Source organism: Lepisosteus oculatus, chromosome 2 (assembly GCF_040954835.1).
Source record: "Lepisosteus oculatus isolate fLepOcu1 chromosome 2, fLepOcu1.hap2, whole genome shotgun sequence".
Taxonomy (NCBI): Eukaryota; Metazoa; Chordata; class Actinopteri; order Semionotiformes; family Lepisosteidae; genus Lepisosteus; species Lepisosteus oculatus.
Genome location: NC_090697.1, coordinates 66,316,010 through 66,555,904, shown reverse-complemented (window position 1 = coordinate 66,555,904; position 239,895 = coordinate 66,316,010). Strand labels below are relative to the sequence as shown.

The following is a 239,895-nucleotide window of genomic DNA, read 5'->3' as shown; positions in this document are numbered from 1 at the left end:
GAGGTATGATGTCTCTTTGCCATTAGTGCTGCAGTGGCCAAACTGTACAGATGCATTACGATAACAGTCTCAAAGATCATTCGTACCAGACAGTGGTCAGAGGACTGAAGAACAGGAACTCATTTTTATTTCCAGGCATCATTGACAAAATGGACTGCTGTGCTTAGTGGCCCTGACTTCCTCCTGCTTAGTTTCATTATAGAGCTTGTTATGAGTGATGCATTACACTGAATCAGTTACTTGTCAAACCTAATGCGAGTGGCCCATTCTCTCTGTGTTTTCTCAGAGTTCTAATTAAGTGTAATACTGTACTATAGCTTCATGAATGATGTGGAAAACGTAGTTGTTGGTAAGGAATGCTAACTTTTCATCTAGCTCAAAGTAGCATACAATTAATAGAAAGCCGAACATTGAAAAAGCTTTTGGTCTTGATAATAGGTTTGTATTGTTAGAAAAAATGTAAGTCATAAAGAATATAGTAAGTCTAAAAAACATTAAAAAGACATGAAAACATGAGATTATGAAAGCTACGTGGTAAAATAGATTGTTTTTAATATCGGTACAAAAAGTGTTTTAAAATTTCCTTAAATGTAATCTTTTGTTTCTTGTTTTATATATTGGCAGAACTGAGGAACTTGGCCTGTGACTGCAGAGAATATGTTTATTGTAACCAAGTCAAACAGCTGCTTGGCGATTGATTTAATATGAATGTTAATTATATTGCAAGGAAATTAAATACCTTAATTTGAGGTGGGGTCAATGTAAAAATAGTGCTTTTAATGTATAGAGCCCAGTTAGTCTCGATGTGCATTTCAGCAGTTCTCTGTCCAGTAGATGAGTGACGTCCATGAGACTGAGAAAATCTGAACTGTTCTGAAGCCTGTACAATGCAGTAAACAACCCCTCTCTTCTGAAGATCCACAGGATCTTCAATTACCACCTTGGTTGAATGTCTCACATACTGTAGCTCCAGTGTAATTTGCCTGGATATCTAAATTGGTCACCCGGTCAAGTGGCTCTGAGCCAAAGACCTTATTTATGGATCCGACAGCATGTATACCACCTGATAGACCACTGACATGCAGTGGGATGTTTTCTGATTCACAAGGCGAAGAATTCTGTAGATGTCTCTCTTGCATGAAACAGTCCAGATATTCCACCCAGCAGTTTGCAATCAATTACACAAAATAGTTCTTGGATCTAAAATAACTGCAAAAGTGATTCATTGTGCAGCTGAAGCTTATGATTTGTTTTCCCCAAAAAAACATTTTTAAAACACCTAGAAAGACCTTTTTTTCTTAACTTTTCACTGATGTCCAGTGTATTCACAAAACCAGAGACAGATAGAGCAGGATTTTTGCAGACTGCAGCATTCCAAGTACTGATTCAAGAACTACAAAAAATAGCACACTGTCTACCAGCTGTGAGCGTAGCTGGGGACATCTCAAATGCATTGAAAAATTAGTGGCTCCCTATTTAAAACAGTTTATTCTATTGAATGCTGAGCAAAAGTGAACACTGTTTCAGTAGTATCCTACTGAACACCACAAATTCACAGCTCAGGGGATAATACATTCGAAGTAACATTGCGTGACGATCTTGGCAGCAAGAAAAAAAAATTGTTCTTGGCTAATAGTCTTGTTATTCTGGCATGCTGATCTCAGGCGCACTTTCTGTTTTCCAAAGATGTTTATAAGTGCAGTGCTTTCTTTAATTCCTTGCGTCTCTTTCATCTGCGTTCTGAAGTAGGCCCAGATTGTTTTGACAGACTAATTAAGACGAGATGGAGTGTTTTGTTTTATCAAGGATTAAAACACAAGAAGGAAAAAGCTTCAGGCACTCTCTTCATTTCTTTGTCTCATGGTTTATTAGACTACGGAACTTGAGAGTCTCATTCTGTCCCAGTTTGCAGTGACCAGCTAGAATATTATCTCACCAATTATACTCACATCTGATAAGTTAATTTAGTGAAGTCTTTATGGGGAGAGCACATCACAGCTGCATACAAGGAGGGAGCTCTATGGAACCATCAGAACCATTCTCTTACCATGATGGCCTTTGTTGGAACACAGGTACTGTATGACCAAGCTTTGCTGGGTCATAGCAATGGTATAATGCGTTATAGATCTCATATTAAAATACTGTAAATGGTGTGTTCCATGTGTCCCTGAAAATTACATTTTGAAATAAAAAATTTTGAAAAAATTAAAAAGCAAATTATCTTGAATACCTTTAACAAATGCTGCAAGTACAGGGGTTGTGTGCCCCATCTTAACTGAAAGACTGCATTGTAGTTATATGTGTTTCCTATTTGTCTTTACTAAAGTTACAGTGTTCCATTTCCTATGTTTTTTTGTCCTCCACTTCCTTTTTGAATTTCTGGTGCTCAGATCTGCATGTGACCCTGTTGGTATTTATCACGGGACAGTTAATTAGCATATGACATCGTCAACAGCAGCAGCATGGCATTGGGATGCTGGGATAGAAATTCAATAGCTTGTAAAACTGCCCTGGTAGCATTGCATCAGAAAGGATAACCCAAAAGAGGCTGGTGAAGTGCACAAGTCTGCAGAGTGCCATGACAATTCTGGGTTTCTTAGGATAGCAGCTCACTTCTGATTGATTATTAGTTTGAATGTTTTCCAAAAAATAAACACAACAACAAAACAACATCCCCTCCCCAATCAATTATAAAGTAAAGGACTCCTAAAATGAGGAGTTTTACTCCTAAATATTGAAATGAATAGCTGTAATAAAGATTTGACTGCATCAGCATAATGTCAAGATATTTTGGGACACAGAGGTGCCACAGGAGGGAATGTAGAGGCTCCCTCTGCAATGCCACCATCTTAATAGCTGCAGAGAGACCAGCCAACCGGATCCTTTTCTGCTTTGGGGGGTTAAGACAGGTGTTTATCATTGAGCAAGAGTACTAGGGGAAGAGTGGACAAAGAAAAGGATGCCCGTTTCCCCATAATTTAACCATATCTGGAGACCTCTTAAACCGTGTAAAAAGATGACAAGCAGACACGAGAGTTTATATATGCAAGGGCTCAAATACAATCTTCAAAGGTAATTTAAGAGAATGATTTGATGATAGGGCTTCATGGATGGTGGTTAAATATTGTCCCAAATATTGGAAAAAAGCAACTTCATTCCTAACATTCAGATCAGTCATCCAAGTAGTAACATCTGCTTTGTATGAAGCCTTTTGGAGAAAAACCTGAGGCCCTTTGTTTTGTCACTGAATGTACTGTACATGTATTGGTTATGTAGATAACCCCACCCCCCAGTAGAGGTCAGTAGCAAGCCCAAGCTGCATGTGTTAAGATACTGTCCCGAAATGAGCAAAACGCAGACTCTTCAAACATATCTTCTCGATTGTAAGTTCCTTTATTTCCCCAGTGTGGAGAAGAGGAAAAGGAGTAAACTTTAAAGCTTTTATGGGAAATAGGAAGATGGAAATGCCATATTTTTCAGGATTTCCAGAATCTGATGAACACCAAGTTGCAATTAAGTAAATATTGAAGTCAATATGAATTTATTACCTGGATGAAACATTAAGGTCATTATATTTAGCAGACATGGCAGGATTTGGAAACCTTAACTATCTCTAATAATATATTGTCTTGTTTTTGGTCTATGAACATACGGGCTAGTTACAGTGCCTTTAGTTAGTCTACACTCTCCTTTGACTTTTTCACATTTTATTGTGTTACAGCATGGAACCATGATGTATTTAACTGAGAATTTTTGCCACTCAACAACACAAACTACTCTATAATGTCAAAGTAAAAAAAACATCCAGATATTTTAATAAATTAATTAAAAATAAAAAAACAGAAAATAATTGAATGCATAAGTATATACTTGTTAAGAATTAATACGTGGTAAGACCACCTTTGGCTGCAATTACAGCTGTGTGTCTCTTTGGGTACAGTAAGTCTCTATCAGCGTTGCACATCTTGACACTGAAATTTTTTCCCATTCTTCTTGGCAAAATTGCTCAGGCTCCATCAAGTTGGTTGGGGACTGTTTGTGAACAGCAATTTTTAAGTCATTCCACAGATGCTCAATTGGTTTGAGGGCTGAGCTTTGACTGGGCCACTCCAGGACATGAACCTTTTTGGCTTTAATCCACTCAAGTGGGATTTTTGCTGTATGTTTCGGGTCATTGTCCTGTTGGAAGATGAATCGTCTTCCAAGTCCCAGAGCTCTTGCGGATTGCAGCACGTTTTCCTCCAGGAGTTTTCTGGACTTCGCTCCATCCATTTTTCATTCTGTCTTTATGAGTTTTCCAGTCCCTGCTGCAGAGAAGCATCCTCAAAGCATGATGCTCCACCACCATGCTTCACTGTAGGGATTGTGTTCTCAGTGTGATGGGCTGTGTTAGGTTTGCTCCATACATTATGTTCAATTTTGGTCTCATCAGACCGTAGAATCTTCCTGCACATTGTTGAATCTCTCACATGCCTTTGGGCAAACTCCAGCCGAGGTGTGATATGAGTTTTTTTTCAGCAAAGGCTTTCTTCTTGCCACTCTCCCCTATAAGCCAGATTTATGAAGTGTGCGTGCTATTGTTGTCTCATCTCTGTCATGGAGCACTGTACCTCCTTTATAGGAGTTAGATTTGTGTTTTGCTTGTCCTGTTTTTTTAAAGCATTAGTTTAGATGGCAGGCTTTTCTGTGGAGGATTAGATATTTTATAAATGCAGACTTACTTTTGTATAATGATTTTTGACAATTTACAAACCAGTGTGGTGGGGTAGACAGGGATCTAGTGGGAAAGGTCTGAAGGTCCAAGACTTCACTCCAGTGGTCAATATTGGCATTATTTTTTTTCTGGTATGTAGTATATATATATACTTGTCTTAAGCTATGTCCTATTTATTTTGCCTCCACCAAATTGTTTACAGGAAATTAAAGAAGGCTTGTGACTTTGCCCAGTATTCCCATACCCACGGTGTGCCTCATCATTTAATTTTCAGAAATTGCCTGTACTCACTCTGCTGCCACCAAGCCCTTTCATACAGTACATAACAATGTCATCGGCACAAAGTGGTGATGAGTTACAGAAACGGGGTAGAAATCGTAGATTGATGGACAGTTTGAGAAAGTGGGTCCAAGAACAAGACAATCAACACAGGTGACAGGAAAGAGCTCCTGGAAGTGGCACACTGGAGAGGAACACCTGCATCCCATTAACATCATTGCCTGAGATGAGACGAGAGCTTGCACAACATGTGGGATTTTTGTCTTTTTCAATAATGGGGATATCCTAGCACTATAAACCTCCCTCCAAGACGAGCCCTTCTCAATGGCAGTATGCATATCACTTCAGGCAGATGGGCACATAATTGCAGCCGCAAAGTCAGCTAACATTCAAGAGGAATTCCATCAATTTGAGGTTGTCTGCCTCATGTCCAGCACGACGTCCTTTATAACAGACAGCAACATACAGGTAGGTCATACAGCTGCCACAGCTGGAAACAGACAAGTTTAAAGAACACTTTGAGTAAACCTCATACAATCTTCCAAGTCATAATAGATGGCTGAACTGTACAATTGCACAGGATCCCACCCTAACACCTAATGGAGTCTCAGAGCTATGAAATAGCTTGGTTAACAGTAATTCTTCCTAGATCTACATACTGTGTCAGAAATGTGGCACAATGTCAAAGCAGTCATTTTGTTTCTTAACGCGGCTGATTTCTGAAGGTGTGCCGGTAGGAAAAGTTACAGAATTGTTGAGCACATTCTAGAAAACTGTAGCTGATTTCCAATTCAGTCATTAAAGATGGGAGGCAAACGCTGTAGAGTTAACTATGAAAACGGCTATGTTGCGTCCCATGGAATATGGAATAATCTAAAATCAAGAAACACCTCCGGTTTGGCTTGAAACTGAGACTGAAATGTCCCGTTTTATAATAGCATGCTATTCAGAGATCTACCGTTTGTTACCAATCCGAAGAAATTATCCACTGGCAGTATGCCTAGTATCTCAGCCTTGTGTGCCACAGAATGGTTGTGTGGCTATGTTATCATCGACAGTTCAAGAACTAGGCGGGTTGCATAAGTTAATGACCGAGGTGTTCAGCTGCAGAAAAACCAGACAGCATCTTTGATTTCTCAAGCACTTGGTGCCTGCAATATGTTAAAGTGGTTATCAGCTCTTTCCTGCCTGCAGAGTTTAGGGACTGTGAATAATGAATTGCACAAGTGTTATTTTAATGGCTAAGGCTGATTTTCACTTTGTTACAGCACCTTCGTTGATATTCATTGGCGGGGATTAAAATGTCTGTTTTACCATAATTAGGAAAAGCCCTCACACTTTATGTAGGGTTCGCTGAATCCTGAAGGGCTGCAGACTCTTGTTTGCAATTGTGTGTACAGTACAGTATGCATGTGTATTACTTTCAGGACTGGAATTAGTGCAGTGGGTCTTCTCCAGACTCCGATGCATTTTGCTTTTTTCAGTCAATCAATTTTTATTTGATTGAGTGCTTTTTCTCTTTGAGCTCCACCTCAATGCTCTTTCAAAAGCTTGGCTGCAATGAAAGTACATCTGAAATTGATATAGTCAAGTCATTACCAAGGACTGAACAAACAAAATGAACGAAACTAACCAAGCAGAGAAGACTTTATTTCTTTTTAGTCTTAGGGAATAAGTGTTTTGACTAGCCAGTAAGCAAATTTTAGTATATTCATATCTTTTAGGGAATGAAGCAGGACTGAACCAAGCTCATCAGATTACAGGAATTTATCAATGTACCACTTTGACAGAGGAAGGGAATAAAAGCATGAGCCTTGTCATGTGGAAAAATGTGGAGCGCCGTCAGAAACAAATACATTTTCAAATCAAGAGGATTATAATTATAACCAGGGTTTAACTTAGTAAAGCTGCACACTGACAAATACACACTCACTCTGACTTCGGATGCATAATCTCAAGGCAGTACTGTATGTTTTGCCTTAATTTGATCAGGCATACATTCGATGCAGGTATGAATGTGAGCCTAGTCCAGACTCAGTTATGGTCGTATAATTCTTTCTGTCTGGACAATTATATCAATGGTTTCTCACAAACTGACAGCCAGGGCTCTCCCTTCAGTGTATCCTTAGACAAAACAAAAGGACATTTTACATAGTAGTGTAATAATCTCTAATGAACAACACTTAATTTTGTGGTGTGATGGGTGGGGCAGGGTTTTTTGGGTAGTTAATTTTTACAAGCTTTAACAAGAAACAATTGTACAGAGCGCTTAAAAATGGAAAAGGGGAGGGAGGTATAATTTTTTTAATAAATAAGATTGGTCTTTGAGATCGTTACCCGTGGTTTACTGCACAATCCTGTCCGATAGCCTGAAGACAGTTTGGTGCATTTACAGAGTGAATATGGTCCCAATCAGTCTAGTCATCATTGGCTCTGTTCTTGGGTCTTGTCTACCCTCCTTTCTGGCTTCTTACGAAATGGCAGATCTGTTAATATTTTATTGATGGATCTGAGGCTCACTCTACCTGCGCTCACTTCATAATTCATGGCGGCAGAGCATTAGGAGAAAGCCCGCTGTGCCTGCTAATTGCTGGCCTCCTGGCCGAAGTAAACGGTGGAGTTTTATGAATGAACCTAATCCGAGGGGCTTGCCCATATTCCTGTACCGGCAAATTTATTCTTTGTCAAATGGACCACTGATTTCTGATCATCATTCGGCGTTGATGATTTGAAGCCAGATTGTGACTGTGACCGTGGGCTGATAGTGTTGTTTTTCGCTTTTAAATGTTTGTTGAGGAGACAAATGTTGATCAAAAGCTGATGGCGATTAATCACATTGACAACTGAAAAGTGATGAGTCCTTAGCTTTAGTAGTTTCTTAACATTTATACATACCGTTCAGGTTATTTGGAAAACTAGGCAGAAACCGGCTGGAAGAGAAAATACAATTTTTCCTCCTTCTGCTGTGTGATCCTCTGATTCACTAGTGTCTTTATAGCCATGAGTGTTATGTATGCTTATAGTGCATTTCATCTCCCTGTTCCTTACATTCAGGATGGAGATCACTGTTCCTCCCTTTGAAGTACAGTACTCTCTTATTCTTTCTGCACAGCAGGTAAGGCAGAAAACAGATTCATTTGACAGCGAAGCAGGCCAGGTTGTGAAAATCTGAGTACAAATGTAGCCAGGACCACTTCTATGAGTCTGCTCTCGCCTCTCTAATTGGAATTGTGCATTATCACAAGCTGCCAGGATTTCTGTATAAACATGACTTCCAAAGGACAATACCTCCTAACAAACTGAGCTCCTGTCTCCATCCTTTAACATTGGCTCACACATTCTGGTCCAGAGGGAACAGTATCACTTATGGAATCACCAACACTGCCTCCAGCAACAACCTGGTTTTCTTCTGGCGTCTCTGATCTTTCTCTTTGATCAGAGCAATAATAGCCTTACCAGATTTCTCACATCTTTCAACATCTGCAGCCACATTGTGATCCCCCGTTAAAGGACTACTTGGGATTTTATCACTATAAACATTTCATGGGTGGATTTGGATTTAAAATTGAGAATAGGCTGCATTTATGAGGGTTTGGACTTTTACAGAAATAATCTGAGAAGGAAATCCTATCAACTCAATCAAATTTAGCAAATACATAGTTCAATTAGGAAGTGAGGAGTACAGATCATGACCTGGCTGTTTTTACAAATCCAATAAAGTTGCTCAGACACAGTTTTATCACCCCAAGATCATGGATTCACTTGAACGTACGAGACTCTTATTGATCTAATTTGAATTTTCCATTTTCCGGAAGGTATGAGAGGGCATACTGTGCTCTCACGCTGCACATCCATACTGAAAATACAGTTTGCCAGAGAACACATCAAGAAATTACGCTGTTTTTCTATATTGTCAAAATTATTGTTGCCATGTTACCAGCAGGGAAATTATATATATATATCTTACAGTGCTCTGCAAAAGTATTCAGCCCCATCCAAAGATTTAAATTTCAATTAATTCCAAGTAATGGATACAATTGTTCTAACTTAATTTGAATCAAAACAGTAATGTTCAGATGTTATATATGAACATTATTTCATATGAAGGAGGTTGAATGGCAGCAAAACCTGCAAAGAAGAGATGTACTGAGTGCAACTTACAGGTTACATAAGTATTCAGTCCACTAAGTCAGAACAAAACAGAGCTTACTGCTTTCAGGATTTCTGGTTGGGCCTCTACCGGATTTGCACAGCGGGATGATGAAAATTGTGGCGGGTCTGTGCCAGGTGTAAAGATTCGAGTTCAGGCCAAAAGTTCCATTTTGGCCCGACTATAATATCGTCTGCCTCGTTTCAGCAGGAAGTACAGGCCACCGTTACACAGTGACGGGGGGTATTGCCGAAGTATGAACAAGTGCCTGCTATTCCGGACATGTTCATCATAAACTCTGCAAGTCTTTCAAAGTCCAGGGAGGCTTTAAAAGTTATGGATTTGCAGTGTCATCCATAACCAGCTTGCTGCCTGCCAGGCTGCTCAGTGAAGAGCCTGATCTAAACCTAGTGTCCGCATGGCATGATACACATTGCATTTCTTAGTGACTTGACTGCACTATAGTTCCATCGTTTAAGGGATAAGTAACCTTTTCTTGATCCATTCCTCTTTCATACTTCCTCCCCAACTTGTTATGAAAGCTTCTTGGTCATCATGTTTGATTGTTCTTAGAAATTGTGAGTCGCAAGAAATTCAATTCTGAGGGAACCTACAGGGAAGGATGTATTTACTTGCAGGTTACACCACTTGACTGCAGTGGCTCGTCCTGTAGGGCGCTGGTCTGTGCCTGGTGAGGGCCGGGTTAAAATCCATGGTTCTCTGCAGTCCACAAAGCATTTCACCACAGAAAGTGTCCTCACTAGTGGTATCACTGTGTGGTACAGCAACACTACCAGGCATGACAGAGATGCACTACAAAGGGTTGTGACAACAGCACAGAGGATTATAGGATGTGATTTACCATTAACACCACACCATGCGCTGTCACAGTAAATCTATCATTCAGGATCCCAACCATCCCGGCCACAAACTGCTCTCCCCCTTACCCTATGGCAAGAGGTACTGCACTGTTAAAGCAAGGACCAATAGACTCAAGAACAGCTTCTATCCCACTGTAGTACTCATCCTCAACAGCTAACTGCTGTGCCTTAATACACGTCTGCACTACGCACTTCTTACATAGTCTACCAGGTTTTTTTGCTCTCACTTCTACATATTTCTTTATTTTTCCACAACATATTTATTGTTCCTGTTGTCTACATTGTGTAGTGTTGTCTGTTGTACTGTGTATGTCCCAAGAGATCAGCGCAATTAAGAATTCCAATGTACATGTGCATGTGGCAATAAACTCCTCTACTCTACTACTGGTGCAAGAAGAGATATACCCTGGACAGTGTGCCAGCGTGCCAGGGCCAGCTTTCCCAGAAGCCAATTAGTCAACCAGCATGTCTTTGGACTGTGGGTGGCAACCAATGCGAACACGGGGAGAACATGCATACTCCACACAGATGGGAGTCCACTGTTGTGAGGCAGTGGTGTAGTGATTTGTCTTTCTGTGACATCCAGGAATAACCTTTAAGGTGAAAAATGTAACTTCTTAAAATTCAGTTGTCATAAACTGTACAGGAAGTCCAGTGAGGACTTTTTCCGTGTAAACTTCATTATATGCTTGTTTGCTTGATTTTCAAGTGTATGATTTTGTCTGCAAAGCGAAAAGACTTTTCTTCAATAAACGTTCTCCAGGCCAGTTAGAGTCTTACATTGAACAGTGATAATGATATCCATAAAGCCAATGGAAACATCAGGCTTGTGCTTATGTCACTTCATCACAGATTTTCAGTGAAAACAACTATCTCTTGTGATTCAAGCTTGTGCTGTCTCAAGCAACTACAAAGCTCTTTTTCATGGCTGCAGGGCTTGTGGAGACAGATGGGAGAAGTTTCAAATGGCCTTCATCTCATCCCCAGTGGCAAACGAAAGAAAATGTAGCTGAGCTGTCAAAGGGATAAAAAGAAAACTCACTCTAGATAAACGACGTAGAAGAGAAGAAACATGTAGACATTTCACAGTGCCCTGCTATGGGAAGAGGAAAATGCTCGTCTCACCAAAATCATTCTTGATTAACACAAACGGGTTCCTCTTTAAAGGACAGAAAGAGGTGTCGCGTGAGTGCCAGGGGACGTCACACTCTGAGTAGTTTATTCAGACTTCTGTGCCAAGGCGCCAGTCTTGTAACATGGTGCATTTTAGGGTTTGTGTCTCAGATGTCTGGAGGTGAGCATAAAACACAACACAACAGTCTGAATCCAAGGTCTAATCACATTCACTAGACAGAGTAATGGAGAGCTGAACTGGTGTGGGAGATTGGCACGTGGGAGTGTGTCTCTCAGGACACCCAGCATTTACATCCAGATAACGTGGGGAGGCAATTAACCTGAAAAGGGCAAACAACATGTTAGGACATGTAGTTTGAAGAGTGGAATTTTATTTTAAAGGATGTTATGTGAAAATTGTACAATAGACTAGTAAGACCTCATTTAGAATATTGTGTGCTTATACAGTTACAGTTACTGCTTTCTTTAAAAGATATTGCTGATCAGGAATCAATCCAAAGAAGAGAGAAGAGCAACCAGATACATTCCAGGTGTTAAAGAAATGTCTTTCACTGACAGGCTGAGGCAACTGAACCTTTTAGTCTTGAAGAGACACGGACACCTGATCCCAGCGTTCAAAATGCTCAAAGGCACCGACAAAGTCAGCCCAGTGGACATTTTCAGAATAGACAGCGAAACAGAAAGCAGAGTGCACAGGTTGAAAATACGTGGCATTTCTTTTAAAAACGAGAACAGCGTGCTGAAACAGCCAATTTCTTAATTGTGTCGCCCTGACGTCATGTTTTTGTCTTCGGCAGGTGGGATCTGGGGGATATGGACAACAGCCACATAAATCAAGAGTCCAGTTTTGCAAAAGCAGCAACATAAACAGCTGTCAAGCACCCAGTGACCCAGCTGTTGCAGTGAACATACAATGTCAAACAGGTCTCTGGTGTTTACTCCATGCTTTAGGCTCAGACATTTTTGAACCACATTTATATGCATCTAATGTCTAATTTCATCTTCCTTTGGAGGGGGGGGGGCATATTTGCTTTATCCTGGCAGTGCTCTAGTCACACATGGGTGGTTCTCAATAAAGCCTGACTTCACATAAATAATTTACAAGCGCCACGAGCTCTTTCGGTAAGAAAGGAAAAAGAACAGAAAGAGAATGACGTTTGGAAGTGTATTGATGTTTAGCCCGTTACTCTGCGCCTCTAGCTCCTTTTATGGCCTTCATTTATTAAATTAAAGGAACAGGAATAGGAATTCATGAGTCCACTTTGGGCTAAAATTAACGTACAATGAAATTAGGCAGCTAGGAGAAAATGTGTATCCACAGATTCACTTACCAAAGCACCTGGCACAGTGCATCCATTGTGAGGACCTCTGTCCCCAACCTTCTTTTCATTGCTCCCCGATGTTTGTGCTGTGTAAAACATCTGCAGGTACAGTATCTACAAGTCAGGGCATGCTAAGTCACACTGTACTTTCCTTGATGATCCATTCAGCCATTTTCAAACCCCTTCATCCCCTTCCAGACTCTGTCTTGGCAAGCAATGGATGCAAGGCAGGGTAACCCTGGAGCAGGATACCAGCCCATTGCAGGCACGTGCAGGCAAAGTGTTCCAGAATCCAGTTAAGATACCATTATGTCTCTGGACTGTAGGATGAAACCAGAGCTCCCAGTGGAAACGCATGCAAACATAGGGAGAACGTACGAACTCCACACAGACAGCAGCCCAGGTTGGGAACTGATCCCAGGGCCCCAGCACTGCCAGGCTGCAGTGCTAGTCGCTGTGCCACTGTACCTCCCTTTCCTAGACCAGTGCAGTGCAAAGCGACTGACTTTTGCTCACTCAGTTTTCTATCTTGGCTTTTCCTTAATTGCTGCCTTTCTAAGCAGTGGATACTTTGTCTCTGTGGACAGATATAATTACATTTAGAAGGAAGCCATCTTTCAGATCAGGATGGATTTCCAGTTTTTTGAGACCTCCTCATGTTTTCTGTTTTTGTTTCTCTGCCAGAGGCTTTAAGCATCTTAGTTTGAATTCAGTATTCTTCATGTAGATGTTCGGAAGTATTTTAAATCAACCCCGGCATCAAGAGCTTTTAATCTTCTCTCTGTTTCTCAAAATGAAATAGCCGTTTCATTTGACTTACATGATTACTCTTCCAGGCGTGTTATACAGTTAGTTAGTAGACTGTTGCGGGTTCAAGTCCCCTCTGCAGTCACTGCTGTTTTATTGAGAGAGGTACTTTACCCTTATTGCTCCAGTCCACCCAGCCGTGTCAGTGGGGACCGGCACTTCCAACGTTAATCCCTATGATGGCCTAGCCCCTGGTTCAGAAGGCAGTCACATGCTCTCTAGTCATCTTAACAACATGGAAACCAGGATAATCCCTGGCCTGATGAGCCACTGTGGCACTGTTGTGTACTGTACCTTTACCTAATTACTCATCCATTAGTAAAGGGACGTCCAAAAACTTGGGCCTAGCAAATGGAGAGAGGGAATAATGTCTGATCTTCAATTGATCTGATTGATCTCCAATTCATCTCCAAATTGTGCTAATAGTGACCTTAAAAGAATAGTTGAACTGCGATAGCTACAGGAAGAACTCAGGGTGAACACAAAAAGCATTGACACCTCTAAGCATCAGATGTTGGGCACTCATTATCTACAATGACATGACTTGTCATTAAAAGTGTCCAGCAAAGATGTTCAGATATAAGTCAAATAACCTCAAATAACCTGTTGTCAGAAAAGGAGGAAGGGTTCTAGCCAGATAATACACAAGGTAAAGACGGAACATTATGCATAAGGCACGCAAAGCATGATACTTTTATTTCCAATATTCTGGAAAATATTATGTGCTAAAACCTAATTTTCAAGCAGATCCATTAAAAATGGGCGGATCCCACTCCGACTTTGCTTTCAGATGAGAAGAACTTTTCCAAAATAACCCTGACTAATCTCTAATTTACTAACATTGCTTATCTTACATCCCAAGGCTGCTAGAGGCGTGTTTGAAGATGCTTCAACGCAAGCCAAGCGTTCTCTGTGGCAGCTTCAATAATTAATCAGCTTGTTCAGGATTTTACAGGGGGTGCTCGGGCTCAGAATTCCCTTTGCCTTGCACATACTAAATATCTTTCCGGCTCTCAGGGATACACTGCGTCTTTGGCTCTTCAGCCATCCAAATTGGACGTCAGCGCCACGCTTGCATGACATGGCCTTGAAATTTCACGTGTAAGAACATTTGTCACTCCACATTTCATTTGCCTTTCAGTGAAATGTAGCTTTCTGCCTCTGTGCTGTATATACTGTATCGCTCTTTCATTCGCTCTCTCCTTGCCAGTCTTTCTATTGTAATGCTATCTGCACATCCGCACCTAGATGTTAGCTCCTTTTCACAACATCCCTTAACTCAGTTTTCTGTCATCTATCTTAACTTTCAAGGAAAGTAAACATTATGTTGTTTTTAGATAGAAACAAGGCAAGCAATAAACAAACTTTACTTTTAAATAGCATACTCTTAAAGCTGAGCTTGGAAAAGTAATATAGTAACATAAATGTAATAAATCTGGAATCTGGAGTCAGGATCTATACTGCTTGAGCAAAGAGCTCTAAGACAATGGAGGCTACTTTGCTTCACTAACAGACTGAGTAGCTGGGCTGGGAGAATCACGTTCAGAAGCTATCTTTCTAAATGAAAAAGACCTCTTCTTATAGAAGTTTTCATTGGAAGAACAAGGGCATCCATCGTAACCAGCTGCACACAAGAAACTCACAAACACAATTGCACCCAGCTAGGTGCCAGTACCTCACAGTTAACTAATTCTAATCATCATCATATTTCACGCCTTCCCTTATTCAGGTTGTATTTTAGGTGTTGAGAATAATTCTGTGTTTTAATATAATCTTTTGCCAAGAACAATAATTAGAGAATAATGACAGAAATGAATCTTGTTGTGAATCTTATACGACTTTGTTCTGTTGAATATGAACTGCGTCCACCAGCACCAGTTAGCAGGTCTCAGGCACCCTTTTCTAGCTCTGTATGATGTATATTTGCCTTGTTTCCCTGTCCAAGCATAAAGTATTGTAATTTTGCCCTTTTTGCTGCTGTAGCCTGCATTGTACCTTGCACTGTATTTTAACTTTGCTGTGAGACACATTGCATTGGGTTTATTTGGTATGCTCCACTTATTGCAGCACTATGTAACCTACTTACTGTTACTTGAGAGTTTGCAGTGTTCCACCATTATATATAATGCAATTAAAGTTTTTAACTGTAAATTGCATAAGAACACAAGAATGGTTATAAATGACAGGAGGCCATTCATCTATCTAGACCTTTTGGTTGTTACTTTAATCAATTAGGTGCTATGTCATCCAGCTGTTTCTTGAAAGATGCAAAGGTATCAGTTCAACAACATGCATGGGTAACATGTTCAATACTACAACAACCCTTTGTGTAAAGAAGTGCCTCCTGTTCTCTGTGTCACTGTTTATTCTCCAGAAGTACACTGTTGGTGCTTTTTAGGATTTTGAGTATTTGGATCAGGTCCCCTCATAATCTTCACTATTCAGGATTAAAAAGATACAGCTACTTACGCCTGTCAGGACTTTTCAGGAAAAGTCTAGGACTTCTTTAAGCACTTTATCTGCTTGCTCTTGATTCTACAGCAGCAGTGTCTTTTCTATACAGATACAGTACACAATACTCTACATGAAGTCTTATTAGTGCACATCACAATTTGATGTCCAAAAACAGTTGCAGCAAAAACATTTTCAAAACCTCACTCCTCAATTGAAACTCTAGATTTAAATTGCCTTTGATGGAGACATTGTCCAAATGAATGAACAGCAATTCCAGAAAAAAAAAGGTTTATTTTTTAGGGTTGTGTGGGACATTAGCGTCCTACTTCTGGCAATGCTCTATTCAGAATCTCTGTTTCAGCAAACTTTCTGAAAAACAAAAGAATCCTGCAAATCAAAAATCCTGCAAAGCACACATGCAACACAATGTAAAACAACTTCAAAATGAATTAACAGGAAAGGCCATGCAGTATGAAGAATACTACTAAAAGACTGTGATTACAGGGCCTGTTTGTCTGCATTTCTGTACATGATGCACTGTCTAAAAGCCATTACTGTGAGCAATGGCCTTTACTTCATTTCTGAAAAATAGTGGTAAAGTTATCAGTTTCATAGCTCCACAGCCAGGGGTGATCTGAAGTACTTGCATTCCTAGCTGTTGCGACAGAAAATTCCTGCTGCAAATATCGGAATGTCGATGCTGTAGAACAGAGCTTTCCCTTTCTCTGGTCACAATATGCTACTACAAGGCAAGAAAAAGACTGGGCAGTGTACAAGCAGACCTCTGTTCAGTCACACAGCCAACCTTAATTCTCAGTGCAGCCATTCTGTTTATTCAGGGGCTCAAACGGGTCATTTCTTATAACACCTCTCAGAGGGGTTTCCAGAAACTCTTTTATGAAGTGTTCCAAGGTTCATCTACTGAGCCTTCTTTCCTTCCATCCATTTTCTTGCTTCTTCCAAATCAGGGTTGCAGGGGAGCTGGAGCCAAACCTGGCAAGAAATGGGCACAAGGCAGGGTCCACCCTGGGTGGGATGCCAGTTTATCACAGGATGTATCGGACACAAACACACTGACATTCTCATCCAGGCCAGTTTCCCCAGAAGCCAAGTTAACCTGCCACCATATCTTTGGGGGAGGAAACTGGAACACCTGGTGGAAACCCACAAGAACTTGCGGGGAACATGCAAACTCCACACAGACAGCACCTCAGGTCTGCAAATCAACCCAGGGCCCCAGCACTGCGAGGCAGAAAATGCTAACTCCTGTACCACCATGCTGCCCTTAGCCTTCCTCGTTAGGACATAATGTTTTAAGATCTACCCTCATAAATCTTGTGACAGAACCACCAGACCTCTCTGTATGGCTCATCCCATATACCACTGCCATACCAACCAGTCATCTGTAAAAGAATTAGGTCCTGCAGTTTCTCTAGGGGCTGTAATTATTCCAGGAACCCCTATGATACTCCCTTGATTTAAGGCATACTGTATCTACACCCTTGGACACAAACCACTGTTTTTATGTTTCTGGGAACTGTTCTGTTTCAAATGTTACCTACCAATTCATGTAGCGAAGGTCTCTGGTTCTTATTATTCACAGTGGACTAATTGTCTGATTCATGGTAAAGACATGAGATGGGCACTTGGCCCAAGGAGAAAATAAGGGCCAAATTGTCTTTATCATTCAACAGACACAACACTCTAAGGCTTACTCCCTTTCTGAAAATCAGGAGAAGGGTTTTTTGGAACAGCTGCAGCCAAGCACAACAGCTTTTCACCATTTTAACAGGTTGAAGTGGCTTTCTTTACTCTGTGACCACGCCTAGTTGTCATTTGTGTTGGGATAGGTGCAGCCGTTTTTATGTTACAACCAGCTAAATATTGTGCTTTGCTGAAACCATTGTCAAAAAAATAAACATGGTTATTTGATCATATTTCGTTTTCCCCGTTTTGAAGACAGTTTGTTTTCCAGTTTACTTGTTTGTGTTCTTATAAACTTAAAAAAATATGAGGACGACTTTAATCGTTATATCATTTTCATGTTTTTCTTCTGGCGATGATGATGATGATGTTTTTACCAGTCTTATCCCCAGGCGTACATTATACCACTAACGAGGTGAAGAAGAGCAGACGTACTGTAACATTGCGAATACTAGTCGCGGGCGCCTTCTCTGCTGCCAGCGAGACCTTTATTTGAACTTGATGGTCCATTCGATGAAGTACTGCGCCCCGCTTTGGTGCAGCTCCGTCGAGAAAAAATAAAACAGGTTTTCACGCTTATTTAAAAAAAAAACACCCGTTCTGATGGCTCCATTCTCCGTTGCGCTTTAGAAACGTGGGAAGGGTCACAATTAAAATTCCGCTTTGATGTGAGCGGATTCTATCCGACAGTTTGGGAGCAATCTTTTAAATAATTAAAAATGTTATACAAAACAATTATTTATCCACACATCTCCTCGCTCTGTAAAGCATTAACAAACAGCCTGCACTATTATCTGTAAGAGCAAGACGGATAAAATAACCGTTTTTTTTGGTGGGGGGATAAATCAAGACAAATAATTTGAACTGTAAATAATCCAATAGTATCTACAGTATATTTGCACAACACCCCTGGGTTTCAGTCAAAGACGTGTTCTGTGCCGATGAAAGCCAGCATAAACTACATTGCGTGCGAAACCGTCTCTTCTGTACCCTCGCTTTGGAGAACAGGGTATTGCAGGTATTTTTAATGACAGTTGCACTGCTCATACACTGAAAAAAGTGATGAAGCCAAGGTCGGGAATGGACCAAGTACCCGGGCGTCTCTAAAACCCCGCGTCCTTTCCCCCTTCTCTCCTAAATTCATCCCGGCTCGCTCTTCTAAATATATCCGCCCGGCTTGGTCTCCGGTGACGCGCTGCGGAGTCACGGAGGGGTGCAGGGTTCCTGCTGGGGTTTTCGGGGGGAGGTGTCGAGCGCTGTCCCCCCCCGCGCATCCCTCTCGGATGTTGCTTCCTTACAGGAGGACCAAAGCGCAGAGCTGGTCTGGCTACATCCGAACAGCATGTAGATAACCGCATCAGCTGCGGTACTTCTGTTAAGCTATTTATTTTTAAAGGGGAAAAAATACAGTCAGAATACTGCCTCTCTACGTAACCTTAATCAAAAGGCAATTTCAGGCTATATGTACATTTTCTCTTTTTTTGCATTAAATCAAGACGATCGCCATCTTTTCTATTAGCTTGCCTTTATTTTATTTTATTTTTTAATTGGGAATTTCTTCCTTTTTTCCATCCCATTCCCGTCCTTGGATCATGGCCTGGTAAGTTTATATCAATACACAGCTGGTATTTTATGATTTTTTTTCAAATGCTTTCTTGCACATATTTATACGCACAGATATACATGCATACATGTACATACTCATTGCGAAAATCGAGACCTGTACGTTTAAAACAAATAAATCCCTTTTACATTAGATCATTATTACGATTAACGGGAGCAGCACCAGAACGCCTACCTTAAGACCTGCATTGGTGCAGAATTAAACACGAAATTTTACGAACAAAATGACAGCCACTGAAACAAGAATAAATACTCAAATATAACCAATATTAATAATAATAATTAATAACAACTGGAAAATGGCATTCATTTTAATTCATATTCTTACTTGTATGATTTAATTCAATTTTGCGAACATGTTTTTGGGTCGCAGTCCCCATAGTTCCCGTTTTATTAATCTGATACTTTTGATGGATGGAGAGTCAGACTCCATGAAAACCCGGCTCTGTCGTGCTGAATGTGCCATGCGTGTATTTATTCCTTATTTGTGATGTATTCGTTATTTTAAGGCAGGATGTGCAGTGGAAATCGCTTTGCTTTGATCTCTTAAAGGCAGGCGGTTTTAAGTATGGATGTATGCGATGTGATTTGGCTGTGAAGCGGTGCAGACACCGGTAACCTTGTGCAGGAAAAGACTGCGCCGATGACCGGCAAAACACCGACTGGGCTTTGGCGTAACATGGGGTTGAATTATTCATTTCACGGCTTTTGGAACTTAACTAGGCTGTGCGTTTTGTATATGCGGTGAAGCTAGCGCGTCGTTCAGGATATAAACGAATTTTCTTTCGGGCACGTTACATCTCTAAACACGGTATAGAGTCGCGAAATTTAAAAAGCAGAGCATGTGACTCGGCATACTTTCTGGGATGCCTGCAATAACCTAAAATCTGAGCAAAGTCAGTATAGGTGCGGGCTGAGGGGTGCTGGGGTGATTTTTGTTCACTGCCTGCGTGTGTGTAGGTGGTGAAGAAGGGGGGTGTGAGGTGAACAATTCAATGAAGGTTGCCTGTAAGGGCATATTATTCAGATGAGGGAAAGCAGGGGACAAGGTTATACACCTGCCGTATGTACCCCCTCCTCCTCCTCCTCCTCCTCCCTCTGTCTCCACCCCCTCTCTCTACTTCCATCTCTCCTATGCTTTAGCTAATATATTGGTGCATTGCAATGTTTTGTGGTAATCGTGAGATTTTTTTTCCGACTTAACTGCAAGGTAGGGGGAGGGCTTTTTTTTTTTATCTTCTACAACCGAACTTCACAAGAGCGCGTTTCGCTTTTTCGCGCAGCTGATTGGCCGCGTGTGCCTGACAGTTCGGCAAGACCTTTGTTTCTATTGGTTCCTGCCGCCACACTGGGCGGGGCCGGGCTCGGTTGGCGTGTCAAGGATGTTCTCGTCTCTCCAATGACATTAAAAAAAAAATCACAGGGGAAGAGTGGATTGCAGCATCGGAGCTGTGTGTTCAATTCAGGGGCATTATAAGGGCATTCAGTGGTAGCAACGCGCTCCTAAGGAAAACCCTTCATTCGGGAAGGATATTAAAGTGGTCTGATTTCCTTGATCTCTACCACTGTTGGAAGCTTACTGATGATCAGTTCGTATGGAGAGGCAGCGACAAAAATAATTCCCAGCAAAGACGTGTCAGATGCTGTACTTAGGCATTTTTTATTGAGGATACCTATTTATTTTGTATTATATAAAACATCAGCGTACGTCCAACCATATTCTAACACTATTTACATAGACTATCAAGCAGCACGTCTTTACAGCTTTAACGTTTAGAGTAAATTTAATAAGTAAAAAACACCTGTAAATATTATACACGTACAGTAGCAATCTCATACCTGTACATGCCTACCTGTCCCTACAGTATATCTGGGACGCAATGCTTGTCTTTCAAGCTATTGTAAACGATGTACTTGAAACAGCGCTGGAAGAAAGGGTCAAATTAAAATTTAATACCCATTTATGCATGCATGTTTACTATGAAATTTCGCAACTCCGAATATTAAAATGTTTATTTTTTACTTGTGTGGTTGTCAGGCTTCACTGGGCTTATACTGTAACTGTGTGTGCTTCAGCTGTTAGCCTGCTCTGGTTGTTTTTTTAAACACGCAGAGGTGTCCTTGTTCTATATGGACAGGAACGGCCCAGATAATACTTTTTAGACGCACCGTGTACCGCGAGATGACCTAATTAATGTCCGGAAATTATGAATGAGACAGGTACAGCTGATTCAGATCAAGTCTTGCTCATCTGTAGGTACACCACCCTGGCTTTGAAGGAACGCAGCTGTCTCTATCAGCGCTTCTAATGCGTGCGACGAGAGTTTGTAACGCAAAATTATATAAAAAATCCCCACAATGCTCGTTTATTCGGTGGCATTACAGAACAACGACAGCCGCTTTCCCTAAATCGTTTCAGAGGCCGGTCTGGAAGGATATAATGACGCACAAAATGAACAACAAGCCCAACACCGTGAGTTGAAAATAAGCAGCTCAGTTCAGCGATCTTTCGGCAATCAAAAGAATCGGTTGGTATTTAGCGGTCAACCAGACAACGAGTACCATATTGCTGTGAAGTGTAAACCCGATGCCTTTTTTTTTAATCATCGATGGCTTGTGGGGGGATTAAACTGATTCCACTTTTGGTTAAGTCATCTTTTCCTTGAAAGGCATTTAGCTTAATAAGAGCTTGTTGATCCCCACTTAGACTGATACCAGTGAAACATCTTACCCTTAGCTAAATTTCATTAATGCTTACGTTATGAAATACTCATGCTCTCGAAGTGGGGGGGTCTCAGGAGTTTCTGACACCTTTCTGTTGTATCCTAGATCCAGAGAACCCACTCGCTTCCGAGTTCCTTACCCAAGCCTGCTTTTTTGGAGAATGCTGAAAAACACCCAGGTTGTGATCGTGAAATTCTGCATGGCGTTGCAATTAGCTTCTGTTCTACTCCAGATGAGAAATTCCTACCTTTTTAAGTTTCAAAATGCAGATGCTAAAAATGCTACAGCATGCATTTGGAATACTGATTTTTCTGGTAGCGAAAAACCTGTGAACAATGGCTTGGATTTGTAAAGTACATATTCACGGTACACCGACAGTGGAGCAGTGGTTAGCATTGCTTCCTTGCAGCGTTAGAGCCCTGCGCCTCAATTCCGTGTGGAGTTTGCATGTTCTCCCTGTGGGTTTCCTCCAGGTGCTCCAGTTTCCTCCCACAGCCCAAAGACGTGCTGGTAGGTTAATTTACCTTTTCAGTTTTTCGGGGAAGATTGGCCCTGATACGAGTTTACAGTACGTGTTTGCATCTGTGTGTGCCCTGCAATGGGCTGGTGTCCCATCTTGCATGTATCCTGCCTTGCACCCCTTGTCCAGCTCCCCAGTGACCCTGTAAGGGATAAAGTGGTTAGAAAATGGATGGATAGTCACATTAATACACTGAAGTATTGCAATTAGAATTTCAGTAGCAACCAGCAATCCATACCAGTGCGAGTGTGATCTGATGCTATTTGGTGAAGCATTTGAGTTAGCTGGGCATGATGCGTTTATTGTTTGTCTTACCAACTAAGAATATTGCTTGCTTTTGAGCAACAAGCATCAGAAACTGCTTTGTCTGTCGAAATAAAATATGAATCGGACGCTGAGCAGATGATTTTATCCTAAACAGTTAACAGAGACTGGGGTGTAGTCTATGCTTTGACAGTCGCTTGTATAGAGTAACTTACAGTAGGGCGTCTGTCCCTATTGAACCTGCAGATAACAAAATATCTCCTTAATCAGCTGACATCCTAGGCAAATAAAACGAGCTGAGAGTGAGCATAAGGGCAGGAATTCTATATCTTCTAAGGAAGGACTGCTTTACTGTGGAACTGAAGAAAGTCATTTGAAACTACAATTAGATCAGTCTAGTTTCGAGTGGGATGAGAGCTGTAGATCTCTAGGACTTGAGTTATGCACCCTTGTTCTAAGACAATATTGTGTTCCTCATTTGGGTTTTGATTCAGGGCGGAGATCTGGTTGCCTTTCTCTTCTATGGTATAGAACTGAAAGCTCCTGGTTTTCATTCACCTAGTTCTGAGTTACTCAGTTCAATAATGGTATCATTTCACCAGTCTCTCCTAGTCTTTAGCTCCACAGACAATTCAGAGGTACCAAGAGAGCACACAGGATGGTGGCTGTGTACCAGGGTTAACTACCGTAGTCATCTAAAGCATCTGTAAAAAGTTGTTATTCAACTTTTCTCTTATTGCTACTTTGTCATGGGAGGCACACTGGTGTGGTGGAGTGGTTAGGGCTGCTGCATCACAGCTTGTAGGCCCAAAGTTGGATTCCATGGCGTGCACCTTCTGTGTGGAGTCTGCATGTTCTTGCAGGGTTTCTCTGTGGTTTCTCCGGGTGATTGAAGTTCCTCCCAAAGGCAGGTTCTATCTGATTGACCACCTTACTTTGCTCTCCCCTGCCCCTCCACGGCTCTGTCTCCCAGTCCCCATTGGCTGGCACAACACATGATAGGCGCCTTCCCAGTAGTGCGTGACACAAGATAGAAAGAGAACTTGCATTGTCTTAATGTTAGGTGTTATTCTGCTTTTTTTCCCCCCTGTGCATGTGAACTGTCCAAACAGATGAGACATCTAAAAACTGTCTCCAGCATTTCTGCTAGGAAATATCTGGGCTAAAGCAAATCAGTGTGTCACAATGAGCCTTAATTTGTGGTCCACTGGGAAGGCATACTTGTGTACCATTGATATTATATCCATTCTTCCCAGCACTGAAAAAAAAATTCAGAAGCTATTTATGCTTTAGTTAGCAAAGCAAATAGCAGGCTGAGCAGAAGCGACAACAGATGTCAGCACTGAATACATTAAAAGAGCACACTGAACAGCGAAGAAATGAAATAACAGAAAGGATGTTAATGAGAAAAAGTAATCTTGTAAGATGCAAGTAGCTTTTCCTGGAGAGCAATTTGTAGTTGTAAGGGGCCACTTTATACAGTGAGCCTCCAGCCACCCCCGGGCCTGGGTTCTTGCTCAGATTGTGGGAACTTTCCTATTGGGAAGTGACTGCAGTCGGACACTAACGCCAAAAATTCTGCCATTGGGGGGCATCTTGGGAAGCTGTTTAGAGAAGAGAGACGGAATGGTGGCCTGTGAGCTTTACGCACATTCTGAGCTCCACTTCAGTGAGCAAAGAGTGGAGCAGACATGCCACATCCAGTGGAGATGTTAATGATGAAGAGCATTCATGAGAGTGTGCGGTCTGCGGTCAAGAAATACTCCGTTAGAGCATATTCAGAAATTATGTCTGGATTGCTGTATACGCACTGGGGCATCTGGACAAATGGGCAATTCTTTCACTGAAATTTAGCAAGTTAAGAATTGGAATAAACTGCCGATGCATGTACAGTACTTTGAATGATGTTGCGTGATACCTTCAGAAGGGTAGGGATCTGGCTGGTCTTCTGAAGTCGCTAAACACACTGCCAGACCAAATGCTAGACACGATTTAGCTTTTATGCCACAAAGAGTAAGTGGTATATTACTGTGTTATCAGACAGTCCAGTCTAAATTATCCTCCAGTGTGTGTCTAGCCTTCACCCACGAGTCACTTCCTGAAGATATTGGGCATCATCGTTTAGGCCTACATCATTTACCGTTCACAATTCATTAAGGTCTTCCCAGTGTCCACACATTATGAGTGTGAGTCTGTTATTATTTGCATCTTTTTCTACATTAATAAGTGTAATACGGTCTGATCGTGGTTGAATTTTAATGACAAGACAGGGATCCTGGGGCACATTGGGTGGGCAGTGAAGACGATCCTTGCTGACTGTGCTGTAATATACATACTCTGCAGAAAGATTAAGGCTGTTGCAAACTATTTCTTTCAGCCCGTTGTTATTTTGCTCCTCAGAGCCGAATTTTCACATGCTGCAGAATTCTCAGATCAGTGCTGAGTCACTCTCCCAGCAAAGCGACATTTGAAGTGGCTTCTCACAGTGGTCAGGGGGACAGGAATCAGTGTGGCGCAGAATGTTTTTTTTAGTGGACTGATCTGCGTGGTGCATCACGAACTTGCCCCCTCCCTCCAATACTTCCAGCCTCGCAGCTGGGAATTATTTTTCCAGAACTAAAATCCTAGAATTGCAAGGAAAATGTGCCTTTATGCAGAGCAGAAGTAGAACCAATCTATCATTAGGTTTTGTCTGCAACATTACAATCCAAGGAATTGTGTGCACCGTGGATGAAACTATAATCACAGAGCTACTGTAGGTTTAAGACCCTCTAGTGAAATTAACAGTAGAAAGTCCTTATTCTTTCAATATATGAAATTAAAACAATAAACAGTGCAGTTGAAGGTTAAATCTGTTTGATCAAATACGTTAAGTACAATGCCTGTTAAGAGTAGTTTCTGTAGTGTCCCATTGTGTATAAGTACATTTTTCAAAAGATGACTGCTGAAACTGGAAAACTGTAAGGGAAGTTACAGTAGATTTCAGTTGAAGTAAAGAGAAAAAACATACCTTGATGGCATAGATACATTTTCAGACCTGTGAACTTGATATTTAGTGAATGGACCTTTGCTTTGGCAACAATTACAGCCCCAAGTCTTTCTGGCTGAATCTCTGCCAAGTTTGCACCGCAGCTTGGTACAAATGTTTCCCCATTCTTCTGGGTATAACTGTATGAGCTCTCTCAGGCCGTCTGGGGATCGCTGGTGCACAGAGGTTTTCAAATCTTTCCACGGATTCTCAATAGGATTCAAGTCACGACTTTGTCTGGGGCAGTCAAGGACATTCACTTTCTTATTCTTAAGCCTCGACTTTACACAGTCAAGTGTAACGTTCGCCTTGTGCTGTGGGTCAGTGTCTTGCTGAAAGGAAATTCTTTTCCCCCAGTCATTTGGAGATTGAAACAGGTTTTCCTCTAGTATCTGCCTGTGCTTTGCTCTTATCCATTTTTCCTTCAATCATAACAAGCTTTCCAATCCCTGCTGAGAAGAAACATCCCCATAGAATGATACTGCCACTGCCATGCTTGGCTCGAGGGGTGGTGCTGAGTGAGAGATGTTCTGTTTAAGGTCTGCACTAGAAGTAACATTTGGCATTTAGACCAAACAAATTCTGAATATACTGTAGCACCTTTTGCTACACGTTGGTGTCACGGAAGTGTCTTGTTCCATGCAGGATTTGAGATGGTTTTGCCAGATTTGTGGGGTGACAGGGATATTATTGACTCATTTTCTCCCATTTCAGTCTTTGAACTCTGTAGCTATTTTGGAGTTGCAATTGGCCCCACAGTGGGCTCGCTAATTCGTTTCCTCCTTGTCTGGCTGCTGTGTTTGGGGGGTCACCCTGATCTAGGAATCTTTGTGGTACATTACAACTTCCTCTTCATAATGATCAAATTCATCATGCTCAAAGGGATAGTCAGTGTCCTTTTTAAAAAATGTTTTTCTCTCCTCCAATGTTTTTCCTTTTGTGCCTTTGTGACTGTTATTGTACACAAAGGCCATTCATCTAATTGCGTGGCTTATTAAGGTAATTTTGTGCACCTGAATTAATTTAGAGTGTTTGAATACTTACACAATCATGACTTTTCCATCTTTCTTTTATATTACTTATCTATTTACCTGTTTATTTGTTTTGTGCTTTGAGTGTGTGGGGTAGGTTGTGCACAGTATAAAATATACAGTATATGTATTGCTACTTCAAAGTGTCATGACCGCAAACTTTAAAACAACTGAATGTGAAAGAGGTGCAAGGCACTGTATTTAATTTGTGCATTCGCTTGGGTCTGTACAGGTTGTGGGTGAGAGAATGTCAACAATCTTTCTCTTCATAATAAATAAAAATGACTTTGATTCCCACCCTTACCTCACAAGTGCATTACGCTTTTATTATGTGAAACACTCGACTTGGAATATACATTTAAAAGGCTTGATTGGATTAAAATTAATCTTAGATTAAACTGGTATGCATTTCAACTCCAGACCAGTCGCCTGCTCTAGGAGTCTCAATGCCCTACTTGAAAAAGCTCAATGGGATGAAACAAGAATGGCAATAGTAGGAGACTGTCAGCTTTGAAGTACAAATTATGCACAGACAATTTGAACGTGAACACAAAGGCCTTTTCCTTTTTCGAGTTCTGAATAATTTACTAGAATACTGTATTTTGGGGGCTGAATAAGTTAAACTACCAACAGTTCATTTTTTGAGCCTAGCAGTCACACGCGTTTTCTGGACCAGAAGTTCAAACCACGATTATTTTGGAGCCACACACTTAAAGTATGACATACAGTACATACCGTACAAAACCAAAAACCCACAGCTGGGATTTACAGTATACGAGTCATGAATCTAGTGATAAACACACAAATTGTCCTCGTACTACTTTACTGAAATCTGTGTTTTCAATTGTGTTCTCATGGTAAGGATTGATTCAAGAGCGCTAGATTGAAGACCCCAGGAGCTACTGATCGAATCTTTCCTAAAGGAATGTGAATGGTACAGTATTTCACTCTTCTTTGGCTGTTTAATAGTTTATAACTGCTCTGACCTACAGTTAGTCTTTACTCGCAGAAGAGTCACGCTACCCTTATTTTAACAGGAAGCACACTTTCATTTCTTACACAGGTGTTCACTGAATGATGTCCACATGCTCAGCACGAGTCAACTGTATGCGCAATGATGTGTGTGTGTTATGTGCAATTTGTGATCTGCTTAATGGTCACAAAATATATTGACTATATACTGAGAGAAATGTACCGCTTATAACTGCAACAAATTCAGAACGTTTTTTATGAGGGAAATGCCAAAACCTTTTCCGTAGCCAACACACTGCCACAGCGCACACATACACAGCCAATACACTGCCATTTATCGAATGGAAATAATTAATGAAAGTCACGGGCTATTTGGCAGGTGTGGCTGATGCAGAAAGCCACACAAGCTGGATCTCGGTGACAGATGCGTTGCACCCTGTTGCAGAGGCAGTCTCCTGGGATTCTGTCTCCTTCTTCAACTCGAGCCTGGATCAGCACGTGCCTGCTCGCTGGCCTCTGAACCCTACGTAACTCACGTCCTGCCAGCTCATTCCACAGATGGTCAAAGCTCCTCAAGCCTGGCAGTGTTATGTGAGCTGCATGTGGACACAGGGTGCCCTGTGGGAGTGTTGTCATGTAGGAATGAGCCTGCAGGATGAGCAACAAGTGAGGTCCCAGCAATTGAGTAGGACATTAGGTCCATGCAACGGTTACTATAAAATGAGTTCTGGAATAACTAGGCACTCCTGCTCAGACCATCAGTGGTGGCCTTTTCCATTGATCGCTCTCTCTGATACACATCAGGTAGAGTCTCGCGTTATACAGCTGTGCCACACCTGTGGGCGTCCACCAGGATGCCCACAGGGTGGTCATTTCAAAAGAGGACTTGGCTCCACTGCTAGGAAGCCCACCTGAGGTTTTGCCCCCACTTAACGATGGCACAAAGGCTTTGTTGTTTACATGATCTCTCCTTTTTTAGATTTATTTCTATATTTCCACCAGGCCTGACACCCCACGTGTTAAAGCAACTCATCACCTGAGCCCACCCATCTCTTTCATTAATAAAGCGATCTTGACACAAGCAACAAAGTCGCTTCAGTGAATCGCATTCTGTCACGAGTGATCAGTGACTCCCAAAACATATAATCAATATCCAAAATGCTCCATCTGCTTTATTTCTCAAAAATTGGCATGCTGTTATGAGTTTCTTCAGATGCTCAGTCGACGTACTTTCCTGTAAATCTTGCCAGTCTAAAGTCTATGCTAATATGTACTGTACTCTGTATTTCATATTGTATTTCCCTGATTGTGAATAGTATTAATGAGATGGCTGCAAACTGCCAGCTTATTATTAGGGATTTTACCACAGGCTGTTTGGATCTGTTTTTTTTTTTCTTCTTGCTCTTATTGCTAGAGTTAACACTGAGATTATTATATACATATTTTCATAGGACATATGTTAAATTTCTTGCTACTGCTCCCAAAGGAGTATTCTTGCATAATTTCACCTGGCAGTGAATCCTGGATATGGCTTGCTGTTCTGATCCTACTTTGAAACCTGTCCAAAAATATGAAAAAAACAACAGAATGGTGAAATGTACTATTTTAGCTGGTGTTGATTCTGTGTAGATCACAAATATTTTAAAAGCAGGTATGAGCACTAAAATTTCCTTCTATGCATCTGTCTAGTCTCTTGAAGTCTAACAGTTAATCTGTAATAAATACAGGCATTTATCTTTTATACATATACAAAAATCTGTTCATTAGAACTAATATTTCTAATGAGCTATCAACAGTGATGCACCAGAGGTCACAAGTTGGAGCCGGAAGGAAGTGCATTAAAACACAGGGGCATGTCTTTACACAAAGGGTTGTGGGAGTATGGCGCAAACTACCCATCCATGGTGTGAAGCTGTAGTTATGGGATCAAATACATATTGTTGTATAATGGGGTCACAGGTTGTGGGGAAAAAACTAAACAAAATGCGAGTTGGTCCTCTCTTATATTATTATAGCAATAACAGTGACGGGTTTGGGAGTGAAATTCAGCATAACAAGCCTGTACAGCAATGTGCTCCTCGCACACCTCTGGGGTTGTGAAGCTCCGCACGGGCTACCACATAGCCAGTAAAATGTGAACTCCTGTGAAGACACAGCTGGCTCCCTCCTGTAAAGAGATGGGGCTATATTTAGCTCACCCAATTAGAACCCTGTGGATTCGTCTGTGGTGGGTAGTTATTTGTTTCTGCGAATAACGCAGAGGGGTAGTAAGAGAGGGAAGGTGGCAGAGAGAGAAGGTAGCCTGCCGCAGTGCCCTTCACCCCTTTCACTCCAGGGGATTTCTGCCTTTTCTCTGTGTTGCCATCTGATCGCCTCAGCTCCCGGGCTGAGCAAGGTCACAGTCTGTACCGCACGCAGCACGGCTTGGGTTCATCCTCTTTCTCCTGCTGCAATGCCAAACAACAGAAAATCAAAGGCTCTGGAAACTAGCTGACTCTTTGGGTTCCATCTTCATTGTCTGCACAGTATGTGGCACGTCCAAATTCATGTTTTCCTCTTTAATAATAATAATTGCTTACACTTATATAGCGCTTTTCTGGACACTCCACTGGAAGTCCTTTACAGATAATGGGGACTCTCTTCCACCACCTCCAGTGTACAGCCCCATCTGGATGATGCAACGGCAGCCATAGTGCACCAGAACACTCACCACACATCAGCTCTCAGTGGGGAGGAGAGCAGAGTAATGTAGCCAATTCATAGACAGGGATTATTAGGAGGCCATGGTTGGTAAGGGCCATTGGGAAATGTGGCCAGGATGCCAGGGTTACACCCCTACTCTTTTCGAGAAACGCCCTGGGATTTTTAATGACCATAGAGAGTCAGGACCTCTGTTTCACGTCTCATCCGAAGGACGGCACCTGTTTACACCATAGTGTCCTGGTCTTTAACCTAGCGACCACCTCAATCGTTTGTATGCTGATACCTAGTTGATCCCAGAGTTTCATTCAGAGTCTTGAAGGCTGTCAGCTTCAGTAGTGTTGCTAGGTAGTTTGATTCAAAACTACAGTACATTACTGTGCGTAAAGATGTGCCTCCTTATTTCAGTCCTAAAGTCAGCTGATTTCGGACCTTGATCCAAGAAGAAAGGCGTTGCTTTAGATGGAAAGAAACATCTGATCTGATCATGATATCTTTTTGGCTTTGGAATGGATGGAATACTGCCTAAAGGTAAAATAAACCTCAGCCAAGTTTATTTGACTCAATTGTTATCATTTCTTTTGTTTATTGACAATCGTATAGTCTGTGTTAAAATTAAATGGATTCTTGTCAGATTTTGAATGCCGATGTCCTTGGTCAGGCATGTTCAATCACTGATGGCTCTTTCATAGAAGTGCTGTTCTGAATGAAATGGGCTGCATGCATTGTCTTCCTCTTAGGGCCAGTATAGGATTAAGATAGGATACATTTCATCCAATTTGATTTTTTTTTTAGTTTATTTTGAAGCACAAATCATAAAAGTAATAATTGAGCTTCAAATAAAAGTAGTTCAGTGTCTCTGGCTCTAAAGCTTGAGATCATTTAGTGATTTTCAGCCAATTCATAGTCCTGTGCAGAGCTAGAGCTGTGGACACCTACTGTAAATAGAACCTTGAGGGCTGTCCCTTCTGTGGACATTGCTTGTTATATGCTTCTGACCACCCTGCTGTACAAATGAGTACCAGAATTGCTGGGTCAGCTGGAGGAAGGGGGTACCCCTACACTGTACTACAATCCTATCCAGGGAGTATCCTAATGCTCTGAGCCTGCTTTGTGCTACAGAAACCAGGATCTCGACCACAGACTTTGAGTTCTTAGCAAATGTCTTTGGTAATGTTTTGAAAAATGTCCTTTTTTCCTTCAGTTCCTACAATTCTCATGCTAGTTACCCTTTCTACAGTATAGGTCCACACAATTCTTAAGTTTTCATCCTGATCAGAACTGAACACCGTGCAGTATCCCAAATCATGAAACTATATCATAACGTTTTTGGTATAAAAAGATGTGGTCATTGTTCCTTAAATGGCAATGATCAAAATGTCCTCAGATGTGTTGTGACCCAGTATCAGCTGAGGATAAATGTAGATCTTTGGAAACAAGTTTTTGACCACTTCAAATAAAGGACTGATCTTCACCGGTTTTAGATTTTTGCAGATGTCATAAACAGTTTTGAGAGCAAGGTACAGATTTTCTAAAGTATTTACTAACACTCAAGAATGTCATGTCCTGTACGTGATCAAAGTTACAGGAACCCCAATTCATCATTAGCGTAATCGGATCTTTTAAGTTCACTGACAAGGATCTTTTAAAAAAAACACAACGTACAGTAAGTCATGGCAACATGGTGGTGCAGTGGCCAGCATTGTTGCCTCACAGCGATGGGGACCTGGGTTTGATTCCTGGGATGGGGAAAATGTGAAAAATGGCCCAGGTGTCTGTGTTTGTGTGTGTCTTGAGATGGACTGGTGTCTCATTTGGGATGTACCCCACCTTGGGGCCTTGCTTGCTGGGATAGACTCTGGCTCCTCGTGACCCACAATTGGATGCAGTGATTAGAAGATGGATGGATAGATGAATAAGCCATCTGTAAAGTGCTCTAAAGTGAGCAAAAATCTTATTCTGATTTGTAGGATTGCATACAATTAATAAACTCTTGTGTTTAGAAAATCTAAACATTGTGGTTGTCAACTGGAAATTGTTTGTCTCCTTTTCTTGATTTAAAAATTGCATTAAAGTGACGCTCTCTTTTTAAACCTAAACCTGATGTGCTTTAAAATCCCTGGTCTTTTTAAATGCATGAGGACATTCCTTCAGTGACTCAATCAATTTGTATTCGATTGTAATTCTGTTTTACATTGTGTGCCATCTTACAGCGTTACACAAAGAGTGATGTCACTGTCAGGCAGAGAAACAGAAATAGTACAGCCTGTCACCATCCTTTCAAATAGTAAATTGTGTGTTGGAAACTCTACGTAAAGCATCCTGTAGATTGTAAGCAAATAAGCTTTATTAATTTACTTATGAATGTCTAATGAAGAAATGAAGTTGTTGTTCACTCATTACAATGAAAAATAAGTTCTTGTAATGCTGAGGGAAATGCTAAAGCAGTTAATGGAGAGGCTTTCTGGGTGCCAAGTTAATATTGCCAACAAGATGTAATTCGCTCTGTAAGTCTCAAATCAGTGACTGGAGCACTAGCTACAGGGATTAAACTTCTTCTGTTGATGCCATTGTGATTTCTTTTGCATTGTACTGTATTTGTCTTTGGCGAGATTCCTGCTTTATTAGTTTTTGTGTTTTCTCTGTTGCATTTTTTTTTCCATTTCCCCCCCCCAAAAACTCAGACCCGAGGAATCAACACGGAGAAATGTCCCAAGCAAGAGGAAAAGTTGCAAGGCAGCTTGTGGCATCTTGGGTCACAGTCAGCACAGCAGGCAAATCTCTGAGGTTTTTTGTCTGTCTGACCTGTGACGTTGATGACGTGGTGTTTCCACAACACCAGCTTCTGGAGAAACTGTTGGTCTGACAGCTGAGGACATGGACATGGACTTCCACTGGATTTTCATGGAATCTGGCAAATTGGAAGCGGTCATGTTCCATAAAAGGAAAACAAAAAGTCCAACCATTTGTAAAGAAGTGAACAATGCAAAGGCAGATTCCAGATCTTTTGGTTATCGCAGAAGCTATGCGTTTTGAAACCCTGTTACTTGCTTTTTCAGAGGACAAATGGTTTAAAATGGGGAACAGCCCTGAAAGATCTTTACTTCATCTCAGTAATCAAAGACCATCACTAAAAACTAAAGCTATAGATGCAAATGTTTTATACAATATAAGAAACATACAGTATGACAAAACAATTCTGCATACAATAAGACAGAATGGTATTGTATCTTTTGAGGTCTCTTTGCAGAAGAAGTAAGAGTAATTCTAACATTAGGATGTGTCCGTTTTTTCCTTTTTAACAGGCAATTAAAAAGAGCAGTTCTGTATAAAAAGTCCAAGCTTTTAATAGATTTCAAACCGACTGGAATTAATTAAGAGAGAAGTGGCTGTTCTAAATCTTTGAAAATGAAAGCATCTGTCTTTTCTTCTGAGCTGGATTTGGGAAAGCAGAGCAGTTGTGATTTTCATACGCATAGATGTCAGTAGACGTCTCTAAATCTGTCTTCTTTCGTATTGTACTGATGAAAAGGATTCTACCAGTATAAGAAATTGTAATGATATGTTAGAAGGAACCGGGAGAAATAGAGGGCAGGTGGGGGGGAGGTACTGTAGGATAGAGCTGAGAATTTGACAAGCATGGCGGTTTACTTCATTTTTCACAAACCAAAAGCCGAAGAGACGAGTTACTGAGGCATCTTGTTGAAAAACACAGTTCTGTTTGGGGAAAAATATACTTTTTAAAACTGACTTGTACATTGTGTTCCTAGGTACTGTAGATAAAAGCACTAATCAAACTATATCATGAAAAACTAGGGCAGTTTGCAATATGCACCAGAACTTTTAGACCCCTCACACCCCCTCAAATGCGTCTAGAAACCCCTTAAATAGAATTACTTGCATTGCTGGCTTTCAATAAAATAAGCTGAAAATGACTACTTGTGAGTACAGTACTATATTCTCTCCATACAGACAAGTTTAATTGAATTGCCTAAACACTATTTCTTTACAGTAGTTAGTTTTGAATCGATCAACACACACTGGAAAGAAAAGAGCTGCACTGTCTCACATTTTGAAATGTCTCCTGCTGTCATCTCAGTTCTTAGAGGGGAAAAAAAGGGCCGTCCTCAACTGATGTCCATAGAACGCAGTTTTTGGAGCTGTCGAAGACTGTCAAAATAGTCCTTAGCTTGTTTTGAAACTCATTTCAAAGGGCTTTTAGAAATAAGAGCAATCCTAACAGCTCATTCAGATTACTGTTGTGATTGCTGGATCCCACACTGTCCCTAGTGATAATGCATTGACTGGATCACTAGGAGACGTTACAGTAATGAATGGAGTGGGTCAGTCTTCTTTTTGTCTCTTTGTTCTATCCTAACTCATTTGTGTCCATATTATTCTTTAGGTTATATTTGCTGTCTGTCCTTCTAACTACACATTACCCAGAAGAGAGGAAGATGCCTTTTTTCAATAGTGAGCCTGGTGAAATAAGGCTTCCAGAGTGGGTTGGCATAGAGAAAGGGTTTGTATTTGGGTCACACGGGCTGTGGTGCCCCCAAAGTTGCACGACTCTTAATTGCTTCCCTAACCCACTTCCTCTTAATAGATATTGTACAGTATGTTTGAATTGAATCTTCAGCTAGCAATCTGTACTGGAACAGCAGCAGAGAGGCATGTGGTGAACAATGCGTTTTTCAGCAGGCATGAGGTAAAGGATAAATACAGATCAGTTCTGGAAAAGGCAACATGTTTAGGGAAGTAGCACAAGAAAAAAAAAACATCACAGCATGACTGCAATATAATCTGGGCTTTCAAAGTCATTTTAAACCTCACTGTGTTTTACACTGCAGTGATCTAGATTCATTTGCAGTCCCACAATGCCAAACCATGCCGAACAATTCGGTTTCATGATCAAACATACTCTGCTGCGCCATAACCGAACCATTTTATGATGTTAGGATATTTTCTGGTCATTTATTCTCGCTCCATTGGGGTGTTCCTGACATTAAATTTGTAATTTTTCGTAACTGAATTTGGCATTTATTAACTACGAAAGGCTTTGACCCTAATTTGAACAGGTATATTAGCCCCTAAAGGCCACTTTTATTATGATGGTAAATCTTGTAGTTATCATTGTAGACGTAAGGAGGTTTTGATAGATAGGTCTCACATTACAAATGAAATGAAAGCATTTAGTGTCCATTATTAAAACACAGAAGAGGGGTTTAAGTAATCATGGTTGGGCTGTGGCTAGTAAAGACACAATAGTAAAGTCTAACAAATATGATATCTAGGAAATTTGTGTTGGGAGTGCTTTGACAGATCGTTCAGCTGTTTCCTAAGGCCATAATTAAGGAACAATAGTACATCTAAATCATAAAGCGATGTTCTGTAACAAGCCAATCAAAAGACAGTAGATATGCAGTGGTTAATTCTTAGTCTCTATCAGCTGGGATATGCAGAGGAATGGCGCAGTATATTTGTGATGGCAAAGTCCCTTACTACCCACGTTCTGTACCCGAAGAATAAAACTCTCACATCGCATCTATTGACGTACAGTACCAATCTGCAATGCTGGAGTTGGAGTGTCACAGTTGATGATTTCTTTTTTTCCATCTATCTCATTAACTAGCTGGTGCACTTAGTTCAGTAAATTGTTTGAACTATGTGTAATGCGATGCAATTTGACCTGCATCTTTTTCCAAGGTTCCTAAAATAACTGCGTTATACTTAATATAAACCCCCATAAATGGGCAGGTGCTTAGCCAAATGGTAGCCTACACAGTGTAACCCTGGGCAGCTGTACGGTAAGTATTCTGACAAATGACATCATAAAGCAAACAGCCAGTTGTGTCATACAGCTGTACAGTATTTAATATATAGCGATTAGCAGTCTCACTCCAGCCACAAGCGCTCCTGAAGAATTTGTGCTCAAAGCCAGTCCCAGCTAGTTCCAACATGTTTCCTTGTCCGTTTTAGAAATAACACAGCGGGTCATATCTCCGTCCCGAATGCTGAACCAGGACAGATGATTCAAGCAGGGCCATCTGGCGAAAAAAAGAAAGAATGAAAAGCACATTCCTGCTCCCAGTCTTGCGGAAGGAGCGAATCGTTCAAACGAAGGAAAACGAAATCGGCTTTCCTAGCCGAGGAGGATGCAGCCCTTGCTCGGGCAGTTAATAAGACATTTCTTGGTCTGCAGTGCAGCATGATAACCTGCGGCTCCGCAGCCCCGCAGACAAGTGACATAAGAAGACATTTATGTAATGTGAGGTCTTTCAGTGGAGAGGGGGGGCAGGTGGTGGTTTGGCAGATGGGCCTGCTGAATTTCATGGCCCTGTAAACTACCTTGATTCATAGGATGGGAAGAACACTTAATTCGTCTGCATTCTCTGAACATTTCATCTGTCTTTCTGCTTTCTGTGCCACATGGTCTTCCAATGCAGAGTCACAAGTAGCAAGAGCACCTGGTTTAAATAAGGAGGGGCAGGTGCATGAAGTCAACACAAATGTGAAAGAGCCGGAGCGCCCTTAAGAGGAGGGATTACCATCGTGACAACAGTGGTTCTAGTCTAGAGAAAAGAACACTCTCTATTCCTACGGAGCGCATATGGGAGTAGAGATTGTGTAGTTCCCTTCACAGGTATATATTCACATGCATATACAGTACCATAAGCAAAACAATTCAGGTCTGTCTCTTCACAAACTAGTGCCATTCTAAAATCATATCCTTTTTTGGAAATCTGCCTTTACCAAAAGCCATCTTACCTAATCAATCGTAGCGGGTCTGCCTGCTTTTACTTGTCTTTTTCCTGTTCTCACATTTGCCGGTCACGTCTTTAAGCTGTCATTTGTTCCCGTTCTTCTCCTAGTATTCTTCCTTCTTGTGGCAAAACACACCCTTTACCGTTGCTCTTCTCTTTCAGTGGCTATAAAAGGCTACAGAGAAGGTCATTGGTTGAGTAGTAAATGACAGGATCCCAGGGGTGTTAACGAAGTCTGAATAAATCAAAATGTGAATCCGAATTCAGTGTTGGGGGACATGCCGACCTTGCACCCCAAAAGGTCCATGCAATCCAAGGTCCTAGTCCAGCAAACGCAGACTGTTACAGGCCTACCTGCTGTGCCCTGTTGTATGCTGATTGTTCACTGTGTGACAGTGCTCTGTAAGATGAAAGCTCACTTAGTGTATTGATTGTTTGAATGATTGATTGCATCAAGGAGGTCTTCTGGAAAAAACAAAACTCTAATTCTAGTAGTACCGTAGGAGTGTACCGTGCTCGTGCAACACAGGACTTTGTTGATAGCAGCTACAATAAATACAACATCCCAATCTTTCATTTCCAAGAGCTGTATCTTTCCTATTAACCCCATTCTACTCTGACCCTGGGCTTGACCTTAGCCCTTTGACCCTCACTCTAAACCTAACCCCCTAACCCTCACCTGAGCCTCCCTTTGCCTTTAGTGGCACTTCCTGGACAGCATGCATTTGAGCAAGTGAAGAGGCGGTCAGCTCCCCTGCCTTATGTTCGAAGGCCTCCTCTGATGGTGTTTTTGAAGTCCCGAATAACAAACCAAGTCATACAGTAAGCGCACAAAACTTAACATAAAGAGTAGCTAAGCAATTGGGCTCATTTTTTAATTGTTCTACTTAATCCAGTATGCCGTCTCTCCTTTGTGCGTACATTTAATATGTACAACTTTACTATCTAAAATCCTGGTGAACGTGTGTGGTTTCTAGTGCAGCAAGTTCTCAGCCACCTAAAAACTCAGACCCTAAGTGCTGTGAATTGTGAAACATGAGGTATGAGGTTAAAAAAAGGCTCACAAATTGTGTAGCTTGATTTAAAAATGTACACACAGATGTGGTGACAAGCAGGTTGGTGATCATTAACTCTAATAAATCTTTTGGCAGAGATCAAACATATAATCTTTTCTTATAAAGAGACTTCATGAATGTGAATGGTTGCGTATAGCGTTGTTCACGACGTCATTTGAATCTGAGAAGGGAGGAATGGATCACACTAGCAAGAGGTTAGTACAAGCCTGTACAATAGCCTACAATACAAGCAAAAACATCAGTGAAAAGCAAGGTGATATGAAGTATTTTCTTGGAGACCACATTTTCACGTGGTGTTGAAAGAGAAGCATTGTTAATGTTCTATACTGCAGTTTTAAAATTTGCCTTTCATGCCTTTTGTTCCATTCATTTTTAGCACTTGCCCTTGTGAGTGATCCTTTTCATGGGATTAATTAGACTCCCCAGTGCAATGTACAGTCAGGACTTCAGAGTCGAAAAGTGTTTTTATTATCTGAAAGCCCGTTAAATAAATGCTACCTGGGGTCATCTCTGAGTTAGAAATGACACCATTGCTCCTTCATAATTCTACTCCAGGCAGCAGTTCCAGTGAGAAACGTAGCTGAAAATGTGCAATGCACTGTGAAAGCAGCGTAATAAAATATTATTAGGATTTATGATATATATATATAAATATTATGTTTCTGTTGTAATTATTACACTGCTTCTATACCTACTGAAAATGTAGCACTTTATGTTCAGTCTGTAGGCATCAGATAATTAGAACATAATCTCTGAGTCCGCTGGGTTCTGGCACCACAAACACAGAAATTGGGTTTGACTTTTGTTAATTACCCTCCAGCATTCTAAAGACATGCAAATCCCTATTAATTTGTCTCTGATCGAGGCTAAAAGAGATCCAAATGTTTTCACTTGCTCAAAGAAACATGAGGCAAACCATCCTGGGCAAACTGCCCTGAGTCTCTTTCGGTATCTTTCCTAGGTACAGTTTAGAATTGTTTGGTTTTCTGACTGGTAATCCTGGCATTACAAAGTCTGCATTCCTTTTTCGGTAACAAATTCAACCTGCACTAAAGCAATATTCTTTTGCTTTCCTAGCTTTGCCTGCATGTCAGCTCAATCACAGTTCACTGTTACTGCAGTCCTATTCAGCTGTCTACATGTTGTAAATCCTGTTACAGATTACAAGGCTATGCAGTGGGAGTCGTACTTGCTTCTGCGCAGATTTCCAAACTACCATTGCGTGATGCATTAAAAAGAAGGTTCAAAGCCATGATTAGGCTCATGGAGACCGAGAACAAGGCTCGTGATTGTCAAGCAGAGCAGGAGACATGCTCGGTTAACGTCATTCTGTGCTCAGAACAGGCTGCACAGGGCAATGTTAACTATGCTTTTTTTCGCTGCCCCCTTAAGACGATGCAGCACTCCGACAGTTAGAAGCCCTCAGCTGTGAAATGTGCTGAGCAGCCTGTAAGGACAACTGATAGCACTTATTCAGCAGCGCTTCCAGTCCGTGAATATGCATGAGGGACAGTCGCCGATCCATGCATATTTATGCACCGGTGACATCTCATTTCTGAGCCGGGTTGCAGTTCAGAAGAGAGAAGAAAACTTAAAAAAAAAAACACTCTAATAATGTCTTTATCCCTCAAGGAGCTGTGCCAGCTCTGGAAACAGGAGGTTTATGTGGAGGTGTGCAGGACTGGGTAACAACGTCTGGATGTTCCCTGTTCTTACAATACTTTTGGCGTATTATCCCAGAGGTGGTTCCATCTAAATACAGTATGGGCTCACCCCAGTGAGGTTCTGAGATCCAGTCTGATCCGGGCTTGAGGAAGCTTTCCATCTCGGTTCACTTGTTTCTCTGGGGAAGTAGCTTTTAGGTGCTGTGCACTGAAGAGCTCTTCACCACAAAGGAGGCCTAAGGCATGTGGCCTCAGTTGTGGTCTCACTATTTTCACTCCAATGTAACAAACCTGAACTCAGAAAGGAGGTGATTAACAGAACTGAAAGGGTAGATTTGATCAATATAGTGTTGTCCTTCATCTCCGCTTTGGGTATTTCATCTTTTTTTAGTGAGTATATTGTGATTGTTCCACTTTTTGTTAGCTACAATTGCTTTTTGCTATTCTAATTGGGAGGCACTGTTGAAAACACTAGCTTAAAACAACATTTCCTCCCCAGAAAACGCTTTGCCACGTTATCTGTGATCGTCATTCTCTCTTATTTGCTCCTGCTGAGAATCATACCATTTAGCTGGTCCCAGCAGATGTGTTCTCTCAAATTTTAGAAAGCTCGTTATAAGGTGCGTGTGTACTGCATATGTTAATGAAGCTCATCGGTTGAACATTGGTGCTGTTATATGTTGTACTTGCGTTCACCTCATGTGTGTGCCTTGCATGTGTCAAGCGCAGGCAGATTTTGTTGGTTATCATGTGCCACAAGCACTTGATATTTAAAGGTCTTAAACTTGCCCTTTTTGCTAAAATTGTGGGTTACGTGATAATGAAATGAATACGGGCATAGCCTCAAAAGCTGACTCAAACCAGCAGCACAAAACCGAGTTTTATTTATTTTACTTATTTATTTCAAGGTCTTTGCATTGGCCTGCTTTTCAAGAGCAGGACTATCATAGCAATGCACCGTATTTACTGTCTGACGGTATGTTGTTTCTACTTTAATGTGCAACTGAGTGCACATCGATATCATGCATTGTATAAGGCTGCCTGCATTGTTCTGCACTCTGCAAATTACTTACATTCACAAGTTTTCAATATTCCACTAAGCAGTTACATTATTACCTGTAACACTAGGCTGGCTTGGACACATGTCAGATCAATGAATACATAATGATATCTCAATTCCAACAAAAGCAAGTGGCTCCTCCAAATCAGTACAGTTCTGCTGTATGGTTTTTACAGGGTCCCTCCAGAGATGGGTTTTTGATTTGTATCCCAAGAAACTAGACGTCTTCAACCTCTGCCCTGTTGATCCCTAGTCCAGTAGGTTTCTCTCTTATCCTAGTGTTAATCCCGCATCAGCAGGGTCCACTTGTCGGCACACCAGTCTCCATTTGGTGGTTTGAACCAAATCTTTGAGCTGACGTTGCCATTAAATGCAACCGAGAATACTCCAACCAGCGCGTGGGGTGGGTGGAAGAGAGCAGAGTGATGAAGCCAATTCAATTGACCTTCCTCATCAGACACAGAGTGATGAAGCCAATTCATAGATGGGCATTATTAGGAGGCCATGATTGGTTTCCAATGGGAAATTTGGACAGGACGCCAGGGTTACACCCCTACTCTTTTCAAGAAACACCCTGGGATTTTTAATGACCACAAAGAGTCAGGACCTCGGTTTTATGTCACATCCGAAGGACGGCACCTGTTTACAGTATAGAGTCCCCGTCACTATACTGGGGCATTAGGACCCACATGAATCGCAGGGTGAGCACCCCCTGCTGGCCCCACTAACACCTCTTCCAGCAGCAAACTTTGTTTTTCCCAGGAGGTCTCCTATTCAGGTACTGACCAGGCTCATACCTGCTTAGCTTCAGTGGGGCTGCCAGTTGTGATTTGCAGAGTGACATGGCTACTGGCTGACCCCTAGTCCAGTAGGTTTGATAGGTTGCAAACAAAAAAGGTAAAACCACCTTTTTCTAAATGCCTGCAAAAATGTAACGATGATCAATTAAGTAAGTTAGAGATTATTCAGATCCAAAATCAGAATATCCTTCAGTCCTCAAGGACCAGTATTCCCTTCCTTGAAACATAACCTGTTTAATTGATTCATTGCTTAAACAAGGTTTCACGAGTGATTCAGTTTGACCAATAAGAGTAACTGGATTGGGGCTGTAGGGGTTTTGTGAATTTACTGGGACAATTTATTAATTGTAACAGTAAAGCATGAGGTGATTCTTTTATGGCGATTCGTCAGGAACAATCAGCGATGCACACACATGGATTCAATACACGAGATGCATTTATTAATACATACATTGTGCATAAAAATATATATATAACAGTCTGCCTGGATACAGATGGCAGATCTTACTGTGGCGGTTACCAAGATACAAGATATATATGATCACGAAGTGATACAAAACAAGGCATATGCATTCAGTATACCGTTCAGCTAGACTGTTTCGTTAATCAGTCTCATGAATATGAATTCTACATTAGATACTGCGTTAAAAATGCGTTATCAATACGAATTAAATTAATATCAAACTGTATTGAGATACAATTGAATTCTCGATCGGCAATGTAGAATATTGGATTTACTTATCCAAATATGGATTTGTATTTCCCGGGGCGCGGACACAAAAGACCAGCTGGCAGGCTCCGTTGCAGCAACGTCCAATCGGTGCGATGCTGGCTCGGTGCCCAACCCAGTCCTGGTGTAGTTCCGAGTTGCAGAAAGAAGGAAGGAGAAAGAGTCATTGCTCTCCCAGGAACCTACTAGTCCAGCTGACTAGTAAAAAGTCTCTATGCACAGAGGGTGGAAGAACCGTGCTTTGCTTCCGGCGTAGCGCTACTGCTGAAAACTTATTCAGATTGTCGACAAAAAGTCTAAACATATACTTCGGTGATCAAGCGAAGCGACTCACGAGGTCTGCTGCAGGCTAGACCTCTGGCAAGAATTCCGTACTTACGTGCTTTTCCCTGTCTAGCGCTTTGCTGAAGCCAGGTTCCAGCCCCCATACAGAAGACACTGGAGGTCACGTGATTGTCTCTAAGGCTGTGCGAGAATGGCCGGAGAAGCCGAGTTCTGAGCTCTGCAGTCTCTTTTAACAGAAAACAAAGACAGACGATGATTGGTCTAAAGTTCAGCTGGCATTTGAGACCCACGTGCCCCGCAGGTCCCTGATTGGTTGATCAAGGTGAGATGAGATGTTCCAGATGTTCCCAAGAATCTCAGAGAGATGGGCGCCAGGAATGGTCATTGATCATGATAGCCAGGCATGGCTGGGCGCTTCCCCAGTTGGGAGCTGTTTCTTATTGGAAAGAAAACACTTTAAATCAGAAACCACATGAATAGTTTCTCTGTGGGTGCACCACAGAGATGAGGAAAAGAGATGGGGGGGGTCTAATATAGCCAGCAGCCATATCGCTCTGCAACTCACGACTCACAACTGGCAACCCAGTGAAGCTAAGCAGGTATGAGCCTGGCCAGTACCTGGATAGGAGACCTCCTGGGAAAAACTAAGGTTGCTGCTGGAAGAGGTGTTAGTGGGGCCAGCAGGGGGTGCTCACCCTGCAGTCCATGTGGGTCTTAATGCCCCAGTATAGTGACAGGGACACTACTGTAAACAGGCGCCGTCCTTTGGGTGAGATGTAAAACTGAGGTCCTGACTCTCTGTGGTCTTTAAAAATCCCAGGGTGTTACTCGAAATGAGAAGGGGTGTAACCCCAGCGTCCTGGCCAAATTTCCCACCTTACCAATCATGGCCTCCTAATAATCCCCATCTATGAATTGGCTTCATTACTCTGCTCTCTTCCCCACTGAGAGCTGGTGTGTGGTGAGCGTTCTGGCGCACTATGGCTGCCGTCGCATCATCCAGGTGGGGCTGGTGGTGGTGGAGGGGTGTCGCCATTACCTGTAAAGTGCTTTGAGTGGAGTGTCCAGAAAAGTGCTATATAAGTGTAAGCAATTATTATTTAGGAAAGCACAGCAACACTTAATTCTGGCTTATTAATAAGCTTTGCAGCCACAGGGCTCTCCAGGACCAGGGTTGGAGACTCTTGTCTTAGGATATATACAACATCATGTACCACCACAGTCCTAATCCTTAATCTCCTAGTTCAAGAATTACCTCCCACCCAAATCCTAATTGTAACCCAAACTCAGACTTAAACTCCGTGGTCTGTTCAGACTGCAGGAGTCTTGGGGGCTTGAGGCTTCATCTAAGAGCTGAGGTCTTTGATCGCAGGGCAACATGATGATCATGGAGAGAAACTAGAAGAGGGATAATAACCTGTTTTCCTGACCTAAATGGTGACATAGCTAATGTGCAAAGGAACAAGTAATAGGTTTATTCCATGCTGAAAAGAGAAGAGAGAAAACACAACGTTTCGGCTGTGAAGCCTTCTTCAGGTGTGAGAAAGACAGGGTGGACGGCAAAGGTTAAATAGCACAGGAGAACAAAAGCTGGGAGAGAGGAGGAGGCAGAGAGGCCACTCAGGAAGTGCAAAGTGGAGAGGGGTGGAGAAAGGTGTGAAGTCAAAACCTGCTTGAGAATAGAGATTACACTAAAATAGGTTGGTCATTGAGAGAAGGGGGATGGTGTGAACCTACAGTAGTTTCAGGATGAGTTTTGTTTCTGTTTTTCTGCAATAGGAGCTAAGTGGTATATAGCTAATATGTACCACTTAATATATACAGTAGGAACAAACTACAAACACAGAGCAGACATTGGAACTGACGGGTCCAGTGCCAGGGGCAGGAGTGAGAGCAACTGTCCATGTACAGGTGACAGAGCGACAGTGCTAATGGGACAGGAAGAGGCCAGTCAGCCCCTAACTTGTTCCATAGTTAGTTATGAATTGATCTAAGGATTTTATCCAGCTGTCTTTAGAATGAAAAGACGGTACTGGCTTTAGGAACATTGCTGGCTAGGTTGTTCCCTACTCCCATAACTCTCTGTCTAACTTGTGTAAGGAGGACTCTTGCGTGAATCTTAAATGACTTTCTTCTTCGTTTCCACCTGCGTTTTCTGATTCGTGTTTCACTCCTGATCTTGAGAACGTCATTTACTGTAGGTTGACTTTGCCGGTATTGCTAGCCTGCGAATGCTAGATTCCTGTCCCCTGTATTGATTTCCTAGACACAGTGAGATAGTTCAGGCTTTCACATTAACCTCTTAACAAAGATAAGTTGTGCGATTTACACCAGTATAAATATTCCAGAGTAAATGTGGGAAATTGGTGACATTTCAAAATATTCTGCTAGTAAACTCTTGTCAGGAAGGCATCCTTTCTAATACTGATGTTATTCACGCACAAAATTGGAGACAATTTGGTTGCTGTTGTAGAACATTTCTGGAAAATAACCAGAGGTCATGACACACCAGATGTCATTTCAGCACTAATAGAGCAAGTTGAGGTTATGCTTCTTTATGCCCAAGAAGAATTGGGCTCCTATACGATTACACATGTATTTCCAACAGACTTAGTTTTCAGTATTACAAAAGACAAACTATAATAAGTTACAAAGATATAAAAAATGATTTTAACAGTGTCAAATGTAGTGTGTATGCAAAGGCAGAAACAGAGAAGAAATGTTTCAAATTTAGTTGAATAAGCTGCGAACATTTTTAAAAGCCATTTTGTCCTCAGTGCTAAAATGTAAAAAGAATGAGAAAATGAGCATATTTCAATAATTGAAATCCATCAGCATTGACCTGATTAAATTATACTGTTTGTCTTTTCATTTAAATATATCAGCTCTTAAAATTCCTTCCAGCATCCCTTAGCTATTTGAAGATGTCTGTGCAAGTTTTAAGGAGATTAAAGGGAGACAAAAGACTCATTTGAAACCTCAGTGTTTGAATAAGAAAATAAAGTGTTGAGGTATCATAGGCAAAGGACAGAAATGTGAACCAGAAGGCGAACTGTACAGTAAGACATTATGGAAAAAGAAGCAGAGATTGGGAAGTCTATTGGTGGAGCTGGCCTAGTGTCTTCACTCTATGGTCATTGCAGCCTTCTGGACTCGAAGAACCCTGTATTCTTGAATCTCTTGACCAGGGTTTGTGTGCCCTGTGATGGACAAGTGTCCTGTCCAAGGTGTGTGTGTGTGTGCCCTGTGATGGACAGGCATCCTGTCCAGGGTTTGTGTGATTCGTGCTGGACTGGTGTCCTCTTAAAGGTGTGTGTCTCCCTGTGATGGACAGGCATCCTGTCCAGGGTGCGTGTGCCCTGTGGTGGACAGCTGTCCTGTCCAGGGTGTGTGTGTCTGTGTCCTGTAATGAACTCTGGGGTTGCTGCAACCCTTCCAAGGAGTAACTGGCTTTCTGATAATGGATGGATCTGTGGAGGCTGTTTCCCATGTGTCTGTCTTTCCAGATCCATCTTCGTCCTGCAAACTTCCAGGTTTCATCGTGCAGGAGCTCATCTTCTTTTTGACCCTTGGAATCCTTACCAGTAGTTTTTGGCCCAGTGAGAAAAAGCATGAGTATAAACTTACTTACTGTAGCTGACTCCCTGTATAGTACTCAATTAATCCTGTCGGCAACATCTTAGACTTAGATTTGGGATTAAACATGATTGCATATTGCATGATCTACATATTTGCTGTGTTTAATGTTCAACTTTTAATACTGATGATCTTATCAGTTTTATCAGTATCAGAGTTTGGGAGAATTATTCTGAATTATGATTTGATCCATTCTGGTCCTTATGTGATACCATTGCACACCTTGTCCACACATGTCCAGTTTTGTAGGACATATTGATTTATCAGAGGTGTTACAACTGAGACCTATTACTGTTATTTATACTGTTCCCTTCCTCCATCGTGAGCGTCCAGCATGCCTGGTTTTAGTGATGGGTACAGTAAAAAGGCGTATTTCACACAAGACTTCGCACATCTCTCCTGGTGAAAGCAGAGTCTCTGCTCCAGGGTATCGTTATGTCAGTTTGACATACAGTAGATGAAACAAAGGAGAGAGGTGGGGGGGGGATCCTTCAAGTACAGATTCCATGTAAAAAAAAGCCGTGGGATCTTAATTAATGGGACTCGGCAGCATCTGTTTGTAGCCTTGGCAACGCCAAACTAAACATGGAAGCAAATGTGTCTGGAAAAAAAACTCCTGTTAACAGGGAAACAACACAACCTGTATACAGCTGCTGCTGTATCATCCTCTCTTCAGCCCGCTTCCTCCTTCCCCACCTTGCCAGCTTACAGACAGGTACATCAGGGTAATTTGCTGGAGGAACTTTGATTCTTGTCAGATAGCATCTGCCATGCCACCATCATCATCACTTCCTATTCTCATGAATACTGAGGCCTGATGATGTCAAACTATAGGTTTTACATCAATAGCTGATTGCATATAATGTCTTTTGCATTTTAAATTGTAAGCAGTCAGGCTGTTTTTCTCAGGGAAACAGAATACTGCACACAAGTCATGTGATTGCAATACTCATTGTTTAGTATCAGAGTGAAAGTTTCCAAAATATGTTGATTAAAGATCTGTAAAAACTGCCATATAGAAAGACAGGATTTTATTCAAAACAAGAATATGTAATGATGATCGCCTGCTTATTATTGGCATAACTGGAGATGGCCGGACTGTGAGAGAAATGTCCCGGAGGATAGGATGTTCTGCTTCAGCAGACCTGTGAAACTAGAGAGAAAGCCAACCAGAGAAACTGAACAACCAGCTCCATAAGGGTCAGGCCATTTCCTAGAAAGCACAGGTTCCCAGGACCATCGCATCATTCTGACCGGTTTCAGACTAAAGTTCATATGACACAAGAAAGTCCAGGAAAAAATAACCTGCACCTTAGCAGAACGACTGTTGCTCACTGTCTGCATGAAAATGATCTGTGTGCTTGGAGGCCATTCAGGTGTGACACGCTGACAGCTGAGATAAGTAATTGCCGCCTTTTGTGGGCCAGAGAACATCTGAGGTGGCGGCAGAGAGAAGGAGATGGAGTATTTTATTCACCGGTGAATGCTATTTTGCCCTTGACAGACCTAAAGGAAGACAATGTATGAGGAGCTGTGGGGTGAGCGTTATGCTGACTATTCTGTTCAAATTGAATCATATCATGACCTTACTGCATGCCCAAGTCGGCAATGACATCACAATAGGCCTTTAGCAGCACAGCACCATAAAAACGCAGGTAGTTACTGCACACACTGTCATAATACAACATTTTTGCCACACCTGCAATTACTGCGCAGACGGTTACAGTACAGCATTACCGCCACACCAGCCATTACTGCGCAGACGGTTACGGTACAACATATTTTAATTGTAGGTTTATTTTCATTGGATGTTATTGAAAGGAATTACTTAGAGTTGTGAATAGATGTGGATTTCAATTATTTAAAACACATTTGTTAACCATTTTTTAAACAAGGCACATTATCTAAACCATAGCCCATGTAGATATGCAATGTTTTTCATTCCTGTTTCTTTGGGGGGTATTTATTAATCAGGAAGGCCTGTATTTATATAGTCAATATAAATGTGCTGCATGTGCCCAAGCCCTCACCCCATTGCTGGCACTGTGTGCAGCTTCAAAGCACAGCAATAGCTCAGCTGTGGGCCTCCCTGCCTGAATTTATCCTTCCCTTCTCTGTGGATGCTGTCCTGTTTCCTACAGGAATCCCATCTGTGATGCCAAAAGGACTGGGAGGGAATGGACTGACGCACCTGTGTCAGTGGAGAAGTGTTTTTCTATCCATTTGGGTGCTGTTTGTGTGTGTGAGTGTACCATGTTGATGCCCCTGTTTGGGGAATAGAAGCTGGGATGTTACTTGACATTTTGAAATGTACTGTATATAAAGGAGAATGGATAGGAGTCTTGCCATTTGTGGTTCTTCAGCCTTGAAATTGCGTCACAGGCGTTGCACTTGAGTTCGTTGTGACCTTGAACAAATATGCATGTGCTTTGGGTTTCTTATATTATTTATTTGGAAGGGGTCTGCCAAATTTCTGTTCTGTGTTTCATAGATCATGTACTTCAGCAGTATATGGAAACAAAGTAAATAGAAAAGTTATACTTAATAATAATAGCTTACACTTATATAGCGCTTTTCTGGACAATCCACTCAAAGCGCTTTACAGGTAATGGGGACTCCCCTCCACCACCACCAATGTGCAGCATCCACCTGGATGATGAGATGGCAGCCATAGTGCGCCAGAATGCTCACCCCACATCAGCTATCAGTGGGGAGGAGAGCAGAGTTATGAAGCCGGTTCAGAGATGGGGATTATTAGGAGGCCATGATCAATAAGGGCTGTTGGGAAATTTGGCCAGGACGCCGGGGTTACACCCCTACTCTTTTCGAGAAATGCCCTGGGATTTTTTATGACCACAGAGAGTCAGGACCTCAGTTTTACGTCTCATCCAAAAGACTGTGCCTGTTTACAGTATAGTTTCCCCATCGCTATACTGGGGCATTAGGACCCACATGGACCGCAGGGTGAGCACCCCCTGCTGGCCCCATTAACACCTCTTCCAGCAGCAACCTTAGTTTTTCCCAGGAGGTCTCCCATCCAGGTACTTACCAGGCTCACACCTGCTTAGCTTCAGTGGGCTGCTAGTTGGGAGTTGCAGAGTGATATGGCTGCTGCTATTTAAGAGTTAAGGCAACTTTTAGTGTTCTTGAACAGTGTCTAAATCTGTTACGTTTTGGGAGAAAGGGGGCAGAAATAATTAGAAATAGTTTTTAATAGGTTTAATATGTATGTTCTGCTTGTAATTAATAAAGGTATGCCTTTTCAAACTGTTACAATTGAACCATAGAGCTGTGAAACTGGGGCATATACAGTATGCATACCCTGTGTATCTTACATTATTTATTCCATGTAATTCTTTCACTGTGTGGTTTTGATGAACTTTGAAAACGAAGCAGTGTTATCACAGGGCGATTCCAGACAAGAACAGTTTTGTATATAAGCAGTCTGTGTGGTGGATGTGAACAGACAGTGGACGATGGAAGAGTTTTGTTTAAATGCGTTTTGTTGTAAATGTGTGACTGTCTTCACAGGTATTTATTTTAGTGCTTCCTTGTTGCGGTCTTGTAGAACAATAACAGAAACGGAAGAAACAAGACGGAAACATTTTGCTGACATTTTAAACAATGTTTTGTTTAGGCTTCAAACAGTATCGGTGGAATTGACATTTTATTGGTTTTCTATCCCAAGGAGATCAAAAAACATATTTCTTTCCTCATTCTGTAAAGAAATTAAAAGCACAGTCCTAGCTTTCATTTTAAAGACTTCATTCCTGTATCTCTTCCGATTATCTTTGTCCCAGCCTGTTCTAGAACATTCTTGCAGTCTCCCTTAGAAGTGGTTGCCATTCTTCTTATACAGAACAGCCAAGAGGGACAACCGTGCTCTCCCCTTGCTCAGTGGCAAATTGTTACAGATAGGCTGGGGGGAAGAGGGAGGAGGGGGGTTAGAGATGGAGGAGGGGTGTGGGAGCAGTGGGGTACCACAGCTTAGCTACCGGATCTCGTAAACAGGCGCACTAATCAGGGGTAGCTCCGTTTCATTAGCTAATTAGCGTAATTACTGTTTCTCCTAGAGAAGCTCACTTAAAGAGGATCAGCTTTTGACTAATGGGCTCAGACAGAGCTCAGAGACTCACTGGCTTCAATCTATTTGTCCTTGCCATAAAGATAATGGGGAAATTATTTTTCTTTATATAATATTTCACAAGTTCACCTGTAGAATAATTTTTCAATTTCTTGTTTATTTTTAATTTTGTTTCAGAAGGGGTTAATCTGTAACAAAGCTCAAGGTCAAATATATTAATGTAATATTACTTTTTAAGGACTTTAAGTGGTTCTTCTTTTAGTGTGCAGAGTAACACTACACTATAATAACTTAACTTATGCTTTGTTGTCTATTATTTTAATATTGCGAACGAACAGAATCTAAATTATGGAGAACAACCTACAATCATGACACTGCTATTATCTAAGCACTCTTTTGCTCTTCTTTTAAAGGGGTTGGCATTAGCTTGACTCAGTATTTAAGGACATTTGATTCTTTGGCAAAATAATCCCTCTTCGACAGTGAAACAAAGCCCTGGATTAAATGAAATCCTCAATTCCAACGACTAACATTAAATAACAAATCCAGTTCCTGATATCCAGATATCCGGCAAGTAAGAGCCACAGGTGTCAGAGAAAAACAAGTACTGTAATTCCAGGTTTGAGCCGACTAAATAATTTGCCTTTGGCGATAGTTTGTGGCGGGTGGGCCACAGTCTGGGCAAAAGACAAATTACATTCAGTTTTAGTAGATATGTGATTTGAATTGGCGTAGTTCACCTGGCTGTGGAGAACAATAACCTGGCCATAAAGAGAAAGCTGTCAGAACCCCCCGCCTTCAAGAAAGGATGAGCCAGAGCGAGAGTGAAGATGGGGTCGAAGCGAGGCTGATAAAGTGAAATGCGCAAGCGGTTCAAGTTGGAATTTGATATTTATACATGAGTAGGTGGAAGTGGGCGAGATTAGGGTCTGACCTTCTCCTGAACCTTGTTTAAAACTTCATCCACCAAGAATTATAGTTCTCCATAAACAGTAAGAGCCCGTAACAGTTCCAAGAAAGAATTTATTAAGTCCATTACTTCCAAATTAATTGGTGGTAACATGATATAGATGCATATTTAGAATGAGTTCCACCAGAAAATCACAGGACGCATGCCAGGATATCTCACATTGTCTGATTTGATTGATTTAACGACTTATGAAAACATTTTGTTAACGACTGGTTATGATCAGACGTTAACTGTTAACAACCACAAATGAATAATACTGACTGAGTCTCCCATTTAGTATAAGAAACAAATAGTCTTTTTCACTTTTTCCTGCAAAGACACTGTTGAATCACACAATTGTGCAAAAACAACCATCAAGACTCTTCAAATTGTCATGGCAACGCTTGGGAAATCAGCGATTACCTGCGGTGACGATTATGGAGACCAGCACATTAATTAACAAATTTATTCATGATCGGTGTACGTCAAATGGAATAATCTTGCACAGCCACTCTTTAAGGATCATTTTAATCGCAATCGAAATGCTCTGTATTTTCCATCAGTCTATCCAAACGGCTCATGACAGATTCTTCTAAACCGGTCCCTAACACTTCTCCAAAGTAATTGTTTACGGTCTTAAAAGTCAATCAATGAGAAACAATTCTAATTAATATTTCAGTTGCTTTTTTGAACTATACTGTATATATGTATACTGTAGCTGTACCAATGTACATTACATCACTTATACCTTAACCCTAGCACTGACCCAAATGATAGCACTTTGTTGGGTACATACTGTAAGTTAGGACTCCTCACTAAAGACTTACTCATATTGGATGGCCAGAGCATCACTTGATTGAAGCTTCCCAGCCTTTTCAAATCAAATGTACAGTAGTAGCACTTAGAATGATACTGAAAGGTTTCAACCTTTTTTCAATTGCAAAACTATAAGACCCTGTATTATGTGGCATTTATTTTAAAATAAAATGTGCTGTTTAGCACAAGGTTTGCAATTTGCACGTGAGGGTAAATTATTTTTTTCTGGGCTCTGTGAATTACTTGAAGACGAGGAAGGCCCATTTTTGAGCCAATGTCCCCTCTGTGTTCTTGAGCCCCTGTGGAATCTTTTTACAGGAGCACTGTTAAACAAAAAGAAATTGCTATTGAAGCCAACCCAAAAGAGAGTCATGCAAAATGCCCAAGAAATAAAATAAAGTAGGGACTGCAGCTGTCCAGTACACATTTTTTGCCATGGCTAATTAATTAATTTGATTGACTTACTGCTGAGTGATACTGCATATGGTCCTTCTGTGTAGTATCAGAATTTGATGGGATATAGCATTTGTGAAAAATAAGTTTTAAGAGTCAAATACATTTTGTTCTTTTTTAAATACACTTCAGCAACATCAAGAAATGTTTTTTGTTTTTGGTGTTTCTTGATGTGTGCAATGCATCTGTATCTTGCAGAATACTTTCTTTTGTGCCATTTTTTAAGAGTGTACAGTGGAAATCTAAAGAAAGCTGTGCAGGATTTTGTTTGTCATGACTCATAATTCCTTTGTGTTTTCTCTGTTTGCAAGAAACATACGCTCCATTTTAATTTAAGAAAATGAATCGAACCATATTGAAATTGTCGATTTTATTTTTGTTTTGTATTTTTGCCATTTTTGAAAATGTCAGTGTTTCGCAGTGAACTACATTACAGTCTTCATAATGTAATGTTTGCTTAGAATGTTATTTTGTTTAAAGCAGGTTGTCCATGTTTTTATCAGTCACAGCCTTTATTCAGTCTTAAATTAGGGGTTCTTTGAGTGAAATCCCTCAACCTCTCAGCTCACAGGTTGAGATGTATAGTCCCTAGATAAGGGGTCTCCAGTGTTGTCTTGATTTAAATTTTTTTGGTTAACATCAGTTGTTTCTAAAGAGTGGGAACAATTACATTATGTTCAGTTTTGCGGGTGACTTGTTAAATTTAGTAATTTTGAAGTCAGCATCCTGGACCACGCTCTGAGAACCCTTCATCCATGCGGGCCCTGATTCACTTAATTGAACAGATGACTTAATTAATACACCGTTAACTTAAAGGTGCTCCCAATTGTTAAAGAAAGGTAACCAAGATGACTCACTGTACTGCATGGGGCACTCCAGGACCAAGGGTGGAGATACACGCTCCAGATATTGCAGCTTCAAGTCTGGAACTGTATCTGTCATGAGCCAACTGTTCCCGGTATTCTCCAAGTAGTGGTGCTGGCTGAGAGACTTGTTACCTTACGGTTGCATCAAGGTCGAGAGATGCATCGCTCATCCAGTAGGTTTTGACTCGCCTATAAAGCACAGTGGAGCTTGCATTATATGAAGCAGCAAGAGGCTTGACCATGATTGTGCTAGAAGAAAGCATGCACAGGCCTTGTCTCCCCACTCCATGCATTCTTCTGTTCTTATCTGCGCTCCCTTTTTAGTCCTGAACAAAGAAGACTGCAAGGGGACCTGTCACAAGTGTTCAAAACCCTCAAAGGCATTGATTAATGGCAACCCTGTGGATTTATTCCGAGCGAACCAGGGAAAACTAGCGGAAATGACAAGGAAGTGCCTTTGAACCCAAGAACAGGAGGCATGAAGAGTTGTGGGAGTGTGGGAACAAGCTGCCCAGCCGTTTTGTTAAAGTCAACACCTTGCCGATGGCTTATTTCAAGCAGTAAATGGATGAGATCCTTGGATCAGCCAGTGACCAATTACCAAACAGGCAGATCTTACATTCCTCTGCTGATGGATACAGAAAAATGGTTTGCAAGTAAAGATAAAGGAAGACCCCCCCCCCCTCCTCCAACAAATACATTATTTGCTTTCACTGAACTACTTCTCCCGTACAGTCACTTGCTGTATAACACAGCTTTAGTTTTACATCTCAAGATCAGTAACATCAGAGGATCAGTGGACAGGCAAGGAACAAACCAGCAATGCACAGGCTTCACTCTAACAAATCTTTCATTTGTAACCACTGGACCACCTAGTCTTCTCGGCATGGGCTCCAGTGTGTTGTGCAAATGTGTATGTATAATACATATGCAAAGTTCACTTTGCTTTGACTTTGGCCCCTATTGTTATATTATACAACTGATGGGAGGACACTGAGAGAGCACAAAAAAGGTGTCAGTTTGGAGTCAAAATTAATTAATGGATTAAAATTCCAGAAGTGTTGGGAGTTTAGCAGATCTGCCTCTTAACTTCACTGCAGGTTAGCAGAACATCTGTGTTGACAGCTGTTTTCTCCCCTGACAGCACAGGGGGGTTTAGTTATATTTTTTATGATGTATGGCAAACTATGTGAGCTTATCAAGAGAATTTCTTCCAGCATGCGGGTGCTATTGTCTCTCCCTCTGTTCTTCTGAGAGATTTATTCAGCAGAACAAAAGTGGATTAATTAATAGAATTCTCACAGCATTGATAAGCCAATGTGTGGCTCAATCACTCTTACTGGCTGGCACAGTGTAATCTGTTTCTTTGCATGGGCATCAAAGTGGATTAGCACATCAGATCTGAACTTGCCCTAAAGATGTACAGGAACTCTTTTCATCTCCTTGTGCGCAGTTTGTCTGACTAGTTTTGCCCGCCGTGCCACTGTATGCAGATTTGTTTCAATTAAATCCTTCAGCGGGCGTGCAGGGGTTATCCTGTAAACGTGTCAGTGTCTCCAACACTGGGGCGGAGTGGCTCGTATTATAACAACATCAATAAGAACATAAAAAAGGCTTACAGCAAAAAACACACCCTTGGGATCTTAAGAGCTCTTCCACATATACTGTAGCACTCAATGTATTTTTCTTTTACAGAGCCTTATATATATCTAACGAGCAACCTCCCCAACAGTATGATTTTCTCATAGTGCTCCCTCACATGTTGAATAAATATCAGCTTTCTTCATGGCTACGTGAATCAGGCTCTGTATGACCATACTGTATGAGGACCAGTGTGCTTGATCTTCATTCCTTTTGTTCTTGGTGCTGTGTCTCTATTACAGTATATTATCCAAGGCAGGAATATTCACTGTGCCTGAGGGATTCTTTGAGGTTGGGTGTGACAGCACCGAGTTTTAGTAGGTACATTTTTTTCCCTTCTGTCAGCTCTGCATCTATGACCTATTATACAGCTATTACCTTTCCTTATATATCCCCTTGTGCTGCTGGATAATTTGTTTCAAATGACTGTGAGAGGTGACCTTTCAGTTACTCGAAGGCTTCAGTCAAGTCCTTGGCCATCATCTACTAAGCTGAATTAAATCCTTTGCAGCTGTCTTTGTATCTCCTGCTGTTTAGGCCAGAAAAAAGAGTAGTTTGAGTCAAGTCCTGGGTATCGTATACTGCACATTTGGCTTGATATTTCTGGTTTTCTTCCTCATTACTTTCCTGCGTTAAAAGGTCGAGCTTCCAGCACAAAGCAAAGAACATGAGTTCTGGAAGAGGAAACCATTTAGCAAGAAAGAATTGAGGTTTAAATGACAACTGGATATGAAACACTGCTTTGTCAGATGGGTGCTTGTCTATACCACTATACCGCTCCCAGTGCCTAGAAACATCTTTCAATGAGCTCGATCCACGTACAATACTGTACCTTTCTCCCTTGTTTCCGGTGCACCAGAAATAAGTCACAGCCCAGTCCTTTTCTGTTTCACTGAAGGTGTTCAATTTTTACAGGTCACAGAGGAGAAGCTTCCACAGCAAAAGTCCAGTTGGATGATGCTCTCCTTGAAGCAGAGACATTCAGACATTAAAAGAGAACGATTCCCTCCATGGACACTAACATATAGGTCTCTGTAGGATTGTTAGACTACTCTCGGTTTGCTTGACCTCAGGAAGTGGAAGTGGGGTCTATGATACAATAAGCTTTAAGAGATTTGCCTCCCCTAATGAACTGTGAGGGGATTCTTGCCTCTGAGTCCCAATGGAGTAGGCTAGGTGAATGGAGAGGCCTGCCTTTCTTCACCTAGAAGAGTGTGTTCATCTTCTTTTTTAAAATAAGGCAGCAATTACTACTATATACTACTAGCAATAGTAATAAAACTGCCAAGCGTAACTGTAAGCGTGTATTGAGAAAAATGGCTTGCATTATTTACAATGGAGCCAGAGAGACTATCGATGTTTGCTGTGTGTGTGGTGTAACCATTATCAAAAAGTCCTCGTCTCTGCTTTTAATTGAATCACTGAAGGCCAAGGGGAAATGTCTGCCACCATTCTTCTTTTTCCAGTTAGAAAATCTTGAATTGCCATGAAATAGCCAACCCTAATTGTCAGCAATGAATTGACATGTGTAGATTAGAAAATGTCCTGACAATTAATTGCTTGCAATTATGAACAGCAAGCCCTGCTAGTAGTATTTGCCAAGTGTAAAACCACTGTGATATGAAGTCCCACCCTTATACAGACCCACACTGATCTCAGCCTTCACTTCAATACAATTTACTGTATAATCCAGTGCTGCGCTTTCCTTAGGGAGCAACATCAAAGACGATTCTAATACCTTGCATTCCGGCTTTCCCTCCTGTGAGGTACCAGCTTTTTTTTTTTGAAGTCTTTACACATTTTGTGGAAATAGGGATCCTGTGCAGCAGTCTCACAGCTTGAAGGGACGAGGGCAGCTGGTTCACTTTATCTGAGCTGGCACTGAGACAGCTGGTCTCGAACTGGGGACACAGAAGATTCCTCTTCAGAAGGGAAGATGTGGGTGGGGACGAGAGGGAGAGCACAATCTTAAACCCCGGATGTAATCTGCAACCAGGTAGCATGTCTTCCAATTCAGGGCCACTGTGTCCTCTTGAAACACAAATACCGTTACTTACAGTATCCACTCATGAACTCAATCCTCCAGATTGGCAAGAAACAGCAACTCAGGAAGACAGAAACGCTTGATTTGGCTAACACGTTTGGCAAAAGCAATTTACATGTGCACCCTTTATACAGCTGGGTATTTTACTGGAACAGTCCTGGTGCAGTACCTTACTCAAGGTTACAACAGCAGTGTCCACTGGGATTTGAACCCTCCATGTTCCACAGATGTGTGTGCAGGACCCTGATCGCTGCACACAAGCCACATCCGGTCATTCCAGGACCGACCTCTTCACGGAAAGTGTCAAAAGTTCTAAGGCAACCAGGTCTTCCCCATGGCTGGTGTACAGTATCCCCCATCGGAGGACAAAAGCCCACTACCAATGTATTAATTTCCCCATTTGCTTTAATGCCCTTGTTATTTCAGCTAAGACAAAGTCTTCAATGATGAAATGTGAAAACACCTCACTCAGAACCACTTGTACATGTACATACTGCACTGCATATGTATGGAACATACTGTATATCTGACCAGGCTCTCTGATACACTCTGGATGTTACTTTTGGCTGCCAAGCTGAGTTAGTCTGTTTCGCCTGCTGTCCCCCAAGTTGTTTTTTTGGACATTTTTCTTAGGGGTCTGGAATGGGCTTTTATTACAGCAAGCCGAGTGTAAAAGCTGATTGCCTGCCTTTATAGTACTGTATGTGTGTGTGTGCGCGCGCATGTTGTAAGCTGATTTTTTTGAAGAAGGGGGGTGGTGGTGAGAGATTGCTCTAGCCTCTGTGTTGCGGTTCAGCATGGCTCACTTCTAGTGATCTGCAGTGATTCTGCCTGTGAAATATTAATGAGGCTACAGACACCACTGCTCGCTCTATTTCTCCGACTCTCTCTCTCTCTGTCCCTCTCCTCGGCTCTTGGGCCCTAGCTTCCCTCTGCCATCCTCCTTGCTCCGGCTCCCTCGTCCTTTCTGTCCACGTCTGCCTCCCTCTTTTCTCCCTTGCCGTCTGCTCCTGTCCCCCTGGCCTGCGTCTTTGCCTCACTCTTCTCTCTCTCTCTGGCTCTCCCTCGGCTCGGCTGCTTTTGCGACCTCCTCCAGTTCTCTCCCCCCCCCCCGCTGCCTCCGTCCCTCTCTCTCAATCTGTGCCTGTCTGGTTCTGCACGCTCTCTCTCAATCTGTTCCTCTGTGCTCAAGCCTTCTCTCGTTCCCTGTTCTTCTCTTTCTCTTTATTGTATGTCTCTCTTGTCTTTTCTCAAACCCATTTGTCTCTTTCTGAGCCTCTGTCAGCGAACACTGGCTTCTCTTTTCCCTATACTACAATAAACTATAAAGTATATGCATGGTACATGCCATTTTCTGTATTCAGAAAGTATACTTTTATTAATTTATTTGCTTGCCCATCAGACAGCCTCGTTCTTCCTTAATTTTACAAAATGCAGGTGACAGACTAAAACACAAGAAAAAATGCAATCATGTGATGTTAACAGCTTTTTAATAACCTCCTGTTTTCTAAGGTGTAGTGGCTGTACAAGGAATGAGTTTTAAAAACGCTTTTATGTCTGTTTCAGCCTGTGCTTTCACATGCCGTGATGCTATGGCAACATATTGCACTGAAAGTCAAATTTAGAAGCATTTGCAAGTAGGCAAATACATCTGTCTGTTAAACAGGGTTTGAACACCCTCGGTGAGATGGCAGCTGCAGTTTGTTAGATGTCTGGAATAGCACTCCCAAAGACAAAAATCGGAACATGTCCAGCACACTTGTTGCATTAAAACAATAAAAAAAAACCATCCTGCTGCATATCGAGCGCTGTTACCTTACCTTAGAGTGAGTGGTAAATATTTAAACATTTAATAATCTGTGAGACCAACATAAGACTGCCTCTTTGAAAATACACCTAAGAATGAATTAATTGATATACAAAAATCTCAGAACCTTTTTGATTAAAACAAGGACAATGAGAAATTTTATGTTTTATTTTTAAAGCAATTTGCCCAGAGGTTGCCCAGCAAAAAAACAATATTAAATCAGGAAAAGAGGAATAACCCATATGCGAACTGTAGCACATGACTGCATTTTAAGAGTGTAGCTAGCTGCAAATTCTTGTGAAGGCGTCTGTGACTGTCGGCCGGTGTCACTCTGTGGGCTGCAGAAGACCCGCAGTGCCGGAGATGCAGTTCTGCTGCAATCCGAGCTGCAGACTGTTTTTGCAGGGGAGCTCGGTTGGCTTCCTGGAAGGCCGCCTGGCTTTCCTTTCCACCCTAAGCCCTCGCTCTTTTAATTGGTCTAATTACCTTATTAACGGGAAGAATGCCACTTTGATCCAGGCCTGGAGAAGATTTCAAGCCACTGCACCGTGAACACAAACGTGCCTTTCACAGCAGTGACTTTAAAGGACCTTGGCCAATTATTAACTATGGCAGGTCGCGGCAATAATAGGCAAATTCAAGTTAAAAGGAAAAACCTTCTGTTGACATGCACACAAGGAGACCCCTCAGACCCTACTGTATGTAAATTCCCTGTCACTAAAGACATGAGTCTAGTCCAGCTAAGTAAGAATCATTTCCATTAACCCTTTCATGGCTGGCTAATACAAAAATGCTTTCTCTTCAATAGTAGATAGTATACAAGAGGCTATCTTCCTGTCTGGGGATGCTTATGTAAAGTGATGGCCTATCAGGGCTTGGCTTTCCCTGTCACACCAAGCTTCCCTGCCACACTCCAGAAACTACAGGGGCCAAAACACACCACCCACCACACAGCAGCTTACAACATTACCATTCTCAGCTTTATGACTCCAATGTATATTGGTATCTACAGTAGATGTGGCAGGCAGCATGGTGGTGCAGTGATTAGCAGTGCTGGTGCCCTGGGTTCATTTCTGGACCTGGGGTGCTGTCTGGGTGGAGATTGTATGTGTGTTCCTGTGGGTTTCCTATAGGTACTTCAGTTCCTCCCATAGTCCAAAGACATGCTGGTACTGTATGTAATTGGCTTCTGGAAAAATTGGCCCTGGTGTGGGTGTGTGTGTGTGTCCTGTGATGGACTACTGCATCACTCAACTAATTATGTGACTTGTCTAAAGATATTAGTAGACTTACGCACCTCAATTAGTTTACTTTTGCCATGGAAAACGGGTTTAAATGCATTATGCATTTAATTTGTTTTTTTTTTCTTTATATTTTTTTCTGGCATTTACCCAGTACTATTTAATAATGTGTACTGTATATGTCACTCATAAACAGCTAAATAAAATGGGACAGCATAGAAAGGGTGTGAATACAGTACCTGCACATGGCATTCATCATATTGGTTTTCTTGTAGCATTGTTTGTCAGCATGAGCTGTGAGGAAGATAGTTCATAGGTCTACAGGTCCTGTATTAAAAAACATCAGAGGAACAATTTGATTAGGACCTTGATCTGGTGGGTTTACTTCTTGCTAAACTGCTTGCTAACAGTCTTCATTTGGTGATTTACATTATGTGTCAAATGTACAAAAATCTATGAACACTGAAAGGAGATGAAGGCATCTTCGTCTGTTAGGCAGCTTGAACAACATTTTTTCGTCTCTTTGAGAGCTGCAAGTTTAAAAAAATTAAAAATTGTGCTGCAGTACCCTTGTGTTAAACCAATAAATCATGGGTGTTCTGGTAAAGGTTAGGGAACTGAATAAATGGCTGTAATTAAAACAGGTGCAATTACATTGTTATCACTTGAATTATATTATTCTCACATTTTGTTATGCATTACCATTGCTGAAAAGGCTCATCCAAGCTACTTATGTAAAGCAATTGAACTTGGCTGCAATTAATACCTTTCCCTCATGGTGTGGTGAAGAAACTACCTCCCCTGAAGTCCTTTTAAAAGGGAGGCACAGCAACAGCAGAATAAAAACTGAAGTGTTCTTAGTATGACAGCTGTGAGGAAGGTTGCAGGTTCAAATCCCGTGGGGTTTCTGTTGTGTTGTTGATCATGTAACTTTGGCCAACTAAACGCAGCTATATAAATTCTGGCATAATATGTACGGAAGAAAAACAGGTACAGCCATATCCTGGTATACTTTGGAGATGCATTCTAAAAAATTGAACCATATAGCGAATCAAAAAATGACATAGCAATTGTCCCCCATAAGGATTAATGGAAAAGAGGGGGGTTAGGTACTGGGACACAGAAATACAGTCAACACACTGGCATAAAGAATGTTGGTCCATTCATTATTTTCCTTTATTCAGTAGCAGTGTACAAAATGAAAGTTGTTGATGAATGAATGTTTATATTTTTGCTTCACACGATTTGTTTCATGGATAGTTAAAGGCATGACACTATAAATAACAATTTACCCTTCTGATTACATGGCATATTTCTGATTATAGTGTGGTAATTGACATATGTAGTGTGTTCAAGTACTACAGTACCCCATTCCAGTCTGTGCCCACTTACTGACCAAGAGCCCAAACCCGTGAACGCGTGTATCCGTGGCGACCGGTGCTCTGGGCTCTCCAGGCACTGAACTGTTGTTGCTGTTGTCTGCGTTCTCTCCCAGGTTTCCTCGGAGCAGTGGAGACACCAGATGTGCTAGTCCCTGACAATTGACCCCCCAGCACCCCCCTCCCTGACCCCCTCCCTCCCTCCCACCGCAGACTGCCACCGCGCGCCCTCTCCTGACGCCCGCCCCCTGATGGATTGGGACCGCAACGGCCAGCTGGCGGACGGCGACCGACTCACCTGTTGACCCCTGGGGGAGAACACGAGAGACTCCCCACCCTTGAGAAGAAGACAATCCCAAACCGCTGAAGTTTTTTTTTCTTTTAAAAACAACAACAACAACAACTAAAACTCTCACACACACACCCTACCCAAAGGCACCTCTCGTCCCATGGATCAGTGAGAGACGCGGGACCAGGCGAGAAACACGAGCGAAACAACAACACCGCCGCCATCTTGCAGTGGTCAGAGGCAGGGGGTCTGGACCAGCGACTCGTTGAGATCTGCCGCTCGGAAGAACAGGGGGCACAGCTGCCATGGGGGATCTAGCCAACAGCGCAGTGGAGTTTTACCCCAAAAACCAGCGGGGCAGCAGCGCCGGGGCAGGAGGGGGCAGCGATGCCAACCACACGGGGGGGTTTGGCGCAACCCTGGAGGAGCTGAGGACCTTAATGGAACTGCGGGGCGGGGAGGCTTTGCAGAAGATCCAGGACAGTTACGGCGACGTTGGCGGGCTCTGTCGCCGGTTGAAGACCTCCCCCAATGAAGGTAAGCCCCTCCTGACATCAGTCGGTACTTAAGGCTGCAAAAGGCTGATTCAGTCACTTGGATTGGGGTTCCTCGGAGGAGGTAAAACACGTTTTCAGGGATCACGAGCTCAGGCACCGAGTGTGCCTGTGTATGGTTCTAATTGTGATGTCAAAAGGAAAGACATGTCCATTTAGAAAAAAAAAAGCTTTTTCAATTGATCAGTACCCAGTAACGTTTATTGCTTCCATTGGCTGCTACCTAATCAATGCAAAGGTTTGCCTGTGTCATTCTGAGTCCCTCGCAGGAATCAGAATAAGGATGATGAGTAATGTTCTCATATATCCCTAATACATGTGCATCCCTCCTAATTACATTATAGATAGGAGACATAGGTACCGGACAAAGAGCTAAGAAGATCCTACCCTCTGGTGAGAATAATCATGCTGCTGTAATTGCAATCTGCTGTATTCAAGGGTCATTTTGCAAAATGCATTGCGTGGATCAAAATGCCAGATCAAAAAGAGCTTCCCTCCATTTTTCCCCACAACATTTCTGTAAAGGTGTAGCCTTCTGCATGTCAGTTTGTGTCAGGCCATACATTATGCGTGAGGGGGAGCTACCAGTGATTGATTTCTAAGTGATGCTTTGTTTGTTCTCATTACACTGTGCACCCGTGTTATCTCTCCATCATATATACTGTAGTTAACAAGGAGGATCTAAATACACATACACGGGGACAGCCAATTATGTAGAGTGAGACAAAACTTCAGCATTAACCTTCACAAAACACAGGAGGAGGAGAAAGGAGCTGACAAAGGAATAATCTTGATAAACCCCAAAAAACCTGAAATGTTTGAAACAGAACTGATCTTACTTTCACTATACTCCCATAAATGCTCAGTTGGAGCACTGACGTATGGTATTACAATGTACTGAATGAAATAAAAAAATACATTTCATTTTTTGTAATGCTTTTCACCACTACTCAAGAGACTGTGCCTCTTTTGTGACTCCTCAGCCCAACGTCCTGTCTCATGCTTGAATTTCTGAAGCGCAGCAGTCCAGTGAATGATGGAGATGCGCTGTCTCTGCTAGAGCATAGTAGATCAGAAAGAACAGCTTCCTTGATGCATTGAGGCAGGACTGTAAGAAGTCGACTGGAAAGACATATCTACATTTTCCCGATCTGTGAACACTGTTCTTTATTTACCTTTCTTACCACAGCTGAGACAGTATCTTGCTATTCACCAGTCACTGGATGGTCTGTATAATTATGCACCATTCTTGAAAAGTGTTCATCACATCACATCAAATACTTAACTGATTTTCGCATTCTAAAATAACAGAACCGTTGAATATACAGTAGGAGTTGAGTGCTCCAATGTCATTGGTGAAGAACGTCTATTACATGTATATATGGCAGTGCTGCTGAAACTCTAGACCTCCATTCCTCTTAACTAGATAAGCAACTGATGCTGAACACAAGTCAATGGATTCAAAGATACTGTACAAGGTTAAAGTCTTGCTTGGAGCCTGATTTTAGCCATTTCTTCTTTTAATTGATATCCGTTTCCGCAAAGCTAACTACCTGTCTTTTCTTCACTGCATGGTTCTGGGTATGGAGTCATAAGACCCTAATTCTAAAGACCAAAGTGTGCTCCAAGGACTCAAGCTCCTGTTCTGGGTGGTACACACAGGAACCAGTGGGTTCTTTAACCTGTCAGATAGAATGGGTCCCCCATCCCTTTGTGATACAAAAACCTCCAAGTGTCCCCATACATTCTTTTTTTTTGGATGGGGGAGGGGGGGTTCCTTTCCTCAGGATCATACTGAAATTAGCAGTGTTACACTTTCTGGCCCCTTGGCCTTGTTGCTTGCGCTTCTGTATGAAACGGTGCGCTCCAAACTCCAATCCATTGTTTCCTACCTCCAGGTGGATTAAAAAAACAAAATCTCCCGGATTAATGAGAGGATTTTTTCCCACCCTCCCTCTCTCTTGGTGTACGGAGAAAGAGGACGGGCCGTGGATTACTAAAATCCACAGATTTCTCTGCTAAGCTGATTGCGCTGCAGCGAGTGGGCACTCTCCGTCTCTTGCGATCACGCTCTGTCTCAGTGCACGGCTGCGGTGAACTGGTCTGGGGCTGGTCAGGGCTGTCATTTCCTGCACCAGGCTTTGCAGGGCTGCTGGAGAAGCCACGCTCCCCTCGAGATTCCCGGAGGAGGACAAGAGGGGTCGTGCAGTGCGAGAAACAAAGGAGACGGGAATCCGAAGATGGTTTTCCCGTGACTGATGAGCACAGCCGTCTGCTTTTTCTGTTCCCCGTGTTATTTGTAAGGAATTGTTAAGGAATCTGGACTTCTGCCCGCACGCCGAATTATGACTTTTCCAACAGCAGAATGTTCTCTGTAGTTCACCATACATAAGGACGGCAGCGTTTCCTGTTTGTTTTCAAGGTCCTTCCTTGGTTACATAGAAGAGCAACAGGTGTAAGAATGTAAAATTACTTTATTGATTTTTTTTCCCGATATGTTTCCAAATATCTCCGTGCTAATCTGGGCGAGCGAGGATTTATTGTCCGTGAGCAGATCTAGGAAAGCAAACTGTATTGCGAAACCCTGATTGCGCATGATGCTGTGCATGAAAAGGAGATGAAAGAAATCTCTCTAAAATGGTCTGCCATTGGGACTTCAGTGAAACGGATCCCTCGCCTTAAACAATTTAAAAATTCTGATCCGTTTTATTAGCCCGTGGACATAGAGTAATGTACTAATGGTCTGCAGTGACAGCTCACGCTCCGTCAGATAATTAAATGTACTGTAGGGAATAAGCAGTGTGTGTTCTGGGCACTAAAATGTGCACTAGCTATAAATGCGAAAGTTTAATCAACAATATGGCAGATGATAAACAATTTTCAAAAAGCTTTAAAAGTTGTTGAAAGACATTTAAGTTATATAGTTACTTGTACATGTGTGGTGAAGCAAACCGTCAACTTTAACTTTTAACTTTTCCCAGAGAGCACTACAGGAAGCTAAAACCTATCCTGAAAGCACAGGGTGTCAGGCAGGTCTGAAAGCACATGACTGCTTTCATTTGGATGGGACAGCAGTTGTGGTGCCACAGAGAAAGACGAATTAGAATAGCCCATCTCTGAGTAGTAGGAGGAATCCGGAGTGTGTGGAGAAAACCCACACAAACTTGGGGAGAACATGCAAACTCCACACAGACAGACGGACAAGGCTGGATTGGAACCTATGAGCTGTGAGGCAGTCCTGCCGTGCTAACAGCTACTGTATATCACTACGTCACCCTAGAGAAAACATCTCATATTTAAAAAAACAACTGTAAATGTGTAATAGTTCCATTCCAAAATTCTGTGTTTTCTGCAGTGCATATAAATTAGACAGGCTCTAATTAGATCCTGCCACATTTCAATTCTTGTGGGACATCTCAGAGCTGCAGAACATATTGAAAGAGTTGCCTATATTCTTCTGCATTTCTCTCTTATCAGTTTCCCTCTGGAGTTTGGACTGGCCCGTTTTTGTCTCTGTGCTACAGGACATGTCTGATGTACTGTACTTTATTGTGCAGTTGTTTGCGTTTTGCTTCATCGCAAACATGGGCCTAAAAATAGCCACACAATAAAAAGTTACTTTGATGCTTGATTGAAGCCCTGCGTTCTATTTTTAAAAACAGTCTGGCTTAAAATTGTCACTGAAATTCACTCAGAGTGTACCTGCACAGAATAAGAATCTGTCAAAGCCTCCTTCGAGAGATGTGCACTCATTATTTTTCATTAGAAGCACTAACTTAAAAAAATATCTTTCATAACTGAATACCACCCATATTGTCCTTACTGTCCTTCAAAAGCAGACTCTGGAATGGTGCTTTAAGTTTCTCTTGTCATTACATCTATATATTACGGTTCAAATTATAAGTGTTACTTCATCATTTATCTGTGTATACTGTATGCACTGTACTGTTTGTACAAAGATATATAATCATGTCATCTCTTCTAAAATTGTGCATATATCATTCATTTTCCTTTTAAAAAACAAATTATAATTTCACAAATTGGCTAACGTGCTAAGAAGGAACAATTTCTTGGTTCCAAAAACATAGCTCCTTATCGATCTCTTTCTAATTCACAATACTACAAAATGCAGAAAACCCAGTGCTGTTACCAAAGACATACAAGTATATCCATAATTCTTCCTCTATCCCACAATTCTTGTAGTCAACTAAATGAAATGGCAAAGGTCACGGAAACAAACAGAGAGCAGCAGCCTCTGATGTTTCAGGTCTGTAAAACACAGTCTCACACATTCAGTTTTCTTAAAACACAGACTGAAATTTATGTCATAGGTTTTTGTTTGCTTAAAATATTTGGACTTCCCTACAATCTAGAGTATTTCTCTTCACATTTTGGTGAAGAACAATTATTTCTCCATTTTAACCCACCGATACATACAGTAGGCACTGCATTGCGTTACTCAATGATTCTTATTAATCCTTGTACATTGGCTGGCAGAAAATTCTCACTGGAGACTATAAAGTGATAAACTGAAATAAAAGTTCTTCCTAACAGTTTGTTATCCCTGTTTGGAGGATTGGCTACCAATCTCTGTCTCTTTAATTCTTTGACATAGTTCATGTTTTACAGACAGAATTATTCTAAAAATTTGAAAGATAAATTTGGGTTTTGGCTATGATGTAAGTTTGTCATTCCTCACTATAGTGAAGGATGTAAGAATACTGTATAAGAACGGATACAAAGAGGGGTGCCTATTCAGTCCATCCAGTCTGTTTGGTACCTGGTTGCAGTTTGAAATATTAACTTCGCACAAAGTGCCGTCTCTTGGGCCATAAGGGCTCTAATAAAAATTGCTTACAGTTATATAGCGCTTTTCTGGACACTCCACTCAAAGCGCTTTACAGGTAATGGGGACTCCCCTCCACCACCACCACCAATGTGCAGCATCTGCCTGGATGATGCGACGGCAGCCATAGTGTGCCAGAACGCTCACCACACGTCAGCTATCAGTGGGGAGGAGAGCAGAGTAATGAAGCCAATTCATAGAGAGGGATTATTAGGAGGCCATGATTGGTAAGGGCCAATGGGAAATTAGGGATTTTTAATGACCACAGAGAGTCAGGACCTCTGTTTTACATCTCACCCGAAGGACGGCGCCTGTTTACAGTATAGTTTCCCCATTGCTATACTGGGGCATTAGGACCCACATGGACCGCAGGGTGAGCGCCCCTTGCTAGCCTCACTAACACCTCTTCCAGCAGCAACCTTAGTTTTTCCCAGGAGCTCTCCCATCCAGGTACTGACCAGGCTCACACCTGCTTAGCTTCAGATGGCTGCCAGTTGTGAGTTCCAGGGTGATATGGCTGCTAAAGCACATAAGGATGTGCTTTAATTCATTCAGCAACATCATGTGCTAGTGGGTGATGTCACTTCTGGGGCAGCACAGTGGTGAAGTGGTTAGAATTGCTTCCTTACAGCACTGGGGCCCTGGGTTCAATTCTGGACCTGGCGTGTTCTCTGTGTGGTGTTTGCATGTTCTGCCCATGTTTGTGTGGCTCTCCTCCCAGAATCCAAAAACATACAGGCAGGCTAATTGGCTTCTGGGAAAATCCCTCTTGTTGTGTGTGTGTGTATACAGTATTTTATTGTCTGTGTGTCTGTCCTATGATGGACTGGCAGCTTGTCCAGAGTATATCCCATTCTGCTCCCATTGCTCGTCGGGGTAGGTTCTGGCTCCACCACGCCCCCTGAAGCAGCTAGAAATGATTTGGGTGGAAGATGGTGTCCATGTTAACCCAGGCTGGAGCGCAGCATTAAAGGTTGCAGGTTTGATGCAGAGCTTGTTGAGTGATCCATGTGGTGTTGAGTATTATTGCTCAGAAAGATACAAAAATCATACTCGGTTTTGCAGCAACACCAGCCAGGGCACAGGTCTTAAAATGTCAGAACTGAGCTGTGCTGTGAGGTTTCCGTTGACAGCAGTAAACTGGCTCTTAAACCTTGGCTAAAACTTTAAGGTTTCTTCTACATTACACATGATCATTTTCAGGCAAGATACTGAATCAGAATTCACGAGAAAGCAAGATGTTTGCCAAAACCCAAGTCACTTTCATCCATGTAGAAGTGGAAACCGCAGTTATTTGCAGCCTCTCAGCATTGGGTCATGATGTTATCACAGTACGGGCACTTGCTGCGTTGCAGCAGACCTGAATTGTCTGGTCTAATCAGCCTTATGAGTCATCCATGACACCAGATTGTACTAGCAGTCATTGTTCTTGCTGCATGGAAGTAATCCCTTAGGTGGTCCTACTTTGGTTATCGCAGCCAAGCCTGATCACGGGAGCTTGCTGTCACTTGGCCGTGTATCTGGAGTGTAGTTCATGGGGAATGGTGGACACTGAACACTTCAGCGACTTCACTAGCTAGCTGCTAGTTCCTGCCAACAACTTTCCCAGAACTCCTCACAGTTCTCGTTACCTCATGAGTCATGATGTCTTTGTGCTGCAGTTAAAACCCTTTGACCTTTGCACACCTTCAAACCTGTGCTCCATTGAAAGCGTGCATTTCTTACCATGCGTGTAGTAGTCAGACTTTGTCACCCCTGGTTTTTGATAATAATAATAATAATAATAATAATAATAATAATAATGTTGCTGTATTAGCCCTATACAGCTTCTTGCATTAGGAATTAATCTTTTCACATACCCCAGCTTGCGCTCCATGAGACACAGACAGGGAGAGAAGCTTGAGGCCAGAGTACAGGGTCAGCCATTGTACAGCACCCCTAGAGCAGTTGGGGTTAAGGGCCTTGCTCAGGGGCCCAACGGAGTAGGATTCCTCTACCAGCTGCAGGATTTGAACCGGCAACCTTCCAGTCACAGGTACAGGCACAGATCCTTAGCCACAGAGCCAATGCTCCGCCCTGTTGGGGGGGGATTGGGAGGTAGTGGCATATCACCCATGCCTAACTAGGTGGGAATCAATAATTAAGGCAAGCGGAAAGACAAGTTAGAGACTGAACAGGAAAAAAAAGCATCTGAGACTTTCTTTCAGACGACACAAGCAATAGGATGTGAACCAGGTAAGATGTGAAAATGTCAGACATCCTTTGGATAGTAGCTTGAGCTACTTTCGGGGTTAACAAGTTGAAAGCTTTTGTATATAATGATCTAACGAAGCAGAAAAGCAAAATATATTTGTTCTGGCTTAACATGTGTCTCCACAAAATTTGGTTTAAATATCCAGAACCACAAGTGTTGGTTCATACAGTATATCATATATCTTATATCATATAAGATATATATTATATGATATATGATATATATTATATGATATATGATATATATTATATGATATAATATCATATAATATTGAACAATGTATTGTCTGATGCTTTTAGATAAAATAACTTAGATTTGCACCTGCAAGGTATTTTACAAGACAAATTCAGGGGACGTACTTTGCTCAACACCAGCAGTGTCTCCTCGATTTGAAACCCATAGTCTTCTAGCTGCACGTTTAGAGCCCCTAGCCACTACTCCACAGTCGGCAAAAACCTGGAATTGGATCAAACTGCAATGCAGTCAGAGTCCCGGCTGTTCCCTTGCACTCTGCATTGTGCACAAACAGGAAAGACGTCCCCTCCATAAGACAACAAAATCCTCTCCAGATCCTACTGGGTTTTCTGTTGATTTACTTCACTCATGCCAGTCTCTCACTGCCACCTTCCCACTAACAGAAGCTTTCCTCTTGTAGTTGCTAGGCTACAAAAACCTTCAGTGTTTTCTTGTGGGCGTTTGATGGAGATGCCCCCCCCCCCTCCCATTCTCATTAAGTGCATGTTTATAACTGATGGCTGATTTGTTTTTTCTTTTCGGTTTCAAAGACAACTGTGTTTGATGGGTTCTGAAACAGCAAATCCAAATGTGCCCTTAATCAGTGACATTATATGGATGCATCGCCCTTTATAGCTGTATTTAAGACTGGGGGCTTAACTATTTCAGCTCTGCAGCACTCTTTGAAACATGACGAAACTTTCTTTTTGGCATTACTGAATTTTCTCCCTCGTTCCCTCTCGGCTTGGTCCTTTACATCAGTTTTCCTAAAATACAGAAAAGCTATGGAATGGAGAATGGGAGAGGATTGCAGGGCCTGAGACAGGAGCTGAGTCAGGAGGCTGATAGCCATGAAATGGCATGCAGAGGCATGGCCATAAAACTGGACCATTCCACTATACAATCAATCAAGGGATTCTGCTGTGTTACAGCAGGGCTATGCAGAACCATGCTTCTATCACAATTTTATTACTAAAACATGGTGTGCAAAACATGGGCACAACTTAGACAGCCTTGTGTCATTCTCAAACAGCAAATATGTGCAACTTATTTGGCATGACAAACTAAAAACCTAGGAATGCCCTAGGAATGCCAACGAGCACGTTGATCATTAAGGATTCCCACCGCTGTGCTATCATCCTAATACACAGTACCAATTATTAGCCAGAGTGCTGACGATTAGCATTTTACTCAATTAAAGCATTACAGAGCAGTGGCAGGCTAGAGCAAAGGAATTCATCACTTTTTATACCCCATGCTTGTCACATCTAAATTAGCATTTGTGTTCTCCAAAAAAGGAAAATCGCAGCAAAACTGCTGCAGCATGTACAAATTATATCTTTAATGAGCAGGGAGATGTTCTCATCTGTTGGAGGCTGTCTGCACTTAGCAGTGAGGAAAGAAAGACTGTAGGTTATGCTCTTGCAAAGGTTCTTGCAAAGCTTCAGTACAGAACACTGTAGATGTATGCTGCATCTTTAGACAAAACAATTAGTTTGCAGGTGCTTTTTAAAAAACGAATCTGAATGCCAGCTCACAGGGGTGATTCTTGTCACTATCAGAAACACATGAACCTTGATCATGAAAAAGCTGCCGCCCCAGTTTTAGACAAGACCCCTAGATAAATCAAACTGATCTCGTCTTAAAATCACACTGCACAGACAAGATCAAATTAGTCAGATATAAGGAGTTTCCATTTGAAAAAAGTGTAGCCTTTACAGGTAGACCAGGAAGTTAAAGAGGAGGTTTAAAAATTAGTGTATCCTTCAGAAGCTGACCATGGATTTGAAGAAGTGGTGAATATCACCTCCCTTTTTTGTTACATTGCTGCTTTAGGTCAGTCTCCCCCAAAAGATTTTAGCTCAGAAGTTCTTCTACTCTGAAAATTAATAACAACAAATGAACTACAAAGTTTAATGACTGTTTATTGATTTAGCAAGATTGGTTTTTCCACCCTGATTAAATCTGACATGCAGATTTATTTCTTCAAACAACCAAAATAGTTCGCTCCTGGTGGGGACTTCATTGACTAGCTGTGTCAGCCATGATCAATGCTTGTGACTGACTGACTATCCGAATATCACAAACCTCTTTTCTGGTAGACCAATGCTGATTGGTGTTGGGCGTACAGTACCTGTCCTCCGAAGAGATGCAGAATGTGAACTGTTCTACCCGAACTTGGAGTGAGCAAAATCCTAAATGCTTAGGATTCAAGTTTCAGAAAAAAAAAATATTTTAACTACATTTACCAGAACACTTCACTGCTTGTTTGTACTCTGTGTACAGCTGATTTGATTACAGTATGAGAACATCATAAACTTTGTGGATACTTTTACTCTATTATGAGTCTTTACCATGCCATTTTTACTACAAATTATCCACATGTCTATAATAGTGAATCCAGCAAAAAACATGAATCTCTGTTAAACAGCCTGAGATTAAGCTACATACTGTACAGAATTTTATATAAGTCTAGCAAATATTGAGTGATTGGCTGAATGATTGAAGTAGCATCTCAAATTCATCAATGCACCTTGGGTCTGCTGCATTGGACCCATTTTTAAGGTTAAAACCAATGAGTGTATTCAGAGTAGTGTCTTTTAATACACGCTGAAGCCTATTGGTAAAAGCATGGTGTACCCACTGACCTATCACACCACCTCACTGCCACACCTTTCCCCTTGGGTAGCTAAGGAAAACAAGGAGGCAGCTAATTAGAAATTGTCTCTTTAAATTGCTTAAATAGCTTACTAGCGAGAGAGTGCATGGTACCAAGTGAACCATCTGCCTCTTTCTTCAAAACACACCCAAGAGATGCGCCGGCTGAGAAGGTCAATCCAATCAACAGTTTCACTGAATTGTCCTTGGTTTTTTTTGTTCGTTGAAAGGGGGAAGAACGGTAGCGCACAGCTGATCTTGGCTTGGTCAGTGCTCTGACCGCAGCAGTGTGACCATACACGTCTCAGCCATGGATGGGTGAGAGAGAATGACAAGTGTTTAGGAAGTGATAGGAGCATAGCCATCGGTTCTGTACCATTTAGCTCAGGTATAATTTCATTCTTTAGTCAGCGGAATTTCAAAGGTCCCAGTTGAATTTCAAAGCCTGCGTGGCCCATTTTTTGGGATATCTGCAAAAAAAAAAAAAGCGAGACCTGGATTCTTGTTCTTGCGGGTCCTTTTGAAGGCGTTCCAAATAGCGGTGCTGTAACCCAGTTTAAGGGGACAGATCCTCTTTATTTTGGGGACTTCAACAACTTTCGGAAGTGGTTTTAATTCACCTCCAGCCTCACATAATAGCTCTAATTTGTTACTTTTTATCGAGACAAAAGTCACTTTTTTAAATCTCTGAGGATTTAATCCGCTGCCGGTAAAAAATATATATTAGATATGAAGAACTGTGACACCTGCAGGACTGGGCCAATCACACCTGGAGATTCCTGGGTTTGTGGAAGAGAACAAAAATACAGTAAGAGACAAATGCTCTGTTTGATCATAATGTGCATGATTTGTGGTGCAAGCCAGCACGAGGCTCAATACATAATGGGCATCAGTTGGATAATGGATGGATAATGACATTGTTGATAAACAGACAAACTAGACCATGCCAGGTCAGGTTCAGATGAGGAAAGCAAAGTGCACAGGATGACGTTCTTGCCACCCCATCGCCTCCCCATCCCTCTCCTCCTAGAACATTTGTAGTGCCTTTATTTCTGGCAGGTCAGTTAATACCATGTCATGCAGCTGAATGTATCTTTGCATAAGAGCATAAGGAATTTTCCAAACAAGAAGAGGCCTTTCGGTTGTTAATAGTTAACTGATCCAAGGATCTCATCCAGCCATTTCTTGAAAGATGCCAGGATAGTGGCTTTGCAATATGGCAGGGAAGCTTGTTGACTAATACCACCATCCCTTATGTAAAGATGTGCCTCCTGTTCTCAGTTTTAAATCCACCTTCACATAGTTTCTGCTTGTGCCTTCCACTTCATGTTTCACTACTCATTCTGAAAATATAATAGTGAAATAAGAATATATGCATTTTCTAGATTATATTTAATCTAGATGGATATGTTAATCACATTTCGGAGGAAAATATTACATAGGGCAATAGAAGAGACGTCTTGAAGGGTCTTGAGCTAAAGGGGACTTTTTTTTTCCAGAACCTGGTAGTAAGCTACCTCAGATAAGCTCCAAGTCCTCCTTCCCACCTTGTGCTGAAATAGAATGATCAGTGGTTCTGCTTCGTTTGGTAAGGGCTGTGTAACAGGAAAATGAATACTGCGGGCGAGTCTGCAGTGACACAGAGAGGGAGGGAGAGAGAGAGAGAGGGAGATAGCTCACTTAGCCTGCTTGCCGCATTGTCAAGGACACACCAAGGGGAAAATCTGAACAGGAGGCTGAGACTGGAGGAGACAGTGTGAGAGGGTGAGAGTGCTGAAGAAAGAGGATTCTGAAGCAGGGAGCCTTTAGCACTCAGTCACCTCCCCGTGTGCTCACTTTGCACCACTGTCAGCATTTACTGGTCCTATTTAACCCTTAGTTTTTCTATATACATCTCACGCAGGCTCTGTACTGTAAGAGTCAGAGTGCTGTGATTGTTCTATCAGGTGAGTTCTTTAGCCTGTCCTGGAGTGCTTCAGAATTTGAAAAAGGTGGCATCTGTCTCCTGACCTTACTGTATTTCTGTCTTTCCTGTTTGTTCGCTGTGCGCTTCCCTTTCTCTTCCCTTCTTTGACTGCCATTTAGCAACACTGGCTAACAATCACAGCACAAAAAGGATCTTCTGAAAGGCCAAGCGTCTATTCTGTGGAAACAAAATAATCTAACGTGTGAATCTGGAAGTTCGCGCATTGGTTTTTACATCGTGCTTCTCTCTTGCAAATCTTTGTCTTCCAACTCACCAACGCGAACGGGTTTTACTAGAACATTTCTGTCCATTTTGTAAGCTACAGGCAGCTTGCCACTGCTGAGAGCACAAGTGAAACCCTCTCAATTTCCCGACATCATTGCAGCTCTATGCTAGATTGTAATTGTCATGAGGCAGACTGATTTGCTGTTTTCAAATGTGCAAGCTAGTAAACACCTTTTAAGCTAAAAGAAAATACTTTTGAAGCACAAAAGCACAAATGCTTAAAAGTATCCCACATACTCTACATATGTCACTATGGAAATTCATACTTTACATACAGTACATTGTGTCCACATACAGTACATCCGTAGTCCATACATGTACAGGTAGTATAGTATATAGTGCACATATGCAGTACATCCATAGTGCGCACATACAATACATAGTTCAGGTGGGTAGCTGCGTCAGCATGCGTAGGCTGCAAAGGAACAAGTAATAGGTTTATTCCATGCTGAAAAAGGAATTACCTATTACTTGTTCCTTAACAGTACATAGTGCCAACATACAGTACATCCTGCATACATGTACAGGTAGTATAGTACATAGTGCACACATACAGTATATTCATAGTGCACACATGCAGTATATCCATAGCGCACACATACACATACAGTACATAGTCCACACATACAGTACATAGTGCACACATACACTACATCCATAGTGCACACATACAGTACTTCAATAGTGCACACATACAGTATATCCATAGTGCACACATTCAGTACATAATGTACACATACACTACATCCATAGTGCTTATGTACAGTACATCCATAGTGCATGGGTGCATATTTGTTAAATTTCTCAGTCAGTTATTCCTAATCATTTTGTTTTTAGTTTAATATGTACAAAATACAGTACATTTCCTCTACAAAACTAATTGTCAAAGAACAAAATATTTACATGTATTATAAGAAGCAGACCGCAAGGAAACGTTCAGGCAGAAGCTAATTAGTGTCACACAAATGCTTTGAAGTCCTTCGAAGGGAATTAAGGTCTTTAGCCAGTCTGACTGGTGAGGCACTAATATTATTCTTCCACTTTACTTCCTTCTTACCAGATTTGTGTGCTTTTTTTGTGTAGTTTTGACACAGACCCAGTTTGTGCAACATAATCTCGGACAACGCAGACACTAATTTCCATTCTACACTTCCTGCCTCAGTCTGAACACAGTCATCTTTGCGACATGATGGTGTTTATCCCTGGTTAAAGATAGTTAAAGAATCTTTTTTTTTAAAAACTTCGGCGCATTTGTCGGGAATCGGGTTGGCCAGGCCAGAGTGCCATTGTATGTCGTAAAATCATAGCCAGTAACTGGATGCTAATGTTTAAGCCTTTTTCTCTTTTTCTTTTTTTCCAGTTATTTCTAATTTGATTTTAAATTTCTGGCAGTCAGAAATTGTCTTTCAATGGAAATTTATTGGCTGATGAAATCAAATAGCTTGTTCTTAACATGAACAACATGAGAGAAGCAATTCATCACCTCTTACAGGATACTCAACTAACAAATGAAGTAGAAATCAGTGAAATAATAATAAAATAAGATGTTTCGGTTCCAGATTGGTACCGGTGTCTTCAGCTTTGTCCTGTAAGCCTCGTACTTGAATTAGTTTAAATCTCTGAAGCAGCAGTATTTGAGCATACATGTTTATCATTTAATGAAAAACCTACTTTGATGTTAAAGCTAGATAAACTTAAAAGATGTGGAGGGTGGATTCCCTGTTTTTATTGTCACCATTAATCTTTCATTCATGGTCACGTACCTCAGACTTGGAATAAAGCCAGTTTTCTCTGGTTTATGCACTTTACTTTCCTTGACATTTGCAATAAGTCAGTCAATCTACTTTACAGAATACCTGTAGGAAAACTGTAATGATACAGTAATGATGGAGAAGTCAAACCTAAGCCTAAGGAGCTGGAAACATTAATGGTATTATAAGGGTCCTGTTTGGATGTAGGGATTAGGGTCTGAGTTTGGGTTAAGGATGGAATATGTATTAATTTAATGTAGTATGTGCTATAGCCCCTGATCCCTTTAGGATTCATTCACGGTCTCTGAGGGACCCCCCAACACTAGCCACACAACAATTCTTCAGGAAGCAGTCAACTCCACTATGTCAAAAGGCCGGGCCTCCTGTCACAGGACTGTCCTACTCTTCTCATGTTCCAGGGGAGTGACATCATATTCTGAGACGGGGTCAGTGCCATTCAATTACTAATCAGAAGGTGTTCTTTTGTCTGTAAAGGAGGCTAGCCAAAACAAAAGTAACAGCAAATCCAATTAGTGGAACTTGATTTGTAACGTTCCTGGAATTCAATGTGAGCACAAAATTCTCAGAATATCAACTTGCTGACAGTGGAGTTTTTCAATCATAAGTTTGGGCCCATATTCATACATATTTTTACTTTAATTACAGTACACTCAAATGCGTAATGTCCTGCTAAGTGAAACGATACACTTAAGGTTTCACTACCATAGGTATTATGGCAACGATGGTTCTGTAATTTGATTTGTTGTTCAGATACTACTGAAGCTGACTTCAACTCCAAACTCAAAATTAATTTGTCTCAAAGCAGAACCCGAAAAATAAACCCTAATTTGCCAGTAACTGGGCTCCTCCCAAGATTTGTCTCATTCTTGTCCCAGTTGGAAACACACGTGTAAATGAATAAAAGTCTGAGATTCTCTATGCATCTGCTTGCATTTGAAATTTCTGTCAGACTACAACCAGCCAAAGGAGCCTTTGCAAAAATGAACATGAAATCAGATGGTGAAGGCCCAATTTGTGTGAGTTAATTAAAACATCACTTTTTTGATGAGAACATATCAAAACATGTATTGTCAAAAAGTGTTTTTTCAGTGCTGATGTATACTTTTTTTGGTCCGTGGGGGGGCTTTCTGATGGATTAGGTAAAATTCTAAAAATAGGCTACATTTGCAAAGAGAAAAAATGACTATCATAGAAAAAAATATATTCTCCGGGGAATTCTGGGAAAATAAAACTGAAATCACTGCAAGCATGCAAACAGAAATTGATGTTTTGAAACGATTCAGCTGCAAACTTTAAAGATACACTCTTAGAATCCTTAATGTTACAACAAGAATTAGTGAAATCATATTGACATTGAGAGATTAGATGAATAATTATAATTAAATGAAAGAATATGTGATCTCCTTAAGTTGCCAAAAAATACCTCTTTTATCATATTGTCCCATGAATATATTTATGAAAACTAGCTCTTGTCCCTACATTTCCTACATTTTTTCTGCAGTTTTTTTCATTATTTGCTGATACAAAACAATTTAAATATGAGAACTGTTTTTAGGTGCAATTCAAATACATTTATACTGGAGTGAAAACTGAATTAATGTTGCACATCCTTTGGAATTGTAATGGATTTTAATTAATTTAATTAAGTTTTATAATAGAACCCACAAAACTGATTTGCGTCAAGGTTTCTTAACAGTTACCCTTCAAACCTAAACTACTGCAATGGCACCAATTAAAACAAATGATTCTTGATTCATCAGTAAGTAAACAGAATTAGAAGAAATGGGAACCAATAAGCTTTTCTTTTGAATACTTTGTTACTATGACAACTACAAACATTAGCACAAGCCAGAGAGACAAGCACTAGGAAAGATATGAACTGTTTCAAATCCATTTTTATTCCTGTTTTTCCTGTCTGTGTTTCATTTGTCCTAGATTTCCAAGCTGAGTGGTTCTCAGAATTAAAACATTGGTTTCATCTCTGTTGTGATTAGCTTACAAATGCTTGGGATGTTTTAAAATGAGGTAAGGTTACAGCTGTATTACATTTTTTTTGTCCAAGGTGCCATTGTTCCATATTAGATCATCTCCATAGTCATAGACATAGATTTGTTTGAGTTTTCCATTTAAATCTAAATACATTTCACACTTGTTGAAATCTTCTTAATGTAGAGTGTAAATCAGGTAGATGAAAGACTACAGAAGATGTTCAGCTTGGGTTGAATTTATGCAAATATGGTCTGATGGATTCAGCACTTAGCCAGCATGAAATTGTGCCAAATTGACGAGACACGTAGGCCAGAGCTTTCACTTCAGCACATACCACAAAACCAAATAACGGATTCGGACACGTAAATTCTCTTTGGCCCAATGGGAGCAAAATTATGTGATCATCGGTGTCACTTCTTATTAAATTCAGAGCTTTTGAAAAAACAAGTCACACGTTGTTCATTTTCTGTGGCTCCGTCCTTAACGATCATTGCAAAACCGGTGGGGGCCTGAAGTCTTTGCCAGGCCTTTTTTTCCCCCAGAATTCCACTTGAACATTTTTCAAATGGACAGATATCAGTTGAAACAGAAAGGAATGCCTTTAGGATAGGATATAATTCCTCTCTTTTCCTTTATTTTGGACAATTCAATGATAATGTAAAACAGTACATTTGTTACAAGGGTCTTGCTCACAAAAGGTTCTTATGTGATAAAGTGCTGCTTATCCAGTGATACACCTGTGGATAACATGCACCTTATTGCATGAAACTCTTGTGAGAACAAGAGCTGTGTTTTAATAGTATTATATGTCTGTGGGAGTATACGTTTTGCTGCTGGATAATGTTTATTTGCTGAACAGAACTCCTGAGACAATACTGAAGCTGTTTAGTAAGATCAAATCATCTACGTTTTCTGATGAAACCAAGTGTCAGTTCTTTGCTAGCAAGTGGAATACAATTCAATCTTCCACTATACACTCTTACGAATGAGGCTACAGTATGTGTGATTTGCAGTTTCTTGGAAGACTCTTTCTCTGTATCTTTGATTGATATGGAACAACAGCTAATAGACAATGTCTGACAACACTCATAGTATCATCACATACTATTATTAAGGTCTTTTCAAGAGGTTCCTTTCCATTTTAATAAGCAGTTTAAAATTTGTTAAAGGGGAAACTTCAGTGAAGTAAACTGTTTGGGGAAGAAATTTAGAAAAAGTTACACACCCCCATCATGTCCCATGATATTACTCCCCGGAGCAGGGTAATGCCCAGCTGTATAAATGGGTGCTCTCCAGGCTGCCATTGTAAAAAGGAACTTGACCTCAGGTGGCACATCTAGATAAAGAATCAATCTTAGATATTTCATTTAGAAACATTGCATACTGTACATAGTGCAGTGTTCAGAAAAATATGTGAAACTAGAATCTGATTTTTTTTTGTTGAATAGATGTTGACAGGACCTATTGATGTGGGCTACCCAAATATATTCCTCTGAGTTCTGACTCTGTAGGAGTCCCCAATGACATGGATGACTGAATTACTAAGAGATGTCCTCATTCTTCTTTGGAGAACATTAGGATCGCTAGGAAATGAACCTTTCTGTGGAGTGAGATAGATTTCAAAGCAGCATTTATGTTGCTTATCTTTGGAAAGCATTTGACTCTGGGCTCCCTTGACAGGATTAGAGTGGGTTTGAGTTACTGTTTGTGCTGTAGACCAGAGGATTACTCTATCTAAGGCATATTCCTCCCCTACCAAACCTTAATGAGATGTAATGAACCTTTTGGATTAGAAGATCCCTTGGTAAGCATTGAGCCAATCAAAGAGCCTCCTCAAGTGAACATGAGTAGGAACCACTCATACCTGTATGTGGGTCTTGAGCACAGCTGAATGGATTCAATGTTATTGCCTTGCTTCATCAGCAGGGAGCCAGAGCCTGCTCTGGTTGGGTTTTGTGCAGTTAAGCAAGTCAGTGTCTGATCAATACACGAGTATAAGTCCTTGAAAATGAATGCCTGGCTAACCATTAATAAAGATATATTTTACTCAGAGCAGAAAAACTGAGGCTCAAGTATGGCCATGGTACTGTAGGTGGAGTGCTGTTGTCAGACGACAGAAAATGAGATCTTTCATATGGATTGGATTTTTAAAGGTGCAGTAATGTCTTTAATGGTGAACAGGGAACACGATGTGTGATTAGAACTTCACAATTTAGTTTAGTTTCATCCTGCTCTTGTAGAGTACTGTATTGTGGTTGGTGCAATAGTAATCCTGCTCAGTTTGAGAGGAACCACACTTTCAGACATTTGGTGTCTGTGCCTGGTGAAGAAGCCAGTGGTGCAAAACTGCCATCTGTGGGATTATGACTGAACGCCTCCATGTCAGAATCCCACCTAAAAGGTGTATGAAGGCCTGGGTGATGTTAATTACTTCAAATTCCAATTATACGTTATGCATGATTTGTTCTGTCCGCTCAGTTAAATAGGCATGTTAAATACAAATTGCAGTAAATATGCGTTTTAAAGAGCATGATGGATCGTATTCTCTAAATGTGTTTGTAACTATTTTTCTCAGTTACTGTAGGTTTGAAAGTAAGTGTCTTTCGTGGAGATACTATTTGTTTGAGGTAGTCGGCTGTCCAGGATTTCACCCAGCTCCTTCTGTCTGTCAGGACCATGCTTCTGATTACCTGGGGCTGGGCTGTCCCCATCTCTCTGCTAACCCACTTAGCTGGTGTGTGCAGAACATGCCAGGGATGCGCTTTTCCAAGATCACTTCCACACGGATCTCATGTTGTGCTTGCCCTCACGTTCATGCAACAGCGACTGATTCATAGAGCAGGAGCGAATCTGGGTTTTTGGTGCCTTCATATTTAAGATCACAGATCTTCCACGCCACACTTTGTCTGTGTGAATCTGGGTTATGTTATTGGCCAGCTGGTAGCACCGAGTTCCCAGAGGGCAGTCAGTTCAAATGGAATTGGGTGAGTGGGGTTTCTGGAGGTTGCAGTGAAAAAGGGAGCACTGTACTGTAGCAGTACTTCTGCAGAAAGCTGCACCAGGCCCTGATGTTGTTTGATCTTTGCTGTTTACACTGTAGGCATGCAAATTAAAAAGAAGCAGAAACGTGGAAGAAATGCATGTTTCCGAGAACACATGCATGGGGCCTAGAGCCCTGCTTTTTTAATATCAGGTTGATTAGAAGTTAGCTCACAGCAAAACATTCATACAGAAAATAATTGCAGTGATTACAAAATGAAAAACAAAGCTACTGTTTTAGTAAAGAAAGGATGGCCATTGTTTTTTTTATATTTTGAGGAATTGTTTATTTTGCATGTGTTCTTGCAAACCCAATTCTTGTGAGATGTGCTATCTCAAATAGACTCTGAAGTGGGATGAAATAATAAGTGATCAGAATGGTAGAAATAAGGTAGGATTAGGAGAAAAGCACCCCCGGCCAATCATACTTATTGCCCTATCTGTAGGAACAAATAAATTATAAAGCTTTACTAAACTTTGCCTGTCAGGATTCTGTCCATGTATGGAAAAATGGTCGACATGAAAGGATGCTCTTTTGTTAAGAAATGTTTATATTAAAGCAGAGATCAATTGACTTTATTTAGAAACACATATTCTACAGTTTAAAACAGGATTTAGTATTTCTCTACGGGGCCTCTATTTGGCGTGGTGATGATATGTATTTGAAATGGTGTTTTTTTATTTCTCCACAATCAAACACACACGTGATGAGCATCCTTTGTTCTGATCCCCACTGGCAGAGCACTATGTAGCATGACCCATCTGTGACCTGAGGTGCTCTGCAGTGCTTTCATGATCAGCACCAAACAGGTGTGCAGCGCTATACTTGTATTCACATTGCAGCTCAGTGGGTGACGTAGTTACACACTCCACTGTTCTTTTTGTCCGCACGCCACAAGCTGTGGCTAACAATACAAAAGAGCCACATCTGTTGTACTGCTGGTTTAAAGCACTGCTTGGAATTAGGATTGTTTGTCGCACAACCCAGAAGTGAATGTGAAAGCAGTGTCATTTTCACGCTAAACAAAACCACGCGCCTCAGGTCAGGTGGAGACTGACAATGCTTTGCCGTCTGGCCGTGGTCTTGTCAAAGCTCTGGGTTGGTGGAGAATCTTCAGAAGCCGCCAATGACATTCTGGGGTTGAGTTCTAGTGGTAAAGACCCAGCTAAGGGAGCAGCAGGCTAGGCCAACTTACAGCGTATCCCGGAATATCACAGCTGCCGTCTCAGAAGCTGATCCTGTGTGTGTGTGTGTATGTGTGTGTGTGTGTGCGTGCTGTACTTTCAGCCTACTCCCTCATGAATGATAAATGGGAGTGGGGAGCTGAAGTATGGATGTGAAACTGCAGATTTGTGCCTCTTTCCCCTCAGCTTGCTGCAATGCAGCCCTCACCTGCTTCTCTTCCCTTCAGAGCTGTAAGTTACCAGCGAGCCTTCTGAGCGCCCAGAACACTCCGTCCTAGTACCCCCCCCCGGCTCCTCTCTCTCAAGCTGCTGCTGCGGCTGTCCGCGAGCCTGCCTGACAGTCGCCCCCTTGTGACGAGGGACCGGTGTGCCTCCAGCTTCCACCTCCACTTAACACAGCGGCTTGAAACCGAGACCAAAAGAAAGGCTCCAAGCAATCGAAACAGACAAAGATTCAGCCATCCATTTTCTAACAGCCACAGTAAATGTCAATTAAATTGAAATAGGACAAACACTTCACTTTACCTAGTTCATGGTTGCAAAGCATCTGGAGCCTATCCTGGCAAGCAATGGGTACAAGGCAGGGTACACCCTGGACAGGATGCCAGTTCATCCTAGGCACTCATACACAGAACCACCAGGGTCAGTTTTCCCCAGAAGACAACCCAGAGCACCCGGAGGAAACTCCCATGAACACAGGGAGAACATGCAAACTCCACACAGATAGCACCCCAGGAATTGAACCCAGGACCCCAACATTACGAGGCAGCAATGCTAACCACTGCCTCACTGGTGCCACCCACAGATGATGATGGCTTTTTTTTCTTCCCTTTTGGCATAACACGGAAGGAATCAGCAAGCAGGAACATAAATTGCAAAATGTCGATCTGGAAGAAAAGGGGAATCCAGTTTCACACTTCCATCTGCGGGTAGCCATCATACCACTGTGGTGTCTCATGCCCCCCTCAGTGCCTACTACTTCTGCTCACCAAGCGCTGTTTTCATAATCATCTCAATTGTAACTATTTGTGGTTGGCCCAGCACTGTTGTGATGTATTCCTCATATCATTGTTGTAGTCAATTTGCTGAGCTGCTTCTTTTATATAGATTTGTTACCCAGGCGCCCCCAGGTTCTCATTGTATTTGACATTCCCTTGCAGCTGATCTCTGAGTGAGTGACTTAGCGGTGCACATATAATAAAGATATTCCCAGATCGGTACTCACTTCCTCTTTCAATTTTACCTACATTTTTCTGCTTGTATAACCTAACATGGATCTACTGAAGATATATCTATATGTTGTTTTCTTTTTGTGGGGGGGGGGGGGGGTTATACGAGAACGATCTCCTGGGACCAAGTTTCAAAACCCCTTTTTATACCTTCCTGTTGCCTTCTTTGATTCAGTCACTCATCCTTCTGCTATAAGTAACCACTTAGTCCAATACAGGGTCTCTGTCAGCTGGAGCTAGAGATCATTCAGATCACACAGCATTCTCAGTGCAGTTTTGCGCAATCAGGGAGAAACACATTATTTTTGCCAGTATTGCTAAAAAGCTATGACAAGGTTAAAGTGGAGCAGTTAAAAAGGAGAATCTAAAGGCATCTCTGTTCCCTGCACTGTACCCTTGAGCTCTTCAGCATGCATGTGTGAAGAAATCCTTTCCTCCCTTGCCAAGTGAATCACTTTCTTTCATTCCTTCCCACAGAGCTGATTACTTAATGCAGATTCTTGCAGCTGCTCTTCAGCTTTTGAGTGTTTACAACTTCAGTGTCATCCTAAGCCCTCGCCAAAGAGCTCAATAGGAATAACGCAATAATGGTTTGGATGCATCTCGCAGGATGGCTTTTACACAGGCTCGCCCTTTCCCCTCTGCTGGCTTGAGAGCGTTTTACCATGCTTGTGTGCTGTGCTGCCACTTGACCTGGCACTCTGGTCTTTTGGAACATGCGTTAAGTCGGCGGTTCTGTGGCCGAAAAGGGAACAGGAGCCATGTCTCCGCGCGAGCGTTGGTGTGGGTGTGTGCCAAAAGCGTGGTGTGGCGGCTTGTTCGCTGAGCGTGCCGTCTTAATGAGGTCTTCTCAAAGAGCTCTCGGCAAACAGCTGGCGCACTGGGGCCGAAATGCCTCCAAGCTGGTCTGGTGTTTGACTTGTATGGTGAAGGTTGCCGGTTCGAGCCTTGGTGCTGGCACTGGCTCCCGAGCCAATAACCTCCTCTTGCTCCCTCTTTGGAGTGAGACGTGAAAGCAGAATAACTGTGGTAACTGGCACGACAGCAGTTGTCAGAGCACCCTTACCCCTCAGGTCTCTTTATACGGTGTATTTGTACTTGGTCTAATCTTCCTTGTGACAATGAGCTGTCAAAGAAGTGTACCTACAGTACATGACAACTAGCAGAACGAAATCAAGGTACATTATCGCAGGATGGACCTCCCAGCTCCCAGTTTGTCTGGGAAAACACTTGTGTTTGCTGGACTGAAAGAGCTCCATATCATTTTACTTATAGGCTTAAGCTTCCAATTACATCCCTCTAAATGAGATTAGGCCAGACAGCCGAGCATGCATTAGCTCTTAGCTTGCAGACAGTTCATCTGTAAAAATGCACGTTGGGCGAGGAAGGCTCTTTAGAAGCAACCTGTTTTCCAGAATGCACAGGGACCTGTACAGTATCTGGTTTAAAAGGTTATGGGTGCAGGAGGAGTTCTTTCAGTTCCATTCAGAGGATTGTGTGTCACACTTGCTGCAGACTTCAATGAGCACACATTGAGCACTGAGTTCAATTCCAAAGGCCATTTTGCTGTTGAGAGCCTGAAAACGAAGAGCACCTTCTTCTTGAGTGCACTAATTAGTCCACTTGGAGCCTTTGAAAGGTACCAGTCTTAAATGAGATGCAAAGTTGATTCTATATGGAAATCAACCAGTGGCTGGTTTGAGCAAAATCTGAATTGCTGTTTGACAGGAAGAGACTGGTCAGGAAAACATTGATCAAAGCTGTTTGCAGTGCTGAATTGTGTCTTCGATTAAAGAAGTTCTGAAAGTTTACATATATGCTTTTGTATCACCTATTGTACCAGCTTTTATAAAAAAATTCTTCATCGATCCATTCTCGTAAATGTCACAGCTAAAACACAAGGGAAACTGCTGAATTGCTAATGCGCTGTAAAGGCTGGCTCCTGATATAGTTTACAGTGGTTCACATTGAACCACCCGGCAATCAAAATTTTCCCAAAGTTAAATAATTTATTTAAAAAGTGGCCTGATCTAGAGGAGAGTGCATCTGAGGTGTTGGCAAAGGAAAAAGTGTCAGTTCCATAACAAAAGGACAGAGTAACAATGCCTTGCAGAGCTGGTGCCCTGGGTTCAATTTCCAAACCTGGGTTTAATTTCTAGGGTGTTGTCTGTGTGGAGTTTGGATGTTCTCCCCCTGTTGGTGTGGGTTTCCTCCCATAGTCCAGTGCTATACTGGCTTCTGGGAAAATTGGCCCTGGTGTGAATGTGTGTGTGCCCTGTGATTGACTGACATCATGTCCAGGGTGTGTCCTGCTCAGCATCTGTTGCTTATTATAGCTAGGATAGGCTTAAGCTCCCCCATGACCCCATAGTGGATGAAACAGTTACAAAATGGAGGGATGGGTAGATGCTTAGCAGTGCCCAAGCAAGATGTTGGCTGTTGCACGATCATTGAACTGGACTACTGTTGGCTCGAGTCCTGCGAGGATGAGGCGAAATGGTGCTGTGTTATACACTATCCCAGAATGAGGAGGTGGAGCAGGAAGACCTTTCTCAGCCCAGCCTAGGGGATAAAGTTCCCTACCCCCTGATGTCACCTCACCTGCTGCCTTGGATAACGAGCGGAGGAATGGCGAGGAAAAAGGAAGGCGGCGCCAGGAAAGACAGGCCTGCTACCACTGCCAAGCCGGGACCATCTGTGCCCGGCGCCCGATAGCGAAGGTGTGAGATGAAGACTGTGGCGCGAGTGGCAGGGCCATCTGCACTTGCTGTAACAGCGCCTGGCTCAGCCCGTCACACCAACATCTCCGCGGGCACATGTTCTCGTCTCTTCCACCCCTGTATCGACACAGTGCAGTCATCGAATCGGCTGCATCAGACGCCAAAAGTAAAAAAACCACAAGGAGTAAAGAATACCAGGGTCGTTCTGAGGGAAATATCACCCAGCAGGTCCAATAGCATGAGCTGCTAACTTGATGAGAAACTTTTTCGGCTGCATTAAACGTGGAACATCGAGCTAAGTCTTCCTTTATTGACCTGTATTTCTCAGATCCCAAATCTAATTAGTATCCTAGAATAAGAATGCCATCCCAAATCTCCGAGAATGGGTTGAATTATTCCAAAAGAAGATCTTCAGGTGGATCCTTGTATAAAGTGTTTTTTCTTGGTGCGATAATTCTTCTCAGCACTTGATATTGTAAACTTGTCTCTTATCTCTAATTTTCATTCAGACCTTTTATGCTCTTTGCTAATTTCTGTATTTAAATGCAAATGTGCTAACATCTGTTGCTGAGGGCTCAGCACTAGGCACAGACAAATTGTAATGCCTGACTATTTTTTTCTCCTTTTTTTGTCTGTGTCTCTTCTACCGATCCCCACTGCTCTTCCCCTCCTTTTTCCCATTCCAAAACCCCATCTCATTCCCAATGTTTCACCTGGCCTTGCTTTGGCCTTATTCCTACTTTCTCCTTCTCTGATCGCCAATGCTGTTGGCCTTTCTGACCACCTTTGACCACTGAATTCCCCACTAATTCCACATCCATCATTTTCCTCATCGATCCCCTCCATGCTGCCTCCCTTCCTCCTCTCTTCCCACCTCCTTGCCGCTCCCTGCCCGCCTCGGTCCTCTTTCTTGGTCTGCAGGTCTCTTGGACAACCCTGTGGATCTGGAAAAGAGGAGGCAGGTGTATGGTCAGAACTTCATCCCTCCCAAGAAGGCCAAGACGTTCCTGCAGTTAGTGTGGGAGGCCCTGCAGGATGTGACGCTCATCATCCTGGAGATCGCAGCCATCATCTCCCTGGGCCTCTCTTTCTATCAGCCCCCCGGAGAGGAGAGCGATGGTAGGCATCACAGCTTCGCAGAGTCCCCTGAAAAGCTGCACAGCTCCTGACACCACAGGCCATGGTTCTGTTTAACCTACTAAGCGAGCCCCAGGTAGCGCAGAGGGCTTCACCTTGTGTTGCACCTCAGGGGGTGAATGTTGTGCCAAACTCCTGGCACAGTGAAATTGCTGACGGATCTGTGAGTTTCTGTAAAGAGGTGGACTAAACAGAACTAACGGAATGTCACAGATCAGAAGGGCTGGGAAGGTGAAGGAGACTGTGATTAAAGTTGTTCATGAAATTCCCAGCATGATTTTGAAAGCTGAAAGCAACAGCTTTGAGATATTGTTTTGACAAATGCTTTAAGCCCATCCGAGGTTTTCTGTTATAATGAGAATAATGCTGTTTTCCATTATCTTATTTGTGTTTCATGGATATTGATATACCGTACTTCGACACATTATTGGGGCCATTAAGGGCCATTTTCCTGTTTTTTGTTAATCTGATTCCCTTTACAGTAACAGATTTTAGGCTGATGGGGGTTTATTAACTAACTAACAGAAAGCTGATAATCATATTTTGCTTCTTCTCCATTTGAACCTTTAACAGGATAGTCTTTTTTTACCAAATTTGCAATCTTATGTTTTATTAATTGATTCCTATTAGCCTTATCACAGGGAATTTCTTGCATAATTGCAAGGGTTTTCGTAACAGGCACGAGGCAAAGTGAAAAATGTATCTGTTGAAGCTGTGTCGCAAAAACGGTTCAGCTGCTTAGGCTATAAATAGATACTGTTACATGAGATAGGGAGTGCAGATGGTTTAATTATGTCTGATTACAACTTCGAAAGCAGGTAAACTAGCAAACAGTAAGTAGTGAAAACCAAGGACACTATTATAGTCCAGAAGCAGCAGTGAAGGAAGATTATGTATTTTGGACAAAAGGAATAATGAGACTAGCAAGAGGGGCACAAAACTGATCAAGCTCAGGAGCAAACTTCAAGACAGGCAGCATCAAAGGATTTCTGGAGTGCGTTCTGTCTGCAGTGAAAAACAGACTTGATTGACTTTTCTCTGTGATATTTTGGTATTGTTTTTTCTACCTTCATGTTAATAGAGTGACATCCTGTTTTCTTTAAGAGGCACACACAGTTCAGTGCAGATTTCTTTCTCTCAGGATTGAAATGTGTTCCTGCCCCAGCGATTCCAGTTTCAATCTCAATTACTTGCGATCATTGAAATGATTTCGTATTGTATCAAAATGTACTCTGCCTGGGACTCCCCCCTCTGTCATTGAGAGGTTTCCTGGAAGATGTTTGTTTCCACAATATCACTGTCTGTGTGATTTTTCTGTTTCTTCTCCTTGTCTGTTGGGCCAGGTCATACTGTACGATTCCTTTACAAAATGACTGCAGGAGTACTGTGTGGTGTTCATCACAAGCACAGGGCCTGCAGAACCACTGTAGAGGGACTCTGAAATTATCAGTGCTAAAATGATCATTTTTAGTCAAAATGAAGCAGCTCGTTGACTCATTCCAGAACAGTGGAATGAAAATCAGAAAAGCTCCACAGAGGCCATGAGCTGGCTTTAGATTGCTTGATTTTAGAGGCTCTCAATAGCATATGAAAGTCGTTTATGGGTTAGTTAACTATCTACCGCACCTGCAGGATGCAGTTTTAATCAAAGAGGGCACAAGGCCAGTGCCTTCTGGAGTAATGATGCTGAAACTGTATTGTACGAAGTCTAAATTTGACCATTTCTGTTTCTGAATGCGCTTTCATGCAATCAGTTTTTCAGTGGAGTGCTTCACATCCCACAGGCTAAAATGTCTTGATCTGCATCCTGTACAGTACAGCATTCTGGGATGTCTTGGTAGCAGTGGCACTGTGTAGAAGTACATTTGTATTTTTGTATTGCTCCAAAATTTGATGTTGAACAGAAGCCTTTGTAGCTGAACAATTGGAAATGTGTTCAATAAAAAAGCAAGCGTTTCGTCCCTCTCCACCCCACCCCCCCACACACACCTCTCTCTGCAGCTTGTGGCAATGTGTCTACGGGAGAAGACGAGGGGGAGGCAGAAGCAGGCTGGATCGAAGGGGCGGCCATCTTGCTGTCGGTGATCTGCGTCGTCCTGGTGACAGCCTTCAACGACTGGAGCAAAGAGAAGCAGTTCAGGGGCCTCCAGAGCCGCATCGAGCAGGAGCAGAAATTCTGCGTCATCCGGAATAGCATCGTCATCCAGATCCCTGTGGCTGAGATGGTGGTGGGAGACATCGCCCAGGTCAAATACGGTGAGCGCCACGGCCCACATCATGTCATTTCCCTTCCTGATCTTAGCACAGGAACGCTAGCACAAGAAAGCAAGTTAGCAAAGAAGAAAGAGTTGTAGGACTGGATCAATTCCTGAAGGGTCTGGTGTTTTCCCGTGCTTGGTCCAACCAGAGCAGTCAGTTAAACAATTAGTCTAATTATTTTCCTAATTAGACATATAAAGGTTTCTTAAGGTCATTTACTGTTGGGTGCTGCAATCATGCACTTCTGTAAAAGTACAGTGACCTCTAAAGCACCTTAAAGTCTGGTTAGAAGTATTAACAATGATGCTGTTAATTAAATAATTAGACCAGCTGTGTGTCAGAGAGCTGAAGTGAAACACAAACCAGAAGACACAGGGCCCTGCAGGAATTGTGTCTGACACCCCTGGTGTAGGGGAATCTGTGAGGATAAGGAGGATATGAAGTGAACTTGGAAAGAGCTGGCATGTCAAGGCAGATTATAAAAAGTGCCCTTGTAAACATTACAGTACCTAAAAGAATACTTACAAGCAAAAGAAAGATATCAACTGAGAGGAGACCATTCAGCCCATCTAGCCCATTTTTTAGTGAGTAGGTAACTGATCCAGGGCTTTTGGTTGTTTCTTAGAAGATACTGTATCTTCTTCTGGAATGTTTTTTTTTTTTTTAATTCCTGATCCCCATAGATTCAGAGATTCCTGATTCTAACTTAGCTTCCTGAGCCTGAATACTCTTTCTGATACAAAGTTCTACTCCATTTGCTCCACCCCTGTCCTGTCTTTCCTGTGTCTCCGGAACATAGTTTATCCGCTGAAGTTACACCCCTCTCCTTCTTTTTCAGTTAGCTGTGTTTCTGTGATTTCCAGGAACATCACCATTTCCTGCAAATGCGGCAGCTTCTATCTTGTCTAATGTGATTCTGACACTCTTTGCGTATCATTTAGGTATCGGCTCTTGTTATCAGATCATTTGTCTTGTTTTCCTCTTTGGTTCTCCCTTGGTCTTTGTTCCCTTTGTAACTTCCATTTCGGTTATCTTTTTTTTTCTTTTCCAGTTCCATTCTAGTCTAAATGTTTCTGGATTTTGTTGTATGCCAAGAAAGGTCATATATATAAATGATACGCAAGATCAGAGGCTGTATGAGGGTGTCCTGAGGCAGTATAGAAAAGACTAGCAGAGACCACTGCTGTTGTACCTACTCATAACCTATAGCCAAGCTATAATATTCTGTGAATTTGCCCAGCATTAATGCCTTGTCTGTATGTCTTTTCCCATGCTTTTACTGTCACCTTCTTAAGGTGAACTCTTCGAAGCTATTTTGAGCATTTTTAGGAATCTTACCATCTTCTGAGAACCCAGCGGAAAAACTTGAGGCAAACACAAACTTGTTGCGTGGCTGATAAAGGCTAGAAAGGGGACTTGTATGCTTAGGAAATGTTATGCTTAATGGAAGGACAGCTCCAACTGTCAGAATACAGAGAGGTCCGAGATCCTTACTTGTGTGATCTAGAACAATGAAGATCGGAGAGACTGGGGGAAACCCAGAGAACATTTCATCCTGCTGCTGCACTCTGTCTCGTGTTTGGGTTCCACACGTTTTGAGTCTCCATCTTAAAAGAGAGGTGTGCCGCCATCACTATAACATGGCTTCTCTCTTCATCTAGGTGACCTCCTCCCGACTGACGGGATTATGATTCAGGGGAACGACCTGAAGATCGACGAGAGCTCCCTCACTGGAGAGTCAGACCACGTAAAGAAGTCAACAGAAAAAGATCCGATGCTTCTATCCGGTAAGGACGATTCATCAGATTTCTTCCGGCATTGAGCCAAGAGATTCTGCTGCCCATGCTGTACCACTGTAGTTTATACCTGCAGTATATTCAGAGTACAGTACGGTCTCGATTATCCGACCTTCGATTATCCAACCTTCCGTTTTATCCAACATAGCAATCAACATGCTATATACATCCAGTATATGCTATGTACTGTATGCGTGCACATGGATAATGTTATGCCCAATCCCATGCTGCTTTGTCAGTCAGTGTGTCGAATACTGCTATTAATGTAGCTTCGCTTGTTCGTTTGCGCTCGTGTATACAGTATGATTTTATTATTTGAGAGACATGACAAGTGCGAAGAGAAAGAAAGTAGTTCTTTCAATGGAACAAAAGCTTGAAGTGTTGAAAAGACCAGGCAAAGGCGAGTCCATGTAAAGAAATTGCATCTGAATTCGGTGTGGGACGAGTTACAGTTGGTTAGTGGAAGAGGAAAAGAAATGAGCTAGAAAAGCGGTGCTTTGATCGGGCCTCAACTGAAGGACTGAGGGACAGAAAAACGATGAAGAAATGTAAATCTGGAAAGGTCAGTGAAGCCTTGTTCTTGTGGTTCACGCAGCAAAGGGATAAGGGCATGCCTATCAAAGGTCTGATACTTCAAGAGAAATCTCTGATTTACAGTAGATTAATAAACCAGATTTCATACTTATATGGCACTTCCATTAATCTATGATTTGTCTACTCAGTTTCCGCATTATCTGACATTTTCAATTATCTGACATACTATTGGTTCCATTTAAGTCAGATAATTGGGACTCTACTGTGATTAATTAAACTGATACTTTGTTCACATTCTGGGGTGAAATGTTCATTAACATGTACTGCTATGCTCATCCAACAAAGGCCACTCAGAGGGTTTAAATAACGTTCTCAGGAGACCACAAATCAGCCAGGGCATGAGCCAGCAGTCAAGCAGAGACTTTTTCCAGTAGGACAACTTAACTCCCCGATCCAGGGACCTGAACAGCCATTGCTTATAGCTGGTTCATGTTTATTCACAGGTGTCTCTTTTTCTGTACACGCCTAGTTGGATGCGATGCGTTCAGGAAATGGCCGTAGTTTCTCAGGTTGATCTTGCAAGATCAAAGCAGCCACAGCAGTTTGCTTGCTATGACCTAGAGCACACAATAAAGGTGTATTCCCACAAGCTTGATGTTATTCTCAACGCGACATGCTGGACAAGAATTTGACATGTGAGCAGATCCTGAAAATAAATCTACTACTATTTACTCATTTATTTTATGCTTTTACCCAGGGGAACATACATTTGCACCCATGTCTACAGCTGGGTATTTTACTGCAGCAATTTGTGTGACATCTGAGATAGACTGGCGTCCCGTCCAGGGTGTAACCTGCCTTGTGCCCGGGGCTTGCTGGGATAGGCTCCAGCTCCCTGGCAATCCTGAATTGGATGAAGTGGTTAGAAAACCTTGCTCAAGGGTACAACAGCAGTTTTGAACCCGCAACCTCTCAGCTGGCCTCTGAAGGTCAGTGCATGAGGTCAGAGTGAGGGTGTCAGGCAGTAATGAGGTTGACCAAGAATGGAGAGAGATGGCAAGCCCAATGAGCAACACTGGTAATCAGATGACTCACATGGCAGGTATCTTGTGTTTATCACCAGTTGTGTCATGAAGTTAAACAGTGTTGAGGCTCGGCAGATCTTGAGCCTGACAATACTTGGAATGAGCACTGTGAATAAAGAAGCATGTTCTGCTTAAAAATACATAATAACAGTTTAATTCTTAAGATCAGAACACAGTAACAAACAAGTGGCTTCTTCATTTTGGTCACTATTTTTATCTGTTTTCACTTTTGCTTGTTGCCTGTGTTTTAGTAGTGCTTCTTCTGTGTTGTACTGAACTGCAAAGTCCTACAGTATGTGCCCTATGGACTTTGTAGATCACTTTGAAGATCTGGGTTAATATAAGCTATTCGGTAGCTAAAAATGAAACCGTTCTAAGCTAAAAATAAGTTAGTTGTAGATAATATTTTATCTGAACTGCAATCCAAATAGCTTCTCCCAAGACACTTGTCTGACCCTGTTTATTTGAAATATCAGAGGAAGGGGTTAAAGTTGTCTCTGTGTGAGGTTAAAAATAGAAACCACTGAATAATTGAAAAATGATGCTGTCGTTATATGGAGTGGCTGGTAGCATAGGGCCTTCACTAGGGAAAAACCAACAGCTTCCGTATATTAGGAAATTACTGAGCAGGCCCTTGAAGCAGATAAAGGTAATTGGATTTCAGCCTTGTCCTTTTTTCAAACAGAGAATCCAGGCTGCTGCGGAGATTCCCAGCTTGCTTTCACGTCTAGTCAACGCCCAGAAGAAAAGAAGGGATTTCTTTTTTCCTCCACCAGTCAATATTTTCAGAGTTTTGAAACTGGGCTGGGCAGATCACAATAGAATTTGTGAACTAAAATCATAATGCAGACGGTAGCGAAAAAACAAAGAGAGCTAAAATTCCAGGCAGAAAACCTGACCTTTTGCTGGATTTTTTTTGCCAAGATTCATTCCAAAATTTGCTCATTTGTTTTAGGGTCACAATCTTTTCGGATTGCCTTATCCCGCACATATCAAGCTTTACTCCACGAGCTACTTGAAGGGTTGCCTGTATCGCCATTTGGGCTGCAAGGGAATAAGAAAATGTTAATCCTGCACTTCCAGGTTTTCAGCAGGGATTTGACCTCTATCTGTTCCTCCCACTACTTTATATAGCCATTGTGATACAGTCGATCATAGGCAGTATTGGACCATTTACCGTAGTGAGATGTCTAGCTTACTAAACATTCAAAGTATATGTTGTGACATGCTATAGCATTGCTGTAGAGAAATACAGTAAAAGCAGTGAAGCTGAGTTTAGTAAGACTGATTAAGCTGGACAGTCACCAGGCAGAGTACTCTGTCTCTTCATACGAAAAGCACTGACTTGGATAAGAGCATTTTAAGATCATGCTTTAACACAGCACATCAGATAGTGTGCACCATGCTTCCCTGACAAACAGAGTTGGAGGAGACCGTTATAAATGGCTGTTCCTACCATGTGTCTCAGCACTTGCTGTGGTTTCCAGTCAGAACCCATTTTGCTTCACTGCTCGGCAGCAGTCTTCAGCAGCGTGCTGTCTGGTTCAGCTCACTGAAAAGCCAGTATCACTCCCTTGGTGTGTCTCGGCATCCCTCTGTCTGCAAAAGAATGAGCATTTCAAGGTCACGCTTTTTTAAAAAATGTATTTGACATGGAATCATGACAAAAATGTGACCGTCAGCCTCAGTGATATGAATTTCAGAGGCGTGTCTTTCCCTGTGTGACCAGTGACCAGTGTGGTTCTCCCTGCTCCTGCTGAGATTTAATCCTGTCGCGCCAAGTACAGGCCTCTGCAGAGACACAGTTTTACATTGTCTAGATTTAAGAGGAAGGGATGTCACTTCTCTAACTGGCCCAGTGCACTGAGCCCTGTTACACCAGCACAAACCAAACTAATTCCACCAGGGGTTAAATAAGCTGTCCCCTATTCATTTTAATGGGCTGTGTGGCATCAAAAATGAGGTGACATCGGCTGTTACTGTATCTCAGCATTGCAGACCAGTACTGTATAAGTAGTAGAAGTAAAAGCTCAAAGATTAACAGAAGTATATAATATACAGTACATTGTACAGTACTTTGAAGGCTGTGTTTAACAGAATTGTTACTCAAGTAATCCAGTAATCCAGTTATGTCAGACTTGGTGTTTGTGGTTTTTGTTCCAACCTCAGCAGTCAGTGAAACAATTAACCTAATTCTTTACTTGTGCTTGTATACAGTAGGTGTTTTTTTCTTAATGTCTTATACAGTTAGTTTCTCAAAATATCCACTTCAGTAAAGGTACAGAATAAGATTCAGTTATAGATAAACACTTCCCTTCAGTTATAGATAAATCCACTTCCCTGATGGTACAGTTGCCTATTAATCACCCTGTTACAGAACTGCAATTATGCTATTAACTTAATAACTAGAACAACTTCTGTATGTAACCGAGAGCTCAGGTGGACTGAAAAGCAGAAGGTTTGATACCCCTCTTCTGATTGATCCAAGATTTTCAGAGAAAGTTTCAAAGTAGTTTCCTCTAATTCAGAATATGCTGTGCTTTTTCTCTAAGTAGGTCCTAACAAATACTGTACATTTTTGACTGAACAATTTTTGACTGAAAAACACATTACCGTGTTATTTTTGTATTCCATATTGTCTTCCGTATTGTCTCTGCTTTGATTGGCATCTTCAAATGTTTATGATTTCTTGCAACAAATTAGGTGCAAAACGAGATCTCTGACGTAATAATAATGTTAAATATTTATTAAGAAAATGTGTTTTTGGGTGGATAATCTAATCCCATGGTATATAAACGTGTTAAATTGATTGTGGCGATACAATACATTCCAGCGTTTGTGCTTCTTACACTCAGAGACTCAGTTCCACTTCGTGGTGTGGTGTTAACATGGGAGATTGTCATCTACCATGTTAGAACATCAACAAGAAATTACACCCTGTCCCAGCAAGAGGATGTAAAGAGCGACAAATGACTGAAAGACCTGAAAGGTGACAAACAGGTCAAATACAGACACAAAATGGCCTGTGTTTCGGTGCATAATGTAATCCTAACACTTTTCGTTTTATCTGGCTCCAGTTGACTCGAACAACTGGTCGAGATGCCAAAGCAGATGTGTAGAGCCGATCTTCCACAGTTGTGACAGGATTTGTCTCCTCTGATTTGTGAGAACGCAATTATACCGCTGTCCGATGGCATTCCCAGGAAAGGTTTTGCACCTAGTTAATAACGGGCAAGGCCATAGAAGAAAACTGACACCTGGTATAAAGAGATGAGACCTTGATGGGCCTCACATTTCTGTGGCTGATCAATGCGAAAACCATAAGTGGAGACCCTGGTTGTACTGATGTCACAAAAAAGTCATCATCAGAGCTTTTCCAAGTTTTTTAGGGGCCCTGTGTGGTCACGTACTGTAGTCTGTAAGCTGTCACCCAGGCGACATTACCCATACAGTGAGTGGCTTCATTGCTAATCTAAACCATTGGGCTACCATCTTGACTGGGGAATAAAGAGTAAAAAACGTGCAGAGTTCCGTGGGGTTTTTTACAGTTGGTTTGAAGGGCATGGCACGGCCCTCTCTAATTCATTGGCGTGTGTAATTCTTCTGTAAGACAGTCCTGGTGACGAAAGATCCCTGAGACTACCTCTCGGGCACACAATCCAATTACACTCACACATCAGATCTCCTTTTACTTTAATTAAAAATCCCATCCTAATTAAAGTTCTCTTCCAGGCCATTGCTTCTGCTCTCCTGCATCTCACACGTGGTCATCACCAGCTTTGCAGTTTCAGTGAATCTCAGCTCTCATTTAACTTTCCACTTTGTAGGTTTGGCACTTTAAAAGGAACTCTCTAAGTAGGGCACTTCAGTTATTAGACTGTGCAAAGTGAACAGATGGCTGTTGCATACAGATGCTAGTATGCAGTCATGCATGCTTAAAAGAAAAAAGATCCACTATGTGTTTTGTGGAATGCTTTCTGCATTTTCTCCAAAGATTGTTTTCCTCATGCCCACTGTTCCAGAACTGATTAACTAGAGGTGCAGTGGGAAGAGTATTTGTGATGCACACTTCCTAAAAAGTCCACCAATGTTTCTTCCGCTTCTTCTTCAAGTTTACCTTTACTAGTACTTACCCTTTATATTCCTGTAACTGAACAGTTCTTTCAGACCCTATGCGGACGACACAATCCAGGGAAGTGAGGAAACACTGGGGAGAAAAGCCATGCAGGAATCAGGAATGAATATGGGGGGGGCGTGTCCAAAATGCGAAGGTGTCCAGGGGGGTGAGTCCGGGGCAAACAATCCAGTAGAAATCCAAAGGGGGAATCCAAACACGAGAAAAGTCCAAAGCCGGGGAGTCCATCCGGGAACAAACAAGATAAAAACTAGAACCGGGTCGGAACCGGCGGAAGGGGAACGGGAACAGAGAATAAAAACTTTATGGGGTCAGGCACTTCCAGGTCCCGGACTCGCATAATACGGAGATCAGATGCAGAGCCCGGATTAACGTCAGCACCTGGCTTTAAGGAGGACTGGAAACAGGCTGAAACAGGGGACAGGTGCACAAAATCATGTCCGAAGTGAAAGGGCCAGAGCGCCCTTAAGGTTGAGGGACTACAGTCGTGACAATTCCTTGTCCAGGGACAGGCAACTAATATGTTAGCCATGTACAAAAAGCTTCCTTACTTTTTCAATTAAAATTTGTTTGAAACTATTTTGCTGTGTGTACTGTTCCCATATTACATCCCAGGAATTGCTGGCAGTTATTTGGAAGCAACGTTTGTCAAGTGCAAAACCATCCCAAGATAGCAGATGAGTTAAATCAGCACACTATATGCAAAAGACATGACTGTGTTTTACTTTTGAAAGAGTTCTTAGTGACTCCATGTGGTAAAAGATTGTTAAGAACCTTTCTTTTGTTTTTGTCCATTGTATTTTGTGTTTTAATTTTCAATGGCAAAAGACTGTATACATGGACCGGCGTCCTGTCCAGGGTATACCCTGCCCTGTGCCTGTTGCTTGCTGGGATAGGCTCCGGCTCCCTGTATTGGATAAAGCAGTTAGAAAATGGAAGGATGGATGACAGAAAATAGATCTTCGATCCCAGCTGTAGTGACAGAGCTGAGTACGTAGCAGCTACTGGAGTGAATCGACACAAGCCAATTTTTAATCGTCCTCTACACTGGTCTTGATGCACCGCAGCATGATCTCGAGTTCAAACACTGCAGTTTTTGTCAAAGCGTGCACATCGTGCTAAGATGCAGAATAACGGGAACCCGTTTCTTTCATTCATTCGTTCTTTCTTTCTTTTTCTTTGCGTGTTTTCATCGCAGGCACACATGTCATGGAAGGCTCTGGCAGGATGGTAGTCACGGCTGTGGGGGTCAATTCCCAGACTGGCATCATCTTCACCCTGCTGGGAGCTGGAGAGGGGGAGGAGGAGAAGAAAGACAAGAAAGGTAGGCACAGAAAGTTGGGAGGTTATTGGACCAGGCAGGTCTCCCTGTGTTGCACTGGATCCCTCGCCGGTTTGGGGAGCGTGAGACTCTGAGAGAATAGTGTTTGTGTCCAGTGAAAAAAACAGCAGCTATCCTTTCCCCTCAGCCTCCATTAGTTTGATGCTGATGTAATAACACTCAAAAATACTATGATTTACAGTGCTGATATACAGTGCCTTGCGAAAGTATTCGGCCCCCTTGAACTTTTCAACCTTTTGCCACATTTCAGGCTTCAAACATAAAGATATATTTTTTTTATTTTATGTGAAGAATCACCAACAAGTGGGACACAATTGTGAAGTGGAATGAAATCTATTGGATTTTTGAAACTTTTTTAACTAATAAAAAAATGAAAAGTGGGGCGTGCAAAATTATTCGGCCCCTTTACTTTCAGTGCAGCAAACTCACTCCAGAAGTTCAGCGAGGATCTCTGAATGATCCAATGTTGTCCTAAATGACTGATGGTGATAAATAGAATCCACCTGTGTGTAATCAAGTCTCTGTATAAATGCACCTGCTCTGTGATAGTCTCAAGGTTCTGTTGAAAGCGCAGAGAGCATCATGAAGACCAAGGAACACACCAGGCAGGTCTGTAATACTGTTGTGGAGAAGTTTAAAGCCGGATTTGGATACAAAAAGATTTCCCAAGCTTCAAACATCCCAAGGAGCACTGTGCAAGCGATCATCTTGAAATGGAAGGAGTATCAGACCACTGCAAATCTACCAAGACCTGGCCATCCCTCTAAACTTTCAGCTCAGACAAGGAGAAGACTGATCAGAGATGCAGCCAAGAGGCCCATGATCACTCTGGATGAACTGCAGAGAACTACAGCTGAGGTGGGAGAGTCTGTCCATAGGACAACAATCAGTCTTACACTGCACAAATCTGGCCTTTATGGAAGAGTGGCAAGAAGAAAGCCATTTCTCAAAGATATCCATAAAAAGTCTCGTCTAAAGTTTGCCACAAGCCACCTGGGAGACACCCCAAACATGTGGAAGAAGGTGCTCTGGTCAGATGAAACCAAAATCGAACTTTTTGGCCACAATGCAAAACGATATGTTTGGCGTAAAAGCAACACAGCTCATCACCCTCAACACACCATCCCCACTGTCAAACATGGTGGTGGCAGCATCATGGTTTGGGCCTGCTTTTCTTCAGCAGGGACAGGGAAGATGGTTAAAATTGAGGGGAAGATGGATGCAGCCAAATACAGGACCATTCTGGATGAAAACCTGTTGGAGTCTGCAAAAGACCTGAAACTGGGACGGAGATTTATCTTCCAACAAGACAATGATCCCAAACATACAGCAAAATCTACAAAGGAATGGTTCACAAATAAACGTATCCAGGTGTTTGAATGGCCAAGTCAAAGTCCAGACCTGAATCCAATCGAGAATCTGTGGAAAGAGCTGAAAACTGCTGTTCACAAACGCTCTCCATCCAACCTCACTGAGCTCGAGCTGTTTTGCAAGGAAGAATGGGCAAGAATTTCAGTCTCTCGATGTGCAAAACTGATAGAGACATACCCCAAGCGACTTGCAGCTGTAATCGCAGCAAAAGGTGGCTCTACGAAGTATTAACGCAAGGGGGCCGAATAATTTTGCACGCCCCACTTTTCATTTTTTTATTAGTTAAAAAAGTTTCAAAAATCCAATAGATTTCGTTCCACTTCACAATTGTGTCCCACTTGTTGGTGATTCTTCACATAAAATAAAAAATTTATATCTTTATGTTTGAAGCCTGAAATGTGGCAAAAGGTTGAAAAGTTCAAGGGGGCCGAATACTTTCGCAAGGCACTGTACTATACTGTATATTTGGCCCCTTGCATTTACTTTTCTCCTGGACAACTCTTCAACCAATTCATCACAATCCAAGGACACACACTTTTGATCAAAGGTAATTTTGCACATGTTCCATCAAACAAGATGACTGATCTCCAGAACCGCTGGAGTGAAACGGCTGGATCACTGTACAGCTGGACATCCAAAGACCTCTGTCTGCTGGGGACCCTCATGTCTAGCCTGCACAAGGTCATTGCTGAAATGTTTGCATTTCAAAGCAATAGCTTTGAAAGGCTATTTTAGATGTTCAAACAATATTCAGAAAATCAACCTGTGTCTAAAATCTGTTTTTTACTCTACTTCTTCATAGACTTAGTTGCTGTTTAGTCCCTTTCAGTCACAGATATCATAACATGTTTCTGTACAGACTCCTTTGTTTTTTTTTTTTGTGCTCTTGCTCTTTGCTGCTCTCAAAAGAGACATTGTTTGGTGGCAGCGCAAAGTGGGCAAAACTAACCGACAAACTGTGCGGTTTTCCTTGTAGCCCATGGCAACCATTAACAAACCTGAGCTTGTGTGCAACTCTCTAGGTGCACCTGTAAACAGGTCAAAACATGTGGAAACATCTTATAAATGCAGTTAAATTTAAAACTTGTAATTTCTAAAACTTTAAACATGAACAGTTAGCAGTTCTGACAGAGCCTTTCCTAAACACTTTGGCTCTAGGCACATGCCTACTAGCTTGCCCATCACTTAATGTAGCCCTGTGTTAATGACAGTGTTCTGTGTTGGCTTAGCATTGATCAAAAAGCAGAATCGACACACAGGTGCTGCTTAAGTAGGTGCGCTTGACCCTATACAGGTGTGACACTGAAGTACTTCTGTGGAAGGCTTGGAACTTTTCAAAACTACCTTTGTGGGCCTCCTGGGTGACTGCTCAACCTGGAGACTGTGGAGTCTGATCCAGGTTTTTTGTTGCGAGTGATACGCCGATGAGAGAGGAAGGATCTTCTGCGTTGTTCTGAAAGTTTCGGAGAACTGGGGAAAAGGGCAAAAGGGAAAGGAGATCAATAGCTACTTATCCTAGATGTTGGACTGAAGTAGAGGGACAAAGGTCAAGTTTTGAAGGCCAGAAGTAAGAGAATATCTCTGCTTTGAGCAGTGAGGTAGGAGCTCCTAGAAAAGAGGCCAATACCGAGCGCAGGCCTGAGGGTAGTGAGGGCTTAAATATCCCTGGAAGTAGAGGGTGCGGTCATTAGCATGGTGTCATGGTTGGATAATTGATCAGCGTGCTGGCGCTTGCTGGAATTACCAGTAGCTGTGGCCTGATTAGAGAGAGGTCGTTTGCGGGGTAGAATGTGGTTGCTGGTGGATGTGACAGTTTTACAATGCGTCAGATATGACTGGGTATCCCAGCTAGGGGCCATTACTTCCAGAGGTTTGGGATCAGGTGTGGTAGACTCAGCACAAAAGATCGCTGGTTGACCGTGCAAAAAAAAAAACTCTTGATTAACAACCAGGCACTTAAGTCTACAGATGTTTACCGTAGTTTACTTGGTGATGTGTCTGTCCTGTGGAAGACTCTCCATTATTTGTTCTCCGGATTGCGGGGACAGAAGACATCTCAGAGGATGCCTGCAAATCTCATGGTGTGTGCGCATGTGCGAGATTGTCACTTACTCACTGGCAGGTGGAGAGTGGAGATTAAGTCTCAGTTCGTGAATCTAGATTAGGTTCGTGAAGAGAATAAGTTATTATTTGTTCTGCATTTTAAAAATATTATAATCCAGTTACCACCACTTTCAAGTCTTGGCCTATTGTTAGTTTTCCAAACTGTGATTTTGCATGTGCTGTGCTGTGCTTTGAAAAGAGGCTGGAGTGTTGAGGGATGCTGAGACTCAACACCGCATCTAAGTTATGGGCTGCTGAAGAGAAACAAGAGCAAATATGACATTATCATGTGAATCAACACTCTGCGTCATCACAACAGGAGATTAACACGATATTGCATATTAATTTTTTACCAGTGTAAGATTACATTGAAATTTGAAGAACATCAGATTAACAAGATGTATGACCACATTTATTGCATTTCCCAATGATGTCGACTGCTACTTCACCTGGATCTTCAAAATCGTTTTGAAACCAAACTAGAGAGTGTCAGGATGAGAAAGTAGATGTAACACAAATATCTTGACCAGGTGAATGTATTTTTGTATCTACTAAGAGCAGTGAGAACTGTAAGTGAGACCCCTGAAAACTATAAAAGGGATAGATGAAGATAAACCACACTTCTGTGCATTTTCTTGCAACAAGATCCAACACCATGCAGCTGGGGAATGTCCCATCACAATGACTTTTAAAAGACCTTGCTTGGGGTCCTGGGGAAAGCAGTAATCAATCAACAACACCTGACCTGTTCCCTATCACAGCCTTCAAAGCCACCCTTCTTTGAAGTCGCTCAACATGTGTCATCAAGTCTGTATCTCTTTATCTCTACATCTGGTGTCTGAGCTGCTGAATAATGAAATACAGTAGGAACAAGTGAAGCTTACAGCCAGGTGGTCATTTTAGCAAAAGCACACCTACGGGTTATTTTACATAATATACAGAGGAACTTCTGCCATTTGGTGACAGAAACAAAAAACCTCAAAACCCTCTCAACTTTAACTTGGAAGCACCTGTTATTTAGTTCTCAGCAAATGAAAGTCAAAAGGTTAGAAACCAAAGAAATCCTCTTTGCGTTATGTTTGACTCAACTTACAGTGAGTGTTTCTTAAGTGTGGCATAAATTTTTCTGCAAAGCATATTCAATACAGAATAAGTCAATATTCTGCAATGTAGCAGTGCAAAGAGGTGAATGGAAAGCAGCACTCGTGACAGTGAGCATATGGGTATCTGTCTACAACTGCCTATGTATCTGTGAATATGCTTTCAGCTGTGTCAGTTCGGTCACTTTGAATGTGTGGCTTTTTTTTAATTATGGCTAAAAATTGACAAGTTTAATGAAAATTTCATATTTCTGCAAAGATGGATATGCCTGACTAATGAAGACAAAACAGCTGTCTGTAGCTGCTGACTTTCAATATGCAGTATATATCCAAAACAGGATTGAAGGTTTATTTGAATAGTATTGCATTTCAGCATTGTAATTGGTGAGAGATGATTAACATTCATTCCCAAAGGTCACAGTGTGACAGTGCGGAGTGGGAGGAGCTGCAGCGAGCACTGGTAAAAAGTCAACGCCTCGGGTGTGAGGTTAGCAGGGACCAAAAATAACTCAAAAGGAGTGAAAAATTAAACGAAAAGGCCAAAAGAAAGGACTACTGCTGTGCCTTGTGACCTCCAAGCTGGGCGTGCACTATTTGACAGGGACCAGCCTGGGAAAAAAAGAACCGCAAGCACAGTGGTGACCAGACTAGACTTACCCTGTTTAGCGGCACAGTCTGGTGAACAGGGCGCGTAAGGCAAAAACAAAACAAGAACTTGTGTGTGTCTGCCCCGGTGAGAATACGTGATTGGACAGGCAAAAAGAAAATGAAACGCCTTACGTGGGTGCAATCACCTTACGGGACTGTCGGTGTAAACTTCCCCTTCCGGGGGTGGCCCTTCTCGTCCCGTCGGGGGGTGTCCAGTGTGCCTTTATAGGACTGCAGCTGGGACTACAAAGCTGAGGGCTACCAGCGCTCTGCCTCCACGCTGGGCACGCCCCTCACGTCATGCCACAATAGGTTTATCAGGTACATGGATCAGATACAGCATCAGGTTAGTTGAGTTTAATACACAGTCCTGATTACGTTTTCTTTCTCAGTCATCGTTTCCTGGACAACATGCACTGCACCCAGTAGATTGAGTATACTGAAGAGAAGGGGATGATGGCATCCACCTGGGCCTCTGTCCTGACCTGAAGCTGTGGGTGGATAACAGTGAAGGTGACACCCCTCCTCTAAATTGAGTACTCATGCTGCAGGGTTGGGTTTGATCAGATTGTATTGTCATTCCTGACATCCTTGTAGCTGTGATCAGCCAGAAACCCATCTACTCTTTCAAGTGATCCCCCAAAATCTCCATTCCGCTCTAGTCCAGCACATGTTGCAGGAGTTATGTGAAGGTTCCCATATGGGATGCTGGTGAAAATGAATGAAACTCACTTTAACATTGGAAGATCTGTAAACTGTGGGTCACAGGAGTAAACAGATGCAGTGTTAGCGGATGTTGTTGTGTGTGCTGATCACTGAAAAGACTCGGGCAAGCAATTGAGTGAAAAGAGTGGAGGTGAACATTTTTTTTTTCCATCTAAGCTCATAAAGAGTCTGCACAAGTTTTCCAAAGGCAGGTAAATTTCTATGCTATTACAGGCAAAACCAATTTTGATTTGTGGTCTGTCAATTCCCACAATTCGGAGCCCTTACTGCTGGGAAGAAGGTTGTTCAGTTTGTGTGTGTGCATGTGTGCATTATTTAAAGACCCAGACATGAAATATTGAGAGCCCAGGCTAAGTGAGCAACCCAAAATGGATGTCTTTTTTTGCTCATGGATAATTCAGCCCCACTCTTATCTTCACCCGGACTTCAGCAGGGAGGAATGTTGAATAATGAATTATTGAGGGCTGCTTTAAGAGTGGCTTTGACAGGGCAGTCCACACCTACAGTTTTTGTGTGTGTAGGTAATTAAATACCAACTCGGGTAACCTAAACTCTGGAGAAATGTGCCCTTCATTCTGGAAAATCTCTAAATTGTGTTGGGGCAAAGGCAAGGCATTTTTCATTGGTATTGGTACATGGAAAAGAATGTAATAGCTAGATGGGTGAATAGAGAACAGGTGGCCAATATGATACATCTAAGAAATGTTCTGGTTGTGCTATTAATATATTTCCTTCTTCCCTAGAATAAGAAGACTTTTAACTTCTCTGAGGCAGCTATGCATTGTACCTTTTAGATTGGTACATCCAAACCAGAATATACTATTCCAGCTGAGCTCTTTCTCCAGCCTTTTCATTGTGACCTCCACTGTTAGATATGCTCACCATGACATTGTGGTAATAACACAGGACACAGCAACACTTTGGAAGCACAAACAGTTCATACCATACTTGCCATGACGTAGGCTAGTTGGCTTTTAGGTGTTTTCATTCTGGCAGAGCTTCACCTGCATGAATAAATTGAGTCCAAAAGATAGTTTAATGTCCTCGTGAGATGCTGTTCCTTAGTCCACATGGGTCTGCGCTGTGCAGGGCTGCGTATTGCTTGCCACACTGCAGGACTGGCCATCACGCTGCTGGCCACAGGAGAAGGAATCTACCCAAGGAGGTAAAGCAGGAACACGTGTTGCAGAATAATGCATCAATCCGTCACCATTCATAATCTTTTTTTCTTTAATGTTTCTTTCTGACAACCTTTCAAAGCAGCTGTAAGTCACCACCAGTGCTGCCCTTGAATCTAGCTGCTTTTTTCACAGCTTGAAGTAATACAAAACAAGCCCACCATTTTCTGTTTGGGTTTCCTCTTAATTTTTGGTTGCTCATGATTTCCTTTTCTTTTTTTTTTCTTTTCGTTTCTCATCCCCTTTGCCTCAATCGGCCCCTTGCTCTTTTCCTTTCTCTCACCCCTCCCTCTCTCCCGACTCCTGTTTGCCTCCACCTTGCCCCCCCGACCCAACACCCTACCACCCCAGACGCTAACCCCCTAGCTGGCACTGCCAACTTGATGTCCTCTCAAGCTGCTGACACACCTGACTTGCCCAACGACGGTAAACCAAGTGGCATCACCAATGGTACGTCGACTCTCGCCCACCCAACGCAGCCCCTCTCCACTAGGTGGAGCTGATACAGAAAACCAGGACAGGACTCGGACGCCATTTACTCTGTCCTGCGTGGATAGGTTAGAACTGAAGGGACACCCTGGAATTTACAAAACCTGTGGGGGGCGCTGTTCTTAAACAGCAGACTTAGTGTGGTCAACGATTACAGCGGTATAACAGCAGTAAGGACCTCTGGGATAGCCAGGGCAGGTGATGTGAAAAGACAGGCCTGAGCAGGCAAGCCAAGCTCATACAGGATTGTAGCCCTTTTCATTACAGATGGGGGGGCACTAGTCACGGAGCAGGAGAATAGTGGGAAAGGCAGGGAGAGAGAGTCACAGGCATCCGCTGGACACACACGAGGAGAAAGAGAGAGTATGGGCTTCAGCCTGCGTTTATAAGGGAGGAAGAGGAAGGAGTGAGCAGGAAAAAGAGAGAGGTCATGGGACAGTCTAATACTGAAGAGTATGAAATGCTACAATACTCTTTGGCTTCTGTTAATCTCTTTGTCTAAATATGTCCATTCTCGGTGTGAGGTGTGCTGTGTCCTACAGAAATTCCATTTACAGTGCAAAAAGAAGGGAAAAAAACTGACAAGCACCCATGACTTCGAAAGTATTGTACAACTGACTCTGAACGTTTCATTGCCCTTTTCAGCAGTACTGGAAATCAGCTGGTACTTGTGGAGTGACAAGTTTGTTGCTCCAAGTTAAATTAAATGTAAAAGAAGAGGCAGAAGACCATACAAGGAAATACCTTCCAGGTTCATCGATTCTGTGCATTATCTTCCCATGCTCTCTGAGGAATTTTTCTTAAATCCTTAGAAAAATTATAACAGAAATAATAACACTGCACTCACTGCCGGATGACAAGAATGTTAATTGCACTCCACCACCTCTGATTTCATCATTGTTGTCAATAGGGCCCTACTGCTGCTCATGCTCTAGTTTAAATTAGCAAAATTACACTTTATAAATAGATAATATGACAGGCAAATTGATACATTAATATTTCAGAATATGTTTTTTTAAGTATTATAGGTGGAAGAAGCTGCCTTTCAGAAGTAACAGTGGTTTTGGTTGTAGCTGGAAAAGAGTTTCGAAATTTCGGAGAAACAGTGTTCTGTTCGTGTGCACCAAACCCTCCCTATAATGTTGTAATATTCTCTGTTAAACATCACCATGATGGCAGTACGTGCTTTGTAACTTACGCTAGCTGTCTATGGACCAATCTCCAAAGTCCAGGTAAAAAGACCCTGCAGAAGTTTCATTTATGTTCTTTGTTGGCTCCAGCAACAGAATAATAGAATTAAAAAAAACCACGTACTAGTCTCCCTTTATGAGCGGACTGTGCACAGGAGCTTCTTTTTAACTCTCTTTGAGCAGACGTGTTCATCATGAAAAAAATAAACGTAAATGTGTCAATGTGAGCGGAGCTTAGAAACAGTAAAAAATGCATAAATTGATAAATAAGATTCTCCTGTTTTGGTGTTGACTGCTTTCTTGACTACCTGCCTTTAAAGCTGTAATCAACCGTCACTAAGCCATCTGCATTCCCTTATCTGATGAGTAAACCTCTGTTATCAGTGAAAGATTAAATGTTTGTTTTGACTTTCCCTTCTGAGAATTATGTACTGTATTTTTAGATTTTTGTATTTCTATTAAACAGGCTGGTGTGTAATTTAACGGGGAAAGGGATTATAAACATAAATGACAGAGCTGTGCTGGTAGTCTTCACACAGGGAAGCTTTGACTTCTTAGAAATCAGGGTGGCCCATCAGGATGTTCTGCAACGCAACCCAGGTGTTGCCAGCCTCAGCAGTCCCTCGTTATAGGGTACCTGCACCTTGTTTGGTAAAACTTGTTAACCAGTGGGGAATTGTGGAACTGGGCCTAAGGCTGGACCAGCCCTGGTCCATAAACCTTCCCATCCTTCCTTGGTCCTTCCCCTGCTTTGCCTCATGGGTTTCCCCTGGAAAGCTCATTTTGAAGCATAGGAGACCTGCACTGTGCTTCTAACCCAACCCCTCAGGGAAATCTATCCCCTTTCACCGTCTAACAATCAATCAGAATGGAAAGTGAACCCCCTTTCAACTCATAGGAGAGCTAGGCCACTTCTCCATGCAACCCTATGGGACATGTTACCGTTTTATCCTCGTCTAAATGTGAACCTGAAAGCCCGACTCACCCCGACTCCTGTGTTCATTCCCTGTTTTTGAAAGAAATGACTGAGCACAGCCACAGCAGAAATTACCCTCAGTGCCTCACACTGCACGGTTTTCGCCGGCTGGCCACATAAACCACCACAAGCAGCCGAGAGACCCTGCTGATCTGTTACTCTCCTTTAGATCCCACCCCTGACAGGTTCACTGCTTCTCCAAAGTTCCTTAGGGTCTTGGTAACTCTCCAGAACTTTAGTTACCCAGCTGTCTTTAAGCAGCAGTGCATCAAGCGCCAGTATAAGGTATGTCAACAATACTTTATGTACTGTAATGAATTCCTCCCACCCGTCAGGAATTGCAATGACGCGTTGCTGTTCTCTAAAAGAATTTGTTTCGTTTTCTTGCCAGACTTGTTGCTCCTGTCCTCCGCCGCCCCTCTCCCCATTCTTACGTCCCACATCCCTGTTGCTTTGCCTCTCTCTCTGTCTGTCCTGCCACTGTGCGGTCTGTGATGTGTCTCATATGGTCTTTGTCTCTGTCACCTTCTCTCTCACAGGCAAACAGCAGGATGGAGCCGTGGAAAACAGTCAGAACAAAGGTAAAGAAAACACACACACACTCAAATAAGAACAGGCAAACAGAGAGAGGGAAACGATACTGTGATATGAAGGAAGGAAATATGAATATAAACAGTATGTACACTGAGGTCAAAAGTGAGAAGAGGAAAAATGCTAAATGAATGTCGAAAATTCCCAGCTCACTGCTAACAGCCTTGCCTGTGTGCACTAGCCTGACAGTGGTTTCTTCTCACAGCGCTGTGTCTAAATGCGGTCACCTGCATCTGCTGCTTGAGGGACGTGACATGCACCATAAGTACAAAGAATAGACTTGCTCATAGCATGAGGTTCTCCTCACTAATAACATTGATGTCTGCTTGGTCAGCCTGGCTGTTAGATGTGAGAGCTAGTGTCTCTTCTCTATTAAACGTTCCCTCTCTTAAAGTTCTACGTCCTTAGAACTGATAAACCCAGAGTCAGCTTTAGGCATTTCACACTGTTCAAATGTATTTGTTTGTCTTGCTTCCACTCTGCGTCTTCCTGTACAAATGAAGCTACTGTGCTCACAGTTGACCATGTGCTTCCATTCACCCCACTTCTGTGTCGTAATATGTGGTTGACCCCTTTCTTGATGTGTAAACGATGACATTTTAATCAATATGCTTACAAATTCAGGGAATAATTAATTATCCACGTAAGTAACAAACAATTTGTCAAGGAAGTGCCGGTAAGCAACCTAGCCTTTTGGGATGGACGCTGGTGTTGAATCCAGTTTGTGTTATTGACATTACAGGTTTTTTTAAGCATGAATTTAACACCTGTCAAGCCATAAGTTGGGGGAAATTTCTTGTTGCAGGTACTTTCATTGACAGTACTCTAGTAAATAGTCATGGTATATCTGCACGTTTACTCTGGTAATCCTCTATATTTTACAATAATGTTTCTTGCTGTTGCTAATATATTACTGGGATTTTACATTGCTTTAATTGTGCTTTAGTACGCTGAAATATTAGACCATGATTCGCCTTTGACAAATATTTCTTTGGGTTGGCAGTATTTTTTTATTTCTCCGAGATTTTGGAGTAAGTCTTCCCTTTCCAAAAAAGCTTTCTCTCAGTCAAGGACAGGAAATGTCAGAATATGCACTCTAAAGACAGTAAAAGAGGCCTTGTGTGTTCTTAATCTGCTTGCTCATAAAACAGACTTTCAGAAGTCTTTTTGTCTATTATGGAATTATTATGGTGGAATTGGTACAACCAACGACTATCTTTGTAGAACAACAGAAAAAGAGATTGCAAATATAACACACAGGGAACATATACAAATTCTCCATCAGAACTGACAGCTTGCCTCTCCTCCTTTTCATGTGGGACAGATGTGTCTGTTTTTAACATGACTTAAGAAATTGTACTTGTACTTAAAACCCCAAAGCTTTCTCATTTTTGTACTGTCTGAGCTTACAGTTGTGAAGCTGTCAAACAGGAACGGGACAGGTAGTTCAATATTTAAACTGCAATTCTATTACTGAAAAATGCACAACATACTGTATACAGTACTAAAAACTAAATTCCCTATTTGTGTACATATAAATGACAGGGGGTGTGTACCAAGTAAAAACAAATACACATATCTATTCATGAGAGATGCTTCTATATTTGCGCTAAAGGTTGTTTTTAAACTCAGTGTTTATTGATTCATAATTTTATGCAAAATGTGAGGTGTTAACTGTTGTTAGTGGTGGTTGCTGAACAGAGGTGAAAATGCTGGTGCCATGTACCTATAGACTCATGTGGACTGCACAACTGCCTTCAGTCCTTTTGATTCTGAGTGAGCCTTATAAATGTCTCTTACATAACTTTACAAATAGTTTTTTTTCTTATTGAAGTTTTTAGCTGATTGTTGACACTTTTTGTTTTTTATAGTTAACTTCAAAAACTTTACATTTACATTGTATTTGTATGAGAAATTATTTGTTTTGACTGTCTTTTTTAAAGTTTTCATTATAGTGGCTTACATAGGCTTTGGGATTCAACAATTTTATTATAGATCTGATACATGTTCAATGTAATGTGCAGGCTAAGAAGAAAACTGAGACAAAGACTGGCCAACTGTGTGTTTGTTACCCACAAAGCTCCCAGCACAAAACTTGGTATGCACAGATTATTGTCCCCATTCAATTACAGTATCTGCAATCAACAAAGTCTCCTCCAAACTGATAAAGATAAAATTGTTAAAAGTATATCAACAAGAAGGATATACAAGAAAGAAGACTCTCAATGCCATACGTATCTCAAGCATTGGCAATGGCAAGCCTAAATCAGTTCAGCAAAAAATGGTCACAAAATTAGTATAATGGTCTTTGTATGTGATCAATGTACTCAGAATAAAAACCTCTGTAAGCCCCCTCAGAAAGACATAGGAATTTCAAACCATAATTCACATATACAGTACAACGGTCTCTGGCTGTATGTAATCAAAGTTTCATTTCTTGACAGCATAAATGTACTTATCTGTGTGTGTTCTTTTAGAATTGAGTTTCAAGCCACAGCTCACATAATGGTACAGCAAATCCAACCTGAAGATCCAGGAGCTTTCAATACAAATCAGGGATGAGGTAGTAGAGAGATAGAAATCTGGAGGAAGTTGCCTATCCCTTTTACAGTGAATCCCATCACTAAGACATGGAATCGGCCACTCTTCTTAATAACTGAGCAGCCCGGCAAGCACAAAACTTGTTGGGGATGTCACTGTAAAGACAACCATGACTTTGAATGATTTGCAATGTTCTGCGTCTGAGATGGGAGTCACTGCTCATACAGTAATTGGTAATATACCTACCCCTACATGAAGCTAGCCTAGGCAATGGGCAAAAAGCAAGCCATTAGTTTCAAAGACTAATCTTCTGTCTTGTATAAGATATACTGTAGACACCTGGAAAAATCTGTTATGGCCAGACAAAACAAAAGATTAACTTTCTAGTCTAAATGTAAAGTGTTTGTACAAACACAGCACATTTCCCAGTCAGCACTACCCCCGCTGTCATGTATGGTCATGTCAGCATCATGTTCTGGAGATGTTTCTCATAAGTAGAGACCAGGAAGCTTGAGGAGAAAATAGATGGTACAGGCACAAGTACAGGCACATCCTGGAGGATAACCTCCGGGAGTTAGCCAAAAAACTACAAATGGGTAAAAACTTCACATCTCACCAAGATAATGACATGAAACACAAGGCCATATGAACACTGGAAGGGTCTGAGAGGAAGAGAGCGACTGTCCTGGAGCAGCCCAGTTGATTCCAATAGAAAAAGGTTTGATGATTGCCAACAAACGTGTCAGACATGGAATAATTCTGACGGGAAGAATGGGCAACCATCACAGTACATTATCCCACTGTGCAGAGCTGATAGAGCTGTATCCACAAAGAAGGGTAATTACTATCAAGCCTACTGTATGTCCTCCAAGTATTGACGTTGGTGTCTGAATACGTATGCAATCAGTACTTTTCACTTTGAATTTCTTCTTTGTGTGTTTTTTGACATTCAACCTCCTTCACATACAGTACTGTATAACTGTGTTCAGTTATTCCAGTGTTGAATAACTAAGTTGAGTTGAAAAAAATAATACATTTTGCATGTGGTTAACCAAAATTTAAAATTATTGGTAGGTCTGCAAGGCGTCGTGTATAATTTGTGATTTCAAAAAATAAAGAAGTGCAGAAATTGAAATAAAGAGGAGTGATGTTCTTACTGGACTTCCATTGCTTGTTGTAGCAGGTAATGGTCTTATTCTCCATATTTAACTATGACCAAGAGACGCTGTTGGACTGTGGCTCTACAGAGATGAATCATCCCCCCCCCCTTCAGCCAAGACTGACCATGAAAAACCATATGGCTGGTAAATGTGTTAGTGATAAATTGGCCACTGGCCTGCATCACTGTGTAGCTCTCCCTTGAAATACTTGAAAGGCTTTTCCGAAGATTTTAAAAGATCCCTTTTTGCTTGAAGCCTTTGTGAGAGAGAGCAAAGCAAGCAGGAAACATCAGGGAATCCCATGCAGGAGGTTTGATAGCTTTTGGAACAGGAAACAACAGGAAACAAAAAGCCACTGTAAATGGTCCCTATTTATTTTAAACTACAGTGGCTATTCATGTTGTTTCATTTCATGCAGATTTTCAGGGCGTCTCCCATTGTGAACTGGATGAAAGGGGCTGGGAGAAGACTCACTAGCACTAGCACCAGCTGTAGACTTGTTATCTGAATGACATTCGGTCAAGACTCTAGGTTCAAAGAAAATCGCTGCCAAGGAATGTGATTTCCCCTACTTGCAGTGCCTTGAAAGGAGCTCAGATCTGGAAATCTCAGATCAGTCCATCTGATGAGTAAATGTTCCTCCTCAAACGGAGGTGATTTTCACTGATCAGCAGGTGCATGACTCCTAAACGCGAAGAAACCCTGTTTCGCCCCGGCGTGCTTGGAGGTGATCAAGATGAGAAGCCCAGCAGACCTCTTTCTCAAAGGAGCAGCAATTTCGGGAACGTGCTTGCCTCCGGGGACTGTCTGACCCATTTGCGTTATTTTGTGTTGTTTCCTCTCTCCCCTCCATCGGGGTCCAGCCAAGAAACAGGACGGGGCGGTGGCCATGGAGATGCAGCCCCTAAAGAGCGCCGAGGGAGGCGAGGTGGAGGAGCGGGAGAAGAAGAAAGCCAACGTGCCCAAGAAGGAGAAGTCTGTGCTGCAGGGCAAGCTCACCAAGCTGGCCGTGCAGATCGGCAAAGCAGGCAAGTGTCCCGAGAGAGGAGGCTGTGGCCTGGATCCACGAGTGGTACAGTCTGCTTTAAGGGTGGCAGCATACTTGCAGTTGCAGTGCACAGTGGCGAACATAATACCGAACTACCATGTTCAGCGTTATTGCAGTTCCAGTGATCCCCCGATTTGCTTACACTGAATTGTAAAATACGAATTGTTTTACTATAATACTAATTATACTAATACTATAATCATTGCTTGTGCTGATTGCCACAGATAATACAATCAAGTGAGAAATGATCATAAGAATTTGAGTATCATATGTGAACTGCTTTTCTAACTGTCCGTTCTTGTTTCAGAAACTGTGGCTTGCTTCCACAAGATGTGCTACCTGTTGTCCGAGCTACTGTTAGCTATCTTATGTCATTTTATAGCGCATATAAACGTATTCAGACAATTGCCCTAGAAATTATATTTAAAAGAATTCCAACAACTCTGTACAATTAATTTGTAATACGATCTTAAAATCCTGCCACTGTCTCGGCAAAAACTGTCTCGCAGAAAACAACTAAGGAGAAACCAAACCAAAATATGATTTTCCTTTTTTACCCAAAAAATTAGTGCTCCTTGTGAACATTGAAATCTTTTGTAAGCCTTCTGTATGAACAAGTTTGAATCCTGTTATTCAATTATGTTCTGATTCTACATTTAAAGCAGAAAAGGGGGAGATGATAACCTGATTTCTGTGTTACTCCGTCTCCTTCTTCCTATATGTACGCACCAGGTGTCCTGCCTTTATACACGTCAGAAAAGTTGCAACACTTGTCCCCTCCTTCTCTCTTCAGGCCTGGTGATGTCTGCGATCACGGTGATCATCCTGGTGCTGTACTTCGTGATCCAGACCTTTGTGATCGAAGGCCGGACCTGGCTGACAGAGTGCACCCCTGTGTATGTGCAGTACTTTGTGAAGTTCTTCATCATCGGCGTCACTGTGTTGGTGGTGGCCGTTCCTGAGGGTTTGCCACTGGCTGTCACCATCTCTTTGGCCTACTCTGTCAAGGTAACCCTTGGGATGATGATTGTGGTGATTATGATGATGATTATATGATGATGATGATGATCATATGCTTGATTCCAAGAACAATTTTGTGGCTGTAGGTTAGTGAGCAGTTTGCAATATTGACAAATAAGGAACTACTTGACCAGGTAAACTGGGAGAAGTCAGAGACATGCCAGGTTTAAGCTGAATTGAAGCTTGAACTGGAATTTTAGCAAAGGAATTGGTCTTTGTAGATCAACCTTCACAGCACCATGGGGTCTTTACTATCCATTAGCAATCAAATCCTCAATTTATTGATTAGATATTGTCTACCACAATCCTGGACAGTGCTGTGGAATGCTCAGTGTGTGTCACCTTCTTGTCAGCTAAAACCACGTCTGTCACCAGCCACAGCACCATCATAATAACAAACAAGTCTTCTCAGAAACACCTTTTCACAACTGCCAAGGTTTGATGACTTCAGGATGATATGAAGTAGCTGTTGAAAGAAAACTCCCTCAGACTGTGATGATTCAAACATTCAGTTGTGTTTATTTTACTATATCTTAAAACAGAACATGTCTGTAGGGAATTTTACATGTCAAGCCCTGGGGGTGCTGCTGGAGTTCAAAAAAGGACAACCCTGGAGGAATATTACATTTTGAATGACACTCCTAGTGTGTATAACTTTTTGTTTCACATAGTGTTAAGCAGGGTTATACAAGGTCAGACATAACTGGATTGTGTTTTGTAATAAGATTCACTGCAGGCTCGGTCTGATCCTTACTGGAGTCAGCCATCATGATTTTCAGATCTCTAAGGATAACTGGGGCTACAGACAGCAAAAAGAATGAAAATTGTGTTTTTGTTATTGAATTCAGGGGTTAAAGTCTCTTCAATCAAGACTGATCTCACATCATTGTACCTGTTTACATAGAGGTTCTCTGTTATCTGAAAGACAGATAACAATCCCAAAGTCTTGGTACAGCAGTAGCCAATCCTGGTTTTATATATCTACAGTCCAGCAGATGCTGTCCGTTGGCTGTCCCTCCCAGTTTATGACCGATCATCTTCCATGATACAGAAGGTGACCATTCAGGCCAAAACAAGAGCCGCACTCCCTTTAGTAGGTTGAGCAGGAGATATCTGTTTGTGAGCACAATCCAGTCATGTTGCCCAGTCTTTGACACTCTCGCTTTAATCCCTCACTCTGGACATATTAATTCTCCATCTGTTTCAGTCAAGGGCCATAAACCCCCAGAAGCTGTTACTCACATGGCATGTCTGCATGTTTGCTGTTCACAGCCCTTCCTTGCTTTAATGTAATCCTTGAAGTGCTTCTTCTGCCCTCCTGTGTTGTGATTGCCTTGGCTGAGCTGGGAGAAGAGAACCTTCTTTGCAAGTCTGGAATCTGACATCCAGACAACATGATCGGCCCAACAGAACTGATGGTTGATGATGGTAGTCTCAATGCTTGTGGAACCTGCTTGGCATAAGACACTGATGTTGGTGCTTCTGTCCTCCCACTTAATACAGAAAATGTTTAATATTGTTTGAGGTTTGATGTCGTGATCCTTTAAACACCCATGTCCAAAGACAGCACTATGGGCACCACTGTGGGCCTCAAATCTGCAGGCTGCACTTTTTTCATCAATTTTATCCTTCTGTGAAAGACAACTCCCAAAGTGTGAGAAATGCTGTATGAGAAATTCCTCAAATACTCATCATAACCAATGGTGCTGGAATAGTGTTATGGAACTTGATGGTGAAGATGTTTGGTCTTCTGAATGCTTAAGACTAAGTTCCATCTTCTCATGTGCCTCTGTGATATTACAAGTACCTAGAGAGTTTTTTTCTGTCAAGGCACATACTGTAACATCATCAGCATAGTGGTGTCATTGGTGGTTAAATAATTTACTGTCTATTTGGTAAGTCAGCTGCATTTCACAAGTGAGTTCTATTCTGATGTGGATCCGTGCACTCAGAAATATTGAAATGCCTCATAATTCACTAAGCCAATAGTCTTCGTCAAGTCAAAGAATGCTAAGTAAGCAGATGTTGCAAGTTTGTCAACACTTGGAGCATGTGCAAGTTTGATAACTTTAGTTAGTTTAAGTCATGCTTAGAATGTTTGTATTTCTAAGGATTACTGAATTATTTAATTGAACAAACCATGTGTGTCCTGGATCAAAATGAAATTGGTCCAAGGACATTCAAATGAATAACTGAAGTGTGGCCTATAAAACTTGCTGGACTGTGGCTCTCCAGGGACAGGATTGGCCACACCTATACCATTTATGTACATTCATCTGTATTTTTGTTTTTCAACCTGCAGGTCCTCCAGACTTCAAAGTCTCCTGTGAATCAAACTGCTATGCAATAGGATTGTTACTTTCTTATATAGATACCACAGGGGAAAGAGTGATTAGGGGTTTTGCAATGCTCTTTTATTAATAAAACATGCACAGTCATTGCAATACTGCACCAGACAGGACACCAGAATAGAATTAAGAGCCCTGTTTTGTATTTCCTAGAAAATGATGAAGGACAACAATCTGGTGAGACACTTGGATGCCTGCGAAACAATGGGCAATGCCACAGCCATCTGCTCAGACAAGACTGGAACCCTGACCACCAACCGCATGACAGTGGTACAGACTTATATTGGAGACAATTACTTCAAAGAAGTCCCTGAGCCCCACTCCATTAACCCCAAAACAATGGAGCTCCTGATCAGTGCCATCGCAGTCAACAGCGCTTACACCTCGAAGATCATGGTGAGTGAGCTCTTGTCTGCCTTTTCTACGGTTCCAGTTACATTGCAGAGTTAGTTTTCACTCTCACAGCGTGTTCCAGCTTTAAACATTCTCATGCAGCCAACAGAAAGTCAGTCAGATAAGTTAAACTGTTCCATGAAACAGGAAGTGTGGGAGCACTGCTAAAGATGACAATCAAAGATGCACCTTGGGCTCCTACCATCCTTTGCCAGCACTCTCACTTATCCCACTCCTCCCACCAACTTCCCATCCTTCCCCTACTCCAGTTTTTCCATCTCTCTACCACCCTTTGTGTCTGTGCAAGTCCTCTCTCACTGCCGGAGGAGAAGAACTAGGAGCTGAGACTCACTTAGCAACAGTACATCCTCCATGAAAAATGTGATTGGAGCCAAGTTCATTCTTTGCCGTGTTTCGTCATTTACCTTAAATAGCCCTCTCTGAAAACTGACAATCGTTCCTTTTCCACTCCAGCCTCCAGACAAGGAGGGTGGCCTCCCGAAGCAGGTGGGGAACAAGACGGAGTGCTCCCTGCTGGGCTTCGTGCTGGACCTGAAGAGAGACTACCAGGCAGTGCGGGAGCAGATTCCAGAGGACAAGCTCTACAAGGTCTATACCTTCAATTCCGTCCGCAAGTCCATGAGCACTGTGGTCCGTTTGCCGGACAGCAGCTTCCGGCTCTACAGCAAGGGAGCCTCTGAGATCCTCCTGAAGAAGTAAGAGATCTTAAAAAACTTTTGATCTCCTAGGAGAAAAATACATATCAAACTTTATTCTATACAGATATCATGGTTCACATATCAAACTTTACATTTGTAATACCCCATGTTCTCTCCAAACCTTTGCTGCATTTTTGTATCAAGAGCTACTATACAGCAGTGCATCTCAGCACTGATCTGATGACATCATGCACCTTAATCTCCAACTTTGTACAGCCATGTATTGCTTAGCGCTGAGGATACATCCCAAAGAAAATCTTTGTAGGATTCAGTGCTAATTGAGGTAATTTTTAGCATGGGTCCAACTGGGTGCATTTCCGGGAGAAAACCTCTATACATACAGTATATTTCTTACATATGAGGGCTTCATTGGGGTATTGGGAGTGGCATTATATAATTTAAAACCAATTTCCTAGTGTGTGATGCTTCAGGGGGATGTGGACACCTGTGGGACGGAATAGAAGCAGGGCCTTCAAAACATAGACACTCCCATGACTTTCAGACCATTAACACAAAAAAGTTTATTAAATGAAGAATAAAGTTTAATAAACAAAAAGTCAGCTTCTAGAAGTATTGCTATAATTACTAATTCATGTTAATACAGAGGGGTAGTGAAGCTGCCCCTGTGGGAAAAAGAAACATCTCCTTTTAACAGAAAAAAAGACAAAAAGAAAATAAAAAAACTGTCACTGTCTTCATGTTTAAGCTCTTTCAAAAGTAAGAAAACCAACAGTATTTGGTTTTACCTTGTCTTTCTGGTCTTTGCTCTTGATATCCCTTAAAAACTCCATAAAATAAAAGATGTAAGCAATTTACAAACTCAGAGCAATTCCTTTTTTCTACAGCCATGTCTCTCTTCCTATCTCTCTTAGTAGCAGCAAGTGGCTGTGCCTCTCTTCTTTTAATCCGCTAATTTCAATTTATTAAATTAGGCTATTCTTTTTTCTAGTTGTATTTTCTTAAAACAATTTGTGTTTGGCTCAGCCCTAGTGCCATGGTGCACATAGCTCTCCCCGGTTAATTAGAACAGCTTTTTAGTTTGTACTCACAAGCTGCCAGCATCAGTGAAGCAGTTGCAGTCTTTTTTGTTTTTTACAGTAGGATGCAGGTCAGAACAACATCCCTCTCTGGTCTCTACTTATATTGCCTGGGAAAGATAGCAAACTTGTGCTTTACTCAGAGTGCATCGTCTTCTGGGAGTTTTGTGTCATGGATCTCCCGTTTTGTAATCTTGGTGTAGTCGAAAAGGTCCGTGAAGTCTAGGACACACTTCATATAATACTGTCCATCAACCACAGAGCCCCTGGTGGCATCACAAGAGTTTATTTTTGTATTATAGATCCTGGAGAAATATAAAAAAATTTGGCTCTCCACCAGTTTAGCTGTCTGCCTCCACTACTCCAGCTTGGCAGTGATGGAAGAGTGATGCATCTGCCGGAAAAGGCCAAGCTCATTTTGACAAAGTCTTAAACATGCTGGAGATCACTTTGCAATTTATTGCATTTCAGAAGCAAAATAAAATTCCAAAACTTTGAGTAGAAAAAAGCTATCAGTTCATTGAAGACTTTAATTACGTGATTAAGCTCAACTGGAATGAAAACCAGCTGGTTCTCCAGGACCAGGCTTGGGAGCTATAAAATATCTAAAAATCATAGGTAGGCCCCAACTTTATTTGTAAAGGAGAGAGTTAAGAGAAAACATCTTAAAGCCAGAGCTTGCATATTCAATCAGATACTGCTTTCAGGTCATGACTGAGGTCCTTGGATGATGTCCATGCAGATCCAAAATTGGAAAACTGGAATATCACTATGTGCAACCCACGAACCCAGTCAAACACAGGGCTTCAAAGGATTAAGGGATCCCCCCCCCCCCCTTCCTGTTTTCCCTGTCTTCTGCAAAGGTGTTCCAGCATCCTGAACAGCAATGGGGAGGTTCGAAACTTCCGGCCACGCGACCGTGACGAAATGGTGAAGAAAGTGATCGAACCCATGGCTTGCGATGGCCTGCGCACTATCTGCATCGCCTACCGCAACTTCCCTGCTTCCCCTGAGCCCGAGTGGGACAACGAAAATGAGATAGTCACCGATCTGACCTGCATCACAGTGGTGGGCATAGAGGATCCTGTCCGGCCAGAGGTACATGAGCCAAACCTGTCAGCGGTTTTAGTTGTGAATGGTAACCGTTCAATAGAAGCAGTCCAGACAGCCTCAATGGGATTTCTAGATATCTTCTGTTTTAATCCCTTTTTAAACTGTCAGATTAAATCAAGCAAGCGAAAGCGTGCTAATTGCAATGCAAGGTACCCTGGATTTTCTTTTTGTTTGCAATCATAATCACTGAAAGAAAATAATGAGTAAACAGAAGGAGAAGTTAAGAAATCGACTATATGAGTCAATAATCAATATTATGAATCAATGAACTGAAAAATAAAAACTGTGAGGGGCAAAAATAAAGGGAGAAGCTATACGAGGTGGACGGGAGTGGAGCAGGAGATGATGGGTTAAATTATGTGGTACTATGTGGTAAAAAATATGCGAACCGGAATAAAAATGAAGGAGCACTATGAGATCCTGCGAATCAGAAACAAGCGTGTCAAACTTTTGGCAAGAGGAGGTCAGAGCTCAGTTTTAGAGAAGCTGGAAGATACTAAATATGGGTCTCATTCTCTTACATACCATAAGTAATAATGAAGGAATTGAGGTGAACAAGTAATGTAGTTACTGTATATGTATCTTAAAGTGCTTCCATAGCTCCAGCTCATTGTAAATCCTTCAGGTTTTGAAGGTAGTTCGCTGGGTAGTCATCACTCTGAATGGAGTTTGAGAAAGGTGCCTTGACAACAGCTACCATGAATAAAGGTGAAGGGTTTGCTTCCCTTCCCCAGATGGATAATCCCAGATCAAAACCCAGCTCTTGGTCCGTGTTCTTGTTGGCAGGTACCAGAGGCCATTAGGAAGTGCCAGCGCGCGGGCATCACGGTGCGGATGGTGACTGGCGACAACATCAACACTGCTCGCGCCATCGCTGCCAAGTGTGGCATCATCCAGGCTGGCGAGGACTTCCTTTGTCTAGAGGGCAAGGAGTTTAACCGGCGAATCAGAAATGAAAAGGGAGAGGTGAGATCTGGGGATGGGACTTAGTTGCGGGGCTCAGGAGGTGTGCAAGGTTGGAAATTCTCGGCCGTTCTTGGGCTACAGCTTCCTCTTGTCTGTGACACCTTGGATATCCATGACTTTCCATTTGAGAATGTATATTCATGTGGAATTTTAGCCAAAAGCCTTCTGGAGATGTAAATGTATCTTGGTATATAATATAGCTACCACCGTTGCTTGTTCTAGAAATCTATCAGATTGGTTTGACAAATTGTTTCTTTCCCAAATCTGTCTTCTGACATCTCCTGGTATTTTGTTTCCATTGTGATAACCTTCCCATTTACCTATTAGTATTCCATATGTTTAGATCTTATAAAGAACAATTAAGTGTGTATTTGATTAACTCGCCATTGGATTTCAGTCCTCCTGGGGTCTTACATACAGTGAGAAAGAGGAGGAAAACATACAGAGTAAAGAATATTACCATCGCTTTCCTCTTCCTCAAAGCTTGTTCTCAAAAGAACATTGTTCTGACCAGTCTTGGAAGCCAGTTGCTGGATCATCTGAACCTTATTATAGAAAGCCCTCAGTCTTATTTTATGAAATTGTTTATGATTTTCTTTATTGTAGAATCCCTAGACTAAAAATGTTCTCTCCTCATTTGGTGGTACATTTTGGAAAAATAATAATAATATTAATAAATGCTTACACTTATATAGCACTTTTCTGGACACTCTACTCAAACCGCTTTACAGGTAATATAAATGAATTGCACCAGAAATACGCAGCATCCACCTGGATGATGCGACAGCAGCCATAGTGCGCCAGAACCCTCACCACACATCTGCTATTAATTGGGGAGGAAAACGGAGAAATGAAGCCAATTTTATAGATGGGGATTATTAGGAAGCTGTGATTGGTAATGTCCCTATTTATACGAGGGCTATTCTGATTATCTTGTACCCCCCATTCCCACCCCATCAGATTGAACAGGAGCGGATTGATAAGATTTGGCCGAAGCTGCGAGTTTTGGCTCGATCTTCTCCGACAGACAAGCACACACTGGTTAAAGGTAAGGCAAGCAGCACAGCTCATCCATCCCTTAAAGAGGTTTTGAAAACCATTGCAACACAGTGTTGATGTGATTTTAAGAATTTTTCTATTAAGCAGGTAATATGAAGCATTTTCTATTGAGCAGGTAATAAGATGCATCTTTCTATTGAGCAGGTGGGTGTGTCGACTGCTCTTTCAACCCGTTTTGTTGCAATCGCAGTTTAAAAAAGAGTTTTCCCTGGGTAACTATAGGTCACAATTGGTTGCATTTGTTTGCAGAAATTGTTGTGGAAGAAAGAACGGTGAGGTAACACTGTGTCAGTGCAGAGGCTGTGTCAACATGGTTAGGGTATCAGCTTCAATGACATGGCTGGGCAGCTTTTCCATACTCCCTCCACCCTTTGGGTAAAGAAATACATCCCGTTCTCAGTTTTAAATGTTCCTCCACATCTGTCCTCTAATCTGTGTTTCACTGTCCATGCTGAGGAAATTAGCTTCTGAGGATTTTGATATCTGTATCAGGTCCCCTTGTAACCTGTTCTGATAATGTCAGTGTAGGGCATTCCCTTAAACACTGGAATACACATGGTTGCTCTCCTCTGGACAGGTTCCTGTACCGTATTCCAAGCACCCTATCTTTACCTGACTCCTTATCCTAATAATTATTTTTTAAGCAATTAAGATCAGAGGTGGAATGTGAATCAGCTAACAATGGATCCCTAAAGGGCTGTACTTGCCCATTCCTGCTGTAGACTAATGACAACTCTTTCACAGTATGTCTTGTATTTAAAGACTAGCACTCAGCTACTTTAGGGATAATTAAGCGCTCGGTTATCGTTAACGATGTGCCCGCCTCTCAGGCATCATTGACAGTACCGTTGTGGAGCAGCGTCAGGTTGTGGCAGTGACTGGCGATGGGACCAATGACGGGCCAGCTCTGAAGAAGGCAGACGTTGGCTTTGCTATGGTAGGTACCGGCACACTGCTCACCTGTCCACAGGTATGCAGGTATGTACGCCACATACTGTAACAGTGGTACAGCAGGTAAATCTCATTTCACCAGGTCCCCTTAATAGAACTTTTGTTATAAATAGAACAATATATGTGTATGTCTATATATATATAAACAATAATGTTTTATTTTAACCCTCTTATGGTTCATTTTCTATAGATTCGTCTAAACAAGGCCTACAGTTTGCTCCTTAATTATGTCCTTAATGAATAGCAGGATGAGTGTAACAGTCAAGACGCTGGTTCTATGCCAGTACTACAGTGGGCTGTACTGGAAGCTTTGCATGCTGAGCAGCCCTGATTCAGACCTCGAGTGGAGGAGTACATTCAAACGTTGCTTCATGTGTACGGGGGAGTCTAATGCGTTTTTTGCTCCCAAGCACAATTTTCTTCCCATTTCCCTGCGTAGATTTATAAAATTATGAAGAGAAAACACAGATAAGAAGTACGTTACTGAGGGTGTGACAAAAGAAAAAATATCAGAAATATTTAACTCCCTTGCTTTAGGTTTTGCTGTTAGTAGTTTTGGAAAATAACCTACAGTTAGAAAAAAAGGGATTCAACAGTAGTACTGGAACTAGGAGCTTTGGAAGCCATTAAGATGGTTACTGTGCAGGCACTGAATACAACCCTGCAGCGAGAGACAGGACAGGACTCAAGCGCGGGTCTCAGAGGAGATCCTGCAGAGATGAGCAGTAGCGAGCAAGGAAAGGGTGATAGCTAAGAGTAGGCAAGGAAACCGATAGAGGTAAGAAGTTAGGCGTGACTCAGAAAAAATACATGGAGAAAATCCGCCTTGTATAATCAAATGGAAGTCTCAGACTAGCAGAAAGGTTACTGCGAGACGGTAACGCGTCAGCTGAGGCTTACACAATAGAAAATGATGACAATGTTGGCGCGCCGATGAATGGTAGAATCCTGCCTTAAAAATTCTGCTTAATAAGATGATTGCCCAGTGGATTGGCTGCCTGATTGAAAGATGTTTAGGCCTGATTGATAGGCGCCCTGACCTAGGTCGTCTGAGGTTTGTGGCCGGCTGCATTAGTGTGTGAATGTGCTGGTTGACACTAGCAATGGCAGGACACAAGCTGCACCCGGCACGGGTGTGACAGGTAACACATTTGTGTTTCAATATCAGTGTGAGCGGAAGGGACCAAAAACTGAGGCCTTGCTAATCAATTGTCCCTTTTGTTTCCAAGGGCATTGCTGGCACAGATGTGGCCAAGGAGGCCTCTGATATCATCCTGACCGATGACAACTTCTCCAGCATCGTAAAGGCAGTGATGTGGGGCCGTAATGTCTATGACAGCATCTCCAAATTCCTGCAGTTCCAGCTCACAGTCAATGTGGTCGCTGTCATTGTGGCCTTCACTGGAGCCTGCATCACACAGGTGAGTATATCCACAGTACCTGTTTCCCAGGAGGTACACACTGAAATACATTGATGTTATCACACAGATACACCTGAGGCTTTACAGAGTGTGTCACATAGGTACAGGATATGCACAGTACCTGTCTCCCAGGTACGCACTTAAATACACTTTATCATACAGATCAACCCAAGACTACAGAAAGTATATCACAGAGCTACGGTAAATACACATTAACTTTCTTCCAAGTACACACTGAAATTCACAGACTCTATCACACAGATACACCTGAGACTACAGAGAGTGTATCATACAGGTACAGTAAACACACAGTACCTGTCTCCTAGTGACACTCTGAAATACCTGGGAGAGGCTTAGAAAGTCCAGGGGAAATTGAGCTCAGTATTTACAGCACTCATGCTTCTAACATCAACAAACTCCTGTAATCTTCAGGTAAGGCAAAATCCAGTCATGCCAGAAATTGTGTGGGACTGAGCCATTGTACACTCTGGTGGACGGAATGAGCATTACACATTTGCTTTTGAAACAGCAGTGTAATCAATCCCATTTCGTAATTCTGGATGACGACAACGATGATGATTAGTATTATTATTACAGTAAAATCAGAAATACAGAATAAAAGAGAAATTCACAATTACAAAAACAAAGTAAAAATAAAAACTGCATAGGTTTAAAATTCAGGAATACCAGCTGTGCGCTAAAGGAGTCGGTCAGTTGCTTCTGATGGGTGTTGTTTGTGTTTGTAGCAATTTCTTTACAGTGTATTTATGACACATCAAATAATGAGGTTGTATATTTATGATTTAAAAAGATACAGAAACAATTTTTACTGACTGTGTTGATAGCAATTGTTTAAATAATAAGTCAAAAAATCCAAAAGGCATGTTTATAGGTTATATGTTTTTCCCTTAAACTGAAAGAGTGTGCTTTTGGGCTGAAAAACATCATTTATGACAGACATTCATAAATAATTTACACCCCTCCCACCTAATTGGTAGGTTTAGAAAAGTATTTGCAAATCAAGAAGATTGATGTAAGAGGGCTCAGTATAGCAGCTTCACACAAGTCGTCCTGAGACCAGAGCGAGCCCGAACTCAGTCTACGTGAGATTCCTGAAATGGGAGGGAGCTTTCGTCAGGTCTTGCTTGAAGGGACTTTAGAAAGACTCTGGTTCCATCCTCCTGTCTCTGCCAGGACTCTCCGCTGAAAGCTGTCCAGATGCTGTGGGTCAACCTGATCATGGACACCTTTGCCTCTCTGGCCTTGGCCACCGAACCGCCCACAGAAGCCCTTCTCCTGCGCAAGCCCTACGGCCGCAACAAGCCCCTGATCTCCCGCACCATGATGAAGAACATCCTGGGGCACGGGGTCTACCAGCTCACCATTATCTTCACCTTGCTCTTTGTGGGTACGTGGGAGACAGGCTGAGTCTTGGTCCACACTGACACCAGTGCATGGAACCTCAGACACGTCCCAGAAAGGACAGAGTGAGCAGGTTCTCGTAGGGCGGCTTAGTGTGTCTTTCCAATGGGCTGCTTCATCAGTGACAGATTGTGTGCCTTGAGGCAGCTGGGGTTTGATTCACACGATGGTCTGGACATGTTAGATTCTGTGGAATCATTTTCCACCTGCTTTTCCCTGCTGCGTCTCAGACATGGCCGAGTGGCCTGTATGGGCAAGGTTCAGATTTCAGATTTTTACTCTTTAGCACCACTGAAGAGCAACAGTGAAGCAAGCATGTGGCCCCTTTTACTACTAAGCCACAGCTAATGATTCTGTTTATTTTTATCGATGCCTTACCTCACTAACATGAAAATGTATTAACTCCTATCTCATACTATGTACAATTCTTTACAGTAACGTCCTGGACGTTGCTCTATAATAGATCTAAACTAGATTTTAAACATTTCTGTATTTCTGTGTAACCTCGCCGTTTTACATTACTCTACGCCTAGATAAAAGGCACTGTTGCATGTTTCCATTTATTCTTTGCTTGGAATGGATCATTTCTTTCATTTCTGGTACATGTACACTATAAGAACAAACTTTGCCAGGACATTTCTTTAGAGTTTCAAAATTAATTATGTGTTTATCACCTCCCTACTCACTTCATTTTCCTGTCTTATTCAGCACATACAGTACATGTACATACGCAGCTCTTTTAGGCACATACCTTATGGCTATATAGACATGACACTGAGGTGTAACAACCCAAGCAGTGTCACAGTTCATTCCTACCTTGCGAGTGGACATGCAAGCATGGCTTTTACTGTAGACCGTGCCAAATAACCTAACTTACAAATATACTGTACTTTTGTACAGATTAGGACGGGCTGAGTTCAGATACTTAACAAAAACTCTGTTTTTCAGTGTCATTGGTATCTCTTTTGGATTGTGTGTCTACTGTATGTTTTTATTGCAGTTTAAAAAAAAACACTGCCTACCTATTACATAGGAGACGTCTGGCATAGGAAGAAGTGTCACTATGCTGTGCTTTTTTTCTTTTTTTGCCTGCATCTGGTTGATTTTCTTTGACTGTCTTTTCGACTTTTCACTTGTGCTCAGCTATTTCAGGCAAAATCACACTCAATATCAGGTGTTTGTTTCATTTCCACTTTTAAGTACAGTATATTCCTGCTACAGTAAGAGGAGACAAAGATCCAAAGGCCAGAGTGACCAAAGGTATAATGAGGTTGAATGTTCACTTTCACTAGTTGTGGGGAGAGCACTCATGTTGGGTTTCACAGGTGATTTTCAGTAAACAAACACTCCACCGAGCCTACCTGTTGTGTGCTTGTGGTTTATTTCTCATCTCAGGAGAGAAGATCTTTGACATTGACAGCGGCCGCAACGCGCCCCTCCACTCCCCCCCCTCGGAGCACTACACCATCATCTTCAACACGTTTGTGCTGATGCAGCTCTTCAACGAGATCAATGCCCGCAAAATCCATGGCGAGAGGAATGTGTTTGATGGCATCTTTGGCAACCCTATCTTTTGCAGCATAGTTCTGGGCACATTTGGGGTGCAGGTGAGCTCTGCCTGCCTATATTGCTTTGATGGTCCCATGTTTTTGATGGCTCTAGTATAAACTTCCCCAAGACTGTGGACAGCTGTATGTGTGGATGTTCAGAGATGGAACACAGATTTCCATGTCAAGCTCTTTGAACCATTTCCTACAGTATGTAGGCTTTTGTCTGGAAACCAAGAGTTCTTCATGTCTGGACCATTTAACCACGGTCCTAGAGAGGCACAATGTAGAATCTCAGTTCAATCATTCAATCAGTCAAGTTCTAAACCCTTAAAACACTTTGTTTTGATCAAAGCAGGTATCCAAGAAATTAAGAGACCTCTTGAATTGAAAATACCAATCATTGTACAGCATTCAAAGATCATAGCAGGCCATTCCTGACTTCACTGAAACAATCAACTTGCTAAATTATTCAAAACCTGTTCCTAGTCTTGCTGGACTGTGGCTCTACTGGATCAGGGTTGGCCACCCCTAGACTACAGCTTGTGAGACCTGCAGTGACTCAAACCACTGTATCTGTTAATTATGATTGTTACCCATGTACCATAGGTAACAATGGGTGGATTACAGGAAAGAGCCAGTTCTAATATTTATCATTTCTTATATTCTTATATTTTCTCATTATAAATGAGGAATATTACACTCATGATGACAATAATATTCCTTACTGTGTTTAGTTGTCCTGTTACATTGTGTTTGCTCTCAGTGACTCCTTGTGGTTTTTTATGATCTAATTTGTATGTGCACTTCTCAAAACTGATTAGTGTACTGCACAGGGAAGCAAATTAGTGATGCATTGGGCCGTGTTTCCCTTAATCATTATTGCATTATATAGCCTGGAAATTGCTGATTCAAATCCAGACTCACCCAGTAACTCACAGTGGTCAAGAGCAACTCAGGAGCTACAATGCATAATAAGCCATTTACCCCCTGAATTGAAGGCACCTGTAGGCTGGGAGATTCTTCCCTTATTGTACAGTCGAAAGCCCTGTTTGATGGGCAGCTGCTTGTGATGTCATCATTTAAAGCTGTCAGATTTCTGTTAGCCAGATGAGTGCTAGGCTCTCGGTACAAAGTGATTCAGGTGGCGTTATGGTTTGGAGTGTGTGTGCTTTCTTGATTTCACTCTTACGTTGGGAATTTTCTCAAATAGTAATTGACTCTATCAAATTAACAGAGGAATTGAAAACAATTTGTGGGAAAATGTAGTGGTTTCCCATTAGTTTGTATTAATGACATCTTATGCTAAAGGAAATAAAATACGGTCTGCCCCCAAAACCCTGCTATCAAACAAAGCAACTGGCAAGAATGAACAAGTAAGGAAAACACTGATGCTGTTTCGGTGATCCCTCTGTGTGTCCTGTGTGTCTTGTCTTTCCCCAGATTGTGATCATCCAGTTCGGGGGCAAACCATTCAGCTGCGCCCCTCTCAATGTGGAGCAGTGGCTGTGGTGCCTGTTTGTGGGCGTGGGAGAACTGCTCTGGGGACAGGTGGGTACAGAGGGCGCCAGCTCTGGCAAATATCTGTACACCACCATCACCCTCCCACCTTCTCTTTGCTCTGAATTGCATGGATTTCCTTACCAACGTATGTGTATGAACTACCTGTGAACATGTTTCTAATCCTATGCAGTTCTCATTTCTGCTAAAAACTGTTCTGCAAAACACACTAATTTGAAGTTATGAACGGCAAAATGGATTTGACACAAAGCGGGGGAAGAAAGTAAAGCACCCTAAAAGGCTCTTTTTATTCTCATCCTGCTTAATTTATGTTTGTTTTCCAGTGGGGGGGGTTTAAGCTTTTTCTGGCGGGAGGATGTCTTTGGAAAAGCCCGTCTTAATAAGAGATTCATTTAAATATGACATTGCACTTGAATGTATATGTATTGCAAATTCAGACACCACAAGCTTTTATCCGAATGAACTGTGAAAGATTAGGGAAAGGGTTATGCCAAAGCAGCCTGTAGGAGAGTCAGTCACAAATAGTAAACCTCCTGCCCGGATTGAGTGAGGTCTCCAGCAGTCAACCGCTTGTTAGCCCATCGAGTGCTTTCTGAAACCCGCGGAAACGGGGCTCCACACTTCAGTCACGGCTTGTCCATCTGTCTTCCTTCAAGGTCATTGCCACGGTGCCAACCAGCCATCTCAAATGCCTGAAGGAGGCCGGCCACGGGCCGGGCAAGGACGAGATAACAGACGAGGAGCTCGCGGAGGACGAGGAAGAGATCGATCACGCGGAGAGGGAGCTGCGACGCGGGCAGATCCTGTGGTTCCGTGGGCTCAACCGCATTCAGACTCAGGTACGCCCACCTGCTCGGTGCCAGCTCCCTGCCAGTCTCCCCCCCCCCCAGCCCCCCATGTCTCTCTCCGCCTGACCTCAGCCAAGAGCAGCGCCCTACCTGCCTGCAGGACCGCGCAGACGCTCCTGCTAAACAGTAACAAAGAGCTGGATGTTCCACAATGACGGCCACGTGTGGGGTTACTGATTCTGCCACAGCTTCAGTTGTGGAATCCATCTCCAACACTATCTACATAGTTGTCATTTAAGGCTGCTGGGGTTCCAAGTGGGAGTGGGTTAAAGTGCTTTGGCTGCAAAGGAACAAGTAAAGATGAATTACAAGATGAAGTGGAGAAGCCCAACATTATAATAAGAGGACAGAGTGAGAATGTGTGCCCATTCAAATGAACTCTCACCTTTGATCTTGTGTGCTTTAGAGTATATCCCTGCTACTTTCTCCTCTTTCCTTCACACCCCAAGAAGAATCGACAGCCAAAACATTGTGTTTCTTCTTTCTGCTTCTCAGTGTGAAATCAACCTTTACTTGTTCCTTTATGGCTAATGATGATGATTTTCCAGATTAGTTCTTAATGTAGTCTTGACATAAAAAAATCTTCTTATTTGCAGTTTATTCAAATTACTGTAAATCTGAACCGCAGCCCTGCCCACTGCTGTCTTACCTGGGAAAGGATGCCTGTGGAAATGATCAATTAAAAACCTAGATTGGTAAATCACTTCCTCCACTTGGGACGTTTATTTTTACTCAAAGCAAAGTGTTCAAACTTTAGCTTTCAGAGCAGAGGGTAGGCTTTCAATCTGTTAATGTTCCGATATCTGGTCGCTTCCAGTTGTCAGGATAGACAACATGTGATTATCAAGATGGTTTACCGGTTTCCAAAACAAAACAATATAGTTCCATCCCCGAGGAGCCCTTTATAAGTCCCTGTTTAAAGTTCTAGAATGTCAAGGCTGTCAGAACTACAGTCCGTTCTGTCGATCTGTCACCTTCCTTCCTGTGGAGTGAGTTCCAGATGCCTGCTCTCGGTGACTTTTTTCTGCCATCTACTTCCTCAGTGGATGCAGAAGTGGCCTTGTTTTTGCAGAGCTGTTTGCAAGGGAAATCGACCACTGGTTAAACGCTACCTCTGGAGCTCTGAGCCTGCAGTGCTCAGCAGGCCAGGATGAGCAGACGCAGCAGTTCAAGCGAGGGCAGTGCTGCTGCTGTTAGGGCCGTTGGAGGTCGCAGTATTAATGTGTTGATGAAGGCCGGGCGAAGGGCTGGTCCATGAAAATGAGCAGCAGAAACAAGGCGCATGTAGCGCACCAAAGCACACTGCAGCTTGTTTTGATGTGCCTGAGCTCCATATAAGTTTAAGACCACAAACAGCAGCAGCAGAAGTCATATTAGAAAGAACAGGAATAAGTAGTCCCCTGATCTGAAACTAAGCCCCCTGTTACATTCACCTGTTTCCATGGAAACCATAAATCAAAGGCAGGACGATTGTGACACTGCTCAGGTTCAAAGTGCAAGTGTTTTATTATTATTATTATTATTATTATTATTATTATTATTATTATTATTATTACTGTTTCCATCTAACTGAGAGTTTCATTCTATGGAAGTTCCAACAAGAACAGTATTTTTGTTTTTGAGTCAACTGCAACTAGCATGCCTGATGTTTTTTTCCCTTTCTTCTGCCAAATATCGTTCTGTATTTTTCCATATTCGCTTTATCGGTACTCTTACAATGCATTTTATACTGCGTGTTCCAAAACTTGCCCTTGACAGTTTGGGGATTAGAAGACTCACTTCAGAGGGCACATTGACATGATCCCCACATTTCTGAAGCTAGAATTTCTGCTATGGAAACTGTCCTTTTTGAAATGAAGATCTGTGGAATAACAGGGATTTTTTTTGCCTGTAGTTGTAGCCTTCAGAATCAAGAGTCTGAAAAGCAAGAAAGATTAAATCTTGAACCAAAATTCCGTTTCAGCTCATGTGCAAAAAATGTATTTATTTAAAGTATCATTCATCCATCTTCTAACTACTACTTCAATTCAGGGTCGCGGGGGAGTCAGAGCCTCTCTTGGCAAGCAACAAGCGCAAGGCAGGGTACCCCCTGGACGGGACGCCAGTCCATCGCAGGGCAGACACACAAACACACACATGCCTGGGGCCAATTTTCCCAAAAGCTAGTTAACCTACAAGTATGTTTGATGTGATGTTTCTTTATTAGCCCTATACAATTTCTTGCATTAGGAATTTGTCTTTTCACATACCCCAGCTTTTCTCCATGGAGACACAGACACACAGACAGGGAGAGAAGCTTGGGGTCAGAGCGCAGGGTCTGCCATTGTACGGCGCCCCTGGAGCAGTTGGGGTTAAGGGCCTTGCTCAGGGGCCCAACGGAGTAGGATTCCTCTGCCAGCCGCAGGATTTGAACCGGCAACCTTCCAGTCACAGGCACAGATCCTTAACCACAGAGCCATGTTTTTGGACTGTGGGAGGAAACCGGAGCACCCGAAGGAAACCCACTTGAACACGGGGAGAGCACAGAAACTCCACACAGATACTGTAGCACCCCAGGTCTGGAATCAAACCAAGGGCCCCAACTCTGTGAAGCTAATGCCACTGCTCCACCGTGCCACGCGCAAAAGTATCATCATCAAGTAATTTCGAACAGCAGTGGCATTTCGGGAATATTATCCCATTGTAACCAAATAACCAAAGAATGTGATGGTCTAACTGCGTTGGAACCCTACAATTTCTACATTCTCTGATTTCCAACTACTAGTCTAGGAACTGACCTGGAGGCCACCAAAAAACAGTCACTGATCTACCTCGACTGTGCAATCAACATAATTGGCCAGCTATCTCCCCCTGCTGGAGAAACCCCTTCACAGAATTTAAAAAAAAAGCCACAATCACCCAGGCAAGGGTTATGGCCAGTTCAAGGAATATGTAGGCTCTTTATATTATACATTCTTGTTTGAAATTTGGGATTCACTCATTATTTTGCCACACAAAATGGCAAAGACATGAGACTTGGCCTTACAGCTGTGAGCCCTGTACTACATAGGAGGAGAGAGGACTTGTGTGTGGATGTTCTCCTCCAACACACCCAACTGGCAGAGCCATTTGCTTTTGGCATGCAGCAGGCTGCACAGTACCCTACTGGAGACTGAGGGGAGGAGTGATGAATCTCTCACTGACGTCACTGCAGGCTTGTAGGTGCCTGGCATCTCCCATGAGCCACTGTTACAACAAAAGACAAGAGAGCCCTAGCAAGCTAAGACCTACCAAACTTCAGCTCTGAAAGTGTCTCTTCTAGTTTGTGTTTAACGTGTTCTGAGCAAGCACTCTTACTGATTGAGCCATTCTCGAGATTGTTATTACCTCTTGATAAACTGCAAGGTACCTTTGTATTTCCCTTGTCAAGGTAAACTGTTTTCTTTGAACTGACAGGAGCTCCATTACCATGTCAATTAAGGACTTAAGTGCTTTTATTAACAGTTGCTGGTAATTATTGCTTATGAGGACGATCACTGCATGCATTTTGTCAGTTTTAAAATGGAGGCAATGGTTTAATTATTAGTGGCGTTGACAGTCCTGAATCTGAAAAAAAGCACACAAGCCTGTTAAAACTATGCTGTTTAACACAAAGAAACTATCTGAAGTAGAATAAATTCTTTAAATTATTTTGGCTGCACAGCAAGCTTGACATGCCATAACTCCTGGTATTGGCTTATATACAGGAGCCTGCAACTCATCGAACCTGCTCAGAGTGAGAATCTCATTTCCATATCTTAATCAATACAAGGTCTGCAGATCATGACTTGCTAACATGTTCCTTCAAATCAACATTCTTTTTGTTTCTTTTTATCACCTTCAAGTTTGCTTCTGATGCTCACAGATAGAGTTTGGTACAAGATTTGTGGTCCTCTTAGAACAGTATTTGAGCAGACGGGAAATAGAACATGGGAAATAGCTCTCCAGTAAAGAGGGGGAGATGGTTGGGAGGGATTCTTTACTTCTTTAATCCCTTTTTAGCTCACAAAGTGCTCTTCATGCCTCCTCACAAACCCATCTTTACTGTTAACCTTGCTGAGTATGAAAGTCTTGTGCAGCACAGGACATGTGTCCTTGGCATCGAGGGAGCAAGCTTTTGGAACCCGCAGTAGGTGTGTGACTGCAGTTCTGCACTGCACTAAGACATGTGTCTGTAGCTAACTCTCAGGGAACCAGACAGCTCTTGGTTATGGTTTATAACATGACTTTCCACTTCATTCCTCAGTGCAAAGGAAAACAGAAGTACCCAAAGGCTTGTTGCCCAGTACTATGTCTATGGTGATTTGTGGTTGATGTCTGCCTTGTCCTATACAATATACCCCTCTTCCCCTGACCCTTGACCTTTGACCTTAACCTTTGATAACATGTGGCTTTGACCACCTGGGAAAAACTCACAGTGGGCCATCGCAGTTCCTTCCTCAGTTCCAGTAACCCAAACTGTACTGTATGGGTGAGAATTCCTCATGCGTCTTTGACTGAGGAAATATTAAAAAAGGACACTCTGGAAAAGAACATCTCCAACATTCTTGTGATCGTCACAAGTTAAATAATGGGAGGTATTTTCATCAAAGCCTGTAAACCTGACCAAAAAAAGAAAACCTGCAAAAAAGTGATCAAACCAATTGTACCTGTTTAAGTTTCTGTTATCCTTAGTTTGTAGAGAATACTATTAAAGTAGTCTTGCTAAAAACATCACTACAGTTCACATGTAATGCAGACTTTCATACACAAAGTCTAAGTTGCATTGTCACATCAGGTTGTCCTCTGACTGCCTATTTGGTTCATTCTGTCTGTTCACAATACAAACAGGTAAGAAATCTGTGAGGCCTAGAAACTATTTTGGCCCACTTGAGTTGTAATAATCCCTGTGACAAGCTATCTCTTGGGTAGTTAGTGAAATGGGGCTGAATTAACATCACAGCACTAAACAGCAACTGACATCCTCCAGAACCCTAAAACAGCATGAAATTGTTGTGCATGAAAGCTGGTAAAGTACTTGTTCCTCCAGCTCAGAACTACAAAGTACTGTATGTGTAGTATATACTGTATAGTATCTCAGGCCTTTATAAAATCCCTTGGTCTTGACATTTTAAACACCTCTTTGCTTTATAAACACAATATCTTGTGATATTACTAAGCTTTGCTTTGGTTCTCTTGGTGCTTCTTGAATGTCTGAAATGCGTTGCTTTAGAGACTGAAGTCCTTGGTTTATCCCAAGTGCAGTATATGCAGTGTTTTCTACACGATAGTGTCCTCAGCACCATTAACCCTGCCACCTGCATCAAGCTCTTGGCTTTTCACTGATGTTTAGCTATGGCTTCAGCAGAGCAGGATGTTCCACATAGAGGAGGAACACTGATTTTTAGCAAGTGGCAGGCAAGGAGGCATTGTATGGCCAAGGGCTCCCAGACCTCCAGGGAGAGACAAAATACTTCTGACACAGGCAGGGAGCACTTCTGGCAAAACTAAGCTGGTCTGAGATGCAGAAAACCGAAAACTGATGTATTGAGGTTCAGTGCATTAGGCAGACCCTGTTACTCTAGAAGTCTGAGAAAGACACCAAAACAAAGTGGTGTATCATGGAAACCAGGAGCAATGGATTTAGCTACATCCTGGTAGAACTGTATAGGTCTCCTTAAATCTGTAGGTGCCCTAGTCCTCTGCAGGAGGGTTAAATTGGCTCAAGGTAAACCATAATTGCACTAATCTAGCCCTTTCTGTGGTATTGTGCTGTTGATTTAAAAGAGACCAGCCAACCTGCTGGGAAGTTGCTCTTGAGGAATAACCATACAGAAGGGAGTCCCACCCACCAGCCCAGGAAGCCCTGCTGAGCTCACTCACTGTAAGACCATTAGTACCAGCAGCAGGGCTTGAACATCAGGCAGGGGTGATTGGTGCTGGCCGAGTAATGCCAGTGCCTTGATTTGTGGATAAACGCTGAGGGCTTCAGTCTCTAACCTCTTGTGCTTGAGTGCCAAACATCTGATGCCAAGGAAAATTTTCTCAGAGGCAGTAAGTGGGCAAGATGGCGTTGGGGTGGGGGTGGGGGGATGTTATTAATTTAAACAGATCTGCCTCTCCTCTGGCTGCACTGGTTACAGCCTTTGCCAAACGTCTAACCCTTTTCCCATGCTTCTAGAGAACTGGAACTGTTGTAGCAAAAGCAAACAGCTCAGAGTTGGTCAATGGAAGAAATACAGATTCCTGTGCCATTCATACCGTCTCCTTATTTGTAACATGCTTCATTTGCTTGATTTGGTTTCTGACTTTCCTTATAATACGTAAAATGATTTTTGAGTTGCTCTTTTTTTCGAGCCTGCATGGTGAGCTATGAGCAACTAACCAGGAGTCTGAAACAGGAAAGCATTGCATGACCACTGCATACATACACATGTACAGTACTGTATGTATGCCTGTATACATACATGCATTTCATGGAGGGACCTTTTCTAATATCTGTTCCTTTAGATTCCAGCTTTGTGTTTATTTCATTCTCTGGTTCAGGCTCTGACATCCAACACTGGTAGAAAGTCCATGTCTGGCCCATCTTCTTTGGGAATATGCTTTAGTAAACAGTTTACTCCTAAACATCATTTTCATAGCGTAGTCAGACATCTTCATTTGGGTTCAATGTTTTTTTTTAAATAAAATTATTACCTGGTGGTAATAATTAAGAGAGACAAATGCAGAAAGAACTAGACAATATTATCCCAGGAAGGGAGTAAGATTAATGACTCCTGCAACTAATTTCTTTCTTAAAGAGAATTATTACACAATTAATATCAGTGTTGGAGACATTTGATAAATGAAGGAAATAGGTAGGCAATCACATGAAATAATATCCAATTATACAGATATTTATACTGGAGAAGACGGATATCGAATATAGCACCCAACTATATTCTCGGGTCACCAAAGGAAACAACATCCACTATCTAGCTTACAATTGGGCCCAAATGTCATCACTAATTAACCTTAACTCACTAATTGTTTTCTGATGTCATGTTGTTTAGAAATATTCAAAGTCAAATTCTATGAACAGCTTGAAATCACAGTTTCTCATGTGCTGAAAAATAACAAATTCGACAAAGCAAATGGTAGTTCAGTTGGGATCAGTAAAGTAACGGAGAATCCACCAAAATAAACCATAAAGTAATGGACACTGCCCACGCCAATCCTATAAAAGTGGCCATTTTAAAGAAATGTCACTCTTTTTATAAGCTACATATCTGATTAACAGACAAAATAGTGTTATGATTCAGAGCAAATGTCCAGTACCTACTGTCTTAAACCAAGTTATATATTTGTTTGGTGCAGCTTATGATCAGATAAATTAATTATGTAATTAATTGAGATGCTTATGTGAGAACAACAGTCAAAAGAACCTCCAGCTATCCCTACAGGAGGCATGTCTCACAGCCTTGTTTTAAAGGGGGAACTGTGTTTTGTCTCAACCCAGGTCAAAAAGAGCAATCTGAACTAAAAATCCGGAATAAGGTCATGAAATGTAAGAGCTATATTTTAGGCCATCTCAGAAATCTGTGATAATCTGGGCTGTTGGACCCCATGCGGTTATAATTCCTTTTGTTCTTTGGATCCAGACTCCTGGTTAGAGAAGGTACAGTAGATTCCAGCTTTAACAGGCGACTGCGGTATGAAGTTCTTTCGCTACCTTTCGAAAAGTCCTTCCTCTTATATTCTCCTCCCACAATCTCTTCCTTCCTGAAGTCAAACAGAGCTCTGCTTAAATGCAGAGGACAGATGAAGTTCTGGTGTTGCATTCTCCCTCTCCGCACGGCCATATAAGATAACAATGCAATAGCACCTTGTGCAGATGACATCACAAAGTGGCAACTCAATTATTCTGGTGCAGGTGCAAAAAAAGCATTTTGCTGTCAGGATTCGTTACTGAGTGGCCAAGGCAAAAGATGGGCTTTGTAAAACCTGGATCTTTCTGTGTACACAGTGACTGCCTGGCTGTAGAGGACCTGTAGTGTTCAGGCTCATTGTTCATCCATTAATTACATAGCTGGGGGCACCGTCATCGAAGTACCACACGGCTGGAGGATTGGCACCTGTGGCCTAGAAAGACAAAGACTCCTGGAAAATATAAAAAACAACAGAGAAGCTTCACAGCTCATAGGCAGAAGTTGCACTATCCTCACTTACTCCCTGGTCATGGTGATCACAGCCAAAGATCAAAATCAAATTCCACCATCAAGGGTTAGCGATAATGTCTGTACAATGTGCAATGTCTGCATTGCACCACACAGCAGAAACCGGTTCTGATGCTTATACAGTACAGTAAGTGTAGCTGCGGAGAATGGAGTTAGTCCTCCACATAGACCTTTTTCTAACCCTTCTGCGTGCGCCATCAGCACACGACAGTGTGGCGTTGATTCTGCTCTCTAGTTTCTTCTTGAGGTCAAAATGTAGTGAAGTGGCTTGTGCTCTGAGACAAGAGCCCCCCAGAACCTGCCACTCTCGTCTCCATCACCCTCCTCTGCCATCAACTCTGAAGTAGACATCTTCTCACAAGATCCTTAAAGGAGTGTTGACTCTGTGCATCGACTGGAAATACAGTATTTTGTGCAACCTGGTCATTCCAACTTAGTCTGCTGTACTTTAATGCACAAAAGAGATTAGTTTGTTTTGGAATAAACAAGCAATTACATTATGTCCTCAAAAGTATTCTTTGTGCTACGTACATATATTTGAGTAATTGAACCAATGGAGTTCTTTTGTGGGCTATATACTATACACTGAAGGACTTCAACTACCTTTCAAGGTACCCCTAGGTAATCTAATCTCTTTGTTACCTGTTGTTTTACTGGGTTATTGATGCATTCCTGTAATTCTTCACACATAGTCAAAGCACAGACAATGAACAGGTTTCCAAAGACATACAGAAAGAGATAGAAAGAGTTAAACTAATGGACTGGTTCTTTCACCTCTAATGGTGATAGAAAGTGCATTTTATAGAAGCAGGCCAGGGCTTTTAAGATGCTGATGATTCCTGAGTATATTAGTCTGAAGCACTAATGCAGACACATACAGACAAGAAATAAAGCTGGAAGAAAAGGTATATGCTGCATTGCTCAATCGATAATCTGTGTTTCACCTTAAAAGTAGCATTTTTAAAGCTGCTTCTGAATTCTGCGGCAGAGAACAGTGTCAGCTAATAGCTTAGCCTTATTACTGGTCTTAAAAGTACTGCATTATAAAGATAACATCTGATGGCTAAGTGCACAGAGGACAAAGTCCTCGTTTCTGCATGATTCAGGTTCGAAAACACATAACAGAATTTCAGAGTTTGTGACTGCACCTCGCCAAGTGCTGTCAGTGACAACAATTCACAGAAGTACATTACCTTTTCTGCTGAAACATAGAGATGATAAGTCAGATTGAGGTGAAGGGTAAGACTGGGAAACAAACGGGGTTTCATGGATGCAGTACATGGAGCTACTGTGGCTGTCATAAAGTTTGGAGGGAGTGTAGCAAAGATTTTGGGGAAAAGAGAACTGAGAAAGGATTCTTGAAGTGCAGAGGTAGACTAGGCGTCCCGCCATCCAGATGGGTCTAGCTGTGTTGTAGAAATTTAGTTCGTACTCCAAAGAGGGAGCTGAGACTTTCAGGCTTTATATTGGATTTTGTAAAATAGTGTTCACAAGTCGTCACTGTAAATAAATTAGCTTGTCACCCTAGTATAAGCTATTCCTGTGGGTACTCCTTATCTTATGTAAGATGATAAGTGAAAAAAACTCCACAATCCCTACTTTTCACAACATACAGTATGTCAGATTGTTTTGGGGTCATTTGTTTAGAAGTATGCCTTTTACACCACCCAAACAGGATTGTCTATTGGAAAACGTGTTAATATTGAGTGACAGCTTATTTTCTGTTCCAGTTAGCGAGTTCCTTGCAAACATACTGTGTGAACGGCCAACCCTGCTTTGCAAGGTATCCAATTGGTGGCGAAACAACCTGAACTCAGGTTCGCAGAGGGATCTTGTGACAAGATGATCACATCTTTCCAGCGTTGGAATTTGTGTCTTCACAATTCACAAATTCATCAGATCCAACTCCTGTCTGATCCAACCGGCCTAAACCAACCAAACCATGCCCCGGGCACGATGCAACATGAAGGGTTCATCTCAAAGAGCACTGAGGAGGTCAGGGAAGAGAATAAACATGATGGCTTTTAGACTTTTGGTTTCAAATTGCTGCCACCTTCCCCCCAAAATGACCCCCCCCCCCCCCCCCCCGCCTCCTCTCCCATTTCCTCCTTCTCTCCCTTCCTCCAATGTCCCCACCCCCTCTCTTTGGCTGGCTAATCCAAGTGTGCTGTAATGTCTATCTCTCTCTCTCCTGCAGATGGAGGTAGTGAGTACCTTCAAGAGAAGTGGTTCGTTTCAGGGTGCAGTGCGACGCCGCTCCTCCGTTCTCAGCCAGCTCCACGATGTAACCAATATTTCTACCCCCACTCACGTAGTTCTTTCTACTGCCAATGCAACCGGTGCTCCTGGGAGTGAGTTTCATTTCCTTAACTGCACACGCAAAACAAAAAATCAACACAGACAAGACACGTCTCCAGACACGCACACACACCCACACGCCAACACATAACCGAGCCATGACCAGAGAGAGGAGAAGCACTTGGAGTGCGCCTTTCTTTCATTCTCTTTCTTTGCAGTCCTTATGCGTTTCTGATCAGCGTGTTTTGTTTTTTTTTGTCATGTGTTGGTTGGCTGGTTGGTTTCTTCCTTTCCTTCTTCTGAAATCTCTTGCTTGACAGCCTCTCTCATTTCTTTATTTTGGTGCTGTGTGGTCCTGTTTTGGTCCTGTTTCTTGCCTTTTTCTGTGTTGTTGTCGGTTTTTTTTACTGTTCTTTTTCTCTGGCTGGATGGGACAAGCCATATTCTCTCTTTGATTGGAGTTTTTTCATCCCCCCCGTTTGACAACAAGACAAAATTTTGAGAGAGTAAAGCTTTGTGCTTTTTCTCAGGAAAAAAACAAGATGGGATGCTGGTTTATGAACTGGACATTTAAGGGATGGGTAAGGATCAACTGTGGATTTTCACAGGTGTTTTTGAGGACAGTGCGGAGCAGAGAGACTGGTTTGCCCTGACAACTGTTTTTTTCCCCACAAAGATATCAGTGATCACACTTTTAACATTCTGAAAGGGCACAGGGACAGTAACAGTATCGGCACAATAATAGATTAAAAAGGGGATTGCGTAGTTCAGGGAGCAAGCGGTCATTGGGTTTTCTGAACAAGGCAAAGGCCTGAAAGTTGCTGTCATAAAGATGTCCTTTCCAACACCGCAGCACTTAAACCAGCTGCCTACGTAAAGTTAATGGCTTCCATTAAATAGACTAAAGAAATCTGTCACTTTTGAGAAATAAAATATATATAACCTTCCTTAACCTCAAGATTGCAGCAGCTGGGTTGCCTAGATTCAGATGTTGCATGTAATGTTTTGTACTACCACAGAAGTACTCAACAGTGAACAGTCATGTTGTAGTGAGAATTAGATGGTGGTACAATAGTTACTGGAACCTCTGTTCACATTTCTCCCGTGGTGCTGGAAAAAGAATCATGTTATTTTGGATAATGAAGAAAAGAGGTTTTGCTGACAAGAACGCGCATCCAAAAAGTCCTCAGCAGAGTGATGATGCTTGCACTCTTATTTTTGTAGTAATGAGCTTCCAGCACCAATTCAGACTGAACAGAAAGTGTGTGAATATTAAAGCATGTCGCTGATGCTGAGAAACGTATATGAAGCCAGAAACTTAACAGGGAAATTGTTCCTAATGACAACAACGAATCAGACAAGTTCCTAGTCTGTGTCCTTCTGGGTTTATGCTACCCTGAAGATTAAGGGGGTTTAAAAAAACCATCAAAGGCCAAAAATCTCCCAGTTCTCTTATTCACTTGTGGGCCATGCGAAGTTCTCTTTCATTTGAGGGAATATGGTGGGATCTCTTTGGTTTCTTTTTTCGCTGTTTATCTCAATTGCATTTTCCATTTGTTTCTGATTGTACTGTGGCTGAAAACGGGAAAAAAAAGCAAGAACAAAGATGTTAAAAAAAAATGGAAAAGTCAAATCGGATGTTCCCAGTGTATCTGCGGTGTGATTCTCTCGCCCTTGCTGTGTGCACGAGAGATGCGTCTGTAAGCTTTCGAGTATAAGCCCCAACGGTTGTGACAGTACTTGAATTTACATGAATGAAGAGGATGTACTTCATCAACCTTTTCCTTTTCAGTGTGGATGTTGAGCTCTCGGCAATCTCTTGGGATTAGGAACAGGAAGTTTCTTTGTTTTCTTTTTTCATCCCAGCAGATGTCATCCTCTGTCCTAATCTCTGTATCGATCTGCCTTTCTCTCCCTTCCTCCTTTCTCTTTCTCTTTGTAGAGTTTTTCCTCTTCCATGTACGGGGTTGTGCAGCTCGAGCACCTCGCAAGGGAGTTTAAATTTCAGGCAGTCGTTTCAGTTTCAGCTTCAGCTGAGAGATATTACCCCAGTTATGTTGGAGACCTGTTTGGTTTTCACAAGTTCACCAAATGTGGTGCTCTTGACAGGAGGACTTCAGACTTCATTTCAAACCATGGGGCACCTCACAAGTGGTACTAGGAGAGGAAAGCTGGATGTCACAAAACTTTCATAAACTGGAGAGTTTGTTTCAATGTCGCTGCTTGTACTCAGTTTTAGTAAAAGATTTTAGTACTCGCTTGGTAATAATGACAAAGGTGTAGCCTGGAATTGAGTTTTCTTTTAAGAGAAATCCTTTGTCTCTGTATAGGTATTTGAAAGCCCGGCTCTTTGACTGAGGAAATCTTTTTGTGTTTTTATTTCTTATTATCTTTATTCCATGTTCAACACCATTGACCCGCCAGGAAGGACCAACGACACCCTTGATTTAATTTCTTCCTTCCATTCTCACCCTCGTTTTTCTCCTTATTTTCACGACTGTCAGTTCTGTCTGTCGTCTTGACCGGCTTTGGAATTATTTATTTTGCCCTCTTCCTTCCCCCCGTTGTCTTGACGACAGCTGTTTTCATCCCTTCATTGTTAAGGTACACGTTTCTTCCTGCCCTTCACATTTGCCCCATTGGCTGAAGTTTTGAATGGGATAAATTATTACATGTGCAGTGGGGCTGGATCAGGGTTAGGCTGGGAAATGTCTGTCTTAATTTGCACAGTATTGTTTTTATTTACCATCTCTCATGTTTGTTTTTTTCTGCTGCAGTGTACACTGTAGCTCATTGCACTAAAGCTGGACAGAATCCAATTATAGTTTGTCTTAAATAGCTGATTGTCTGTTTCCTCCCAAAGTTTTAATTTTTAAGTACAGCATTCCTGATCCACCAACTTTGATAGCAAGATACAGTAGTTTGTCTGTTTTTAGCTTTCAGTTAGGGACTACAGTGTGCCCTACATGATTATGTTTTATAGTGTTTGGAGAAAGTAAGGTTCAGATAAGAAGAAAAAGAAAGTTAATGTGTTTAATATTAGTTACTGATATAACATTCAAGGGAAAAACAATTAGTGCTATAGAGAAACAAAATATCGGTCCCAGTTGTCCAAAATGGAAAGCAAATAATAACCTACCATCCTAAATTGTAATGAAACTGGAGACATATTAGGTTGTTCATGGATTTTGGTTGACCTGACTGCATTATTGCATGGGAAGCAGCATTCTTGTCTGGTATTATTTGAGTTATATATTCATGGAAGGTATTTCTAAAGTACCGCTCTACAAGAACGCAACTTCCCCACACAGTGAGTACATGGAGATGGAAAGAAATTGGGAAAAACCTTCTTATCCTAGGAACAGGCTGATCTTTTTTTTTCTGATGACTGGTGCTGTAATTTGGATTAGCTCCCTGGATGCTCTTGGTTTTCTTTCTTAGGTGTCATGGGCATACAGTAGATAGGTACTGTATGGAGATACAGCAGGCATCACCTTGAGGCTGGCACTTCTGGCATTGGGCCTTGACATCTCCTGCCACTTTCAAATACCATCAGACAGATAAATTCCATTCGGACATCTGGTCCAAGCTCCGCAAACAGAATTTTAGCCCAAACACTGCACTTGGCATTACCTTTTCAGGCTGGCTTAGTAACGCTGATCCAAACGCAGTGGTATTATTTCATAGCTCGATTCTTGAAGATACATCTAGCGATGGAGAGCAGGAGAGATGGCAGGAAGGCAGTCAAGGACCAGGGTTTGGGTCAAGAGATCCCAAGACTCCCTGTCGGCTTTCTCCCCCTAGCTCTTCTAGTTCCTCCTCACCTCCGTCTCCATGTTCCAGGTTTTTGTTTCCTCCCACTCGGGCAGGTTGTGGGCAGACTTCCGGCTGTCGAAGCTGGAAGAAAGCGTTAGAAAGTGGATTAACTTGGGAATGAGGAGTGGGAGGTCATTAACACTGCTTTTCCATCGCAGCCGTCTCTAACCACTGCCCTGCCTCTTCCTCCTGCTTCTTCCTTCTTCTGTTTTGGTGCTTTTTATGGAGCCAGTTTTGTTCTGTTTTTTTTTTGTTTCCATTTTTGGAGGGGGAGAAGGCTGGCAGGGGGAGAGGAATGGGGCAAGAAGTACGTGTGTGTATGTGTTTTGTTTTGGGGGGGGCGGCGCAGTGTGAAGGGTTAATTTATTTTTTTAATTTAGTTTTTCCATCAAGCTTCTTCCTGAAAAGGCCCGGGACTGAGGAGAGGCCGAGGCGATTTGGCGTTCCCAAAAAAAGGAAACAAACAATGCAAAACAAACACACTAAAAGAGAGAACCCCCCCCACCCCCCAAAAAGTACCTGATTTTCGCATCCAGGTTTTTGCAGATCACATTACAACCACGGGCGTTATACTCGAATGTTTACAGCACCCAAAAAGAAAAGAAAAGAAGAAGAATGCATGAAGCTTTCTTGTTGTGACAAACAGGCTCTTTGGAAAAACAAATGAGCGCACAGCCAAAAGCTTGACCTGTTCCTCCTGTTTGCTTGTGTTCCAATTTGATTTCTTTGGGCTCATTGGCTTCTTTTCCTTTGCGGTTAATGGGGTTCAGGGGTTCAGGGGAGGGGGGTGAGGGAGACTGCTCAAGAGCAAAAGGCAGAAAGCACCATTGCTGCAGAATGTTTTATTTGGAACTTTATGATTTCTGTTTATATATACATGCATTTGTATATATGTGTTGATTTATCTTTACAGCATGAAGCTTGTATGTGCACAAATTAAAAACGAGGCACCAGCAAGGCGTGGGAGGCCCCTCTTTCTTTTTTCCCCTCTTTCTCTTTTGAACCCTCCAAAAACCTCCATCAACTTTTACACATGCTTCTCTCATTTGCAACTGAGCACGGGTGCATGTTTCTTTCCTCATAACTCACTCAGTGCTTGATTTTGGGCCATTTCTTTCTGTCTTTTTTTTGTTTTGTGGGGCAGTTTGGGGCTTTTCTGTTAGTCCCTTTCCTGCTGGGGACAGGAAATTGCAGGTGTTGTTTTGGGGCTCCCTTTATTTCCTTTTTTTTTAGGAAAGTGTAAAAGGAATCAGACGTTTGGAAGGACAGTGCTACTGCCTTTTTTTTTAATTAAAAAGACTCCGAATGTGTTGTGAGGACTTAAAAGACAAAACAAAGGAAAAAACAATACTACATGCAGGGCTAGTGCCTTAAACCCCACTGTATTTCCAGCCCTTTTCGTTTCCTGGTTTTCTTCTCAGTTTGCTCCCTGCTCTCTGAGCACTGCTCACCAGCTGCCATTTTTTGGGGCTGTCCATGTTCTTAGGGTAGACCACAAAGCGCTTTTCGACTCTCCTCTACTGCAAGCTCTGGGGCGACCCACTGTGAAGAGGGCAAGTTTAATTCAGGGGCGTCAGCTGTTTAAGAGTCCGATTCGATCCACGGGCGGCGGCCACTTCCTGTCTTTGCTCTTTCAGCTGGTAAACGTCGCCGCCCACTTCCTGGATGGGCGTTATACTCGAGCTCTATCGAATGTTTCCACTTCCACTCCCGCTCCGTCAGTTATTCACTGCTTCTACGCCGGCTCGTTTTAAAGACGGCGGGGCTTTCACGCTGCCAAATGTAAAGTTACACAGGCTGTCCTTCAGTTAGCCCTGGAAGTGAGTTAACAACAAAGCCATGTAAGGACAGGGCATATCACTCTGAATGCCGAGGCAGATCTGCACTTTTGCCATACGCTTAAAACCTAACGCGTTTGACTGCCTGCTACCACACCAGACACAGGCATTAAAAAAATGAAACTGACTTGAGAAGACAGTAGCATTAAAGTGAAGAGGTGTGGTGTATTTCCCATGTTGTGGCTCACAGTGAGAGCCCAGAGCCTCAATTGCACATGACAATATCCTAACATGGGTTCACTTCAGCTGACATGTAGATGGAACTCCCAGACATACCGTTAACTGGGAAAAGCCCCAAAACCATAGTCACTTGCCACTGTTTTTTCCTGCTGTACTGGATTTTCTTTCATGTTTGGTTTTATTGTTCTCGCTGGTGATAAAGTTGTGAGTTGAAGAAAGCCCATTAGCAGAAGCTCGCTCTGTGGTTTCTTTTCCTTTCCACGCTGACTCAGCAGCACCGCTAACAATCTGCCTTTGAGTTGATCGGTTTTGCTTCTTCTCTTTCTGTTCTCTGCACTCTGACTGCTTGCTGTCGCATGCCAGAATGATTGCACAGTGAAACCAGATGAGAGGCCTGTCCTCTCATTGCTTTGATAGCTTCCTCTTCTGTTCTGCGTCTGCCTCCATCAACCCCACACAAGTGGACAATGGGTGTTTCTGACACTTTGTGCGACTCCTCACGACCATGTCGCACTTTCAGGTCCTAAAGCTGGGGCGGGACAGTCAATACCTCATTCCGTGTGTGTCCTTTTTGCTTCTTTTTTCTAGCATTGTGTCGCAGATTCTAACTCGCACAATTCCTTTTTTTCTTTAATATATGTATGTGTGTATATATATACATATGGAGTGATCATGTATCGGCCGTTCAGTGTTGACATTTGCCCTCCTGAGTTCCCCCCCTCCCCCTGAGCTCCTTGAATGTACACCGTCTCGTCTCTGTCGTTCCTTTGTGGTGAACTGACAAAAGTCGTGCCCTTTCCTTTGGGTTAGTTTTCATGACTGTTCTGTTCGTTTGTTTGTTTGTTTGTTTGTTTGGTTGGTTGGTTGGTTTTGTTTGGGTTCTTTTGGTCGTTTTTTCCATTCGTTCCTGATTGCTTTCCCTCTCCTTCTGTGAGAACTCGGAAGATCAGGTCACGAGGAGGTGTGACTGGGAAGAAAAGGGCCCTTTCGAATCTGGATTCCTCCGACATCATCACAGTACGTCAGCTGACAAAAGGATTCGGAGTTTGAGAAAGGGCAGCTGGGTGTGCCTTTATCTAACCTTAATTTAAATTCAGGTTTATAATTTCAACTCTGTTCAACAGAAAAAAGACGTGATTGGCTCTGATCATCTCTAACTAAGTGAATCATGGTTATGGATCATAGATATAGTATAAACATTAACATTTGGGCTCAAGTTATACAGAGTTCCATAACTCAATGTAGATTTTCCTTTAGAGATTGTCCTCTAGATTCTTAAATGAAACCTCAAGAAAATTAAAATGACAGTCTTCTTTTGTCAGTGGGCCATTACTGTGCCAAACAGTACTTGCAAACATTAAAGAAAAATTGAGCAGAAGGAAAATACCCCATAGTTAGACCTTCCCTAACGATGAGTATCCACATGCATTTCCGTTTGAAGGCTATGAGCTGAAGCTTTGATGAGTGTCCTCCAAACTGCAAATGAACCACAGACTTTGTTCAAATTGTCACTCAACAAAGCCCTCATTGATAGTAAAAGTCTATTTTGAGAGAGTGACTGGGTCAGTTTACGTGAATTCTCAGCGTTTTCACAAAAAATCACAGTCTGGGAGATGATCATACTGCAGTTCTAAAGTGATCTGGAGTATCTGCAGACCTTGGACAGCCCTGAGCTAGAGTGCTATAGTCCAAATGATAAACGCCAAAGCTGAAAAGGTTACGTACAGTGTTACTATGCTACCATACTGTTCTGATAAGGTCTAATTGGGACTTTCTTCCTCAGTACCATTCCAGACAGCGCTTTGTTCCACAATGTTGTCCGGCTGTTGTGACCTGATCTTGGGAGCGTGCACATCCGTGCTTTGCAGGTCATTCACAGAGTCTAAAAATGCCCCAACTAAACCTTTCCCACCTCCCCTATCTCCTCCCTTCCCACTCTTCCCCTATCTTCTCGCCCCATCTCCCTGCAGATCCGAGTGGTGAAGGCCTTCCGTAGCTCCCTGTACGACGGGCTCGAGAAGCCGGAGTCCAGGAACTCCATCCACAACTTTATGGCCCATCCCGAGTTCATCATCAACGACTACATCCACAACATCCCCCTGATCGACGACACCGACATCGACGAGGAGTCGGAACTGGCCTCCAAGCACAACCACATCCAGCTCGTCCTCCGCCCGCCGCAGCCCCCGCCCGCGCCCGCGCCCACGCACCCCCACTCCCGTCACCCTCCGCGCCCCTACCGCCAGTACAGCCTCCCCGCCTCCCCCAACAGGAACAACAACGCCATCGACAGCGGCATCTACCTGACCCCCACAGACGCCAGCAAGTCGACCACCTCCTCCAGTCCCGGGAGCCCCCTGCACAGCGTGGAGACGTCTCTATAACATGGGGACGGTGGGGGGGTTAGGGCCTGCCGCTCGAGCGCCTGGCGAAACTGCAGATGAAGACTTTTCAGAAGGAGCGGGGGTGGCGGTGAGGGGTGGGGGGAGGGCAGTCGGGCCTGTGGGGGGGGGGCAGCGGAACCAAACCAAGACATTGGAAGGTGGAAACAACAGCTCGCTCTCCTCGTCGTCGTCGTCGTCGTGGTCATCGTTGTCGTCGCCATGGCCACCGCCATTGGTTTTTTCTGTCTTGCGCGCTCCCTCCCTCCCCCCTCTCTCTCTCTCTCTCTCAACGGCAGCAGGAGGGACTCCTCGCCATCGACACCCCCACCCCCCACCTGCCTCGACACCTGCACCCCGACCCTCCCCCCACCCCCACTCTCCCCCCCCCAGGATCCTCCCCACTCAGCCTGCCGAGGGACATTTTTTTTCTGTGATGGCAAATGAGACTGGGAAAGCAAAAAAAATGCCGGACTAGGAGGTAAATCCGCGGACTGTGATCTATGGTGTACTTTTGACTTCCTTGTTGTCCCAGGAAATAAGGATAGACTCACAGGGGGGACAAAGGGGGTCGATTCATTCCGCTTTTTATTGATGTTGTTATTATTATTAACATTATTATTATGGTTCTGATTATTATTACTACTATTACTACTACTACAACTATATTGCAATTACTAATGCTTTATCGATTTGCTTTATTTCTGTATTTATTTATTACTGTATTTATTTGATACCTGTGTTCGTCCGTTTGGTCGATTGCTTTACCTCCTTTCATTTTTTTTTATTTGATTCGATTTTTTTTTTTAATTTCCTCAACTCTGTATCTTTCTCTCTCTTTTTCTGTGTGTGTGTGTGCGTGTGTCGTCGTGTATGTCCCGGAATAAGAAAAAAAAAAGAAAAAAAGGAAAAAAAAACACAAAACAACCGAACAAAACGAAATAGGATACACTAAACGCAGACAGACGTGTGCGTCCGCGAAAAATAACATGAGACGTAACTACTCGGAACAACCTCGAACAGCCTGTGGGCTTTTCGCACGGGTGGGAACAGGTTTGCTCATTTAGTTGTCATTTCAATCGTTCTTGTTTTTTAAGTGGAGGGGGTGGCAAGGGGAGGCGGTGCGATGTTGCTAGGTGCTAATTTCAAATGGATGACTTTGCTGTCTGTGTCCACCAATGCCATCATCCAACGGGAGCAAGGCTGGTCAGCGAGCCCAGTAAAACAGTGTGTGTTTCGTCGTGGGAGGTTTAAAATGGATATGAATGTATTTGTGAAGCACAACCTCTAGCAGAGCATTTTACTACCAAAATCCATGCATTTGTCACCAGCCAAAACCCTTTGTTATTGGCTTATCTTGTGCCAAACGCCCACCATTAACACCCCGGACAACTTCAGCCTAGGTGTCTGCAGTGGTGCCCCAGATTTGAACACTAAAAAGAATCTAATACTGATATTTATTTTATTCATTAATCAATAGTGCCAGTAACCAACTGGAGCCCCAAGAAGGACAACCATTCTTCTAATGGTTGTCTTCTTAAGCCATATTTAGGCAGCCTAGATTTTAAAAAGCAATGTTTCCCGATTCCACGTTCTTGCTGCATCCAGGCTGATGATTATTTCATTGATTAGGCCTTTATAAATTGCCGTCAGTTCTGGAAGTGCCAGAGCTATTGTTTTACTTAGACAAAAGCTAAAGTAGCTTGAGAATGTCATTGTTTTAGGAGTAGAACAATGACCAAACCCATATCCTTTAAATTATCCGTTCAATGAGAGGCAAGTGAAAGTCCAGCTGAACTGAATACAAGAGGATGCCACCAGGGTCACTCCTGCCTTAAGGGCTACAGAAATCCCAGCTCGGTGAAAATCCCTTCACTCAACAATCATTCCATTCACTCGGGCTCTCCATTTTGATTTTCAAGTGGCTCACAACACGTTTGCAAGCAGCGAAAGACATGTGCGGAAAATAATATTCTGATTGGCGCTTAAATTGGGAAGAGGGGTGCAATAAGATCCAGATCAGTATTTCAGAAAGAGGATTAGTCAGTTCTGTCCATTGATTTGCAAAGATTGTACATCATGTGTTTCTGAACATACCGTACAAACGTTTTACACAGAGTGATACCTAAAATGTTACAACACAGTGGAGGTACATAGAGGAGTGAATGGAACTGATTACTAGACTGATAAACTCCTGGCGATTTTGCAAAATCAACTTAACATATCAACTTGATATGATAGGTCCCTCACAAATACATTGTTATAACTCATCTGCTATGCCCCAAGACATGTAAGGGTGGTGACAAATTGTGAAAAATATTACCATTGCAAATGAATGCTCTCATTTTTGTGATGTGAAATCATGCTGAATTATCAAAGAGTCATTGTAAAGCAACAGAAGCATAGGTGATTTGACCTTTATATTTAAATCATAATGTCCGCAGTTAATGAGTTTTATATGATACGTAAATATCCTCTTATGCATTTCCTCTGTTACAAAAGAGTAAGCTGTGTGATGGGAAGTCAGATGAATGAAAAATGGCCGTGGGTAAAAGGCCTTTCCGTACTCTCATGTGCTTCTTGAGGTGGTCATGATGAAAAGGGACGCACCTGGGGTTAAATATTCCAGAACTGTTATATTATCAGAAGAACTATGTAGATCAATGTTTATATGTTGGCATGTAATTTCACCAAGAGTTCAAAATTTGCTTCACTTCCTAGTGCTCTCCATGTTGCTTGGAATCAACATTATCCTCCTCGCATTGCCTTGCATGTTTTGGGCTCTGTGGGTTTCAGTAACATTATTCCAAACAAAGAGTTTTGCCAAAAATCGGAATCGGAAGCAGCAGAATGTTGTAATACTGCCAAAGCTGTGGCTTTAACTGTTCATGATATCAAAATAGAGCCTTATTTGCTACAACAAGCATGCAGGAAATGGGTCTAATGGACAAGTGGGTTGTCGTCCATCAGAAAGCTGCCGAACGCACACAGGTGCACGTGCTCCTCACCAGGGGGGGCACATCAGGAACTCAGCGCATTGTACCTCGAGTTCCAGACTGAACCATGTGACCGTGGGAGACGGCAATAGTACAATTCCATTTATTATTGCGAATCAAGAGAATCAGGGGGTGACTTTTATGGAGAAATCGTTTTTTTCGATTTCCTTGGAAGAGCACGGCTTTCTCGTCCACATCCAAGACAATCGTTTTTGAGGTGTTTTTTTTTTTGTGTTCATTTTCAAAGTGAAGAAAAAGAAGGTGGGTTGGAGCAAAGAAAATTACCAAAGGCAAATTTTATGACGAGGGGGCTTGCTCTTCACTGTAGTTGAAGTCAGTGGCATTCTCCTGGTGTTCCAGCAGAATACACTGGAAACTAGACTCAGTTACATGGTGTCGGTGTTCTCTATTACAGAAACTTACATATATGTTCACACAACCCACTGTATTCAAGCTTTGGTTGTAACTCGGGTCTATTGGTTCAAGACGTATCTGAGCAGGTATTGGATATCATATTCGCTGTTTAAAGATAAGACACATTATTATTAACAACTTACAATGCATTTTTTTTTCTTCAAGCACAGAGTTACTTCAAAAAATGAAATCATTTTATTTTCCCTGATTCCACATTTGAGACATCTTGCCTATACTCTGGTCATTCCTGGGGGGAAAACATCAGGGTTTCCGAGCCGTTTGTTTAAAGCACAGGTGTTAAACTCCAGTCTACGACGGCAATCTGAGATCTAGTTGGTTCTTGACGTCTCTTTTAGTGTACTGGCTCAGAGTTTAATAAGCCATTTAATATATAAATATGTGATATGTGTGCGCATTTTCCCTTTTGGGTGTTAAACTGGAGTTCAACACTTCTGTTTAGAATAGACCAAAGCAGTCAACAAAGTCATCCGTTTTGGGCAGATAGCTTTCTGATGTTTAACTCGATTTCAGATTAACCACTTCCCTCCTCTCTACCTCCACCTACAACGTTTACACAGCCAAGTTCAAAACAGACTTGCCTTGCAGAAGAATTCAACAGCAAAACAGTTAGTTGCCGTGTTTCAATTTTAATAAGCTATTCAATACAAAAATGGAAAAAAGGTATAATATTCCATTCTTGGGCTTCTTTTCATTCTATGTTGTAGATAATTTCACAAGAGGAAGAAAGAAAAAATACACAATGTGAAAATATATAATATATTTAAAAATTGCTTCACCATTGCTGTATATTTTGCCAAATGTACACATGTGCAACTTTTCATTTATTTTTTAAAATTGCATATTCTGTTTCAATGTTACTTCCTCTTTCTCCTCCTGTCCTATCTCTCTGGCTCTCTTTTTTTGTAAAGAAAAAATGAACAAAAAAAATCCAACCGCTTGTACATTATGATTATAATTATTTATTTTATTTATTTTTTGTTTGCCGACAGCGCTGTTTACGCTGAAGGGAAAAAAATTGCGCATTTTCCGGAGCATATTCTATTGTATTGAACCGCGCTACGAAAAGAAAAAAAAAAGAAACAAAACTATCTTCAGATTATTAAATATATAAAAATTACCTGCCTGTTACTTAAGAGAAAAATAAAGAATCTATATATGATGAACGAACACACCTGTATACTGTAGACTAAGCTGTATGGGAATCTACGAGAATTTACTGGGAATTAAGTCAACACTTTTTGTCTGTATAAAAAACAAAATATCAAAGTATTCTACAATAATAACTTTGATAAGTGTGTGTTGTTGCGTGTCATTTTTTAAACTCGCTTGTGTCACTGTTCTATCCTCGGGCATTACATGAATTTTATTTATTTATTATTTTTGTTTTTTTTTAAACTAACCATTTTTCACCCTTTTACCTGATCAATACCGAGCGCAATGCATCTACCAAGACAATCTCACTTGTATCACATATGTACGTGATAACTAACACTAACAGTATTTACTGTACATGACAATTGCGTGATAGTACATTGTGTACGATATGAAATCAGAATTTGAGTGTATGAAAGTGCCACATTCAGTAAATTATCACAATGCTTCTTCATCTGTAGTCTTAAGGACACGGGTGAATGTCCGTATGCTTATAATGATTCTGTTCACTAGTTAAAAAGTAAAACAATTTATTATAGGTAAAGCCAATTGAAAGCAAGTCTTTACAAATTCTGCAGCGTTTGACATTCCTATTATATGAACACTAAAGTGAAAGATGCAGTTGAGCCATATATGGTAGCTTCTAAGGGCTGTGATGACATAACGGAATGTAGATGGTCCGGTACAGTGAAATTATAATGATAATTATCGCATCGTTTTGTGAGAATTTACCATCATGTAAATTTGATCTCTCTTGGTGGCAGCAATGCTCTTCTGTGGAGTTCTGCCCATGACAACAACTCATTTGCAATGACTGGAGCATTTATGTATCGTAGGCCTCTGAAGGGATTTCCACTTAAGAAGCGTGGTGAGTTTGACCGTGTTTGGCAACTCATGTACTACCTTTTTTAAGGTCTATTCAATGTGGCATTACCATATTTCCCCAGAGGGAATAATCCCACTCTGCCACCAGTGGAATTATACTTGGCAGAGGCCTAGACACACCCTGTGCATTAATGAGTGAAATCATTGTTAAAAATTCCTCATACACAGATAATCCAGCTAAACTAGCTCAGATAAGTGTTTGTTCTCAGAGCCTCCAAAATAAATATCAAGCTTAAAGAGGCTAGAATTGTGCCTTTCTATAAAAGTACTTGACACTTAGCCCTAAAAACCCTCAAATGCAAAATTTGAAAAACAGTAAAAGTGGTTCATTAGGTAATAGTATAATAGTGACCGCCATGCAGAGTCCTGTAGATATGAAACCTAGTAATTTTAAGGTTCTAGGACTCTTCTCCCTGCTTACAGTATATCCTGCAGAGCCACCAGTGTACCCACAGACAAGCACAAAAAAGGTATATTATATAATTACAGTTTTTATTCCTCTAGCAATCAAAATAATTATCATCATCTGAAATCCTTCAATTGCTTACAGTACCCTCTTAATCCCCAAAATCCCAAACAATATGTTTCATTATACTCATTATTGCCAGCAGCCACATCATCCTGCAATTCAAAACTGACAACCCACTGAAGCTCAGCGGGTATGAGCCTGCCAAGTACCTGGATGGGAGACCTCCTGAGAAAAACTAAGGGTGCTGCTGGAAGAGGTGTTATTGGAGCCAGCAAGGGGCACTCACCCTGCGGTCTGTGTGGGTCCTAATGCCCCAGTATAGTGATGGGGACACTATATTGTAACAAATGCGCCATCCTTTGGATGAGACGTAAACCTGAGGTCCTGACACTGTGGTCATTAAAAATCCCAGGGAATCTCTTGAAAAGAGTACAGGTGTTACCCCTGAATCCTAACCAAATGTCCCCCAGGCCTTTACCATTCATGGCCTCCTAATTATCCCCATCTCTGAACTGGCTTCATCACTCTGTTCTCCTCCCTACTGAAAGCTGATGTGTGAACAGACTGGCACACTTTGACTATGACTATACCGTCGCATCATCACATTGGTGGTGGAGGGGATCCCCATTACCTGTACAGCACTTTGAGTGGAATGTCCAGAAGAGTGCTATATACTGTAAGTGTAAGGAGTTATTTATTTATTTATTTATTTATTTATTTATTATTATTATTATTATTAGTATTATTATTATTATTATTATTATTATTATTGTTGTTGTTGTTGTTGTTATTATTACTCCCACTAAGCTAATGTCTGCAATGAACACAGGGTATTGGAAGAAGACAGCAACCAAGACTCTTTCTCACTTGACAAAGCTTATATGTCCTTCTTCTGAATTTCAGGACATGAATGAGGGGCAGGAATGTACTATGTTTCAGGTCCGATCAGCACCCCCACAAAATATGACATATTTCTTCTGACTGTGTGGTAATTGATGGATGTCTAGGCAAACAGTGGGTCATTCCATCTGAGACTGAATTGTTGCCTGTTGTACAGTGGCTGCTAGGAAGCCTTGGGAGACCTAGAGAGGACAGGGAAGCAGGCAAAAAAGAGGAAAAAACACATCGAACAAGGTAAGCATAGCCCACAAGCCACTGCTTTACATTCACACGTGTCACCCTGTGGCAATCACCCTGTGGGACGTCTTGCTAATGGAAATTTCTACAAACAGGGAAGGATACTGCACAAGGGGAGAGAGCCTGACTATTCTTATGACATCTATGTAATTGCGGTAGAGACATATCCAGAAATAATAAGTGCCCCCACAAGTCCCACTAAGTACTTAGGGGGCTGATAACTCAGGCAATCATTAAATTTGTATATTTCCTTTGCAGGTTTTGCTGACATTCAACCTTCTTCACAAGCAAATGGGGATGAATTGTTAATTTGTCATTGGCAACACAGTGGCGCAGTGGTTAGTGTTGGTTTATTAAGCGGTTAGCACAGCACTGGGACCCTGCCTTTACTTCCAGATCTGGAGTGCTATCTGTGTTGAGTTTGTACGTTCCCCCCACGTTCGCATGGGTTTTCACCCAGTGCTCTGGTTTCCTCCCACAGCCCAAAGACATGCTGGTGGGTTAATTGGCTTCTGGGGAAACTGGCCCTGCTGTGGGAGTGTGTGTTTGTATCTGTGTGTGCCCTGCGATAGACTGGCATGTCTGCTCTCGGGTTTACTTCTGGTGTGGGGTTTGGAGTTTCCACATTAGTTCTCTACTCCCCGACCAATCGTCCGTGGAAGGCTATAGTAGCTGGAAAGGGCTGTTGTGAAAAAATATGTTTGACTGGCCTGGCTATGAAACGTGCAGGAGCAGGGTCCGACTTTTTTGTAAGGATTTCTGGTTTAATGTAAAAAAAATGAAATATCGGATATATTATTTTATTATTTCGCTTTTTATAACGTGCGTATTCTTTTTTACTAAGATTTTTCTTTTTTTAATTGTACGTCTTTAGGATGTTCAGTACCACCGCAACCTATCTGCCTGCGACACGACTCGCCCACCGACGTGCGCTGAATCGCTTGAATGATGTCCTTCTCAGCCAATGGGAGCTAGAGAAATGAAGGAGGCGGGAGGAGTGATGCGTCTTCCGTGCGTGGGAAGTGTGTGACCAACCAACCAATAGAGTTGAGGGAAAGTAGTTTTTTTGTTGTTGTTATTGACGGAAGAATGGCGGTTGGTTTGAAAGAGAAGCAGCTTTCTCAAAGCATTTATAGCTCTTTACAGGTATTTATCCGAACTTTGTTAAGGCAGGCGTTCTATAAGAAGAGTTCACAGCTGTAGGTTTACTTGAATTCTGTAGGTTCATCGTTGTTATCTTAAGTTATATTAGTTGCTCATAACATTCCTTACTGTATTTTTATTTCACCCTGTAAATTAACTGTTTAGGGATATGTTCCCGTGTTTAAACATTTTAATGGCGATCCGAATGGATAAATCGTAAGAAGAAGAAATATAATAACATATAGTAATGTTTTTCGACAAAGGGCCCGCTAGCTAATTTTTGTGATGTGTATTAACACATTTGTATTAACGTACAGGTGTATTAACGTAGCAGGAGATAAGAAGCGAATCGCGATTCTCCTTTTGTAATCTTGAAAACTTGGTCAATAATTTTATGTGGAAGACACAGTAGCTGCTGCCACAGTTATATTGTTTTCAAACGATTATACCGTGAACGTCTGGAGATTTTAACCTGCTTCTGAGGTTGGAGAGGACGTGTAGCACTGGATATTGAGCTGAAGCAAATATACATTCACCCCACCCTAGTCCTACATTGTCTTTAAAGTACGGTTGTTATTATTGAGTAGCGTTTTGATTTCCCTCTTTCTATGAAATGCGATTGTCCTGGCAGAGCTGAGTGGTGTCAGGCTCGGCTGTAAGATGTGTGGTATGTAATGACTTGACATCTGCGAATGCTCCTTCTCCCCTCCAGGAGCTCGATTGCCCGTTAGTAGAAGGACTGTTTCTGAGAGAGGATGAAAGCATGCAAGAGTTGCTTTGCACACCTTCTTTGCATCGCTTGGATATTTTTAAATGGATCTGCATAAGGTAAGCGCAGAATGACTTGGACCATATGTACATACCGCCTCCCTCAAAAAAGCATTGTATATATGATGAATTTATACACGAGACCCACTTCTTATTGGCTGTGGTGCATACAGTGGATTTGTGTGTGAAAGATGTGCTTTCCTCACAGTTGTCTGAGCTGGCTTCACAATCAGCTCAACTGCACTTACCGTCAGTCAGCTGTAATCATGGTGGAAAGAGTGATGCAGATCATTTGTAGAGCAGGCAACTTAATTTGTGCATTGAAATCCTCAAAGTCCTCCACATTAACCCCCCCCCAAAGAAAAAGAAACCATGACATGGAATGGTTTTCGTGAGACTGGGAACCAGTGCAGTTGTCTTAGAACGGGTGTGATGCTGTCTCTAGGCTGAGTTTATTAAAATACCCTTATATTTCAATCATCGTTTGAGAGTGAAACTCGAGGTCAGGAGTCACGATCCTGCAGCAGCAGCAGCAGTAATTAAATGTGAAATTAAGCTAAGAACAGGGTGGTACAGTATGGTTTCATACAATGTAAGTTAGCACAAATGCTTATTCACTGTGGTCATGCAGGATTAGGACTGAACTCCTTGAACCCCTGCTCCAGTTCAAACTGTAAGCAAAGACTTTGTCAGTGAGTGTTAATGGGTCACGTAACAAAATCATGAGACAATGTCGTCGCTGACCGGTGTTGTTGATTTCGTGTCTGTTTTGAATCCCCAGGTTTGAAACATATGGCTGCTTTGCCGTTAGTATATTATAATTAGTGTCTGAGTGAAATAATGCTGTGTACCAAATACAATTGCAAGTTTTTTTTTTCAGAATTAAGCAAAAGCAATTCAGACTCTGGCCAAATCTTGATCAGCAATGTTCTCAAGGTCTCTAATTTGCATTCTGACAGAATTCACATTAACATAAGTCTGAGATTCGAAATTAAGATTATTGTACATTGAAACTAGATGCAATAGTAGAATCTCTTTAATATTTTTTCTGTTTTGTTTTCAAGCATATGTCCATCACTGAATAAAAAGTTGTCCACATTTGGTTCATCCCAGACAAATTCACTGATTGAAGGTAATCAAATTGCCCTTAGGCATTATCGTAAACTTTGTGCACTGATTGTTAAATGCTTAGTGAGCCTTGTATTGACTCAAATGTAATTGCATGTACATTTTTTATTTTTGTGATGTTTAATTTATGAATGTTTTCATGTGCATGACGGTAAAAGTAAATATTTTGTCAAGGACAAGAAAATCAGTGTCAGACGTTAAAGATTACATGTACCGTGCAAAACAGCAACGGTTTATCCGCTAATGAGAGGGAATCATTTATTTTACCACTACATTATGTAGCTATTTCTGGGCTCCACTTTTATACTTAATGACTTTTGGTAATTTGTTGTAGATTCTCGCCTGGTGTATAATTGGGAATGTTGTTTCCAGGTTATATTTTAATTTTTAAAAAAGCATATCAAGAAAATATAATATTATTGCGTGGTTCTGACTTCCTTCCTTGCAGAAATGGCCAGATTTGGTTATGAGATGTTGCTGTGTCAGCTGGATGATACAGATTTGATCAAGGTAAGAGCCACATCCACTCTTGTGTAAGTAAGGTGAGGGAGTTAGGGCTACAGTCAGAGGTTTTTCACTCCATTTAGAGAGATCCGTTTAATATCTGAAAATGTCTTTTTAGTGGCTAGTTATTAAGTAATTGGATAGTACATCGAAGTGATTGAGAGCTCTGGACTGAATCCAGATGCAACAGAATGGATGACTAAAAATTTTAACCCAGTGGGAGTTTATTTTAATCATGGTCTTGTAAAATGAATCATGAAAGTCATTCACCTAGGGGTTGAGTTACGGGGTCTTTAAAATAGGGGTATGTCAGGAAAGCAGACACTAATGCAACCATAAGGTACAAAATGGTTCTCTTTTATTTATTGTGTAGGTAAACAAAACAATCACAAGCCAAAACAAAAAACCTTTTTTGAGTTGCTAATTAGACTTCTTCAACAGATCTCTACATATTATTAATTTGTAATTATTAATGGGCAGAGAAGCTGTTTACCAGCTATTCAAACATCTCTCAGTTACAGAGAGGGATTGGAGTGTCTATCTTCAAAGGTCTTCCCAGGTTTTCTGTACTCCTCCAGACTTTTTTTCTGGGTGAGTGTGCAGTGGCTGGGGTCTGTCCTCTGGTCCCCGATGGCAGATTAATTTTCTGCTCCTTTCCTGTTCAACTCTTACCAGACCAGTTCTTTTCCAGCGAGTGATCCAGGGACCAAGGACAGCAGGTCATTCCTCACAGCTCTCTGCTTTAGAGTCACTTTTCTGTATCTGAGACTTTTTAAATATAAGACATGAGTCATAAAGATGCTCCTGTTCTTTACTTAGGTGCATTAGTGAGCAAGGTTTGAATTTGAATGGTGTTTGACTGTGTGCCTCCAGGGACTGGCTCCTCCTTTGCGTCAGCTAGTGTTCCTGGAACAGCTCCTCAGTTTAGTCACGGTTCCTGACCTGCAGAGACACTCAGGGAATTCCTCTTCATCCACCAGGTGAGGGAAAACCCGACATAACTAGTGGTGAAATTGACAGGAATAGCTCATGTTCTCTGGGCATTATGGTTATTTCAATTCCCACACCTGCAATGCCCATGCATAATGTTCTGTTGAAGTTTCTGGTGGCACTAGGATTTGATTACAAGTTTACTACTAATTGGGAAAAGACTCCCCAAAAAAAAGGCTTTTTGGAGGAGATTGAGAGAGTGATAAAAGTCCTAAATGCCTGTTCCTTTTTTCAGTACATGCTGCAACCAAGTACGTTGTTGACACTGCTTTAAAAAGTATTTTCAAAAGCTGTTGCCACCATTGCAGGGGCAGTAAGACCATAAACAATGCACCAATAACAATAAATTTAACTAGGGCCTGTTATTGAAAAATATGAGAACATCTTTAGCTAAATTAATCACAGTTATGAGTGTTTTGGGCAGTCGAAAATGAGTATTTGTGTGAAGTAGCTGTAGAGGTTGTTAGGAGGCTCAGTGGTCCGATGGGTAACAGGGAATAGCCTGTTACCCAAAATCTTAAAGACGCTGATCCTCTGACTGATTCACTGGTTTACACTAAGCTTGCGATTTTCAGGTTCTACTGTAAGTGATCTTGTATCCAACAATATTGATTCTTTTATTACTCAGAGCCTACATTTAGTTTTTCGCTTGCTCTGTTCTCGCTCGTATGTTTCAGTGCGACAGTGTCTGTACCCGAAGACGTGAGCAAGAATACAGACTTCCTCAGTGATGTTCTTTCCAGTCCACATCTGCCAGAACTGCTAAACCCCTCTTGTAATCCCTGGCCTTCGGACATTCGGGAGCTGCTCTTCAGGAGAGAGCCCTCTGGCAAATCGTGAGCCCAGTTTCTCTTCATTCATTTTCTGAATTAATTCCGATCAGTTGCCAAGGAACTGCTGATGCTTTTGTCAGCAGCTCAGGTGTTGTGTGTCAGGTGGCTGAGATATTGCTTTTATTCATTGTGATATTTACGAATTTGTTTTAAAAGTAATACTTCTAACAGCCACTTGAATCTATCTCTTTGAGATGTATAATCTGTCACCCTGGTCTTTAGAGATCACATCATTACAATCAAGGCAACTGTAATTGCATGCTTCTTGTGTTTTTGTGCACAGATTTGTTTTCTGTGGTGTTGAAAGAGCTACTGTATGGTTAGAAAGATATTTGATCTCATTGGCTCCAGCACAAAACTGGTCAAACTGGCCAGTTAGTGCATTTTACACCATAATCTTCAAACTGTGCTGCTGCTTCAGTTGTGCTCCTGGTTTGTTTGTTTTTTTTAACACGTTATAGGAATCGCCCTGTGTCCAACAAAACAAAGGAGGGTTCCCTGAAGGAAGTGTCTGCTCTGCTGCAGAAAACCAACTCCGTCCTCAGTGACATTTACAAGGAGGTGAGCTATGGTAGTGTTGTCCCAAAATGTGGGGTTTCAGTGTCTGTCTTGTTCACTTAGCTCATCATGGATGGCATGGTCACAAGATGGCTGGTGCTGCCTTGGGTCCTGACGTTGGAATTGACCCAGGGCTGCGTCTTTATGGAGTTTGTCTCTGTATTCACGTGGGTTTTCTCCCGGTGCTCCAGTTTTCTGCCACAGTCCAGGCTACTTGACATCTCTAAATTGTCCCCTGAATGTATGTGCGTGTGTGCTGCAATAGATTGGCATCCCATCCAGGGTATAGTCTCCGCCGGCACTTTGTGCCTGCAGGGCAAGGCTTCAGTCCTGGCTCACTGCTGCCCCCTAGGGATGAAGCAGTGACTGAAAGTGAAATTCCAGAGGGTGATCTCTACAAAGTTTGCAGATGTGCAGCCTTTTAATTTGAGGATTAACTGACTTCTATATAAGAGTTTAAAATGAAAATGTTCTGTCTTGAAATATACCTGAGAGGCTGTTTTCCAAAGGTCCTACACTATGTATCGCTAACCAGTGCTCTCCTTCTCTCCTAGTGCACCTTTTTAAAAGCAGAGCATCCCAACAGCAGTGGCAGCAAAGGCCCCAGCATGTCTGGTCAGGCTTTGCAGGTAGCGCTGTCCGATCTCTCCCAGCTGATGTCGGCCTTCAGCCAGGTTTACGCCACAGATTTCCGGGACTACTGCAACAGAGAGCCCCCACAGCTCAGCAGCAATGCACACCTCTTCCTGTCTGTCCACCAGCTACTGCACACCTGCAATAAGGTATGTAGGGCATCAGGATAGCTAAGGGACATCGCCGTATTCATATCAAACCCAAAGAATAAAACCATCTCCTGCAGTATATTAGTGGAGCTGGTTAGGCCAGTGGGCTTTGTGATTACTAAGTATTCTGCACTTTATCATCATCAGCACTTATTTTGCTTGACCGTTTTACCCATGGTGACTTTCCATCAAAAGGAAATGGGGCGCAGATGAAAAATACATTATATCCAGTATATTGTATGTTAAGGAAAACGTAATAGGTTTATTTGAGGCTGAAAAGAGAAGAAAGAAAACACAATGTTTCGTCTGTGGAGCCTTCTTCAGGTGTCATGTATGTTAAGCCTGTTCACTGCCACACGGGACAGTTTTACTAAGCACAGTAATCAATTTCAAGCTACGCAGCAGAATGTGGAGAATTCAACAATTGACACTGTGGACCTTCTCTGTAATGGGTGGTGTGCTGGAGACACATTTGTAGGGTGCAAGACAGTCAGACAGCAGTGTCTATTTGTGCTGTCTGAACAGGTGAACGCTGAGGTATTGGTATAATTTTGTAGGACACACAGCTTCCTGTTGAAATATCTCACACTTTTTTTCTAGTCTTAAAGGACAATATTTAATATATATCACTTGAAACTGATGACTGTTTGTCTTGAAGATTCAAGCTTATTTTATTTTAGCTGTGTGCAGTTGATATATTTTTTTCCCTTTACGGTAGGAGTACACAACTCCACTAACATACCTAGAGCATGGGGAGATGATTGTGAAATGGCTCCAGCTGAGCCAGTGTTTGCTTGAATGAATAATGGAAGGTGGAATCCAAATTGAAAGTCGCTGCGACCCTCTGTGGTCAGCCTTAGGTAGGCCTTGTTGTTACAGCTTGTTGAATTCCAATCTCTCGGGTGGAAGAAAATAAATGAACAAATCTTTGGTTTTTAGTCCTGCAAAGCTGAAACATATTTCTTTACAACGGAGCTCTGTTTCCTTGGAAAGAGTAGGAAGTGGTCAGGGGTGAGCCAGCGGGGCTTGTGAAACATGCAGCAGGGCAGAATCTGAGCCTCGCTCTTACACTAGCCCTGGTGTTGAGTGCACTGCTTCAGCCATGCGGTATGCCTCCCCATACATCCCTCCCCCTTGATCTCCGCCAGGAGCTGCAAGCTCTCCATCAGGCCACAGACACATCCAGGGCCGTGGTAAAGACTGTGGAGCAGCGACAGCAAGCACGACAGTTCTGGAGCAGAGGAGAAATGCACTCCCTGCGTGAGTACAACATACCCCATATCTCCCCATGAAATCGGGCATTTTCACGAGGCTCTCTTCACTTTCATCTGCTTTTCTCCAGATGTACAGCAGTTACCATAATACTGTTTCTCTCCAGTTGTTTAAAAACAATTTTGTGCATTTGAGCACGTAACACTTCTCTGCCTTCTGAAAGGTAACAGTGCTGCTGCAATGGCTTAAAAGCCCTGCAAACTAAAATGGACTGATGTTCAGGTAATACGAGGTACAGATTTAACAGTTTTCTCTATTTGGTTCCAATCAAACAAGATCTAACAAGACGAGATGCACCTCTCCTGATACTGCTAAATAAAGTGCCAGAAGTATGTTGCGTAAAGTGTAGAACACCCATCCTGGTGACCCACACTCCTGTAGGTTTTTGTTTCAACCTAGCCCTCAGTTCATCGATCAAACCCTTCATGAACGTAATAAGATTAATTTGAACTGTTTGGTCCCAGTTATTAAACATGTTGGAGCTTTAACTGGTGTATTTTGTGATTGAAATAAAATTCCAACCTTGTGACTAGCAACAAAATGCAAATGTTCAGCTGAAGCAACTTCTTAGATCGAGTAAGGCTTCAGTTATCTAACTGAGGTGGGATGGAATGAGAACCAGCAGGTATGTGAGTCACCAGGACCAGGACTGGGACCCAGGGGGCTGAAGAATGTGAATTGAAAGGGTTACAGTGAATAGATGAGCAGTCTACTTTTTTGGTAAGTGCAGTGAAATTTTCAGGTATCAGAAATAGCTTAAAGTGAGTGTGTTATTTTTTCTTTACTTCTAAAAACTCATTACTTCAAAAGATGTACTGTAAGCCCTACCGTAACACACCATTCTCCAACCCTGGTCCTGGGGAGACCCCGTCGGGCAGGTTTTATTTGTCACCAATACATCACCTTTGGAGCAGTTTCATTGTGATTTAATGAAGCAACTGATTTGCTAAAGTACATTAGAGATCAACTTAGATCACAGTCTTCAGCCCTAGAGACCAGAGTTTTCTCATCTGGACAAGACTTGTTCAATTAATCTGTAACTTACAAATATTCTTAAATTTCAGAACCAGGTGACCTACAAGACTAGTTAGATCAGGCTTCTCCACACTCTGATTTGGAGACCCATTGTATTACTGTATATATAGGCTTCACTGCTCTCTTTTTTTCCAATTACTTTAAATTCCTTTAGTTTACCAAGTGAAATGCTGGTATATCCTTGGTCTCTTCTCTGAAGCTGGCAGAATGTTTATAGGGAGCAGGTCTTCACATGGAGTGTGTGAGAAAGCTGAGTTGCAAGGAGATATTGGGAGGTTGCAATTAGTTTTTGCACAATGCTCTGGAACCCACTTCAAGCATTGAAGCATGACATGTTCATCACAGGATACTGGTAGAAATCCACTGGATTTTATTTTCACCATAACTCAATTTATCTTATGTGTTATTTATTTCCAAATATTTGGGACTTGTAGTGTAGTTTCAAGAGCCTCTTTTTTCGCTGACTCTGCTTAACACTAAACATTTAAGCAGAAACTAGAAAGCCAGAGCTTTGCCCACAATGGGCAATAAAACAAGTAGGTGGTAATCAGAAAAAATCTAATCTAAGATTCTTGTTTTCCTTTTTTCGTCTTTAGCTACAAAATTAGAAGAGCTGAAGAAAAAGTATGAAGAATTTTTGTCACTACACCAGAGGTCAAAGGATTGGGAGTAATTTAAATCGCAAGCTATCGGACTAGTGCTGCAAATAAAAATTTCAATGACAGTCAACTTATTATACAGTTTTCACTAGCACAACTTGTCCTTGTTTTTCCAGAAATGATTTTCATAATGTTTTAAGAGCTACAGTACTAGTTTACTGTCATGTGACTGTCATGTGACTGATTAATCATTTTCTATTCCTGAATTGATTGTCCATTTGTTTCTGATTTATACACTTAATATTTTGGTATTTTGTCTGTCATTAATATGCAATTAGCAATCTAGTTTATACATAACCTCTATTATGTAAGGGATAATATAAAATGTATCTGTGTATTATCACCTCGAAATTGTGATTGTAAATATTTCATTTTCTAATTCACTTTTTATTGGTAGGTGATCTTATTTAAGATTTGCTTTGAGGCTTCAGAGCAAATTCCATCAGAGTTAGGTATACTTAATTTAACTTAGTTCTGATTAAAACAGCACTTCATTTTATACAGTCTTACTGTTGTGAAAGTCTGGTTTGTACTGTTCTATAACTCACAGAAGTTTGACAGTAAAATATGACAAACTTTATTGTCCCCTAGGGGAAGCAATTTATGGACACACAGCACTTCTGTACATCTGAATACATCACAGAACATTACACCACATCTATTGCACATGCAAAACTAGTTACAAACATAGCCATGACAAATTACACATTTTCCGTGCTGAAAAGAGGAGAAAAGAAACAACGTTTTCGACCGTGAAGCCGCCTTCGGGCTCTTCACCTCTGTTTTTGAAATCTCCAAACAGCTAGTCAGCAGCCTCAGCAAACGCTTTTATTACTTCTCGATCCCTGAATGATTTTTTTTTGTTTAGCCAGGACGTGGCTCACACGGAACGATGCGATGATTGCCGCGTTCCCTCTTGTATTAGGCCTCGTGAAAACTAGTTGAGATTTTAGTTTTCCACTTTTCTTTTCCGTAAAGTCCACATCATACGTTTTGTGTGCAGTTTTGAAAAGTTGGTCTATATTTCCCTTTTTCGCGGAGACGCTAGCATTGCAGATTTGAATGCGAAAGTACCAAAAAAAATCATGCTCCTATTCCTTGTGGTAACGGTGAGTTTTCGGTCTCTTTGCTTAATCATTTTCGCTCAAACACTACAACTATCAAATAGGTAATCAGACTTATCAAACTGTTTGCGAATTTGTCACGGCCAGTCTATTTCACTCCACTAGCGAATGAGGGGTTTGTGCGCCAATAACCAAGTATTCTTGGGTAGCACACACAATACTATTTATTTACGGAGCTCCTGTATCCTTTTTTCCCCAGTGTCAACCAGCACTCAGGGAAGAGACTTTTACAACCCATTTGGCAAGGGTTAAACACACACAAGAGCGGTAAAATGTATGACATTACATGCACAGATCTGAAAAATTTTAGGCTATCGAAAAAAGTAAATAGTCAAATAGCCCTTTTATTTTTTGCCAAACATTCTTGCAAGCGATCGATTGGTTGGGCACCCCTGCTGTATATACTTCATTACTCTGGCTTTTCATGAAAAAATAAACATTTGGGACTGTATTGCTTTGGCTGTTCACTAATTCAAAAATGCTTTGCGTTGTAATGAATCAGCCATTTGCCCCACATCGGATTGTTCGTGAGAGGTAACGCTCCTTGTGACAAGTATCCAAAACAAAGCAATAGTCATGGACACTGTACACAATTCCCCACACAACTAATGCCACGTGATAAACCATCCAAAAAAAGCTTGGCACAGGGACCTGTTGAATTTCCCACCGACAGTACTTACAGTAACATGAAACAGAAAGTAAAATAATTGATAAAGGACAGGAGCACATATCTTGAGTGCTGTGATCCAAGATCTTCAATTGATTAAGGTAAGCCAGTAATATAGAACTTTGTTTAGTTTTCTAGGTGATTACTTTTAAAATAAGAAGGGGTGCTTTAATCCCCATATGAGTTAAGTGCCAATGTGTTCTAAATAGCGGGCTGAATGTTTTCTGATTGCAAGTGTGGGTATAAATGTTTATGACTGGGTTTTTGTAACCCGATATCCACTTATCTGGGACTCCTTTAACAGAGGTAAATTGTATGTTCTGAACGCATGGTGCAGCTTGTGGTCATCCGTGTTGAGAGAAAGATTAGCATGCTGGGGCCTTCCTGTTGAGTGCAACATACCCCACCACTCTGAATGCTTCATCATTCACTTAGTGGAAAGAGGACAGCTGAGCATGTAGAGATTTCCATCCTTAGTGTTTGGACGTTATTACAGCTTTGGCACCTATGGTAGCGGTTATGCTGTGGTTTTTACAAGATAAAAGCAGGAAAATGTATTCCACTCTGCATATGGTATTATAGAGGATCAGGACCTCCTGATTCTATAGCGTGCAGGTACCCAAAGTACAAAGTTTAGTTAATTGGGTGAGGAACTGTGGTGTCACTGACAGAAAGGGCAGAACATTCAAACCCACAATATTAATTCTCGACAGTCAGTTGACTATTTCTCATCTAATAACATTATGCCTTCAAAAGCGATTGTTCACTTTACATTCCGGCAAAGACAACGTGAATCTGTTTTTGAAGTCCTCAAAGACATTGACGAAGACACTTACTGGATTTCTATAGAAACTACAGTGAAACTTGGACCAGAGGACACAGGTGGAAACTACAGGGAGGCGCATTACACATTTACAACTGAGAACAGGAGACACTTCTTTACATTAAGGGTTGTAGGAGTAGGTAACAAGGTACTTTTAAAAGCTGGTTGGATCACTTGGCTAATTGTAACTGAACAAGAAAGATGGGCCTAATGTTCCCCTTTTTATGTAAAGTTGACGTTCCTAATTGCATAGAAAGCTTACTGGTATCAGCTTCAGCTTTGTAATCTGTTTTTGGGGAGATTTTGCTGGGTTTGCATAGCACAAATAGGCAGAAGTGGCAATACCCTCTAAATATGCACGTACAGTAACATAATACATACCTTTCACAATAAGCAAAATCTGCAAAATAAACATCTGACAGCAAGGCAGGACTGGAAGCCGTGTGACTGAGAAGAAGTTGTAATGTTTTCTTCTGTGCAAGTATTGTCAGTGTTGAAGTGATACTGAATATGATTGCAAAAGCTTTTCTACCACTGCGGAGGTAGGCAGCAAAGTCAAAACATTTGTTCTCTGTTCTGATACACGTTAAAACTGACTTTTGCCTTTGTTTGTTACATTTTTGTGTGTTTTTAATTACAGATAACATGAAAATGATTTTGCTGAGAGCAACACTGACAGCAGCCATTCTGCTTTTCGGTAACTTTTAACCCCCCCTGAATTTAATTCTGGACTTTGTATTACTGGAATTTTCTCCCAGCCTTCACCTGTTGTGAGACATTTTTCTGCATTGAACTGCTCTGTCTTTCTTAACTTTCAGAAAACAAAAAACGACGAGAAAAGAGATTATAGTTTTGTAGCAAAAACAAAATCAGTGAAGTATTGCGTTTACCAACACAAGTTTGGTCATGTAATGAATCAACAAAACTGGAAATTCACCTGTTTGTCTGTATGTACTGTACATTTCACTGTTCTCTTGCCTTTTCAAACCTTTCAGCTGCGAGTTCCACCAGCTGCCTGAAGGTGCAGTTCCCAGGCCTGCATACAGACGTAGAAGGTACAGAAATAGGGTGCAGACTACAACGGGCAAGGCTCCCAAACCTGGAAGCTGCATTGCAAAGCATTGAGGCTGAGATACAAACTCCCCCAGTGTAGGAAAATAGTGCCACCTTGTGGAAGTTGTTGGGCCCTAACCTATATACATTAAATACCTCCCAGCAGACACCACCCACATACTGTAGCATAATGTAAAATTAACCTTTATTGCCCCAAGGGAATTTGTCCTGAACATCAAGAGCTCATAAACATATAACATACACAACAATAATACAATAGAACAACAGTACAATACCATGATACAAAACAACATTTAACAACCTCACTGGAACAAAGCACGTAGATAAATACTGTCGCATGGTGCAGCCAGTGTTGAAGAAGAAAAAGGAAATTTCTTTTTGCAAAGGGTCTTCTCTCTGGGTTTCCACAAGGATTCTCCCCCCAAAAAACAACCAAAAATAATGAACTGAAGGACACAAGAACAAGGAGCTACAGAAATGCAACTCGCTGTAGTTCACTTGGTTTCACTTGATTCGTCTCCATGGTGTCCAGCAGCTCAGCAGGCTGTGGCCTGAGCCCTGGCTGCTGAAAACAGACAAGACTGTGCAGCACTGCAGTGGCTTATAGAGTCTGATGGTACCTGGACCTGCTGCTGTTCAAGCTGGTAGCAGGCGAGACCCCTGCATCAGCATCTGTTGTTCGTCCTGGACAATTGGCTTCTGAAGACTTGAGACACTAGCACCTTTCAGAAGATAGTTTGCTCAGCAGTTTTTAGGGATCTAATAAAATGTGAACACCCTGCGGAGCTGCCCACATCTCGAGCTCTTGTTGGACCGTGCAAGTGCAGCAGGTTCTTTGATCATTTTTTGTGGTTTGACCATCAAATGCACATCTTACCACTTTACAGCCAGAAGTGAGGAACATGAAAATCTCTACCCTTTAATTACATCTTATTTCAGCCAGGAGGTGGTATTGCTGTGTGCAATTAAGAAACACCCCAATATCTGGAACAACTGACCTGACATTATTAGGATTTTGAAAGTGTTAGTACTTGATCTTGTTTCAGATCTGTCTCCATGGAATTATCTGAACAGGCCCAATTAAGAAATACGTCACAGGTTGTTATACACTGTAGGTAGATGACTTGCCATTTGTGTTTACATATATAATAATTATTTAGGAAAAAAGTACCTAAATCAGTTACTCACAGCTCCAGTGAAGTGAGGAAATGTATTAGAATATTCCTACAATCACATGTCCCTCACAGCCTTGCCTCTTCAGGATGCTCTTTTTCATTTCTGTAGCTTGTTTACAGCGTAGCTGCGCCAGGAATATCGACGTCTGTGGGGAGACACATGGGCAGGCTCTCACAAACAAGCTGAAAGGTGCGTGCCATCAATTGGGAAGAGTGCTTATCAAATACTAACTTTACTTTTTGTAATCTTATCTGGACTATCTAAATATAGAAACAAGTCAATAAAAGAGCAAATAAAATCTTCTGCTTGAAGAACATTTCATGTTCATAGATGTTGTAGCCTTAAAAACAAACAAGTGCAGCTCTTGAGATGTGAGGATGTGTGAAAAGGATTGAGATACATCTCAATACAAGCCATCTTTTTTTACCCAGGTTGCATTGTGCAGAAGTGTCAGACCATGGCCAAGCGCTGTATAAGGGACGTTTTTAATACCTTTGCTACTTTCATAGGTAAGAGTACATCTTTTTTTAAACAGCCTTGCCTTTTAATGCCTTAAGTGGAACCAGAACATGACTCACTTTCTCTCTCTGCGCGTGGCACGGTTTGGTCCTTGTTAGCAAAGGTTTATGTTTGTTTTCCCATATCCAAAACAGGAAAATAGATTCCAAAATGCAAAACCAAACAATGCAGTTCTGAAGCGCAATATCATATCTTCACCATGACGACCATTCTATGCACTTGTAGACTAGATCTATCAGCAGCTTTTCAAAATTGAAAAAAAAAAGGTGATAGAATGCATTTTCATATCTATGAAGGATTCCCACAAACAGCACTCTAGATTACTTTTATATCTACAAACGGTTCCCTCAGACAGTTCAGCACTAGAAATTACAGCTGATGTGGAATGTCATTCTTTTTTCATTAACAGATGGGCCATACAGCTCAGAGATTAAAACCATTGGAGGTATGTATACACCCAGGCGGTTCTGTGAATGGTGGAGGTTATTTCAGTCAGGTTTACCAGCAGAGAGGTGGACAATCTGGGATTCAAAGGAACATCCTGTTGTCACCTTTTAAATGAGAATTTGCTTGGGTTAAGGAAACACTGATGGGTACAGTGAGAAAACTGGATAGGGCTGAAAAACGTATTAGATGTTGGTAAACCTTGATTAACGTGTGATATTTGCTTTAATGCCATTGGGGACAAGACCTGGGAAATGTAAGAAATTTTCACTACCCGCTGAATGCCAGACTGGAAGAGCCAAGGTGGGCTACCTCTACTCTGGGCTCTCGCAGTGTTCTGTTCCAGGGCTATTTAAGTTGCTTGACTGCCCCACAAACAGACACACAAGTAGAGGATTTTGGGCTTGTGAGAGGAGTTTGTCCACACTTCCTCATTCTCCCCTGTGTGTGGTCAAGTGGTTCGTAGCTGAATTCTAAATCAGGCAGGTACAACAATCCTAATGAGCTACAGTGCAGAAAACCCACAGTTCTTTCTGGCTGAGTCTTTTGGATTGACCCTGCTACAGTGATACGGTTTGACATTGTATAAAAAACAACACTGGGCCAGCCAGCAGCTGAAGAAGGACTGTAAGTTCCAATAAAAACCATATAGTCCTGCTAATTTTAGTTGGGCTTTTCAGGCCAGTTTATTGTGAAAACAACAAACAGTGAGACTACGAGAATCAGGAGCTCCATCTCTTGAACATCACCAGGAAGGCCTTCACATCACTGGTCTCCCCAGCAGGACGAAGTGCATTGCTCAAGTATAGCGTCTCATAAGTGCCCTCTGGGAGCTGGTCCCTTCACACATTTGTATGAGTATCAGATCAGAGATCAGAGTATCATTTCTGTTCTTTTCCTGATACAGTTTTTGAATCAGCCAGTTCATTTCATAATCAAGCTCTGTATGCTGCTGCTCTCTGAAGACATCACTGCTGTGCATTGAAAGTCAGATAACGTATCTGAGGAAATCTTCAGGACTTACAGGATGATACCTTGTGTTTGTTTCCTAACTTAGTCCTTAAAAATTTCTCCACCATGTAAGTTCTAGGGATATGGTCCTTGTCTTTCAGTTGTTATTCATTTCCTTCACATATTTAAGCAGCTCACAAGGACAGAACCTATTCTGTTTTCTACAATATTAAGATTAGTAGAGCTTTCAACTCCTGTTCTCTCTGCATGACATTTGTACAGGTTTATTCTGAAGCTAAACGAATTGCAGTATTATGTTTTGTTTGAATTGGAGCCAACAGTCTGAAAACTTCAAATACATTTTTTGCATAAAATTATTCTTGTAAAGAAATCTAACCACAAATGTGCTGTGGTACAGAACGTCTCTCTGGGTTTTTTATCCTTTCTTCAGAGATTCTTGTGGAATACTTTGTCCAGTACTACATGGAGTGCTGGCAAACAATGAACGCTGAAGATCTCAAAGAAACAGCAGGTAAACTTACTCAAACCAGAATGTGACGAAGACTTTTCACTTACAGGTAGCTGAGGTATATTTATTGTCTCTTGTAAAACCTGTTCATGTTAATCAATTTGTTGTTTTTTTCTGTCCCTTAATCACATTTTGTCTCACTTGGATTCACATCAGACCTATGTGGCATCTGTTTACAAATACTATCTAAGTATCTACGGTACATTCTGCATAAATACTGTATATTTTAACCATTGAGAGGGATTGATCTGAGCCATTTACTGTACCTGGAGAGTACAGTAGCTCTAGAATGTGGAGAGAGGGCTCTAGAATGGTAACTGGGCTTTAGGAAAATAGCAACCAGTCTCTACATGTGGCCTATGTGTGGACAAGGTGGGAAAGGAAGTTGAAAATACCTTTTTCGGTAAGAGTCAAGCGTGTCTATTATCAAACTGAATGGATTTAGAGATGAATTTTTGCAGAGGCATATTTAGTGATTATGCAGACACCTGCAAGATGTAGTGGTTATGGCTTTAACACCTGTCTGTGCGAATTTCCCTTGCAGTGTGTGTGGCCAACAAGCAGATCGATAAAGTACAACCGGTCCTCACTCATTTTGCCAGGATGATTTTCAAAAACCCAGGTACAGTTAATCCTGTTAATATTTTCTCTGCACACAGGTTGCGTGGACAAAACGTGATTTACAGCATTCCTCCTTTTCAACATAGCGAAGACCTCTCCTGACAGTGAGAGTTTTACTGAGAGTGCTGAACGTGTTCATTGCCTAGTGATGTTACCACCACTCATCCTGCTGTTCTCAGGCAGACTGACCGAGAAATCTTCCACCTAGTGGGACTACTGAAGAACTGAGAGAAGCAGCTTCCAGACTTTACAGTACATGGACAACAGTGCATTGATTTACATTTCTTGCATTCCTGTTTCGTGGGCCAGTGAAACATTTCATGGCCTGGATAATATGTATCTTTGAAACTGTGGAAATAATTATACAAATACTGTATATGATAGACAATTAACAGTTTTGGTAACAAAGATTGGAAAGAAGGATTGTTGGGGTAGAGCTACAGACTATATATCAGAAATAACCTGTAAGCCAGGGGGATCAGGCAGTTCAGAATATATATGAGTTCAATTAGAAAATAGAAATTAGAAGGGCTTAATGATAGGTGTTTGTTATAGACCACCAAGTAGTTTACTTGGTAGGAGGAGCTTACTTTATTGCCTTATTATGGGATCAGGAAGGGTAAGTAGCAAAGATGAGGCATTGGGAGACTTCAACTTTCCAACTTAATTCCATACAAAATGGAGTTATAGTGATGGAAAAAGAAAAGTTGATTTTGATATGTTATGGATGCTAATTGTTTCTTAGCCCCGTTATTAAAAGTACTGTGACAACTTCAGAGTATCTGGTCAGTGGAGGTGAGTTCTTACACTAGTCTTCTAGTGTGAAAATTGAGTAGTTTCTTTTTTCACATTCCAGATTGTAATATGAGTGAAAGGCCTAGTCCAATGGACTAGTGTGTGGTGTCAGAGGACTCTCTTATATGGACAGATTAAAGGAGCTTAACCTCTTCAATTTGGAACAAAGGAAACTGAGAGACTGGGTCCAAGAATACATAATATCTTAAAAGCCATAGGATGGGTCAGGCCAAGGGACTAATTCAAGCCCTGTGGTTGAATGAAAACATCATTTAGGATGGAGAATTGTGGGTATCTGGAACAAGCCACATGTCTGGGACATTTTCTGGGCAATATGGGAGCTCCTTGAAGAAATGGCTTCTGTGAAGTACATTCACTTAGCTTCTGAACTACGAAACAAGCAAGATGGGCCTGTTCTCATTTGCCATCTTTCTTTCTTATGTGCAAAACCAGGGATGAAGCAGAATGCATTTGTGTTAGATGGTGGAAAACACTCCAGTCCAGATGCACTTTAATAATTAAGATTATTTAAGACCACATTCCTGGTCCTAGAGGGCGGGGTGTCTATAGGTTTTTCTAGGTTTATTTACAGCAGCAGGAATTAATAAACTGGTCCAGTCAAGCTGGTAACAAGCTGATTTGGATCTCTGGAATGTAAACCCCCAAACACACTGGCTGTCCAGGACCAGGATTTTGACGGTCCTGGATTAGCTGGAAAAATATGGCCTGTATGCATCTGCTGCTTTCTTTTTTTTTAATTTCTCCCTTGGTGTAATTGTTTTATCCTTTTGGTTTTTGGGGGCGCTGAAGAATATATGTCCTGCTGGCTTACAAAGTCTATGAAAGGCATCGTGATGTGCTATGACCACCATTATGACACCAAGGACCTCATGCAATCAAGTAAGAATGTCCTCAGTGCCGGCCACATTACTGAAGAACAAGAATATTACCTGATACTCTTTTCTTCATGAAAAAGTCATATAATATTTAGCAAATAATATCTTTGTACTCATGATGTATTACTCAGTGCATGTAAGTTAGTCAAAACAACAGAAAAGCACACAAACTGGTGAATCACATGCACACAGCAGCAAATTCATTACGTTTGAAATTATGTAATTTCAGTTCTGTTTTTGTTACTAATACTGCATGAAACACTTACTGTATGTGGTTTACGTGAAGCAGTTGCATAATATTCAGCGGACAGAGGCCAAGTATTTTGAAGAACTCCTTTCTTTCTCTTTCTGACAGATAAATCTGTGTCTTCCCACAAAAAGTGGCAGATAGTCAATACAAAATATTGCAGGTTGTTCTTACAGGTTTCTACGATCAATCTCTTCAGTCACTGAAACCACTCGCAGAAAATGGAAAATCTCAAGAACTATTAGGCTTCTTTACAAGTAAAGACCTTGCGCCACAGAACTGAGGTACAGTTTTAAAAGTGCTGTAAAAGAGCAGAATATTACTTCAATGAAGTAGTCAACCCATCAAATATCTTTAAAAATAGGTGAGCTGAAAGGCCGACTCTTTATTGTCAACTCTTTGTTCTTTATGCTCTTAATATGTTTTGGTGAATGAAATCCATAGTCCAGCAGATTTCCTAGTCTTGATTAATGCCTGTAGTTGCAATCCTAGGAAGAAAAGCAGCCTAGTGATCAAATAAGTCTTGATGTGTATCACTGGCTATAACAAAGGACAAGTAGGAAGTATGGATCCTGTGCAGGGCTCAGGAGAGAGAGAGAACACCAATCCAAATCTCTAAGCAAAACATAATCCGGGAAACAAGCAAGAAGGTCAGAAAATGATAGAGACTACTAGAGAGCAACATTTATCAAGGCTAAATCATAGAAGAGGGGCCATATCACTCTGCAACTCACAACTGGCACCCCCACTGAAGCTAAGCAGGTGTGAGCCTGGTCAGTACCTGGATGGGAGACCTCCTGGGAAAAACTAAGGTTGCTGCTGGAAGAGGTGTTAGTGGGGCCAACGGGGCACTCACCCTGCAGTCCATGTGGGTTCTAATGCACCAGATAACGGGGACACTATACTGTAAATAGGCACCATCCTTCGGATGAGACGTAAAACCGAGGTCCTGACTCTCTGTGGTCATTAAAAATCCCAGGGCGTTTCTCAAAAAGAGTAGAGGTGAAACCCCGGCATCCTGGCCAAATTTCCCATTGGCCCTTACCAATCATGGCCTCCTAATAATCCCCATCTCTGAACTGGCTTCATTACTCTGCTATCCTCCCCACTGATAGCTGGTGTGTGGTGAGCGTTCTGGCGCACTATGGCTGCCGTCGCATCATCCAGGTGGGGCTGCACACTGGTGGTGGTGGAGGGGAATTATTATAATAAGCTAGAAGTTCAGATACCGAATAGTAAGTAGAAGCAAAAATAACGCACACTAGGAAGCTTGAGGTGAATCCGCAATAGTGAGTGGGGAAGAGGGGAAATGAAATAGTGACAGGAGTGAACAGTGATACAGTAGGTACATTACCTGCGGCGTGAGTGTTTTGTTAAGCACAGTGTGCGTGGGAATGCGTAACACTGGCCTGACTGATCAGTATAGGAGTGCTGTGAGTGAGTCCTGATTCCTGATTATTGTGCTCAGTAAGCAGAGCACTGCTGGAGACACCATGTAACATTTTCTATTAAAAACTAGCTAGCATGCTGTCCAACAATCTGGGGGGCTGAGTGTGACTGAGACAGAAGAGAAGTCACATTAAAACATGTAATGTCTTAACTAATGAATAAACTTGTCCCGATTTACCTTGGTCCTTGAATGCATTTTAAATTATACAGGGCTGTCACCTGCATCAGATCTATGATTTAGTTACTGGGTAATGTCTCATTATCCTCTGTGCTACTTTCTTTTACCACTGCCTGAAAGTGTTCTGTTCCAAGAGGTCAATGTTCAACAGTCTCAGCTTCATAACTGATCTAATTACTTCATCAGGTGCTTGGCCTGATGCAGTGTTATGAATAATGAGAAAGCCCTCAGGGAGTTGATCTCCAGAGCAGGATTTGATCATTGATTACTGATCTTGACACAAATCAGGCTTACAGCAGAAACAGGTTAACTTCCCAGGGTTCATTTATTCCTGACTTCCTTGTTATTTACTGTTTTTGACAGCTGTCAAAAAAGGAAAATCCTTGGGTAAGTGCATCATGCATTTTTATTCTTCTCACTGTGTCAAATGGCGATCTTTTCGCTTTGCTATTATATCTTTATTGTATTTTACAAAAAAATCATATTTCCACGACTGAGAGAAAACAGACCCCAATTCTAATTTGAAATGGAGTCTCTCCAGATCTCGCGTGACTTGTCTATGTCTCTGTGCTTCGAGAAAAAGGCCCAAAGCAGTGAAAGTCTGGCCTGTAAAGGGCGGCGTGACTGGGGATGAAGAGAGTGAAGAGATGACTAAACTTTCTCCCACACGTGATCTCTCATGAGAGCCGTTCATCTTTCAGCCTGGGATTACATTACCATATTAGGGCATCTTTTCCACAGGTCTCCTGTTTGTGCCTCCCACTTAAAGGGGAGTTAACTGTCCAGTTGTGCCTCTTCTTCCAGTCCACGTCTGTCTGGGCCTGAACACAGCTGACCTGTACTGAACTGACTGGTGATCAGAGTGTTTAGCTGGTCTACAATAACCTGTATAAGTACTGTATCCTGTATACACCTGCAACACCTAAAGGAGTTGGCAGGTACTACTATATGCATATCCCCTCCCATACTGTATATTACTACTTATTGAGTCTTTCATTAATTTACTAATTGGCATGAGTAAAGTAGTTTCTCTTTCTTAAACGGAGCTCATGAGCAAGCAATGTCCTGAAGAGTCTGACACAGTCTTGTGTGACAGAACAGGTCATGACTGGGCTGTAGAGACACCCTCTCATGATCATCTGTCATACTTGGGTGGTTTGCAAAAAGCTCCTAGCTCTGAAAACACCTATTGCTGGCTACCTATTTTTGTGTAAGAGGAGCCGAACGACCTTGTCTGTTGTTTCAGAAGTGCCAAATGACTTTGTTTCTTCTTTCCCTCTTTCAAGATTATTTCCTGTGCTCACTCCAGGAAGTGATCGTCGCCACAGCTAAATGCTGATATGTGCTCTGCTGCAGGCTGCCCTGTTCATGCCTTGTGTTTAATTCACTTATATGTTATTTTCTGTAATTAACTTTCAAATGAAATCTACTCCATGCTTAAACATTGAATTAAATGCCATCGATTGCTACTTAAATAACTTAAGACTAAACTGTACAAGTGAATTAGAATTAATGTTTTGTTCTTACTGCACTGATATTTTACATTGAGTTTAATGTAATAAAACACTTTCAATGATAAGTGTGTTACTCCTGACTCTTTATTCATCTAACTTGTGGCATGGAAGAACCTCAAAATGAAAAGAAACAGGTTCTTTGTTGTTGGCATTGGTTTCAGGAAATGAATTCAGTTTCAGATGTTTTAAATTGAAAATGAAAGCTGTGTTACCAACATTCTAGACATTCTAGACACTCAGATGCTCATATTTCAGCATTCAATTAGCCCAAGGATTACTTATAATATTAAAATGATGAATTATCGTGCTAGGATGCATCTCTTTCTTTTATGTTCTTTTCTTTCTGTGCCTGTCAAAGTCCCTTGTGCAAGAGTGACCCCTGATTGCCAACAGTATTTGAAGACACCAATGGAACTGGTGCTTGATCCAGACTAACCCCTAAGCTTTGCCAGGAACAAAGCCTCTCTGCTCTCATGTAGGACAGTAGCCAACACAGTGCTGGGAGAATTGCTTTGGGAGCATTTCATGTGAATAATAACCTACTAGCTCCACTCTGTGTGATACTTACTACAAATTAAAACAGCTGTTGTGTGTGGGTGTTCCTGTTTCTCCTTCTCTTAGCTCACTCGAGATCCCATTTTTGTGGCCGATGTGCTCTGCGATGAGCTGTCCAAGATTTCGCAATAGATGTCATGATGAGGAATATGTGCATCACTGTATACATTTTCTCTGAAGTTTCACATCCTAATGTTCTTACTCCATGCACAAGTTGTTCAGTTAGGTGTCGAGGAATTGCCAGAATTCTGTCAATTTCCAGGAATAGAAATACATGGCAATTTAGAGGATGTGAGAACTCAGCTCATTAAATTACGAACTACAGTGCCTTGTATCGGACTGTGCTCAGTTATTAAGCAGCTTTTATTATCATACGGTAACATCAGTAATCTGACAGATTGGTCCAGTCTGTCAGAGTTTTGGTCATATAGCAGTCCACAGGTGGTTGCTGCAAAATGGAGATGGGATGGAGAAGGGATACAAAAGAATTTGGGCTTTCGTATAGTATTTATATTTTTTCCCCATGAGGGAATGACGTCAGGCATAATAACGATTTAGGACAGCAGTGGCAGCTGAAGGTGTCTGTTGCTGTCCCTCCCGAGCCATCTCAATGAACTCCATTTTTTATTTCTTTAACACTTACAGTCATCACTGCCGACTCAATACAAAGAAAACAAGGAGAAAAATGATCCACAAGAGACACAGACACACCCAAAAACAAACAAACACCCCATTCCCCAGGAACCAAAACCAGGTCCCCCCAAAATCATCCAACAGCACCACTCTCCTGAATCAGGCCCCTGGCACACCTATGCCTCCTTCCACCGAGAGGAGAAAGTCCCAGACAGTCCCAAACAACATGTACCAGTGTTCTCAATATAACTAAGTCAAATAGCAAATATTATGGACACTATATTGATTTGTTTGGTATTTCTAAATATCACAACATGTTCAAAGTTAAATTAGATCAACATGAATGGGTTAGGGTTAATTTATTAAACTCCCTGTTGTCATTAAACCCTGTTGCGTTTGTGGGGTGGCGTGGTGGCTCTGTGGCTAAGGATGTGTGCCTTCTGGCTAGAAGGTTGCTGGTTCGTATCCTCCGGCCGGCAGAGGAATCCTACTCTGTTGGGCCCCTGAGCAAGGCCCCGAACCCCAACTGCTCCAGGGGAGCTGTATAAATGGCTGACCCTGTGCTCTGACCCCAAGCTTCTCTGTGTGACTCATGGAGAGCAAGTTGGGGTATGCGATAAGACAAATTCCTCATACAAGAAATTGTATATGGCCAATAAAGTGATCTGATCTTATCTTACTCCCCCCTCTCTACCACCCACAACAAGCCCAGGTGTAACAGGACAGCCAGGTTAAGGAGATGAAGAGGGGGTGGGGTCACTGGGGGGGGCCGCAATGAGACGGTCCTCACAGTGCATTCGCACCAGGGAATTGGCTGCACCTGTGCACAGACCCTTCTATACAAACTGTGCAGAGTAACAGGGGGTCTGACTGTTCAGACCCTCACGATTCGTTGAGGAGTGAATCTCAAGGTGAGATTTTACACAGCCAAAAACACAGAATCCGTTCAGGTTAGCGGTAAAAACACTTACTGTATCTACAGTGCCTTGCGAAAGTATTCGGCCCCCTTGAACTTTTCAACCTTTTGCCACATTTCAGGCTTCAAACATAAAGATATAAATTTTTTTATTTTATGTGAAGAATCACCAACAAGTGGGACACAATTGTGAAGTGGAACGAAATCTATTGGATTTTTTAAACTTTAACTAATAAAAAAATGAAAAGTGGGGCGTGCAAAATTATTCGGCCCCCTTGCGTTAATACTTTGTAGAGCCACCTTTTGCTGCGATTACAGCTGCAAGTCGCTTGGGGTATGTCTCTATCAGTTTTGCACATCGAGAGACTGAAATTCTTGCCCATTCTTCCTTGCAAAACAGCTCGAGCTCAGTGAGGTTGGATGGAGAGCGTTTGTGAACAGCAGTTTTCAGCTCTTTCCACAGATTCTCGATTGGATTCAGGTCTGGACTTTGACTTGGCCATTCAAACACCTGGATACGTTTATTTGTGAACCATTCCTTTGTAGATTTTGCTGTATGTTTGGGATCATTGTCTTGTTGGAAGATAAATCTCCATCCCAGTTTCAGGTCTTTTGCAGACTCCAACAGGTTTTCATCCAGAATGGTCCTGTATTTGGCTGCATCCATCTTCCCCTCAATTTTAACCATCTTCCCTGTCCCTGCTGAAGAAAAGCAGGCCCAAACCATGATGCTGCCACCACCATGTTTGACAGTGGGGATGGTGTGTTGAGGGTGATGAGCTGTGTTGCTTTTACGCCAAACATATCGTTTTGCATTGTGGCCAAAAAGTTCGATTTTGGTTTTATCTGACCAGAGCACCTTCTTCCGCATGTTTGGGGTGTCTCCCAGGTGGCTTGTGGCAAACTTTAGACGAGACTTTTTATGGATATCTTTGAGAAATGGCTTTCTTCTTGCCACTCTTCCATAAAGGCCAGATTTGTGCAGTGTAAGACTGATTGTTGTCCTATGGACAGACTCTCCCACCTCAGCTGTAGTTCTCTGCAGTTCATCCAGAGTGATCATGGGCCTCTTGGCTGCATCTCTGATCAGTCTTCTCCTTGTCTGAGCTGAAAGTTTAGAGGGACGGCCAGGTCTTGGTAGATTTGCAGTGGTCTGATACTCCTTCCATTTCAAGATGATCGCTTGCACAGTGCTCCTTGGGATGTTTGAAGCTTGGGAAATCTTTTTGTATCCAAATCCGGCTTTAAACTTCTCCACAACAGTATTACGGACCTGCCTGGTGTGTTCCTTGGTCTTCATGATGCTCTCTGCGCTTTCAACAGAACCTTGAGACTATCACAGAGCAGGTGCATTTATACAGAGACTTGATTACACACAGGTGGATTCTATTTATCACCATCAGTCATTTAGGACAACATTGGATCATTCAGAGATCCTCGCTGAACTTCTGGAGTGAGTTTGCTGCACTGAAAGTAAAGGGGCCGAATAATTTTGCACGCCCCACTTTTCATTTTTTTATTAGTTAAAAAAGTTTCAAAAATCCAATAGATTTCGTTCCACTTCACAATTGTGTCCCACTTGTTGGTGATTCTTCACATAAAATAAAAAATTTATATCTTTATGTTTGAAGCCTGAAATGTGGCAAAAGGTTGAAAAGTTCAAGGGGGCCGAATACTTTCGCAAGGCACTGTAAGTTCTGGGTGACAGCCTTGGTTGTAGCCATGTCAGCCACTGGTAAAATAAGAAGGCGGGATTGGGTGGACTGGCCAAACGGGTTGGACCAGGTGTGGGAGAAGGGACAGCTTCTGTGCAGGTCTCTTTGGGGGAGATCTGGTACACCAGGGAAGGGACAGAAGAGAGCATCGAGCATCTGTCTCCAAGCACTGTCCCGACCACCCCGCTGGCTGAGGGTTACAAACCCTCTTATAGCTGGAACTGCGGGACCCGAGTGAGGGCTGGGAATGGCCAGGTCGAACCCGGGGTCAAATACAACCCAGCCCCTCCCCCCACATACACGCCTTAAAGCGTAGACTACATAGTTTGGCGATTTTTACATATCAGGATTTATGTACTCAGTATTTTAATTTAATTTTACGGAATAATTTAGCTGATGGACATCTAGGCAAACAGTGCGTAGTTGCCCAAGAAGACCCTGGTTAATGGAGGTTAGCAGACACAAGGAGGAAAAAAGAAAACCACAACAAATCCTGACAAAAACACCGGCTACTATATTTTAGCATCCCACCCCTGGAATGGTCTATCTGGGAGCCTCTGAACCCTAAACCCTTTCCTTCAATTTTGCAGACTCATTTCCAATTTCCCTGCCTCTGTAAATAGAGTCCCCCTTCGCCTTTCTCTTTCTCTTGCCTAACTCCAAAGCTGAGCTGTTGCAGCTGTTACTGTCTCTCTCTCCTCCTCTCTTCTAGCTGTAATTCTGATCTCCTAACTGTCCCCCAAGCCCGTCTACATTCTATGGGTGACACGCCCTTCTCCCGTTATGCTCCCAAGCTCTCTCTCCCCAAGGTTTAAAAGAGTCACCTTCTCTGAACTCCTTCAAATCCAGACTCAAAACCTTCTTTAGAAGAGCCTTTACTTAACTGGTTCCATTATTTACCCCTCTGCTCCTACTATACTTACTGTAGTACCACCAACCACAGTGTCCTCTGTGTATTGTAATTGTGTTTTATCTTGTGTATTCTTTTTTATTTATTGTTGTTGTCATTCTGTAAAGCGCTTTGAGAAGCCACCTTTAAAGCCGCTATATAAAATAAAGTTTATTTATTATTATTATTATTATTATTATTATTATTATTATTATTATTATTATTACTTGCCTCTCCTCCCAAAGAGACCAGCACGTCCGTGTACCAGAGAAGGGCAAGAGAACTAGTGAGCTGCAGTTCCAGTCTCCTGCCTCTCTTAATACACCACCGCATGCGCAAAGGGAAAACATATATCGTTGCAATATGCGTAACTAACACAAACGCAGCCCACAGGACGCTACACCCAATTTGGTAACCCTATGACTCGAGGATGAACGCTGTGTTAAAATGTTATTGAGTTAATAACAGAATGCTAGCTGTCTGTACAGCGACACACAAAGCGTGTTTTTAATATATATATACACACTGTATATCGCCCTCTTGCTCCGCGCCGGCCCTCAGTTCCAATGAACTTGTTTATCCCTTTAATGCAACATTGAGTTTCCTAGGAAAATCGTTCCATTGTAATTACGAACAGGGAGACAAGCATGTACCTGTATGTGCTAGTTAGTGCGGAGCCGAGGCGGTGTAACCGAACTATCTGACGCTGGCGGAGGAGCTGTGTGATTGGTCGGTGTCTAAACCCGAAATTTGTTGTCTTCTGCTGACTCTATACTCCCCATACTTCTGGCGTGCCTCCTGCGGAGCGGTGCTGCTACAGGGCGTAAGGGCTCCTCGCCGGGGTTTGACTTTTTTCCACACTGAAACCGTGTTTCAGGTAAATTGTCATTTGTATTAAAAACGTACATTGGTTGCTATTTAGATAAGACCTTTCCACCGTCTAAATTTAAACAAAAAGCTTATTTTGGGTAAAACTACAGTACTTTCACTTTTGATATCGTCAAACAATGTTTTTTTATGATTTAGATACTTAACGCAAATTAACGTTTGTATAGTTTTTATTTGTTGGATTAAAATATGCACATATATGTAATCATTTTATTTTTTTCCTACAGTATTTATCATGTTATTCCCCTTGACATCAAACGAAAGCAAAAGTTATTTAGTGGGTGCGTCCTTTTAAGAATTACAGTAAATTTGGGGTACAAAAGACGTGGAGGTTTGATCTTTAGATTATGAATTGACCTGCTGAAATCGACAACCACAAAATGCTGCAGTTCACGCTGAAGTAGCAAAGATTTTCAGAAGACTAAACGGGTTCTGTTACCTGACCTCGCAAGACATTTGCAGCGTAGAGAGCTACTGCAACATTTTTAAGTACTGTACATGTAACAAGTATGACAGATGCTGTGCGGGTGATCATTTTACGTACAGTAAGTAGTTTAGGTAGTTGTCTTATTTGCTGCAACGACGAATTGGCTGGATTCTTGCTTATGTGGTGTAACTCGCCTGGCTGACGAAACAGGCGTCAACCGGGGGGAACCCCCTATCTTCACGAGCCCAGGGGTGTACTTCATGAGGAGCGGTCCCGGTGAAGAAGGGGCTCAAGGTGGGGTTCCCGAAAGAAAGCGCAGAGGGGGGAGCTGAGCGGTGAGATGGGGAGTCTGCCAACCTCCGCAAACCTGTGTGTAAAAAACCATAAAGTAGGGCGCGGTGTCGTATTTTCATTTAACGAGTGTTCTCCTTCTTAAAGCCCTTCTCGGGGGGCAAACGATAGAGCTACTTAAAATGGCTATTACAGAACTATATGTAGAGAATCGGAGAAGGAGGAAAAAATCTAAAAAAAGTTTGCCAATTTAATTCAGACGACAACAGGTATACCTTCCTAGTATAGTAATATCGGAGTGAGGATGAGAGAGAGTGAGCAGACAGAAGGCGAGTTGCAGCAGTAAGGAGAGGAATTGTTTGCCCTTTTGTATACAGAGGTGTATAGAAGCCCGTTTCCGCCAGGGAATAAAAAAAAAACGCGCTATGGTATCTCAGAATTGCGACTTCAAAACTCGGAATTTCGACTTTATATATGAAATGAAATATGGGCTATTTCGAAGTCGCAAATGCTAGAATAAAAGTCGCAATTGCGACTTCGAAATAGCCCATATTTCATTGTCTGTCCTTTTGGTATTGTAACGGATTCGGGTTCTAGGGCTTGTGCCCTCGCCGCTCCCGCCCTAGTTCGTGCCTCACTGCATTGGCTCGAACCCAGGTCTTGCCAGCTGTACTAAAGAAGATCTTCTTTTTTTAAGTAAAAAAGGACATACAATGGAAATATGTAAAAAGTATAAGTTTCAGCTTTTATAATTGTGAATTCCTCTGGATGTGAAGTGTCTAATTCTGTATCTTATTTCATATTCTGGTGTTCAAATAAAAACTTTTTTAAAAAGCCCACCGTTCTCTATTCCATCCGGGTACTATGGAAGCCTCACTGGCGGAAATGGGATTTCATAATAATTAGTGTAATTAATTTGATTTTTATCAGGGCACTGTACAAGACAAGTCTTCAGGCCTATAGATCCTATGATCCTGTACGATTCATGAATATAGTGTAACGGAACGGCCGACATATAGGTTGCAGTGTGGTGCCGGCACTGCCCTCCCCTGCTCATAACAGGGATGCTGGCCGCTGGGGCTAAAGAAAGTGTTCTTTAGCTCGACTGGCAAGACCTGGGTTCGAGCCAATGCAGTGAGGCACGAACTAGGGTGGGAGCGGCGAGGGCACAAGCCCTAGAACCCGAATCCGTTACAATAACAAAAGGATAGACAATGAAATGTGGGCTATTTCGAAGTCGCAAATATGAGATTAAAAAGTTGGAATTCTGAGTTACTAAGTCGCAATTCTGAGATACAGTACCATAGCACGTTTTTTTTTTACTCCCTAGCGGAAATGGGCTTCCATAGTGGAGAGATCCCTAGCAATCCAGTAGATTTTTTTTAGTGCAATATAACAGATGTGTCTTGTCTACCGTAAGTGCCAACCTTTTAAAAATGTTGAGGCTAACTGGAAATAATTAATTGAAATTATGCTTTCTGGAGGGTTTTTTGTATCCCTAATCACCAGTGTGTTTAAGCTTGTGGAGCTCTGTGTTAAATAGTGTGGAAATAGTGTACGTTTGTCTGTCTTGGAATGTGCTTGAAGTCGTGGAGGGTGTTGCAGATTCACGATACTCTGCACTGAAGTGCCAGCGCTGCACTGCCTTGAGGGCTGAAAACGTGGGCTGCATTATTTTTCCTCTTGTTGTAATGTGGTAATGCAATATTGTGGTGCGAAATAAAATAATGGTGTTGACTTCGACACCATGCAGTCAGCAGTCTGCACACAACAGGTCAAAGGCTGCGTGGAGACACTTCCTGGTTATGGCTTCCTTTCTGCCCGCTCTCTGCATTAAGTTTTGGGGGCGGGTTGGAGCGTCTTGATTTAGGTAACAGGCGCTGTAGTTAGCACATGTAAAACATCAAGGCTGTGCTACCTGCTCGACCTGTTTTTATATGGAATGAGGAAACCTCAACATGAGAGAAAACACAGCAGTCTCATAGCCCCACAGCAGTGTGAGTAACCAGGAGAGAACAGGTAGGGCATTGCCAGCACACTGGCATTGATGTTGGCCGGGTGACAGTACTGCCACTCCCTTTTATGACATTTCAGGTTAGAAAGAATCAGCAGTGACGAGTGCATTTCAAACCACGATAAAAGTCAACTGTACACAGTAACTAGTAAAAACCTCCAATTTACATCCCACAATAGATGACATTTCCAGGGATTCGCAGTGACATGTTCTGCAATTCAGGCAACAAGGCAACAAATCATCTGGTGATGTGAAGCGGCCCTGCGATGTTGTAAACGAGCGGGCTTGTAAAAACATCTCTTTCAATCCAATAGAAATATCGTGTCTCGATGCGTAGTTCTGGACCCTGTACAGACGGTATAATCCGGAAGTGAGTGGAGTAGGACAACGTGGAGGAGACGACGAGGATCAGAGCAGGTTGACTAACAGGGTGGGGCGTGACAACGGCGAACTGGTGCTCGGGGGGGGGCGTGGACATGGCAAACGAGCCCAAGGGAGTCCAGGGGGAAATCCAGGGCAAAGTCCAAGGTCCTAATCCATCCGTGACGAAAACAAGATCAAGTTAAAAACCGGAATGGGATCCGGTACAGGGACAGGGCAATAAAAACAGGATGACGAGGCCAGGCGCTCTGAGCCCTGGGCTCAGCAGGGTCAGGACGCCGATAGGAGGCCTGCGCCCTCAAGCCGTGGAGGTTCTGTGGGGGGACGGTGGTAGACGGGCCTCCAGGCGTCCGTCTTCCAATGCAGAGCTGGGAGTAGCGAGAGAACCCGGCTGAAATAAGGAGGGGCAGGATTGAGGGCAGGTGCAGGGAATCAGCGAAATGTGAAAGAGCCAGAGCGCCCTTAAGAGGAGGGATTACCATCGTGACATATTGATTTCCACTTCCAAACGGTTTTGCCTACAAATACTGCATACTTGTTAGCTCTGCATGCAGACCACGTTGGAACATTTCTGCAGTGAAATGTCTGCTGCACAACCTGTACTTATTCACTCGTCCATCACATTACATGAGTCATTATGATGACTAGTGAGCAGGAAGGGCGGCTTCGCAACTCGTACGAACTCTATCGAACTCTCTCTTTGAGACCAGAGGTTTGCAACAACATGGCGACTTGCAGTACTCTCGCTTGGTTTGCGAGCTTAATTCAAAATTTGTAGAATTTTCCTATAACTTGAATTTATTTTTTTACCATGATTTCATAACCGGTCTGAGAAATTGGGGTTGCAGTTCCCTTTTAAATAAGAAAATCAAAAAGTTTTGCAAAATTTGGTGGTACATGCAGCGTCGGGGACAGTGGACTTTAACACATATAAGTCAGTGTGCAGCCGCGGTGAAGCACTTGTCTTGATGGAGAGACATAGTTTTACAAAGTACTCCATTACAATTGCAAGCTATTGCAAGGAGATTTCTTTTAAGTGGTAGTGTATTACTGGAGGGTGGCATGGTGGCACAGTGGTTGGCATTACTGTCTTGTAATCCTGGGGCCCTGGGTTCAGTTCCCATGCCTGTCTGGAGTTTGTATGTTCTCCCTGTGTTCACATGGGTGAGATGAGTTTACTCCGGGTGCTCCAGTTTCCTCCCATTATCTAAAGACATGCTTTTTTGGTTAATTGGCTTCTGGAAGAATTGGTCCTGGTGTGAGAATTGGTCGGTATGGTGTGCCTGTGGCTGGAAGGTTACTGGTTCATATCCTGTGACCGGCAGAGGAATCCTACTCTGTTGGGCCCCTGAACAAGGCCCATAACCCCAACTGCTCCAGGGGTGCCATATAAATGGCTGACCCTGCCCTCTGACCCCAAGCTTCTTTCCCTGTCTGTGTCTCGTGGAGAGCAAGTTGGGGTATGCAAAAAGACAAATTCCTAATATAAGAAATTGTATACAGTCAATAAACTGATAAAGTGATCAAATTAAAAGTGAGTATGTGCTCATCTGTGTTTGTGGACTGGCGTCCCATCCAGGGTGTATCCTGCCTTGCGCCTGTTGTTTGCTGGGATAGGCTCCAGCTCCCCTGTGACCCTATATAAAGCAGTTAGGAAGTGGATGGGAGAAAAGTGAGTAGCGATCCAGTCAAGTGCCTCCTTGTTGCCAACCCATGTCAGTGCACCTCAGTGAAGCACATTTTCCTGATGAGAAGCTCGCCGGTTGGACTTGCAATGTCCTTTGAGTTACCACCAGTCACAAAGAGAGGACCAGCCAGACAATTCTGCTGAGTCTTCAGTGTTTTACGTTTAGCAACTAATACGAACATGATTTACACTAACAAACAATAAGTCTTCACATCCATCTCGTTTCTCAAATTAATGATTTTGTTTCAGAGTATCAGTCTCCTGTTAAATACACACTTTCAATGCTTCAAGCAAGCATCAATACAGAACTCAAGGACCTATACATAACCAAGCTCAATTGTACTCTGAGACTCGGTCACGCTAAACATTGCTATTGTAAACTGTGCATGTAGTCAGCAATCAGTGTAAGTTGTACACTTACAAGACAATAGTGTTTATTTTGACAGTGAGAGATTTGTGACACAAATGGCGCAAACAACAATGTTAGTTACAGTCAAACTTCAGTCTTGCTGGGCGAACTGATCAAATAGTGTGTTGAATACTCAATTTAGCCAGATAACATTTGTACAAATGGTAAAAAAACTAATACTTCCTAACAGAAAAAGTGTCATAAGATAATTTTGTGCAATAGAAATAGTTTAAGTAATCCCATTTCATGTAAATATCTGGGAAAATACATTTTGCCTTAGCTAAAAGCGTGAGTGAATTTGAGAATTCAGAGTAGGATATTTTTCTCAATGTTAAATGCAGTCCAGATATAGTTATATTCTATCTGTAGTCTTGCCCATGAGTTGAGAGTTGACATTTTTGGACATGCTCATCAATGTCATGTTTGGTGTAAAAAAAGGTGAAGCTCATGTTAAGTGAACACTTTGGGGCACGGTAGGGAATCAGGTATGTTTTGGGATTGTTTGATATTGTATGTGCGAATCCTGGAGCCACTGTTTGGATAGGGGGTTATCATGAACTCTAACGCATATAAGGATATTTTGGCCAAACACCTCATTCCCTCTCCTGGTGAAGCTTCAAACTGGCATGTCCAGTGAACCAAATAGATAAAGAAATGGTTTTAACTGCACTGACAATAAATGTTCCTGGCTGGCCATCTCAATCCCTAGACCTCAATCCAAATGAATTTTTCTGGTTTCTGGTTCAAGAAGTCAGTTCATAAACAAAAAAACAAAGAGTCTGAAGGACTTTGAGTAATTTAACCTGGGAGAGTCATCATCAGAAATCCCCTTTCATGAGACCAGATCCCCTTAGCACACTGCAGACTACAGTCTTGTTAGTGTAATCCCTGCCAGAGGAGGATTTACCAAATGCTTACTACAGGGATGAGAATAAATGTGATCATTGTGTTCACTGGACTTGAATTATGACAGCAATGGTTTGCTTTGTGCAAAACGATTAAGTTTATAATATTATAAAGTTTTTAGAATTTCTTCAAGCAAGGCTATCTAATTGATAACTCAGTCTGTCTTGTAATGTTTTTTTTTGTTTCATCAGGAGTACTAACAAATCTGGTGGTCAGTATGTATAACATACATTAAAAATACAAACTAATTTTCCTTTGACGATAGTATAATATGTTCTGTATTTTATATCAGGAAATGAAAAATTAATGTATGTTTGAGGAGCTGAACACTGAAATGTTTAATTCTTAATTTGGTCTACCTAAAAACTGATTAAATTTGTTAAATGTATAAATAAGGGGACAGTTTACACAGTTCCATTATTTAGTAGTGTGTGTTTACTGTATATGGAAAATAGTACTGTTGGATGCAAATGTACTGTACATACAGTATTTGCTGGTGTTATTTTTACACTAATTTCAAGCATGCAGTAGTTGACTTGTAGAGAACTCTTCAGACCTGTTTATACAGCACATTTACTAAATTGTATTGTGGATATTTCTGGTTTTCCTCAATATTTACAACAATGCATTTAGCAAAAAAGTGATGGTATTGAGGGGTTGCAGGTTGCGCTGTGGTTAGAATTGGTGTCTTGCAGTGCTGGGGCCCTGGTGCTTTGTGTGTGAGGTTTGTATGTCCTCCCCTTGTTTGTGTGGGTTTCCTCACACAGTGTAAAGACCTGCTGGTTTGTGGGAAAACTGTTCCTGGTATGAATGTGTGCCCTGTGATGGCCAGGTGTCCTGTCCAGAGTGTGTCCTGCCATGTGCCTGTTGCTTGCTGGGATAGGCTCTGGCTCCCTGCAACCTTTTAGGGGATAAAGAGGTCAGAAAGTGGATGGTATAATTTTCGTTTAATAGTTTTTTTTTTGTATTACAGACATTGAAAAGTATTTCCGATAATATTTTGAACTGTTGCTGTAATTGTTATTTTATTATTCTTAAATACACTTCTTGTTTGGAAGGAATACCTATATATATATTTTTTTTAACAAATGTTATTTTGCCCTAAGTTTTGCATATAACTTACTATGTAAATATAGAGCTTTTTTGTTTGTAGTTGTTCTTCTGTGTTTGTTTTACCTGCTCCAGGACTTCAAATGCCTTAAAGATAATCCTGAGAGCAATAAAAGACTTAGCATTAAGAATATTGTTTCTTGTCCCACAGGAATCGCAAAGATGACTATCTGGCTTATCACTCTCCTAATAATATGTGCTTCCGGACAAGGTAACTGGATTGCTGTAATTTTTGTAGATGTAGTAATGACTTAAGTCGTGAAGCACAACCAAAGTTCATTATTGTATGGCACGGGTTCAATTTTTTAAAAACAGTACAGTATTGGTAACATTATTGACATATCAATTCTCGCTTGTGAACTGGGAGATTCCAAAGATGGGGTTGATGAAACACATTTAAAAAAATCTTTTTGTACCGTAGTATTGCTCTGCAGTTACAGTAGGAGTTCACACACATGGTTCCAGTGTAAGGTCTCAACACATGTTCGTCGTTGACAGATAAGGAAGACACTGCCTGTCAGAGGCCTTGATGCAATGCTGGGTCTCTGGAGTCAGGCTTGCATGTGGTTTGAGTTACACGTTATGGTACAGAATTGGACATAACTGGCTAAATTCATAGTGTACATGAAAGCTTCTTTTTTATTTTACAAAAAAATGTATTAAGAGATACAGTCTCCACACTCTGAAAGCTCAGTTTATTCCCACTGTAATATATATCCAGTGGTCTTAACCATTTAGTATATATTGTATTTCTCTGCACCTTGCCTTTCCATCCTGTTAGCCTATTTAACAGTAATTCCCAAGAGGGATTCTTGAAGAGTCCTTGAAAACATAGTCCAAACCATGAGAAATACTCCCGCACCACTACACCCTCATATCGCACAGTGAGAGCAGATATGTCCCATCAAAAGCAAATGGTGTGTAATGGGATTCACCCCACTGCTGATGGTCTTAAGAGTGCTCCCGCCATCTCTGTGCATCTGCAAGTGGAGAGCTGGATTGTGGGTGACTCCTCTAGGCTTAAGGTACATGTTGCTTTGCTCAAGTGTGTCTCCCCATCATTCCCCCTCCATGCAGTATTGCCCTTGGTTGACTCCAGGAAGCCCTGAGTCTCCGCAGTCATGAACTTCTCTAACACATGTTGCAGGCATAACAGGTTGCACAGTCTTTTTACATGTTTTCTATATAGTACCTAACCTCCAGCCATTTCCAAATATGATGTTTACCAGTACTTCAAAACCACAAGTCATATCACTTACTAATTAAGGTAATGGCAGTTTGTGATGGTATATATCAGCTGTAGGAAACTCTGAACCTTATTGACTTGATTGAGTCAATTAAGTGGGTAAGAAGTCCAATCAGCTGTGCCTTCCAAGCCTTCTTCGGGTGCTGCCTGAAAGGTGCCTGCAGTAACCTGGTGCTCCAGGCCCAGGGGTGCCCTCCCCTGGATGTACTCTTGTATGGATGTTCTCTTGATTTCTGTCCGGCTTGACATTTGCTCTTCCTCTTCCCAACAGACATCACGCTGCAGACAGAATCCGAGGTCCGGGGAACTCTGTTGGGAAAGGTGACTTTGGGATGCCAGATACTGGGAGGAAAGAGCGCGGAGACCTCCACTGTGAGCTGGCTAAAAGATGGGCAGCTTATATACACCAAAGTGGGCAGCACGGGCACAGCACAGAGCGGGTATGAGGGCCGTGCTAGTGTTGACAGCACGAAGCTAGCCTCGGGAGACATTTCCCTGATTCTTTCTAATGCCACCATTAGCGACAAAGGGACGTACACCTGCCAGTTCGAGTCTGCCAGGAAGAACATGGAGCTCAAGCTCGGACGTGAGTTCCCTTGTGTCCGCAATGCCGATTCTGTCCCGTGGTCCTCCGCGCAGTTCTGTAGTGAGCCGTGCCCATTTCCGGCACAGCTGCACGCTTCCTTGTCTTAGTCTTCACCCCCAGCTCCTGCTTCTCCCCTATCCATGTCTTCATCTTTGTTTTCTGCCCTGCCAACCTCTCATCCTTCCTCTCTTCTTCGCTCTCTTCTCTATCATCTTACTTCTGATCCCCCCCCCCCCTTCTCCTGACGTCTCTCCCCAGTTTGGCAGTAAGAGTTGCTCTGGGATTTGGCTCGCTGCTGCAACTGCTGTACTGAACGGGGAGAATAAAGCCCTGGTACGCCCACTTGCCAAAGCCATTCACATTTAGATTGGCTGCCAGCTCCTGTGCCTGGCAGGGCAGTGGGCACCAGTTGGAGGACAGGCATATCTCACACTGTTACTACAAGTCAGGGGAACTGTATTTTTCTCAAGTTAAGGCTGAATAATGTTTGCCCCTGTCCCCTGTGGCACTGACAATTGCTGCGCAGGTCACAGTCACAGTCAGCGATTGACATGATCCCAGGTCATGACATCTTGGCCTCACAGATCTCATCGGTGCTTTGAAAACATGTTTATCGCTTGAGCCACTCATGAGCCTCTTTTCTTCTCCCTTCTAGATTTGGGATCTCGACCTGTGTTTGTCATGAAGAAGATTTCCTCGCCCCGCTCGCTGACTCTGTCCTGCAATTCCGAGGGCTGGTACCCAAGCCCTGCCATCAGCTGGACGGCCAGTAACGGCCAGACCCTGCAACCCGAGTTCCAGCAGGAGACGGGCCCACGAGGCATGCTCCAGGTCCAGAGCAAGGTCACCCTGACCGCTGAGGAGGGCCTGAAAGTCAGCTGCAGAATGAACAACCCAACACTTGGCACCGATACCCAAGAGACCCTCAAGATCTCTGGTGAGCCCGTGTATCCCATCTGCAGAGGTTCACCTCGTGAGAGAGGCCTTTTAGAGTGGTTTTACACTTGCCAAGCTTTGTGAGATATGCACCAAGATTCACAGCACCAGTAACCCTCAGAGCTCCAACTGCCAGCCCAGTTTTATACCAGCAGTCTCTGGGAGATCTCCAGGACAAAAGGTTACAGGGGGTTAAGTGGGATGCATTATTGACTTTCTGTGGATTGCGCTGCTAGGTTATCACTGGATATGGGCTCTTCTTCACCCAGTTTGACTACTTGACCAGAAATGGCAAGTTAATATTGAGCATTCAGCATTGACGCCTATCCATCATGTTCCAATATTTAGTCATTGAGAGCATTTCACTAGTGCCCCAGCTATGTGCTTTCCCATGCCTCCCAGTGTGCTTTGTCATGCCAATAGAGATCAAGCTGCAGCTGTATCACAGATCCTTGCAGACTTTTTCATACTATGTTAACTTCTGGTGACGCAGTTCCCCACCTCAGATGATATGTTTGTGTTCATTAACTCACTAGAGGGGAGAGATTCCCAGCTCATCTACATTTACAGTTCATGCCTCAGACTTTTCATTAGTCCTCGGGTATCCTTGTCACCCTGGATGATTCACCTCATCGCCTGAACCTCAGTTCTTGGGTTGTGCAGCTTTTTGATTTCCTTTCTCACAGTTGATAATATTATCTTTTGCAGGCCCAGCTCCCCTGCACGATTAATTCAGCCTCTGATCAAACGTTCTCTGAAAAACCCAGTTAGCCAGCATTCTTGAAGCTTAGATCAGTTCCTCACCCTCAGCTTTCGTCTTCCTGCCACGTGCTGCTCTCTGCTCTCGGTTCCTCTTTGAGTCGCATTAATAAGTTTGTTAACCCTTTCGTTCCAACGTGGCCCCTCTTAGATCTTCCACCATCCTATTTATGTTCCCTCATCCTTCAAGAAACACCTCCAAAAGTGCAGGCCTCCTAGAGCTCTTCCTGTGAAGCTGAGGTATGCATCCCAATGGAGCACTATTTCTTTACTGAGACGTACACTTTTAATAAAGTTATAATGAAAGCCAGCCCACATAACACCTCGGGCCTATCTCTAATTCCACAAAACACAAAGACGTTTAGCACATGTCCTAAATCCTGTTTCTGTGTCAAAGATTATGTACAGTACATTACATACAAACAACATATATTATGTGGAATCAATCGCAACTGCCACTAGATCTCAGTCCTGCAGTGAAACTTGGCTACGATTGAAGTCATGATAAACACAGCCAAGAGAGAACCTCAACTGAACCTGCAGAGAGGCTGGTTTCTACGAATAACTTTTTTTAAAAGTGTATTCATTCCTACTTCTTTGAAGTGCGATCAGCATAACTCACCACTAGGTGGAACTGTTCTCCTTGAAGATTAAAGTAGATTTTTATCAACTGGAAAAAGAGGAGTAGGAATCTGTGCCTCCTTGTGCATGAATATACATTTCACAGTTCCGAAAATGAGATTTGGTAACTTTTTTTCTTATGTTTTGCTTTAATGCATTTTGTATGATTAATATTTATCTCATTCCATTTCTGTGCATGCCATATCAGAACCATCAGCTAGCTATAGCAATACAACTTCACTGTATAACTGCAACAACTACTGTACAACAGCTGAAAAACAACAGGCTCAGAGTGAAGCAGGCACAAACAACACATTAGTGTCTGGCAGTGTGCATCTTGCATGGCTCTACAGGAGCGATCACATCTGAAATACAGAGAAGCCAGCTTTTTTCAGGAGTCCTTTTATTCCAAAGCCATAAAAAAGTGAAGAAAATAAGAGAAGGAGCCTATGAAAGTTGATTAGTGGACACTGGAAACAAAACAGTTACACCCTGCTCTAGCTCACAGTTTGTTTGTCTGGAATAGGACACTTTTTCTTCGAAAAAATAGGGCTAATTTCATGACCAAAGCTCTGGGCCTCTTCTGCCCTGAAAGCTTCCCAATAAAATACAATAGAAAGAGAAATGATTAGGAAGAACTAAACACATGATGAATTGAAAAAACACTTCTGACATAATGCCACTGATTTAAAGGGATTCATTCCATGTGTGGTTGAATGAAAAACAAATACTCATTACCTAGAAACCAGCTACAGGCCAGTTCAAGACCCTTATGCTGCTGCTGGAAGAGGTGTTAGTGGGGCCAGCAGGGGGCGCTCATCCTGCGGTCCATGTGGGTCCTAATGCCCTAGTATAATGATGGAGACACTATACTGTAAACAAGCGCCATCCTTCGGATGAGACGTAAAACCGAGGTCCTGACTCTCTGTGTTTATTAAAAATCCCAGGATGTTTCTCAAAAAGAGTAGGGGTATAATCCCGGCGTCCTGGCCAAATTTCCCAATGGCCCTTACCAATCATGGCCTCCTAATAATCCCCATCTATGAATTGGCTTCATTACTCTGCTCTCCTCCCCACTGATAGCTGGTGTGTGGTGAGCGTTCTGGCGCACTATGGCTGCCGTCGCATCATCCAGGTGGGGCTGCACATTGGTGGTGGTTTAGGGGAGTCCCCATTACCTGTAAAGTGCTTTGACTGGAGTGTCCAGAAAAGCGCTATATAAGTGTAAGCAATTATTATTATTATTATTATTATTATTATTATTATTATTATTATGTATTTCAATTATAGTAAAACTGAAGATAGATAGCTGGTACACGCAGCCCAGTTACAGTACAATCCCATTAAGCCAAGTAATACCAGGTGTTTTTATCCACTTGCTACAGGTATTGGAGTTCATATTAATGATCCTCAGACAATCAAAGCACAGTGTTGTACATTACTATATTGCCAGTTTATGTTGTAATTTGCAAGCAAAAGATGCTGCCCTTGAGTTGAGTAGGCAATACAGAATCAGTAGCTGTAATAACAGAGTCAAATCATCCTTTGTTCACTAGGCGAGTTTCCTCCAGATGTCTCTCCCTGGCTCATTGCATTTTGGGTGGTTTTCTTCCTCATTGTGATTGCTGCTGCGGTGGCCTTCTTCTTTTTCAAGAAGAAGAGAGATGCAATTAAAGGTGAGATTCCCCCTCTTCTTCATCAGCCACGACTTGGCGTTTCTCTTCATCATCATAGTTAGAATATCATCTAATCATTGTCTATCAAGTCTTTCCTCCTTGCTACACGTTGTAACGCTGTGTTTTTGTTCTCTTTATCTTTTCAGAGAAAGAAAGACAGGCCAAAGAAGCTGGTAAATGCATCATACTTGTATAACTACTACAGATTTGTGACTTTTCAACTTTTCTCTTCTACACATGTTCAGAAAGCTACATGAAATAGAACATAGTCCACAACAGTATTACAACTGTCCAGTAAAACCTGGTCAGGATAGCCCGGTTTCTTAGGGAATACAGTATCTTGTTTTGAATTAATTCTGATTCCTCCTCAGTTGTTGAGTTAAACCCTTCATTGAACCAATACGTTTCTAAATAATAATTTTTACTTGTTTTTAGCACAGAAACTGTTGGAGATTTTAAATTACCTATATGAAATCCACAGATTCCTTTACAGCTTCATAATATATGAACACAGAATGTGAGACCCTAAAAAATGGCCTTTGCCACCTCATTCACCCTTGAGATTTAAGGTAGCATAGGAAATTCATAATTGTGGCTGAATTCACCTCAGGAATCCAGGTGACATGACAGATGTAACTGGTGTTTGTGCCTCTTAAAACTATCATAATTGTTTCTAATTTCTTCCTTTAAAATGTTCGATACCTACCAAATGTATTCAAATCTTTTTAGTCTTTTAAGTGCCAGATTAGGTCAAATATATTCTTGAAAGAGTTTTTTTTTCGGGGCAGTGTCCAGAACTGTTATCCTCAGAGATCAACCGTCTTTGGACATGTTGAATAACATCTGTGCACTTCCTCCACATTTTCCACACCAAATAAATGCAGCTTCTACCTAAGCCTGCTTGTATTAGACATAATATAACATGGTTATTGTTATATTATTGTTATATTATATACTGTAGTGTTGACTTATAAAGTGAAAATAAGCTACAGTGAAGCAATTGAGTTGTTTACAAAACTGAAAGAAAGTGAAAGCTCCAGTGCACTAAACATATCCCTTTTTTCTTCCAGAACGACAGCCTCTTCTTGAGCACTCAGGTAATATGTTCATTATTATTCTATTAATGAGAAATTATTTTACAGCTCATCAGGAGCTGTATTTTGTTGTTAGCTCAGGATGGTTTGCTGTTTAGCAAGTCATTGTCATGAATCCTGCTATATAGCATGGTAACACTCAGTAACGGAGCAGTTTTTAGCAGCTGCAGTTTGGCAGGACGTATATCCATGGTGACATCGAAGGGTTTCGCTTCTCAAAACACAGACCATTCTGTGTAAAGTGATACAGACTCTGGCAGCTGCATCAATGTAATGAATTGCATAGTGCAGGAGCTAATATAGTGGAAGCAATGGTAGAAAATCCATCCATTGTGTTTTTCTTAATCAGCCACCTCCTGACAAGTGTCCCAGTAACCTGAAGCCAGTTCTGGAGGCACAGGTTGCAAGGTGGGGTCTAGGGAGCACAGGGTTGCCCACTCCCCTCACAGGGCCATTGTAAAAGGGACAGTGTAGAATAGCCAGTTAGACCTGGATGCACGTTTCTGGGAAGTGGGAAGAACCGGGAGATTGTGCAGACTCCAGGCAGTTGGGCACCCATGGCCAGGCAGAAACCCAGAACCGGAGGCTGGGCTGACCACCGCACTACCTCAAAAGAGCTGTGAAGTGTACAGCAGGCACCTGAACAGCAGATCCAGTCCGAAATGGCAGCCTTTGAGGAAGCGATGAGACCTGGTATTGGCTGGAGTCTTGTTCTTCCATGCGGAGTGAAGGGATGTAACAGGAGGACAGACACAGGACAGTATGCAATGGAGACGACTGTAGCCTACAAGCTGAAGTCTAGGTCACTGTTTGTATTTCTAAGGGACCTCATGTTGGCACAGAAGAGGGCAGGCACATTTAGGCTCCTTCTAATTGCACTCTTTTGTTCTCCTGGTTAGGTCTGAGTTTCCTTAACGGGCAGGGTCTGACCCGGGCTTCAGTGTTGCCCAGTCTGAGCAAGACAAGGGCGAATAATTCAATTGCATGTGTCAAAATAAATTACCAAGCTTGCTCTTGGCACTTTTATTTCATTTGAAATTCGTCATCCGGTCTGTGTTCCTGTGAATTCTGTGGGCAGAAACCACTTCCTCAGCACTTTTGGCCATGACTCGATCACAAACCTGCTTGCTTGCAAAACAGAGATGAACTTCAGCAGCACCCAACATGATTCACTCATCGCTCTTGTCTTTGTTTCTTTTGCTTTCATTTCACAGAGACGGACAAGAAGGATGTCAAGGAAAGTATGTGCGACCCTTTTCTAGATATTTGGATTCCACGTTTGTTGTTTTATAAAATATCCACTCGATCTTGAATCTGCAGTTATTTTAAGACTTCGTCTCAAAAGTGAGGAGACTGTGTTATCCACTTAAACGTAGAGGCTTTAATTCTTCGTATAACCGATTTTTATTGAGAAGGCACCTGGCAGAAAGCACATTCCCTTCATGCACTTATCTGGTTTGCAAAGTGGATGGAGGGAATAATGAAATTCTGAGCCCAACTTCAAAACACTGTGCTTCCCTCGAGCTGCCCCACCATAAGGTGACAGAGGACATGTCCTTCACAAGACGCAACACATAACACATCACAATACCAAGCACCAGCAAGGAGCACCTTCATTGGCTGCTGCAAACTAACTTTTGGTAGTTAGTTTCTAACTGATCCAGGAGTCTCATCCGGCCATTTCTGGAAGTGAACCAGACTGGCGACTTTAAACAGTGTGACTGGGTAGCCTGTCCCCCAGTGCCACACCCCTTTGTGTAAAGAAATGATTCAGGTTCACGATTCACTGTTTATTCTGATGAAGTCCACTGGGTTGACTTTTTCCCTTTGAAGATTCTGAATACAAATGCTTCACAAGTTGAGTTTGACTGATCCCAACCCAGATACAGAGAGAAAGTTTTTACTAGTTTAGCAGTTCAAAAAGACGAATGAAACATTAATTGAATAGCATGGAAGAACACCATTGTATAGATAACATTATTTTAAACTGCTGTGTCATGTACAAAGAGTGACTGTTTCGGCAGTTGTCATATGACTATATACAGCCTTTTTAATAGCTGAGGGCTAACGAGGGATATCTTTTGTGTTACATGTTTTTTATTTCTTTTCAGACTATGAGAAGCTGAAGAAGGAGCTTTGTAAGTACATGCAAATACCTTACTGAGTGCTTTAAGGTCTTTCTTTCAGTATAATACTAAGTTTAAGTCTTGCATTTTCCTGTTGAAACCTTGAGGTTAGTTGCAGATAGCAAACCCTTCTGTATCTTTGGAGCCATTGGCACGGTTATCCTTTCTTGGAACGTATTTAAGAAGCAGCCATCAGGAAGTCCATGCAGTTTGTGTCTTGGATATGGAGGATTTTGGAATAGATGACCTCCATATTTACTTGCATGCTGTATGCATAGGACTGAAAATAAGGCTCCTGCTGTAGCTGAATTTTAGGATTTTAGACTACAGACTTTCGTTAAAGCACCAGCAGCTGTTCTGTTGAAGCTCTCTCTCAGAGCCCGACACTGAGTCTGTCTCAAAGCTGTTAAGGAGAATAACATGTGTGCCTGTACAGACATGTTGCTATTGTGTGTCATCAGTGCAAATCATACAAGACATGACAGGTTATAGAAATCTGACGTTCATCAAATTGCTCTAGTGCCATCCCAACTGTTTGATTTGGAATATGGAAAAGTCTCAACAACATGGTCACTAAAGAATCTGGGGCAGTGTTTGAAAGAGTAGGGATGTTAATCCCAGATTCTGGACTAAATTCCTCTCTGGGCACGAACAATCTGTCCTCCCTCAAGTTGACCTGAATTGGGGAAGTGACCTCTCACTCCTCCACCTGACGTACTGCGCAGTGGGGCTGGTGGGACAGAATGACAGCCCTCTGTCACCCAGGTGGGGAGGATGAAGTTTGTCCCCTCCTGTGTGTGAAGCGATAGAAAAGCAAATGTGATTCTCAGGTGTATTGCAAAAGATGTGGAATTCTAATCCAATTTGTAATTATGACATTGTGATAATATTCTAAGCTGTGTTCTGTTAAAAATTATATTACAACCTAACAAAGAATTCAAAATAAAGCATTAAGAATAATTCCTGTTGTCAGGGGATTGTCATATGTGGACAGGGTGAGGGAGTTCAGTCTCGTGTATGGAGGTATTTTTAAGTATGATAAAGTGAATCACTCATGGTCACGTATTTATTTTGCAGCTGATGCTCGACTCGTCAACGATTCAGGTAATTTGCAAGTCAAAGCTTTGAGGTCTGCTGGTATTGTGCTCCTGCCAACAGCCAGCAACACGCCTGTGTTGTCAACATGGTGTATTTGTTTTCAGCAGTGAACTGAACGCTTTAAGACAAAATGTTGTTTTGCTTTTTCCTGATCTTTATGTGAGAAAAACTGATGTGTTTAGAAGGGTTAGGATTGTCCTGGAAGTTGGCTAGCAGATGGAAAAACCATGAGAAATAGATGAAGCCCACGTGACTTACAATAAGAAATGCACTTTCTGCTCTGAGGGCTTATAAAATCCTTGTGATCAAACCCATTTTTCAATAATTTGGCTATTAAAATCGGTATTTATTGCAGTATCTTTATTCCAATAGCACTTAAAACGCATGGCATGGTATTACTAAAAACACTATTTTGTATTCAGCAATATGGATGGTAGTATCTGTTTGAATTTCCATTAAAATCCCCAAATATGAATATCAGTATTTTTTACCATGCATAATTAATTACATTATTATGGTTTTAATTTTCTAATGGAAAATTTAGGATGATGCACTCATAAGATTGCATTTTTTTGGTCACCAACTTCAGATACAGTTTTAACGTTTTTCCCTCTTTCTTTTATACAGAGTGGAAGCGCATTCAGACCAAAAAAGCTGGTAAGCTGGCCATGATTCACTTCCAAATACACTCCTTAGTCCCAGACAGATCTCTTCTCCTCTCTAGATTCTTTAAAAGGAATGGATGTATTTGCTATGAGCCTGTGTTCCAAAGGAAATGTTCCTGAAAGATCTGAAACTGACTTGATAGGCATGTTGATTAGTGTGGGTTTTTACACCAAGAGTGTAAGCTCTCTGGTGAAGAATTCAATTGAATCACTCCAGTTAAAAACTAACAAAATCAATCATGTCCCCCAAGTTATATTGGCTGTGTTTTTAAGATCTGCTTTTGCTAGCAATTAAAGATGGAACAACAGCCACTTGCCCACTGTGTACATGTACCCAGTACATTTTCTTTTAATGAATAGTGTAGTTTGGAATGAATAATGTAGTAGGGTCTTGGGGTAAAAGCAGTGATCTTCCACCTCTGAGTAACACATGGTTTCAGTGAGTTTCACCTTTATGACACAAATTGAGGGAGAATAGGAAAAGGCTGTTCACATTTTTAAAAGAAGTATGGCCACACTATTTCCTGAAGGCTAAAATATCAGTTTTCTCAGGGTAATAAACAGATTGTTGCTTGTTCACAGAGAATCCCATCTTCCCCTGGGAAAGATGGCAACAATAACCTCTTCCACACCCTTTGAGCAGTCACCTTGTTATAGGGTCACAACTGGGGTAGTGTTCTCTGACACCAACTAGCCACAGAATGGGAATATCTTTATGCATGATTCTTTGGGCAGAACAGGAACGTAAGCACTCAGTTATAAACTTAAATGTCCCAACGTCTTTCTAAGCAGATTCCTAAATCAAATTCAGCTTTTAAAAGGGTGATTTGTTTAGTAAATAATTGCTTCTGATTTACAAACAAAATAAAGGAGCAAATCTTGGAACAGATTATTCAAATTAGAATGAGATAAAAATCTTTAAATTCTTTTCCCTTAAGATAAATTCAAAGCCAGAGAAACATAGAAACAAACAGTGTAAATACGGAAGGTAAGTACATGATGAATACTAGAGAATGCAGAGGCAGGTCACAGCCAGGTGCTTAAAGACCAGCAGGTGGAACTGATGTTCTACCGTAGCATGTTGTTATGGTAACTCATGAATCAACTGGATTCATCTTATTGGTGATAATTCTGGTGTGATTTCTAGTTCTCTGACAAGAGCAGGTATGACAACAAGCACCCGCATATCCGATCAAGAATTGTGTGTAGTTCCTAGCCATAACAAAATTCAGCGTCCTATCCCCACCCCCCCCCAACCCCCATCTGTTTTTTTCCCCAGCCAATGTCTCGCTGACGAAGAACTCGGTGGGCCCCGAGTTTTCAGATGGGAACCGTTACTGGGAAGTGGACGTTGGGGACAGGAAGGAGTGGAAGGTGGGCGTGAAGAAGAAGGATGTCGCAGTCAACAAGGACACCAACACGAACGACAGTGTCTGGGCGCTGTCTTGTGGTGAGACCAGTGGGTACTGTGCCATGCTGCCAACACCTTTCCCCATTACCCCCGCTGAGCCACCGAAGAAGCTGGGCTGCCTGCTTGACTACAAGGAGGGCCAACTGACCTTCTACGACGCGGAGAGGAAGCACCGTCTGTACACCTTCGATGCCAAGTTTGAAGGCCCTGTTCAGCCTTTCTACCAATAGTGCTCTTTGGGTTGATGGAGCACTTGAATTGGATGCCGCTTTTCTGGGGCAGCTTCAGGGCTTTGGTGCTCCTCTGCCAAATTCAAGGAGAAATTATTTCTGCTTGCAAAGTTTACACACTGCCTGGAATGACCACGTGAGAAAATATCCCCATTGCATCAGACACTGTCATTATCATGGTTTTACAAGATAGTTTGATGTGACCCACCAAGTTTGTCCGTCAGATACTTTAGAATCAAATTCTCCCAATAACAAACCCAACTCTCAGGTTTCAAAGTCAACTGAGAGAAAAGATGCCTCACAGGCTACAACACAGGTGGGGTCAGTGGGCACATAAAACAGTTTCTGCAGCTGTGGCCGAAACACTGCTGACTATTACAAGCCAAAAGGGAATCTTAGTTCCAAGACATGGCGTCCAAGCCATGGGAGGATTTGAAGATGCATAGTCTAAATCTATAGAAAAATCTCCCTGCTTTCACCATTGCCATCACATTGAGCACATCATCCCAGATACACAGTCGCAGAAAAGCGTTTGCACAACTCCAAGCAATGTCAAATGTTCACATTCAAGCACATGGGTTACTGTTGAGTAGGAAATGATTACAAAAGTGCATTACAAACCGTGTTGGGGGGGGGGGGGGAGACAAAACCAGAAAGCAGCATTTACAGTGTGTTTAATAAGGTGTAATCCCTTGCTTGACCTTTAGGAGCCTCTGCAGTTCTAAAAAAGTCAGTGGCCCTAGAACACTGGGCCACTGGTCCATTCCTGCTCCAGCTCATTCTCTTATTACAGGGAGAGCCTGGTCTCTGTGATCTCTTCCTGATTTGCTGTTCCAGTTATTTCTGGATTCCCAAGCCTGGACCTCCTCTTAGGAAAGTGCCACCTGCTGACTGCTCAGGAAGAGCACGTCAACTTTCCGTCTCCCATATCTCTGTGGAGATGGTAGGAGCAGCCATGCAAGCTGCCTTGTAGTCTTGTCATGGTCACTGCTGCCTTTGGGCTTTACATTCTTTTCTTTTGAAATGCAGCAGCTGTGCTGAGAATCGGGGTCATAGAGATATTGAGAAGGGTGTAATGCATGCGTCTGTCCATTAGACAGCTGCTGAAAGAGGACAATAACCCGGGTGAAGTCCAGCTTTAAGGAAGGATTTGTGTATTAAACTCAACCATGATCTGTAATATGGAAGGAAAACCAACAGCAGAGAGCTGGAATATAAAATAACCGAAAGGAATCAGGAAGTGAAACACCCTGAAGCTGCAAGTGAAGACCGAAGTTATATTTGAGGAAAGGTACTGCAGTCCGCCTATCAGCACAAAGCAGGGGGCAACACACTGGGCCACAGTAGCTTCTTTTTGGTTTTGCTCTTTAACTGCAAAAGCAAATCAAGCACAGGCTGCTGGTGAGGAGCAAATAAAACCAACATGCATTGAAGTAGTCAATGCATGCATGTATAAACTAGGGACTCTTGATGTGAAGTGTACAAATGTTTTTGTTCACACGCGTGTGCATGTGTGTAGTTTTGTTAGGGGAGCCCTGATAAGGAGCCTCTGTTCTTTGTAACTGATGCCAGGACAGTGAGCACACCCCCCAGATTTCCTGTGCAACTTTTTGTTTTGTCCTGGAATCCAGTCTGATTGATCCCTTAGAGTTCTGTACAATGGCCCTGGGGAAGTGCAGTCTTAAGAAATGCAGATGCAAACAACTATATCATATTGTGTTAAGAATTGATGCCTGCAGTAGGTTGCAGAAAGGTTTACATACTTTCCTGACTACTGCACAGGACCAACACATAAATCATGACCTCATGTGACCTCAATGATAAGATCTGATATATTCATGTAAAAGGTCACTTTTGTTAACACTCCCTTTGTTGCATTAAGAACTATGGTCCCAAATTTCAGTGTAATTTGAGCATTAGTATTGAAGAGATGACAACTCTGTCTACAGCTCTAGGCACAGTCAAGTGATGAAGTATAATGGCCCTCTTCTTTTTTTTTTAGTGAAAATATCTGTAATTCCCATTGAGAACAATGTGCAAGTGAGTACACTAGCTGAACATTTTCCTCCACCTGTATTTGAACTGTGTGCTGGGTGCTGTGGGTCCGTTTCTTTCCCTGAGATGCAGTGATCTCCCCAGGCAGTGTGTAATGAGCTTTATCCTGGTCTCTTAAAGACTGAGTGATTGGCTTGTAGGTCACATGCTATAGCAGGTACCATGCTAAAACTGGCAATATGCTGTGTTCAGATGCAGGACAGCAGGCATGTTGCCAAGTTTCTGGATGCAAAGTCTTCCTCTTCGCTGCATGTTTGGTTAATCATATCTCTTCTAGCATACTGTTTCTCGACTTTTTTAGATGATTAACATTTCCCTGTAAACTTTTAAGAAAGCAATCAAGGATTTCATTACACAATTACATAAACCAACTTGTGAGCAGCATGTGTAAAATGTGAACTATTGTGAACATTAAGAGAAGTTATCTCCAAATTATATGCTATGGCATTCTACTAAAAATATCAGCTGTGTGCATGGACATCAGGGATAAATCTTGTATTTCATTCTCTGTTTTTGTATGGTGTTGTGCCACTGTTGTTGCTTCTTGTAAATCTCTACAAATTTAATGACACATTATATCACCCAATATATACAGAATACTGTATATGTGTACAGATATCAGCTTGCTTATTGATGAACACGTTCATATAGGGAAAAGCTATTGTAATTGTATAGTATACCCTATATAGACTTGCAGCAGAGACTTTACATGAAGCAGTTGTAGTGGCCTTTAGGAGTTTTTTGAACCCTTTGTGTTGCACTCCTTTGAAGTGTAAAAAAAGTGTAAAAAAAGAGGGGGAAAGATCATCCCTGCGTTTACTGGCTATGCCAGTATAAAAAGCTATTTGTAAGATGAACAGGGGACAAACCAGGGGACATGGATTACCGTTTTAGTGTGTGACATGAATTTGATTCCTCTTCGGACTACTGCAGGTACTATTTGCTAAAATAGCAAATTTAGTTTTTTTTAATGGGTTTTGCGATAAGGATCACAAGTAATATTTTTAAAGAAATATGCTAGATCTTCGTTAGAAGTTTTTTTATTGCTATAGCTGGGCCTGTGTGCAGTTCACTTTGCTTCAAAACCTTCTGGTCGAATTTCTGTTTATGTTTTCAGATTGTAAAAGATTTCTCAGTTTTACACAATGAATCATTTTGTTCAATTTTGCAATAGCCAGCTACTCAAATTTGTTTTTACAATCATGTCAGTCTTTCCTATAAAATTGTGGATATTACCAGCATTTAGAACATTTTCTGTCAGCTATGAGGTTCAAATTGTTAAAAGGAATTTTATCATTTTCATTTCTCATTTTTATATTCATCATTTGCATCATATCACAGTTTTCCAGTTTTAAATGCTTTTAGTGGTAGAGTAGTTTTAGTGCTTTAGTTTTTTTGTACTTTTAGTTTGGATGGGTTTCTGTACTCAGAGTGTTTTTTGTATTACAAAATTGAATATTTCCAGTAAATGGTTTAACAGAATTTGAACAGGTGTGTCTTCAGATGTTTATTTTTTATTAAAAGCTCAATAAAGAGCATCAAGACAGAGCGAAGAAGGGTTGTATTACCTCTGCTGGAATTATTGTAAAAAACATTTAAAATAAAAATCTGAATAAAATTTCATTGGTCGTCATTGGCCTTATATTAGGGGTTCCTAACCCTGGTTCTGAGAATGCCCAGTGTCGCCTAGTGTTTGTTCCGTCTGGCCTTTATTCAGTAGAACTACATGATGTCCTTAACATATATATTTATTTTCTATTTATATACTTTTGTAGTGTATTAGAACTTGTTATAATCTCTCCTTATCTTGTTTAATCTGCATTTTCTCCCTAATTTCTCTCTAAACAGCTCCTACTGGGGGTTGAATTTATGATTAACAGAACAAGGTGGGAATGGCATGGTCTCAAAAACTCCCACAGTGAACGTTTTATTTTTTTCTGTCTATAGACCAGTGGTCCCTAGCACTGGTCCTAGAGAAACACTGGCTTCTGGATTTTGTGCCATCTGAGTTCTTAATCACAGATCAGTTGTTTTCACATTTCTATTTGGTGCCTATTTATAAATTTGCTTTTAGTGCTTAGAAGGTCAAGTGGGATTTGTAACTAGTATCAATGATGTACCAATATCTGAGGTTCAGATCTGCCCACATTCAGGTGTGCTGGCAGAAACCTAACCAACTGAACCTTTACAGAAGGAAAAATGCTGTTGTGGGTGTGTCCCATACAGTGGCACTCCCACAATGGGCCTGACTGCTAGGCCCATACCCACTGTGGGCAAATCTGATCAGAGTTCTTCCTGCCTGTGTCTTTTCACCACCAACTGATCAGATAGTATCAGTGAGAAAGAACTTTGAGCACCGTGAGAAGAGGCTGTGGGAACATGGTGAGTGCTGAAGTTGTTGGGAGCTGTGCTCATGAAGTAGGAGATCTTGACACTCAGGATTGACCAAAGAACAAAGTTAAAAACCTAAATAAAAACAAGATAATTTAAGCCATTAAGCTACAATGAAAAGCAGCCAACATAGTGTTCCTCCAGGACAAGAGTTGGACCCTGGTATTTAGAGTGCTAAGCACCTTTGGCACCATTATTTTAGATTTAAAAGTCACTGAAAGTCCTATAAATCAGTGTACAAAGCACAGGTATAAAACCCGATTACTGGAAGGGTAAATAGACTTCTAGTTTTCTTTCCATTGACTCTCAGGTACCCTAAACTACTATATATAATGCCTTTGACAGTTTAAACTAGGGGTTCCCATGCCTGGCTATGGGGACCCAGAAACCTGCTGATTCTCATTTTAGTTGACCTGTTTAACTAGTCAGTAGCTTGCTTAGAATGCTCACAAAACTTTTTACCTACTGAAAAGATGAAGATTTTAAGTTACTTTTGAAGTACAGTCACTGAATGTCAGCCTCTAATGTGTTCAGGAACTGAAAACCATTAAGTAGATCATATGAATCCTATCAGTCTCTCAATTATGAGTTCAATCAGATAAAATGAAATCCAATGGATAATCCCCATTTGATCTCCAGACTTGATTTATCCATCAATCCATTTCCTTCACAGCAGGGCCAGTTTTTACAGAAGTCGATAAGACTACCAGCTTGTCTTTAGGCTGTGGAAGGAAAACCAGAGCACCCAGAAGAAACGCATGAGAACATACAAACTCCGTGCAGAACAGCACCCAAATCCAGAACTGATCCCAGGGCCCCAGTTCTGCCAGGCAGCAATACTGATCACTGCACCATAGTGTGCCCCAGACTTGATTCCATAACTACAGAATCACATTTGGACAGAACCCGAGTTTAACACACTGCTTCTGTGAAGTGTTTGGATGATAACTCTGTTGTTGACACGTGAATCCTGCTTAAAAACATGCATTTCTCCTGCAAAAATAACTTCAAAAAGTGGAACTTCCGTGGCTGTTAATCTAGAAACTGGATCATAGCATTATTTGGGGCTTCCTTTGAGAACAGTCTGTATTTTTTCTTCCAACTTTCAGCTTTATGAATTGTTCTTAATTCCCCACGTTTGCTATTACTTTTAGGGCAACTTTAAACACATTATTAAGTCATATAAATCTTCGTAAATTGTTAATCGGTTACTGCGAGACAGCTCGGCTTTGTGGCGCCTTCACTACGGTGAATATTTCATTAAATTGGACAGTAAACGCCAGGGAGACACGAAACTCGACCCGGGCGTCTATTGTCTCCTATGACCTGACATTACACCGAGAAAACCAGGAAGTGAAGTCACCGACACCAAGACCAACCTTCATGTGTAGGAGCAACCTCCTTTACACCAGTGGGCGTTGAAAGTTGTAGGGGTGGTTTGTTAATGGAAGTACTGGGGCCTCACCGGCAGCACTGCAGGGGGAAGGCTGGTTTGTTTTAGTGAAAGACTTTGCGTCAATGTTAACGGAGCCGGTGTCGTAGCAAAATCAGTATCCCCGGTGGCAAACTGTGTAAATTAGTGTCGTTTTCACGCTAAGGTATGGAGAAGAATGAACGAATCCCAGTAAACGGAGAAGACATACCACTCAGGGAACTCGGAGGAGCTGAAATGACTGTAAGTGAAGTTAAATTATTTAATGTGTCATTCTCAAACTGCAATAGATGTTGGAGTAACAGAGTTTTCTGTTGGATATTTCCATTGGACGTTTCGTTCTCTGTAATGTAAAAGAATAGCTGAAATATGTGATGTTTAATGAGGATGAAGTAGGCAAAACTAATTTAAAATACAGTATATACAGTACACACATAATTCATTCATTTTTGTAGTTAAGCTATGACATGAAAATTTCTTTATTTCATAATTCGTACACACGCGGTCTATCTGCTCCTTTAGGGGTATTCTGTTCACAAACCAATAGCATTTAAACCACAGCACCCACAATGCTGCAAGTAAGTGTTTTGCACACTAAGCAGGTCCTCTGACTTTTCCCAGCTTTGTTTTGGGTTGTGGAACCTTTATTTTTTTATGATTTTTTGAAGATAACACTACAGGTAATACACTGGGATAGGTGGGTCGTCTTCATGGCTCAATAGCATTTCAAATACAACAGCCACACTGCTGAAACCAAGTGTTTTACACACCAGACAGCCCCCCGAACCTTATACAACCTTGCTGTGGCTGTGGCCCCTTTCTTTATTTTGTAGCACAACAGCCACAGTGCTGCAACCAGGTGTTTTACACCAGACATTTCACCTAACCTTATACAACCTCGCTTTGAGTTGTGGAACATTTCTTTATTTTTTAATGTTTTTTTTGACTGTAATCAAGTGTTGTGCTCACTAGGCAGGCCTCCTGACCTTTCACAGTCATGCTTTGTTGTGTGCAACTTTAATGATCTTTTTAGGATTTTTTGAACATGGCAACTTCCACCGAGATGGGTGGGGGGTGTGGGGGTGCTCTTCAATAGCTTTTTCATCTATACACACAAACGGATGTAACCAAGACACTCAGAACCTGTCACGCAGGGGCTGACTGCTGAGGATAGGGATCCAATGCGGTGCCCTTGGTAGGGTTGGCACGAGACGCAGGCGTAGTCGGAGTAAACAGGCAGGGGTCCGAGTCCGGGAAGGCGTAGTACAGGCGTAGGCACAGAATCGACAGGCGAAGGCGTAGTCGAGGGACTGGCAGGGGTCGGAGTCCGGGAAGGCGTAGAAGTTGCGTCGGTAGGCAGAGGCGTAAACGAAGAGACAGGCTGGGGTCAGGATCCGCGAAAGCATAAAACGGGCGAAGATACAAAATCGAGTGGCTAAAGCGGTAGTCGGAAAAGCGGGGTCGTGGTCCAGGGGAGAAGTCATAGGAAGGCAAAGGCGTAGTTAGTAGGTAAGCTTCGGGAGAGAATCTCAATCGTGAGCAATGACCGGGGGCAGATGAGGGTTTAAGTAGAGGACTGATTGACGCGTGCACGTTTAAAGGAAGTATTTAATAACATGGAGTTTCCATTGTTTTAGGATGCATTGGGCTCACGTAAAACGTGTGATGGACATAAAAGTTATGTCGCGAAAATTATTGTTTCTTAACCAGTTTAGTTTATGGCAAGTACGAGTGCAACACCTCAGACACCATGAATAAATGTAAAGAGTTTTGGCTTTAACGATCCCCTGTGAGCACTGGGCTTTATATACACCCTCTGTGATTCTATAATAACGTTGTGTTTTGTTCTCAAGCATCTATTTTAAGTTTTGTATTCGTTACAGTTCTTCACTATAATTGGGCAAAAGCTTTCATTTATTACTTTATTCATGAAATTACTATTTTTCACAAGGTGGAACCGGATGGGAAGTTGTTTAACCACGTAAGACAAAAACTTTTTCGATATTCATCACGTTTTGCGTATTTGAGAAGATTTCTTTTGGTTTCGAGGTTCCCGTTTCCAGAAAACAATTCAGATGTGCTTCGTTATACCCTGGAGTGAAGTACTGTATGTGCGAGGAGCACTTTCACTAAAACTCCGAGATGTTAAAATAACGATAGGAGAGGTATCGACATAACACCAGTGATGTGCATAAAATGAATTACCAGGCCAAATCCTGACGTTCCCATTTTAAGTACTTTGCTGCACGCAAATTTAAATATGTAACCATACACTAGCAAAATCATGTTAAAGGCTGATGCGATGTTTTAACCGACTCCTTAAAATAAATCTCTTTTCTTTCAGATAGTTCGTTTCACATGCCTATAATTGTTTACTTTTCTGAGCAAACAGGGATTATAATGGTACAGTACCACACCTCCCATTCACTGCCTGGCGCACCGCCACGTCATTCCCAGCGAACACAATATTGCGCGTTACAATGAGGTTGGAATGCGCCTTTGAAGGACTTCCATTGTGGGATCTCCAGGAGTCCAGGGGGAGACCAGGGGTTCCCACCCTGTCACCTTGTCACTTCAGGACCAGAACTGGGGTTCCCTGCATTATAAACTGTGCAAATTCAATGTACAGTACAGATCTGGGGTGTCAAAATCCGTAGATAAATCATTAAGTGGCAGCAAGTCAGCAGCCCAGGATCAAGCAGATATCGATTTCACACTGAAAAGTAAAAAAGCAAACAATAAAGGCACAGGCGGTATCGTCGTATTCAGGTGGCCATAAATTAACTAAATTTCATATAAATGTACTTAAGATGATTGTCAATTTTAAGTATTTCAAAAATCATGATTTGTCATTACTTCCCTGTGGACCAAAGCAACCTTAAGGATCAGTGTTCTCTTACTCCTCTGCTCTTATCAATTGAATGCACTATTTACTTAATTGATTAATAATTTATAGGTATTTGTAATCTTAAGAAACAGGTGACCTGTCCAACCTGCTGGGCTGTGGCTCTCCAGGACCAGAGCTGACCACTCCTCGCATGAATAATAGCGAATGTACTCTACAGCTTCACTCGCCAGGTTGCCTAGTATCTGGCACATGGTAATAGAAGCAGCACAATGTAGTGCAGAGGTGTTGAACCCTGATACAGCCCCCAGTCCGGTTAGTTCAATAGGCCACCATTACGTACTGTGCTTAATTAGGAGAAGTCTGATCTCTGGGGGCTGCAGTGTAACTGTTCCAGGTCCGTGAAGAACGGTGATTTAAGGGGGGTCTGTAAAACATGCTGAATCGAGTCTCTGCGGGACCGAGACCCCTGTTCGTGGTTAGAGACCCCTCTTCTAGTGTGAACCCAACAGGAGCCTGAATCACTCCACGGAGCCCTGGATTTTAAAACAAGGTCTGTCCAGAAGTAAACCAGCAAGAAGGCAATACTTGTACTTGTGTACTTTTTTAATCCAGGCATTGTAGCCACGCTTATCAGTGAAGCTCTGCCAGATTGTTTCGACAGTATGAATGAAAAGGACAGAAGCCACGAGTGAAAGTCACGCAGAACTGATAGGGCACCTCCACAGCAAAACAGAAATGGGCAGATTGCAAAAACACTGCTTTTTGTTGGGGCTCTCTCTCACGAGATTGGAACACATTTCTTCCAAGCGAAACAAACAAATCTGCTTTCTTCACAGGAAACGGCAATGTCAGTCATCATCGGTAGATCACGTGTTTTTAGAGCAGAAGAGTGTTTTTGGAGAATTAGGATTACTAAAGCCCAGTCAGAAACTTTGTGTTGCAATTTTATTTCTGAAAAGTTCTAAATACATTCCACTTTTAAAAGAAGGAAGCACATGTTAGAATAAGGAAATAATATCTGCATTTTTTTATAGTTTCCACCCTGGAAAGACTGAACTAAAAGTATTGTGCAATACCGGGTTACAATTTGCCTTCACTTGTATAATTCTTTTTTTGAGTCAGTATCGCCTTAACCTTGCACCAAGGTGGTTTCTAGTGCTACTCAGAAATCAAGAGAAGTGCCCTGAATCACTAAACATGATTGATTTTGAAAACTACAAAATGGTCGATGATATTGCCCAGCACACAGAAAAGAGGAGTGATGCTTGCAGAGTTGGGGCAGCCTTCACATTACACATATTGAAAATTCACGTCAAAACGTTTTGGATTGTAATGGGATGGAAATCTTCAGTTCAATGGAGGTAGAAACATATATTGAAGTTTGTATACTACTGGGTTGCCTGTTAAACCCTTTGTTCCCCTCCTGTGGACAGGACAACAACCAGACAGAAGGTCTCAGAAAACCAATCAATATGAACCATTATGCTACAAAGAAGAGTGCAGCGCAAAGCATGCTGGATATAGCTCTGCTGATGGCCAACTCATCTCAGCTCAAGACTGTGCTCCAGGAGGGGCCAGATTACCAATACTACTACCCTCTGGTTGTCCTCATCTCCTTGTCAATGCTTCTGCAGATCACCGTCGGCCTCCTGCTCATTTTCCTAGGTGAGGATAACAGGAAGGGTCTCCTCGTGTATGACTGGAAGTGTAGACTTGTCAGCCACCATCTCTCCAGCACGCAACAACAAAACTGACCATGGTCACATCCAACTTCCGTTGGAACCGATTATCGAGTTATCACGTCTCTGGGAGAAAATACAGACAATGCGCAGGGTACGAGGTTTAATTTTTTTTCAGGGTTACAACCCTGCTGTGTTTAAATACAGCCCACACCCCAGGCATTTGGGATTATGAAATGTCCAGTCACCCAATGTCACTCTTAGGTATTACAAGTTGCACATGCCCCATAAAACATCTGGAACTTGTATCTTTAGAACATTAAAGGTATTGGTCTAATGCTTAATAGTTTGAATGCTGACAGTCTGATATAGGGTAAATACTGTAAGTGAAATCCCTGGTTAAATGATTCGTTGTTCTACATCTACATGTGAAATATATACTCAAGGGAACTCATTAGGATACATGATTGAGACTGTACAGTGCAAGAGGTGTCAGCTTGTATAAGTATCTGCAGCTCATAAACCCAGTGTGGTCTCATTGTCTTTGTAAAGATTTGCTTTTGCAGTGTCATTGGCCTCTGACCTTTGCCCTTTCTGTCCATCTCCAGTAAGGTATGACCTCAACGATGTGAGGAAACAGCCGAAGCTGAACCTCATGAACGACGCCTCCACAGTGCTGGTGTTCTTCACTGTACTCGTCAACGTCTTCATCACAGCTATGGGCTTTGAATCCAGCCGGTGAGGCCCCAGCTTTTATCAGGCCACCTTCCCCCTGCCACAACATCTGAGGAGCTGGGAGAAGCTGGTGAACTGGCCCAGTTGACCCCCGACTGTCTCTATTCAGGGGTGTCCAGTCCTGGTGTACTGGTCCTGATGACCCCCTACTGTCTCTCCTCAAGGGTGTCCAGTCCTGGTTCTGGAGGGCTGGTGTGTCTGCAAGTGTTTCCAGCTCTCTCTAAAGCCACAGAGACTGAAGAGCTGCTAAACGGGTCCAGTTGAGCCAGTAATGAGCCCAATGAGGTTGTTAGGAGCCTAGCTGGTGGTTCCAAAAGCTGGTCCTGGAGCCCCACACACCTGTGGAGTTTCATTCCAGCCAACCCTAATCACTTACTAACTAATAAGTTGCTTAGATGGAGCATCTGCAAGTCTTTTTTTTTAAAGGTTTGAACATTTGTTGCTTACAGTATGTGACAGTGGAACACACCTCCCACTGCACTTCCTACTCAGCGGCGCGTGGGAATGTGCAGCTTCCACACCTGACGCCAATCAGCGCTACAATTTAAGATCCCCACGCGCCCTCAGACGGCGTTCACGGCAGAACCGAATGTGTTCCCCTCACTGGTGACACAAACTAATTTCTCCACTTGGAGAAAGATTTCTCTCCTGTACCAGAGAACCAAAATCTCTGCAGACGACTACACACCGGCACACTGCAGGGAAGACAACACGCGCTCTGCCGGTGCTCAGGCAGCCTCCTTAACTCTACCGACACTATCACATGAAATTCAGTACTTGAATGGCAACCCACAACGTGTTAATGGAGTCTTTCAAGAAATACTGTGTCTGAATGGGATTCCACCTTGGGTTAGCTGCCCAAGCAAACAAGAAAAAAAGAAATTCTGATCTTTGTTATGATTCTAATATTAATACTGTACAGTAGTGATGCTCAGGTTAAAAAGAAAAAGATTTTTGAGCGGGTGCGGGTAAAAAAAAAGCCGACCCGTGCATCACTACTATACAGCCAAGCACAGGAAAGATCTGATGTGGATTTGAATTCCTAAAACACACCTGGCAATTTAAAGTCATTGTAGTGCATAGAGAAGAGACTTGTATGGACGGCATATGTGGTGATCCAAATTGTATTCCTTGTATGCAGTATTGTCTGCTTCTACCCACTTCTGTACGTCTGTATTGACACAGGCATCAGCCAAAAAACAAATAAGAAAAAGGATTTGTAAATAGAGTGCAGTATATATTCTACCTGGTTGGCTAAAGCTGGATGTAATCTATTATATCAATATAGAGCTAACAGTGGGGAGAAGGGAGTTACTGGGAAGTTAAATTAAGTGGTTGAGACTTCCCGAAGTTTTAAAAAGTGTCCAATAATTTCAATCAGGCTGCAGTGTTCGGCAAAGAGGGACACCCACTGGGCAGCTTGTCAAATTACACTCTAGCCCAGCTCAGCTCATCAATCACTACTATCGCTATCACTTCCTTACCCGTAGTTGAATCCATTTAACCATTTAACACATGCTCTTCCAATCCCAGGGCTGTCTGGATTCTTCACTAGATTCAGGGTCTAAAACATCCCTTAACAACGTGTGAAGTTGTAGTGGTGAAGATGTCGTCTTGTAAGGTCAGGATGTTTAGGAAAAGGAAGTACATTTTCCTGAATCAGTGAATGAATCTTGAGAGTTGGTCCTCAAAAAGCCAGACTTCAGAGAAGCAGGTGGCTTTCCTCAAAGCAGCGTAACATGTTGAAATACAAAAGATTTATATTACATAAAGGTAGCAACCATTAAAAGATAACTCCTTCTTCAATGCCCTGTCCTACCTAAACTAACTGCATGCTGTGTCCCACCTGCTGATGTATTTTCTCATTGGAGAAATCTAATGATCTCCTGCTGCAGAACTATGATATTCTGGCTCTTATACTGGTTTGGTATGACCGTGAAACAGTTCACTGTATTGTAATTATAGTGGAGGTCAGGGTGTTAGGTACATTTGAGGAAAGCTCCATATTCAAAGGCCAGTATGTTTTTCTTTTTACATCTCAGTGCAGAATTAACCTCTGCCTCGTCCTCTGTAATTATATGTGTCGGCTGCATTTCACACAGCTGGGCTGTCATCTGGTCTCATAAACCTGCAAGGCCTTTAGGTTTTAAATTTGCACTAAAAAGAAAACAAATCACCTTCCTGCATGCTCTTACACCTTTATTGGTGTCACTTCTTAATTAATGACATGCCACTTTTTTATAATAATAATTCACTTCAATACAATAGTTACAACCTTAATGCACTTCCTCTGTATAAAAATGCTTTTTCAAAAACTCAGTTCAATTCATTTTTGCTTGTGAAAGTTTTCCGTGATTCAGAGTTACTGTTGATTGTGCTTTCCGTTCCACCACGGTTCCAGACTCGCACAGACCCTTTCTGTCCTTAGATCCTCCAAGCATTCACTGGATCTGCTCTTTAGTCATCATTGTTTGACCTGCTTGCCTTCAACGTATTGCTATGCTTTCTAAATTGAATTGCTTTCAAAATCATTTCAGGAAAAATGGAGTTTCAGAGCCTGCCTTGTCTTAACCAGTCTCCCAGTGTTGTGGGCCCAAGGACAAAGCAATCAATCCCAAGGAAAGAGTAAGCATGTTTCAGTAGCAGGGCACTAGAGATCTGTTGTGAACCAAATCACGAGTGTAACACACTGTACTGGCCTTCAGAGATTCCTCAGCACACACACTCAGGTGGTCTTGCTTCACTGTTACTAGAAGTCAACAGTCACTGCTGCCCCCTACTGGCAGCAGAGCAGAACACCTGCTGGAGGAACTCAGACTTCCTAAGCAACAATTTCTCTTGAAAGCTTCAACAGTCCCATCCATCAGTTTGCAACAATGAAATCAGAAAGAACTGTCACAGTTTGTAAAAAGTATTTTGAAAATAATAATATTATATAATGGAGGAATGGGACTTAATGCAAGGCTTGTAGCGTGTGCCTTTGAGACCATAAATGAAATGCTTAACTAATGAGACACCAGAAGAAACCCATCACTACTCTGGACTGACAGGAAGGGCTGAGCTGCACAGATGGCCATTACTATGGCTGATAGCTCCATATTCTGGATGTTCTGCACCAGTGCCAATATTGATCTGTACTGAAGACCATAGTTGCCATTGAAATAAAGGGACCAGCTCTGTCTGAAGAGCCAGCACATGTATCAGTTTCAGAGGAGCTCAAGCAGAAACAGAACCACAGAAAACCAGCACTTCAGTTATTATTTATTTGTTAGTATTCAGACTTCTGGTTGCTTCTGAGCACAGAGCTGAATGTGTGTTGAGGTTCGTCCTTGCTGATAAGTACAAGAAGAATATGATACCCAAAGGCACTGTGTAGCTTCCTGGCCTAAAATAGGGCACAGTGTGACCTCATTGTGGTCTTTTTATATAGTCCTAGCATGATGACACTTGTGCCAAGCGTCTGACCCTCTTCCTGTGGACACTAACCTAACTCAGCTCAGTGGAAACACCGAGGTCTCACAGAGCTGTGTTGGGGGAATGCTTTTGATTTTCATCAGCGGTGAGTTAAATCATTAATTCACCTGTGCCCAGTCACCTCTCTCACTAATGAGATCCTTATGCAGCAGTCAAAGCCTTGACAGTGGTTAAGCAACATTTTAAAAGCATGTTTCTCACGACAGCCAAATGCAGGGGGGACAAAGAGCAAAACCACTTGTCAGATTTAAACCTTAGGAACATTGTATCGGGCGAGATGCATACTGTAGAAATACTGTTCCTGACATAAAATCTTCTCCCGCGTCATTTTCAAGCATTTTAGCGCTCAGCAGAAACAAGCCCCCGAGGTCAAAGAAGGAAACCTTAAGAAAAGTAAAATAGCAGAAAAATCAGCAAAACATTCATCTGAATGCTGTGTAGACGCAATAGCAAACCTGCGCAATTATTAGAGACACGATTGGCATCTCGGATACGCTGAAAACTTCAGAGGGAGGCGCAGAGGATGATTTGTAGACACTCCCAATACACCAAGAACCGAAACTTAAATCATTTTTTTTTGCGCTTTCGCTGCGGCGGCTCTGAGATTAACGCCGACCCAGCTGGGCGGGATGGATTGTTCGGAAGACCAGATGGAGAAACTCCGCAGGGATCTGAGCTGTCCGGTCTGTTCTGACCTGCTCAAGGCCCCGGTCCTGCTGGAATGCGGACACCACTTCTGCAGGGAGTGTATCCGTAGCCGCTGGGAGGGACCCGAGGAGAGCGCTCGGTGCCCGCTCTGCGGGAGGACCGCGGCGCATAAAGTTGCCCAGGATGCCCCGCTGCTGGGCAGTATCGTCGGAAGAGTGAGAGAGCTGGCGGCGAAGAGAGACGCGGCGGCGAAGAGAAAGAGGGAGAGCTACTGCGCGCTGCACGATGAGAGGCTGGAGCTCTTCTGCCAGGAGGATGGAGAGGCGATCTGTTTCGTCTGCGCCTGTTCCCAGCGCCACCGGTCTCACGCCAAGACCGCGCTGGACGGTGCCCTGCGGCAGTACACGGTAAGGCACCCTAGAGCTGTTGACCCCCCTCCCCAGCACACGCCCAAACTTGGACTAATTCAAATATGTACTTGGACACTGTTTTAGCCATTTCTGTCCTAATGAATGACTTCTTCAAGCTACTCACCAGCCGGTTTTTGTGTGAAGCGCGGCGCTTGTGTTTGCATGCCAATCGCCGGTTTAGGCGGTGTAATGGTTTGACGGGGTCAGAGGTAGCACTCATGGGGGGCCTTAATGAAGTTCTTCAAAGGCCTGAGCAGAGAGATAAATCAAGGGTTTAAAATGTTTTAATAAACCACAGTGCACCAATGATTATTATTTTATTACTTCTACCTGCTGTGCTCAACTGGCCCAGATTTACTACAGTAAGGCATTGCGCATGCCTAGTCTGCGATCATAGCCTAAAAGTGGATATTGGATACATGATGATTATTGATCATACTGTAGCTATTTCTACCCATTCGTAGCATACCACTCAGTCCTGTGTCAAACTAGAATACAGAATGTAAATATAATCACCATACTGTATGTATTTACTTAATGTAATTAACCTTTGGCACAAAAAGCAGTTGGTCCTGAATTTCATCCCACTGCCTCTGCAGGAAAAGGCCCAGGCTCTCTGGCAGCTGCTCCAGACAGAACTGAAGGAGGCTGTTCAGTGCCAGTGTGACATAGAGCAGAGGATAGCCTCCCTTCAGGTAACTGCGAGTTTTTACACTTCTCTTCCAGTTCCTGGGTTTCTCTCTACAAGAGCTCCTTTTCTCCCCCCAGTCTCATTCCTTGCCTCTTCCCGTTTGAGTCTGACGTGTGTTCACAAACATACAGGGGGCTAGTCCGCCGAGCTGTTCAAACAGCTGGACTACAGCACCAGCAGCACAGTGCTTATTGTCTCTAGGCATCTTATTCTCTGGTTGAGGGATTCCTTCAGGAAGTCAAAGGGTTGTTGTGAACATTGTGAGAAAGTGGGCTTGTTCCCACAAGCTTTCAGATGATTAAATTCTACCTCTACCATTGACTCTCTGATGCATTCTTGCAATTTTGCATCTTTGTTTTATGTACTGATGAATTTTTGTACACTGCTTGTGCTGAATTTCATTTGAGTGTTATTTAACTTTCCTGTAGTTGCTGCTGTTGGCCTGTGTTTAAGTTGGTGTTTCCTTCATCTCTTTGTATCAGGGCATACATGTAAGTAAGCAGTTCATTGCACTATTGCACTTCTGCTTTGACAAATTAACTGAACTCTGAAGAATGTGGAGTTTTGCTAAAGCAGGATGGAATAGGAGGGTATTCCTTCTTTCAATCAAGCAATCAATCAAAGTTTATCAAATGCACAACAATACAGTATGCAGCAGCAGTTGCTGGCAATGAAATGTCTTTTCTACGAGCTCGCTAGGGGGTGGAGGGGATTAAAAACCACAAAATTAGGTTACGAAATAAGGTTACATAATAATAGATAATAATGCGATAGAAATTAAATTAAATAAACTGAGAAAACTCAATATAAATAGAGCTGCTATGTGTCCAGGGTGTAAGCAATATATTATGTCCCAGTAGTGCAGTATGCACAGTGAAAACTGTGTGTCCATGTAGCCTTTATGGGTGATTTGCTGAAGGAGCTGCAGGTTGGCTGTTTAGCAGTCTTAATGCCTGGAGGTGGAAGCTGGTCCGTAGTCTGTTGGACTTGGACCGAATGGTTCGGTACCATTTACCAGACGGTAGGAGAGAAAGCAGTTTGTGACTGGGATGGCTGGGGTCCTTGAGAATGGACCGGGGTCTTTTTCCAGGAGGACCGGCGGCTGATTCGGGAGAAGATGGACGCGGAGTTCGCTCAGATCCGGCGGCTTTTGGACCAGGAAGAGGAGGCCCTCAGGGCTCGTCTTCGGGAGGATGAGGAGCTCAAACGGAGCGAGCTGGAGAGGAGCCGGGTCCAGGCGCAGCAGGAAGTGATGCGGTTAGAGGAAGCGGCCAGGGACGTGCAGGGGAAACGCGCTCTCTGTGACAGCCCTGCCGCGGTCAAGGTCAGCTGGTGCTGTGGCCAGGATCGTCCAGAGGGGATTCCGGCAGTGCTTCTTCCGTGCACCCCTGTAGACTACAGTGTCACCCATCTTCTTCATCACACACAACACATACACCAGCTTGGTGATGCACAGTGCAAAATATTACTAGTATTAAATAAGCCCCAATTTTAATATTATTAGCACCACTTTAGGGGACAATCAGTTTTCACATCAAAAATGAATTTTAAACTACAAGGAAGAGTGACTTTCTTACAGTGTCGAAGTGTTCTAGTTGACTCTGGTGTTTCAGGGGTGTTTTTTTCAAGGGTGGCAGGGTGGTGTAGTGGTTTGCTCGCTGCCCAAAACCGCTGATGTCCTGTGTTCAGTTGTAGATTTGGGGTGCTGTCTGTGTGGAGTTTGTATGTTCTCCCCATGAGCACGTTGGTTTCCTCCCACAGCCCAAAGACACACTGGAATGGTAATTGGCTTCAGGGAAATGTAGCCCTAATGGGAGTGTGTGTGTTTGTGTGTGTGCCCCGTGATGGACTGGTGTCCTGTCCATGGTGTACCCCACCTTGTGCCCATTGCATGGCGGAATAGGCTCTGGCTCCCCTGTATCCCTCAATTGGATGTAGCAGTTAGGAACTGGATGGAAGGATGTTGTTTCTGTATATGGAACACTGTGATGTTGGAGGTTTCAGCCCTGCTACATTTGGCACACACAGTGCTTAGAACACCTGTTCTGCTGTTAGAGATGTTCGATTTTAGATTTTATTTATAGGCTCATCATTAATGTCCTGACTCCAGATAATGTTTCCACAACATTCTCCTGTCATTGTGATGTTAAACAGATTAATCCGTAACTAAAATAATGAAAAGCCTCTGTTGGCAATGTCTCTGACATTTTAATTTAAAAAAAAAAAAACAGTTTTTGTAGGTGATTGCTTCTATGTTGTAGTCATTTTTAACTTGTACTGATCACATGCTTATCATTCTTATTTAAACAGACTCGGCTGTTTGCTCCTCACTGAGAGTTTGTTCAAACAACAAATAATGTCTGTTCCTGGCTGTAGCATGATTTGAAGTTATTTCAGTAGGACTGTGTTTAAATTAAAGATGAATTTAAACATTTAAAACACCGAGTACTGTACAATTAAAAGTGACTTTATTTCATTTATTTGTTTCTTTGCAGGAAGTTAAAGCCCTTCTGAACAGGTGAGAGGTTGTGTTTTGGGAACCTCTGTTATACCGGTGAAACCTTTTAGTGCAGTTGTTTGATCTATCTACATTTTGCAGATGTTACTGTCTTGCTTGTTGACATGGTTGCTCAATATTACATCACCTGCTGTCCACAGATCTTCAGAAAGTCATACTTCCACCTGATCCAGGTGTTACTTCATACAGTATGTTTCCAATGCATTCTGGTTTGCCTTATTTATTTTGGTGTATTCAGAAGTGTTTCAAACATTTATAGTATTTAAAGTGATAGTGTTTGCAATGGATGTTTGTCCTTAGACAGAACATATAAATGTAGTGCTTTTGGTCCCTGGATGTGCCTCCTGTATGTTCTGAAATGCTTCAGGTCCAGCAGTAATAATGCACAGTTTGGCTCAGGACTAGTCAGGGATAAAGCATGCCCATCATTGAACCTGCAATGTTGGGTGAGGAGCCTCACCAGTTAATCCCAGCTCAGCACCCTGGCAGCCCTGATCCCATTGTACACCTGGGCAATCCCTGACTTTTGTTCGAAAGTGCATCACCTGCGCTTGGAGTGAGAGCCTATTCTGGCTGGGCCACTAGGGATAGTAACTGATAGTAATTTTTATCTGTATAATCCAACAGAAGCAAATTAATAATATTTTTTAAAAAGTTCTAAGGTAATTGGAGAGCCAGGAACATGTTTTACTCAGTCCTCTAGGGCTCAAAGCCCAGGTCAGTCCCAGGCTTGATACCATATGGCAAGATCAGTATCGTGCTGACTGTGTCAAGACATTATTGAAATGTACGCCCATGGCCGGCCCTTTGTACTCCCACTGCTCATCCTTACCATGTGCCTGTTCTCTTCACACTCAGCCTTGTAGTAACTGCACTGCTTATTGGAAAGAAAACCATCTCCGTCCTTGTAAAACCTTGTCAGTGTCTTTTTGTGTCTCTAGAAATGACTGGACTTTCAAGAAGCCTTTAAATTCGTCACTCGGTCTATTGGCAGAGGAGCATGTGGGTCCACTCCAGTACAAAGTGTGGATGAGGGTGAAAGAACTGATTTCTCCAGGTATAGTACACCACCACTGTTTAACCATTCGTGGCCTGAATTTGTATTATTGTGTAAAAATATATTGTAGGCCCATACATTCCCTTATTTGTAGGCCACTACTCACATCTGATTCCTTGAAAAACGAGCTCTGACCAGTGCCCACCTCGAATCTGTAGTCTCTTGTCATTGCTCACAGAAAGTCTTCAAAGTCTGCCCTTCCTCTGCTTTGAAACAAAGATTCAACGTTCATAAATGTTTTCAAATCCCAGCAGGCCATATTTGCATTCAGTGGTTTTGGGGTTATAATGTCATCTCTTAAAATGATGAATGTGAAATTCTAATGAACTAAACAAGGAGATGAATATAAAGGGAGGGTATACTTAATGCTTTAGAGGTAACTAGCCTGGCTGAGGCAATAGCAGTGCAGGTCGGAGATCAGCGCTGTCAAAACATAGCAGGAATGAACCAGAGAGGCAGCTGCAAAGGTGAAGTTGAGGTGGAGGGAGGGAAGCTGGTAAAGATGTGTGGCAGCAGAAGTGCAAAATTAGAATTTGACCTCCTTGCAGCCCTACATTAAATATCACTGAATATGCTGACCTCAGTTTTGGTCTTCCTATCCGTCTTCGACCTGGTGTTTCCCCAGGATTGCATCCTGTGACGTTGGATCCTGACACTGCCCATCCCTGCCTGCTTTTGTCAGACGGGAACACCAGCGTGAGGAGTGCTGGCGTCAAGACAGACGTCCCTGCACACCCGGCCCGCTGTGAACACTATCTGGACGTCCTGGGGTCCCAGGGCTTCGGCTCTGGGAGGCACTACTGGGAGGTGTGGGTGGATGGGAAGACGCAGTGGGAGCTGGGGGTCATCGGAGCGTCTGTGGACAGAAAGGGGTTGTATAAGACGGCCCTTCCCCGGAAAGTGTGGACCCTGCGGTGGAACAGCGGGAGCTATGAGGCGTGTAACCAAACAGTCGTTCAGCTGTGTGTGAAAACTCGGCTGTGCAAGGTTGGGGTGTACCTAGACTACGACGAGGGGAAGCTTGTTTTTTATAACGCTGAAGGCATGACCCTGCTCTACGCATTTTCCAACCATTTTCAGGAAACAATCTATCCGCTGTTCAATCCTGGTTTCACCGAACACCTTGAAACTACAAAACCCCTGAAAATCATCAACCCTCAATTTTAATATGTGCGTTTGGTCAGCTGAGTCTAGGACGACTGCCAAATGGTGCAAGGAAGTCACCCAACCACTTCTTAAAAGATTAAACATAATAGATTCCAGAACAAACTTAACCAACCTGCCTGGATATTTTGTTCAAGGCATTCTTGATGTAACAATAAATGACTGAATGCAGCTCGATTTCTGTCAATAAAGCACCTGCTCTGCTCATTTCCACCACCAGTCCCAGGTCTGGGATCAATTAAGATTCCTTTAATGGTTGACCCACCTTCAAAGCTACTGATCTCTTAACAGATCAATGGCAACGCAGCTCTGAACCAGACATTCAGCTCCAACAGGAGGAGAAGCATGTCCCTCACCCTAGTTTAGGTGGCGCTCAGCCAGTTGTTCACCACTGCTTGGGGAATCCCAGTCACAGTGGACTAGTCAGCACAGGCTCCAACCCGCGATCGTGGTGCTCAGTCTACGCTCAGATGAGCTCCTTTACTGGTTGAGCCATTGGTGAGGTTACTGGATTTATCTGTCAAATGGTCATAATTTATCCACAGCAAATGCACACTGCTGTGCTTATGCCTTAGACATTTTATGTTGTGCTGCTCTTCTAGTTCTTTATGTAGAAACAGTTCTATAATGATACGGAGAAGCCAGTAAACCAGCTATTTGATTTGAGTGAATGTTTAAGCCTAATAGATCTCTATTTTGCAGTGCAACAACTAGACGTTTAGCTTTCTGGCTGTGCAGAGAGAAACCAGTGATCCATCCATAACACCACTTTCTCACCACTTAATCCAATTCAAGGCTGCGGAGATGCCTACCATATCCCAGAAAGCAACAAACACAAGGCGGGATACACCCTGGATGGGATGCCAGTCCATCGCAGGGCACACACAAACTCATACCAGGGCCAGTATTGACTGAAGCCAATTAATCTACCAGTATGTCTTCAGACTGTGGGAGGAAACCAGAACATCCAGAGGACACCCACACAAACACAGGGAGAACATACACTCCACACAGACAGCACCCCTGGATTTGAACCCTGGGCCCCTGGCAGCACTGTAGACCACTGCACCACTGTGACACCCAGAAGCCAGTGATGATGGTGCCAATTGCTAAGGTGTAGCTTGAGGTGTGGCCATGATGTGTTTCGAAGATCCTGATCAAAGTGAATTAAGAACAGTAAACGTCGTTATAATAGCAGAAAACACCTGTAGAGGTTTTGAGCAAATTGCCGATTCCCATAACGTACACGTATTCTAATTCTCGATTGTGTCCAAGATTTCCAGATCTTGCAATCTGCGATATATTAAAGTCTGCGTTTTTTACATTTCAACTGCATATTTTAACTGGAAAATAAATCATATTTAGTCTGTGCTTGGTTAGCGGCATTGTTTCCACGATTCATTTCAGACGTTTGACACGTGCAAATATTATATTCCCACTGTTCATTTAACATTTTTTAAAAGGTTAAGTAGCTTCAAATTTGAAGGCTCTCAAGCACTTCTTAAATTCAAAGGGCGTGTACTTACACGGAAAGCACGCACAGTTAGTCATACGGCTGGCACAAGACGAAAACAGTTCGAAAAGCTCAGTGGATGGTTTTCAGCCACTCCCTAGCACAAAACCGAAACTCAAAGATCGCTCTTCCACTGGCACGACAGTATCCCCTCTGGTCCAGCATGGATTCGGCCGTAGACGAGCTGAGCAGACTCCGTGAGGACCTAACCTGTCCGCTCTGCCTAGACCTGTTCAGGAACCCGGTTCTGCGGGAATGCGGACATCACTTTTGCCAGGAGTGTGTCGGTCGCTGCTGGGAGGGACCCGGGGAGAGCGCTCGGTGCCCGCTCTGCGGCAGAGGAGCCGTGGATGAAGTCGTTCAGGACGCCCCCCTCTTGGGCAGCGTAGCCGAGACGGTGAGGGAGATGATGGGAGATCGGAGGGAAGCGACTGGGAAAAGAAAAAGGGAGCAGTACTGCGAGGAACACGGGCAGAAACTGAAGCTCTTTTGCCAAGAGGATGGGAAAGCCATCTGCGTGGCGTGCGGAAGCTCCCAGCTGCACCAGTCCCACAGCCTGGCCCCGCTGGATGAGGTCTTAGGGAAATACAGAGTGAGTCACACACTGAGAGACGGGGGGCAGATGCGCAACTCCCTGCTTTTTACCAGAGCAAATTGCTTCGCGCTCTCCAGGAAAGATACGTCTGACGTGATAATGAGATGGAACACAGAAAATGGTTTGTCCATATAAATTGAGTTTTTTAATGAAAGTTCGGGAAGAATGAAGGCAGCCGCGCTCATTCGACACGGCTGCTGCAATTCTCACTAATCCTGACGTAACCAACCGGTCTCCATATATACCATATATCCTCTCCTCTTCCTCGTTCGTTTTCTGCATCCCTCTTCCACCTTTGCAGCTACCCCATTGGTCGCATGGAGGTCCTATCTTCCCCGTCCAACGGCCGGGAGGTTGGCCCTCAGCCAAGCGGGTTACGCCGAATCTCCACATCACAATAAACGATTCTAATTTCTCCCAAGCTTTCGGCTGCTGTCACTCCTCGTGAATTGTGGAACTTTGAAGATAGGCAATAAACTGGGATTTGTGTAAGAGGTCCTAATATTTCCCCATGGTGACAGATTTAATTAGAAGACTCAAAACTCACTCTTGGCAGCCAGGCGTTTGCATTGTGAGATATCTCTCCCCTAAACAGACCGGTGTGTTAACAGAGAATCTTTTTTTTACAAATTAAAAAAAAAATAACGACTGTTATTTCCGCTGTTGCTTTCCCGATGCTTTCACTCACAGGAGAAACTGGGAGGCTTCTTACAGCAAATCCGGAAAGAGGTGAAAAAGGCGTCGCGGTCTCTGCAAACAGCGGAGGACATGAGCGCCGTTCTGAAGGTAATTCTGAACCCTTTCGTTTTACGAGATTCCTACCTTGTCTCTCTTGGGGAAGCCTCGGTTGCAAACCCCAGAGTCATCAGGCTGTGAATTTAATTGTACAATTATTGCAGATGGTACAGGTGGTCAGGACTGATGCGTCATTATTGGGTCCAAATTTGGCTTGAGGTACCTGCTGTATGGCGTTTGCATGCTCCATTGTGTTGACATGGGTTTTCCCAGCGTGCTCCGGTTTCCTCGACCTCCCAGATGAGTGTCGGCTTAGTTAATTCCCGTCCCCGCGTGCGTGTACGCGTGCGCCTTGTAATGACGGGTGCCCCATCCAAAATGTATCCCACCTTGCACCCTGTTTTTTGCTGGATAGCCTACAGGATTTCTCATAATGGCTAGATCACAGCCCAACACTAGGAGACACCCGTCATTTTTGGAGTTGGAGGTGTACTTTAAAACTAAGAGCATGAAGACAACTATGCCAGTGTTTTAGCTCATTGTGTTATAATAGCTTCTGGACACATCTGGGTGGAGTCACCGGCCAGCTGTGATCAGATCGCGGGGGAGCCGGAGCTTATCCCGGCAAGCAACGAGCGCAAGATGGGGTAAAGCGCGGTGCTGAAAACTCTGTTTCTAATATAACATCTAATTCATGGTATAATATCTGCACTGCAGGATGACAGAGAGTCCATAGAGAAGACGATAGAGGCGGAGTTTGCCGAGCTCCACCGGTTCCTAGACCGAGAGGAGGCGGCGGCGAAAGCTAAACTTCGGCACGCCGAAGAGGAGAAACGGAAAGCGTTGGAGCGCAATAGGACCCGCAGCGAAGCGGAAAAATGCCGGCTGCTGCAAGCCAAGGAGCTCCTGAAAGACCAACTGGCCCTGCATGACGACCCAGCCGCGATAGAGGTCAGACCCCGGCTTGTACCGTCCGGAACTCTTCCGACCGGTGTTAAACGGACAGGAGCCTTAGTACATAGGAATTTATGCAAAGGAGAGGAGCGCATTCGGTCCGTCGGACTGGTTTGGTAGCAACTCACAGCTGGCAGCCCACTGAAGCTCAGCAGGTGTGAGGCTGGTCAGTACCTGGATGGGTGAGCTCCTGGGAAAGCTAAGGTTGCTGCTGGAAGTGGTGTTAGTGGATCCAGTAGGGGGCGCTCACCCTGCGGTCTTATGTGGGTCCTAATGCCCTAGTTTAGTGATGGGGACACTAAACTGTAAAAAGGTGCCATCCTTCAGACAGGACATAAAACCGAGGTCCTGACTCTCTGTGGTCATTAAAAATCCCAGGGTGTTTCTCAAAAAGAATAGAGGTGTAACCCTGGCGTCCTGGCAAAATTTCCTCCTGGCCTTTACCAATCAAGGCCTCCTAATAATACTCCATCTCTGAACTGGCTTCATCACTCTGTTCTCCTCCCCACTGATAGCTGACATGTGGTGAGCGTTCTGGCGCACTATGGCTGCCGTCGCATCATCCAGGTGGGGCTGCACATTGGTGGTGGGGATTGCCCATTACCTTTAAAGCGCTCTGAGTGGAGTGTCCAGAAAAACACTATATAAGTGTAAGCAATATCATCCAGCCATTTCTTGAAAGCAGCAGGGGTTTGGACTTTGACAGCGTTGCCAGTACACTTGGTGTAACATTGTGGTATTGAGGTGTGTGAAACTCACTCGTTATAGTGGAAGCAGCATCTTCCTGGAGCACTGCAGGATCACACTGAGCACCTGTGACGTAAAGACACCTTTTAGTGAAGGAAGCCAGGGTATCAGCCTGAAACATGTGACTGGGTAGCTTGTTCCATACCCCCACAACCCTTTGTGTAGGAAGTGCCTCCTGTTCTCAGTTTTAGAAACACTTGCCTTTTTTTCAGTGTTTTCCGTTCAATATCCCCCCGACATATCCCAACGCACTCCGATCACTGCTAAACATGCTCTGAAGTAACAAATATCTGGGGGTTACAATACCAAAGAATTAGACATTATTTTTTATATTTGTATTATTTTATTCGCATATTATCTATTGGATACTTGTGGTCAGCATTGCTGCCTCCCAGTGCTGGGATCCTGGGTTCAATTGCCGGGGTGACACCTGTGTGGAGTTCGTCTGTTCTCCCTGTGTTTGTGTGAGTTTCATCCAGGTGCTCAGGTTTTCTCCCACTGTCATGAAACATACAGGTTGATTAGCTTCTGGGCAATTTGGCCCTGGTCTCTGTATGTGTGCCCTGCGATAGACTGGCGTCTCATCCAGGGTGTACCACACTGCTATAGGCATGACCCTGTATTGGATAAGGAGGTTAGAAAATGGGTGGATATCGACATGTAAAAATATAATCAAGCTGAGAATCTTTTGAGTATTTATGAGCACTGAACTTACAAATACTCTTTTTAAACCTGTTTTAGACCTGTTTACAGGAGCTGGTGGAGTCAATGCAGCAAGAAACAATACAGTATTATCAAATGAAGAATTTAATTCACTATAAAAGATAAATGATCTTTCTTAATGAGTGAAGACCCAGTGCAGCTGTATTTGGTTCCGATTTTTTAAAGAAAAATAAAGTTTCTTATAAAATAACACAATAAGTTGTGTAATAGAAAATGCAAAGGTGTGACTTTGATGAAAGAGTTTCTTTCACATTGTTTCAGAAGAGTGATGAAACCTGTAAAACACACTACGTATTCTTTTGTTACGGGTGGAAATGATAGCTATCACTTTTTAGCTTCCCTGAACCACCGCAGTGCATCTATCTGTCCAAATATTTCGTATTTATTTTTCTTTTTTCTTTGTAGGATTTGAAAGATTTCTTGAGTAGGTGAGTGGTCTTTCTTGAAATTCATGTCCTACAACATCTTGATCGTGATTCTTAATACTGCATTACATTCTACAGTCCTCTGTACCACTGTTGTGATCTTATCCGTATTATTGTCCAAGAGCTATTTTTGTCTTCCAGCCTCTTGGAACAAAGCTGCACTGAGGCTTGTGCAACGCCGAAATGCTTCCCCCTTCCTTGCGCGCTCACGTTCAGCCTTGAAGAGGGAGGGGAGTAGTGGCGTATGTTGGCGGTGCTCAATACCTACGGCAGCAGCCTACTGCAGGAAATGTATAGGGAAAGGGAGTGGGATGATCTCTGTATTGCTTGTTCCTTCCTCCCACAGGAAGGACCTGACCTTCCAGAAACCAGCAGACGAATACATCAGCCTTTCGTCTGAGGAGTACGTGGGGCCACTGCAGTATGCTGTCTGGAAGAAGATGAAAGACATCCTTACACCAGGTATACAACTGTCCTGGGTCTGTGTTTGTGTAGGAACTGTATCTCTTCTCTTTTCCTCTTTTTTTTCTTGTCTTTTTTCTTCCTTCTTTTTCTCAGTCCCTGAGCAGAAGCTTGGGGGTTTGCAATGAACATACCTTGACTTTACCACTTAACCACGAACCCACTGCTCAGATCGGACTACGAAAGAACATCCACTTTGTTCAGCTCAGTCCCACCAACAATTAAACATTATGTTATCTGTTGTGCTCAAGTTCAGATGTAGAGTGCATTGCAAGAACTTCATGCTGTGAAATAGGGCTTTTCAATCCAAGGATTTAGGATCCCAGTGTTTTCCTGTTTTCCTTTCAGTTGAGCTCAATTACTCTGTCGCCTCTTGAATCGATTGCTTTCTGCCCCCAAGAAGAAATCCAGTTACCTGTAACCAGAGATGAAAAGCCCTGCTCCTAATTAGAATCAGCAGATACAACCGCTCATGAGACACTGAACCCATTTCACATTTTATGCCACGATGTCGGCACTGACGGCGACTGCTTCCTTCCCAGCTCCGCTCCCCGTGACCTTTGATCCCGACACTGCCAATCCGCACCTCATCCTATCCAACGGGAACACCACGGCGAAGACGGGCGGGACGAGAAGGGCTTTAGCGCCCAAGCCGGAACGGTTCGACACCTACCTGAATGTGCTGGGATCGCGGGGCTTCACCTCCGGGCGCCACTACTGGGAGGTGTGGGTGGGCAACAAGTCAGAGTGGGAGCTGGGTGTGGCCGCCGCGTCCGTGGAGAGGAAACTGTGTTACCAAGCCCGCCCGGCAGACAAAGTGTGGATCATCGCGCTCGACCGCGGCGGCAGCTACACGGCTCACGATTTCGGCACCGTCACCCTGCGCCTCAACTCCAAACCGCGGAAGATCGGCGTGTACGTGGATTACGGCGGCGGGAGGGTTGTTTTTCACAACGCCGAGGATATGACCGTCATCTACACATTTATCGATATCTTCGAGGAAAAGATCTACCCCATTTTTAACCCGGGTCATCGTCGCGGGCCTAAAAACCGAAAAGCCTTGAGGATTGTGACACCCCAGGTTTAGAAGCCTCAGACATGTGTGTGTGAGGACTGTGTTTCAGATGCTGTTTTTTCCCCTCGCATTAGGCTTGTTTTACAGCCTGTGTGAGACACGATTCAAGTCCTGCAGTGCAGGTATTATACCATTAATTAGATGTTATATTAGAAACAGTTTTCAGCACTGCGCTTAACCCCATCTTGCGCTCGTTGCTTGCCGGGAAAAGCTCCGGCTCCCCCGCGATCTGATCACAGCTGGCCGGTGACTCCACCCAGATGTGTCCAGGAGCCATTATAACACAATGAGCTAAAACACTGGCATAGTTGTCTTCATGCTCTTAGTTTCAAAGTAATAATAATAATAATAATAATAATAATAAACTTTATTTTATATAGCGCCTTTAAAGGTGGCTTCTCAAAGCGCTTTACAGGATGACAATAACAATAAATAAGAAGACTACAACAATAAATAAGAAAATTTCACAAGATAGGACACAATTATAATTACAACAATACAACAATAACAATAGAGGAGACCGTGGAAGATGGTTTTAAGAAGAGCAGAGGGGTGAAGAATGGAATGGAAAGTAAAGGCTTTTCTGAAGAAGAAGGTTTTGAGTCTGGATTTGAAGGAGTTAAGAGAAGGTGACTCTCTAATATCCTTGGGCAAAGAGTTCCAGAGCCTGGGGGCATAGCAGGAGAAGGCCCTGTCGCCCATACAATGTAGAGGGGCTTGGGGGACAGTAAGGAGGGCAGAATTTGAAGAGCGGAGGTTGCGAGGTGGGGAGTAGGGCGATAAAAGTTCAGACAGGTATTGAGGTGCCAAGCCATGTAAAGCCTTGTAGGTGAGCATGAGGATTTTAAAGTCTACGCTAAAGTACACCTCCAACTCCAAAAATGACGGGTGTCTCCTAGTGTTGGGCTGTGATCTAGCCATTATGAGAAATCCACTTCTTCCTGGCAAGGAATCTGACAGCCTGGAGGCTATCCAGGAAAAAACAGGGTGCAAGGTGGGATACATTTTGGATGGGGCACCCGTCATTACAAGGCGCACGCGTACACGCACGCGGGGACGGGAATTAACTAAGCTGACACGCATCTGGGAGGTCGAGGAACCCGGAGCACGCTGGGAAAACCCATGTCAACACAATGGAGCATGCAAACGCCATACAGCAGGTCAGGATCAGTTGAGTTTCATTCACAAGCATCGTTTCTGATTTACCAGGCGGAGGTCGGGGCACACTGACTGCGTCGCAATGACGTGGAGGAAACTGAAGAAGCTTCCTATGTAGTACTGCCGTTGTTCCCCATAACAAGCACAAAACACAAATACTTGTGTTTCTAGCAATAGCAATGGAAAAGATTCATTGTCACTCTCCAGCTTAGTACCATTGAAGATCCTTAGCTGAATATATTTTTTAGAACTACAATTCAGCTGTTAGCATAATAATGTAAATAGTTTTAAGGAAGCCAAGCCAAGAAATTTAGTTTACACTATCCTCCAGAATTATTCATATTGTATGTTTATAAACGTGTCAGTGGAAAATGGGGGAAGTTTGAGAAAAGTAGAAAACGTGCTTCGGACCTCCTCTGCTTTGCTGGAAGGTTCTGTTGCAAATTTATCATCCTAGCTGGTGCTACACAGGCAGACACGATCATTCAGCTTCTCCTTGAGGAACTGCGGTCAAAATGAGATCGTGCAATAGCCTTTTCTCACCAGCAGGGGTCGCGTATTACACACCACTGCCTGCTGGTCTGGACTTCGCTGCTGCCACACAGAGCATTTATTGTGTAAACGGCTTTCAGCGGTATCTGTTGCCTTGCAAAATAGCTTTCAGTCAGTTATCAGATTATTGCAAGCGCAGAAATCTGACCAGATGGGATACTGTGGCTTTGGATGTGGTCGCAAACATCTTTAAAACGTTTAAGACAGTGATGTGACACGGAGAACACTGCGGGGATCTGCATGAGGAAGACCGTTGCTCCTCCTAATTCATAGAAGGACTCTTGTAGTATTTCGTAACTGGTCAACCAAAAAAGGATGATTAGCAAAAATTGTAGGGATGTTGAGAAAGATTGAGACAAAATACAAGTTCTGAGTGTTACACAGGTAGCACAGAAAACATAATAATACACATAAGATGTAAAACACTTAAACACCCTACTTCTGCAAACACTTAATGTCCATGTTTACAATCTTTCTTTTTCTACACAATACGGCGAAGCAGTAAAAAACCAGCAACGCTGGGATATGGAGTTAAAATTGTGGAATATAAATCCACTGATGTTAAAAAAGTGCCATGCGCTAGCAGGTCCTCATTTAGATTTTTTGGTCACCATGTCATAAAAATTATATTGCGGCACTAGAATCAGTCCAGGAAGAGCAAACAGCTATTTTCTTGGCTTTAAATAAATGTCCTATACTGACAAGTATTTAGGATCCTCAAAGGTATTGTCACGACCACCAGCCAGCGGAGATCAACCCATACGCGATCTAATCAGCACCAGCAGCGGGTTAATAACAACAAGCGCCGGCGCACGTGTTAACCCACCTGCACGCGCTCTACCGTGCGGCACGCCGCGCTATTTATCACATCCTAACCCGCTTCCTGCTGCTCGGTATTGAATCTACTCGTTGAGCACTCTACCTGGTGGTTTTCCGTACTTCGTTGGACTCTGGACTCTGGACTCTGGACTCTGGACTCTGGACTCTGGACTCTGGACTCTGGACTCTGGACTCTCCTTCTGCCTTATCGGCTTTGGACCTAGCCTCCCGTGTTCTCCCCGGATTATTCCTTACCTTACTCCTTTTGACCACAACCTCGCCTCTTGCTTCGGGTTGTTTGCTTCTATCGTACTTCCTGGATTCTGAAACACCCTGTTCCTTTAGACCACGAACTCGCCTATTGTATTGGATTGTTCGCCTGCCTTGTCAACTACCCGCATCTGCGTCTGCACCGGATCCACATATCTCTCCATCTGGGATTCCTAACGGGTATTAACCAATTCTCTCCCTCAGTCAGGCTTGAGAGCCAACAATGACGCAACCCAGTGGACATAAGTGGAAACTATTGGAAATCTTATTAAAACCAAGAATGGTAGGGATTTCTTTACACAAAGTGTTGTAGGAGTATAAGCTTACGAGCCATGATGCTGAATCCGATATTCTGAGTTCTTTCATCAAAAGGGGAGAAACTCTAGGTAGTCTGAATGTCCTCCTCAATGTAACTGTACTTTTAAACTTTTGCTTGTATTGATCATCTGCATTTTCCTCTCCTAATCTTGTCCTCTAATAAATTGCAGGCAGAATTGGGTAATTGTCATTTTCATTCAACTATTCAGGGGCCTTTAGTTCATGAACTAACAAGTGCCTAAAAAGCAACACAATTAAAAAGATCTGGTCCATTAGACCTAGTGTTAAGTTATAACACTGCAGTTTTTAAGTAAGAAAGACATTAATAAGTGAATTATTTTAATTAATGTCTAGACTTTCACTGTAAGTCCTTTTAGCTCATGCAGCTTTGGGGGAGAAATAGACATACTGCAAAAGAACTCAACGGTAACACTAACAAGGAAAACAATATCTGAAACTTGACAAATGATGCTTTTCTGTGTATGTGTTTAAAAAAAAGTTTTCTAGTTATGTTTCTCTCTCAGTCTCATGAAATTAGTTTTGGAGCTTTTAGTGCATGTCCCCTTTCTGTATGTTGCTTAATGTCTACAGAGCAGGAAATGTTTTTGTTTTCTTGCTTCATGTTTATATCGAAGGACACAATAGGTATAGCCATACTTTATTTAAAGGGCTTACACAATCACCCCTTTTAGACTTATATTATAACCCTTATATCATAATGAGATATAAATTAAATTAGCACCCTCTGCAAATAACTAGTGTTAAGAGTGTGGTTCAGGCTGTGCTCAGGATTAGAATGCTATTACGAATTTGCAATTACTCACCAAGGGAGAATTATCACATGTATGTCACTCAATTAACACTTTATATACTCTGTTAATAAAATAATTCATCATATCACCCTTGCAGCTAAGCAGGTGTGACCCTGGTCAGTACCTGGATGGCAGACCTCCTGGGGAAAACTAAGGTTGCTGCTGGAAGAGGTGTTAGTGGGGCCAGTAGGGTGTACTCACCCTGGACTGTGGGTCCTAATGCCCCAGTATAGGGATGGGACACTATACTGCTGCAACGCTCCATGGAAAGCAAAGGGTATGACAAGGCACAGAAAGGCGTCATGGCCATCCACTGCAACTATCAAAATCTCCAGGCATGACAACTGCTCGTACCACTGGACCCAGGCTTCTGAGGTCAAGAGAGTGGGATTGCCCCACTTCCAAAAAAAAAAAGCTATCCTGCACAGGTTTCCAAACAGATAAGCTGCACAAATTACAACCATCATCATCATCAAAAAGTTTGGAAATGACAAATTCTAATCTAAAGTCATTCTGCATGTTTAGTTTGCATTGCAAAATTGCTCGCATTTAAACCTTAACTTGGATATGAATGCTCAACCATTGGTCTATTACTTAATTAAGTTTTTGTAGGGTATAAATGCTCAACCATTGATCAAATACTCAATGAAGCCTTATCTTGGGCATGCATGCTCATCCTGCAGGCCTTCCAGTCCAATCCAATAGCCAGCTCAATGCAACCATCGAGGTGTAATTTGCATGACAGCACGGCAATGGAGGTGACAGGAGAGGCCCTGCACTGAATTGTCCATTTGTGGGGTTACTGAGGAAATGGGTAGCTGGAGGTTGCTGTACAGGGGTTTCCCTGTCCACCTCTAAGAGTGATCCCTCCAGGGGAGGGGAAGTTAAGGCGCACTGTGGGGGGACTCCAGTGTGTCTGTCTCTGATGCACTTTCTGTACCTGCGATGCAGGACAAGAGAGTTCCTGAGTGCTCAGCGTGACATGACCTGGAGAGTGCTGAAGCCCACAGTGGCAGGAGGCCTGGGCCTTTGGCACAGGTTGGAGTTCTGCTCTGTCTGTTGCAATTGGCGAGAGTGAGCGGCCTTCATCGAATCCCAGAGAGGGGTGGGTCTGAGCACGGCGTGCCCAGTTTGGTTCCTGATCATCACGCATCCCCAGCAGGTGAGGTCACGAATACACATTTGCCTCGTGGAAGCAGCAGCACTGTCCCTCAGATGTCTGCTTTACACAAGAGGTGAAAGGAACACCACAGCATTTCCTGTTTCATCCTCACTGGCTGCTTTGGGACAGAGGCTGGATGAGATATATTAGGGTGAGGAAGATTCAAGCACTGTTACCTCATTTCTGAGGAGCAGAACTATCCACCTACTTAAGCCGCAAGCATGGAGAGAATTCCGATGAAATTTATCAAGGACACAATGACCTTCTTCAGCACACTTCAAGGCAAAAGCTGGGAAGTAACCAATGATCTTCAGAAGGCCTGAGGGTGGAATTTTAACACATGACCTCACTCTGGCTCCTCGCTCTTTCTAACTACACTATCTTATTTCCCCTGGACTTTACAAATACAGCACGTCTTTCAAAATGAATGAGGACTCTCATGCCAGTATAATCTGCCACATCCCGTTTTGCTTTCTACGAAAGCTGTACAAACGGGCAGACAGTGTGTTTCCTGGCAAATCAACCGTGGGGATCATTTCTGTAAAATGTGCTGCCTCCTTTCTTATTTTGAAGCACAGACTACATTACAATGCTTAGTCTTTGTCGGATCAAGAACCAAGCAACGTTTAATTTCTTATAATCTTAGTGCATTAGTGCAACTATAGAATAGACAACCCGGGACAGACAATGTTTTTTTTTTTGGTGTTGTGATTATAAAGTTATCGTGTTAAGAGAAGCTCTACTGAACCGGCGTGGTGTTGAAACCGGGAGCAGTATAAGTGATAAGGGGATGTGGTGTCTATTTCCTCACTGTACTGTGTGCTTTCCCCTTGCATTCCGCTCAGTAAGAGTGAGAAAGCAGATCTGAGGGCACTTCCTTATTGGCAGGCTGGGGGCTCAGCCCTATGCAAATCCTTTAAAGCAGCAGACTGAAAATATGTGATCCAGTGGGTGGGTGAGGCCCAGCGATTACAATTCAAGCCACAGAGCCCTTGATTTATGTGCTGTATTGCATGAAGCGCCTCTCTCAAGACCGTTTGTTGGGGATGGAGAGTCGGAGCTTAAATTGTAACACTGGGAAAGCGAGGGGCAGTGGAAGGGTTTCAGTGTTTTAATCCAGGTTTTTGACTTAAACACAACACTTCCGCTTTTTTATTTAAAATAATGGAAAACATAACAATTAGATACACCAGAGTTCCAGAGGTAAGTCTATCCACCCATTTGCTTACTGCTGTATCTGTTGTAGGCGAGCCCGAGCACAAGGCAGGGTACACCTTGATCGAGAGTCCAGCTCATTGCAGGGAAGACGCACAGACACAGACGAGCACACACTCACAGGGGCAGTTTTTGTTCCCGAAGCCAGTTAACCTACCAGTATGTCTGGGGACGCTGGGAGGAAACCCACACAAACGCAAACACGTGGAGAAGATACAAACTCCACACAGACAGGACCCCAGGTCCGGAATCGAACCCAGGGCCCCAGCACTGGCAGGTAGCAATGCTCACCCCTGGGTCGTTTGACACAAAATGTCCAATCCAAAGAAAATTGGCGCAGTCTCATCGAAACGGTATCGCCAAGAAACCCTGCATAGTGGGAGAAAGACAATGAACAGGACAAGGGGGTCTTTCCTCCGGTTTTCAACACAGAGCAGCACAGAAATGGCTTTGAGTAAAAAGCACAGGGCATGCCCCTAACGCAACACTGTGCAGTCACTGTGAGTGAGCACTGAAGGGACTGTATGAAGGGAGTGTCCCTGTTGATCTTTCACTGCTTGATAGAAGTTAGCTGTGATGTTGGGTGGAATGGCAGCAACATGTATGAGCGGGTTTTTAGGAATCGCCACTTCTGTCTTGAGGAGCCGTTTTCCATTACCTTTTTGGAATTGCTCCAGTGAACACTAAACACATTGTTACCCCCTGCCTGACTCAGCGTTTTAGACTGAGCGGCAGCCTCGCGATCAGTTACTGACAAAGATAGTCTTACTGAGACAGAGACTCGAGCCAGACAGGAAGGGGGTCAAGTAAGGCAGCTAACTGTTGGCACAAACTTCAAACTTCATCAACAAGTGTCTGAAAAACACACACTTATACCAAGATCCCTGTAGGTAAAAAAAAGTTACAAATGAGTGAAGGCCAATCAGTCAGTCTTGTTTCTCTGTCCAAATTACCTGTACGTGAATCGTGTTGCTTTTTGGACACAAGAGTAGAATATCCTGTTTTTAACGAGAATTATTTTAAGAGCAACATTCACTTGTACAGAGGAAAGGATGAGCTTGTGAGGTTATTAGTAGTCCTGCCAGCCAGGACTCATTGAAAAGTATTCGTG

General features: G+C 42.4%; 6 protein-coding genes across 11 annotated transcripts; all 6 read left to right on the top strand.

Moving 5' to 3' along the window:
* The first annotated feature begins 18,739 nt into the window (after positions 1-18,739).
* Positions 18,740-153,851, top strand: atp2b3b (ATPase plasma membrane Ca2+ transporting 3b). Of its 6 annotated transcripts, XM_015342819.2 has the most exons (23): positions 18,740-19,045; positions 61,719-62,428; positions 87,544-87,741; positions 89,761-90,015; positions 91,680-91,805; positions 98,767-98,892; positions 106,388-106,486; positions 109,231-109,272; positions 113,847-114,011; positions 114,825-115,039; positions 117,553-117,795; positions 118,267-118,508; positions 120,412-120,646; positions 121,448-121,627; positions 122,588-122,675; positions 123,517-123,623; positions 124,867-125,058; positions 126,253-126,466; positions 127,876-128,087; positions 129,471-129,578; positions 130,205-130,387; positions 140,810-140,963; positions 148,715-148,828. In XM_015342819.2, the coding sequence occupies exons 2-23, from the start codon at positions 62,197-62,199 to the stop codon at positions 148,738-148,740; spliced, it is 3,642 nt and encodes a 1,213-aa protein (XP_015198305.1). In that variant the 5' UTR covers positions 18,740-19,045; positions 61,719-62,196; the 3' UTR covers positions 148,741-148,828. The 6 variants fall into 6 exon arrangements, with proteins under 6 accessions (XP_015198305.1, XP_015198278.1, XP_015198314.1 ...); XM_015342792.2 differs by lacking the exon at positions 140,810-140,963 and having other exon boundaries at positions 148,715-153,851; XM_015342828.2 differs by lacking the exon at positions 106,388-106,486.
* A 3,386-nt stretch (positions 153,852-157,237) lies between these two features.
* Positions 157,238-178,943, top strand: haus7 (HAUS augmin-like complex, subunit 7). Its single transcript, XM_006625622.3, has 19 exons — positions 157,238-157,345; positions 158,055-158,170; positions 159,175-159,242; positions 159,687-159,748; positions 160,616-160,722; positions 161,410-161,568; positions 162,027-162,126; positions 162,678-162,905; positions 164,054-164,165; positions 165,809-166,980; positions 169,126-169,182; positions 169,481-169,540; positions 170,844-170,924; positions 171,167-171,244; positions 171,664-171,699; positions 173,101-173,181; positions 173,723-173,800; positions 175,405-177,751; positions 178,651-178,943. Exons 1-10 carry the CDS (start codon positions 157,289-157,291, stop codon positions 165,883-165,885), a joined length of 1,086 nt encoding a protein of 361 aa, XP_006625685.2. The 5' UTR covers positions 157,238-157,288; the 3' UTR covers positions 165,886-166,980; positions 169,126-169,182; positions 169,481-169,540; positions 170,844-170,924; positions 171,167-171,244; positions 171,664-171,699; positions 173,101-173,181; positions 173,723-173,800; positions 175,405-177,751; positions 178,651-178,943.
* A 5,411-nt stretch (positions 178,944-184,354) lies between these two features.
* On the top strand, positions 184,355-207,825 carry LOC107076885 (butyrophilin subfamily 1 member A1-like). The gene is made up of 12 exons (XM_015343045.2): positions 184,355-184,463; positions 191,851-191,910; positions 193,217-193,531; positions 194,187-194,468; positions 197,404-197,523; positions 197,670-197,696; positions 198,594-198,620; positions 199,832-199,858; positions 200,729-200,755; positions 201,821-201,847; positions 202,469-202,498; positions 203,786-207,825. Exons 2-12 carry the CDS (start codon positions 191,862-191,864, stop codon positions 204,145-204,147), a joined length of 1,293 nt encoding a protein of 430 aa, XP_015198531.1. The 5' UTR covers positions 184,355-184,463; positions 191,851-191,861; the 3' UTR covers positions 204,148-207,825.
* A 2,168-nt stretch (positions 207,826-209,993) lies between these two features.
* Positions 209,994-216,251, top strand: LOC102688218 (ninjurin-2). The gene is made up of 3 exons (XM_006625623.3): positions 209,994-210,268; positions 214,307-214,538; positions 215,161-216,251. The coding sequence occupies exons 1-3, from the start codon at positions 210,194-210,196 to the stop codon at positions 215,292-215,294; spliced, it is 441 nt and encodes a 146-aa protein (XP_006625686.2). The 5' UTR covers positions 209,994-210,193; the 3' UTR covers positions 215,295-216,251.
* A 103-nt stretch (positions 216,252-216,354) lies between these two features.
* On the top strand, positions 216,355-225,468 carry LOC102688424 (zinc-binding protein A33-like). Its single transcript, XM_015343197.2, has 6 exons — positions 216,355-219,816; positions 220,419-220,514; positions 221,601-221,834; positions 223,006-223,028; positions 223,970-224,085; positions 224,711-225,468. Exons 1-6 carry the CDS (start codon positions 219,391-219,393, stop codon positions 225,250-225,252), a joined length of 1,437 nt encoding a protein of 478 aa, XP_015198683.2. The 5' UTR covers positions 216,355-219,390; the 3' UTR covers positions 225,253-225,468.
* A 1,457-nt stretch (positions 225,469-226,925) lies between these two features.
* LOC102688630 (zinc-binding protein A33-like) lies at positions 226,926-232,836 on the top strand. Its single transcript, XM_069185999.1, has 5 exons — positions 226,926-227,354; positions 228,048-228,143; positions 228,810-229,043; positions 231,064-231,403; positions 231,946-232,836. The coding sequence occupies exons 1-5, from the start codon at positions 226,926-226,928 to the stop codon at positions 232,488-232,490; spliced, it is 1,644 nt and encodes a 547-aa protein (XP_069042100.1). The 3' UTR covers positions 232,491-232,836.
* Positions 232,837-239,895: the final 7,059 nt, after the last annotated feature.

Excerpts from the sequence above, each read along its gene's own strand:
- atp2b3b (XM_015342792.2), top strand. The coding sequence starts at position 62,197 with ATGGGGGATCTAGCCAACAGCGCAGTGGAGTTTTACCCCAAAAACCAG. Across the intron at positions 87,742-89,760 it reads CCCCGGAGAGGAGAGCGATG|CTTGTGGCAATGTGTCTACG; the intron begins GTAGGCATCACA and ends CTCTCTCTGCAG. Across the intron at positions 109,273-113,846 it reads GGAAAACAGTCAGAACAAAG|CCAAGAAACAGGACGGGGCG; the intron begins GTAAAGAAAACA and ends ATCGGGGTCCAG.
- haus7 (XM_006625622.3), top strand. The coding sequence starts at position 157,289 with ATGGCGGTTGGTTTGAAAGAGAAGCAGCTTTCTCAAAGCATTTATAGC. Across the intron at positions 160,723-161,409 it reads AATTCCTCTTCATCCACCAG|TGCGACAGTGTCTGTACCCG; the intron begins GTGAGGGAAAAC and ends CGTATGTTTCAG. Across the intron at positions 162,906-164,053 it reads TACTGCACACCTGCAATAAG|GAGCTGCAAGCTCTCCATCA; the intron begins GTATGTAGGGCA and ends GATCTCCGCCAG.
- LOC107076885 (XM_015343045.2), top strand. The coding sequence starts at position 191,862 with ATGACTATCTGGCTTATCACTCTCCTAATAATATGTGCTTCCGGACAA. Across the intron at positions 198,621-199,831 it reads GCCTCTTCTTGAGCACTCAG|AGACGGACAAGAAGGATGTC; the intron begins GTAATATGTTCA and ends TTCATTTCACAG. Across the intron at positions 202,499-203,785 it reads CATTCAGACCAAAAAAGCTG|CCAATGTCTCGCTGACGAAG; the intron begins GTAAGCTGGCCA and ends TTTTTTCCCCAG.
- LOC102688218 (XM_006625623.3), top strand. The coding sequence starts at position 210,194 with ATGGAGAAGAATGAACGAATCCCAGTAAACGGAGAAGACATACCACTC. Across the intron at positions 210,269-214,306 it reads TCGGAGGAGCTGAAATGACT|GACAACAACCAGACAGAAGG; the intron begins GTAAGTGAAGTT and ends TCCTGTGGACAG. Across the intron at positions 214,539-215,160 it reads CCTCCTGCTCATTTTCCTAG|TAAGGTATGACCTCAACGAT; the intron begins GTGAGGATAACA and ends GTCCATCTCCAG.
- LOC102688424 (XM_015343197.2), top strand. The coding sequence starts at position 219,391 with ATGGATTGTTCGGAAGACCAGATGGAGAAACTCCGCAGGGATCTGAGC. Across the intron at positions 219,817-220,418 it reads GTGCCCTGCGGCAGTACACG|GAAAAGGCCCAGGCTCTCTG; the intron begins GTAAGGCACCCT and ends CTGCCTCTGCAG. Across the intron at positions 220,515-221,600 it reads AGAGGATAGCCTCCCTTCAG|GAGGACCGGCGGCTGATTCG; the intron begins GTAACTGCGAGT and ends GTCTTTTTCCAG.
- LOC102688630 (XM_069185999.1), top strand. The coding sequence starts at position 226,926 with ATGGATTCGGCCGTAGACGAGCTGAGCAGACTCCGTGAGGACCTAACC. Across the intron at positions 228,144-228,809 it reads ACATGAGCGCCGTTCTGAAG|GATGACAGAGAGTCCATAGA; the intron begins GTAATTCTGAAC and ends TCTGCACTGCAG. Across the intron at positions 231,404-231,945 it reads GAAAGACATCCTTACACCAG|CTCCGCTCCCCGTGACCTTT; the intron begins GTATACAACTGT and ends CTTCCTTCCCAG.